General features: G+C 44.7%; 1 protein-coding gene across 4 annotated transcripts; it reads left to right on the top strand.

Moving 5' to 3' along the window:
• Window positions 1-132027: 132027 nt before the first annotated feature.
• On the top strand, window positions 132028-270401 carry SEMA6D (semaphorin 6D). 4 transcript variants are annotated; one of them, XM_069624802.1, is made up of 19 exons: window positions 132028-132336; window positions 236801-236956; window positions 237280-237391; window positions 240240-240300; window positions 240413-240475; window positions 240598-240699; window positions 250524-250614; window positions 253809-253928; window positions 254387-254475; window positions 255281-255498; window positions 255613-255744; window positions 256041-256196; window positions 256283-256456; window positions 258647-258787; window positions 260436-260513; window positions 263409-263467; window positions 263801-263857; window positions 264633-264800; window positions 266678-270401. In XM_069624802.1, the coding sequence occupies exons 2-19, from the start codon at window positions 236836-236838 to the stop codon at window positions 268000-268002; spliced, it is 3267 nt and encodes a 1088-aa protein (XP_069480903.1). In that variant the 5' UTR covers window positions 132028-132336; window positions 236801-236835; the 3' UTR covers window positions 268003-270401. The 4 variants fall into 4 exon arrangements, with proteins under 4 accessions (XP_069480903.1, XP_069480906.1, XP_069480904.1 ...); XM_069624803.1 differs by lacking the exon at window positions 263801-263857 and having other exon boundaries at window positions 132205-132336; window positions 266678-268297; XM_069624804.1 differs by lacking the exon at window positions 264633-264800 and having other exon boundaries at window positions 132205-132336; window positions 266678-268297.
• The last annotated feature ends 17957 nt before the right edge of the window (window positions 270402-288358 follow it).

Genomic DNA, 288358 nt, shown 5'->3' with positions numbered 1-288358 from the left:
TCCTTTAAGTTGGACGCCGGTACATGATTGTCGAGGCACTTCTCCCAGCTTCTTCAATGGGCTTGTGTCGTCCTATAAGGCAGACGGCCCAAAGCTGAGGAGTATGTTGCAGGCAGATGCCTTGTCCTTGGTTGTAGGTTCAGAGACCTTCTGGCACTCGCTATCCAGGAAGCTTGCTGCAGAGCCTAGCAGGGCACGCTGAGTGCTGTCTGGGAACTGGTTCTGGAGCGGCTGGGGGGTCTTCTGAGTTTTGTTTCTCCTTCTGTTTCCTGGGAGGAGTTTAGTGGAGGGATCTTGCTTCCCTCTTTGGATATCCTGGCCTCCCTTTACTGGCAGAAGATGTAAGGCAGACTGTACCTTCAGTCAGGGTCCAAGGTTGAGTTCCTCTTTCTTACTTCAAGAGAAGTCTTCAGATGATCTGCCAAAAGAGGGGCTTGGGCCTCTTTTAAAGCCAAGTGGGCCACAGTGAATGGTGTAGGCTAAGCCTACCTTAATGAACCAGTCCTGGGGTCCCTACCAGCAATCTCCTGTATGCGTGGGTCATAAACAGAGAGCTTCACAACAGGAAAGATAAACAGGTGAAAACAGGAACAAGGGTCGTCCCAGAACCAATATGGTGAAAACCTTCCCTCATCAGAAAGAGCTCTGGCCACAATCACTTGTGATACAAAGTCCCACCCATCTTCCTATCTGTTGTTGATCAAAGAGTCTTTCTGGTTCATGGATCTCCCTGAGGTTCCTGATTAAATTGGCAAGTCTCCCTTGAAGCTGTGGAGACCAGACTCTCTGGCTATAGAAAACCACATTCTCATACCTTATGAATGGGGTCCCTCTAGCGGGGCGGTCTACTATAAACAACAGCTCCAGACATGACACTTTACTGTCATTGATACTGAGGGCAGGGCGCTGGCTTCAGGCTGACACAGTTACATATGAAAGATTGTTGGGTTTCCTGTCTCCTTTGCTAACCTCTGCAGCCAGGCCCCATGTGGGCCTGTTTGTAGTACCCTCTATTGGTATGTTAATCACTGCCACCAGCTGCATGGCCGAACAAAAGAGGAGGGCGGATCCATGGAGCCTTTGTTAGTTAGTAAGGCTGGCCATGGCAGGGGGAAGGTTGGTCCTGCCCCTTCCTGGAGATGGCACTCCTTGGCTGCCACATTACAACTATATATGACAGGGGCGGACAGTGCCTGTAGGCGTTGTCCAGTCCTGAGTGCACAGGTATATGCTTTTATTGTGGTGGGAGCATAAGAAAATGTGTGTGGATTAGCCCCACACATTTTCCTGATGTTGGTGTACCATCATTCATTTAATTAAACATTTCAAAAAGCCCAGGTGATCACACGCTCGCCATGCAGATGGTGGAATTCCACACAAAAACACAATACTTCTATCATCACTCAAATTCTTCACAACTACTCTCTCCATCTTTCTGAATACCACTAACACAATCCCACACAAGCCTCATGCCCTCTTCCCTGAAAGTAACGCAAATCATTTAATTTCTTGAGTAACCTCACCTAGGTGACTTTTCCAAGTAACTCCATATTGATCACCTCCCATTCCTCGACAAGATTCTGGAAAAAGGGGTGTCGAGCCAACTCCAAGGCCACACATCACAACAATGATCAACAGTCCTACCTATCTGCTTTGCACCCCCATGCATTACTGTTACTGCAACAATACATGTTGCCGATGATGCCCAGATGATCACTGATAAGGGCGACCTCTCCATTTTAGCCCCTCTCTTTCCCTCAGCAAATTCATCTACTCACTTGGGCAGCCTGCAAAATCTAATCAGACAGTCAACTTCGTTCCTCTCCCGCACACACACGTATGTCGACATGGACAGATCCAGACCACCATGCCAATCCATTTCCACTGCACAACCACTTTGGGATCCCTTTGGTCTAAGCAGACACACTCTGTCTCAATCTCTCTGCAACGGGCCTTACCTCTGGAGAGGCAGGTCTTTTCTCAGAGAAGAGGAGGTGTTGATCCACTGAACAGCCACCTCGCCCTCTGAATGGGGACAGAGGAGGAAGTGCTGCCTGAAAAGTCACGACCAGGAGGAGGAAAACAGTTCCTAAGAAGGGAAAAAGCCTTGTTGACACCATAGAATCTACGGCCAGTCCGTAGGCAATGTAAGGGTCTTAGATTTAGCTTTCTGGCTGTACACACATATCCAAGCATTTCCAGTAACAAGCACATAAAAAAATCATAGCTGACTGGTTACCCAAAATGTCCCCCACCCAACATATGCACAGTACAAGAACTCTTCTATTTGCATACTGACTGTGCCACATCTCTGCTCGCTCACCTCCTGACTTCACCTTCACTCTCCCTGAAGGCCAAACTACATGCAGCATCATGCCTGATCATGCCATGACTCAGTGTGCAATTGCCCACAATTTAGAACTACAAGGCTATCTGTGAAGGCATCATGAAGCAAGACACAGACGACAGACTTAAAGTGCAAACAAAAGATATTTATTCACTTAAATGTCAGGATGGTTGAAGGCCTAACTTGCCCTATGCTAAGGTGGGATTTCCCTACCGGAACAAAACTAAGGAAAGTCGGAGTCAAAGAGATCAACTTAAAAGTCTGTCTCTGTTCAAAACCTATCCTTGCCCTCACAACTACCATGCACTAATGTGTAGGAATGTCAGTCAAAAGAAACAGTGTTCAGCTCAAAGCTCTGAGCTGCTTTCTGGCTTCATCTCGGTCACCTCGTGGCTCTACCACCATGTCTCACCCCTTTTCAACCTGTAGCCTCACCACACTGCATTCATTCTTTAAAGTTTATTGTTTGGCTTTCTTAAGCCTTCACTGTTTTATTTAAAGTCCACTTTTAACTCAGAGTTCAATGCTCTTGTATGTGGATTAATGAAGTTCTGTATTCAATGTATGCCTTTTCGCTTTAATGCTAAATGGCACTTCAATTCGATCTTCAACGTGCGCTGGTTTTATCTCAATGTAAAGTGTGCTTTTCAGTTCAGCGTTTAAAAGGCAATGGATTTTAAGTGTTAACTTTGCCTTTAGTTCGATGTTCAAAATATATTGAAATTCCCAAAGTTAACTTTTCATTTAGTTCGGTATTCAATATGCGCTTTTTCATTCTTCGCATGGACCGTCACTCACTTGTGGTCCTTTTCGGAGCTCTCCGGTGTGGACATGCCTCTCCGACACTTGCATGCTTTCTAGGCTTTCATCCGGTGGCTCCCGCTACTTCCTTTCACGTCCTAAGGTCGGGACGAATCACCATAGCAAGCTCCGTTCGCTCGCTGTGTGCTCCCTGCTTCAAACTGGTACTCGTGCTGTTGCATTTCAGGCACAGACAATGTCCTCTGCATTCCGGGCTCCATGGGAGCTCCTGCTGCGCACGTTAATGTTTGGAGGCACCCAGGCTTGTGGGGAGTACGAGGTCCATCTACATCGAGTCCCAAAAGTCCTCTGGAACTTCTGCCGGTTTCCTGGTCCCTTCTCCTGGAATCCCACGGCTGCCTCCTATCACAGGTCTCCTGCTGGTCCACCAGTTGCTGCACCAGTCGCTCCACCCGTCGTGTTCTCCCCTGCTGGGTCGGTCTCCCTTAATACACCTGCAGCCGCTTAACAGGCTGCAGGTGTGGAACACCGATTAGTTCTGCCTGACCACAATTACAAGGACATGCCTGACCCTCACAGTTATTTGCAGGCATTTTCTTCATCCCAGTTCCAAAGTGGTATAAAGGGGGTAATCTTAATTCCTCTTACTTGCATCTTCTTCTTCTCAGTAATGTCAAATGTTATCTGGGTAGGATTTGAGGGAAACTGGCTTACAATAGCCTATAAAGTTTGGGGACGGATTAGGGTGGTTGTCAGTAGGGAACTGGGGATTCCATGTCTCACCCAAGGACACCCCACTCTAAGTCCCCAACGACCATCCACCCAGGTGATCCGACCTCGCTTGTCCACCCCAGGGTCAGGATCCAAAAGCAATGACCTTTCCCTGGCCTCCTGGGGAATAGGAGTGAGAATATTATGTGTGGTCTCACATATAGACCCCAGGGATACTTTGTTCATGTGGACAGGGTGTGGCCATTGCCTTTGGAACCAGACCCTGAGTTGGAATTGAAATAATATTATGCCTCCTGTCGCAGTAATTGAATGTGTATTGGCCTACGCCAAGTTGTCTAAAATATCATGTGAATAGACTCTGCGGCAAGGTCTTGACCTTAACGAAAAGTAATGTAAGTCACCATCTTGGATTTAGCCGCCATTTTAGGTTCTCTTGTAATGTGGAAGTCACCCTGAACATCAAAATGGAGGCTGAATGACATTCTGAGTGAGATTCTGGTCGTTGTGACCTCCGCACACACGAATAATTAATATGCCTGCAGGCCACTTGTCGGGGTCGCGAACTGAGACCTTGTCCTATTGCTGACCTATGTGTAAATGAACAACTATATCAGCGAAACTGATCAAAATGCTTAAAATTATAGGATTGACCTGGCAAGGAACCCTAGGCCTGATCCCAAGAATGGTTAACCCGCGAGAGGGTTGGCCAAGGGCTGGACAAACCATATAAAAGACTCAAGTATTTCAATGTACGCTCTCTCTACTAATGCATCAAACCCTCGTTGAAGTTCGTTACGTTACTCTGAGAGCCGAATAGCTATCCGTTTGTCAATTGACTTTGGTAACTGTTGTAGCTTTTAAATAAAGCACTTGTATGTCCTTTGTAACCTGTGTTGGTGTGTTTCTTTTGGGCTTCCCAGACTCATATCAATTTCTATGTTTTCACAGTTGGCGCCCGAATAGGGACCCTCAAGATTGATGCCGGATCATTGAAGGTTGACGCAGACTATCGAACCGGGATCGGACAATTTGATACTGCGGGCCCGACCAAACGAGACGCAATACCTCAGCAGCGCTGCACGATCCAATCCTTGGACGATAGTCGTGTGGTCTGACACGGCATCTTGACGAGGGTCCACTTTTTGAGGCGGGCAGATTTGTCGAAACCACCAAACACAAGGTAAAATTTGTTAGGTAAGTTCTTTGGTAAACCGTACGGTCCTCCTTAGGTTTGGTCAGGTGCAGTCGTGACCCGGCTCTTAATTTAACCCTGACAATTTGAATTTGGCGTATTGTATCTGCAGACACAATTATTGACCAGGTAACACCAATTTTTTGGGAAATGCCTGGGAAATTGTCTAGCTGCTTTAGGGCTCTGTTCCGCAGCGATCGACAATCTTTGGAATTTAGCCGTCCGGCACCACAGGAGGGGTCGCCGGCATGTACTATGTACTGTAAGTATGGCATTGGTAGTATAGTATTTAATGATATTTGGCACAGACAGACCAGACATGCCTCCGAATTTCAGTGGCCAATCAATGGCAGTTTTGAGATCCCCGTATTGAATACCTAGAATCGGTCTTGCTAAAAAAGAAGGCTAGACCTGCAGCCTTTGATGTTTTACAGAATTGGAAAAAAGAAGCATTGCAGCAGCTTAAAAGTAGGGATAAATATGCACGCCGTCATAAAACAAATGCCGAAAAAGCGTTGTTATATGATAAGGAAAAACATTCAGAGTCAGTTAAAAATATGGATAGGGCTTTTTCACTCAGAATACAGAAAATGTACCCCTCTAAAGATTTCCATGTTTCTGAAGAATTTATTGAAAAATTGTTAAACGAACGCAGGCCTGGTGCCTCTGCGCCACCTCCGTATGATCCTCTCTTGGGTGCTTTGCCCATTCCTGCTGTTGTCCCTGCTGTTAATCCTGTCCCCCCTGCACAACCTATTGTTTCTGTTCCTCTAGTTGTTGTTCCTCCACCTATCGCACCGCCCCTTCCTCCTGCGCCGATAGTTGCACCCTTATCAAATTTACCTGCACCTCCGCTCCCGAGTGGTCCCGTATTGACTGAAATTGATCAAGGTGCAGGGTCAAAGATTGTCACTCGTAATACTGTTTCTGCAGATAAGAAACAGGAATTGTTTGCATGGGCTAAGCACTGTATGGAGAAAGGTGATCAAGTTAATGTTTTTTCCACATTATCTAATTTGAACAGTTTTCCCGAGAAAAATGTTTTTATAGAAGGTTTGGGGACTCATTTATGTGTGAAGTGGGGTAGATTACAAAATTCGGATCTTCCGCAAGGGGTAAGAGATCTAAATGCTTTGGCACTTTCGAGGGACACAGAGCAGAAAGTACATGGTCATGTTGAAAGATTGTTTGAGTATAGGAAGGACTTTGAAAAGTCACAAGATGAGGATGATGAAGACGATAGTATGTATGTACAGAAACGGTTCCTTCCGTGTCGTAGATCGGCACCTGAGGAAGTACGAATTTGTACCAAAGATGCGATTCGATGGATCTCGGATTCATCATTTCCGCCAGATGAAGTATATGACACGTATAGTCAGTATACAGTAGAAATGCAAAGAAAGGTAATTCAGGTAATGGTACAGTACCTGCAAGAAGAATGTGTAAGAAAGAAGGTTAGTTGCCCCATAGAGTTGTTGGGAATTTGTAAAAGGGCTTTTTCGCCCGACACTTCTTCGGCTGCCTTAGCGCTCGACCTGGCTCTGTTGCTTAGTAAGCGGCCGGAGGTACCTATATCTCAGTTGCCTATGAGAGAGGTTCCTCCGACCTTCGTCCCAAAGGTTGAGATTCCCGCTAACGCTGGGACTGGTGCACCAGCTGTGGATATCACTGCACATTATGTATCACAATTTGTTCACGTCCCGTTCTCACGACAGGAAGTGAACACTATTAGACAATCAGTTCCCGATATCAGGAAAAACCCAACAGGGTTTTACAAAGAGATAGAGTCCGTCTTGCAGTCCTCTGTGTTCACCTTAAGTGATATCGACTTGCTATTTCCTGTACTCCTACCCGTGGATGTATGGAAGCAGGTTCGGACAATAGACGATGTGCCAGGGTTGGGAGATACGTGGGCTAATATGATTAGGGTTGATGGGGAAAGACCAGCAGGTGAGAAACCACCTCAGGTAATACTTACTTTGCCTGATAGGATTGTCGCAAAATTAAAAACTATAATTCCAGAGAAAATAATTATTTGGGACAAGCTTACGGCCTGTGTTCAAGGGAAAACTGAAGGCGCCACCGAATTCTTTAACAGATTCGAGCAGGTATTTTCTGACTTCAGTGGGCAGGACTTGGGTACAGAGTCTGGGAAAAGGTTGTTTGTGGACAAATTTGTACGCGGATTGTTGCCCGACATCCAGTCACAGATTATGTCCTCTGAGAGCGCTTGGCAGGCAAAATCTCAATCTGAAGTTTTGCAAATGGCTCAGTATTATGAGAACCGTGTTAATAATGAGAAGGAGAAAATAGAAAAGAGGAAAGGAGGTTTGAAAACCAAAGTATTATTACAACAAATTGTTAGAAACCCCAGAGGAGGCACGACACAGACCAGAGGTCAGTATGTCCCAAAAGGAAATGCTCCTTTGGGTTCTGTGAATATTAATCAATGTGCTTATTGCCGCCAGGAAGGTCATTGGCGAGCACAGTGCCCCGTCCTTCGACAAAGGTCAAATAGTGCGTTTGGGAGTATGGGTAGATGACCTAAGGGCCGCCCTGGAGCAGGGGGCCCTGATAGAGGTCAGTTTTTGCAAGATCCTCAGCAACCTTTTTCACAAGAAAATCAGACCTTGAGTGTGGACTCGAGGAACATATTTGATCACCCTTCTGCTGCCTACCTTTCTGAAGAGCTTCCCTCCGACGATACTCTATTTCATTAGGACTGCCCGAAGCAGGGTTTGGAACCTTCACCTATTCCCATTAATCAGAAAGGCCCCTACGTTGAATTATTAGTAGGGAATAGGAAACACCAGTTTTTGATAGACACTGGAGCACAGAAGTGCTCCATTGATCATTCTCGGGTTCCAAACATTCCACTGTCAGGGCAAACAAATGTTTCCATAGGGTTTTCTGGTATACCAATTGTCTGTCCGGTTTCTTCACCGGTGTCTGTTTCTTTGGGTCCCTTTACGGACCATTGCCCTTTTCTTCTGACTTCAAACTGTAGAGAAAATTTGCTGGGGTTACATTTGTTAAAGAAATTGAATGCAGTAATTCATTGTTCCTCTGATGGAGTACGGCTGATGGTTTCACCACAGCAACTTCCTAATTGTCAGTTTCTGATTCGACCTTTGCCTCCTGAGTTTAGCATTGTCCCGGAATGTTTATGGGCGGTTGACTACAATGATGTCGGGGTACTACAGATTGAGCCCGTTAAAATAGTTTTGAAACATGGAGTTAAACTACCACGCATTCCGCAGTATAAAATATCAGTTGAGGGCGAGCGTGCTTTGAAATGCATTGTCTCCGATTTTGTGCATTGTGGGGTGATCGAGGAGATTGCGGGTAGTTTATGTAACAGTCCGATTTTGCCTGTATATAAGAAAGGCGACAATGCAATCCCATACCGGTTCATAATTGATCTTCGTGCTATTAACAGAGTTGTCGCCCCACAATTTCCAATCGTGCCTGATGTAACGACGATATTGACAATGATCCCTGCTACGGCTACGCACTTCACCGTTGTGGATTTAAAAAATGCTTTATTTAGCATTCCTATACATAAGGAAAGTAGATATTTGTTTGCGTTCACCTTGGGGGGACGTTCATTTACATTCACTAGGGCACCTCAAGGGTATACTGAAAGTCCAAGCATTTATAGTAGAGCTTTGAAAGAGCAGCTTGACACCCTTGAATTGCCACCTACTTGTACACTGCTTCAATATGTCGATGATTTTCTTTTGGCTGCAGACTCTGAAAATGCTTGTAAAGAAGGCACTGTACTGTTGCTTGTTCATCTAGCTAAAAATGGTCATAAAGCTTCGCTCAAAAAATTTCAATATTGTTGTCAGGAGGTCGCCTATTTAGGCTACCTCCTGTCAAAGGAGGGGAGAAGATTGACACCTGAAAGAATAAAACACATTTCTGGCATGTCTGTTCCAAATACACAGAAGGAAGTCAGAGCCTTAATAGGTATGGCTTCCTACTGTAGGTTGTGGATCCCGAACTTTTCACTAGTGATAAAACCGATGTTGGCTTTGACGAAGAAGGGCATTTCTTTGCCACTGCCATGGAAATCGGAACATCAACGATCATTTGAGCTTCTCAAAACTGCGTTATGCTCTGCACCGGTTCTGGGTACTCCAAATTATGACAAGGCCTTTGTGTTGTTTGTGCATGAATGTGATGGATGTGCTTTGGCTGTGTTAACACAGGAACACGGAGGGAAGAATAGGCTGTGCGGCTACTACTCCTCCGCCCTTGATCCTGTCACATGCACTTTGCCAAGATGTTTGCGAGCTGTCGCTGCTGCTGCCGCGTCTGTAAAACAGAGTGAGGGAATGGTCATAGGCCATGATTTGATTTTGATGGTACCTCACTCTGTAGATATCCTATTGAACAAAACCCAAACGCAACACCTCACCTCTGCACGGCTAACAAGGTATGAATTAATTCTGTTTGCTACTCACATTCAAATTAAGAGGTGTTGTGTTCTTAATCCGGCTGAACTCTTACCTTTCCCGAAAAACACTGTTTGCGGTGACGAAGAATTACATGACTGCCTGTATACCACTGAACAAGAAATGAAGGGCAGGATAGATCTTATAGATACTTCTTTGGACAATGCGGAAGGGGAGCTGTTTTGTGATGGCTCCTGCTTTAAACTTTCAGATGGTACATCTACAGCTGCTTACGCAGTTACTACGTTGAGTAAAGTTGTTGAAACGAAGAGAATTTCGTATAACTCCGCGCAGGCCGCAGAGATTATAGCATTGACCCGAGTTTGTGAACTCTCCGAAGGGCGTATACTAAATATATATACTGATAGCCAGTACGCCTTTGGGGTGGCTCACAACTTTGGGAGGCTCTGGTCGGAATGAGGGTTCTTGACCTCACATGGGACCAAGATTCAGCATGGCCCCTTGATAGTGCAATTGCTCTCGGCACTCTCGCTCCCTAGGCAGTTAGCGATCATGAAATGTGCAGCACATCGTAAGGTCATAGATGATGTGGGAAAAGGGAACGCTTTTGCGGACCTGATAGCCAGGCAAATGGCCACAGACCTTAGCACGGACATGTATGCTCTAAGGGAAACAAAAGATGCCTAAGTAATGGATGAAGGTATTGGGTCTGTGCGAGATATTCAAACTGATGCCACAGTAGAAGAATCTAAAAGGTGGGCCGAAGGAATGGGGAAACTAGATGATGATGGGTGTTGGGTGGATACATCTGAAGGAAAATGGTTGCTCCCTGATTCATATGTACTGGCAATGGTTACGATGGCACACGGTCCTACACATGTGTGTGCTCAGCAGATCACGAAAATGTTAGAACAAGTTTGGGTGAATAACAAGATTCTGGAGACTGCACGACGTCTCATCCGGAACTGTATGATCTGCTTACAGCACAATGTGGGCAAAGGGACAGTAACTCCAAGGGGAAGCTTTGGGCCCCCTTCTGTTCCCTTTGAGGTCATTAACTTTGATTTTATTGAGATGGAACTGTGTAACAATCTAAAATATGTTCTTGTAATAAGTTGTGCTTTTAGTAAATGGGTCGAGGCTTTCCCCGTTAAAGATGCTACTGCCATGACCACTGCAAAGACTATGGTAAAAGAATTCTTTCCTCGATTTGGGCTCCCAAGGGTAATTTGGTCGGACAATGGTCCTCATTTTGTTGCAGCAGTAATTTTGCAGATATGCACAGCGTTACATATTGAGAAACGATTTCACTCAGCCAGACATCCTCAAAGTGCTGGGTTGGTGGAAAGACATAATGGTATCTTAAAGAATAAGCTTGCAAAAACATGTGCCGATACCAAACTGAAATGGCCAGATGCCTTACCTATTGTACTATTAGCTATGCGTACCACACCTCAAACTAAGACTGGGCTTTCTCCATTTGAGGTAGTGATGGGGAGACCTGCTAACATTTGGGGTCTCCCAAAGCCTAAAGCCCTGAGAGAGGTGTAAAATGTATTGCTTGTAGACTACTGTAACCAGTTAACTAAAAACCTGTATTTCATTTATCACCAGGTTTATTCAGCTTTACCTGTACGGTTCACGGCCCAGGACACGATATTCAGCCTGGAAGTTGGGTCCTAGTGAAGGCCTACGAAAGGTCTTCCTGTCTCGCTCCTCGTTGGAAGGGACCCTACCAGGTGCTGTTGGTCACCCGGACAGCAGTGCGGGTGGCTGGGAAGAAACACTGGATCCACGCGACGCATGTCAAGAAACGTCCTCACCCGACGCCACACGTTACAGAAGAAGCAGAACCCCTCGCTGATGCTACAGTCTCTGATCTTGGAGTAGCAAACAGCGATGTGAGTGCGTCGGAGAATTTCTCTGAGCCCGTGGAGCTTGGGGAACAGTCCATTTCGTCTCCGCACTCTTTTGAAAAATCACTTCCGGAAAACACTGTTTCAAGTTCTGCGACTTCCGTCGCCTCCGATACGTCGCTTCCCTCAGGAAGTGACAACACTTTATTTTCGGATCAAACAGTCTTGGGTACCACCAGGTACAACCCTCGACGAAGAAAATAGAACTACGGCACAGGTCTTTCCGTGCATTTGGAAAAGAGAAGTGGTTGAAAGTTTTTCTTGTGTATAAGAAAGTTTCTGTTGAACAAGAGGGATTCTGCTGGCTAGGGTTGGGAAGAACTAAGAAGTCGCGCGACCGTAGTGTCGCCAGCAACGAACATTGGGTTCGTCGATTGAGGAACTGCAATGCCTGCCACCTCCGCTGCTGCTCCCCGCACTGGACTTGTGAATAGGGGGGTGACCAACTTGGACAAAGAACAATGTGCCTGGGCCCCGAAAACGTATTGCTGCGTTTTGTTAATGATAATTGGTATTTGTGCAATTACTGCTGTAGGACTTTGGTACTTTGAAGAAATGTACCCTCTAAAACCTCTACTGCCAATCGAGATTGTACCTACTGCTTTGACTCCCTCTGTACACCTTCACACTCTGTCCCCTAGAGACTCCCAATATAGACGAAAGTATCATAATAACACTTTAATGATAGTAATGAATGCAACGCATGCCATTTTTAATAAGAGTAATTGTTGGATTTGCACTCATTTACCGCAATATGGGAACAAGGGGCTAGGATGGTATATTCACCCTTTACCTTTAACGACTGCTTGCTATGCCTCTCTTAGAGCACTATTCTTTGGCCGTTGGAATGATAGCATCTCAGGGAACTTTGATGGAACTAATTTGAATGATTTTGAGAAACGTGAATTAACTCCCCTGGGATGCTCGCTATTTGCAAATAGAAGTAAACCTAATGTCGCTTCTATTAGGCCGTCTGATAAACTATCTCTTCCCTTTCAGACTCTAATTTCCTTTAAAATGGCTCCGATAGGCAATAAGGATGCCGTGCCTCCTTCCTACTCTATAAATCATAGCTCTGATTCAGTCCCCTTTTGTGTACAAAGAAATGGCACTCGGCCAATGGGAGATTTTGAAGGTTGTGCGAACATTGTAAATGTGACTGGAGAAAACAGGCCTCTGTATGTAGTGGGGCCTGTTTATTTTGTTTGTGGTAGTTTAGCATTTCCCTGGTTGCCCAAGGATTGGCAGGGAACCTGTTATTTAGGAATCCTGTTACCTGGGGTATTTGTAGCTACTACATTGGAGGTTTCTAAGGCTCGCCCACGGCGGGACGAGATACCCTTGGGCAAGTATTGAGACATATAGAAAAATCAGTTGTGCCCTTTTGGGGACAGATAACAAACTCTGAGAACATTAGGGGATTAGCAAGGGTATTGGAGAGAACGATCAACCGGACCACGGACATACTCTACAATATGACACTACAACAAAAAGCAATAAGATTGGTAGCACTCCAAAATCGGATGGCATTAGATGTCATTCTGGCAGAACGAGGTGGAGTATGCAAATTGGTGGGGTCCGCTTGATGTGTTTTTGTACCAGATTCCTCGCCGACAATTTTTAAAGCAATACAGAACTTGCATATCCTTAGTTCTGAAGTGCATATCCCTGTAGGAGATTGGAATCTTAGCACCTGGTTTTGGGATTCTTTACGATCTTGGGGCTGGAAGGTGCTTTCTGTCATTCTGGTTATTTTGGGGATCCTGCTATTCCTTTGTTGCTGTTTTCAATGTCTTCCGAGTATATGTGGAATGATAGGGGGATGTTGTGCTCAAGCAGTGAGCGCAGTAGGGCACAGAATATATGCCCCAGATACAGCATCTAAAGAGTTCGTGTTACAAGAGGTTCTGATGAACGACCTAATGGCTATAGACATTACAGACAATGATTCGGGATGTATGGATGACAATGCATGGAGTTATTTGAAAAAGTATTAGAAATGATATTAGCACTTGGCATAGGCCAAAAGGAGGGTCTGTTGGAATTGAAATAATATTATGCCTCCTGTCGCAGTAATTGAATGTGCATTGGCCTACGCCAAGTTGTCTAAAATATCATGTGAATAGACTCTGCAGCAAGGTCTTGACCTTAACGAAAAGTAATGTAAGTCGGCATCTTGGATTTAGCCGCCATTTTAGGTTCTCTTGTAATGTGGAAGTCACCCTGAACATCAAAATGGAGGCTGAATGACATTCTGAGTGAGATTCTGGCCGTTGTGACCTCCGCACACACAAATAATTAATATGCCTGCAGGCCACTTGTCGGGGTCGCGAACTGAAACCTTGTCCTATTGCTGACCTATGTGTAAATGAACAACTATATCAGCGAAACTGATCAAAATGCATAAAATTATAGGATTGACCTGGCAAGGAACCCTAGGCCTGATCCCAAGAATGGTTAACCCGCGAGAGGGTTGGCCAAGGGCTGGACAAACCATATAAAAGACTCAAGTATTTCAATGTACGCTCTCTCTACTAATGCATCGAACCCTCGTTGAAGTTCGTTACGTTACTCTGAGAGCCGAATAGCTATCCGTTTGTCAATTGACTTTGGTAACTGTTGTAGCTTTTAAATAAAGCACTTCATGTCCTTTGTAACCTGTGTTGGTGTGTTTCTTTTGGGCTTCGAAGCCTCATATCAATTTCTATGTTTTCACACCTGGGGGTGGTCATGTGCAGGAGGATCACCTGGACAGGGGGTCCTTGGGGACTGTTGGAGGATTGCCCTCAGATGAGATGCAATATTCTCCCCTTTTGTCCGACACGCTGCTACCTGATATCCCCTCTGTCTTTGGAGGATATTGTCAGCAGAATCCTATTGCACCACAACTCTTTAACTTAGAAAAGGGAAAGAGAAGACACCATGGGAGATCAAACCATCTTTTGACCCTTAAAAGTAACCTAGTCTCCCCTATCCTAAACCCAGAGGACATTTAATACATCCCTCCTTTTCTGACGTGTCTGTACACAAGCTATCTACTGTCACAAGACGAAACTACAATTCCCATAATTCCCTTACCCCACTTAGTTACCCATGTACTATAACTAGAAAGAATACCTCTAGTAATATTCAGTGGCCCTGCCCCACTGAGACCAAGCAGGGTCAAGCACTCAATCATAATCACAACCATTCTGCCTTTAAAGGACACATTTTCCATCACAACTCCCCCTCCCCAATTTTTAAAATCACTAAGAGGAAGAGGAGGTGACTAAGAAGAATAAAGATTACTCAAAACCACACTGAGAGACAAAAGACAGACTGCACCAGGTTGATACTGGACTGTCCCACTAATAGAGTCAGGCAAGGACAGGCAGACCCAGCCCAGAACTCACACCTGCAGTCTGTTAAAGAAATCCACGTGTATAAAGTTGAATTCCTGGCAGAACATAGAGCAGCAGTTGGAAGAACTGAATTGAGGCTGCTTTGCTGAGTCCAGCAGGGGATCCCTTCTCAATCCCAGGTCTACTTGGGCCAAGGAAAAGCAAGACGCCGGAACGCTGACCCAGTGTGGCTGGAGTCCTGCTTGCATATTGGAGAGAGAGAGAGCCAAAAACTAAGGAGAGCTGCTTACAGCAGGCCAGTGCTGCTTTCCCTGGGTGTATGTTGTTCCCCAGGGAGACAGAGTGGCAGGTGGTGAGACCGTGACCTCAGATCTGAGAGCTGCAAGACTTTTCCCGACAGCATCGTATGGCGGGTGAGTTTCTGAGTGAGGGGAAACCCGGCACGCGTGTGAGGCTAAAGCAGGAACTTGTCAGAAATATATGAACTTTTCTTGTGAGCACTATTTAACCATAATGAAAGGTGCATCATGGACATTTTGTGGAAATACAACCTCGAAGACATCTGCAACATCTCTATAACGTGTGAACTGTGGACAGATGCTACAGAGTAACAGAGTGGTCCGGCATAGTGAAAGGGCCCAATCGAAAATCTCTGTTTAGATCTAAATCTAAAACCATGAATTGAAGGGATTGGAAGTTTATGCGAAGGAAACCCTACCAGTGTTCTGATTGTAAGGTCAGAGCCCCAATGAGGGAGACCTACGTGAAATCAAGTGCTTCTTTTTGAAAAAGGTCTGAGCCCGACTGAGGGTGACCTACAGGAACTTTTAAATCCCCTGTGAAAGGTCTGAGCCCAACTGAGGAAGAGTAAGCGAACATTGCGGGTCATTACAAATGAGGCGGTAAGGGGTTAACGGCACCAGTAAAAGTGCCGTCAACCCCTTACCGCCTCATTACGAGTCTGCTCGCGGGACCCGCTAAGGACTCCTGGTTTTACCAGGCGCCCTTAGCGGTTCTGCGAGCAGACCAGGGTGCTAACAACGGGCCCGTTATTAAAGGGCCAGTTATTAACGTGCCCGTTGTTAGCACCCACCCCATTCCCACTGAGCCCTATGGGGGCTCGAATGGGACTGGGGAAGGGTTCTTCGAATGAGGAATTACCGTTCCCTCCAAGGTCGGAATGGCCCAGTAATTCCTCATTCGAGGAACCCACACCCGGTACTCGGTAAGGGGGTAGCCATGCCCCTATTAGCGGCTACCTCCTAACTTGTAATGACCCCCATTGTGTTTAAAAGGATCTGAGCCCGACGAAGAGAGACCTATTGAGACTTTGTGTATAAAAGGGGTCCGAGTCCAACCGACGAAGACCCAGTATGAACTGTGAACCTGAGCCTTGGGAACTTTGAGATCCTAAAGAGAAGCAACTATGTGCCCATCATTGTGAGAATGAGAGACTCTGTTTTGGAAATAGACTTTGTTGCGGATGGCCCTGGCTTATGTTCCGAACTGCCTCCTTGAGCCGAAAAAGCCAGAGAGTGTTCCAAAGCCAGAGTGTGCCGCCTTGTCCCGTGCGGAAAACATGGAGAAGGCAACCCCACTCTTCAGTCACCCTGATATACACTTTCTTGAAAACTGTTTTCTTTTGCGTACCACTTTTTCCCGCACACATTTGCTATAGTGTAATGATTGGCAATAGTTAGCTTTTTTAGTATAGGCCATTTTGATTTGGCAACACACACCTAGGACTGCGTTATTTATTATTTGATGGTCAAGCTCTCTCCCATCCTTAGATATAGGGCTAGATAGGATTTTTTTCCAACCCATTTTTGCTAAATAAACACCCTTAAACTGTGCCTCATTTGTGTCTGTCTTTATTCATGATACCATGCTTTCTTTACAATACCCTCAGATTTCTCAAATATCATTAATGTTTGTGTGGTATGTAAGAGATGTGGGCCCTTCCATATTGTTATTGTTGAAGACACTCTATCCTGATCTGCTCAAAAGGAAGGATTTAAAGGAAATTTAAAATGAGTCCATCTCCTCCATAACCCTCATCTTAAAGTTAGAAGATTAGCAACTCTGCTACAAATACATTAGAAAGGCACATAGTTCTTCATACGGTCTGCTAGGGAGAACACCAACAAAACGGACCAACTATACCCCATCAAGATAAGAATCTGAGATGTTTCTCCAGCAGCCCTCTGCCACTCCTCCTTAATGACCAAAAAAACGAAAGCCTTAATCCCTTCTTCTGATGATCAGATGCTTGCATTAATGGTGAAATTGTTTCCAACAGCGTAAAAGGCTTATGGGTAAAACCACCATTTGAAACAGAGCTTCCAGGCTAAATCGTTGGCCAACTTCAGACAGACCTAAATATTATGGTGAAGGAATTCCCAGCAAAAGACCTCTATTTGCATCCTCGACTCAAAATTGATGCAAGCCAAATAATATTTTTTGGGTCATATCAAATGAATTTCGGACCAGTGCCTTTTCCCCCTCAGGGCCTTTATCTGCAAAGTAATGGAAAGTATAGTTACAAAACAAATTCCAAAATGTTCAGCAAGTACAGCAACACTAGATGATCCACATAACTAGGTCCATATTAAAGGGCATACCTTAATAGACAGTATAGTCACAGAACCTAAAATGGCGCTAACAGCTCACTCGAACCCCAGACTCCACTCCTAAACTCATTGATACAATCCCATTAAATACATAAAAAACTCAGTAAAGAAAGACATTTTGTAAAAATTCTGCATCACATTAACACATTAACAGACTCTCAAATTACCAATGGGGGGAAATAATCAATTTCCAGTTCAGAAACAATACTGTTCATGGAGGCATTCAATGATTGGAAAACTTGTTCACCGTGCGCAGCCGCAGCACACCACCACTTCCTAATCATACTGGGGCAAACATAGCATCACAATGAACATACAAAGATGGATCAACTAAAAGGATGACTATATTTTTGGTAAGCTGAGGATCAAAAGGTAGCACAGGACAGTCTCTGGCACTCGGATACTCTCCTCACAACCTCACAGCACCCATCCACAAGCCAGATCATCATGGTTCACCAGCAGGGTCTTGGCCACCCCTACCTACCTTCGTATTTGCTAGATGCACACATACATTCCAAACACCTCTGTTGAACCGCCTATACCACAGACTTTGGTCCCCATATTACAGTACATTACATTGAGCAGGAGGAACGTTAAACAGGTGTTTCTCTTGTTGAATGGCATTGGACGAATGCTCCAAGTTTAAGCTACAGAGGAGAGGAGATGGAATCAAAGCAGCAGAGAAGCAGGGAGAATTGGCAACAGGGAGGATGAGAGTGTGGCAGTCTCTCTCTCTCTAAGTGACTGCTGTTTTATAGAGACAGCACAGACTTTAAACATAGAGGCACTGTTGCTCTGCACACATAACTCAAGATTAACAATGATTACAAATGTTTTAATTTGCATGAGCCCTGGTGAGTATTGGTGGCACAAAACATGTCCCAGCTCACGATTCTATTAAGAACTTAATTCCAAGCATTTGCAAACAATATAAACGTATGTATATTCTTTTCTCTAAGTTTACACATCTGCCACGCAGCGTGTCCATACTCAGGTGTGCTCGATTCCTGGCTTTGATCACAGCCAAGACAAAAGCCGCCACATTTTGTTTCTGTACCAAAACTGTAAGAAAGGATTTTATTTCGATTTGCATCTAATTCTAACTTCTAAAAAGTGAATGCTCTCAATATGGAGGCATTGAATTTTCGTATCTTGTCCCTTGTGACTGTCCGCAATAAAAAATACCTGCACTACTGGATACATACAGCAAGTAGATCCTGAAATTGATGTCCTTTCGTCCTCGATAAAGTACTGTTTGGCCCTAAGCAAAGGACAACTGCTAAGTACAGAATTAAATCCCCAAACTTATGTGAATTAGACTCAAGCTTGTGCTAACTGCCAAACTGCAGTATATTGCACACAAAAAACAAGCAGGCAGTTATCATAATCCTCATTACGACTTAGTTATCAGGAGCGAAGTGAAAAGTGCAAGCCACGAGGCAAGTTATGCATTCTGCATTGAATCCCCGGCAGCAACAAGGGAGAATCAAAAATGAAAAAGAAAACTTCCACATATAACAAAACCCAATTTATAGGAAAGTCGAAGCAATTGGTTAGACGCCTTTGCTTTCGCTTCCTTGAATAAGAACTTTGGTCCCTCCAATCACACTACCTCAGATTTTTCAAAAATAATTTGCTGTCCATGTCTGGGAGGAGTGCTGATTGAGGGCTCATCATTAAAAACGCCTAGTGCCTAGAAGACTCATGCTGTTGGGTATGATTACAGGTTCAAATTCGAGATGCCTGGTGGCGAGGTGAAACATACTAAAAGACATCGGCAACATTTTTTTCTCAGCTTTGTTATGCCGTAACCAACACTATTTTATGTTTCACTGTGAGCGCTGACTGTCCGTGCGCAATTAATTAATTAATGCTTCCAAGGCAAACATGTTGCCCCTAAGATATCCTCCCAGTCCTCCCGTCAATGGAACATGATGCAGGGATATGAGTAGAGATATGAAGGGGTAGAACTGCACATGAACATAATTGGTTGACAAGCATTGGGAAGCCCATAGGGCCGTGCGGCTTTGACATTAGTCTCTGCTTTGGGGCCCAGGTATGCTCAGTCATGAGTGATACGTCATATATGAGGGCGAGGTATTTTTGCCCGAGAACCAGAATGGGGTTCACATGGGTCCTGGTCACCAGACATCGGCCAGTTACATTTGCTGGAGAGATCTCCAGCAGGCAGACATGTTGTCACGTGGTATGCCCCTCAAAGTCAGAGGATGTTCTGTTACGAAGTCCGTTATAAATGTAACCTGCAAAATGTATCTTGTCAATATTCTGGGTGAACCTCATTTCTTAAAACCCTATAAAAACGCCGAGAAATCTGTGCTTGGGGCCTCTTTCAGGTTCGGGGATACTCTGCGGTTTCTCCATTTCTCCATCATAGCTGTATGGAAATAAACCTGAGTCTGTAGCCGCTGCCTAGTTTCCCTCATTGTTTTTTTTTTGGTGGGTTTCTGCAGGTGGTGCCGTCATGCCTCTGATTTCTCATGGCCAGGTAAGATGATAACGGGAGTAGCAGACCACTCCCTTGCAAACTCATTTGGATGCAAAAAGGAGAGCTGAGAGGCCTAATTGAAACCTCTAAGGTGTTTTCATCTCATGGTGGAATGCCCAGAAGGAGAGGTTGGTGTCTCTCCGTAGGCTGTGAAAAAACCTTTTTATTCAGCCAATATAGCAGTGGGGAAGCGTCAGTGGGCGAGATTGGGGAAATTGATTGGGAAGAGGGTGAAATTACACAAAACAATAGTAAAACAAAAGGGGATGAGGGTTCATATTAGGGAAGAGAAGAGCTACACCGGAACTGAGGGCAGATCCAGAAGTAGGAAGAAGGCAGAGGGAGGAGGCTAAAAGGGAAACACGTAAGAATCAGAATATGTAACTGAAAAGAAATGAAAAATGTGAAAGTGTTTGCCCATCCTCCCTACCTGACCCCACCACTGCCTACAGTCATGCTTAACATTGCACGTTTTGTATATATAATTAGTACTCCTCTTTAGTTTGAAGCACTTGGACACTTAAGGGTAATGCTAAATTTTTAAGTCACCTGTTTTCTTATATACCTTTTATTTCTGTTTGTTTTTGTCCCTGGTATACGTCCTAATTTTCTACACCCTCAAAAACAGGCTGACTAATTGTTCTTATCTTTATGCCATTGTACAGGCACCCTTCATGGGAATGCTTTCGTTATCCACAAGTGTGTCATTGTAAGTCATTTCTGATCGAAATTGACAACGCTTTTCTTCCAATAAATACAAAATACAATTATTAGTCATATGTTTTTCAACTGTTTAAGTGGACAATCAGGGAGGCTACTCTTTAAAATGCCCACTTTGAACTTTTCAAAAAAATGAGGAACAAAAATGTGAAAAAAATAATCAAAAGAATGTGGTGTTCCAGAAAATGGGAATGTGGGCGCAATATATGTAGACCTACTTCGAGTCAAGTGCATATCAATTTCTTGAAAAATCGAGCTCACTAACACACAGGCATACGCCTAAGCAATTCCCTGTGGAAGATACCTTTATTTGGCTAACCTTCTAAATTTGCAAAGAGGGCTCAAACAAAAAAAGAAGCTAATGGCTCCTAAGCAATGGGAAATATTCTTAGATTGGTGAAGAAAGGCTGCTAAATGGGTTGCAGATTTGAGAATGAGGGGATTTAGAGATAGGAGTGATAGGTTGAGCGACGAGTTGCTGAAAAAGACAACTAAATAGGAAAAGTCAATGGGTTAGTCTATTTCGTGAATATTAATGAGGGGTAACCTGAAAATCTGACATGGATCCGGCCCTCGAGACCTGGAGTTGGACAACCCTGGGTTAGAATAAAGGAAAGGAGCAGTATTACTTGACTCTACCCTCAGCGAACAGCAGCCAAGCAACAAACACAATTTCATGACCCAACAGCACCGGATGCATAGCCTGATCACAATCCCAAGAAGGGCGTTCCATATCTAGACACGCGAGCAGCACTTCCACATCTACTATAAGCTCCTTGTATACTCCCGCAGATACAGTGTGACAGTAACACAATTGCAGGATGCGCTGTGCCAAATACCACGGGGTTGGAGCCGATGTTGGTAACTTGTTAATGACACATTCTCTCTGGCTTCCTGGGGATTTGAGAAAGTGTCTAAAGACTTTCCAAATAACAGTGACATGTATTACTGAGCTTAAACCTTCATGCAGTGTTATAAGCCCTCCTTGGCTGATATCAATCAGACAAGGAGGGGACTAATACCTACTGTCAAAGATGGCCTTAGGAATCCCCAGACATCAAAGGAAGATTCAAGGGTTTTTATTTTCAGAATAGTAAAAATCTAGTTTTTTATTCTGGTAAGAGCATGGGTCAGGGCATAGGCACGGATCACTAATGGGCTTCACTCTCTCATCTCAAGTGGTCTCCCTCCACCCTAATCCAGGTGTCCATGTACCCAAGGTTTTTTAACTAGAGATCGGTAACACCTACTATCCAATGATGGCTAGCGCTGCAGGCCTAAAAGCAAAAGGCCTCCTCTCTCTAGCTTCCTCTGGGGGTTTCTTAAGGGTGCCATGCCAAACACTTCTTCAGGTGTCGTAAAAGGAACTGATGGTTTTGGGTGTGCCAATGTCAGACACTATGGTCCTGTCTCTTTCTCAGTCGCACCATTTTTCTTCTCTCCCTGATGTTACTACTCCACTATTCTACACCCTCTCCCGTCCTATCTCACTCACCACAAATGTCTTCCCACCCTACTCGCTCTGATGTTCACTCACTGTCTTCTTCTCTACTCTTCTCCTCTCTCCTCACTTTTCTCCTTAAGCCTCTTCTTATTTATCATCACCCTCCCCTCACCTCTCTTGTACCCCTCTCCTCTTCACTCTTCACACCCCTCTCCTACACATGATCTTCTGTCTACACCTCTAGGACATAGTCTTACCACAATCTACTCACACTACACTACACACAAGTGGTATCATTCCCTCTCTCAATCAATACCTCAGCTTACTTTGCATCAACCAACTTTTGAGCACCGCGCTCCACTGTCCATCCTCTGCCCGATTTCTTGGTCCACCTCCACACCCAGCTCCTGACTTCACCCCTGCAATCCACACTCAGCCACTCACTCAATCCCTTTTTATACTGTGTGTTTCCTGATTCTATCCCATCATTGCATTGACTCCGGCGCACACCTGACTCTAAGGACCAATCCTGGCCTGTCTTTTCCTGAAAGGCTGAGCTACACAGATGAATTGAATGCAAGAAATTCCCCTAACCCTATTTTCCCAAATGTGAACGCATAAACACTCCCATCCCCAAAAAAAGCAAGAAGGTTAGATACATTGATACCCGTAGACCTAGAAGGCTTTTTTGTTGCATGTAAAATTGAAGAGAAAAGTACTCAATAGACACTTGAGCATATCACTTAGCAATTAGACGCACAGATTTCCAAAATGTGCCACTTGCCTCTGCTACTGTGAAAGCTGTTGGCATTTCTAATAACCTTGTAATTCATGCCGTTACTGTCCCCTTGTCAGTGACTTTGGGCCCCATTTAAGACAAGCATGCAATACTCCTAATTTCCCCAGTAAATCTGGGATGGGACATATTGTGTAAACTGAGATGCACCATTTAATGCACCCACAGGAAGTGTTTCTAAGCATTACAAGTGGAAATGAAAATAAAGTTATAGCTATATTATAAATAGAATTGAAGCCAGTGAAGCTAATGAAAAGATGAATTCAGATTTGGATATCAAGTGTGACAAATCGAGATAATTCGCCCCTTCTCCCCAAAGTGGAGCCCCCCCTGTGAGGCTAGGGGGGTGAGCTCGCTGTGCAATATCCTCCCTATAGGTAGAGGCAAGTGGGATGTCACCGGAAGAAACTCCCCCTCATGGGACAAAGACTCTGGTTCCTTTGAGTAACTCCCTAAAGCTGTGCACACCATGGCCTACATGACTTTTAACCATCAAGACAAAGAAACACTTAATAGATGTTATCACCTGGAAAAAGACCATGTCTTTTAAATCGAGATATCCAATCCACTGGGACGGGTATATTAAATAACATGTACTCCACAAGTAATAAAGAGAGAGAAATGCCTACACAGGCATAGGTAGGCCCCGAACTGCATAACGCCTAAAGAGAAAGAAGGAGGAGTAAGCAGACCCAAGGAAGCCCGCAAGTTTGGAACTCGCACAAAAGTGAAGGACGGGACACCACAGCCACAGTGAATTCCTAGACCAAGAAGCCGACAGGGCAGGGGCCCAGAGGAAGGTGGTGGTGAGACCACCAGAGATCTGTGGTAGACAGCCAATCCACAAACCATCGCCAACACCACAGACAGCCTAACCCAGCAGTGTATATGGTCAGGAATCGAGAGACTGAGACACTGCAAGGAGGAAGAAACAGCAAATGAAGAGAAACCAATGGCAGTGTGGGACAAGAAAGAAGATCCCAGAGGAACATGGCTCCCAAAGAGGTTCGCCTTTACAGTTGAAGGTAACAGGGAGAACGGGAATAAGGGGAGGCCCAGAGGGAATAATTATAATGCACCTACAACTTACTTGAGTAGAAGTCAGGAGGCAAAGTTAAACCTGAAGTTAATACACTTAAACCATTGTCACCCATGAGCCAGAATTGCTAAAAATCCAAATATTGAGATAAAAGAACAGTGGATAACAATACCATGGGAACAGGGGAAAGAAACTCAATATCCTGTGCAAGAAGAACAGTATATAAAAGAGTAAATATTATGAGCCACGGTTCAGAGGAACTATTTAATTGAACTATGTACAAAGCCAAGTAGAACAGAACAAGCTGGACTATAATTGCCCAAGAGGGAAAGCCTATCAGGGATATAATTGTTTCCAAGGACACTTTGAAACCAGCAACTAAGAATATAGATTTTACAAAAGATTGCCAAAACGGATTCCCAATGAGGAAAGGGAAATCAATAGTCCCTTTCAAGAGTTACAGAGACTGATTCAAGAAATTACGAGAGACTATTTGAAGATCAGATATTAAGGAAGAATCCTTTAGACTGGTACCAGATGTACCATCAGGAGAAGAGAGTCCTTCTCCTGACCCAAGTTAGTTTTCATAGGGGTAGGGTCAGTAGTTTTGAACAGCAGACTTTTTTCTTTGGACATTAACGTCTGACTGATGAACACCTTAGTTCGTAACATAGTGATAGGGAAGGTTAGGCCTTATAGTTTTACTTTCATAGAATATTGTGAAAAATGTCCTCAGAGTGTCTGTATCCTTCTTCTGACTCATCAGACTAGGTACTTCTTAAATAGTGATCACAACATGTGAAAAGAGCAGATTTGATCCAAAATGATAAACCAATATGAATTCCAGTTAACCCAATCAAGCCCTTAACATGGAACCCCAATATTTCTTTAAACCAGAGGCGGAAAAGGGCATCTCCCTTGTCACAGCAGGGAATTATTGTTCCAGCAACTAGCACATGTAAAACCCCAATCATTTTACCTACTTTCCTCATTGATGATTCAAACTCTAGTGGCTATACCTACTTGTATTCCTCCAAGAGCTATGCATTTTTCTGTTATTGATTTGTGATCACACTACCAGCTGCACCTCCTCAGAGGTATCCTTCCTTTCCTCTCCTTCCCCCAGAAGCTCACTGTCTCCAGAGCCCTGGTTCTCTCGAAGCTGGACTACTGTAACAGCCTCTATCTAAATCTTCCTGCCTCTACTCTCCGCCCTCTGCAACTCATCCAGAACAGGACTGCGAGACTTGTCCTTGGCCTCAAGCCCACGGACCGTATCGCTCCAGGACTGAAATCGCTACACTGGCTCCATTTGGCTGCGAGGATTAAGTTCAAAACCCTCTGCATTGTCCACAAGGCCTTCTGGGGCCTGGGGCCAAAATACCTTCAACTCTTCCTTCCTAAATATCTTCCTTCTCGAGCACTTCGCTCATCCGCCTCCAACTCCCTCAGGGTCAGCCGCTTCTCCAAGCAACGCGTTGGGGGGAGATCTCTCTCCGCAGCAGGGGCCTCCCTCTGGAACAGCCTTCCTGCCTCCCTGAAACTTGAGGAGAACCATCTCCGGTTCCGGAAGCACCTCAAAACCTTCCTCTTTGCTTCTGCTTTCTCTCCCCCTCTCCCCTGCTAAATCACTGAAACTGTACTGAATCAGCAACTGGGCCACTCACCATTCTCGGTCCTTGGCCCAGCCACTCTCCCCTGCACTGCCTTCCTGGCAACCCCTGCACTGCGGGACTGTCTCTGTATCCCTACAGCCCCCCTTCCCAGCACTTGTCTGCACTTATCTTGCACTTGCCACCAGCTGGCCCTTATTATTTATCTTGTTCGTTACTAACCCTGTACTGCACTTTCCCCTCTCCCTTTCCCCCTCGCACTTTTCCCGTCCCCCCTACCCATGCACTTGCGGGATCTGAATGACACCTGGCCTAGTAGGATCGTTGTCTGTCTCCCCTTCTTCCCCACTCCCTGCCTCGTCGCGCCTTGAAACACTTGTGTATAGGCGCGTTACAAATGCCATATCATATCATATCATATCTGATGTCTTCTCTGTCCTAATACAACCTGACAGTTAATAGTTATAACATTTCCCAGGACCGAGGTCAGTGATGGTCCATTATGTAGATGGGCTACTGGTTGCATCGCCTTCATATGAGACATGTAAGAAAGACACAGTGGTACCTTTTACAGCACTGCCAAGAAAAGGGGAAGGATCATGTCTGAAAAATGAAAAAGGGGAATTAAAGTCAGGATATGCAGTTTGAATTGCACATGAGAAAATAGTATGTGTACCACTCCCTGATGTATTTTCTGAGCAGGTTGCTGAACTAAGCACATTAACACAGCCACGTGTCTTAGCTGAAGGGATAGGAGTTATGGTATTTGCTGATTTGTGGTATGCGTTTGGTATCATGCATGATTTTGAAATCTTTTTAAAGAAAGTGGCTTATTGACCTTAACAGGTGCACCAATCCAGAATGCCTCATATGTAGACCCTATTTTACCTTCATTAATGTATTTTCCAGGTTTCTTTTCGCAACTAGCAGAACACTGTGTAAGCAATGTATAGTGTGCCAGCGGCAAAACATTGAAAAAAGCGCAAGTGTTAAACCGGGGTTGCCCTTTCGCCAAGATACAGTGGGATTTTATTCAATTGTCGAAGACAGCGGGATGGCAATATGAGACATACAGGTGGTAGTGAAGGCCCACATAAGGGATGTAATCCTGTGTTTCATTGTGCCAGTGACTATAGTGACGACAGGATACCCTTAATGGCGAATGAAATTCAGGATCTCTGCACTGTGCTCAGTATTCAGTAAAAGTGGCATTGACTCTATCACCCCAATCAGCTCTGGTGGAAGAAATATAAAACGGGATCCTGAAAAATAAAAACTCAAAAATCTGCTCTGAAAATGTTTTGAAGTGGCCTTGCGAATTGTTGCTTGCTTTAATAAGTATGTGAAGCGCTGTAAAAACTAAGACAGGCTTGAACTCATGTGAGATAATCATGGCTCTTAGCAGAATCACTTCCACTGCCACTGAGACTCAGAAATGTGAATGTAATGGATGATGACACATTGCAATACAGTCAGAGGTTCAACAAGCATTGCCAACGGAACCTGAGACTCGTTGCCATCCTTTCAAGCCTGGAAGCTGTGCTTTTCTGAAGCCAGCATCCCAAGGACTGCCTGGTAGCTAGATGCTGGAGGCCCTATGAGGAGCATTTGGTGACGAACAATGCTGTGCCCTGCATAAAGGCCCCGCCTTGATGCACGTCAGCTACTGTCGGCACAAAACATGGCTGCTGGCTGGGGCGATGTCTACAGATTCTGGTCCTGCCTAGCAGGACAGTGCTGTTGGTGTCCGATTCCAGACAAGGTGCATTTTGACAAAAAAACTCCAGTAATGCGCAATGGGGCCAGTTCAAAGAAATGCTTGAGGGATTTATCCAGTAACTGCAGAACAAGTAACAAACTGGCCCTCGTGGAAAATGTGAACTATAGTTGTGTGGGAGGGGAGTACCTGCAGTACTACACCATGGGAGTGCACCATTGCCTATTATTTGGGCATTCATCTTGGGTGTCGAACGCAGGTTTGACCAAGTGCCTTCAGCCTACAAGACTCCACCAAATTGAGCTACGAATGAATGGCAGAGAGAGAGGCATTGCCAAATATTGCACCAAACACAGAAGGGGCAAGAAAAAGGGGGAAGCAAACATTGGTTTGGTTTCGTGAGAAATTAGCAAACTAACTGAACTGTCAAACAAACTGGGTGGCTTAGACCCGTTCCATGTGTTAATTCCGCCGTGAAAATATCACGATGCAAAAATATCGCCATATTTTTGCAGCAAAATTCACACATGGACCCTGCGGGGGACACCCCCGTAACACGGCCTAATTTTTTAATGTGTGGGGGACACCCTTCAACCCCCGCTCCCACATGATATCCCCAACAAAAATATCACCTACAGCGAACCAAACGGCCATATCTACGGCGATATTTTTGTAGGGGATATTATGCAGTGATACCCTTAGACCGATGCAGAAAACACATGTTACTTAATTTTGTTCAACTAACCCGTATGTTCAGGAGCAAGAAAATTCCACAGAAGAGCGATTAAATGGATGACTAATGGAACCATGGAAGTTGTGAATAAAAGAACTGATGGGGATACATCAGGGACGTCATTTCACCAAAATGCCAGGGTTAGTGGAAGTGACATCACACGACCCTTGACCTCTGATAACATCACAGGAAGTGATATCATCTGACCCCACCCATGAGTGTCATCACGGGAGGTGATGGAACATGACCTTTCACCCTTTGACAAAACAGGAAGTAGCATCACATAGCATTGTCTCAAAATACACTATGAAAAAAGTATGGTTGTGTATCACTGTAAAGTGATGTACATTGCATACAAGAATGGATAACCATATGGATCGTTAATATCAGTACGTACAGGCCCATATTACCAAATTACTATGAATGCAAGCAGACGTCCAAGGCCAAACGATAATGATGTGTTATTATATAACACTTACGCTTAAGCGTTTCATATAGAACAAATATACATACAATATCACCCAACCTGTGTTGCTACTCATTTATCAACCTCAGCAGGAGGAAAGGCTGAGTTGACCTTGCCGGGAGTCGAACCTGCACCTGCAGATCACACACACATTGCAGCAGCGATCACTCTACCCACTGAGCTATGTTACCAGCTATAGCTACCAGAAAACCAGCCACTCCAGAAACAAAGAGCCACATGCTGCTCCAGGAGCCTGCATAAAAAAAAATATTTTTTTCTTTTTTTAGGGGGTAGCAAGGGTGACCACAGTGGTAGCAAAGGAGACTACAGGGGTCGAAGTTGCGACCCCTGGAGACCACTAAACGATGTCCCTGGGATACATTCTTCATGGTGAGTTGTTTTATTATATGCAATTGTGAAAGGTTACTGCATGTCAGACAAAGACCAACATGAACCAAGGAAAAGTGTTATATGTTCACACATGAAGTGCATAGCGAACTTTCAGTGGAATGGCATTGCCTCACAGATCTGGCATTCTACTGCCTAGATAACCTACATGTATCACAAGCTGCTTAAAGCCTTACTCATCCCCATGAATTAACTTTTGAAAGACTATTGTGATAAAAGCACAGAAGCTTTGGGTTAAAGCACTGAGTAATGGAACCCTCCCAGAATGATGAACAATAGTGAACACCACATTAGGGTCAATGCAATTCGTTTCACCACTATTGAACTTACAAGTTACATTACCTATCATGAATTGCTCTGCAGGAGCAGCAGGATGACTGGGACAACAGAAGGATATGCTCATGATCAAAAGCAGGAGGCAGAGCAACCTGTCAGTTAGTATATGGGATGGGGTTAATTCAGTAGGTTCAGCTCTGAACATGTATCATGGACAGATACACAAAGAAAGGTTGGGTCATTTGGAGAAAGCTGCAGGACTGATAACTGGTGCACTTCTGCCAATCATTGATGCAAGCTTTGGAGAATGCTGTGATAGGGAATTTACGCAGCATCACACAGAACGTGTTAACAAGTCTCATATTTAAGATCAAGGGCCTCATTACGAGTTTGGCGGTAACCCTTAAATGCGGCGGTAACGCTATTAGCGCTGAATTTAAGGGTTCGCTGGATCACGAGTGCAAATACCGCAAATACATTATAGCCGGCGCAAGTACTGCCGGCTGTAATAGCGCCAGCAGTAAAAGCACCAGAACCCAATTGCGCAATCAAAAAGCTATCACGAGTCCAGCGTAAGCACTATTAGCGCCAGAAAACCGGCAGATAATCTGCCAAAAATATCTACAGCCAAATGCTGGAGGTAAAAGACCACTGGAGACAGCAAAAACTTCCCAGGTGAAACCAATGCCAATCAGAGGCCTACAAAAGACCCACCCATGCACGACACACACATCCAAACACCATGCTGCCATTTGGAGCCGGGAGCCCTGACGCGGTCAACTACCTGCTGTGCACGGAGCCACATAGGCCAGACAACCAGTCCAGGGCACTCGGAGCACAGGGGGTGGTGGGGATGAGGAGAAGGAGGAGGAGGAGAGCAACACCAGCAAGTCTGACAGCCATCCCCAGGGTCAGGCCAATGCCCTGGGCCCTTACTGATGGGCAGTCGTTGACCGAGTATAGTCTGGACATGGCAACCATCACACAGTTGCCGGACACAATCCAGGCAGACATAGGCAGCCGTACAACTATCAGCACTGCAGTGCCCCCGCTCGTGTAGCTTGAGTCCGTGCCACAACACCTTGGGACTGGAAGCTACCAACTCACCGGTGCCATGATGCATGCCATGGCCCAGTCCACCCTCAGTGCCGTGGTGGGACAGGTGCTGGATGCACTGTTGCTCCCCACCCTGTCACACCTTAGTCATTCCACCCTGGCCACCTGACAGTCATTGCAATGGTGCACAAAAGTAGCCACATCAACAACACAACAAACAAGTTGCTTGATCCACGACAATGTACATCCCTGAAACAATGAATCCTGAATGGCCAATCACATGCCAGGATTAGTGGACATAACAATAACAAATGGCAAACGCAACACCACTGAAAGGGAATGCCAATGACACATGGCCTGACAAAAAGTTGCATGCACACGCAGATGCAAGTGTCCCCCCATCCAGCGACAGGGGATGGACCTGATACAACTAGACACGGGTGTGGTGCTTTCAGTAAGTAGTCCATCGATCATCCAATGCTGCCCCTAGCACACCACAATGGAATTGACCAAATGACAAGTAGTGCACATGTACCACATGAGTGCAATACACATGAAGACTCACACATACATCGTAACACAGCTGCATGTCGACCTCAGATGATGCATGTCCTGTAAGACGCAGTGTGCATGGCAACAAAGCAATGTGATAGTAGGACCTTATCAACGCAAACGTGATCCTGCTTCTGACGTCACTTATCAGTGAGCCCTGTGCACCCACTGAACCAAGCTTGTCCTCTTACCTGGATTCCCACATCTGCAGGTGAATCATGAGGTCCCCAGCACACATGGATCATGACCCCTGTGCATCATCCATACACTCCAGCTGAGCGTGCATACAACATTCCATAGGGACATACACATATATGCGTTGAGAGGGCATTTGGCTGGTTGATGGCACGCTATTGGTGCCTATACTGTACGAGAGGGGGATTGACATATGCACCTTGAAACACCTGCAAACAAGTTCTAACATGTGCCATGCTGCACAACAGCTGCTGTTGCAGGAATGTGTCACTGCCCCACGATGCCAATGTGCAGCCATCAGGGGATGGAAGAGAGGATGATTATGTGCCCGAAGCTGGTGCATGTGTACACCTGGATGGGGTAGGGGAGGGGAGGTTGGCTATACAGGGCTTGAATGACAATTGACTCAGAAAGGGTGATGGTACATGTAACACATATCACATGAACATTGAAGAGCCCATGTTCGCAATCATGAATGTCCATGCTTCGTATGATTTTCAAACATGATTTATTAACTGTTAGACAACCCCCCCTGTGAACACCCAGCACATAATCCCCCCTCTCTTCAGTGAACACCCAGCACACAATCCCCCCTCCCCCAGTGAACACCCAGCACACAATCCCCCTCCTCCAGTGTACACCCAGCACACAATCCCCCCTCCCTTCAGTGAACACCCAGAACACAATCCCCCCTCCCCCAGTGCACTCCTCAAAACAGTGCAAGTAGATGCATGTTCTCAGGGCACCCAAAAACAGTGCCATGTACATCTATGATGTTTGCGGGTGCTTTCAAGTCCTAGCCCCTCTGGTGAGCGGGATCTCAGGTGGCGTAATGAATGGCGCCTAGGTGAAGGCTCCAGGGATCCCTCCGTGGGTGTGGTAGAGCTTGATGGGATTGCCCCGGTGACCTGCAGCTGGTGGCAGAGAAGGTTGTTGGATTCTCTTGTCTGCTCTGCATGTGCAGATATTCCGTCGCACAACTCCCGTACCCTTTGCCCGAAACCTGTCAGGGCTGCGGTGCATCCCTCCACCACTTTCCGGGTCCACGCGTTGTCTCGGGCCAAGTACTTGGTGGTATGGCTCCGCTGATGGCCTTGATGTGCCGGCTGTGCACTCTGGCCATGGACTCTATTTTTGCCTGTTTGGCCTCAATTACGTCCAGGCGTGCCATCATGGCAGCTCCCGTGATCAAAGATACCCCGGGTGCGACGGGGACTGGGCTGACAGCTATGCGCTGCCTGGGAGGGGGGCTGCATGGGACATGTTGGCAGCTTGGATGGGGCTGGTGCGGTCTGAGTGCCTATCCTCTGGGGTGCAATATGATGGTGTGTCAACGTCAGGCTCTGGTGTGTGGACACAGCGCACATGCACATGTGGGGTGTGTGCTACCTGTGCTACTGGCACTGGGCTCCCCTGAGGTGTGGCCATTCCTTCTGTGTCACTGCATCTGGGTGAGCGCAACAGTCCTCGCTGAGGTGCAGCTGCAGCTGTCTGTCCCTCATTTGGCTCTGACCCACAGGTGGCTCCCTAGGTACACATGGTGTGGAATGAGGTCAGGGCGGCCTAGATAGGTATCATGCATATCATACCTTCAAGTGGGATTGTAGACAGTAGCAATCAAGCATTGCACTTGCATTATGTTCACTCCCCATGTTGTGATTGGTGGAATGTGTCACTGTGGAGGAACACTGCACAGACATGTTCGTGTGTCATCATCAAATGCGTGCTGGGGATGCACTGTGCACATGGTGCTGTTTTTTTTTTCATGCACACTCGCACATCACGTAGCTGTGCCATGGCCATGGATGTCTGTCCCCTGGCCCTTGTATTGATGCAGTGCACGTACTGGGGAGTCTAGGGAGCGCTACGGTACGGTGGTACAAGGGGTCAGTTATGGGTGTCTACAGTGCCTCACACACATTGCATGCACATTCATTCACTCAGGGTCTGCATGTGTGGTACTTACAGGTATGTGCATTTGGGGGTGGGACTCACCTGCAGCCTGTTGGATACCGCTGCCAGCCTCCACTCCTCCGAATCCCTCTATGGAGCCCATGTCGATGAGTGCTGTCATCTTCTCCTCTCAGGGCTTGAGTTCGGGTGGTGGTGGCCCTCCTCCTGTGCCCATGCTTGCACTCTTGTGCTGGGATAGTATGCCACGTACTCTGACACGCAAGTTATTTAGGCGCTTGTGACAGTCCTCCCAATCCCGGGGCACGCGGCCCACTGCAGACACCCTCTGGCTGATTTCCCGCCAGATCTGCGCCCGACGCTGCCCGCTTGTCTAGCGCTGCTGTGCACCATGTAATTCTTCATGGTGGGTCACTGCCTCCTCCACAAGTACGGCCACCTCCTGGTCACTAAATATGGGTTTCCTGACCCTGTCCAGGGCTGACTTGCCCCTAGTGCGCTCCTGTGACATGTTTCACTCTTCACAGGGGTGGATGGCTTGAAGGGGCTGTGATATTCGACAGATTCTGATTTCCAAAATGGCCACCGCTTTATTTCCCGTTCCCACGGTGACACGTTTCCCGTGTGCTATTGGCACGGTGGTAGTGCGCAGTGTGCTAGATTTACGGGTTCTTGGCCTATTTCTACGTCGAGCGCTATTTGCGCTAACGCCATGTCCCTGTGTGCATGCTCGCGTACTCGTGATCTGGTGGCCTTTCAGCCAGGGGGCTTGGCGTTAGCGCTAATACCGCTCAACGGGAAATCCGCCAGATTTCCACCCAACTTGTGATGAGGCCCTTCTGCAGGTCAAAGAATCGAGTGGGATGTTGCATGCAGAAAAGCTCATGATTGCCGTAATTGCAAGCTTAGGGCATAATGCACCAGTCCTGGCTGGAAGCATTGGGGGACATTTATGGAATGCCACAGGGTTTCTTCAACACCTTTGGGGCTCTCAAAGGACTAAGGGCTCTAGCGTATTGGATAATGCGTGGCTTTTGGGCAATTTGAAGATGGGACTGGGTGGTCCATTGAGATGTTTGGGAGATCCAAGTTAATAAAGAACCTAGTCGCTGCGTCTTAGGTATTCCTGGAGTGAAGTGTGATATGTAAATTGCTATCGGAAGTGACTGGACCTTCTAGCCAAAGAAACTGCCACAACTCTAGTGTCTGGACAAAGTGAGCTCTGGCCAATGTCATGAACCAGAAGAACGAGTCAGACTAATATGTGACATGTACAAGGATGTTTATTTAAATATGAAAAATGCCTATTTAGCCCTACCACTATGATGGAACCTCCATACCTAACAAACTCATCAAACGTCCAAAAGAAATGGTCCTTAGTCCAAACCCTACTTACTATCTGGCCCTACCACTTAGAAAAACAGAAGAAAACATGGACTGGAAAAAATAACCTCTATCCTTGGCTTTTGCTCAGCTCTGCGACTGGGATCTTTTTCCAAGAGATAGTTTAAAAAGTTCTTCAATTTCTCACAATGCGGTCTTCCAGCCTCCATGCAGGCTTTAAGCGGCCAGTCTTAAATCTTTATACAGTTCTGCCACATTTCCTTCTTTGCCTGGAAAAAAAGGGTCTTTTTAATGCAATGCCACCATTTCGGACCTGGCGTTGGAAAATGTTTCTTTCTTTGATTTGGGCATGTGAACCCTCCTGGTCTTCTCTGTTCCCAGTCTTGCTTGGTATGCTTTATCATTCCAGGGCTCCCCAAAGCCCTTTGGTTCTCAATTAGGTGTGCTAAAGGGCCTCAGTTGGGTATTTGCCAGTTTGGGATTTCCTGGCCCCTTAACCTTTTAGGCTTTCCTTGCCACTGATACAGCTGTTCGGCCCTCTCAGCAGCATTGCTTCTTGGTCTCTTCACCATCTCCATCTCTCTCTCTCCACTTCGGCTTCATTAGCGTCGCCGACAACAGCCTTCCGGTGTCTTGCTAGCGATCAGCTCGCTCCTCAAGATACTGCCGACTCCCCCGTCTAGCTTGGATCCGCCCTGCAAGACATTCTCCCATCAGAGGCTTGCCGCTGCATAAGATTCTCTCTCCCCATTCCAAGTTCAGCGTTGTTTTATGTACGGCATCACAAACAAAAGGAGTGTGCCGCTGTTCTTTGACTGTGGAGTTCAGGCGAGATCCAGAATTACCTGAAGCTAAAGAGATTGAAGAAATGTCATTATTTGGAGAGTACAAAACAGAAGTAACACCATTCTTTCCAATTTCCATGTAGGCAGACAATGCACTCTGTAAAGGGATTTCCTTACAGGAATGGGAGTTCCCAAGAGGAGAGTCACTCCCAGTGAGGTCCCACTTTCCTAGACCCATAGGGAGGGTCTTGCTTAGCGGGCTCACCTATCTAGCCTCAAAGGGGGTAGCTCCCCTCTAGAGAGAAGGGATGAATATATCGAAGGATGAATATATTGGGACTGTTCATGGCTAACAACTTCATTTACCCGTTTCCAGAAGTACAAAATTATGCAAAATTTGTGTTAGTCATGGAAACTGAGACCGACAGTCTTTATTGACCGATTGAAATGAAGTGAGTGTATTTAAAATGTAAAGTTAGTTTTAAATGGTCAGTCACTTATAGTACCTTATCGTTTAACGATTTATTAGAACTGTTACCACAGATAAGGTCGAATATATAAAAAGTCAACGTTATGTGTTGCAGATAAAGTATGAGAGTGAAAAGAATACATCGGCATGAATGATTCTTAGCACATCAATGGAAACTATGTCATGCCACCCAGATGTTCAAATGAGCAGATTCTCATATGAGGTGCTTATTGCCATAATTATTTCAAGGCTGCCTCTCCCTTCCACGCAGAGGTAGTGCTAACAACCTACAGAGGGCCATGTTGTATTTCTCTCAGCATTGAAGGGAGGGGTAGCCTTGACTCTACATTACACTACCCTCAAGAGTCAGGCCCCCCGCAAACAAAAAAGCATGTACCCACCCAATTTTCTTGATACATAATTATTACATCCATGGCTGCTTTCTTCTTATGTTGGTACTGTTGTCAGAAAGCCTTAATAACACCCTTCATGTGCACACAGAGTGAATGAGACCTTTAATTAGGAGTAGCATCGGGATCAAAGTTTTCACAGAAGTTGAACGGGATGAAAATGCAAAAGATGATATACAAAAGACAATATTAATACATACACAACAAGCAAACAATGCATATTAATGAGACATGAGAAAATGGTACTGAAAGACAGCGAGATGATGACTAACACAGCAACTGACCAAAATTGGTTTGCCTAGCCTGGCAGGGATAAAGAATAAAGCGCCAAATGAGAACCGAACCCCTGAGGGAAGGGAACGTTTTGACTTTAATGGAATGATATTTTAAAGAGAAAAATACAATATTCTTGAGGTTGTTCTGGAAAAAATAAAAGTGGGTGGGTCTTTCAAAAACAACCGTATTGCATGTTTTCCTTAAGCACTGACTATGCATTTGCTGTGTGCATTGTGACACTACAGCCATGATTACAAATATGACGCATGGCATGGCATGTCATATATGAGGGCCAGGTATTTTTGCCTGAGAACCAGCATGGGGGTCATGTGGGTGCTAGTCACTACACCGGGCCCCATGCCATATGATGGAGTGATCCGCTTCAGGTAGAAATTGTGTCATGCGGGTAGGCCGAGCAGAATTGCACATGTACTTACTTTTAAGCTATGCCCTTCAGGGTAGGAGGATGCTCCATTAGGCGGCCTATTGTAACCATTTTAATCTACCATGTCAATATTCTGTATGAACTTCACTGTGAAACAAACCCTATAAAAATCCCAGGGAAAACTGTGCTTGGGTGTCTCTTTTTGGGAGGGGGCACTCTGCCGTTCTCTTTGTCAATTTCTGCACAGCTACATGGAAACAATCCTGACTCTGTTGTTGCTGCCTGTTTCTTTTGTTGAATTTATTGGCCGGTTTCTATAGTTCTCATCACCAAATAAAGTCATGAATACACAGACGTCATGTAGGGCTTCCAAAACAGCTTTCAGTTGAGTCACCTAAAGTCATCTATGCATTGGCATAATGAGAACCTCAGAAACAGCTTTCAGTTGAGTCACCTAAAGTCATCCATGCATGGACATGACAACCTCAGAAACAGCATTCAGGTAAGTCACCTAATGTCATGCATACACAGATCATGTAGGTCTTCTGGAACAGATTGTAGGTGAGTTATCGAGTCATGTATGCCAGGACATCATGAAGGGTTTACGGAAAGTGGTTTCATGAGTCATACTAAATTCATGTATGCTGAACGTCAGTTAGGGTTTCAGAAACAGCCTTGAGGTGAATCATCATGAATCATACATGCATGCCCATCACAAGGTACTTCTGAAACAGCTTTAAGTTTAGTCATTTAAAGTCATGTATGCATGGACATAGCGTAGGGCTTCCGAAACAGCTTTCAGGTGAGTCATCTAATTTCATGTATGCATGGACATAGTGTAGGGCTTCCGAAACAGCTTTCAGGTGAGTCGTGTCATTTCTTGTATGCACGGACATAGTGTAGGGTTCCAAAACAACTTTCAGGTGAGTCATCTAATTTCATGTATGCATGGACATCATGTAGGGCTTCGGGAGCAGCCTTTAGGTGATTCATCTAAAGTCATGTATGCATGGACATCATGTAGGGTTTCTGAAACAGCTTTCAGGTGAGTCATCTAATTTCATGTATGCACGGACATCATGTAGGGTTTCTGAAACAGCTTTCTGGTGAGTCATCTAATTTCATGTATGCATGGACATCACTTAGGGCTTCGGGAGCAGCCTTTAGGTGAGTGAAATTCCTGCATTCAGATAATAAAAAGAAGCCTACATTTCCAAGTGCATGCCGCCCCTTTCCTGTCTTTCGTACCTCACTCTCTCAAATGTGGATAATAGCGGAGACCTACACTCCAGTCCTTAATGTGTGGCTTTTACCTGCTCTTCCAAACTCTTAATATGTATTTCTTAACCACAGCCAGTGCCTTACTGCTCCCACCATACTGTGCCATTGCAGATATGTGATCATCACCTTAGAAATCAAAGAGAACCAAAGTTGGGCGTCTGTCCACTTGGTCCCCCAACACAATGTCTACCCTGTCCAAGACATCAGCACAAAGCCCCTTAACCCTGTCACATTCCCAAAGCATGTGTCACAGGTCCACGCTCTGGTTTCCACACCACCAACAAAGGTCATCTTGTGAAATATTTGCAGTCAAATGTCAAGTAATGTGACTTCCTTTGATGTCAACACGAGGTGCAACTAGTGTCTTATGTCGTGTGTTTATTCCACTGAGAGTTTGGTGAAATGACACATGCAACTACTCTCTTGAATAAATGCTAGGTCTCCCCTTAATCCCGAAATTAGAGAGTTCGTTTTTCTTTTCATCAGAAATTGATAATGGCAGGTTTTACCTCAAGTATCTTGGTCTTGGTTCTGCTGAATAAAGGTTGTCCATCTGAAGAAGCCACCTTGATCGTATAAGAGATTACCACAAGGTAATCCCCAAATATGGAAACCAACTGGGAAAAAAACCTGAAGGGGAACAACCCTCCGCTTCTAGTGACAAGGTCAAAGTACTTAGAACAAATCTTGATGGAAGAAGACTGGAAGCGGGGAAGCTGGTCCAATGCAACGGCAAATCCGTGGAGGCGAAGGCAATAGAAGGAGGACCAACCAGTGGAAGAAAAGTGCCAGGCAAAGAAGAGAAACAAGTAGGGGTGGCAGGCAGGGATCAAGAAGGCAGGAAAACCCACCCAAAACAAAGAAGATAACAGGGCATAACAACATATCCAAGTGTGTCTTTTTATAGTGCAGCCGTCACTTCTCTGCTGAGCACGACCCAGAGGAAAACACCTCTGCCAAGGTGTGAATCGCAGAAACGCAACACAGCCAGCAGCGCCATCTTGGGATTTGCCGTGGTGCTGCGCAACTCCAATGTTGCAGCTAAGATGCCCGGGGAGCACAAAGAGACTCCTTTATCACCAGAATAACAAGGACGGCATATCAGAAATAGGGAGTTTATATCTAAGAACAGCCCTGCATCCTCAATCAAAAGATTATTTTGACACACTTGGGATAATAAACTACAAACAGAATGTGCACACCCTAATAGTTAAAATATGTATTTATTGCTTGAAATTGACCTCTATGAAAAATCGATGTGGCACCTGCAATAACAGCTTTTGTGGATGTGGCCATCCACGTCCAGTGCAATAAATAGGGCCGGTGTTAGAGATAATTCTCCTTCTAGGGCTAATTTCCATCACCTAGTGAGTCCCCCAGCAGCTTTGCTGGATTTCTGGAGTTTATTTTTTCCACCTGGTAAGAGTGTACATCTTTTTCCACTCTTACATGTGTTTTGGCCTATGTGTTTTTACTCATTGTGTGATCTTGGGCACTGGAGCACACCACTCCAGGTGCCCCTGTTCTTGTATGGGTTACACTGCACCCTCAGTGTAGTAACCCAGGGTTGTCTTTAAGACTTCCCCCTGACTCCATTTCACTGGGGCTGACTTCTGTCCCCCAGAGAAATGTAAAGTTGCCATTTACTTTACATAGTCATTTTTACCACAAACCCAGTACACCCCATCTTACATGGAGTACTGGAAAGGGCTAATCTGTACCCCTTTTCTGTCTGCACCTCCTTGAGCATTGTATTGCTCTTTTAACATTTAGACTTGGCTGGTGGCAGTGGTATCTACCCTAACTTTTCTACTGCGATTATATTAGATAAACGTGGTACTGTTCTTAGCTATTATATTAGCCTCGAACATAAACCTGCTTGACCAAATCGTCTTTCTTTTGGCTTCGGTTGGGTTTATTCACCATTTCTTTTTGTTAAAGTCCTTCTTGTGTTTTACTTTGCGCGGCAAACTAGGTTTGCCTTCTTTGTTCACCATCTTTTTGGTGGGCTTCTGCAGAGAAGCCCTCCTCAAGGCGCCTGCGAGTGTGTGTGAGGGAGGGGTGTAGTCACCCCCTGCACAGGGTATCCTAGGAAACCCAAGTCGCACTTTGCCATGATTGGCTGAGGTGGTTGTCCCGGCTGGACAACCCCCCTGCTGCGTGATTGACAGCCAGGCTGTGTGAATGGGGGTTTTGCGCATAAAAGGCAGGTCTCGTGGGCTAGAAGTCAGAGTCGCCGCTGGAACTACAAGGAACCGAAGAGAAGCGGAGAGAACGACGGCTCCTGCAACTACCCCGTCCCGGTGAAGCCCTGCTGCAGTCCTGAGCTATCTACCCTTCAACGACTAAGAGGAGATCCAGTCCGGAGTCTTCTTCCCTTGAGCCTGGTGGGGATAACCAGCTCATCTTCTTCAGCCAGAGATCTCCACCATGGTTGAAATCGCTGCACACTGCTGTAGTGGTCCGGATAGACACCTGCTGAGCCTCTCCTGTTTTTAAGGAGTGCATCTTTTATTTGTTTTCGCTGCTGCCGGTTTCATCCCTGTGTGGTGCAGACCCCCTTCAGACGTCCTCCTTCACAACGAAGCTCCAGGAATCGTGGGTCTGTGGGAAACCAACAGGAACAACTGCCAGGGCTCCAGCTGCATTGTGAGAATAAGGTACTGTGTTCTACTCGAGGAAACTGGGTGAATCCCTTTTCTTCATCTCCAAGGCTTGTCCTTGTCTTCCCTCCTTCTTATAACTTTTGCTTCCGGACATTGACAATATTCAAGTACTTTTGGGCTACGCTGAATCGTGAACTGTCTAACGGTGTGATCTTCGGCAACAGGTCTCCGGTGTCACTTAAACCTGGCTCCGACCCTTTGACTTTTGAATTCCTGTTTCTGAGTGTTTCTCAATACTGTCTGCCTAACCTAAATATTGCCTGTGATTTTTGCCTCCAACTCCCTCTGGGTATCTCAGGTGCTAAGTGTGTTTTTGCACCGGTAGCATTTCATGTCACGGATACGCGTTTATTGAGTAGACCGAACTGTCAAAAAGTGATTGTAACTGTATCCACGGTAGCGTGTTTTGTTCATAACACCGGTTCATTTAAACACAGGGTACTTACCTTGAGACATACTGTACAAAGTGAATTGTTTAGTTGTAGTATATTTAACGTATGGTTTTGTTTAAAGTTTCATAGAAGTGTTGTGTTTATAACTGATGGTTTAAAAATAAATGTACTTATATTTTTTACCTGAAACCTTGAGTCAGTGTTTGCTTGAGCCACAGTAGTTGTGGTCCCTTTGTGTAATCTCTGCTACTGCTCATATACTCTTGAGATAAGCCTGGCTGCTCTGCTACTGCTACCCCTATAACTTAGTAGTACGGGCTTGTACCAAAGGTAAAACTTGTATTGCCACCTGTAGTCTTAATTGTGTGTAGTGGTCCCTAAGGGCACTGTGCAGGATTCTGCCTAACAGCCGGCACAGCAGAAGGATAAAATGTGAATTGAGGACTGATATTTAGTAATGAGTAGTTTATAGTCCAATTTCAAACCTCAAGTGTGAACTGTGTTAACTCAGAGTTGTCCCTCTCCAGGCCTCGAGTGCCGGATCCATGTTGGGCTTTCAGTATAGCCCTCATTAATATTCATGAGATACATTTGCATACAAAGATTCTAAAAGTACGCAACTCTTTCCTCATAAATATTAATGAGGGATATCCTGAAAACCCATCAGGATCCCAGCACTCAAGGCCTGGATTTGGACACCTGTATACCTTTGATAGTACCAGCCACTGCTCCCTCACCTCACATATAACAAGTCCTATGAACATTTGTGAAGCAATTTGTTTCAATGTGTTTGATACTTAACAATCCAAACCAATGTGCTCTCAGTTGTGCTCAACTATTCAAATTCCATCTTTGCATTTGGAAGGTCCTTCCCGCAAAGAGGTTCCACATGCTGCCCATTTCAAAATGGCAAAGGTGCTGCTCATTCAGGTAATATGACCGGATTCCTTCCCTAATAGGTCGACATGCCAAAGCCACAGTCCCCTTAGTTACGCAATGAATTATGTTAATCTGTAATCTAACTGCTGACGTCATCAATGATGTCATACATGGTGTCAGGAGGCAGCTGCAGTTCTGTAGTAGCCTTAACTGTTGCAGTTTTTGACTTCAAATATTTGGTAGAATACACTCTACGCCACTATCTGTTTCTATGCATAAATGTGTCGATCACTGCAGTGAAAATGTGAAGATCAGATTGACTCAAAAATATAACTTATTGTACAATAATATCACTTTGAGCAAAATAAATGTGCGTATGTGTTGAACATAGCGAGTGCAGGCATCAGAGCCAGAATTGTTTAATGACTTGGTAGTGCATGTTTCAATTGGACAGGTTTCAGAATGACTGCAGCAGATGGAAGAGTGTTATCGTTTCCCATCGTCTCTCTCTCTTTCGTTCTCTCCTCTTTCCAGGAGACATATCTCATAATATAACTGGCAGTGTCTATCCTTGTGGACCCACCTACCTAACATTCACTCAGCATGTTAGCATTTCATAGTTTGAACAGCTCACACACATGAAGTGTGTGCTAAGAAAGAGCAGCAATTTAAACTGATATGCTAGCCAGTTGAAATTCGTGCCTGTTGAAAGTAGAAATCACCAGCCATTTTTGACAGAATCAATGGACAAATCATCATTATCAAATAACGTTATTCGTCCATGAAGCCATCCAAGTACACCCTAATAGGAAACATTTACATCATGTTGATAATACATCCTATCAAAAGGATTTCCATTAGTTAATCAGAACCCAATTCAGCACAGTTTGGGAGACCACAAACTCCATAGACCCAATCAGCTTTGGTTCCTAGTTGCCCTTATCCCCAAGGAGGTGAGATTCGCTCCAGATAGATGATCATTATTTGAAATGATTCCCAAATGGCCGACAGGTCTTGAGTAGGGGTGCAGACTATCTGAAATCCCAGATTTAGGCATCCGCCCATCACACCCAGAACCACCCAAGACACGGCTGGCCACTCGTTGATCCCTGAATTTCAGTTTTACAGAATCATAGGGGTATCGCCCTCATTAGACATTCTATTGCAGCCCACTGTGGTTTCCCTAGACACAAAGGCACGTCACTAACAGTACAGAGCCAATTAAAGGCATTTGTTTAAGAGGGCATCCCTTGGTTCACGCTTGTTGACTGGCAGTTTTGGTACCCCAAGGAGTAAAATGGTGGCATTATTTGACCCCCTTTGGTCGTAGTTTTTGGTCGTGCTCCCTCTGAAATGGGGTCTACATGCTCCAGTTTCCTTTGCCTTGGAGCGTTGGGTTCCCAATGGGCTCGAGCCTTGGTCTTCCAATATGGAAGTCTGTGCATGAAGTTATGGATCTTACTGGATCCCAAGTCATTTTATGCTGCAATGACTGCTTGTCCTGAGGTTCCATATACCATTGAGGTCACATGGGGCAAAAACCAAGGGAGGTTTTGGCAAGCAGTATTCTGATCCAGAAACACTGGTATGGGTATATCGGCTGAGGGGGTGGGGGGCTATGGGGGCATTCCAGAAATGGATTGAAGGGCTTTGTAGCAGCAGATGGAACAATGGGGAGCACCTCCTGAAGACCCCCTCCTCCCCTCCCCTGTGTCTCTATCAGGATTAATGGCAGTTGCTTAATAGCTGTCAGCAGCAACCACTTGGTTGTAGTGGCACCCCAAACTGAGTTTGAAAGTAGTTCAGAGGTGTGTTGAGTGCCTTGGTTGCTTGGTTGATTTGAAGGTTTAGCGGCTCTTAATGGGGTTAAATGAAGGAAGGAGCTAGTCCCTGAAAACATGGCCAACAGGGTCTTGCTCCAAGCACTGCAGGTGGAACTGTGAGAAGGCTCATCCTCAGAAGGTTCTTGTCCATAAGGTCCTTTGGGGGCATAGGGCAAGGTCTACGTGGTAATACGTGGTGTATGGTCAGTAGTGGGACCAGGAGCTAGCATCAGGACAGAGGCCAGATACATGTTCACAAGAAGGGGCTTGGCTGTCTTTCCCTCCTCCCAGATACTATGGGGAGAGCCACCAACAAGGAAGGCAAGGTGGACTGGGGTAGCAGTGTCCTCCACCAGGGTTAGAAGACCCTCCGTCACAGGAATTGATGAATCAGGTAACGGGTGTTCAGTGGGCACAATTGGGGGCAAAGATGTATCACAGGGATCAGAGTGCTGGAAAATTTCTATTGCAATTGAAGGCAAAATTGGGATCAGATGGTCATTCCCACTGGCCAGGATTTTAATTTTAAGAGTGTCAGTGGTCATGCATAAACGCTTTCCCCTGGACGCTATCGTTACAGGCAAGGTCTTTTTGTGTGTTAGCTGTAAGGACTGTTTTTGGGGGCTCAGCGGGCGCCCCCCCCCCAGTTGCTGAATTCCTCTTCCCCATGGTGACGATTATAGCCCCGCCTAGGGACTCTTGGGCATACCCCAAAACTTGATGGGTCTCTTGGATCAATGAGGTGGCCTCTCCCATAGAATTGTTAGAGATGTTTGGTTTATTAATTTCCCCCCCCCATTTTTCCCCCTGGAGCAGAGTCAATACCAATGTTGCAATTCCTACCCTGACTCGTTGGACGAGCCCCCTGTCTTCTCCGGACTGCTAGTATCTTGGGCTGAGACTTGGATTCTGGGAGAGTTTGGTTGGGGGAATGACCCAATCCCAATCCCGTACCTAGCATGCTCTTACCTCGCTTTTCGCTTGGACCTAGACCTGGGCGCAGCTTTTTAGCTGCGCTCCTTGCCACCCGTCACCAGCACAGTTCACTGTCTCCACCACAGTCCTGGGACCCAAAGCCGGATCAACTCTGGGGCTTCTATGCGTGGTCCTCTGGTCGTCTGGGGGTCAACTCAGCTGCGCCGTACTTCCGCGGTGCCGAACATCAGGCAGCGCCAAACACCACGCCCTTGCCCCGCCTTGGGCTTGACCGCTGTGGAGTTAGTCCCGCCATGAAATGCCCGGGGCACGTGGCCAAGTTGCAGAGCAGGAAGCAGGGAATGCAACGGGTCCCAGGCGGCGCCAAACACTGAGCCCTTGCCCCACTGCAGGACAAATAGTTAGGATGGCTAGCTCACAAATTACGCAATGGCCTCAGACACAGGGCCAGTCTGCACATCACGAGGTCGAATACCGACTCAGCCTTTCATTTTACCGAGGTCAATAAACTGAGTACCATTAAAATGGGTAAAAACAACACCTTTTATTACAATGCTTAAAGTAGGACAAAATCAGGCATTAAGTGCTGCATAAAAAAGTAATATTGATAGATTCAAAATATTGCTTGTGTGTGTGGGTGTGTGTGTGCGTGCGTGCGTGCGTGTGTGTGTGTTTTTGGGGGGGTGCAGTGGGAATTCTACAGAAACAACTACATAAGTCGATTTGTTTCCAATGCGTTTTTCTGAAACAGCGCCATGCTTATGGAGAGCAAACAGCATGTTCCAATGAATGATTCAGAAGGAAATAACAGTTCTTTTAATGGACCCCTTACTTCTATCGGAGCCTTCTCCTTCTGCCGAGTAATTATAAATTCAAACAACAACATAATTAACAATCACATTCTGACAAAGTGCGTACAGTACGAAGAGGGCCGTAAATCCCGGTTTGCAGAATACACCGCACGTTCGCTACGAGGGTCCAGATGCTCCTTAAACCAATCCGATAAGCAGAACGTGTGTTAGCTTTGGCCCTTCCACCCACGGGTTTGAGCTCTGACAACTCCTCGAGCCATTGTATTTTAAAACAGTTTGTAGTTCAGTGACATGCCTCTGCAGTCGTCCTGCCTCAAAACAAGGGGTTTGTTTGGGAGATTTCCCGTTGGTCTATTGTAAATATGAAACAAATGGACTATTTTGTTTGACCCTGTTCTTGTTATGAGGTTTTGCAAATCTGGGCAGCCATTAGAATTGTCTACTATCGGCCAGTCAGTGTCGGAGGCCCTGGGCCATATTAAGCATTTTTGGGGCCCCGGGCATGGCAATATTTGGGGTCCCCTCCACCAAACCAAAGGAATTAAGTAATCAAAATATCTGGTGGCACCCTCCCCCCTCCCATCGTGATCATAAACTATAGGTTCATATACTGCCTCGCAGCATTCAAAATAAGCATGTTTACTCCCTTTAAGTCCCCTTACCCTCTTCATTCTTGCTCTAATCAGAATGATAAACAAGTAGCATTTGAAGGCCAACATTAGCAATCTACGAAGAGGTTACTTCTCTTCTAGTATAGAAACAGGATACTTTTTGTCAATAGCATCCGGGAAGGTATGCAGCCTATAGCTTTAATGCAGGACTGTATGTAAAAGGTACATGTAACCCAGAATAGGCAGAGAACTCACACTAGCTGCCTCAGAGAATGCAAAAGTGCTCAAGCATGAATAGAGGAGATCAATTGCAAAGAAGGAGAAAGCTACACACACCATAGCATGGGTAGTGGATGCAGATTAGAAGCTGCCAGAAAGGTGTCTCTATCCAGGCAGGCTGAGATTAGAAGTGGGACATGGTTTTCAAATAGTGTTGCCATTTGAGATCAAGGGAACAAGTGCCTGAGGTGTGCAGTAGATCAATGCTCACTATTATAGTGGAAGCAACCCTATAGCCAGTGAAACCATGAGTGAGGCTTTTATGAAGATCATACCCTGAGAAGGAAATCACTCTGAAGGGCAGACAATTATAAAAAAAAGGTTTAAGGAATGGCAATTCTGAGAGGTTAGGCAATACAAGATTAAATGAGATGCCCAGGATCACACATTGCTTAAGGGGTGAAGCTGGGATTTGTGCCAACTCTGCAATTTCTGCCTATGAACACTTTCTTTTCCAGCTCTTACCATGTACTAAAACAATCTCATTTTATAAATCTGACTTGCAAGGTACACATCATATTTCCAAACCTGACCATTTTTAAAACCAAAATATTATAGAAGGGTGTTACGCAAAATGGGAATGATTGTAGCTTCATTCTCTCCATCATCAATGGAAGTATATAAGTACCAGCAGACCAATTGATGTGATTTAACAGATTTAATCTTGGTATGTCTTTTGAACTTTTAAGTTTTAAATACTTCCAAAACAATGGGTTGTGAAATTGACATTCAGAAACGTGCAGAAAAACCTTTAACTTTTATACAAAAAGCAAACCGTTTTTTGTGTCAAACGAGCAGACCTTAAAATATGCTTGCTCAAGGCCTACAACATCTGGTTCGCTCTCTCCTGTCTACCACCCCTTCCACTCAAATGGCCTACATAAGAGGAAAGATCAAGTAATGAACTAAATGATGCCACCAGCACGCAAGAAGGCAAACCTCACAGAAGAGAGCACGGTAATGCAAGAGATATTAGATGATTTGACCAGGATCACTGTATCGTCTGCTGGCAAAGCTAGGATACAAGCATGAACACTTTGGCTCCACAGTCTTGAATTTGGAAACTTATTCACCTCTTGGACTAATAGTGTATGCTCATCTTTGGAGGGGAATGCCTAGGTTTTAGAATGCCTCATCTGAACAACCCAATTTCTAGACCTTCACCACACGAATGACATGTTAGTTTTTATAGCAACCTTTATCTGGTGCAGGTACATTGCTGATAATAGCACGTGTTGTGCTGCAAAACCAAGTACATATTCAGGTGCGTTTATAAACTTCAGACATAGGAAAGGTTGAGCCAGCCTTGCTGGAATGTGCTCTTCTAATCTTTCATATGAACACATATCTCTGCAATGAGTGCTTACCACACTGAGCTAACTTCTGAACCATTGTGGCACTCAATGAATCAGTATGCATTTCAGTTTCTGGCTATTGCACATGATCAACATAATTCCCACAGGAAGGAAAGATTGCGACAGGAGTTGTACCATACAGAACACACAACTATGAATTCCACAGTGAACACAGACAGCGTTACATGATTAATTGATCAAAGCAGAATGTACTTGTCAAAACAGATGGGCAATGGGTTTAGAGCCTCAGCAGCATCCCATAAAATCTCCTGGCGTGTGCTATTTAAGTCTGGCGAACAATGGAATCTTACTTCTGTAGATCAGGCAGCCTTGTGGGGGCCCCCATCCAAGGTGGGGGCCCTGGGCAAGTGCCCCTTTTGCCCTCCCATAAAAACCTCTCTGCGGAGGCCACCCATATTACTAAACCACCCCAAGGCCTTCCTCTATTGTCTTTAACAGCAGGAATTGAGTAAGCGCTGTATCCCTGGATGGCAATTTCCTCCCTAGCCCATGTCTCCTGGAAACAAACAATGTCATGGCCATGGATGAACGCTAACTAACCTGGGACGTCTAAGTGCTTTCTCAGACCCGCTATATTCCTTGACAAAATCCTACCAATCAGAGGCCTGTCAGTGGTAATGATGGCGGGGAGGGCCAGGTCCTCGGATTTAAGATGTTATAGGAGGTCAATCCACACTTTCCAAGCCACTTTCTCTCATTGGCCCTCTCCACTACTCTTCTAGCTCTTTGGGAACATTGGGCCATTTGGTAATTGGGGCAAGTGACTCTCATAATGATTCTAGAACAAGTCTGGGTATAACAACGAATTTCAATATAGATCAGGCTGTCCACCAGAAGACCACTAGCCAATACTACCTGAATGCAATCATAGTCAACCTGCAGCATAGGTGTCAGGGCTAAAGCCAACACTGGACCAAGACAAGGGGCACAGAGGGGTGTAGTGGGGATTGTGATGCTTAGACAGGGTGTAAGGGAAGTGCCTAGGAAGTTGCATCCATATAAAAGGCTGCTTTGCCCCTTTTGTAGAAAAGCAGCCCTAAAAAAACTACACTTCCCAGCAGAAGCTGTCTTCTAACTACAATTCCCAGCATGCCCTGGGTTGCTATGGACCAATCAGAAGCCTAGACGGGTGTGGCTCATCTACGTGGATGCGCAAGCCCCGAGGCACGGGACTTGCGCTTGAGACTTCAGGGAGAGAGGACGTGCAGACCGCAGCTCCGGCTAAATCACTCGCGAGGGACCCAGCCCCACCGGAGAAGCAGCTCGGCCCTCACTCAAACAAGATAAGTTCATTTTACCTCCTTGGGAATCAGAGGGATCGGGGAACAAGCACAGGGGGCCATCGCTCGCCCATTCCAAGCCCCTGCTCCTTCCAAAGAGATAAGTGGGTGTGGTTTCGCGCACCGCTATATCGCGCCTGTATTGTTGTGGGGAAGCTAAAGTGTTCGGAAATACCCACACCAAGCTGATGTGTGTTCCCATCTCTTGGGACCTGAAAATACGAGGCGCACATGAGGCGAAAACACACGTGACAATTGCCCGCGGCAGCCTGAAGAAAGGCTACTGTGGGAGACTAGCGCTGGCAGTTACATTATCAGGAACCAGTGAAAACGCCCCGAAAAGAGTGGCGCAACCTTGGCATAACCATCCACGCATGATTCAGGGAATGGATGGGTGCAAATGAACGTTGAATAGTTAGAATGTGTATGAGGAATGAGTGTGAATGTTTCCAGAACTCAGAGGACAAAACGTTAAAATGTGTTATTTCTTTTAGCTTGGAACAGCTGTGAAACACCACGAACCTGCCATAGGACTTGACGGCTCAACTACGGACTGGACACTGAAAGCCAAAGCTAAGTTTGCATGCTGGGAAATAATGCTGTTTAGTTGTGGACTTATCTAAGTGCATGGGTTAGACTTGTAAAATTGACCAGTGAGGGGGCCTAACTCCTAACAATGTGGTATTGATGTGCGAACAGCTACTTGGTACCAAGTACACCAAAAGTGTGCAATAGTCATCCCTTTCCCTAAATCCCCCTTCCTACCCACAACCTCTACCCAACCCTCAATCCGGTTTCCCTAAACTCCCCCCAACCTATCCAACCATTGAGACCCTAACCCTCCTTCCCTGCTCTGGTACAGGTCGCCTGTGTAAGCTTTGACTTGCAGGCTCCACGACCATAGCGGGGGTGGTTGGTATTGCGTCGCTCCTGTGCCTTGGACCAGAGTGCCTTGACAGAAGTGCAAGCCCAAAGTATTTTCTAGGCGCCTGAACAGAGCAACCAACCCCCGTTGCAGTCATGGAAGAAATTGCTAAGGTCTTGCAGGATTTACAAGGGGAGTTGGCTGCATCCAGGCAGGATTACGCTACCTTGTCCGTGCAAGTGCGGAGTCTAGCTGCCCAAACATCACCACTACCCGGTCAACCATCTACCCCGGTACAGGTACATGTAAACCCGGAAGCCATTGTTCCCCTCGCACCGCCCGAACGATATGCAGGGGACCCGCAAAAATTCTCCACATTCTTAACACAATGTCGTCTCCATTTCCTCACGAAGGCGCCTGCCTTTCAGTCTGCTCAAGCACGTACTGCCTTCGTGATATCATGCTTAACTGGGGACGCTACTGCTTGGGCGAACCCTTTGGTTCAAAAGGACAATGCCGTCCTATATAACTGGGATGAGTTCCTAGGGGAATTTGAAAAAATCTTTAATCGGGAAGCAGCCACCCTTTGTAAAGATCGGGAGTTGTTGAGTTTAAAACAAGGCAACAGGGAGCTGGTTACTTATGTCACGCAGTTCAATCGGCTGGTGGCAGAAGCCGAATGGCCTAGGGAGAAAAGGATGTCCCTATTTTATCAGGGATTGAAAGATGAGATAAAAGATCTTATAGCCCAGATCGATCCGCAACCAAGATAGTGCTCGGATATGATTAACCTGGCCTTGCGTCTTGACCACCGCATGGCGGAAAGGCGGGCGATAAGAGAAGAGGAGAATCACGTCCTGTACCACGGTTAGATCATTTTAAGGGATCTCGAGGGACGGTGGACAAATCTGAGGGGGACGAACCGATGCAAATCGGTTCAATACGGGGCCCCCTAACAAAAGAAGAAAAAGAGCAGAGAAGAAAGGACGGGGTCTGTATGTATTGTGGTAAGGCTGGGCATTTCGTTCGCGAATGTCCCACCAAACCAAAAACCCAGGGAAACGCCTCGACTCGTCGGTATTGGGGGTCACCCGGTCGAGCCTAGCAGATAGCAGGGCCCCAAGTGCAGGCTATTCAAACTATGCTGCACACGTTACTCTGAGAGGTTGCTTATAGTTCTGTAAAAAAAGGAGACAGGTTACCTTGTTAGTGGACTCGGGTGCAACCGGGAATTTCATCGATGCTCAGTTCGTGGGTACATTAGGAATTCCGGTGCAGTGTAAACCTAAGTCAGAACCAGTGCACGCAGTGGACAGCACCCCCCTTTGTTCGGGTCCCATCACTCATAGTACCTGTGTTATGACCCTTCAGTGTGGAGATGGGCATAAAGAGAAGATTGCCTTTGACATTATTGCCGCCCCGCAATTTGGGCTTATCCTGGGATTGCCATGGGTAAAAAAGCATGATCCCTACATTCAATGGACCACAGGGTCGATTAATCTGAATTCCCCGTATTGCAAGGAACACTGTTTAGAAAAGGTTGCATCTGACATACGCTCTATCAGCATTGTTAACAGTCAACCCGAAGTATGTCCCGAAGATCTGCCCCAAGAGTACGCCGACCTTGTAGACGTCTTTAACAAGCAGGCTGTTGAGTCCTTACCCCCACACCAGCCCTTTGATTGCCGGATAGACCTGGAGCCAGGAGCGGTACTGCCATGCAGTCGCATTTACGCTTTAACCAAGGCTGAAAATGACCACCTCCGGGAGTATATTGCATCCAATCTCAAGAGTGGCTTTATCCGGCACTCCAATTCTCCAGTTTCGTCGCCTCTGTTCTTCATACCGAAGAAGTCTGGGGAGCTCCAGACTTGCATAGATTACCGCGGAGTGAAGAGGATAACCATTAAAAATCGTTATCCTCTCCCCTTAATCCCAGTACTTCTCGACCAGGTTAGGGATGCGGTCATTTATACCAAGTTGGACCTTCGAGGCGCGTACCACCTAGTACGGGTGCGTGAAGGAGACGAGTGGAAGACCGCCTTCCGAACCTAGCTCGGATTGTATGAATATCAGGTGATGCCATTCGGTCTTTGTAACGCCCCCGCAGCCTTCCAACATTTCCTGGACGAGGTACTTAGAGAGTATCTGGACGTATGTGCCATTGTGTACATCGACGATATCCTCATTTATTCCAGCAGTCTCCAGGAACACGTCCAACATGTACGTGCGGTTTTGCTGAAGTTGCGAGAACATCATCTTTACGCAAAACTGAAAAAGTGTGAATTCCATCATACCACCGTGGAGTTCTTAGGCTATTTTCTAACTCCAACCGGCGTACAAATGGACCGTGAAAAGGTGCAGGCGATTTTAGATTGGGCACCCCGGGCTAATGTAAAAGAAATACAATGCTTTTTAGGATTTGCAGACTTTTATAGACGCTTCGTTAAGAATTTCTCGGCATTGGTTACTCCAATCACAAAGCTTCTCTGTAAAGGTTGCCCATTTGTTTGGGATGCCCCAGCCGAGCAGGGATTTCAACAGCTCAAAAAAGCCTTCACTGATGCTCCGGTACTGAAACATCCAGATTTGTCCAGTCTGTTTGTGGTTGAAACGGATGCCTCCAGTTATGCTTTGGGGGCCATCCTGTCCCAAAGAGATCCCACAACGGGTCTGTTACATCCGGTGGCCTATTACTCGAGGAAATTGCTGCCAGCTGAGATTAATGATATCATCGCAGATCGAGAACTGTTAGCAATAAAAGCATCATTTAGGGAATGGCGGCATTACTTGATGGGGGCACGCCATACCATAACAGTGATCACAGACCACCGTAACCTGCAGTTTATTAAGACCGGCAAGACCCTGAGCCCACGTCAGTTACGTTGGGCCTTGTATTTCGCGGAATTTGACTTTATTATCACGTACAGGCCCGGAGCCAGCAACCAAAAGGCTGACATTTTATCACGCTACCCTGAGTCAGCAATTCGAGAGGCGAACCCTACGCCCCAGTCAATAATACCTTCCACTCGCATAATTGGTGCGACCTCTGACTTCTTCAAAGCTATCCAGAAGGGAATTTCAATGCCGGAAATGCACCACTGGTGCGAACAAGACCCTCAGAACGTAATTATTGCAGGATTTCCTTACCATGCTCACGCTCTGTATTTGCCTACCACGGCACTTTGAGAAAAGGCCATGTCATGGTGTCATGACTCGTCCCTTGTGGGTCATCCGGGGAGATCAAAAACACAAGAATTGATGGCTAGATATTTTTGGTGGCCAAGGTGGCGACAAGATGTCCAACAATATGTCTTGAGATGCGAGGTCTGTGCCCGTAATAAGGCCAGTCATCAAAAACCTGCAGGCCTACTTCGTCCCTTACCAACTCCAGATGTGCCATAGCATACTATAACCATGGATCTCATTGTGGATCTCCCATCAATACAAGGCCACACTTCCATACTGGTGATTGTAGACACATTTTCAAAGATGGCCCATTTTATTCCTTGAAAGAGAGTCCCAACCGCCAGTGCAATTGCGGAATTATTCTTACAGAATGTCATTCGCCTTCATGGGCTTCCACATCATGTTATCACCGACAGAGGCCCACAATTCACCTCGCGGTGTTGGCACGAATTTTGTAGGATTATAGGGATGGAAGTCCATTTTTCATCTGGGTACCATCCCGAGACTGACGGCCAAACTGAGCGTGTGAATCAGGGGCTCGAACAATATCTGAGTTGCTTTGCTGCAAGCAGAGAGACAACTTGGGTCCAGCATGCTTGGTTAGCTGAACTAGCCTACAATAATGTCATACACGCATCCACCAAAAAGTCTCCCTTTTATTGTCTTTACGGGCGACATCCACGTATTCTTCCCGTGGCTATCCCATCCTTAGACGTGGAGCTGCCCACGCTAGCGGGACAACGAGTTGAAATTGAGCAGGTATGGAAGGAGGCACAAGGCAATCTCGTTAGAGCAAAAAATTCCTATAAGCACTATGCAGACAAGCATCGCCGTGCAGCCCCCTCTACTGTGTAGGTGACAAAGTTTGGCTATCCACCCGCAATATTCGGTTAGTTGGGCCCAGAAAGCTGCAGCCCTGTTATTTAGGCCCATTCCCTATAGTAAAGATTATAAATCCTGTTGCAGTCCGATTGGATTTACCATCCCAAATGAAAATTCACCCCACGTTCCACATGTCCCTGCTAAAATCTGCCCCGTATGGTACTCCTGGCAAAAAAACACCCCAGTAATTGTTCATGGAGAGACTGAATATGAAGTACGTGCAATCTTAAACTCTAAAAAAGGCTCTGATGACCAAGTGTACTATTTGGTGTACTGGGTGGGGTCTGGACCTGAAGAGCGCTCATGGGAGCCCTCACATCACGTTCATGCTCCAAGGTTATTGCGCACTTTCCATGAGATTTATCCTGATAAACCCAGAGGACCTGCCTTCTGTGGGAGGGGGAATGCTGTCAGGTCTAAAGCCAAAACTGGACCAAGACAAGGGGCACAGAGGGGTGTAGTGGGGATTGTGATGCTTAGACAGGGTGTAAGGGAAGTGCCTAGGAAGTTTCATCCATATAAAAGACTGCTTTGCCCCTTTTGTAGAAAAGCAGCCCTAAAAAACTACACTTCACAGAAGAAGCTGTCTTCTAACTGCAATTCCCAGCATGCCCGGGGTCGCTATGGACCAATCAGAAGCCCAGCCAGGTGTGGCTCGTCTATGCGCATGCGCAAACCCCAAGGCATGGGGCTTCCGCTTGAGACTTCAGGGAGAGAGGACGTGCAGATCGCAGCTCCGGCTAAATCACTCGCGAGGGGCCCAGCCCCACCGGAGAAGCAGCCCGGCCCCTCGCTCCCACAAGATAAGTTCATTTTACCTCCTTGGGAATCAGAGGGATCGGGGAACAAGCGCAGGGGCCATCGGTCGCCCATTCCAAGCCCCTGCGCCTTCCAAAGAGATAAGTGAGCGTGTTTTTCACGCGCCGCCATATCGCACCTGTATTGTTGTGGGGAAGCGAAAGTGTTCGGAAATACCTGCACCAAGTTTATGTGTATTCCTGCCTCCTGGGACCTGAAAAAACGAGCCGCACATGAGGCGAAAACACACGTGACAATTGCCCGCGGCAGCCGGAAGAAAGGTTACTGTGGGAGACTAGCGCTGGCAGTTACATTATCAGAAACCAGTGAAAACACCCCGAAAAGAGTGGCGCAACCTTGGCATAACCATCCACGCATGATTCAGGGAATGGATGGGTGCAAATGAACGTTGAATAGTTAGAATGTGTATGAGGAATGAGTGTGAATGTTACCAGAACTCAGAGGACAAAACGTTAACATGTGTTATTTCTTTTAGCTTGGACCAGCTGTGAAACACCACAAACCTGCCACAGGACTTGACGGCTCAACTACGGACTGGACACTGAAAACCAGAGCTAAGTTTGCATGCTGGGAAATAATGCTGTTTAGTTGTGGACTTATCTAAGTGCATGGGTTAGACCTGTAAAATTGACCAGTGAGAGGGCCTAACTCCTAACAATGTGGTATTGATGTGCGAACAGCTACTTGGTACCAAGTACATCAATAGTCAGCCCTTTCCCTAAATCCCCCTTCCTACCCTCAACCTCTAGCCAACCCTCAATCCGGTTTCCCTAAACTCCCCCCAACCTATCCAAACATCGAGACCCTAACCCTCCTTCCCTGCTCTGGTCCAGGTCGCCTGTGTAAGCTTTGACTTGCAGGCTCCACGACCATAGCGGGGGTGGTTGGTATTGCGTCACTCCTGTGCCTTGGACCAGAGTGCCTTGACAATAGCCCTGCGGAAGCACCAGATAATATCATCTTGGATGATTGATTTACACTCCCTAACTGGATGCAGCTAACGTGTAACCTTGTTGACTAGAGACTCTCGGTTCTCAGGGCTTTTCCCTCGACAGCCGTGGTACAGTGTGCATATAAACCCTACAACCCTCTTTGTGGTGCAACCTTGGTGCTTTATATGTGGCCTCAAAATAATTGTTTGGATCCCTTCCCCGAGATCCTGTGGGGAATGGGGCTCGATTGATCCCCTTGCTGCAAATGGTGGTAATGTGTTCTTTATAAGCATGGTTCCCAAGTTTGCCATGTGACCCAGTGCCGCACCGATCAGCCTGCCATGTTGTGTTATTCAGCATTTGTATAGTGCCTTTTACCATTGGCATGAATCCAATGCGCTGTGGGTTGAACGCCCTCAGGACCGCAGTCCAGGTCAATAGAGAGAGTAATGTAGTTAAACTTGCTTGGGTGCACTCAGTATGTGTGCAGCCAGTGTGCAATAGGTGGTGTGTAGCTGCATACTAGTGCAAATTGTGATGCTGTGGTTGTGTAAGTTCAGCGGAATGTGTTCAGCAAGACCAAAGGACGTAGGTATCTGCATACTGGCAGCACCAGTGTTTGAGAATTACATTCTGTGTGCAGCTAGGCCGATTTCGAGGGGTACAGCTGCGCCCTAAAGACTGTTGAGGTGAACGTGGAGGTCTGTGAGTATTAGTGCAGCTAGCCCGATTTAATCGAGTGCTGTGGCTGAATTCTATTGTTTGTTGGTGCAGAGGCAAGAGTTAGTGTAGTGGTGTGTTTCAGTGTCTGTGTATTTTCCAGGGAAACATTGTTACTGTTGAGCTTCCAGTGCCTGTCAAAGGGGTGAAATCTCCCTGTTCCATGATGGGTCAGATTGTGTTGGCGAAGACTGACGGGTGGTGACAGGCAGATGTGTCCAAAGCTCATGTTGCGGTACTAGTGATGTCCTCGGTCAGCAGTTATGTAAAATGGAATCCCTGATAGATAGTTCTACTAGGACATTCCCAGATAGTTGGGATTAGCAAAGAATAAGTGTTAGAACGTTCCTTGCTATATAATTTTCCAAATGTGTAGGATGAGCCAGCAAGGGCATTTCCTGGACTGATAGCGTAGTGCATAATTGCAGGGCAATGATCAAGTTCATAAGTGCTATTACTGTAGAGGAGCAGACGAGTACATCACTGATAGACACCACTCTCTCACCTCCGTCATATTGGAACAAAAGCAGAAGAGCCCTATGTGTGCCACCAGGTATTGTCCCCATACCGCATCGAGTGTATGAGACACGTTATACAATCAAACAACCGCATCGAATGTACCCACAAACTGAAAGAGTAATGGGTGATTTGCAAGAACCACTAAGCTGCATAGTGACGTCTTGAAGGAAAGACACGAGGACACACAAACGATATGCAAATACTTAAAGAATAAAGATGTGACTGAAGTAACAAGAGAAACATGTCATCGAATATGAAGAAATCATGAGCATCAAAGAAATAATTGAGAAGAGACGAAGTAAATGTACATACTCATAAACGCAAGGTAAATGAGGCATATAGAAGCTTGCTGTAGAAGAAAACATAACGTGACTGAAACGGCCATGAGAAAAAGATGGACGCCGGGCTTGTATTGAAACCAATCAAGCAACTTCAGACAGACCAGGGCTGCAGAGTCAAGAGATGCTGGAAAACAGTTTTGTGTGAGGAAGAAATAGAAGTCCATTGGCCTAGGATCAAGCATGCCACATCAAGAAATAATTTCAAGGCACAAAAGGAGTCAAGAGGATAAGCCATGTACGTGCAACATATTTCTCTTAGATTAAGCAAAGAAGAAAACATCTTCAAGTGCCACGTATTAAACAATCAAGTATGCAAAAAGCATATGTGAGATGGAGTGATCAAGTCTCCAGAGGCGAAGAGGAGTAATAGCACCAAGCACAATTAAATCAAATAGCAGTAGATACAAGGACGTAATGGACAAAATCGTGGTCAACTCACATGTGACTCAGAGGGCGAAAAAGGGGCTATTCATTAAGCTCTGGATGAAGACAATAGTGTACCTACACTGCCTTAAAAGTCCCAGAGCCGAGAACAGGCTGCAAGATCAACTATAAAGAAGAAGCCTTGGCTTAGGGTCTGACTAATGGACTAATTAGGCTAACGTGTTGTAGACATTCTCCACACCTGGGTTTTGTTTTGCTTACGTGCTGCTAAATGAGCTGAAAGTCCAAGGTTGGGATAGAATACCAACCAATCATAGAGGTCTAAATAGCAACCTACTATACAATGTTGCACGGGCTAATCCGCTTCTGTTATTATACTATAATCTGTATTATACATATATTAGAGGTAGTTCGAGGCGTGCCTACCAGATAAGGGCCATCCAGCAATGTTACTAATACTTATTATATATAGGTACATATGCTCCCTTAAGCAATCCCTCTCATCAATAGGTTTTATTATTTGCCACGTAGGATGACGTCATAGATGACACACCTTGAGGTATTAAACCTTTGTGTAATCAAAGCTTAAGTACGAGTGTGTGGACTACAATTCGTTGCTCGGCAGATTGCCCTACTTTATTTGAGCTGACAATAAAGTAGTACTTTGCCATATTCTTTGAGTCTGTTCGGTTATTTAGGTCTGAGATCATTTTATTGGTAATTTCATTTTGCACATGATAAACGCTTCAAGGTGCTACTGCACATTAGGGCTTGGGTTGCTAGTTCTGCTAGATAGATTACCGGTAGGTGGTTCTTCTATATACATTCACTGGTAGGTGTGATTAGCAGCATAACTGTTAGAGGACACCCAGTATCTAGTTCCGCTCTTGGATTTCCAGGTGCGTAGGATTAGCAGCTATGTGCCTTCTCTGACTGATTGTGTAGTGCATAATTGCATAGCCTTGATGAAGCTCATGAGCGTTATTGGTGCTTGGGTTATGACTCTAGCACGGTAAACCCTGATAATCGATAGATAACTCTAGGCCTCAGAGCATACAGAATTCTTGCTTATGTGGTGATGAAGATATTCTGTCAAGTACATGCGTGCTGCTACAATTTGGGTTTCAAGTCAGGGAAAATGCTCCATGATTCCCTTTTAGCCCTCTTTTCCTGTGTTTTTTAATCTGCTTTTTTACTTTTTCAGCGCCTCCTTGCACTCTCTCGCCCATGCTCAGCCCTCTCTCCTCCTGGTCCTTCTCCGCTCCCCATAGCCCTCCACCTTACCCTATTGATCACCGACCTTGCCACTGCAAGCAACATCACTGTGCTGGCCTCACCTGTGCTCCATTTTGCAGCCAGAGTAAAAGTGAGCTTTGACCTCCTCCTTCTCCTGAATCCATGTGTTAATATCCTTGCAAAAATATCGCCATATAAGAATGGTGCCGTTTTTCTGCAGCGATATTAACTTATGGAACCTGCGGGGTACACCCCTGCAACCTCCCTATTTTTTTAAACAGAGCGGGGTACACCCCTGCAACCTCCGCTCCCATTTACCCCATAAATTATCCCCACACATAATATTGCCTATGGTCTTTCACGGCGACCATATATATGACAACATTATTTGGGATATAATATTACCTGATACCCTTCTCCTTATCCCCCGAGCCTCTTTCAGCCCTCTTTTTTTCTTTTTCTGGCACTATCTTGGAACAAAGAAGAGAAGGCTGTACCTGTGTTGAGGGCTGGGAGCCCTCCCCTCTTGCCACCCTCTGCCTCTGATTGGCCGAGAGGCCCCCATAATACAGCCACTCAGGGCAGCCCCTGCCCGGCCAGTACCTTCATCGAAGGACCTCAACGCAAAGGAGCGCACCGGAATAAGCAGCAGCTCGAGATCGTGTTGGGTCGTGTTAGCCTTTGGGGCCTGCAGCCTGTCACCCAGCAGCCACTGACTGAGTAAGTGCTATTACAGGCAGGGGGTGCCGCCATTACCGCCCCCCACAAAACTGACCTACCCCATCCCACCATATTAATTCTCTAATAGTATTGGGTCCAATGTACACATCCAAGAGTTTTTAAAGGTGAAATTAACCTAATCTATTGTGCCAGATAGCCTGATTGTGCCAGATAGCCATATTGCCTGTGTTTTCTCTGAGGTAAACTGCTGCCCGCTAAGGGACTAAGAATAATTTGCCAGGTTTGTTGGGTTAATTTTTGTGCAGCACTCCATGTGCGTTGGAATGACCTTACCTCTCCTGCTTCCTGACCCGGCCCGGTCCCTCCTGCACGGCCGCAAACCTGGCTTTCTGCTGGTGTATGTGTGAGGTAAGCCAGGGCCTGTTAAGGCACTGAAATAATTTTGCCAGTTTTGTTGGACTAATTTTACACCAGCGCTCTGTGTGCAGTGAAATCTCCTTCCCTCTGCCGATTCCAGACACGGCCCTGTTCCCTCCTCCCTCCCGACCCCCTCTCGTGATTGGCTAACCAGCAAGCTGTGTGTGCGAGGCTCTAGGCCCTGCACGTCCGCAGACCCAGCTTTCTGCAGGTGCATCTGCAAGGTAAACCAGTGCCTGTTAAGGCACTGAAATCATTTTGCCAGGTTTGTTGGGCTAATTTTACACCAGTGCTCTCTGCATAGTGAAATCTCCTTCCCTCTGCCGCTTCCAGACCCGGCCATGTTTCCTCCTCCCTCCCGAACCCCTCTTGTGATTGGAGAACCAGTGAGCCGTGTGTGCGAGGCTCTAGGCCCTGTACGGCTGCAGACCTGGCTTTCTGCTGGTGTATCGGTGAGGTAAGCCAGTACCTGTTAAGGCACTGAAATTATTTTGCCAGGTTTGCTGGGCTAATGTTACACCAGCGCTCTGTGCGCTGTGAAACCTCCTTCCCTCTCCCGCTTCTGGACCCACCCTGTTCCCTCCTCCCTCCAGCCCCCTCTCGTGTTTGGGTAACCAGCAAGCCATGTGTGCGAGCCTAGGAACTGCACGGCCGCAGACCTGCCTTTCTGCTGGTATATCTGTGAGGTAAGCCTGTGCCAGTTGAGGCACTGAAATCATTTTGCCAGATTTGTTGGGCTAATTTTACACCAGCGCTCTGTGCGCGGTGAAATCTTCTTCCCTCTGTCGCTTCCGCACCTGGCCCTGTTCCTTCCTCCCTCCCGCCCCCTCTCCTTATTTGGTAATCAGTCGCCATGTGTGCAAGGCTGTAGGCCCTGCACGCCGCAGTTCTGCCACTCTGCTGGCATTTTCTGCGATGTAAGGCATGCCTACGAAGGCACAGAAATCATTTTGCCCATATTCTCAGCTTAATTTAAAAAGGAGCAATCTGTGTGCAGTGAAACCCCCTCAGTCTCTCGCTTCTGCACCATGCCCTGTTCCCTCCTCCCTCCCGCACCCCTCTCCTGATTGGCTAACCAGTAGCCATGTGGGCGAGGCTGTAGGCCCTGCACGCCGCAGATCCCCCAATCTGCTGGTGTTTTCTGAAAGGTAAGCCGTGCCTGCTAAAGTATAGAAATCATTGTGCCTGTATTGTCAGCTTAATTTAAAAAGGAGCAATCTGTGCGCATTGAAACCCCCTCCCTCTTTCACTTGTGCACCCGACCCTGTTCCCTCCTCCATCCAGCCCCGCTCTCCTGATTGGCTAATCTCTGCTCTTAACACAGCCTCACAAGGCCTCCCTGTGCCGTGCAGCCCCAGCAGCTAAGGGACCCAAGGCAAAGGGCGGCTCCTACAGCAGCAGCCCCAGACAGTGTCTGCAGGTGTCAGCAAGAGAACAGGGAACCCACAGTCCACTATCCACAACCCACATTCTCTAGTAAAACCCTAAGCAGACAACTCTACCCCACCCAACATTTGGCTCAAAGAAACCTGTGACTGGCACCCAGTACCCTAGTTAGCAATTAAGTCCTCTAAACCACCTGGAAACTCACATCCCTCTTCTCAATCCCATTCCCAACTCACCTAAGGGACCTTCCCTCCTCCTCCCGCTAATACTTACCTGCGACCACGACGAGCAGCCTGACAGTATACACAACAGCTGGACGAGGACCACGCTACCATCAAGCAGCATCAACGGACAAGGTAGGCACCATTTCAGTTACAAATAGCCCCGCTACTACAGAGAAAACATACATTTAGGAATATCTATATCAACCACTTGTGAAACATAGGCCTCTCACCCACCACCAGGAGTCTCAAATGCGAATGTGTTTAGATCTGCCATTTTGTGAAACATAAGCCTCTCTCACACTAGCTAGGAGCCTCAACTCTAGGTGTTTTGAATCTGCCATTCGGTTGAAACATAGGCCGCTCTCGCACTATCCAGGAGTCTCAAATGCGAATGTGTTTAGATCTGCCATTTGTGAAACATAGGCCTCTCACCCACTGTTTAGGAGTTCCGAATCTAGGTGTTTTGAATTTCCCATTTGTGAAACATAGGCCTCTCTCCCACTATCCAGGAGTCTCAAATGCAAATGTGCCTATAACTACCATCCCTTGAAACATAGGAATCTCTAGTTTAATTGTGTTATTCTCATGTTGATCACACATCTATTTGCTCCATTTACTGTGGCGCACCACAATAAACCTCACTGCTACACCAAGGAAGCCAGCAGCCTTCGCTGTGGCATAACGCAATAAACTCACTCAACCGCGCCACTCAAGACTCTTGCACCAGAGAGACCACGAATAATGAGACTATGTCGTCCACACCGGACAAAGTTCGATGCAGCCGAACAACATCGAAGCCTACGGTACGTATACCTTACAATACGTCTGTGGACACAGGCCGCAGGCACGGCCAAACATCCATGCACTGTAGAATGCAGCTATGGCTATGCTCATCTGGTCTAGCAGCGCACATAGCCGTCCACACTGAAACACCTGACGTACCTCAACACCTCTGCCACTAGCACACAGCGACTACCAACGAAAATACATTTGGTATAGCTGACCACACATTGACTCTCCCAACAATAGCATTCTATCACAAACCACCAACAGCGCCCACCCATGTGCCTGACATTTCTGGGCTGCTTAATCCTAGACCGGTGAAAATGCACACATGCATCTCTAAATTTAAAACTCTTAGAACCTCCAGCACATTGACTACTGTCACTGAGGGTGTTCCAACCGCAAAGCGCATTGAGGCCATAGAAATGGGGAAAGAGCACTATTTAAATAACCAAGTACAAGACAATACAATATCCATATCCTACAAGGGTTGGCATGTCTGCAGGCACTGATGTCTACAGTGAACACCCAACCAAGGCAGTGTTGATGTACTGGTCACATTTGCAACCCATGGGTAATGACCAATAGTGTATGCTATTGAGGTGTGGGGGATTGTATAAAGAGAATGTTGAATGTTGAACCATTCACGCCACTCAACGTCATCATCAACACATCCCTCACGAAAGGCACCGAGGTGTACCAAAAAGGGGCCAGATCCTTCCCTTTAAGAAGAAACCATAAAGATCCCTGACAAGCTGGCCAAATATCACCCCATCGTACAACTTCCCTTCCTCAGCAGTGACCAAGACCATTGCCATGCAGTAGCACAAATGGATCACTCGGCACAGGAATGAAAAGCCAGATTTCAGCAATGATGCAGCAGAGAGACCACAACCATCAAAGTAATTCATGATGTTCTCCATATCTTGGACAAAGTTGATCCTTGTTTACTCATGCGACTCAATCTCTCTCTCTGCTGCCCTTGACCATAAAGACCTCCGCAGCACCCCAAACACACTCACCATACACCTGGGCGTTGACAGAACAGTCCTGCAGTGGTTCTCCTCTTACTTCTTCAACAGAGACCAACTTGCCTAGATTGGCCCAACGGATCCCAGCACCACCGAGTAACCTCTGGAGTTCCACAAGACTCTTGTCCCCTGTCATGATCAACCACTACATGAAAACCATGGGGGAAGGCGTTGCCACCGCTGGTGCCAAAATACACCAATACGCAGATGACATATAGCTTTAGTTAAAGATCAATTGCATCAACTGCATCCATCATCTCAACCACCATCTGTCCCTCGTCCAAGCATGGATGTCAAGTGCCTACCAGGAGCTCAAGAAGCCAAAGACCAAAGTCATTCTGCTGGAAAATCCCACCAAGCATGCCCAAGTCAGAAGTGGTTATCGTATATGGAGCACAAAAGAAATATGCCTCACCTCCAGTGCAGTGGACATTTTCTTGGCTTTAGCAGTGACTGTGACCTCTCATTTTTATTTTTTATTTTTTTTATTTTACATTTGTATAGCGCGCAGGCAGCCCAACGGCATTGTGGCGCTGTTACTTGCAGAAAAACTTAGTTACATTATGCATATGTTACAGCATTGGGCACATAGGTGTAACACAAATTATGCATGGAGGCGTACACAGGTCAGATATACATATGGCGGGTGTACATGAGAAACGGTAGAGAATCAAGCAAACAGGGTGGTTTTCAAGGTTTTGCGGAAGGTGGTCAGAGAAGTTTCAGCTCGCAGGGCAGTGGGGAGGGCATTCCAGTGTAGAGCCGCAAGGTAGGGGAAGCTGGTACCCCCTGCTCTTACTTTTTTCACCATGGGTACAGTGAGTAGGTTGGTATAGGGGGTCCTGGTTGGTCTTGAGGACATGGCCGGGTGGATCCTTTGTGGCAGGTAGGCTGGTGCTGCAGAGTGGATGCATTTGTGGGTGAGGGTCAAGGTTTTGAAGATGATTGATCCTCTCTTTTATAGGTAGCCAGTGGGAGGCTCTTCTCGCAGTAGATATATGCTCTCTTTTGAAGATGCCTTGTGCTGCGCGTAAGGCGTAGTTTTGAGTGACTTGCAGTTTCTCAAGGTTTTTTGTGGAGGTCCCTAGGAAGAGAACATTGCAGTAGTCCAGCCGTGATCCAGTGATAGCCCTAGCTATGTTTGTGCAGGTGTCGCTGGAGAGGTAGGGTCCAACTGCATTGAGGAGTTTGGCCTGGTAGGCAGCTGAGGAGGCAATGGCGTTCACCTGTCTGGTCATGGACAAACTGGAGTCCAGGTAGACGCCTAGGGTTTTCACTGACTCAGATACTGGAATTGTGATAGAGTCAATGGTGAAGTGGGAGAACTGGGTGTCAAGTTTTTTTAGAGTGTCGGGGGAGCCTACAAGTAGGAGTTCAGTTTTGTCAGAGTTGAGACAGAGGCTGTTGGCAGCCATCCAGGTTTGGATTGCGTTATAGATGGTGTTTAGGGTCTTGGAGTCAGTCTCATAGTCGCCTGTCAGGGTCACGAACAATTGCGTGTTGTCCGCGTAATTAGTGTATGGGATCCCCATGGCATCAAGGATGAGGAAGAGGGGGCGAGTGAATATATTGTAGAGGGTGGGAGAGAGAGGCAGGAGCCTTGTGGGACCCCACACAGCATAATGGTTGGGGATGCCGTAGCTAGATCAGAGAAGACCTGCATGGTCCTTCCCTGTAGGAAAGAAGTGATCCAGGCACTAGCATGGGCTGAAAAATTTGGCAGTAGAGGTTAGGTGGTGGCATAAGACGTCGTGATCCACGAGGTCAAACGCAGCAGAGAGATCGAGGAGGAGGAGCAGGACAGGTTTGCCCAGGTCTCTGGCATCATCCATCTGGTTTTTAAATCCAATAAGGGGGTCTCGGTTCCGTGTTTTGGGCGGAACCCAGATTGTCTCAGGCCTAGGAGTTGGTTCTCTTCGATGAAGTGTTGGACTTGCAGGTAGGCTGCTTTGTCCAGAATTTTAAGAAGGAAGGGGACGGTGGTGATGGGTCTGTAGTTATTGGGTGAGGTGGGGTCAAGTGTGGGTTTCTTTATGAGAGGCCTGACCCATGCTTCCTTGAGGGAGGAGGGTACTATGCCTGTAGTGAAGGATGTGCTTACAAAGGCTGTGAGAAATGGGGCGAGGGACTCAGCACAGTCCTTGATAATGGTGGCGGGGCAGGGGTCTCCTTTGCAGTTGGAGGGTTTGATGCCTTTCATTAGGGTAATGATGTCTTTCTCCTGGATGGTTTTGAAGGAGAAGGTGGGGGAGGCCTCTAGAGAGAGGGGGGGCGGGAGTGGGGGGTGGGAGAGAGAGTCTGGAGTTCAAGATTTTGACTTGAAGGAGGTCTAGTTTGTTGCGCATGGCAGTTTGGATGCCTTCGCATTCAAAATGCCCATCGCCAAGAAGACCCAAATAGCATGGTACCAGATTGCACTCCTCCACAAATTCAAGCCTTTCATCCCAGCCCCAAGTTTCAGAAGAGTTGTCTAAGCCTTGGCCATCTGCCACCTGGACAGTCCAAATGACCTATTCATAGGGGTCACAGGTGACACCATGGCCCCATCCGATGCCCATCCCGCATATTGAAATAGGTCTCACAGGAGCAAGACAATTTGACAATATCAGTCAAAAATACAAAGAACAATACTGGCAACCCCTTTAATCAGATATCATGTATAAGACAGCCTGCATCACCTACTTAACAATCAAACCAAAAACCCCACTCTCCCTGACATCTCCACAGTCCAACACACCACCAGAAGCCATGATATCAGAAGACTGTCATCAAAGAACTGGAAGAGAGTTAAAAAAAACAAAATAGGAAAAAGGCCTTTTCCTCCTAATCTCTAGAACAAGTTACCAATGCAGAAATGATTTTCCCCATCCACCCTACACTTCAGGAAGCACCTGAAGACCCTACCATTCAGAGAGCAGCTAGCCAATCACTGAGTGGTCCACTGATCCCCCAATGTTTACCATGGACAACCCCCACTGACCTGCTCCTCATGCCCATTCCAGATACCTATTTTACACCAACACTCTATGGGTACCCACCCGTGTGTGTGTCCCAGGCATGAAAATCCAACATGCCAAAACAGACTTCTCTAGTCAGGGAGACGTTTAAACCTCACTTCATTGAAGCTGCATTTCAGGAGACATGGACAAAATGTATCAACATATATGTCTGATAAGATCTGAAATGGATGACATCCTCCTCTAAAGTGGCCATCCGAATATGGATGTACCAGGCCTCCCCCTCCAGCCTACTCCCGCCACCCCCTCCAACCTACTTATGTAGGAGTCTGAGACATTTTGGTTTCACCATCACTGTCTTGTGGCCAATGCTGGATTTGACTTTTATGGACTTCATTGATTCACGGTGCGTCACCCTTTCTCAACTCTCATGCTGAACTTCCATTGATCTTGTACTCATGGCGGCCCTGAATCATGCTGCTCCCATCTTCATTTTTGTATCCTGGCTTGCAACATTATGTGTTACTACTGACTTCTGCAATTGTACTTGCTTTTACCTCTTGCTTCTCCACTCTTTTTGACTGCTTACTCTCTGTTCTCTCCTCCTCTCCCTTTCTCCCTTTTCCTATCTCCTCGCCTTACTTTCTTCTATACACTTACTCTATCAGAATTGTCCCTGGACTTAGTATGATAGCAACCTCATCTGTTGTCTCCTCCCCCATCCCCTTACTTGTTCCCTGCCCCCCCTCCCCTCCAGAACTATCTGAAATGCCCTCAGGCCAAGTACGATAGTCGCTTGTTTTCTTCCTTCCCTCCCTTCTGCACCCCTCTCCCTCACCTTTTGTTTTTCTCTGGCTCTACAGAAATGTCATCAGGCCTAGTACGGTAGTCGCCTGCCTGTCTCGATTTCCTTCCCACTCTCCCCCTCCCTTCCTTATCTATAGCTTAGCTCTTGCACTATCTGAAATGTCGTCAGGCCAGTACGATAGTTAATTTCACATCCTTACTGTTCATGGCCTGTAAGAATGTCATTGTATTTTCCATTTGTCCCTCCCTTGCCTTGAAGCGCTTTGAAACACATTGTGTATAGGCGCTAATAAATAAACTATCATATCATATCCTTGTGATGGCTGGATCTCAGAAGCAGTTAATGATGGCGTTTTTTAAAGCTAGGTTTAAGCTCAATAGCCAGTTGATAAATGTTACTTTTTCTTCCTCTCCCTGTCTACTCACGCACTTCCTCCCACAGTGTCAAGGCGAGTCCCGTTCCACGCAGAAGCAGCACGAACTCCTACCTCCCCTTGGCGGTCTTGGTGCCTGGATTAGGCAAACGCAGGTCACCGCGACCCACACGGGGAAAGAGGGTTGGGGTCCTTGGATTGGATGGGTAGAGGGTTATTAGGTACACCGGGTTGAGGTTTAGGGAGCGGTTATGGATAGGCAGGGGATTTCTAGAAAAGGCATGCTCCTTTGCTCTGTCCTCGGCTAGCTGTTGCATAGACAGAGGTATTGCAGCCGTCACGGCTTTTCCCACATCACATGCATTCACTCTTACATGCGTTACCCTTTCTGAGATCAAGACATGCATTCAACATTCATGCATGCGTTACCCACTTGGTGTTGCAGCCCCACACTCTGTTATAATCAGCACAGAGGTGGAATTTTGAGTCGCAGAAACAATTTCGTAACATATACTGTTCAGTGTCTCCAGTTGTTCATGGAAATAAAACTAAATACTGGATTGAGCACTCCTGCGCGTGCACAACAAGACAGACTGTTTCATGCATAGGCAAAATAACTTATTGGCACTTAGCTCTGGCTTCGCCAAGCGTCCTGCTCCGTTGCGGTTTGGACAGATTCTGTAGGCTGCTAGGGCTGAGGCGTAGGCTGCTAGGGCTGAGGCGTTTTCGTTCCTGACACACACACAAAAAGAAAACTGTTAGCGCGTGCCCCCCAGAAGTGTGTAGATCCTGCCCAATCAGCCCAAACAATGCCCGCAACTGGCGAGCATAACGTTGCATGCAGTTAGGAGTTAGTATGGTGAAGCGTTCCGCTATTCACTCGTGGTCGCTTCCCAGAAGTTAGTATTCAAAACTGGTCAGAAACCCGCTCCGGAAAACTTCCGTAGCAGTGACACTAGAGCGGCACTTATCTCATGAGGCGCGGGGCCAAGGATGGTGTTTTCCGGCGAGGACGGGCCCCGCGAGGGAGGTTTTGCCGGAGCTCCGCTGAATGCGTCCTGTCCGATGCAATCTCAAGCGCGAACAAGCGTTCGCGGGTTGCGCATGCGCGGTAGCTCGCTAGCGCATGCGCGATGCCTTAGGCGTGGGCTTGGGCGTTGCCTGGGCCTTTTGCAGGTCCCGTGTGCCTGGCTTGTTCCTCCAGAGAGTCGGCTGGGCAGCTGGGGCTGTGGTCTTATGCCCGGAGGCTGCTGGGATTTGAAGTCCTGCTACGAGCCTCTTCCTGCTTCTAATTGTCCTGCTTCCACACAAAGCACATCTGCAACCTGGACACAAATGACATCTACTTAATGTTTTACCCATACCTGTTCCAGCAGCAACTGTATGCTTTCCTTTATTAGTGTTTGCCTTTACGACACACAGGAAATATCACTACACTTTTCACTTTTTATCTTCTCTTCTATTTATTTATGGCACTAACCTTTCATCTTCAAAAAGAGATTGACAAAGTATTGTTGGAATTTTTGGCTCTTTGAATAAAAATATAGCTTTTAAAAAAACAACATTATACAGAACAATCCACAAGCAAAATTGCCTCTAGATCTTCAATACTGTTTTATTATTACGCATCTCAGTGATATTAATATTACCGACCTTCAAAGGATAACCGTATGAGTCAGACCTGGACAACAAGGATACTATTACCTGCAGGTCAAAACAGAGTCCTGCAGCAGACACAATGGCACACTCAGATAATTTACCATGCAACAATGCACACATCCTTCTCTGCAGCGGGTGCTCAACACAGTGGTTTCTTAAACTAAACCACAAAGTTCCCTGGTTCAAAAAGAGCTAGTGTATAGCCTTGACTTGGCAAGATGTTTCCCCCAGCAGCACACATAGCATTCACAAGGTCAGCGCACAACTGGAGACAGACAAGCAACACAGACACTGCAGATGTGTGTCCTATTTTAAACTAGGCGTGTTTTCAGGAGGGTTTAGGAGCCATTACGAGGCACTGGGGCCTACAGCACAAGTAATGGCCTTGTGTTCTAGAGACAGCCCTCCACAGGGCAGGCTTCTTTCAACGGTGATGGGGGAGAGGGGGCAGTGGGGAGAGTCTGAAGTGAAAAAATGCACCATACGTGCCCAGTGCTCTACCCCTCCTGAGTGAGAGGCAGGTCTGTCCTGCATTAGAACCATTTGCAGTCAACTCTTGAAGGTCCCTTTGGATTTGCTGGGTTGGTGTCCCAGAAGCACCTGGCCACTTAAAGCCTTGCGCAGGGTATATCCGTTAAGGACTCCAGTGAGAATGTTGTGGACATGATTTAATTGATGAGTTGATTTGTTGTCCAGTTCAACCTTTACGCGATTGTTAATGGTATATTCCAGTCATCACCCTATGCTAAAGCTTAATGTGTACAGCCAATTATACCAGGTCCATCCCTGCAGGGAGGTACCATTCCCCAAATGTGCCTTTCATAAACTGTGCTTGCAATATATAGTGCTCCCCCTCCCCCGTCCCTCCCGGCCGCCTCCCCTCCCCAGGCACTTGTCTGTGTATTACGTTTAAGAATATCAGCCCCCGGTACAAAATAAGGATGAGCATGTGATGTTTCTATGTATAATAATACATTGCTTTCATCTTCCTTTTAGAAACACTAACCTGGGTAAATCTATGGGATACTTGTGCATTCCAAGCATAAGTCCATGTTATCCACTCTAAGGAAACGTCACCTTCTTTCCTCTCTTAAAAATGCATTTTATGCTTATTCAATAGAGGAAATAAACTGAAAATGTGGACATGAAAACACTTGAATTTTCTGCAGGGAATGGAACTTCTTGCAAGAATCCTTATATATCTCGAGCAGGTGTGCACACCCCCTTCAAAAGAAATGTAGTGCCGGGGATATTTTAATTTTGTACCAGGTTAAAATAAATTGGAGTTTGTGAACTGTATATTATTCACACACAGAGTAATGTTTTCTGATCATGTGTTCACCTGAGGTAGGGGCTCTTTTAAACGTTGAAGTCATGCAATGGGAGAAGAGTGTGAACTGCCTTCCAACATTTTAGTCTGAACAAAATCAGGTTTAAGTCTGTGGCACGCCTAGAAATCATCGGTAAACAAGCACTGCCAAAGCCAACAATTGTGTTTTTTTAATGTAGGAATAGGATAGCCATTGGCCAGGCATTTCCATAAAGGCACTGCCTTGGCCATAAGATGTCAACAGCTGGAAAACGCTGTGAGGGCAAATGCTAATGATTGCCGTCCAGGGCTTTAAGTGGGCCGGGGCCTGCCGGGGCTGGGCCCCGGCAGGCTCCGAAATTTCGTTTTGAGGCGGGGCCCTGCCGGGGCCCACTAATCTCCCCTTGCAGCCCCAGCCACTACACGAAAAGGCTTTTTTCTACAGCCTGAAGCTCTCGCTCGTGTGCGAGAGTTTCAGGCTTCAGAAAAAAATGCCTTTCAGCCATAATGGTGGCGCCGCACCTGCGAGGCATCCCTTTAATCAAGGGATGCCTGTGGGCCGGCGCCACCATTATAGAGAAAACGTGAGGCCGCTGGAAGCAGAGGCCTTGCTTTCTAAATACTGAAGCTACCGCGGATTCGCGGGAGTTTCAGTATTTAGGAAAAAGGCCTCTGCTTCCAGCGGCCTCACCCTTTCAACCTTAATGGTGACGCTGCCCCCCCCAGCTGGCGAAGGGCTGCGCCACCATTAAGGCTGAATAGACGAGGCGCTGTCCCCTGCCAGGCAAGCCTATAGAAAACAAATGCAGACATCAGCACCCTCTCCCCCATGGGGAGAGGGTGCTGATCTCTACAAAAGGCTGCCTGGCAGGGGTGCTAGTAGCCCATTGAGCCAAGGCTTGTCAAGGGGGCGTGGCCTCACGGGCCAGCAGGACCCCCGCTGTTAGGCCACGCCCCCTCGATGAGCCCCGGCTCGATTTGTAGTGCCACTTAAGGCACTGTTGCCGTCCCTGGCAAATGTATATCTAATACCAATATACAATCCAAAACTGTTGGCCCAAACTTGTTTTTAAGAGGGCTTCAGTGCAAGTACAGATGAGAGGACACACATACTGCTTGTAGCTCAAGGCATGCTTGGTGAAGACATGTTTATTACACCTGTAGTACATTTACATCTGCAAGTAATCCATTAACTCCAGAAAGGCTGCTTAGAAATGATACTGGCATACACTATAGAGCACAAGGTTTGATGTGTGTGCATGATAAACATGCTCAAAGAGATCCTGGATGATATGTTTTGGGCGAGAGCAGGCAAGTAGTGGGTAGGACAGGCTATATGGAATAGAATGGCTGTGGGCAGTCATTGGGGCTGGGGTGGTAAATAACGAATTAACATCCACAATCTGGGTGTCCCTCCTCACATCCATCTTGCTCCTATCTGCAATTCAATGCAATAATGTTGTTTTACAGATGGTGCATATGTGCCATCTATTAGCCAAAACTTGTTTAGTTGTTTCACAACCTCCGTTCTGTTATCCAAAAGCAGGACAGGTCAGGCCCCATTGAGAGGAAATGCCTCTGCCTCCACTCTAGCACTTCACCCATCATGGTCACATCCCACATACAGCTGGCCATACCGCCTACCTGCACTTAAAAATGTCCAATGTTGGTTGTCCTTAATCTATGTATGTCCACTTATGCATTGTCCCCGGTGACTGTTCCATTTATTCCCCTCCAAAACCTGATGGGAATGTCCCTCAAACTCACTGGTTCCCGTCAAATCTGATTTCTTATCTAGTGTACGTCCTTTTGTGATCAAAAGAGCATTGTTCCTCCTGTATAAAAACAAATGCATAAAATAGGTCTTACTTGTCAAAAGAAATGGGGAAATCTGGGTGTAAGGGATCACAGACTCAAGGGGAGGGAATATATATATATATATATGACACTTTTTGGGCGGCTTATAACTTCGCTCTCCCTGGACGGATCCTCACCAAACTTTGCAAAAAAAATATTTGGGTCACTCTGAATGTTTTTCCAAAGTTTGGTGAGGATTCGTCCAGGGGGGGGGCAAAGTTATAGGGGGGTCCCAAAACTTTTTTTTTTCCCATAGACTGAATGGGAAAAAATGTTTGCTTGCGTCTACAGCCCAAACCGCTGGACGGATTTTCACCAAATTTGGACCAGGAGCAGCGGCTTGGTCCCGAAAGCGTGCTTTTGCAAATTTGGTTAAAATGACCAAAAAGTAGGTAAAAAAAAATTAGTGATATCTGTGTTCGGACCGCGGACACACTTCCCTGTTCGCTCCGCGGACAGTGTCCTGATTGGCCAATTGGCTTGCGTGATGTTCGCGGACATGCAACGTGTTCGCTGATTGGACGGCGTGGAGCGTGAAGCGCGTCAGATTTTCGGTAGCTCCCGCCATCTTGGATTCGCGGTCGTCCGCGGACAGCGCGGTGAAACTTTGTTCAAAATTTGCATTTAGTAGAGTGTGTTGGTGTGTAGGAGTGTTTGGGGAGGGTGGGAGTGTATGAGATAGGATGAAAGTTGTGTTTTTTATGTGTTAGACGTTCTTTTTGTGTTCGATTTGTCTGCGGATATCACAGGTGTTCTGAAATGTTTTAAATAAACTGAATGGGGGGTGTTCTGAGGACTCAATATGTGTCCGTTTTGTTCGCAAGCACACTGAAACTGTTCTAAGAACACTCGCAGTGTCCTGAAATGTTCGCAAATAAACAAAATGGGGGTGTCCTGAGGACGCTGTCCGTATTGTTCGTTCTCAAGTTGACTATGTTCTAAGAACACTCGCGGTGTCCTGAATTGTTCACAAATACACAAAATGGGGGTGTTCTGAAGACCTTGTCGAACACTTGCTGTGTCCTGAAATGTTCGCAAATATGAATGGGGGTTGTGGCTGACAAGTTGAATGTGTTCTACGAACACTCGCGGTGTCCTGAAATGTTCGCAAATAAACAAAATGGGGGTGTCCTGAGGACGCTGTCCGTATTGTTCTCTGTCAAGTTGAATGTGTTCTAAGAACACTCGCGGTGTCCTGAAATGTTCGCAAATAAACAAAAATGGGGTGTTCTGAAGACGTTTCTAAGAACACTCCCGGTGTCCTGGAATGTTCGTAGGGGGTGTCCTGAAGGCGTAGTCCGTATTGTTCGCTGGCAAGTTGAATGTGTTCTAAGAACACTCGCAGTGTCCTGAAATGTTCGCAAATAAACAAAATGGGGGTGTCCTGAGGACGCTGTCCGTATTGTTCTCTGTCAAGTTGAATGTGTTCTTAGAACACTCATGGTGTCCTGAAATGTTCACAAATAAACGAAATGGGGATGTTCTGAGGACACTGTCCATATTGTTCGTTGTCAAGTTGAATGTGTTCTTAGAACACTCATGGTGTCCTGAAATGTTCACAAATAAACGAAATGGGGATGTTCTGAGGACACTGTCCGTATTGTTCTCTGTCAAGTTGAATGTGTTCTAAGAACACTCGCGGTGTCCTGAAATGTTTGCAAATAAACAAAATGGGGGTGTTCTGAAGACGTTTCTAAGAACACTCCCGGTGTCCTGGAATGTTCGTAGGGGGTGTCCTGAAGGCGTAGTCCGTATTGTTCGCTGGCAAGTTGAATGTGTTCTAAGAACACTTGCAGTGTCCTGAAATGTTCACAAATAAACAAAATGGGGGTGTCCTGAGGACGCTGTCCGTATTGTTCTCTGTCAAGTTGAATGTGTTCTTAGAACACTCATGGGGCCTCATTACAACCCAGGCGGTAAGTTTCCTACTTTACCACCATGGTGTAAACTCTGTTTACACCATGGTGGATGGCGGATTTACCGCCCCATTCCAAGGTGAGTGGGGTGGTAAATCCCCATTCCCCATTTACCCTTCCCCATTCCCATTTTTGCCCCATAGGGCATAATGGGAGTGGGGAAGGTGCTAATTACGGCACTGTAAATTACGGTGCCGTAATTAGCACCAAGGCGGGTTAGCGGCTTGCATTTTAACGCCTGCTAAAAGCAGGCGTTAAAATGGTAATCAGGCGTTAAGGGTTAACGGTGCGGACGGCGCCGTTAAACCCTTAACTCCTGGGTTGTAATGAGGCCCATGGTGTCCTGAAATGTTCACAAATAAATGAAATGGGGGCGTTCTGAGGACACTGTCCATATTGTTCGTTGTCAAGTTGAATGTGTTCTAAGAACACTCGCGGTGTCCTGAAATGTTCGCAAATAAACAAAATGGGGGTGTTCTGAAGACGTTTCTAAGAACACTCGCGGTGTCCTGGAATGTTCGTAGGGGTTGTCCTGAAGGCATAGTCCGTATTGTTCGCTGGCAAGTTGAATGTGTTCTAAGAACACTTGCAGTGTCCTGAAATGTTCGCAAATAAACAAAATGGGGGTGTCCTGAGGACACTGTCCGTATTGTTCATTGTCAAGTTGAAAGTATTCTAAGAACTATCGCGTTGTTATGAAATGTTCATAGGGGGTGTCCTGAAAACGCTGTCCGTATTGTTCACTGGCAAGTTGAAAGTGTTCTAAGAACACTCATAATGTCCGCGGACATTAAACGTTTCCATAGACCATAGTTGAAATGTTTGACTCTATGGATGTGATATGCTGCGGTGGTTGTTGCCAGGGCATAGAGTCTTGGGTGCATGGCCATTTGGCCATGCACCCAAGACTGTATGCCCTGGCAACAACCACCGCAGCATATCACATTCATATTTGCTTATAACTTTGGGTGAAAAAAGGTATTAGATACTATGGATGTGATATGCTGCTATGGTTCTCCTTATTATTGTATACTTACTGTTTGGTCTAGTAACGGGAGTCCATGTTTTTCTTGTTAATTTCTGTGATAAAAGAAAATAGCATGTTAGTATTAGTATTTTGTAATGACTTATTACATTGTATAATCAATATACTTTTTTTTTTGGACCCTCATATTTAGTAGATTACAAATCAGAGTACTGTGCAATTTGCTCAGTTTCTGTATTTGTTGCTAAAATCATTGGGTCTGTGGGAGGAAAAAAAAATCCATGTTGGATTAAAAAAAAAACTTTTTCTGTTATGCTACAGTTTATTTGTTTGTTTGTTTTCAGTGTTCACTTGTTGTTTCTGGCTAATGCTTTATACTTTGGCTTGTTGTATTTTTTTGGAGCAGTAACATTATTTATTTGTTTTGCTATTGTAAAATTTTGGAGCAGTTAGATACCAATTGGCGTATTCTAACTGTCTATTTTTCTTTATATATTTTAGTGGTATTGATTTATCTATTTGGATATTGTTACATTTTGGGACAGTTAGATACCAATTGGCGTATTCTAACTGTGTATTTTACGGTCTAATTTAGTGGTATTCATTTATCTGATTAGTTGTTGTAGAATCTTTGAGCAGTTAGTTAGCTAGCTTTTGGAGTATTCTAACAGTTTATATTTTTTTAACACAAGTTTACTTAGGGTTTAAATACAGTTTAGTTATCAAATTTTGGTTTTAAGAACATCAACTAAGCGTTTGTAAGATTTCCTGGTAATCTCTGCTTTAGAGTAATGGTACTATCATTACATTCAAACCATCCACATTTCTTTTTTATATATGCAGTGTAGTGCCCTGAATTGGTTGTGGCTCCTGCGTGGTAGATTATACCTATTGTTGTGAAGGTTTTCTTACCAAGTGATATTTGACCATGTGTGAATCCAGTCAGCTTCCAGTTTTTTTGGTACCATCTGCATTGTAACGTAGAAGCATTAGTATTATGTATTTAATATGTCTTTGTATTACTAACGTGGAGCGATTATCTGAATTGCAGGTAGAGCATAATCTACCATGGTTTGCATTTTGTACAAGTCGCTGAAATGGAATGGATTCACAATTTGATATTGATATATATATGAAGCGTTCATTGGGGATTTCTTCTTGTGTCACATTGTTGCAGAGAGTGCATGTATGTTTCCACATGTATGAAATCTGAAAGATTTCATTTATAGGTATGTTTTTGTTTTCCAGTACTTGTAGTAAGTACATTAGAAATTCTTGTGGATCTTCCTGTGAATTTATAGTGAATTTCACCATTCCAGCACAGTAGTCCAGTTGTTGTCTTATTCCAAAAACACTATACGTGTTGTCGGGATTGTTTGCTGCATTTCTGTGAAGTACTAACATTTGCAAACACAATGGGTCTGTACAGTGTAAGTAAATGTTGTCAACAATTGGTGGTAATTGAAATAGAATATTCATTGCTACATTTGCGTAGCAATTTACACCAACTATATTTGAGAATTTAAATGGTCCAGGTAGTTCTGTATTTAACTGCTTTTTTTGGAGTTTGTCTTCCTTCTTTAAAGAAGTACTTGGTTTACTTTCCCTAATTGATTCTTTTTTGCTTGTGGTACTTGATGAAGTATTAGTTTCTTTTACTCTCTTTGGAGGATTTGCAGTGACATCCTGTTGCATTACTGTTTGATTTATTTTTCTTTTATAACGTTTTACTTTTTGTGGAACAGAATATGTGTTTAGGTGGGGGGTGTATAGTGAGCGAAGTCTATTGAATTCTAAAATGCAAGGAATATCAGCGTTTATTTTACTTGCATCAAAGTTGATTAGAAATAGACCGTCAAGTGTACATAAGCGTGATAGGGCTACATAGCTCATACCTTCTTTAAAGACTGTGTTACCAATATCTATCATTGCTTTGTCTAGGGTAAGACCTTGTGATTTATGAATCGTGACTGCGTATGCAAGAGTTAGAGAAAATTGTTCTCTGCGTACATACATATCTTTGAAGAGAAGGAATCTAGCTGTTGAGCGTCCTATCCTTTTTACTTCTGAAAGTTTGTCAAAGAGTATATTGACAAACTGAATTTTGTTGTCGCGTGGGTATGTTTGAAAGCCAACAACTGTACCCAGTGCTCCATTAACTAGTCCTTGGTCCACGTCAAGGTTACGTTTAAGCATTACTCTGCAATTTAAGGATAATTTTAATATCTTTTCTAAGCCTGCTGTGTTTGAGATTGATTTTTCTAAACTATTTAGTCTTGTTGCGGCTTGGTCACACATGGGTAGTGTCATACCATGTACATCTAGTTTGTCTGTGGCGCTAATTTACATGATTGGTTGCATTTCTTTACTTAGCATGATTTAATTGAATTTGAAACAGCTTGCAAGAGTTGGCATTAAGGCCATACAATTGACATTTTTGTGGGCTAATTGTTCCATAACATCTGTAGCACATGCATTATCGCCATAAAGTGCATTAATGTGCCGGGTTTTCAATATTGTTTCTGCTTCTTTAGAAAGTATACCAACTCTGATACTTTTTAAAATGTTGGCATAAGTGAGATCTGCAGATTGCCGCATGTTTTCTGTTAATTCTCTGTATTGGAAATGTTGCCAAAGGTTGACATTTCCAATGCTGCTAACAGTTTTACGGCAGAGTTTGTGTCCTAATGTTTTAAAAATAGGCTCACCTTTTACTGGTGTTAATTGAAGCAGATCTCCAAAAACAATAATGTGTTTTCCTGCAAAGAGCTCTTCATAGTCTGTTTTGAGTACTTCTTGTAATCTGAGGTGAATCAAAGCTTACATCAGGTTGGAGACCATGCTCACTTCATCTATTAGTAGCATTTTCATTTGTTTCAATACTCTGCGTAATTCCATTGCAGCTTCTGCAGAAAGTTTGTAATAGTCTAATTTGTTCTGGTGTTCTACTGGTAATAGTAGTAATCGGTGTAATGTAACACCACCTATGTTGTAGGCAGCTAAACCTGTGGGGGCAGTGACAACAGCTGACACTTTGTTGTTTGTCAATTGTTGAAGGAACTTACTAATGATTTTGATTAGGAATGTTTTGCCAGAACCAGCTTCACCACTGACGTGCAGTAGTATAGGTTTATAATTATGGCAGGAACATTCTTTATTTTCATGTTTTACACCATGTGCAATTTGTTTTGTTACTTCTTGAAAAATGCTACTTTGCTCATTGTTTAGTTTTGATTGTAGTATAGTTAAGTCTTCCTTATCTTCAAACTGACACATGGTGTTTTCTACTTCTATCATAGCTAATTTTGCCTCATTTATTATTAGTGGTTCTACCAGTGGTTCTTGGCTTCCTGTTACAGAAGGTTGACTACTGTCAGGAGTGTCCTTATCTAGTTGGGCTTGGAGTTCTTCTTCGTGTTGCTGTTCATTGTGCAACATTTTTTTGTACTGTGTAAAGTTTACATCAGTTATAGTGCTTTCATTTGCTTTGAAAGCATCCTCATATGAGTCATAGTTATCTAGTAATTGTTCTTCTTTTCTCCATGGTTTGAAGAGTTGTAGCAGGGACATGTAATATACTTCTTTATGTTGAGGAGTCTTTAATGACAATTTGATATGATTAATTAAATTTGGTTTAGTGAGTTTAACTAAGCTGCCTTCACAGTTTGTCACTCTATATTTACCTTTTTTTTCATCAGGTTTCATATTATTTTTGTATGTGTAGTTTTGGGCTATGTGGTATAGACACATGTTTTCCAAAGTATTACTTCTGTTTGGGTAGTATGTGTCCAATAAATTGTTTTTTAAAATGTCTTGGCTGTTGGGATCATGTTTGGCTATTGTTTCTATATCTTCATATGATTTTAGAACTCTTTTTCTAAATTTAGCTGGACCAAGACTTAGCCTTACTATATTTTCAGATTTACCATACAATGCAGTACCAGTTAAACGATCAGCTGCTTCATATGATCCACATTCTCTATGGGTGAGCATTTTTTTGCCCAAGCTGTATAGTTTCTGAGATACTGTTTTATCTGATGACAGGTCATTCCAGAGGTCTTGGAGCTCTGGCCTTTCTGCTTTAGTTAAGTATGCTGTGACATATCGTGCAACTGCAGTAGAATTGTCTACAATGTACTGCACATCTATGTTTGCATTCCATAAGTGGGCAATGATTGCATTATAATCATTGATATATTTTTCTTCTTCTTTTCATTTTATATAATATATATGTTTAGGTGACTTAACTTTAACACTATGTCTAACTGAAGACATGAGGTTGTTCACTTGACCTGTATTTGTAACTGGTCTAGGGAAACCAAATCAGCATTTGGTGTAGTATTTCCCTTTATTTTTGTATTTGCGACGACAATATTTTCCACATTTGTGTCTTTGAAATTGTAAAATTTGTGCATGAAGATCACTATTTGTGGCTTCTGATGGAATTTCACAAGTGACATATTTTTCAATAAACTGTAAAACAGTGGCATCACTGTCTTGACCAAATTTAGGAGCATCTTTAATCCATAAAAGCATGTGGATATGTGGTGCTCCTCTGGCTTGGTATTCTTTTCTCCAAAAGAAGTGTTGCACTTCCCCAAGGGGAGGAACAGTTTTATTACAAATAAAATGTAGCATAGCAATGAAGCGATGGTGAAAATATTTTGAAACATTAACAGGATCCAAAGAACAAAGTTCTCCAGGTGTTAGTATATCTATGTTCGTTTTGTTTTTATTTGATATGCGTAGGAAATCATGGAAATCTTCCCATGCATATTCTGCACAACTTAATGTAACAAACCAAGTGGGTGGGCCAAGATTTCTGATCATACAACGTACATCTCCATGACGCCAGACCAGTACTCTTTAGTACCACGCATATTTGCTAATAGATTTGTAATATTTGATTGTAAAACCTCATCCTTTTGTTGCACTTTTTCTAATAATTGTGTAGCTGTCATATTTTGAAAGTGTGATCCTGATTTTAATATGTGTGTGACTCTGTAACATAAAGTTGCTAGTTCACTTTCAAAGATGAGGTGGAATATGTATTCCACATTTTGTGTAAATCTGGGATCTTCAGAATACATCCGTAATGAGCGGTATTCTGAAGCTGATATTTGAATAGGTCTATCATCATACCTTCCTCCTTTCCCAGTAGGAAAGAGTAGAGGAAAAGCACATGCTTCTATACTTTTTTCCCATATGCTGATTGGCGATCCTTTTGTTTGACGCATTTGTTAAGTTTCCAGTACATCTTCTACGGTGTCATTACAGTGCAAAGGATGAATTGTATAATGGTCTAAAGTATTTGATATTGTAGCAAGATCCAGTAGCTCAAATTGACCAGCTTCTTGTGTTTCTTGAATTATTTCAGTTGTATCTTTCAAGTTTTCTTCAATATTAATTTCTTTGTAATATTCATTATTCTCTATATTGGAAGGCTTGTCTAACTTTATATAAATCTACCAGCTGTTGCCATATTTTTTGTCTTTTGTAGGTACTCCATTTACTAAGATAATTAAAGATTGCTGCATTGGACGTTGCACTCTTAGAGTATGTACATTTTCTTTTAGATCTAATGGTAAAAAAACTACTTTTCCACGAATGCCTTTTACCAATTCAGAGGGAGGTAATTTTGCTGTTTTTGTTTGAAGGCGTATTATTGCTTGAAATGGGTGTACTGTTTGAATTAAGATTCTCTCATATAAATTAAGTTGTTGTAGGGTATAATTCCAAATTATTCGTGATAGCACGTGAAGGAGTTTGGTTGTTGTCAAGTTTTGTAGTGCTGTAACTGCAAAGTATTAAGGGCTCAGTTATTTTGTATTTGTTTTCTGCTACAAGGTACAGAGCGAATTCAAACCATTTAGAATCTTCATTGTCTTCTATTTTGTATGATAGGTCTACAGTTTTTGTGTTACTTTTATAAAAAGTTCTACGGCAACATACACATACATGGTTTGGTACTTCAGCTGATGTACTTTTACATTTTAGTATTTCTTTTGTTTAGCAAAAGGTTGCCATATGTAGAATTGTTGCTTAATTGGTTTAAAGCTATTTCATTCTGTAAATGGCTTTCACTTCCAAAATATTTTTTCTGGATATAGTCAATTTCTTCAAGTAGGTCTTTTGCTGTACCATGTAGAAGGATTTTATTTAACTTTGCTAGTGCTAAAGCAGGACTTTTAGCATAGTACAGTTTATAGACTAGATTTCTTATAGTTGAATGATGTGTTGATATCCTTTTGATATCATGGAAAGTGGTTTTACAAGTAGGTCCTGTAATGCAGGCCAATAAATGTCCTTGTAGTCCTGTGTACTTGCGCATTGGACAGGTATCCATATTTTGCAGTAATTTAATTTTGATTTTGTCTTCGCTTTTTACATATTTATTGAGGAATTGGCGTAAAGATTTGAAACATTGTTTGGGAATGTTACACATTGACGTGCATGGCCATTTGTACACTAGATGTTCTGATTCAGTTGAATGGAGGGGTAATTCTAAGTTTTCAGGGCATATTTTTGTAAGGAGTACTTCTTGTTCCATTATGGTATTATTCACTTTTTCATAACCTCGACCACTGCTATGTATGGCAATTGTATTTGTTTGCTTTTGTTTGTACGCTTCTTCATTAAAATATGGTTCTGTGCTCGTAGTGTGATTCCATTCACCGCCGCAGATACTTAAGAAGTTCTTTCTGTTGACATTTCGCTTATTGAGAAGTCTTTTTTGTAATTTAGTTATTAGTTTTGTTAGTGGTTTCATTTTGTTTAACAGTAAAATAAATAACTTTCTTTTCAGAAGTATTGCACTGTCCATCAACGCTTCTAAGATTAAATTCGTACGATAGGTTTTAAGCATTGAACCTGATTTCTCTCCTGTTTTTATAAGATTTTGAAGGACTTTGTGACGGTACATTTTGGCTAAAATACTTTTCTTGGTATGCTTACTTTGCACTATATTAAAATTTGAAGAAGTAGTTTTATCTGTAGTGATAGCTGATTTTCTGTTAATTGTTTTTTGGTTTGTTTTACATTTTGATAGAGGAGGCAAAGTTTTTGTACTTGAAACTTCTTGTGTTTCACTAAATGACTGCATTAGCTGTTTTGTTTCAACTTTTTTTACACATTCTGCTAGAGATGGATGCTTATATTGGACACTTTTATTTTCATTTGCTCTACTTTTGCGTTGCTTTCTACGGACTTGACTTTTGGTAGGCATTCTTTAGGGTCTGTTGAAAAAAATAAAGAAGATATGGGTTGGGGTGTTCTGGAATGCATGTGTGCTGTGTGCATGAGTGTTTGAGTAAGATGATAAAGATGTATGTAATGGTGTGTGATTGTGCATTGGGAACTACAACTAGTAGGGATAGGTATTCTTGAATTTATGTGTTACTAAACTGGGGTTCAGATGACAAAAAAAAAGTAAGCTAGTGGTGTGGAAAAGTACAAATAGTAAATCTAATGTATACAATAAAAACAGTTGTTTGTTCTATAATATGAAAATTGTAGCAGTTCAGTTGGGTAATTTGTGTGTCCAAAATAGGAATTTGTGGGCCATTCTGGCTGTAAATCGCTGTTTAAGACATGGAGATTTTTGGACAAAATGGTACACAATCTCTATTTTTAGGCACCAAAATAGCTTGTATTAACGTTATAGTATGTTTGATTAATAATACAAATATTATGGTGATATTCTACTTACTTTTTTTTCTTAAATGAACAGGTAACTTCTTAGTTCTTCTTTGTTCTTCGAATTCGGCTGCTTCTTTTCAGGAGACTGGTCTTCACTGCAATTGTAAAAGCTTCAAATTAGTAACTTTGTTTGTATATAGCGCTGTTTTTAATTTAGATATTGATTTTTTTAATTGAAATCCTCAGTGGCTTCTTTAAAACCATTAAACTAATTTATTTACATAAGATACATTGCATCAGTTCCGTACATATGATATGTTCTTAATGAACAAATTGCATTGAATGACTAACTGTAGCAAAAAAAATATCTTTACTATGTCTTGTGAAATTTATAATATACCAGTGAATACCACTATTTCTGTAAGTAAACTGTTCTAGGTAATAGCGCCTCAATGTCATGTCTAAATTAAAGTAATTAAGTAAATAAATAAAAACAAAAAAATATGAAATTGTATAAGTATTTTTTTGAAGATTTAAACATAGATTGTGCTTGCATGCAATTTTATTTGAATATATGCAGTCTATATATTTCATTTAAAAAATGTTAGTTTAACATGATTTGAGTGTGTGTGTATAAAGAAAGTAAATAGTATAAAGGTTTATAAGTGATAGTTGATTTTAGGAAATTGAAAAAAATACAGTAAATTCATTTTACAGATTACACAAGCTAAAAGTCTGTTTGAAAATGTGTTCATTTACTGTACAGAAAATATGCATACCTGAAGTTTGTGTTCATGCATATGGATATGCATGGAGCAGCAAGTGGAAATCTTGGAGACTTGTACAGTATTTCTGGTAGATGGTGCTTGCCAATGATATGACACTTGTACTCAGAGAGATTCACAGTACATTTGCAGTGCTGATCTATGATGATGCAGTTAGATCTAGAGGTATTGAATGTGATTGGTGCATGGTCATGTGATTTTTTTAGCTACATCCAATGAGGGAATGGCAGAGAGAGTGAAGTGGAAATGGTAGAAGGGCTGTTCATGTTACGATATGTCCGCGGACATGGCGGTAGTTCGCGGACATCAGGAGTTACCTCCGGGGATTTTGGGGTTCAGAAGTCATGCAAATGAGAATAAGCACTGAAAGGGATTGGTCAGGAAAGTTTAGTGGGTGTGTTGTGCCAGGAGAGAGTTTCTCAGATACTCTTTTTGCTGAGAGAACAAAAGATAGCTATTGCTGTGTGTTTCAAAAAACAGATTGTTTGGATTTTGGGAGATTGTGGATACATTGGTTGAAGGTGCATGCAGAAAGCTGTGGAGTAGCTGTAGATCTTGGATTCCCACATGTGGAAGTACACTGGCATGGAGTACGTGGAATGAAGTGGTTGGACTTGCTACCTCTCTGTGCTACTTTGGAGACAGAGCAACATCCAGACATAATTGTAATTCATTGTGGAGGGAACAGTTTAGGACATGTGACTGGAATTTTTTTGCAATTTGCTATGAAAGAAGGACTTGGCAAGGTTATGGACATGTTTCCTGATTCTCAAGTGATATTTTCACAGATTGCGCAGAGACAAATGTGGCTTCGTTCTTCTTCATTTGGTCCACAAATGGAAAAAGCAAGGCGCAATGTTAATAAGGCTGTTTGTGCCTTTCTAAGAGATGTTGGCATGTCCTCTTTTCACAATGAAAATATTATGTTTCGTAGTACATACATTTTTCGCAGAGATGGAGTCCATCTTACTTATGCTGGCAATCAGATTTTTCTGAGAAATGTACAAAATGCATTGCGACCTTTTTTGGAATTACAACAACCATTTTGAAGTAGGTGTTAAGCATTTATAATTTTTGACTTACAAACACCACCCAAAGGCATTGTTCAGAGCCACCACTTCTTCCCAGAGAAAATTGCAATGTTTGTGATGGGGTAGCAACCCAATTTTTTAAATGTTCGCGAACTGTCCGCGGACTTCTAAAAAATACAAAGGGCCCTGCTTCATTTATTTTCACTTCTATTTTTTAACTGTGAAAGGCGACTCTGAAAAGAGCCTTATTTTTTTTTGTTGATATTTTGTATTTTTTTAAGTTTTTTATACACGACACACTAGGAGAGGAGGGGAAAGGAAGGTAAAGGGGGGACACCAACCACAGGGATAAGAAAGGACGAGCTAAGAGTGGAAGATGTAGAGTGGGTTTTATTTGGGTAGTGAGCAGATCTTCTCGTGCTCTGAGACGATAGTCTCAAAAGCACTACGAAGTCGCTCCCCCCTGCAGAGTACTGTGTCACAGTACATACATACAACTGTGACCCTCGAAAGGTAAGGGTCATCAGCATTCTGTATGGCCTGTGAGGCAGCTTGAGGAAGACACTGTCCCACATAGGTGGTCCTTGTGGTGACAGGATCAGAAACAGAGGATGAAGTAGAGGAAACCAACCTGCTACGTTCTTCGCAAGGTACAACCCTGCGAATAGCCCCAGAGTGAAATGACCTCAGGTGTCGCTTCATAGTAGTGGTCCCAAAGCTGTACTTACCGTGCTTCCCGCGACTGAGTATCATTTTGCACTCATTGCAGGTAACACGGTTCGCACGAGCCTTAGGAACATTACCATGAATGGTAAATAACCGCCACACCCAAGACTCACGCCTAGTGCAGGTAGTAGGGTTTTCCTCTACCTCATTCTCATCATCCTCTTCTTCCTCCTCCGCATCCTCACTCCTGTTCCCCTCTTCAGGCCCTTGGGGAGGTGGTGGTGGTGGAGGGGGTAGTGGTGGTGCTGAAGCAGGTGCAGCACCAGGTGGCAGTTCTGCAGCCAGGGATGCCATCTCGATGGTGTAATCAGCAAGTTGCTGGAGAAATAGCTGTGCTCTGAAGAATAGCCAGAAACACAATGAGAATAAGCTCTGGGGCATGGTCTTTTATAGGGGTGCTTGTGCGTGGTTTGCGGACATGCGCGCTGTCCGCGGACAGATCGAACACAAAAAAAAGTTTGAAAAGTTTCAAAAGGTATGTAGAAACTCAGGATTACTATGTGGGACTTGTGCCATGGTGAGATTTTATTGAAAAATATTATGGATTAATTGAAAATGTACTTTTAATTTGTTCGGGGACCCGAACAGTGTCCGCATTCAGAACACGCGATCAGCGTGGGCGCGGTCATATGATCCGTTCGCGAACAAGTCCACGAAGGAAGCGCATGTCCGCAGGACACCAAATGCACGGAGATTGGCTAGCGCATGCGCGTTGATGTTCTACGGACACTGTTCGGGTCCTGAACTAATTAAAATTGCGTCACACGTGAAACGAACATTTCAGGACACTGCGTGTGTTCTTAGAACAGTTTAAATTTTCTAGCGAACAGTAAGGACAGATATAGTGTTCTTCAGGACACGTTCAATTTCGTTTATGTACGAACATTTCAGGACACCAATTGTGTTCTTAGAACATTTTCAACTTGCTAGAGAACAGTACGGACAGGTATAGTGTTCTTTAAGACACCTCCATTTTCGTTTAATTACGAACAATTCAGGACACCGCGTGTGTTCTTAGAATAGTTTCATCTTGCTAGCGAACAGTACGAACAGGTATAGTGTTCTTCAGGACACCTCCATTTTCGTTTATTTACGAACATTTCAGAACACCTGCACTGTCCGCGGACAACTACATTGTTTTTTTTTTTTAAAACCGAAACTATTTACAACACAATATAAAAATTAAACTTTATTTAACATATATTAATAATTTATGACAGAGAAGGTGAGGCAGAAACAGAAACAAAAACAGGAGAATTAGAGGTTTCATCATGATTGTTATTAGGTGAAGAAGGGATGCAAGTCTCATCAAAACGTTTTGGGTTATGGAGAGGGTTTGGGGATAATTGACTGGGATATGGTGAGGAGGGACAAGTACATGTGGGGCAATGGTACGAGGTTTTTGGTTTAAAATGATCTTCCACAAAAGTTTTTAAATTATTAAAATTAGTCAACAATAAATCCATTTCTTCTTCTATACTGTGAAAAGTGTTATCCATAACAGGTTTTTCTGAAGTATTTTCTATTTTGGTATGCTCTGTACAAAAATAAATATATATATATGTTAAATGTATACAAAATAATAATAATTAAATGGTTTATATTATAAAGTGTTTACCATTAGTTTCACTATTGTGTGACATTTCTTCATGTGGGAAATGTTCCTCTGGCCATTCCAGAGTACTAGACATTTCTGTGAGAGAAAAAAAAAATATATATTTTTTTATCTAATACAGAAAGTTTATAAATATATGAATAAAATTAAGTACACTTACTATTTCAGGTAAGATATGTCCTATGTACTCAGTGGGTCTGCTCTTGTTCTCAGTTCTGTTGTGTTTGTGAGGTAATTATGTTGGAAGCCAATTTATTTTTTTGTGGTATATTCCATTTTAGAACATAGTGCATTTAAATGAATTGTTAGTTTGTTGTATATATGGGTTACATTTCTTATGTATTAGTACATATAATGTGTTTGTGTGCTTTTTTTTAAATTTGTTAAATGTTCCTATGTTATGATATAACAATCAAACATATCCACCCAGAGTTTATTAGGTAGTGGTACTGTTCTTCGAACATGTCCGCGAACATTAAATGAGTTTGCGGACATCAAGTACAGTAGAAGAGATTCAGTCAGTTCCATATGATATGTATATAAAGTGAAAGTCATTATTGTTAAGTTGCACTACTAAAAACCTACAAAATTCAATGAAAAAACTTTGTTAAAGGGACGTTATGGTTAAGTTGCGCTACTAAAAACCTATGAAATTCAGTGAAAAAACTTTGTTAAAGGGACGTTATGGTTAAGTTGCGCTACTAAAAACCTATGAAATTCAGTGAAAAAACGTTGTTAAAGGGACGTTATAGTTCCAAGTAAAACCGAAAAACCCTTGAAATTCGACAGTTATGGTAAGCTAAGCAACCATAACTCGCGCCACCACCGTGCACTGCTAAGACTAACACCGAGGACATCAAAGATGACATCACAAATGTCATTGATGACATCACTGATGACATCACATGTGTATGTACTTTTCATGAAATATGTGTACAAGGGATTCTTATTATAATGTTGCGAAAAAAGTGTCAAGGATCATTGCAATAAATATCATACCCTAATTAGTGCATTGAACGATGCATTGATATAAATAGCATTCTATTATAGGGTTCTATCTAGTATACTAAGCTACTCATGCAGAAACATAGCATTGTGTGCAGTGTACAAGATGAAGGTATAATATTCGTAATGTTAATATGTTGAATAATTAAATGATAATTGTTTTCTTAATAGATTTTTGTGTACTGTGAAATATGTAATAAGTAGCTAATAAAACCCATGTATTACATAATTGCTTTACTATAGACAAAACACAAAGAGACAAGAACACATACCAATATGGGTATATACAGGGAAAGTGAAGTTAGCAAAAAAGCACAAGTAGTAGCAGAAACAACTCATAACCTAACTGATTATTTTTATGCAAATAAATGATTGCTGTTTCAAAGCTGCTATTTACCCTATGTATATGTATCACTTGATGTGATTGGACCCTAAGGAAAGTAGTGTGAGTACAATGTAAACAAATATGACCGTATACAGGGAAAGTACAGCCATAAAAAAACAACAGAACTATCAGAAAGTGCTGATAAGTCTATTGATTATCTTTATGCACAAAAAGGATTGCTGTCTTTCAAGTTTGTGTCTTCCCCTATGTATATGTTTCATATGATGCGACTGGACTCTAAGGGAATTACTGTAAGAACCTACTTGAAGGATACGTCTACAAATAAAATAAAATGTTTCGTTTCTGACTGTTACTGAAGAAAACCATGTGGCCTAGATATGTCAGCAAAAGAAAAAAGAGTGAGCCAGACATGTGATGTCATCTTTGATGACCTGGGTGTTAGTCTTAGCAGTGCACGGTGGTGGCGCGAGTTATGGTTGCTTAGCTTACCATAACTGGTGAATTTCAAGGGTTTTTCGGTTTTACTTGGAACCATAACGTCTCTTTAACAAAGTTTTTTCACTGAATATCATAGGTTTTAGTAGAGCAACTTAACCATAACGTCCCTTTAACAATGTTTTTTCACTGAATATATATATATTTGATCGTGTTTTTGTTAATTAAACCTTTTAACACATAAAATACAAGAAAATGCAACATAATTCATATTACATCTTGTATAATTATTATATTATTTACACAATACTTGCATTAACAGCAGCTAACACAATACCTCAAAAATGGATTAAAACTATATTAAAGTAAAAATTATAATCACCTGTTTAATAAATTGAATGATTTATTGCCAAATATAATACATGGTACAATTTAAAACCAAACTATTCCCAGAGTATAAAAGTGTCCACAATTGATCAGTATATAAATTATTAAACTTATATCGAAGGGTAAGATAGCCTCTTCTGTACAATTCCACACATTCGGATCAGCCAGTCAGCATATGTCTACATGTTACTACCTCACCGTTACAAATGTCCCATAGGCGTTTCTGGTACAGTATGTTATTCCAGGTACCCAATCCAGAAAAGGTGGGAAGCAAATCCAACCGTAGTTGCATAGTACATTTTCTCACCTTTCCTTTGCTGATTTTTTCAATGTAATTAAATGGTGCATTCACGTGGAAACCTTGGCGTACATATGTAACATAGTTCACTATCATGGATAATTTAGTCAGATTATTATTACTTTCCCAATTCGCAGCTTTCGTCTTTATTTCCTTACTTGCCAAAGTAATACTTAAATGTAGATCTGACGAATAACCAGTATCATTAAAAAAAAAACACGTTAATCCCCTTTAACCAATGTTATAAAACACTTGATGGATTATTCAATTCCAGCAAATTATTAAAATTGGAATACATTGAAGCTAGGTTATTCTTTTCTTTCAGCATTTTAAATAAAACATGCCACTGGCAATTATTTTTGGGGTACATAAGGAGAGTAAACCCAATTTGCTATTTATAGCTTCAATTGGGGTAGAATTAGGTAAACCTAAGGCCATACGGCATAATTTCCCCTCAAGGAGCGTGCGTGATGACACTTCCTTACTAGTAAAGATCTAAAGTACATGAAGCGCACTAGGCACCATGCAAGCTTTATATATCTTTGGCAAGCCTTCTGCAGAGTAACTTTTTAAGTATTTCCCCTCTCCAGCTTTTTGGGAGAAATTCATAATTTAATGCAGAGATGAATAGTACTGTAATAACATTTTGGAGCATTGGGTGTTGGGTGTCGGGTACTAGGTGATTTGTAATTCCAGTGAGTAAGCGGTTGCTGGCAGAAGGACCAAATTTGGCGTGGCACTCAGCATGTATATATATGTCGGAGATCAACTGATTGAAGTTCAGGGCTTTGCAGTCATTTGCATGTATATAACATGCACTTTGGGAACCATTACATGGCAAACATGTATGCATGCCAGAATGAAGCCTGATCCTACAGTTGATGAAAACCATCTTCATCTTTACGCATGTGGTACCACCTTAACACACTATTACCAGCATATATTTCTTTCTTCCCTTGCTTAGGGTATTAGCTTGGCACATCCCTGCCAGTGAGTATGTGTACGCCATTGCTTAGGATTTTTGTTCAGTCTGACCCAACAGCCCAGGGTGGCCCACCTGGCCCAAGGCTTCCAGCCCTGACAGACTCTTGTTTTTACTTCTTGGTCTCTGGCTCCTTTCGGGGTCCGAGACATTGCCTTTGATAGGCAAAACTCAGGTCTCATCCCTTTTGTTATGGTTTTGGATATAGCCCATATCAGGATTGCAGTTCTCCCTACTCCCTTCAACCTAGTCTCTGCCAAGGTCTGAGAGATAGTTCTCAACAAACTTTCAGATTCTGATCATTAAAAAAAACTAGGTTCCAACTACTCCTCATTCATATTCGATGGCAACATCATAAAAGTAGAATGCGAGGTAAAAACACTCGGCTTTTACCGTGACTCAAACCTTTCATTCTCCAAACAGGTCAATTCCCTAGCATCCTCCACGGCCTACATGTGTTAACTAATACGCACTGGAAAGCCATTCCTCTTTGATAGCAGCTGCATCACTCTGGCTAGAGCCCTTATCCTGTCGCGCCTGGACTACTGCAATGCCCTTTACCTAGGATCGACTAAAGCCACCATCAAAAGAATCCAAACTTTACAAAATAATGCCCTTAGAGCGGCTTTAGGCATCTCCAGAAGAGACCACATTTCAGAGATCTGTCGACAGAACAACTGGCTCCCATCCTACGACAAAGTCAACCTAAAAACTCTGTCGCTTACCCACAAATCTCTCAACAATGCCGAACCTATCTACCTGCCAACAGAGATCGACTCTCCATACCATGCTACAAATGATCCACAATTGGAGGTAACAGCTTCCGGGTGAAAGCAGCCAACATATGGAATTCTCTGCCTCCCAGTTTGAGAACAGACTAGTCCTACCAGTCTTTTGTTTGTACGCTTCTTCATTAAAATATGGTTCTGTGCTCGTAGTGTGATTCCATTCACCTCCACAGATACTTAAGAAGTTCTTTCTGTTGACATTTTGCTTATTGAGAAGTCTTTTTTGTAATTTAGTTATTAGTTTTGTTAGTGGTTTCATTTTGTTTAACAGTAAAATAAATAACTTTCTTTTCAGAAGTATTGCACTGTCCATCAACGCTTCTAAGATTAAATTCGTACGATAGGTTTTAAGCATTGAACCTGATTTCTCTCCTGTTTTTATAAGATTTTGAAGGACTTTGTGACGGTACATTTTGGCTAAAATACTTTTCTTGGTATGCTTACTTTGCACTATATTAAAATTTGAAGAAGTAGTTTTATCTGTAGTGATAGCTGATTTTCTGTTAATTGTTTTTTGGTTTGTTTTACATTTTGATAGAGGAGGCAAAGTTTTTGTACTTGAAACTTCTTGTGTTTCACTAAATGACTGCATTAGCTGTTTTGTTTCAACTTTTTTTACACATTCTGCTAGAGATGGATGCTTATATTGGACACTTTTATTTTCATTTGCTCTACTTTTGCGTTGCTTTCTACGGACTTGACTTTTGGTAGGCATTCTTTAGGGTCTGTTGAAAAAAATAAAGAAGATATGGGTTGGGGTGTTCTGGAATGCATGTGTGCTGTGTGCATGAGTGTTTGAGTAAGATGATAAAGATGTATGTAATGGTGTGTGATTGTGCATTGGGAACTACAACTAGTAGGGATAGGTATTCTTGAATTTATGTGTTACTAAACTGGGGTTCAGATGACAAAAAAAAAGTAAGCTAGTGGTGTGGAAAAGTACAAATAGTAAATCTAATGTATACAATAAAAACAGTTGTTTGTTCTATAATATGAAAATTGTAGCAGTTCAGTTGGGTAATTTGTGTCTCCAAAAATAGGAATTTGTGGGCCATTCTGGCTGTAAATCGCTGTTTAAGACATGGAGATTTTTGGACAAAATGGTACACAATCTCTATTTTTAGGCACCAAAATAGCTTGTATTAACGTTATAGTATGTTTGATTAATAATACAAATATTATGGTGATATTCTACTTACTTTTTTTTCTTAAATTAACAGGTAACTTCTTAGTTCTTCTTTGTTCTTCGAATTCGGCTGCTTCTTTTCAGGAGACTGGTCTTCACTGCAATTGTAAAAGCTTCAAATTAGTAACTTTGTTTGTATATAGCGCTGTTTTTAATTTAGATATTGATTTTTTTAATTGAAATCCTCAGTGGCTTCTTTAAAACCATTAAACTAATTTATTTACATAAGATACATTGCATCAGTTCCGTACATATGATATGTTCTTAATGAACAAATTGCATTGAATGACTAACTGTAGCAAAAAAGAATATCTTTACTATGTCTTGTGACATTTATAATATACCAGTGAATACCACTATTTCTGTAAGTAAACTGTTCTAGGTAATAGCGCCTCAATGTCATGTCTAAATTAAAGTAATTAAGTAAATAAATAAATAAAAACAAAAAAATATGAAATTGTATAAGTATTTTTTTAAAGATTTAAACATAGATTGTGCTTGCATGCAATTTTATTTGAATATATGTAGTCTATATATTTCATTTAAAAAATGTTAGTTTAACATGATTTGAGTGTGTGTGTATAAAGAAAGTAAATAGTATAAAGGTTTATAAGTGATAGTTGATTTTAGGAAATTGAAAAAAATACAGTAAATTCATTTTACAGATTACACAAGCTAAAAGTCTGTTTGAAAATGTGTTCATTTACTGTACAGAAAATATGCATACCTGAAGTTTGTGTTCATGCATATGGATATGCATGGAGCAGCAAGTGGAAATCTTGGAGACTTGTACAGTATTTCTGGTAGATGGTGCTTGCCAATGATATGACACTTGTACTCAGAGAGATTCACAGTACATTTGCAGTGCTGATCTATGATGATGCAGTTAGATCTAGAGGTATTGAATGTGATTGGTGCATGGTCATGTGATTTTTTTAGCTACATCCAATGAGGGAATGGCAGAGAGAGTGAAGTGGAAATGGTAGAAGGGCTGTTCATGTTACGATATGTCCGCGGACATGGCGGTAGTTCGCGGACATCAGGAGTTACATCCGGGGATTTTGGGGTTCAGAAGTCATGCAAATGAGAATAAGCACTGAAAGGGATTGGTCAGGAAAGTTTAGTGGGTGTGTTGTGCCAGGAGAGAGTTTCTCAGATACTCTTTTTGCTGAGAGAACAAAAGATAGCTATTGCTGTGTGTTTCAAAAAACAGATTGTTTGGATTTTGGGAGATTTGTGGATACATTGGTTGAAGGTGCATGCAGAAAGCTGTGGAGTAGCTGTAGATCTTGGATTCCCACATGTGGAAGTACACTGGCATGGAGTACGTGGAATGAAGTGGTTGGACTTGCTACCTCTCTGTGCTACTTTGGAGACAGAGCAACATCCAGACATAATTGTAATTCATTGTGGAGGGAACAGTTTAGGAGATGTGACTGGAATTTTTTTGCAATTTGCTATGAAAGAAGGACTTGGCAAGGTTATGGACATGTTTCCTGATTCTCAAGTGATATTTTCACAGATTGCGCAGAGACAAATGTGGCTTCGTTCTTCTTCATTTGGTCCACAAATGGAAAAAGCAAGGCGCAATGTTAATAAGGCTGTTTGTGCCTTTCTAAGAGATGTTGGCATGTCCTCTTTTCACAATGAAAATATTATGTTTCGTAGTACATACATTTTTCGCAGAGATGGAGTCCATCTTACTTATGCTGGCAATCAGATTTTTCTGAGAAATGTACAAAATGCATTGCGACCTTTTTTGGAATTACAACAACCATTTTGAAGTAGGTGTTAAGCATTTATAATTTTTGACTTACAAACACCACCCAAAGGCATTGTTCAGAGCCACCACTTCTTCCCAGAGAAAATTGCAATGTTTGTGATGGGGTAGCAACCCAATTTTTTAAATGTTCGCGAACTGTCCGCGGACTTCTAAAAAATACAAAGGGCCCTGCTTCATTTATTTTCACTTCTATTTTTTAACTGTGAAAGGCGGCTCTGAAAAGAGCCTTATTTTTTTTTGTTGATATTTTGTATTTTTTTAAGTTTTTTATACACGACACACTAGGAGAGGAGGGGAAAGGAAGGTAAAGGGGGGACACCAACCACAGGGATAAGAAAGGACGAGCTAAGAGTGGAAGATGTAGAGTGGGTTTTATTTGGGTAGTGAGCAGATCTTCTCGTGCTCTGAGACGATAGTCTCAAAAGCACTACGAAGTCGCTCCCCCCTGCAGAGTACTGTGTCACAGTACATACATACAACTGTGACCCTCGAAAGGTAAGGGTCATCAGCATTCTGTATGGCCTGTGAGGCAGCTTGAGAAAGACACTGTCCCACATAGGTGGTCCTTGTGGTGACAGGATCAGAAACAGAGGATGAAGTAGAGGAAACCAACCTGCTACGTTCTTCGCAAGGTACAACCCTGCGAATAGCCCCAGAGTGAAATGACCTCAGGTGTCGCTTCATAGTAGTGGTCCCAAAGCTGTACTTACCGTGCTTCCCGCGACTGAGTATCATTTTGCACTCATTGCAGGTAACACGGTTCGCACGAGCCTTAGGAACATTACCATGAATGGTAAATAACCGCCACACCCAAGACTCACGCCTAGTGCAGGTAGTAGGGTTTTCCTCTACCTCATTCTCATCATCCTCTTCTTCCTCCTCCGCATCCTCACTCCTGTTCCCCTCTTCAGGCCCTTGGGGAGGTGGTGGTGGTGGAGGGGGTAGTGGTGGTGCTGAAGCAGGTGCAGCACCAGGTGGCAGTTCTGCAGCCAGGGATGCCATCTCGATGGTGTAATCAGCAAGTTGCTGGAGAAATAGCTGTGCTCTGAAGAATAGCCAGAAACACAATGAGAATAAGCTCTGGGGCATGGTCTTTTATAGGGGTGCTTGTGCGTGGTTTGCGGACATGCGCGCTGTCCGCGGACAGATCGAACACAAAAAAAAGTTTGAAAAGTTTCAAAAGGTATGTAGAAACTCAGGATTACTATGTGGGACTTGTGCCATGGTGAGATTTTATTGAAAAATATTATGGATTAATTGAAAATGTACTTTTAATTTGTTCGGGGACCCGAACAGTGTCCGCATTCAGAACACGCGATCAGCGTGGGCGCGGTCATATGATCCGTTCGCGAACAAGTCCACGAAGGAAGCGCATGTCCGCAGGACACCAAATGCACGGAGATTGGCTAGCGCATGCGCGTTGATGTTCTACGGACACTGTTCGGGTCCTGAACTAATTAAAATTGCGTCACACGTGAAACGAACATTTCAGGACACTGCGTGTGTTCTTAGAACAGTTTAAATTTTCTAGCGAACAGTAAGGACAGATATAGTGTTCTTCAGGACACGTTCAATTTCGTTTATGTACGAACATTTCAGGACACCAATTGTGTTCTTAGAACATTTTCAACTTGCTAGAGAACAGTACGGACAGGTATAGTGTTCTTTAAGACACCTCCATTTTCGTTTAATTACGAACAATTCAGGACACTGCGTGTGTTCTTAGAACAGTTTGAACTTGCTAGCGAACACTATGGACAGATATAGTGTTCTTTAGGACACTTTAATTTTTTTTTTTTACGAACATTTCAGGACACCGCGTGTGTTCTTAGAATAGTTTCATCTTGCTAGCGAACAGTACGAACAGGTATAGTGTTCTTCAGGACACCTCCATTTTCGTTTATTTACGAACATTTCAGAACACCTGCACTGTCCGCGGACAACTACATTGTTTTTTTTTTTTTAAAACGAAACTATTTACAACACAATATAAAAATTAAACTTTATTTAACATATATTAATAATTTATGACAGAGAAGGTGAGGCAGAAACAGAAACAAAAACAGGAGAATTAGAGGTTTCATCATGATTGTTATTAGGTGAAGAAGGGATGGAAGTCTCATCAAAACGTTTTGGGTTATGGAGAGGGTTTGGGGATAATTGACTGGGATATGGTGAGGAGGGACAAGTACATGTGGGGCAATGGTACGAGGTTTTTGGTTTAAAATGATCTTCCACAAAAGTTTTTAAATTATTAAAATTAGTCAACAATAAATCCATTTCTTCTTCTATACTGTGAAAAGTGTTATCCATAACAGGTTTTTCTGAAGTATTTTCTATTTTGGTATGCTCTGTACAAAAAAAAATATATATATATGTTAAATGTATACAAAATAATAATAATTAAATGGTTTATATTATAAAGTGTTTACCATTAGTTTCACTATTGTGTGACATTTCTTCATGTGGGAAATGTTCCTCTGGCCATTCCAGAGTACTAGACATTTCTGTGAGAGAAAAAAAAATAATATATTTTTTTATCTAATACAGAAAGTTTATAAATATATGAATAAAATTAAGTACACTTACTATTTCAGGTAAGATATGTCCTATGTACTCAGTGGGTCTGCTCTTGTTCTCAGTTCTGTTGTGTTTGTGAGGTAATTATGTTGGAAGCCAATTTATTTTTTTGTGGTATATTCCATTTTAGAACATAGTGCATTTAAATGAATTGTTAGTTTGTTGTATATATGGGTTACATTTCTTATGTATTAGTACATATAATGTGTTTGTGTGTTTTTTTTTTAATTTGTTAAATGTTCCTATATTATGATATAACAATCAAACATATCCCCCCAGAGTTTATTAGGTAGTGGTACTGTTCTTCGAACATGTCCGCGAACATTAAATGAGTTTGCGGACATCAAGTACAGTAGAAGAGATTCAGTCAGTTCCATATGATATGTATATAAAGTGAAAGTCATTATTGTTAAGTTGCACTACTAAAAACCTACAAAATTCAATGAAAAAACTTTGTTAAAGGGACGTTATGGTTAAGTTGCGCTACTAAAAACCTATGAAATTCAGTGAAAAAACTTTGTTAAAGGGACGTTATGGTTAAGTTGCGCTATTAAAAACCTATGAAATTCAGTGAAAAAACGTTGTTAAAGGGACGTTATAGTTCCAAGTAAAACCGAAAAACCCTTGAAATTCGACAGTTATGGTAAGCTAAGCAACCATAACTCGCGCCACCACCGTGCACTGCTAAGACTAACACCGAGGACATCAAAGATGACATCACAAATGTCATTGATGACATCACTGATGACATCACATGTGTATGTACTTTTCATGAAATATGTGTACAAGGGATTCTTATTATAATGTTGCGAAAAAAGTGTCAAGGATCATTGCAATAAATATCATACCCTAATTAGTGCATTGAACGATGCATTGATATAAATAGCATTCTATTATGGGGTTCTATCTAGTATACTAAGCTACTCATGCAGAAACATAGCATTGTGTGCAGTGTACAAGATGAAGGTATAATATTCGTAATGTTAATATGTTGAATAATTAAATGATAATTGTTTTCTTAATAGATTTTTGTGTACTGTGAAATATGTAATAAGTAGCTAATAAAACCCATGTATTACATAATTGCTTTACTATAGACAAAACACAAAGAGACAAGAACACATACCAATATGGGTATATACAGGGAAAGTGAAGTTAGCAAAAAAGCACAAGTAGTAGCAGAAACAACTCATAACCTAACTGATTATTTTTATGCAAATAAATGATTGCTGTTTCAAAGCTGCTATTTACCCTATGTATATGTATCACTTGATGTGATTGGACCCTAAGGAAAGTAGTGTGAGTACAATGTAAACAAATATGACTGTATACAGGGAAAGTACAGCCATAAAAAAACAACAGAACTATCAGAAAGTGTTGATAAGTCTATTGATTATCTTTATGCACAAAAAGGATTGCTGTCTTTCAAGTTTGTGTCTTCCCCTATGTATATGTTTCATATGATGCGACTGGACTCTAAGGGAATTACTGTAAGAACCTACTTGAAGGATACGTCTACAAATAAAATAAAATGTTTAGTTTCTGACTGTTACTGAAGAAAACCATGTGGCCTAGATATGTCAGCAAAAGAAAAAAGAGTGAGCCAGACATGTGATGTCATCTTTGATGTCCTGGGTGTTAGTCTTAGCAGTGCACGGTGGTGGCGCGAGTTATGGTTGCTTAGCTTACCATAACTGGTGAATTTCAAGGGTTTTTCGGTTTTACTTGGAACCATAACGTCTCTTTAACAAAGTTTTTTCACTGAATATCATAGGTTTTAGTAGAGCAACTTAACCATAACGTCCCTTTAACAATGTTTTTTCACTGAATATATATATATTTGATCGTGTTTTTGTTAATTAAACCTTTTAACACATAAAATACAAGAAAATGCAACATAATTCATATTACATCTTGTATAATTATTATATTATTTACACAATACTTGCATTAACAGCAGCTAACACAATACCTCAAAAATGGATTAAAACTATATTAAAGTAAAAATTATAATCACCTGTTTAATAAATTGAATGATTTATTGCCAAATATAATACATGGTACAATTTAAAACCAAACTATTCCCAGAGTATAAAAGTGTCCACAATTGATCAGTATATAAATTATTAAACTTATATCGAAGGGTAAGATAGCCTCTTCTGTACAATTCCACACATTCGGATCAGCCAGTCAGCATATGTCTAGATGTTACTACCTCACCGTTACAAATGTCCCATAGGCGTTTCTGGTACAGTATGTTATTCCAGGCACCCAATCCAGAAAAGGTGGGAAGCAAATCCAACCGTAGTTGCATAATACATTTTCTCACCTTACCTTTGCTGATTTTTTCAATGTAATTAAATGGTGCATTCACGTGGAAACCTTGGCGTACATATGTAACATAGTTCACTATCATGGATAATTTAGTCCGATTATTATTACTTTCCCAATTCGCAGCTTTCGTCTTTATTTCCTTACTTGCCAAAGTAATACTTAAATGTAGATCTGACGAATAACCAGTATCATTAAAAAAAAAACACGTTAATCCCCTTTAACCAATGTTATAAAACACTTGATGGATTATTCAATTCCAGCAAATTATTAAAATTGGAATACATTGAAGCTAGGTTATTCTTTTCTTTCAGCATTTTAAATAAAACATGCCACTGGCAATTATTTTTGGGGTACATAAGGAGAGTAAACCCAATTTGCTATTTATAGCTTCAATTGGGGTAGAATTAGGTAAACCTAAGGCCATACGGCATAATTTCCCCTCAAGGAGCGTGCGTGATGACACTTCCTTACTAGTAAAGATCTAAAGTACATGAAGCGCACTAGGCACCATGCAAGCTTTATATATCTTTGGCAAGCCTTCTGCAGAGTAACTTTTTAAGTATTTCCCCTCTCCAGCTTTTTGGGAGAAATTCATAATTTAATGCAGAGATGAATAGTACTGTAATATAACATTTTGGAGCATTGGTGTTGGGTGTCGGGTACTAGGTGATTTGTAATTCCAGTGAGTAAGCGGTTGCTGGCAGAAGGACCAAATTTGGCGTGGCACTCAGCATGTATATATATGTCGGAGATCAACTGATTGAAGTTCAGGGCTTTGCAGTCATTTGCATGTATATAACATGCACTTTGGGAACCATTACATGGCAAACATGTATGCATGCCAGAATGAAGCCTGATCCTACAGTTGATGAAAACCATCTTCATCTTTACGCATGTGGTACCACCTTAACACACTATTACCAGCATATATTTCTTTCTTCCCTTGCTTAGGGTATTAGCTTGGCACATCCCTGCCAGTGAGTATGTGTACGCCATTGCTTAGGATTTTTGTTCAGTCTGACCCAACAGCCCAGGGTGGCCCACCTGGCCCAAGGCTTCCAGCCCTGACAGACTCTTGTTTTTACTTCTTGGTCTCTGGCTCCTTTCGGGGTCCGAGACATTGCCTTTGATAGGCAAAACTCAGGTCTCATCCCTTTTGTTATGGTTTTGGATATAGCCCATATCAGGATTGCAGTTCTCCCTACTCCCTTCAACCTAGTCTCTGCCAAGGTCTGAGAGATAGTTCTCAACAAACTTTCAGATTCTGATCATTAAAAAAAACTAGGTTCCAACTACTCCTCATTCATATTCGATGGCAACATTATAAAAGTAGAATGCGAGGTAAAAACACTCGGCTTTTACCTTGACTCAAACCTTTCATTCTCCAAACAGGTCAATTCCCTAGCATCCTCCACGGCCTACATGTGTTAACTAATACGCACTGGAAAGCCATTCCTCTTTGATAGCAGCTGCATCACTCTGGCTAGAGCCCTTATCCTGTCGCGCCTGGACTACTGCAATGCCCTTTACCTAGGATCGACTAAAGCCACCATCAAAAGAATCCAAACTTTACAAAATAATGCCATTAGAGCGGCTTTAGGCATCTCCAGAAGAGACCACATTTCAGAGATCTGTCGACAGAACAACTGGCTCCCATCCTACGACAAAGTCATCCTAAAAACTCTGTCGCTTACCCACAAATCTCTCAACAATGCCGAACCTATCTACCTGCCAACAGAGATCGACTCTCCATACCATGCTACAAATGATCCACAATTGGAGGTAACAGCTTCCGGGTGAAAGCAGCCAACATATGGAATTCTCTGCCTCCCAGTTTGAGAACAGACTAGTCCTACCAAAAATGTAGATCCAACACCATCATATGGCTGAAATCTAATAACCAGCATTAATAGCCCCTGATTAGGATACAGTTAGAACTGATCGGCCACCGCCATGGTACCCACCATATGAGACGATATCTTCACTTCTATGCTAGTATCCTTGTAATTATCTACCTTCACCTGTTTTATTCTGTATGTATTGCCCTCTAGAAACTGCCTGTATACTCCTCTGCTGCATATTTTGCATGTAAATAAGCACCCCTGTATATACACCCTTGTAATTATTACCTGTATGTAAACTGTATTCACTTTTGTGTAACTAAGTTTTGCATATACTTGTAACTGCTGCGCCCTGTTACTCTAGGGTATGATGCGCATTATAAATAATAAAACAAACAAACAAACATTCTCTGAGTCTGACCTCTCCTGCTGGCTGCAGCTGACATCCTCAATCTGTGGGTTGGTAAATGGGTCTGAAGCCCAATAACTTGATTGGTTTCATTATGTAATAAAGCTCCTGATTGGCTGCCATGTATCCCATTCTTCCTCCCTCCTTAGGATTGGGTATTCTTTGTTGCCTTATTAACCTCACCAGGTGCTTGAACTTTACGATGTTCATTGTTCTTCCTTACTCGAAAGCGCAAACCACAATCGATAAAATAGATAAGGTATCAGGTGCAAGGCGGGAAAGGCAAGTTTGCGATCATCAATGAATTTATGCATCATCGTTAGACTTGATTCATGAGTTTCATAAAGTACAGTTAACTTCAGAAAATCTGCCTATTGACACAAGTTATGTCTCCGGAGAAACATTATTTGTGCAGCTTACTTAGGGACAACGTTTTGACTTGACAACATTTGCACTGGATTCTGCATGGACGAATAAGTTAAGGGGTATTTAATTTTGATATTTCAAATGTAGAGAAGAGAGTGGAACAGATCTGGAAATCGCTGGCAAATGGTTATTAGAAAGAGATGCTCTCTGTATATATCTGTAAGAAAAGTATTATTTCGCTATATCACTCTCTAAGCTTCTCATGATATTGGCACGACTATGATGCTAGCAGATGCATTCTGGGTTGCAAAGAGACTAATAGTAATTAATTACTCCATACATTGGAGGAGTGTTGAATATTCAGACTTCAGATCCATTGTCTAGGGCATAATTACAGGGTGGATTGGAACTGCATTGCAATGTAAAAATAATCAATAAGATGTGATTTGCCATATGTTTTGGACTACAGCTCCCATGAGCCTTCACTACTGGGTCTTCTGGCCAGGACTGGTGGAATATGTTGTCCATAATATCTGGGAGGCCACATAATGAGTAACCATGCGTGTCCTTTTTCATGATAAGAAAGTTTATTTTACTTCTCACATTGATAATGCTTCCAATAAACAAAGGGAAATATTTGCAATCTGCAATGAATTTACCAGCTCCTCTGTTTCAAACAAAGCTGCTTTCCCCTCTCAATCTCTCTGTTTTCAGCTTTTAAACTTCCTCTTTGATAAGATTCAAAATATTCGGAATACTTTTGTCATCCAGGAGCCTTCAAATTCAGGTATTGATTCCCTTAATGGTACTCCTGGTCTCCACTACTTTTCTTCACCTATACCTTAGTTACTTTCTTTTACATTTACATTTATTTATTTGTATCATGCACAATTGATCAGCACGCATGATGGAGCAAACAGACGGACATTGAAGAATACAACATAAAACATAAAGCATGATATTATACAACCTAAAAAAAAAAAACAGTAAGCCCAATAAACAGTTAATTAACCCATGTTATACTAATTCCACATACTGGTGATACAAATCGGGAAAATAAGTTTCCCAACTAGAGATGCAATTATAGTATTAGTTTACAGTCTGTGACCCCTTTTGGGAAATAGTTACAAATGTCAAGAAAATGTGGTATCGTGCTAAACCCACAACCCACAATGACACAGTCAGTGTTTGGTAAGGAGCACCACTCGCTCAGGTTAAATTGGCGTGTGACTTTCAAATCGGTAGATCTAACAACACCTGGGCCTGTGCGCTGGCGCAACCATGCTAATACTTTATTGCGTAGGGATTTTCTTGTCTCTCTTCCAGCTACTTTACCAATATTAGAAATAACAAAGTTTCGATTGTCCATGATGAGGTTGTGGATGCTGATATCATTAATACTTGGCATTTGAAGTTTTTTTAATCACACATTCCGCATAGATGCCTGCTTAGGAGTGGCCTTGACTACTGTAACTCGTGTTTTAGGCTTGTGGTCATGATTATAAACACGTGCCGGAATTACCGAAGGTATTTCCAAACCGGGACACTCTGTGTTGATGCTGGAACGGTTGGCCTGTTCGTTGGCGGAAAGTAGGGTACTAGAAGGTACCAAAGGAGTGTCACTAATCAGGTTTATTTGGGAGGCTTCATCCAAACTCTCTACTAATAGACTAGCTTGGCAGTCTTGGTCATAACTCTCCACTAATAGATTGGCTTGGCAGCCGTTGTCCATTTTATTCATCTGATTCAATGCTACTGTAGACAAGTGTGCAACAGTCTGTGTTGCTGTGCTTTCTCTGAAAGGAAATCTGGTTGAAACAAACTCATTCAAGGTGACCATGAGTAAGCAGAAGTCCTGGAGGCTGTGACACATATTAAGCTCTTTTGAAATACTCGCTTTGAGGTTCATAAACTGGGCAATATTGTCAGTTTGATTGGTAGATAGCATAGGGCCCTTTGCTGGAGTTAAAACAGGATCCCTCTTAGCGTATTTCTTTATCCCTCCCAATAAAGAGGTTACTACTAGAGAGAAAGCTGATAATTAAGGATCAGTCAAGTCCATTCCCAATGAGCGTTCTGGGGTGACAGTTACTGTAGTATTTGGCCTTGAACACTGACATACCAAATCATTGTTAAGATTCTTACATGTATGATCTTGTGCCTTGGGGTCCTGGACCGTGTTAAAATGACCCCTATACACCCTATATCTTCTGCGAGAGCTTAGGGCAAGGACCTCTGTCATGCGGTCCCTATTGAACAACGGAGAAGCGACTGCCAATCCATGTCCAGACCACGAGAGAGCATCCTTCAGTTTAGTTGTGAAATTATTTGCTGCCTGGCTACCAGGCAATGGGCTTGGATAGCCATGCTTGTTGCAGTCTTCCATAAAGAGGCCCAAGAATTTCTCGGAACAGACCGCAGGATGGGACACGCAGCACGGCTAATACTGTTAGAGGCTGCTCATAAAAAACATATAGCAGGATATTCACGCAAATTTACAAGGCCTGCTCGGGTTTAAGGCTCCTCGGATATGTGAGGGCAAATCATGTATAGATGCAACTTTAGTCAGGTGCTTAACAGCAAGGACATGGAGGAGGTCAAGTGCTTACCAACCATGCCGTTCAGAGCAGAGCGGGAAACACCAGGTGCAAAATCCGGCTCCACACGGCGATTGCTCAGGGGCGTCCAGTGCCGTATAGAAACCACTGCGCCTGGGCACCTGAGGGCAAAGATCATCAGTTAGCCCCCATATGTACCCCAGGATAGGAGGAAGCTTCACTGGAGCGGGTACCAGACTCCAGCAGCCGCCTGCGGTCCTCACAGTCCTTGAATCCTCGCGCCGTCCTGACGGGGAAAGTTAGAGTAAAGGACCCACTAAGGTCCTGGATACGTCCTGGGTACGTCGGGCCATCAAGCTGCACCGCAACATAGTGTTACGGCCACCTCCGACAGCTGATCCTCTGATTGTATCAGGCAGATAGCCTTATTCAAATGACCAAATCTAAATCTCCCTTGGATCTGTTCGCTATCCAACTGTGTGAATAAAATCTGTCAGTCCAGTGCTAGGTCCACTTTCTAGGTCCCTTCCTTCTTTCAAATATGTCATTAATATGCTGATTTGAAATGAATCCTAGTTTAGAACGGATTGTCCCTGCACATTTTTGCCTCATTTCCCTTTTTGTGCTGGGCCCCAACCAAAACGCTGGTGTCCCGTGTCACCAGTCTGCTTTGAAAATGTGTTGAAGACAACGGCCATCTTCTGCCTTTCACATGCTGGTTTCACCTTACCACAGCACTGAGGCTGTGCTGGTGGTGGTGGGAAATGATTTAAGACAACCGATGGATGGCGGCGGTAGCAGAGTTCTCTTTATGTTACACCTCTTCGACGCTTTCAATACTGTTGACATCCTCATTGACTGCCTTCACCTCTATGGGATTAGAGGCAAAACACTGAGCTGGAACTATACTTTTTTGACTAACTGCACTAAAATTGTCTCTCAAACACCATATGTCTCTCAGTTTCACTAATGGTTGGAGAGGGGAAGGGCCATTAGATGGACTCTTACATGTGCATCTCTTGCAGATGAGTATTGGAGATCAGCGGAAAAGCCCATCAGATGTGACTCTTTAATATGCACCTCTTGCAGTGGAGTGGTGGAGATGGGGGGGAAACGCCCATCGGATTTTACTCTTCATTATACATGTCTTGCAGTTGAGTGTGGAAATGAGGCGAAAAGCCATCAGATATGACTCGTCAACATGCACCTCTTGCAGTTGAGTGTTGGGTAGGCTGGGGAAAGCCATCACATTGCACTCATCCATATGCACCTCTTGCAGTTGAGAGGTAGAGAGGAGGGGAAAGGCCATTGAATTTGACTCTTCCATGTGCACCTCTTGCAGTTGAGTGGTGAAGATGAGAGGAAAAGCCCATCTGATTTGGCTCTTCAATATGCTGTAAGTGATTTCAATCCCGCACTCCAACTAATATGAGGATGGGATATGATGGGATATGATATGATATGATATGGCATTTGTAACGCGCCTATACACAAGTGTTTCAAGGCCCAATGGAAACCCTTATTTATATATTTTTATGTCAAAAGTTCTTTTAATTCTGGATGATGTACCCTCATATAACGCCCCTCTCTTTGAATTCCCCCTGGTCTCACTGAACCAAGAAATAGGTTTGTTTTGCAAAATAAAAGATTTATTTGAAGAATTTAACAATATATATATATCACAATTTTATAAATATGGATAATATCTGAATATCATACTTATGAATATGAACAATGATCGGCAATGGGTAATGTGACAAAATATCAACAATCTTTTTAATCAATTAGGAGTAGGAATGGGAAGAATAATGTAGCAGAGAATAACTTTGGGTGGTTCAAGGAAATGCAATGATAGGAAAGAATGCAACACAGAAAGAAACTTGATATGAATTCAACCAAAGACAATGTAATCATTCTTTCCGCCTGTTGTTACTCACTCCCCCAATATGCAATATGAAGAGATGAATGAGGGCACACAGGTATCAGGAATAACAATCAACAACTACAGATTCAATTTCGATTCCCCCCAGCAAGCTTAGAGAGAACAGAAATGCTTTTAAAACATGTCAATTGCTTTTAGATGTGGTTAAATTGAATGGAAAAATGCAAAAAATGATTTTAATTCGCTAAACTGAATTCAGAACTATTGAAAGTGGCTTTGGATTGGTTCAGGTAGACACTAGCAATGATTGTTGAATGGTTAGCGGATGGAAAACGAAATTCAGAAGTTGAAAACAAGAAATAGCTGTTTTTACAGGTGGTGAAATTTAGCCAAATGCAAAATCGCGGCAACTTTTCCGCGTGCGGAAAACGCGATTACGGAAAAACTATACGGAGTTGGAATGTTGTTTTGGATATTAGCTTCAAAATTACATTTAAATTTCATTTCTAGGATGTACGGTTCAAAAGTTACAGAGGGTTTAGTAGAGTTCGATTTTTCTCAAAAGGAGTCAAGATTTCTAATGAAATTGCGCTTTGAATTACAAACAGGTTGGCTTACACTAACAATTATCACAGGATTAGATGGATGAGAAAGGATTCAGAATGGACAAAAGAGATTCTACAATGCAGTCTGGATATGTTGGAATGGGTTGGATGGATTACTTTAAACTAAGAGATGACTATGGACAGTTCTATGCTAAATACTCACAACTCTGGTTTAAAATGGACTGGACCCGTCAAAGATCTGGTCAAGGTTTTGGTCTTCACTTGCCACCGGACAGGATCAGGACACTGGGACTCTGCTCTCAGCAAGGCACTCTGGTCTGCACAGCCTCTTGGACTGGATCTGACAGGTTCTGGGTTACAGCTCTGCTGGACTGGTCTGGATCTTGGGTTCTAGCACGGGTTCTTGGCCAGAAGCAAAAAGCTCAGCCAGGCTGTTGAATGGTTTGGTTAGGCCCCGTGGAAGTTTGGGGTTAGAATCAGGTTGCAAAAGATTCTAAAGGCCTGCTGAAAAGGGTTCAGCTTTTTGGATTACGCCTCTGTGTTACGCTCACCTGGTATCCACAGTGACGCCACCCAGCCGGGTTACTCGCTGGTATGCTTCTCAGCTTTGCCCTGATGTGATCTGCGGGGAAGGTTCTGCCTGAAAATACAGGAGGACTGTGTTCAAGACTGACCGACTGGGGTAAGTATCCTCCCTCCACCCCCGTATGATTTCAGTCTCTCTGGCGCCCTCTCCTCACCTTGTGGTAGAATTAGGCGTGCTCTCCGCCTGCCTTCTTTGCAGGGGCGCGTTGTCTTTCATGGGCGAGTGCGGTCCAGTTACTTCACTGACGCCGGCCCATTTGATATTGTTCAGGTAGGTCTTATTGCTGTTCTTTAGTTTTGTTGCTATCCTGCATGCCTTTCTTTGTTTAAAATGTCTCTTTTTTCTCCCTTAGGTATGCAGAGCTTCAGCGCGGCAAACTGGCTTGGTTGAGCCCCGCTGGTAAATGATGGCGCATTAAGATCACTATGATGCGGTAAGTAAGCGCTATGCGCAGCGCTGCAAAGTCTTGCCTTTGCTAACCTGTGTTTTCCTTCCTTGTATGACACAGTGTTCTTCAGCGAGAGTGGAATGTCAGTGGTGCCAGCCGAGAGGCGACCAGCCAGGTAAGCCTTTTGAGCAGTTCGTAATTTGTAAATGTCTCTACTGCTTTCTTTAATGTTGCCTCTATCTTCCTCTTTCAGGTCGTTCAGTCGGGGAGGCGTACAGATTCGAGGAAGCTGTTCTCAGTAGCTGCAAGTGTTTAAAGATGAAGACTGCAGGTAAGATGCTGCTGCTAATGATGTTCCTTTTATCTCCTTGCAGGTTCTGCTTCTCCGAGGTTCGAGGGAATAGCTGGACACGGTGAGCGTCATATTGCAAGCTGCAAAGTAACGCGAAGCGTGTTGTCTTGCTCGGGTGTGGTTTAAATAGCCCCAACAAAATAGTCAAGGTAAAGTAGTCCCTAGGCTACCACACCCAAAACACTAGACTGCATAGCTTGGTTCTTAGGAACCAAGCTATGTGGATGCCTCCATGTTGGCTGACAATACAATAAAGTAGTTCCTAAGCACATTGCTTTTCAGGGTGTATGAGCCTGGCGCCATAGGTGCCAGGACTGGCCCCATGAGGGCGTTTGAAGAGGATGCCAGGCTCTAGAGTCCCAAGTCCTTACTCCACCTGGCCAATGGGTTGGCCAGAGGGGGTTTTGGGTGAGGGTCGTGACAGCACTCCCCCCTAAGGCCCCTCCCATGGTGTTCCTTCTGTCTGGCCCAGGTTTGGTTGGGAAGTTCCGATGGAATTTCCTGATTAGATGTGGTGTGTGGATATTCTCACTGGGCTCCCAGGGTCTATCTTGTGCTCCAAATCCTTTCCAATCGACGAGATAATATAGCTTGGTCCTAGAGTATTTAGAGTCCAAGATATCTTTGACTTTGAATTCTGGTTCTCCGTCAACAAGTATGGGCTTAGGTAGTGTCCCAATCCGTGTGCCGGGTTGCATTGGTTTCAGGAGGGACACATGGAATACCGAGTGGATGTGTAGATTAGGAGGTAAATCCAGTTTCACGGCTGCTGGGTTGATAATTGTCTTAATAGTATAAGGTCCTAAGAATCTGGGATGAAAGGTCCGGGTTCCCTTGATGGGTACGAATTTAACGGCTAACCAAACTTTGTCTCCTACTTGATAATCAGGGGCCTTTTTCCAGTGTTGGTCGGTAAATCTCTTTTGTTTTTCTTTGGCACGAATAAGGTGTTCCTTTGCCCTTTTGAAAGCCTGAGTAATGGTTGTGTGTAGAGTCTTTACCGCTGGCATTTCCAAGCTGGCTGGAAGGTCGAGTTCAGAGGTATGTGGATGTCTGCCATAAAGGGTATAGAAGGGCGTTTGTCCCGTGCTTGAATGCAAAGAATTGTTATAGGCATATTCGGCTATCCATAGTAGGTCTTTCCAATTCCTTTGTTTGTGGTGCAGCATGCACCGTAAATATTGCTTGAGTGTCTGATTGGTTCTCTCGGTTTGGCCGTCTGTTTGGGGATGGTGACTGGTAGATAGCCAAACGTCAATCTGCGCCATTGCACAACATTTTTTCCAGAAGTTGGAAACAAACTGGCTGCCTCGATCAGAGACCAGAACCGAAGGGAAGCCATGTAGCTTAACCACGCCCTCCAGGAACACTTTTGCTAAAGTGGCTGCATTTGGGAGGCCTTTCAGAGGAATAAAATGGGCCATCTTCGAGAATAAGTCCACAACTACAAGGATGGTGTTGAACCCTTGGCTTGGAGCTAGATCCGTGATGAAGTCAAGGGAAAGAGTGTGCCATGGAACTGGAGGAATGTCCAATGGTTGTAGGAGACCAGATGGTTTTTGTTTCTGTGATTTATTTTGTGCGCAGACACTGCAGGACTGAATATACTGAATGATGTCCTTACGCCAGGTAGGCCACCAAAAGTTCTCTTTCACCTTAACTAGGGTTTTGGCGATCCCAGGATGCCCTTCGATCAGTGAATCATGATAGTTTGAAATAATATGCTGTTGTAATTCCTTCTTGGGTACATATAGGCGATCTCTAAAAAAGGGTAGATGGTCCTTGATGGTATATTGTTCTCCTTGAGTTTGCCATGCGAGGTAGGCATCAGGATTCATTGTCCGTTGGATTTCTTTTCGTAGTTCTGCTTGTGTTAAGGCTGTCATGATACCCAAGAGTTTGTCTTCAGGTATAATAGGTACTGGGTATGGAGTTGTATATACTATTTCATCACCGTAATTGGCGCGAGGACTGGGCCTTGGCTGTTTTGAGATATTGCAGGTTTCGGTGGTCTGTGATGACTGTAATTGTGTGGCTGCCCCCCAGAAGGTAGTGCCTCCAGGCTTTAAAGGTGGATTTGATAGCCAGGAGTTCCTTGTCCGTGATGGCATAATTAATCTCTGGAGGTGAGAACTATTTCGACCAGAAGGCCACAGGATGTAGCTGGACGGTTTCTGGGTCTCTCTGTGAAAGGACAGCCCCCATTGCGAGACTGGACGCACCAGTTTCAACCAAATAAGGGAGGTCTGGACGAGGATGTCGTAGGATTGGAGCAGAGGTAAACCTTTGTTTAAGTTCCGGAAAGGGTTCTTCTGCTTCTTTGGTCCAAGCAAATTTTTATTGTTTTTTCGTAATAGTACTGTGATTGGGTGCACAACCTGAGAGAGGTCTGGTATGAACCGGCGGTAGAAGTTTGCAAAGCCCAGCATGCTTTGTACCCCTTTCAGAGACGTCGGTGAAGGCCATTTCAGAATGGCATCTACCTTGTGCACATCCATTCTGATGCCTCCTGGAGTAAGGATAAAACCAAGAATTTCTACTTCGGTGACGTGAAAAAAGCATTTTTCAAGCTTGGCAAACAAGCGATGTTGACGGAGCTTGGTGAGGACTGAACGAACGTGCCTGACATGATCTTGTTCCGAAGCTGAGTGTACTAAGATGTCGTCTATGTACACTAAGGCGCACACATCAATTAACTCCCGTAAGACGTCATTCATGAAATACTGGAACGCCGCAGGAGCGTTGCAAAACATGAAGGGCATGACTTGATATTCAAACAAGCCGTACTTAGTATGGAAGGCGGTTTTCCATTCATCTCCTTTTCTGACTCAGACCAGATGGTACGCTCCTCGAAGGTCCAATTTGGTATAAATCTGGGCATCTTTAACTTGGTCTAGCATCTCAGGGATAAGTGGCAAGGGGTAGCGGTTCTTCACGGTGATCTGGTTCAATGCGCGGTAGTCAATACAGGTTCTCAAGTCTCCTTCCTTTTTCGGTACGAAGAACAAAGGACTGGCTGCGGGGGACTTCGAAGGACGGATAAATCCATTTGCAAGGTACTGGTCTAAATAGGATTTCAAATTAAGGTTTTCTGGTTCTGTGAGAGCGTTGATCCTGCTGCAAGGGATTTGTGCACCAGGAACAAGGTCGATCTGACAGTCATAGGGCCTGTGCGGCGGCAATGTATTGGCTTGGTCCTTTTGGAAAACATCCTGTAAATCATGGTATTCACTTGGCAAGGTATTAGTTGCTCCCAGGGTTGATACCGTCGCACCGGGAGTCATGGGGATACAGACGGCGGGTTTCTCCTCTTGGTAATAGCAGGCAGGGGAGCAGTCACCGGGGAAGGTTAATTTTCATGCCCGCCAGTCTATCAAAGGGTTGTGAGCAACCAACCATGGCATATCTAGTATTAGCCTGAACTGAGGTGCCTTGATGAGATCGATTGAAATAGACTCCCGATGTCCATCCTGGCACAGCAAGGTTACCCTGGCTGTGCACTGAGTTACTGGTCCGGAAGCTATTCTGTCCAATCCACGGTGGTTACCTTGTCCATAGTTGGCTTAGAACACAAAGGAAGCCCCATCTCTGCTGCCAGTTCTTGATCAATATAATTTCCAACTGCTCTGCTATTGATGTATGCTTCAACGGCATGCATTCTTGACGACTGTTGGTGGTTAATTAAGATCACTGGTATTGCAAAGTGCGAGGTCAGCAACTCTTTCTTCTCACTCGACAAACTGACCTCTACGTTGTTCGAGCTTGGTAGTTTTCCGATTCCTTAGCTTCATCCTTCTCTGTGGCCCCGAATGTTCTTCTTGGGGGTTTTACTGGACAGTCCTTCAGGAAATGTCCTGGTTTCCCACAATACAAACAAAGCTGTTGTTGTCTTCTTTTGTCCTGCTCTTGTTTTGTTAATGGAGGCCGTAGCCCTCCAATCTGGATGGGTTCTACAGCATTTTCAGGTACATGGGGTGTGTTTTCCTTTGGTCGAACATACATGGTCCGAGGGTCGTCTTAGACCAGTCTGCCTTTTGGTCCTGCAACCGGTGGTCTAGCTGCACGATCAGATTTATGAATTCTGCACAGTCTCTGGGTGGATCAACCACCTGGGCTAAGATGTCCTTTAATTCGCCTCACATGCCTCGATGGAATAACATGGTTCTTTTGTTTTCTGGCCACCTAGCTTCGGCAACCAGTCTGTTGAAGGTAGCAATGTACATTAACAAGTCCTGATTCCCCTGTCGGAGGGACAAGAGTTCATTGTCTACTGCTTGTTCCTGGGTAGGCGAGCAAAATGTTTTTCCATTTCTCTCTGGAACCCCCCAAAGTCATGTAATAGAGGATCGTCATGGGTTACCAACGGCACCGACCAATCTGCTGCACTACCACTCAGGTATGATAAGACAAACGCTACCCGAGCTTGGTTGTTTGGAAATGCTCCAGGAATACAAAGAAAATGAAGGCGGCACTGATTGATAAATGCATGACGAATACTTCCGTGGGTCACCTGAGAACCTTTCTGGTGGTGCCAGGGGCACTGTTCCAGGTAACGTGATCTGTACCGCAGTGGGTGGTATGGCAGGGTTTTGCATTGTTGTATTGCTTCCAGGTAGAGGCGTCTGTCCTGCCTGTGATTGCAAGTATTGCCTGCTAATCTCTTCAGTGCATTCTTTGGTCACTATTAGGTCTCTCCGGAGGGCATTAGTCTCTTGTCGGGCAGAATGAACCTCAGCACAAAGCTCTCTTAGTAATTGGGCCAATTGGTCCATTTCTAATGTCTCCATGGCGCCCATGTGGATTTGTTATGGTAGGCTTTGCGTTCTGTTACGCTCACCTGGTATCCACAGGGACGCCACCCAGCCGAGTTACTCGCTGGTATGCTTCTCAGCTTTGCCCTGATGTGGTCTGCGGGGAAGGTTCTGCCTGAAAATACAGGAGGACTGTGTTCAAGACTGACCGACTGGGGTAAGTATCCTCCCTCCACCGCCATATGATTTCAGTCCCTCTGGCGCCCTCTCCTCACCTTGTGGTAGAATTAGGCATGCTCTCCATCCTGCCTTCTTTGCAGAGGCGCGTTGTCTTTCATGGGCGAGTGCGGTCCAGTTACTTCACTGACGCCGGCCCGTTTGATATTGTTCAGGTAGGTCTTATTGCTGTTCTTTAGTTTTGTTGCTATCCTGCATGCCTTTCTTTGTTTAAAATGTCTCTTTTTTCTCCCTTAGGTATAGAGAGCTTCAGCACGGCGAACTGGCTTGGTTGAGCCCCGCTGGTAAATGATAGCGCATTAAGAGCGCTATGATGCGGTAAGTAAGCGCTATGCGCAGCGCTGCAAAGTCTTGCCTTTGCTAACCTGTGTTTTCCTTCCATGCAGGTCCCGGCGTTCTTCAGCGCGAGTGGAATGTCCGGAGTGGTGCCAGCCGAGAGGCCTTTTGAGCAGTTCATAATTTGTAAATGTCTCTACTGCTTTCTTTAATGTTCCCTCTATCTTCCTCTTTCAGGTCGTTCTGTCCGGGAGGCATGCAGATTCGAGGAAGCTGTTCTCACTAGCTGCGAGTGTTTAAAGATGAAGACTGCAGGTAAGATGCTGCTGCTAATGATGTTCCTTTTGTCTCCTTGCAGGTTCTGCTTCTCCGAGGTTCGAGGGAATAGCTGGACACGGTGAGCGTCACGTTGCAAGCTGCAAAGTAACGCGAAGCATGTTGTCTTGCTCGGGTGTGGTTTAAATAGCCCCACCAAAATAGTCCAGGTTAAGTAGTCCCTAGGCTACCACACCCAAAACACTAGACCCCATAGCTTGGTTTTTAGGAACCGAGCTATGTGGATGCCTCCATGTTGGCTGACAATACAATAAAGTAGTTTCCAAGCACATTGTTTTTCATGGTGTATGAGCCTTTTCGCCATAGGTGCCAGGACTGGCCCCATGAGGGTTTTTGAAGGGGATGCCAGGCTCTAGAGGCCCGAGTCCTGACTTCACCTAGCCAATGGGTTGGCCAGAGGGGGTTTTGTGCGAGGGTCGTGACCCTCTGCTTCAGGGTTCTAGAGTCTGGTTCTAGAGTCTGGAGTCTGGTTCTGGAGTCTGGATCTTCCTGCAGGGTGCTTCGCCAGTGGATCAGTTGATGAGTGAAAAAGTGTGTGTCTTGCCTGTCCTCAGCAGTCCCTATTCATCCATTTTCCAAAGTGGGTGGGGGGGCTGATGATCTATGCTCAACCCTCTAAGGATGTGATAGGTCAGAGAATTCCCTGTCCCCTGATTTGAGAAAGGAACAGTGTGTCATGAGGTGTCATCATGTGTCAGAGTGATGCTGCCATTTACAATCTAGGGAAGAACCTCCCCTTTGCGTTTACCCAGAAAATCTATTTTTCGCAAAAAAACACATTTTCAATATGCACAACTTGTTAATAATACATATACACATGATTGCCTAAGGTATGTTTCTGTCAAAATCTTATCTTCCTACGAATTTTGGTTCATAAATGACAATTTTTCGCACTTTTGGTTGGTTACACATTTTCGGATCTGTACAATTTTTTTACATATATGCACATACCCTCTGGGCATATTCCTGTAATTGTTCAGGTTCCTAGCATAATCACAATAGCTACAATATGAACTTTTTCATCGTTCAGTCTCTGAATGTTGCACAGATTCCAGATAAGTTTTAAACTGTGAGTGAATTTTTCATTTTAATAATCTCTAAGTTTCATATTTTTGTCAGTTCGGTACCATATTTTATAAGTCTTTTCCTTAAACATATATTTAGTCCAATTTCAAATCCACATTTTCAGTCTGGCCCGCCTCGAAAGCTTGGCTGAGTCAGAGAGTCACATGGCTTGTCTTCCTGCCAGGGCAGTTGATGTCAGTCACACCCGAATTAGCATTTCTATTCAGTTCAAGGACTCCATTGTCTCTTTCCCAGAACAGCAGAGGAGGTCTCCTCCCCTTCTCATTACCATCCCAATGCGATATCCTCTCCTTTTGGTGGGAAGGAACAGGGTGGGGTGTTCTCAGGGGAAGAAAGCCTCTTTGAAGTTTTAGCTGATTCAGGTTATCTTATGGTCAATTGTGACATAGTTCCTTGTGAAAAATTACAGTTACAAATTTAAAATCAGCAAACATATCTTCAATTCCAGTCTTTTTCAACATGAAAAAGATAACATATACTTCTGCTGACATTATATTTATGGGGATTCTTGAAGTAGAATGATGTTCAACACCCAACAGGAGTTTGGATCTTTTGGGGATTTGTGAGCCATGATTTTTGCAAATTTGACAACCAAGAAAAAACAGATTTTCACACAGCTCTGTGTTTCTTTTGCAACCAGCCTTGCTCTGTGGGCAGCCAAGTGATGGTTTTGGCAGTGGTCTCCTGTGTTATCACTGACCTAGGCAAAAGTGGATGGCGGCCTATTTTTCAGATTTTTACTGCACATTTCTGGCTGATTTTTAGCGAGCAAAATGCTCTCCGGCGGCCATTCTGATGTTCCTGATGCAAGCAGCGCACAGGAATGTTGCAGGGCCTGGACTAGTGGGTTGAAACATCCCACAATGCACCTCTTGCAGTTGAGTGGTGGAGAGGAGGGGAATGGCCATCGGATTTGAAACTTCAATATGCACATCACGCAGTTGAGTATTTATTTTATTTTTATTTTATTGAACATTTGTAAGGCGCCTATACACAAGTGTTTCCAGGTGCCACAAGGCAAAAGGAGGGGTGGGCATTGGAGAAAAACAGCAGTAAACGGTCGTACTAGGCCTTGTTGCATTCTTGCCGTGCAAGTACAAGACAAAGAAGTGCAGGTGGAGGGTAGAAGTATGGAGAAGAGCTGGGAAGTGGGAGGTTGGGACGGATTATGGAAGTGAGTGGCAGGCCAAAATGGGGGAGGCTGTGTGGGAGACACACAGCCACAGTTTTGGACCAGGGAGTCAACAGACCCAGTGGGGTTGTGTTGTGTATGCAGACGGACTGGGTGCCCTCTCTGGTAATAAAAGGCAGGTTACATGGAAAAGTGGGCACACAATGAAGGCATCAAAAGTCTTTGTATTACAGGAAGAGGAGTAAACGCATTGCCAGCAGGATAAATTAGACACACTGGACTAGCTAGGCACACCCACTGACATGAAACCCGGGGCCTGGGGAGTACCCTTCGATGAAAGGGGGCTGAGGGGGAGAAATGGAAGGGTTGGAGAAGGGGACCAGTAAAGATGCTGAGGGGGAAAAGAGAGGGATGCAGGGATACAGACACCGAGACACAAGGGAGTCAGAGAAGCAGAGAGGGACAGGGAGGCACAGAGAAGCAGGCGGGGGGCCAGAGGCTGAGAGGCCAGGAGTGAGAAGCATTGGAAGAAGAGACAGAGCGGCCAGGAGACCCACTGTTGGAAAAATAGAGCATGGTTGGAGAGGAAGGGAACCAGGGGAGATACCTGACACTGGGTGTTGGGGTCAGCAGCTGCCCCTGCAGCTTCATGATGCTGGGTGGTGGTGAGAGCAGATGACCCTGCATATCCCTGACCCAGGGAGCTGGTGCCAGATGTTTGGCATGGACGTCCCTTCACCTTGGACGCATGTCCATCAGCTGCCCCTGCGCCTCTGTGTACGTGGGCGGTGACCACTACAGATGTCGCTGCAGATACCTGGCCAGGGAGCTGGTGCAGGTGTTTAGCATGGACATCCCTTCACCTTGGATGCATGTCCATCAGTTGCCCCAGCGCCTCTGTGTACCTGGGCAGTGACCACTACAGACGGCGCTGCAGATCCCTGACCCAGGGAGCTGGTGCCAGGTGTTTGGCATGGACATCCCTTCACCTTGGACGCACGTCCTTCAGCTGCCCCTGCGCCTCTGTGGAGCTGGGCGGTGACCACTACAGACAGCACTGCAGATACCTGACACTGGGTGTTGGGGTCAGCAGCTGCCCCTACAGCTTCATGACCCTGGGTGGTGGTGAGAGTAGATGGCCCTGCATCTCCCAGACCCTGTTGCTGGTGGGGCACAGCTCCCTCTGCATGTCCCCGACCCCGGCCACCTCTGCCACCTCTGCCACCTGTGTCACTTCTGCCACCTTTCCCACTTGTGCCCTTCCCACTCATGATACAGATAGATTTGTACAATGGGAGTCACACCAAGCAATTGTCCTGGGCAACTTCAGTGAGGGGGCAGGGTACGTGATGTAAAATGTACTAGTATGGTCCAGCAAGGCTCAATATTACCCCTGGTGATAAAACGAACGGGACGTGCAACGCACAGGCACTGCAAATATCAAAAAAGCATGTACACAACCCCTCGGTAGCTCACGTGAAAAGAAAAAGCGTTACACGGTACACTGTGGCATCCAGCAACACAAAAAATGCATAAGCGAAGCACACAAAAGCCACTGTGATGTTAACAATGGGGTAAGCGATACACAGGGGCACCCAGAGTATGAATAATGCATACGTAACTCACCATTAGCATCAAAAAAAGAAAAAAACATGCATGTGTGCGCAGAGGCAAATCCCCCACCAAAATAAGAGGTTCGCACTGTCACAGTAGTGAACAAAATGCGTGGCACCCCAAAAATCTCCGAAATCCACACGTCTGTTCACTGCAACTCGCACAAGCGGTATGATGTTCTCCTACGCACTCCTTTTTCCCGAATCTGAACGCCAATGCCCAACGGCCAGCGCGTGTCAGGTAACTTACGCGATTAGGCCCTTTCCTCTGATTTCACGTGTATGCGCACATTTTGCATGCGCCAAGTAATCGTCACTCTGTTTCCGGCTGCCCACACGAGTGACACTGAAGACCCATGCGCTCGTGCCTACGAGCCATTTTACCTGCCTCCTACTGCTCTGAGTCGCCTCTTACAAGTCATCTGCTGCTGCCTGCCCACTGTGTGTGCCTGATGCCCACCTGCCCTGCAATTTGAGTGCCTGCTGTCAAGACATTGCCTATGCTCCTGTCCTCGGCCCTGTGACCACCTCAGCTGATTCAGAAGACTCCCAACATGCCAAACCATCACCACCGCTCCACAGCCCAGCCCCAGGACCACCTTGCCCACCCACACTTGCCTTGGGGGTTGCCAGGTCTCAACCAACATCTTCAGAGGTCAGTGGCAACCCCGTGGCAGTGACACAGAGGGCTGTCAACTTCACTGCCAAAGAAGTTGACATCCTGGTGGAGCATGACCTGGGGCATTATGATGCCCTCTTCCACGGACCAACGTGAGTCAGCAAGGAAGGATGGAAGCAGATCTGGGACCAGATCGTGTGTGCCATCAACGGGGAGGGGGTGGCACCCCGTGACTACCACCATGTGCACATGCGCTGGGGGGACCTCAAATCCAGGACCCACAGCAAGGTGCTGCGCTTCCTCCAGGCTGGTGGCAAACACGGGGGGCGCAGATGCCAGGTCAACTCCACCGACATGTGGGTCCTGGAGAAATTCTTGCAGGCACTGCTTACTCAGATCTGCGATTTGAGGGCCCGTCTGGAGCCGTCAGGTGAGTGTCCATGTGTTGCTGGCCTCCATGGTGCATGTGCATGTTGATGTATGGTGGGAGTGTGCACCTTGGCCTTACAGCAAGTATGCCTCTTGTACAGATGTCTGTATGCATGTCCCAGCCAGCGCTCTACATGTGTTCAATGAACCATGTGCACTTTCAATGCTCTTACTTTTGCATTGTGTGTTGTACTGCAGTATTTCCCAACGTGCACGTGGTTTCTTACATGTGTCTGAGACGTGCCCGGGAGAGAGGTGTGACAGATGGGTGGTGTTGTCAACCTCATGTTCATGCACGGTGTACATGTGTATGTGTCTAGGATGTGACTGTGTGACTGGCCATCACTCCTGGATGGATGTAACAGGTGCATTGCAATGTGTGACATAGTCTTGTTGGGTGATTGATGTTGTGAAGACTCTGATGTGATAGCTCAGTGCACTGCTTGACGACTGTCAGGTGATGTATGTGCATCAGATGTGTATGGCCCATGACACCTGTGTGTGTAGCATGGGCTATTGAGAGGTTGTGACAGTGCCATGTCCACGGATGTGATTGTCTGTGGTGAAGGGCGGACATGTATGTGTACCTATGTACATTGCATGTAACTGTGTGTCGTGGACGATGATGATGGGTGTACTCTTTAGCGGTGTAATTCATGTGCATATTTGTGTTGCCAAACACACATTGGTGCAGTACCCTGATGTTTGTGTTCTATGTCTCCTTATCCACAGTTGCGTTGGAAGAACAAATTGAGCAGCGGCTGAAATTGAAAGGGCTAGTAATAGTCTTTAAATGTCTTTCAGGTAATGCCCCAGAATATTTGAAATCTAGTCTACAAATGGCCACACCAAAGCGCGCATTGCGTTCTAACAGCCTGGTGTTACTGGCCCAACCATGCACCTTTTTGAGGAAACTAGGCGGAGCAAGTTTCGCTGCCTGGGCTCCGAAAAGTTGGAACATGATTCCACTCTACCTTAAATAATGTGCAACACTGCAACAGTTTAGAAAATGTCTTAAGACGTTTCTCTTTGATGCTTAAAGTCATTCATAATATACCAAAACCCGGCCACTCTAAAGGACTCTGTCAGTCGCCATTCCGAGTGACGCTTCTCCCCTACCCTGAGCTGATTTGTTCTTTGTTTGTCTGTCCTTGTGAGCGCCCTGAGACCTTTTGGGTGAGTGTTGCGCTATATAAAAATGTATTTAGTTAGTTAGTTAGTTAGTTAGTAGGAAGAGAGCGGAGAAAGTGCTGTGGAGCAAGGCAGCAGGGATGCCTCCACCAGGCAGAGACGCAAGGCCCAGTCACACCACCTGGATATTTCATCATCGGGAAGCGAGGAGACTGGTGCCGTGTCTGTGACATCGGCCACAGCTGCTGAGGGGTGGTCCAAGAGGGCGAAGGTGGATGTGGACTCCTCAGCAGCAGGGAGGGGACAGGTGAGCAGGCACGGGGGACATCCACTACGGAAGACGCTCGGGAGTCATTCAGGTTGACGGAGGAGGAGGAGGGGGCCATAGTAACCCAGGCCATGGGGCCCAGCGGGGGTGGTGAGGTGGGTGTGACTGGAGCAGTTCTGACTTAGGGGCATGAGGCAGTGCAGGTCACCATGGAGGTGCCTGTGCCAAATCCTGTCCCTGGGCCACGGCCTGCACCAGTATGCACCTGCCAGCATGCCTCAGGCCGGACCCCGCCACAGGTGTCGGATGGTTCCACCCAGACCGACACCCCAATACCTGCGGCTGTTGCCATTCGACACAGAGTGGAACCCGTGCTGGCTGGTGGTGCGATGCGTACCACTCGCGTGCTTGCACATCATCTGGCTGACGTCTCCTCAACTTGCTGGCCGGAGTAGTTGTCTCGTTTGTGCTGTGTGGGCTGGACCCTAATGCAACCTCCTCCTCGTCTTCCCCCTCTGTGCGCCAGTCGTCCTCCGGGGTGCCTTCCAGCCCATTTACCACCAGGGCCCACTGTGCAACTGTCCCACCCATGGCAGCCCTTCTGGTGGAGCTAACATTCCTGCCTGACTTGGGAGTCAACAGTGGAACAGCTGAGGTGGTCACCATGCCGATCCAGGCTATGTCAGGAGCTGTAGCAATGGAGGGAGAGCAGGTGCCCAGCAGCAGGGCACGGGCCAAAAACACCCCCGGGTGATGTCATCAGCCCGGAGGGTGTCCTTACGAAGCAGGCACCGGGCAATTTGGCAGCAGCAGGATCAAAGTAGGAGGCTACTATACTCAGGGCATTCCATCTCAGGGAGGCAGATATCCGGCGTCAGGCAGGACGCAAATGTGGACCTTCGCACACGGATGTCTTCCGTGTTCGTGCGGTACCGGCAGCGAATAGGGGCATAGAGGCAGCGGACTCAGGAGGCAAGACTCACGATAGCCAGGGCGGAGATTGCACTGCATCGGGCAGATAGGCGGGCTGAGGTTCTCGAGGATACTTGCAGGGAGTGGGAGGGGATGGAGAGGACCATGCTGGAGTCCCTGCAAGCCCTCGAGGAGAGAGCAGAGGCCCGCCTAGGGGAATTGGACGCAGTGTTTGATGATGCCCTGGCCGAGACAGTGAGGGAGATTGGTGAGAAGGACTAGCCCGCTGACTTTGTAAATAGTTTTTTAGATTTAAGTTTCCATTGATTTTTATGATCATTTGGAGGTTGGATTTTGGACTTAACTCCATTTTTTTGTATATAGTTATTTATGTGTATGTTTACTTTTATTTATTATTTAATTTGGAGTGGACTCAGGACAATCCTCCATGTTTTCTTGTGAATAGTTTTTTGGTGTGTTTCAGGCTTACAGATGGACATGTATTTTTTTAGTGTATGTTTTTGAATACACATGGACATTTTTAATTTTTTATTGTACCTGGACTAATTTTCTGATTATTTTGACAGTATGTATGGCGATAATACAACTGTTTAATATATCTTTTTTTTATTGCCACAGTCAGTGTCTGTCAGTTATTTTTGCAGTGTGCATGTTTGGTGGTCCATTTAGTAGCACTGATCCTACCCATTGCTAGCCGTGTGGGGTTGCTTACTTGCATGTGTTATGTTCAGAGTTTATTCGCGGGGCGAACCAGTGGTAGTGTGTGAAGTGGGATTTTATGTGTGCACAGGCAAATGGCATTTCTTTTCACATGTGCAGCATCACTGTGTATTTGGCCACACTGTGTTTGTGAGTGAGGTGGGTGGGGTGACTGTGGGAGTGTTACATGTTCTGGACATTTGCACATGATGTGCTTGATGCTCTGTAACACACAGGTGGTGCTTTTCCAATTTACCAACATGTGTTTTACAGTTATCTTCATGTATGGTGTTGGTCAACCTCTCACACTGGGATACACTATTGCCATTTCATGGTATTTACACATTGGCTGCCCATTGTAGCTGACTTGGTGCTTGCTGCGCTGTCTGATTGCCAAGCACATGGCCATACCAGTGAAGTGTTTATCAGGGATTCTCTTCTAGGAATGGTAGCTCAATGAGGCTCAGGCTGTGGGGAACACTGCCAGTGTTTGTTCATGTGGCACACTTTGAAGGCATTAGGGATTCTGTCATTGGTGAACAATTTGTCCCTGGGTATTGATGCCATCACATTGTCAAATGTCCAGCAGGCACTCACTTTTACGTTCACTTGTTTCATGTGTATGTTGGGAGATGGTTGCGGACAGCTAAGCTGTTTGCCCAGCTGAGACACTCATGGATGTGAGCCAGATGAATGCATTGATTTTCGCTTTCAGGATATATGTTCCAGTGGATATTCTGGCTGGTGTCCCAACATGGCAGTCAAGGTGCACGACACACATTCGATGGCGTCCTGATGTGTCACTATGTCTGGCTTCATCATGCAGGTGATGTCCCATATGAAGGGGGCTTCCTGCAGGGTGGGGTCCCGGGTGATGGTGACTGGGTTGTTCCATGTGGAGGGGGTTGCCTGCAGGGTGGGGTCACGGGTGATGGGGCTTAGGGTGTACCATGTGGAGGGGGCTGCGTGCAGGGTGGGGTCACGGTAGCTGGGGGTGTCCCATGTGGAGGTGGCTGCCTGTAGAGTGGGGTCACGGGTGATGGGGGCTGGGTTCTGCCATGGTGAGGGGGCTGCCTGCAGGGTGGTGCCATTGGTGATGGGGGTTGGGGGTGTCTCATGTGGAGGAGGCTGTCTGCAGGGTGGGGTCACGGGTGATGGGGGCTGGGTTGTCCGATATGGAGGGAGCTGCCTGCAGGGTGGGGTCACGGGTGATGGAGCCTGGGGGTGTTCCATGCGGTGGGGGCTGCCTGCAGGGTGGGGTCACAGGGCTCACTTCATTTAAAAAACCCAGGACATCCTGTCCTCCCTCTGCACCCTCACCACTCCTCTCCCCTCTCCATCTGTGCTTCCTGACCCTCCTTTAGCCACCCCCCACCGCCCTTCTCGTCCTTTCCTCTTTTCTCCCCTGACGAGGTCGCTAGACAAGTCCGATCTATGAAAGCCTCATCAAAACAGGTTCATCCCTGTTCCTCTAAAAACATCAAGGACCACATTGACACTCTCGCTCCGGCCCTTGCTGATTTTTGCAACCACTCCTTTGCCTTAGGATCCTTGCCCTCCCCTCTGAAGCACTCCCTTGTGCATCATCTTCTCAAGAAACCCCCACAGCTGATCCTTCTTGTCCAGCTAACTATCGCCCAATTTCCATTACTCCCTTTCTGGGCAAACTCCTGGAAAAGTTGGCCATCCCTCAGCTTAACCTTCATTTCAATTCTGTTGGCTGTCTCCATGACCACCAGTCTGGCTTCGGAGCTGCCAGAAGCATGGAAACTGCTCTCCTGAACATCTGTGAAGATCTGCTCTCCAACCTTGACTCTAACATTCCCTCTGTCCTCATCCTCCTTGATCTCTCTTCTGCCTTCGACATGGTCAACCATACCATCCTGCTCAACCGTCTCCGTGAAAACCTGGGTATCATTGATCAGGCTGTGGCCTGGCTGACCTCTTTCATCTCAGATCGACCCTCCCACATCCAACTTGGGTCCTTCCTATCATTTATCTTCCTCTACCTGTGGTGTTCCCCAGGGGTCTAACCTCTCGCCCTGGCTTTTCAACCAATACCTGGCAACTCTCGCCCACTGCATTGCCATTTTATGCTCAAATTTCCAGTGCTACGCTGATGACACTCAACTCATTTTCAGGCTGCCCTCTGCCACCTCCTCTCCCTCTCTCAACTCTGATTGCCTAACTGCCATTCAAGATTGCTGTGCTGCCAATGATCTTTGTCTGCATGCCAGCAAGACGGAGCTCCTCCTCATCGGCACACCTTCACCATCCTTTCCCCTCACTCTCTGGCCGGCTTCTCTTGGTCCTCCTCCTATCCCCACCTGCGAGGCTAAGAACCTCAGGGTCATCTTTGACTCCACCCTTTCCTTCTCCGCCCACATCTCTGAGGTCTCTAAAAAGTCAAATTTCCTACTGCACCTCCTCAGAGGTACTCTGCCTTTCCTCTCCTTCCCCCAGAAGCTCATGGTATGCCAATCTCTGGTTCTCTCTAGGTTGGACTATTGTAACAGCCTCTTTCTAAATCTACCTGCCTCTACTCTCCGCCCTCTGCAACTAATCCAGAACAGGACTGCGAGACTTGTCCTTGGCCTCAAGCCCTAGGATCATATTTCTCCAGCTCTGAAATCTCTCCATTGGCTCCCAGTGGATGCAAGGATTAAATTCAAAACCCTCTACATTGTCCACAAGGCTTTCTGGGGCCTGGGTACAAAATACCTTCAGCTATCCCTCCGCAAATATCTCCCCTCTCGAGCTCTTCGCTCCTCTACCTCTAACTCCCTCAAGGTCAGTCATTTTTCAAAGAAACGAGCTGGGGTAGATCTCTGTCTTCGGCTGGGGACTCCCTCTGGAACAGCCTCCCTGCCACTCTAAAACTTGAGGAGAACCATCTCCAGTTCCGGAAGCACCTCAAGACCTTCCTCTTTTCTTCTGCCTTTACTCCCCCTCTCCCCTGCTGATCTGTTCTCTCTTGACACCGTGCACCTGGGCACCCTCTGTCCTCCAGGCCCAGGTACCTGCTCATCCTGCCACTCCCCCCCCGCACTGCCTCCTGCCTTTATTATTTATTTATTGTTATTTATCTGTTTCTCCTCTACTTCGCACTTTCCACTTCTCCCCCTTCGATGCACTTTTCCCCTCCCCCTCTCCCATGCACTTGCGCGTTCTCAATGTCACTGGGCCTAGTAAGATCGCTGTTTTGTTCTCCCCTTTTCCCCTCCCTTGCCTTGTCGCGCTCTGAAACACTTGTGTACGAGCGCGATAGAAATAAAATATCAATATCAATAACAGGTGATGGGGGCTGGGTTCTGCCATGGTGAGGGGGCTGCCTGCAGGGAGGTGTCACGGTTGATGGGGGTGTCCCATGTGGAGGGGGCTGCCTGCAGGGTGGGGTCATGGGTGATGGGGGCTGGTTTGTCCCATGTGGAGGGGGCTGCCTGCAGGGTAGGGTTACGGGTGATGGCGGCTGAGCTGTCTCATGCGGAGGGGGCTGCCTGCAGGGTGGGGTCAAGGGTGATGGGGGCTGGGTTGTCCCATGGTGAGGGGGCTTCCTGCAGGGTGGGGTCACGGGTGATGGGGGTGTCCCATGTGGAGGGGGCTGCCTGCAGGGTGAGGTCACAGGTAATGGGGGCTGGTTTGTCCCATGTGGAGGAGGCTGCCTGCAGGGTGGGGTCGTGGGTGATGGTGGCTGGGTTGTCCAACGTGGCGGGGGCTGCCTGCAGGTTGGGTCTGTTGGGTGTCCTGACCCATGTTTGAACTATTATGCTGCAACATTTGGTGCTGTGGGTTTAGGAAATCCAAGATGGCGGAAAAGCCCACATTTGTGCCAGGATCTAGGAAAATCGCGCAGTTTTTGCGCACACCAAAATGGTCGCCTGACCTACCACCCACCAGTGCGAGCGTGATGGGCCAGGAGTGCCATGAGTGGAATGCGTGCCAAAGGAAAAACAGCAGTGCCTGTTAGCTCAAAAAGCGCTTTGAAATCACCTTTGTTTCTCTGAAATGCAAGCTAAAAATGCCTATTTTAAACATTGCGAGATATTCAAATATCTCACTGAACACCAGCAGACATTTGGCAGAATGAAGTCTTGTGTGCATACAAAATCTGGGAAAAGAAAAAGCCTAAAATAATGTTCATAATGAAACTAGCTGAGCTGTGGATGTCAGCACCTTAAGTTAAATTGGACTGAAAGCCACTAAAATATAAATGTTTAAAATAAATGAGTAACCTACTGTTGAGTGTCACATAGTTTGCAACTGTTAAATGTCATAGTTTTGAACTTAGAATCAGCATTCTAGCTGCATGTGTAAAAATTGTAAGTTTGATTTAAATGAAGAAAAACTGGGAACAAAAGTGACATTTAGCTGGAGCCTGGCTTAAAGAGATTGAATTCTGCCCGGCAACTACCCCCGACAGGAGTGGAAACTTGCTCAGCCACTGCATTCCCAGGCCTGGCTGCCTTCTGCTGTTCCCACCAAAAGGAGATGACACATCCCTGATTGAATCAGGGGAGGAGCACCTGGGAGCAGGGAAATAGAACAATGAGCCTTCATTGGCTCAGGCAAATGTTAAATTAGGGGGGGTCGTAAATGGCTTCCTCTTGAGAGAAACTGGGAGGGGCAGTGCCTCTGTGAGCAACTTGAGTTGGAGGAAGTGGATAAACCAGAAATTCCACCATGTGCTTTGGGAAACCACACCCCTCTGGGCCAGAGCATAATTTTAAAAAGATGGATAATGCATAGTACGGACTTGTCAAAATTATATAATCAATATCATTATTCTGGTAATTTTTCTGTGCACATTTTAAGAGGTATTAGAACTCTGTGGTATGTTCTGGAGGATAGTAGCGGAAAATAGGTTGTTACTCCAAATGTATGTATGTTAAAAATCTGACACTTTATCATCTGATGCCCATATTCCTTGTGCATGTTTGTGTACATTCTGGAAAAGTTTAGAGGTTGTGTTCTTGATGAAAAGGGCAGAATTCTGTCATAAGTGGACACGACATCTTACAAAGACAGGGATCGGATGGTTTGGTGCTACAGAAAATATGTTAACTGGACATATAATATTAGAAAAATTGTACGTAGATAAATATGTATTTGGATCAAGAATAGATTTGTGTGCAAATTGACCAGGGGTGGATCCTCTGACCCATAAACTACCTCATCACGATGACACTCCATTTCCTTCCTTCAATCAAGGGAGAGAGGAGAGCTTGGCCAATGATAAGTTGTGAGGGGCAGGCTTAGTTATGCCACGCACACACCCATTTTCTAAAGACATAAAAGGAACACCAAAACCCAGGTAGAGACATTCACTTTCCACTTTCTTGCGACGCATTTTGCCGGACCAGACAATATCCAGAAGGACCATCTCCAGAATCAGAGACCAGACCACTCTGCAGTGCCAAGAACTTTTGCCAGAACCAGAGACCAGACCGCTGTGAAGTGCAGAGCAGAGCTGACCCAGAGAGCTGTGACTTCAGAACCACCCGCCAGGAGTCCAGTCCAAACCTGATCAGACCTTGACGGCGTATTTCAAATTTATAGTGTGAGTACTCAGCTAGAACTGTGCCAGAACTAATCTCTTAGTTTAAAATAATCTGATTCAAAACATTTGAACCTGTCCAGAACTGCATCCAAGGAATCGTGTGTTCATTCTGTCATTTCAAAGCTGTAAAAGTGTCATTTTGTCATTCTGAAGTTTACTTTAATTTCGAAAAACTACCTTTACAAATTCGTCTGTATCTTTTGAATCGGTGCTAGGAACGAGATTTAACTTTCATTTGAAAGCCAAGATTCTAATCTTTCCAATAAGCCTAAAACCGACTTTCTATTCCTTATAGTTATTCCGTAATCGCGCTCGACGCATTCGGAAAAATTGCCGCGAATTTGCGATTTGGCTCAAAGTTCTTCACCTGTCAAAATAGCCGCTTTCGCTTGAACTGCTAAAATTCATTTTCAACCTGCTAATCCCTCATTGAGCATTGCAAGTGTGACTTGAACTAATCTTAAATAGCTATCACCTACCCTGAACCTCCTATAGGGAATTAAAAGCATTAAAAGCATTTTTAGCATATTTTACTTCATTGCCACCACATTTAAAAGGATTTGCCTGCTTTAAAATCATACCAGTTTTCCTCTAAGCTCGCTGGGGGGAACTGGAACTTTGTATTGCATTTGGTTTGTATTCCTGAAATTGTGTGCTCTCCTTCCATCTCCTTATATTGCATTGGGGGGGAGTGAATTGCCACCAGGGGAAAAGTGAACATATTATCTCTTGTGAAACCCTATCAGTTATTTCTGTACTGCATTCTTTCCATCCTTGTTTTTCCTTGAAACCATAAAAGCATTCTCAATTACCTTTTCCTTCCTATATCAACTCCTAAGTCATTAAAAAAGCATACAATTGTCATATTATCCATTGTTGATCACCGTCATATTCTTAAGTGTGATATCAAATATTAATTTATTATAAAAGTGGGATATATATATATATATATATATATATATATATATATATATTGTTTAATTTTTCCAATAAATCTTTTAAATTGCAAAACAAACCTACTTCTTGGCTCAGTGAGGTCAGGGGGATTCAAAGAGAGGGGTGTTATATAAGGGTTTATCATCCAGAGTATAACTTGTCATAAAAATATATAAATAAGGGCTTCCCTTGGGCGTCCCAGACGAGGCACTGACTTAGTGGGATTGCTGAATAGAAGTCACTTAACAGGTCATGGGTGATGGGGGCTGGGTTGTCCCAGGGTGGGGTCATTGGTGATGGGAGCTGGGGTGGGGGAGTCCTGTCTGGAGGACCATTTGGCTGGGGGTGGTTGAGGCCCTGCATGGGAGGGCACGCGTTTTCTATGGGGTGCGCCCGGGGATCGCGGGGTGTTTCCTTGTGATCACGCTGTGTTGCGACCGGGGATCGCAGGGTGTTTTCACGTGATTACACTGGGGTGCGGATGGGGATCGTGGGGTGTTTTCACGCGATTACGCTGGGGTGCTCGCAGGGATTGCAAACTGTTTTCGTGCATTTATGCTGGGGTGCGGCCGGGGATGGCGGGGTGTTTTCGTGCAATTTCGCTGGGGTACGGGCGGGGATTGCGAGGTGTTTTCACGCCTTTACGCTGGGGAGCAGGCGGGGAACGCTGGGTGTTTTCGCGTGGTTACGTTGGGATTCGGCCAGGGATTGCAAGGTGTTTTCGCGCATTTACGCTGGGGTGTGGCTCGGGATCACAGGGTGTTTTCACACGATTACGCTGGGGTGCGGCCGGGGATCGCGGGATGTTTTCATGTGAATTTGCTAGGGGGGGCTGTATGCTGGCCCAGGCATGGCGCTGTGGCTTGCGTCTTGTTAGGCATTTCACTTGCTTTTTCCTGTGCGTGAGGGCATGTTGGGGGCGTTACTGGCGCAGCTTGCTGTTCCTTGCGCCACGGCTACTGATGCCTCAGGAAATCCATGAATACGTGTGCCGTGCAATCATTTCTCTGCGCCACAGCTGGTGCATGCTCCTTCTCGGTGCGCAGCGCTTGCGTCTTTTCTATGCCAGATTCTATGATTCGGGTCCAGTGGCTCTTCAAATGTCATTGGAGTTTTGTAGGTGAAACATGATATACATTGTTTTTGGTCAACCTGCACATCATGTTTGGTTTTCCTGACATTTTTCTGTGAGCAGTGATATATTTGTTTTTACTTTTTCTTTTTAAACCCGTTTTTATTTGCACACACCTGTGCATGTCGTTTTTGTTTTTCAATGTGTAAAATCATGTTTTCCATGTGACAGGGATCTCTGATTCCTCATTCTTTGGTAAATTAAAATGCTGCTTATTCATTGGTAATGACATGGGCCTTTCCACATCGCTCTTTAATTGTACTTGAAAAACAAAAACAAAGGCCAGGCCGTTTTTGTTTCAGTGTTTAAAAGCCTGCCATTCATGTGAAAGGGACTACTGTTTAGGGCCTTTAAATGCACCCACAAGGTGGAGGGGAGTGGATGACAGTGAGGACAGGCTGTCTTGAGTTTTGGTGGAGAAGGGGGGGCAGTGCAGAGGGCATGGCGGGGCAGCAGAGAGGAGGAGACTGCAGTAGGATTGGCAAGTTCTTTGTAGTTTTCATTCGTGTTATTTGTTGCCTCAGAGATGCAGGCTTGGACATGAGCCCTGAAGGGGATGAGGGGAAAGGCCATCGGATTTGACACTTCAATATGCACCTCTTGCAGTTGAGTGTTGGAGATGAAAGGGAAGGCCATCTGATTTGGCTCTTCAATGTCCACCTCATGCAGTTGAGTGGTGGAGATGAGGGAGAAAGCAATCACATTTGATTCATCCATATGCCCCTCTTGCGATTGAGACTTTGAGATGGCGGGGAAAGGCTGTTGAATTTGACTCTTCCATATGCACTTCTTACAGTTGAGTGGCAAAGAAGAGGCGGAAAGGCTATCAGATTTGTCTCTTCAATATGCACCCCTTGCAGTTAAGTGGTGAAGATGAGGGTATTGCACTCTGCCCCATGAACTACTTGCAGTTGAGTGTTGGAGATGGGGGAGCAAGCAATCACATTTGATTCATCCATATGCCCCTCTTGCGAATCGCTTGAGTGTTTGAGATGACACGGAAAGGCCATCAAATTTGAGTCCTCCATATGCACCTCTTACAGTTGAGTGGCGAAGAAGAGGAGGAAAGGCTATCAGATTGGTCTGTTCAATATGCACCTCTTGCAGTTGAGTGTTGGAGATGAGGGAGCAAACAATCACCTTTGATTCATCCATATGCCCCTCTTTTGTGATTGAGTGTTTCAGATGACAGGGAAAGGCCATCGCATTTGACTCCTCGATGTGGACCTCTTACAGTTGAGTGGCGTAGAAGAGGGGGAAAGGCTATCAGATTTGGCTGTTCAATATACACCTCTTGCAGTTGAGTGGTGGAGATAAGGGGATTTGACTCAGCCACATGCACCTCTTGCAGTTGAGCGTTGGAGATGAGGGGAAATGCTGTTGATTTGACTCCTCCTTATGCACCACTTGCAGTTGAGTGGTGAAGATGAGGGATCAAGCAATCACCTTTGATTCATCCATATGCCCCTCTTTTGCGATTGAGTGTTAGAGATGACAGGGAAAGGCCATCGAATTTGACTCCTCCATGTGCACCTCTTACAGTTGAGTGGCGAAGAAGAGGGGGAAAGGCTATCAGATTTGGCTCTTCCATATGCAGCTCTTCCAGTTGAGTTAGGAAGATACAATATATGCACATTTTGGCAGTCCTACATGTTCATGCCTTTAAAACCCTTTAAGTGGTAGGGTATTATGCAAGTTTATGCAAAAAGGACGAGCATACTCGTCCTTGGCACTTAATTAAGTCACGTCCCAGTAATGGCTCCACTTCGAAGATGCCTTAAGAAATCAGTAAATGAAAATCGTATACGTCATTAGCGATTTCATCAATCACTATGGTAGATGTAATAAAAAACGGGCAAAGACTAGCCTACAGGGAAATCAATGACATGTATGCGGTGCAGAGATCTCTGAAAACATTGGACAAGGCTGGGGCAGAGTCGGTCACCAACGGGTAAAGAGAGGCGTGTTCTGGGGGGGGGGGAGACTGCGGGGTGGATAAAGGGTGTGTGCTTTATTTATAGCCGCCTTCCTTGACGTTCCTGAATGTAGGGTCAACTCGTGGCGCCTGTCAGATCAAGTTTTTCCCAGCATTGAAAAGCATTTGTACACAACGTTTTTGTTACGATCAACACAGAACATAGAACACTGTGAAATGCTGAAACGTGCAAAAGGTTCATTCGTAACGCACGAATTGGCTGAATTCGCCAAGCCTCGCGTTTTGGACTTTAGTGCGTGCTATTGTTGCTATACTCCGTTTATTATAACAGCAAAATACTAATTATGTATGCATAACGATTCGCCTGCATGTAAATTAAAAGTTTAGAATCACACGCGCCAGCTGACCACGTTACAGTTAAAATACACATAACTCCATCACGGTTTAATCTTTGCCCGCGCTCTGGTCAAAACCAGAGAGCAGTCGTGTCGCTCCCATTTTCTGTCACAGAATCTCCTTTTTGTGTCGTCCTTAGCATGTTCTCCCTGAGGGTATTTATTTTGAAAGAAAAGGCAGCACGCACCTCCTTGTGGCCCCTGCTGCGGTGTCGTTTTACTAAATAAACGAAAATGGAGACACACCCTCTAAAAATCCAGGAAGGTCTTAAAAATCAGAGCCCGGGGCTGGAAATTCTAATACAGGCAACTTTCACTGGCGGAGGAGAGGGGGAGGGAGGGGTGGAGGGGAGCAAAAAGATACTATTTTTGCGGGCCCTGCCCCTGCGTGGGCATGTGAAGGAGCAGTGATTTGAGGGAGGGGGTGGGGGGTGGGGGGCGGCAGCTTCTTTTTCTTCTTCGGCGCCCGCAGACACTGGCAGCAAATGTGGCAAAGGCTGGTTTGAGAGAGAGGCGCCTTGGAGGAGGAGGAGGGGGATGGGGATGGGAGTGGGGAGGGAGGCCACGGAGGGGTCAATGTGAGAGGAGGGCCTCGCGCAGCGGGAGGAGAGCTGCGCTGCGCAGCCCAGGCTCGTGCCGCTCAGAGCGCGCAGCAGCGGACGGGGCTGCAGCAGCTGTAGCAGCAGCAGCAGCAGGCTTGGGCAGGCCGGGGGTGGGACCCAACCTGCGCCCGAGCTGGCCTCCTTGCTAAGCAGCCTCCCCCTTCTGCCAGCGCCGCCGCCTTGATGGATTGACTGGAGATGGATCGGATTACAGCCTGTGCCCAGCTCCGGCTTGTTTTCCTCCTGTTCTTGGAACGGTCTGGACGAGTTTGGGGATTGTTTTGGTGGGAGCCTCGGCGGCCACGGAGGGAGCACGGGGGAGATTGCTGAGGGGCGCCCGTTCCTTATGAGGTAAGAGGGTCGGGAGGGGGAGCCAGGGCTGCCTGGCATCCGCGGTGCGGCGGGATAACTTGTGCCGGACGGACCGTGCCTGGGGGGGTCGGTGGGGGTGTTAGGGGGTCGGAGCACCCTGGACTTCATGCACGGGGCTCCGATCCCCGTGCACTGGCCGGCTGCGCGCCCGCGCAACGGAGCGCCGAGGATGCAAGTTGCAGTGAGTTTTGGCAGCGCTCCTGCAAGCCCGGGTGTTTGCAGAGGTGTGCTTGGGGGGGGGGGGGGGGCGTGAATTTGGTGCTGGCGGCGGGTGGGTAAGGAGAAGCTGTTGCATGGCAGGGAATTGGGCTCTGGGTGATGAGGGAGAGCGGGGGATCGGGCGATAGAGGTTAGATGGTCGCAAGGTGGGGCATGCGTATTTTTTTAGGGGGACATAATAATTGGGGGGCCGGCCCCGTAAACAATGATCGGGTCAGGCCCCATTGATTTGTAGGTGGTAGGTGAAGGAGGCTCGCTGTTTATGGGTATGACACGTGGTATATGCTTGAGGCGATTAGAAGGGGGTGGGTTAGTGAAGGTTTGGGGGAGGATTGTGCACATTGGGTATTTTATGTGAAGCCCGCGTAGGTCGTGAGGCTGGGGGGGGAGATCTGGGGATTGCATTATATTCTAAGACTCCGGGAGAGGGGAAGAAGAACGAGGGGTCGCAGCAGATGCGGTAGGTGAAGTGGGGGTAGCGGCGCTATTTACTTGTGGTAGACACCGGGCGGGGCTGATCCATACGGGGCACCTAATCACTTATTGAAGATTTTCAGGCTGTGGGGGTCGACTATAAAGCCGAGGAGGGCCGTGTGAGGGTAAACAAACGAGTTGGGATTAGGGAGGGTATTTAATTGCAGGGGGAGGGGACTGGTGTCTGAGGGCTGGGTGGGGGAGGGGTGTTGTGACGCCGCCCGTGCCATTTGATCGCGCCCCAGGCTTTGAAGAGCAGAGCACTGATTGCAGCTGGGCCCCTCAGGACAGAGCCGGTGTCTGTGCTCGGGGAAGGATTGACCCCCCCCCCTCCCCTCCCCACCCACCGTGGGCTGCTGTTCTGATCAGACTGGCAGAACCCAGCCTGCGCGAATGCCCAGCTGTCTCTGGGCTGGCCGTGCCGGGGAAATGGGAGACTTTAAACTTAACAAAGGCTTATCAGAGGGGCTGGCGCCAGGGCCCTAGGGTGGGCCTCTGCTGCACCCACCCCCTGGCACAGAAGGGCAGATCTCCCGCGCACAGTCCATGCTTCAGACCCCTCCCTTTTCTCATGTACCCCAAGGGCTGTGTTGCTGATGCCTCGCCCTTCTGGCTGATCCGAAATCCACACTATTTATGTGTTAAATGAATCCCTGCGCACTGGAGCTTATTATGATTAATTTTGTGAGAAATCGAGCATGCGCGCGCACCAATATTCGGTTTTAAATCTGTCTTCTTGCGTGGCTCCTTTTTTATTGGATTAGACAGTCTGGCACCAAGGGCATATTGCCCCCCCCCGAATGCTACGTGTTAGAATAGAACTTTAAAGCTGTGCTTTCATATTCTATGCCATACTCTCCTGTCCATATATATGGTCGGTGCTATAAGATCAATAAGCGAAAACGGCATTTGGGTTGCGTCTATACCCCGGGCTTGCCCCGTGCCCCTTCTGCATGCTAGTTCATGGCTGGCATATAGCTATGCATGTTAGAAGCTCAGCTGGCACCATTTCCATACTGCGCGTTAATTGGTAGACGCAGTCTGGGGTGGCATGGTTTCTGTACATGCTAGATACATAACCAAGAACATAAATTCCCTCCTCTTCTGTCACATATTGCACCCGCCAACCGCCTTTAAGTCTATGATGGAATCATAGCTTTGGACTGGCATCCCTCTAGAAACCTGTTTAGCATGGCAGATCCGTAGCCTTGGACTGGCATCCCTCTAGCAACCTGTTTAGCATGGCAGATCCATAGTTTGGACTGGCATCCCTCTAGCAACCTGTTTAGCATGGCAGATCCATAGCCTGTACTGGCATCCCTCTAGCAACCTGTTTATCATGGCAGATCCATAGCCTTGGACTGGCATCCCTCTAGCAACCTGTTTAGCATGGCAGATCCATAACTTGTACTGGGTTCCCTCTAGCAACCTGTTTAGCATGGCAGATAGATCCATAGCCTTGGACTGGCATCCCTCTAGCAACCTGTTTAGCATGGCAGATCCATAGCTTGGACTGGCATCCCTCTAGCAACCTGTTTATCATGGCAGATCCATAGCCTTGGACTAGCATTCCTCTAGCAACCTGTTTAGCATGGCAGATCCATAGCCCTGGACTGGCATCCCTCTAGCAACCTGTTTAGCATGGCAGATCCATAGCTTGGGATGGCATCCCTTCAGCAACCTGTATTGCATGGCAGGTCTATAGCTGGGGCTGCCATTCCTCCAGCAATCTGTATTGCATGACATGTCTATAGCATGGACTGGCAGCCCTGCAGCAACCTGTATTGCATGACAGGTCTATTGCTCGGACTGGCATCCCATCAACAACCTGTATTGCATTGACAGGTCTATAGCTTGGACTGGCAATCCACCAACAACCTGTATTGCATGACAGGTCTATAGCTTGGACTGGCAATCCACCAGCAGCCTGTATTGCATGACTGGTCGATAGCGTGTGTGCTGGCCTCCCTCCAGGAGTCCTGCCTTAAATGCAATGTCTGTTGTCATCGAGTGCCTCAGATTCACAGCTTGGATTGGCATCGCTCAAGCAGCCTGTAGTGCATGACATATCCATTGCTTATGCTGGGATGTCTCCTCCAGCAGTCTGTATGGCATGGTAGACCCGCAGCTTATGTTGGCATCCCCCCAGTAGTCTGTATTGCATGGTAGACCCGCAGCTTATGTTGGCATCCCCCCAGTAGTCTGTATTGCATGGTAGACCCGCAGCTTCTGTTGGCTTCTCCAGCAGTCTGTATTGCGTGGTAGACCCGCAGTTTATGCTGGCATCTCCCCCAGCAGTCTGTATGGTGTGGTAGACCCGCAGTTTATGCTTGCATCCCTCCCCCCCAGCAGTCTGTATTGCACGGTAGACCCGCAGCTTTTTCTGGCATCTCCTCCAGTAGTCTGTATTGCATTGCAGACCCGCAGTTTATGCTGGCATCTCCCCCAGCAGTCTGTATTACATGGTAGACCCGCAGGTTATGCTGGCACCTCCCATCTCCCCCAGCAGTCTCTATTGCATGGTAGACCCGCAGCTTATTCTGGTATCTCCTCCAGCAGTCTGTATGGCATGGTAGACCCACAGCTTATGCTGGCATCCCCCCCAACAGTCTCTATTGCATGGTAGACCCGCAGTTTATGCTGGCATCACCCCCAGCATTCTGTATTGTGTGGTAGACCCGCAGTTTATGCTGGCATCTCCCCCAGCAGTCTGTATGGTGTGGTAGACCCGCAGCTTATGCTGGCATCTCCCCCGGCAGTCTGTATTGCACGGTAGACCCGCAGCTTATGCTGGTATCTCCCCCAGCAGTCTGTATTGCATGGTAGCCTGGCAGCTTATGCTGGCATCCCCCCCAGCACTCTGTACTGCACGGTAGACCCGCAGCTTTTTCTGGCATCTCCTCCAGCAGTCTATATTGCATGGTAGACCCGCAGTTTATGCTGGCATCTCCCCCAGCAGTTTGTATTACATGGTAGACCCGCAGGTTATGCTGGCATCTCCCATCTCCCCCAGCAGTCTCTATTTCATGGTAGACCCGCAGCTTATTCTGGCATCTCCTCCAGCAGTCTGTATGGCATGGTAGACCCGCAGCTTTTTCTGGCATCTCCCCCAGCAGTCTGTATTGCATGGTAGACCCGCAGTTTATGCTGGCATCTCCCCCAGCAGTCTTTATTGTGTGGTAAACCCTCATCTTATGCTGGCATCCCCCCCAGCAGTCTGTATTGCACGGTAGACCCGTACCTTATTCTGGCATCTTCTCCAGCAGTTTGTATTGCATGGTAGACCCGCATCTTATGCTGGCATCTCCCATCTCCTCCAGCGGTCTCTATTGCATGGTAGACCAGCAGCTTATTCTGGCATCTCCTCCAGCAGTCTGTATTGTATGGTAGACCCGCATTTTATGCTGGCATCTCCTCCTGTATTGCATGGTAGATCTATAGCATGGATTGCATCCATCCAGCAGTCTGTACCATGTGTTTGATCCATAGCTTGTGCTGGGTCTGTCTTAAATACAAGGTCTATTGAGTTCCTCAGATTCACATCTTATAATGGCATCCCCTTGGCAGTCTATATTTATTCATTTATTTACTGTGCATTTGTTAAGCGCTTATACAACAAGTAAAATTGTGTTTCAAAGCGCCCACACGGCAACAGGGAGGGAACATGGGATTGAAAAACAATATACACGCTGGAAGATAAAGACGAACCTTCTACTGTGTTTCACGCTGGCACTCGTCCAGCAGTCCATATTATGCTGTAGATGCATAGGCTGTGACGACCTCCAGCAGTCTTTCATGCAAGATCCATTGCCTGTTATTGAGTGCCTCAGAGTCACAGCTTGGACTGGCCTCCCTCCGGCAGTCCATATTGTATGATGACCGCGTGGCTTGTACTGGTATTCATCCAACAGTCTGCATGAAATGCCTGATCCATAACTGGTGCAGGTACCCCTCCATTAGTCTCTATTACATCCTAAATCAGTACCCTTTAATGTCATCCACTTCACATTCAGTATCATATGCCCGGTGCTTATGCTATGCTGGCACTCCTGCATCAGTCTGTATTATGGGTTAGTTGGCGATCATTTTCTGTCATCTCCCCGCAGTAGTCTGCATTACATGTGAATTCCATAGGCCGTGTTGGCTTTCCCCCCAGCAGTCTGTACTGTGCGCTAGATCCATGGCCTGTCTGGCACTGTTGCAGAAGTCAGTTTTATGTGCCACATCCATGGGGTGTGAAGTAGGTGCAAAGAAATATTTATTTCAAAACCCTTCTGTTTTACAGTTAAACATATGTTTACCTTCCTTTTTAAATTCTCATTTTGGAAATGGGACTTGGTATTTTACTCCTTAAAAATCATTTTACCTTCAAAAAATAGAGAGTAAAATACTCCCACTTTAAAAACCTTATCTGGAACAAGGCCCGCTTGTCGGTTTCGTTCCCACCCTCTGTGCTCCATGTTAGATCAATGTCAATTGGCTAGTTTGTAAGGCACTAGATTAACAAGCAAAACAGTGATCCTTCTCAGCCTGTGTCACCTGTAAGGTGGATGGACTGCGATCTGTTGCCTCCTCGTGCCGCCTGATGGCTACACAGAATGGGCTGTGATCTTTTCCATCCTGTGTCGAATGTTAGGTCTGTGAGATGGACTGGGAATGGGGGTCGTTCCTAGCATGTCTGACATGTTAGGTCCATAGTGTGACTAGGATGACTAGGTTGTTCCTTTCCCCAACACTGCTACGCCTCATGTAACCAGGAGCAATGTCGGTACCTGTAACATGTAACATCGCCTCGATTACCTTGGGCTGCCAGTGTGCTTTATACATTCAAATAAATAAAAAATAAAATAGGATAAGTTTCATAGGATGCAATGGGATTTTTCCCATCCTGTTACACTTGTAAGGTGATCCTTAGTATGGAATGAGATCTTTGTCACCTCGGATCACCTGTTAGGTCTAGATGATGGACTGGATTCTTGACCCCTTGATGGGTCTTTAGAGTGGACTGGGATTGTGGTCTTGTGTGAACTATGTGACATGTTAGGGCCACAGGATGGACTGCAATATTTCCCATCCTTCGTCGCACTTAAGGTCCATTGGATTGGCTGGGCTCTTTCCCAGCCTGTGCCACCTTTAAGTTCCTGTGTGCCATGTTGGGCCCATGGGATGCTCTGCATCAATCGTGAGATCCAGGTTGCATGCGAGATCTCTGCAGGGGCTCCCACGGCCTGTGTTTATTGGCAATGAAACTTGCTTCATGAGAACTACTGCACAAGGAAATATGGAGCTGGGGCATTCCCGCGGGTGGGGGCTATCCAAAGTCCTGGATCATTGGATCGTTTAGTGCAGCAAATGCTGGTGAGGAAGCAGCTGCAAACAGTAAATGGGGACCACACAAAATAGACAATTAAATGTTGGACTGAAAGGTTGACCTGCAATCCATACCCACGTTTAGTGTAATGTGTTTGACCACCCCTCCCCATCAGGATGATTTTTTTTCTGCACATGTGTTACATGCACGGCCATAGGTTTGGATGTTCATGTTTCCCACTGGCAACTCAGACTCATAATGTATGTTAGATGCGGGGCGTGCCCCTTCCCTTGCCCGCGCTTTGTGTCAGATGCCAGGCTGGAGTTGTCAGTTGTGTTGACATTGTCCATTTTGGGCAGCTGGCCTGCTACCATCTGTCCCTGTTGTCCTTGGTACAGGGGCAGGGCTGGAACTGCAGGCTGAGCTGGCCGGAGTCCCCTTGTCGCGTTAATAGTCGCAGGTGCGGAAGTCCTCAAATCTCCTTATATTGTGTGTGCTCGCGATCAGGTGGGCATTACCCCCCCCTCCCCCCCACCCCTCCGCAGTGCTGCTTGCCACTGACGGTGCTGCGCGTCGTATACCTACCATGTATGCTAAGTGTTGATTCAAAGACTCTGTAGTGTTTGAAACACTAGCATCTTGCCAAGTGTACCTCACTGCCATTACTTTTCCACGCCCGCTGTGAGTGCCTCATTGTGCACGGCACTGTCCACATTTTTGTTGTTGCTTCTCAGATTCCTGACCCCCTCCACCCCTCCAACCCGCTATCCGTTGGTCTCCTATTCTGTTCGCTAAAATCAGTGTTGTTAAATATCAGTTCCATATAGCGCACGATCGCCGATTCCTCCCGCCTCTAAGCACTGTTATCTGTGGTGTTAATGTCGCCCAATGGAATTGTGCAGAACGAGGATCAGCTACGTCCCCCTCCAGGACTTGAACCTGTGACTTCTGGTTGCACACAGATAGCTCTGGATGCATGCACTTTACTTGCTGAGTGAAGATTCCCTGTACTCTCCTAGAGAGATATCTCTGTTTCCACGTGTCTGTCTGTGTTTGACAGAATCCATTTGCTGTCTCGGTTGCTATCACCGTGCTTTCTACATCGGTATTTCTCGGAATCATTCTGTATGGCACCCAGTGCAATGGGGGACTACCCCGCGCAATATGAAGAAATGTTGTGCACACCCCCCTGATGCGTCCACGCCTACACGCTGCTTTGGGTTAGTTAGTGCCTGCAGCCTGCTGCCACAGAAGCTCCAGGCTGCTGTGGCTTCAAGCGTTGTGTGCCTGCGAGGAGTGATTTAGCAGAGAAGCATGCCTCGCCCCTCCCCCTCCTCTCATCCCTGGTAATGGCTGCGGCTCTGGGGCATGTAGGCAGGCTATATTTCAAGCTGTCCATCAATTATGCATGGCAACAAATAAGAGGCGATTCTGGTTGCAGCCATGGCCTGGCCCGCGCGCCCTGTGTCGGGCGAGGAAAGTCCTGCTTTGTGTGCGTGTAAAGTGGATCAACTTTTTTTTTTGTTTTTGTGTCGTGAATGGGGAAACTGATATGGGGGGCATTGGCGCACTGATTGGGAAGGACGCGGAGCCGCTTTATTATTTATGCGCTCTGAATGGAGCCTAAAGGTCACACAGATATAAAAGTCGTGGCTTGTTGCTGTCTGAAAGAGCCCCCGCTTGGGACTCCATTCATTAGCATTGTGCTTGTCTGGCTAGCAAGTCGCCAAAAAGGCCTCTTTAAATCAGAAATATTGTAAAATTCTTTTGTCAACAGTGCACCATCTTTCATTTACCCGCCAAAAACTAAAATATGTTTGTGTATTTTTTTTTAAATTTCAAATACTACCTACGTCGGCCCTTGATCCACAGTGAGCATGCACTACTTGAAATACGAACAACTGTTCATTATTATAGCTCTTAGAAGCAGGCGGATTCCGACAGGAAGCACTTCATAACTTACACTGTGTTAAGTATGACTTGTGCGTTCATATAGTCCTGCTAGATCAGTAGCAACAGTTGGCGCAGCACCGATATTCTTTTTTGTGTGATAAGTAGTGCGAGAGTGAAAAACAAGGCGTTCTTTCTAGGGCACTGCCAGCACTGTGGCGTCTTTCAGTGCTGCTTAGGCCTGCTTTGGCCCTTTGTCCCTGAATGAATGGAACTTCCGTGTAGTGCAGCGCTGTCTTCAGGCTTAGAGGCGCATCTGGGGGCGGCGTGTGTGCAGCCCGCTCAGGCTAGCGGTGCTAGGCCGCGCCGTCCCCTTTTGTGTTCGGGGGAGAACAGGCTGCCCCCTTATTCTCGCTCTAGTCCGCCTTTCACGGTGCGATGCATTTCATGCCGTACATGGGCCTCCCTGTCAGCTGGGCATTAGACGACCACGAGAGGGGAGGGGCGCGGTGGGTGTCTCTGAGTTGTAGACATTAATTCCATAAACATTTTCTCTCGCTTCGCTGAACGCATACCATAACACTGGCTCGACTGTTCAACTCTGGTGCTCTGCATTTCATAACCGGTACTAGCACGGTAGACACCGGGACCTGGCACTGCAAACTACATAGCCCCAGCCTTCACGGCGTCTTGTGTGACAGGATGTGCACCTTTTGTGTCTGTTCAGTTTTTGGCAGGGCTGAGTGAACCTTCCCCCCAGCTGCCTTGCCAACAAAGATATTTCCACACGCGAGGCCTGCAACGAAGTGTGCACGCCAGCAACGCAGCCCCTTTCCCAACCCCCTGAGCTTGCTGCGCGACTCCAGCTGCCTGCATCTGCGCTCCCGCCTGTCTTCTGATTCGTGTGGACGCACCCCTCCCCCGTTGTGCTGGTGTGGGGTGGCTTCAAGAAGACATCCCAGCTTTGAGATGGTGCGGCCACTTTGATGCACTGGCTTGAAGTTACCTCTAATAGAATTGCAGAGTAGTACCACGTTGGTTCTTTTGTTTGTGACTGTTGTCATGGAGACTTTTTATGCGTGAGATATTGCTGGTTGTTTGGCATTTTCGTTTGACTTTACAACTGTTGCAGACAAATCTCGCCATTCTTTTAAGATCTGTTGAACTGGCTTATCATTTGGATGACTTTGGGAGAATTAATGTAATCGTTTTTTGAATGATTTCTTTTGATTTTTTTTTTGGTTGGGCTTTAAATTGTTTTCTTTAAACTTTTTTCATTCTGACTCGTCCATTTGGGAACATATTTATTGGGCAAAATAACTTGATTTTTGAGTAATTCATGAATTCAAAAACGATTGCGTTATTTTATGTGCCTTTTTTTATGTGCCTTTTTCAATTCGTGTAATCACGTGGAAAAATGTACCAAGACTCACTTGAGGAAGAGTTGTGGGCTTCAAAATGGAGAAATGTACAAAAATAAACATTCTGTTTAATGATTATTCTCAATAAAAGGACATTTGTCATTAATCCGTGCATCAGAACATGAATAAATATGCACTATTATATAACAAAATTAGTGTGAAATCAAATTTCGGATTCACTGAACTGGAACACTGGTACTTTGAATCACCAGTTGCACGAGAAACGTGTATACCTTGGGCCGGGAAAGATGGGTGAATGAATAAAACAAGATCAAATATAAGATGTTTTTACACTCTAAGGGCCTGATTCATGGAAAAGTGCAAATTTCTTCCGCAATTGCTGCACAACGCGAACGACACTGAGCGAGCCTGCGCGCAGAATAAAAAATGCGCTTCCCACATATTCATAGAATCTACTGTACGAAGTGACTGTATTCGCAAGTCACGCCGGGAACGCCCCCGCGCAAAGCACAAACAACCAGTACAGCTTCGAACAGTGTGTGGGGTCTCCCGCGAGCAAGCTTGCATCTCGGGGACCCTGCGCAAGGTCCCCCATAACTGTTGCCGGCACCCCGCCAATATGCTCATGATACTATGGAACTCGGGTTAAACTTGGGAAATCTGCGTGCAAACCCTGTAAACCTTTCCCGTATACTGCATACGTGCAAGTTGGATCAGAACCCTGGTTGCCTACACACGTACCCCTAAATCCGTCATGCGTACCCACCTCCGTGCTACAACTCCTATGCGCAAGTATCCTTACGCCTGATTTCGGGTGCTGTAGTGATCAAGGGATTTGCGTAGCCATTCCTATGCCGAGAAGGCTGCGTAGGTGGTCCCATGAATACATGTCGTTTGGCGTAAATGTGGGCGTGCGAGGGTTGTAACGCCCGCTTTTTCGCATGTTGTTCCCCATTTTCTGTGTTCCTTCCCAGCCCTCTGTGCAAGCCACGCCCTCACTCTGCATGGTGTCTCGTGCAAGGTGCTCAACGGCAAGTCCTGCGCATTCGATTCCATGAATCGACGAACAGAGATTTGCACGCAGTTTGGTGCGTAAATTCCCTATTTCCCATGCAAATAAATCCATGAATCGGCCCCTTAAAGTTTAATAGTAGAACAGGAAGATAAAATAACACTTCTCTCCCCCATCATTTTGGGACAAATCTCATCCCAAGTGATTATGTCATTCTAAACTCTTCTGGTCTTTCCACTCTTTTTATTTATGAGGCATCATAGACGGGAGGGAGGAGGGCTTTAGTGACTGGATCCCCCATCAATAGTTTAAGAAGAAAAGGCGAGCAGTCAGGTCTACGCTTGCAGAGCACACCTTTCACCCATTGCTGTTAGCAGGGCAAACATACGCCCTCCACCTCGGAGAGAGATTAATATTGTGCTCCCAGAGAGTTTGACAATAGCTAAGAGAGTGCAATATTTACCCAGGGTTGACTATGTATATATTTAGTACAGCGCGTGCAATTAACTTCTGGAAAGTAGGCTTTTATGAAACCTGCAGCTGGAAGGGATGAGCTGTCTTTAATGCCCCGGATAAGCCGGCGCAGTTATGCCCAAAACCCGCCTAAACCACTTTGTTGCGTCCCTACTCGCCCCGTGAATAGCTGCCAGTCCAAAGTTCAGGAAAGTTTCCTGTGTTCTGATTGGCCCCCGAGTCGCGCTCGCGCAACCAGTGCTGAGTGGAAATCACGCTGGCACTGCATCCTCTTCTTGCCACAGTTCGGGCCTTATGCCCACCCATATCACGCACTGAAAGAAATCACTTCACATTTAACGCTAACGCAGAACATTGCTTTCTTTTCTCCACTTACTAAGTTTCCTCGCTGCAAAAAAGTAACCAGAGGGAGCAACCAAAGGGCTACTACATATGCAAGGCGAGTTGTTTCATTGAACTCGTTTTTTTTATTTTTTGTTCTGTCAGTCTTTTGCTAACCAACCCAGATTACCATTTTAACAACCCTGAAGTGAACTCCTGCCTTTCACTGGACCATGGACTGTGTGTGTGTAGGCCATCCATCATTCTGTCCCGGACGACAACAGGCTGACTCGCTCCCCGGGTCCTCGCAGCCACGCAGAGATCAAGTGACTGTGAACGGCACAGTTGGCCGCCGCCATTTTGTCCCTTCCACGCCACTGGCGCCATTGTCTGGCCCTGGTAACCAAAGCTAACAGCCAGAACGAACGGGGAGCTTCTTTTGTTTGCCAGGTTCAGTCTTGCCCTGCTCCAACTCACTGGGCACACCTGCAGAAGCAGATCTGGCTACAAAATGGCAGCGCATCGGCCAAGGATTTAACCCCTTCAGTGCTGGCCTAGAACTCCCATTCAGTGCCTCTTATGGCGATCATTTGATTGTAACTGCGTTGAAACGTCTCCGGCAGATCTGTTTTAGGGTGCCCTTTGAGTTCTGCACATAGAACATTTTTACTGGCGTCGCTTCTAAAGCAGTAGGAACATAAAGTGGTGTCAACTTGAACTGGGGTTGTTGTTTGCACCGCTTGTGTTGTGGTCCTGGGGAGCCAGGGAATTCATGTATAGGGCCGATCCTGGGGTTCATGCCTGGCTCTAGTAGCCCACACGGCCCGAGCTAGGAGCGCGGCAACGGGGCAAAATCGAAATAAACGCACAAAAAGGAAAGAAAATAAATGTCGGCTTGGTTGCCGGAGTGCATCCGGGCAGCATTAATTTTCTTTACTTTATATGCATTTATTTCCATTTTGCACAAGCTGCTGCTTCCCCTCTTCCCGGACTGCAGTGGCGCTGGCCAAAACCGAAATAAACGTAGAAGAAAAAAATGGCGGCCAGTGTGCTGGTGACTCCCTGTCAATCCTGTTGTGTTGGGACTGGGAGAGGAAGTCCGTGGGTCAACTGGTGTGTGGGTGGGTCCGCCACGCAGAACAAGCAGCATTTTTTTGTTCTTTATAGGTGGGCAGCCATGGTGATGTCCATGGCGTCTGGGGTACGGCCCTAAAAGAGGGTGGGGCTGGAGCTCCATGTTCAAACGTGTTGTTTGTATCACATTTTGAAATAGCTGTTGACAAAGCCATTTGTTCTGCTTATTCGTTGAACTCTCCATCGTTTTCCATTGAGTAGTGGTGAAAATGTCAAATGCGTATAATTGTCTTGCCTGTATTCCAAGGGTGAACATGGGTTCAAAGAGTGAGCTACTGGCTTAAATGCAGCAGAGGCGAGTGGTATCAGCCTCACCAAGTATGTATCATTTCTGTGAACTCGTATAAAAAAGCAAGAAACTTTAATGCTTTGGTGCGCTTGCCCAGAGCCGTCTCGACGAAGTTCTCCCCATACGCATGGATTCGTTCATAAAAGGTACAAATCTAGGGATTCACATAAAGATTTGGTAAACAGGAGCTAACTATAGGAGTCTCGGGCATTAGCCAGTGATCCGGAGACAACACCACTGGAGAGAACAAACGGCCAATGCCTAGTCTGCTAAAAATCTCACTTTACAAGCTGTACATTTTAGTCCACGAAACATGGTCCTTTATGCTTTAAATGTCTTCTAGAAGTCACAATGCCATTGGTGGAGCGGAGGGGCATGAACAGATTGTTCGGGCAGCTGTTGGAGTCAATCTTACCAGGCTCTACAAGCAGGAGCTAAGTAGCTCCCAGCTGTTTTCGACCCCCAAACTACTTGGCTTTTGTTTTGTATTTATTATTGAACACATGCAGAACGTGGTGTATGTCCACGTTTTTGAAATGTGTGCAACATGGATGTCTCAGTGTTTGAAGCAAGGCACGGTTGACTCCACATTTTATCCATTCAAAGCTGGTTGCATAAACCCTAACCGGATGGGTTGAGTACCTGCAGTTATTACTGCCTGAGGGGGCAGAAGAGTGGCAGTGTGCAGGCAGCAAAAATTCAAGTAGCAAGCAACTACCTAGTCATAAATAGGCCACTCGCCACCTTAATTCTATACGTACACACAGCACACCATTTTGTACTCGACAAAAGTCAAATATCTCTAGCTAAGGACGAGGTCACATTTTGCACCCCGAGTATTGTACCAAACCAAGTTATTATTGGGGGTGTCGCTGCACACCGGAAAAGGCGCTGACAGCCTCATTTGCATTAAGTTTTTTTTCCAATTCCTTGTCGAAACAATGGAACAACGACCATGCCTAAAGAGCGCCTTCCTACGGATGGATATATTTTAAATGTCTTGGGCTCAGACCAATACGAGCGAACGCTGCCTTTTCTGTGCCCATTGACGTAAAAGGGCACACGCCTACTCCCGGGCAGTGCGGCATTCATGGCACGCTGCAGCGGCATCCAGCCAGCAAGAAGGCGATCTGCACACTAACAGTCTGTGTTACTATTTTTCTTGGTTTATGCAGAGAATGCCATGCGTGGCCTGTACATAAGACATCAACTTCTATCTAGGAATGCAAACACGGTGATTAGTCCCAAAGATTGGCTGACTGCCTCCACCCCACACTGACACTTGTGGTAGCAGAATAGACTGCCTGTCACAGACAGAGTGCTTGCTATAACCCCGGACAGCTGGGGGTGGCTTAGCATAGCAGGCTTTTGTCTTGGTGCCAGTTATTTCCATGCCTGCAAAGAAAAGCACGATAATATTTTGTAACTGCAGCATCAATTCAAATGAACTTTGTATCCGTCTTGTCTGTGCAAGGACAAATGACTTGACCCTAAGGTTTGTTTGGAAGGTGCATATATAAGTTATTATAATTATATAATGTATACAGCACGTACCACAAACCAGACTGTATCTCAGAGCTTGATAATGTGTTACTTCCTCACAACTCAATGGTGCTTCAAAAGGATGAAAGGACGAGTCAGTCCGACTGGGCTTCAAACCTGTCTAGTTTCGCACATATGTCTGAGGCGAGCACTCGGCTCACTTTGCTAGGGTACCCACTAGCCATATAGACCTTGTTTCACAGGTTATTGTTGTAAACTGGTGCATCTAATGGAAGATGACACTGGTTAATGTGTATGCTTTTATTTTTTATTTTGTGAGCGTGATTATTAGTTGAAGATGCTCCAAATGTCATGTCACAGAAGACTGGCAAATGAAACCAGTCGATTTCAGGATGATCTTGTCAAGGTCCTCTTGGTAATTTTGAAAACCTTTGCTGAAGAGTTGTGTAGCACGTAAATCATAAAAGCCACCCCCAACTACTATTATAAACTGGCCCCCGCTATAGTCCAGAAACCCCTTTTAAAGACAGTTCTGGCTAGGGGTGCACTGATCTCTCCCAAGGGAGCCCTTTCTGTAACGCGTTTCTGCAGTAGGGGCGGAGTCCATCGCTCCCTAGATGTCAGCACAGAGGTGGCGGTGGACAGTACCTATTGGTTGACAAAATAAGCGACTCACTATTTACATGGCAATGAATCTTGGGGCAGTCTACACCCAAGCCCAAAAATGTCACACTGTGATTATCATTTGTCAAAGTTGAAGGCATTGTAATGATGGTGCCTCATGCCACTTTCATCTCTCGGTTATAGTGCAAACTGAATCTTGCTTGGACTGAACCACCCTTTTCCGGTGCAGTCAGGGCCAATCTGTTCCCTAATAATCGCCACTCTCGGTATGTTGGGTTTTTTGATGTAATCAAATTGGGGTGAACATTTCAGGTTGTGAGTTGGTAGCCAAACATAAATAGCGGCTTGCCACCTCGGTTTTCCGTATGCTCCCAGCACACCATTTCTTACTCGTCAAGCGTCAATTACTCCTAGGCAATGGCTAGTGGTGAGTGCGGATTAAATGAACCTGACACTTTAATATCTCAGTTCACCTAGACGCTCCAGCCTTTACCTTCCAACCTTTGCACTTCAGAGATGGTTGCTGCAGTTAAACCACACTGTAAAGATCAAGACCGCGAGGTGGTTTCTGGGACACCGCTAGCGATCTACTCCTTACTGCCCGAGTGTGGAAAATTGCCCCAGCTTAATTCTACTGAATGCCCACTTAGGCCACAAAGTCTGACACAAAAGGTACTTCTGAAAGCTGTGAAGCCGGCCTGTAACAATACAGAATACAATTGTACATTGCTGACTTCTTACGCTGTGGCCCTTTCGATAAATTTCCCTAACACAGCCCCAGATAAAAGTATTCTAGAACTTTCTCCTAGTTACCAGCCCACGTTTGGTGAAGTAGGAACTTTACTGAAGGGGTAGTTCCGCAGTGAAGTGTTGTAAAACCTCAGATGTCACATAGCGCTGTCATGGGCAAGTTTAAACGCCAATTTTAGCCCCAAGGCCCCGGTGCCACTGCCAAAGACGAATGCTGCTATTCTGTCCATTTGTGTAGCGGTTTTACCAACCACCGGAGGGAAGAGCGAGCGACAAAGCGGGGCCGAAGCCCAGAGTGGTAAAAGTAGCGGTTGCTTTCCCACAAGCCCCTCTTTCAGATCTGTGATGACATTGTTCCTTTTTGTGCTTCCGTAACCCCTTTGTGTACCCATTGGGCAACCGATTTCCTATTGGGAATGTGTGTCTGAAAGAGCATTATTCCAAATAGCTGGTTTCTATATGCCAAAATGCACAGCTTTTTCCCGAAGTTAGGGTTCAAAGAATATACGAAATAGAACTTTTAATAGAACTGGCCACGTGCGGTTAGTGGGATGTCACAGCTTTCCCCTCTGCCTCCACATTGTCCGAGCACAGAACATCATTGATTGGTTTAAAAACGTAACTATATTTGGCTCGAATGAAAACAGAAAGCCCCTCCCATCCAGTCGTACGTTTGACTGGACTTTAGCTTCCTTTCCATACATCAAACGTTCTAATGATCTGCTTGAAAGACCAAGCAGTACTCCCCTTCACTTAGTGGTGGCTGGGAAACCCACAGCGCTCAGTGAGATGGGATGGACAGGAAGCGCTCTATAAATATGTAATGAGGGGTTATGCGTGCTATAGATACCCGTGCCATCTGAGCAAAATGGGTTCCGCTGATGGGAGGCACTTTTGGTGGAGTGGTATGGCAGCACGTTTGGGCGGTCCAATATTACGAGTGTTGCGATCGCTTTGGAAGTGCAAGAAAATGTGGCTTCCAATTTGTCATGAACAGAGGGGAGGGGAGGCATTTGATCCCTAGACTTGCTGGCAGTCGGGGATCACATTGAGCTGTGATTTGAAATCACTGTGACAAAATAAACCAGTGCTGAACATTACCCCTTGGCTCGCCAGTTGTTTTGAACTACAATTCCCATCAGCCCTATCCACCAGAGTCAATGGTGAGGTATTTTAGAAGCAGTAGTCCAAAAGATCTGGACAATCGCTGCTTACAGACCCCTATGCAATAGACATATAAGCTATTGGGGCAAGGCTGATCAGAACCTCTGTGTTCGATTTGTGAACGGATCTAGGAATGACATAAAGACTGGTGCGCTTTTTACAAAGGGTACTGAAGCTGGGTGGAGAATGGATGGAATTTGTTCCTTCGCTTCTAATGGCGGGAGTGGCCACATCCTTGGTACATTCATTTGTGAATGTGTTCAGTGCTGCAAAGTGGTTGAAGGGCTGACCAGGAGCACCAATTTGCAACTAGCAGCATGACTATTTCAGACTACCTTTAGGGTGTGCTCCCCGAGGAGCTAGAAACATGACCCACTCTATACAGGCCCCTTTCAGTGGGAAGAGTGCAGTTAACATTTGACACCCCTTACATAGCGACGTTTTCAAACTATTAATATTAGCAGTCAGCACGCTTATGGCGGGAGGATAGCTCGGGGGCAACGTGCTCGCCTTGGAAGCAAGACGACACGGAGCAACACAGGTTCGATCCCTGTGTCCGCACTTAGAAACTTCTGGGTATTAAGCGCGTTATAAATAACCTATCATATTATATCACACATCTTAGATTTCAAAGAGCTTAGTTCTGAAAGATATGGAGGCAAGGTTTGAAAGATGCAGTATGATATCAAGAAGACTCCGTTAAGTGTAGAGCGACTCAATGGTGCAAATGAATCATTTGCAACGTCATGGAAGACTTTTTAAGGTGTCTGGATGAAAGGTAAATATATCGATGGGTGGAAGCAAAATCTTTCTGCATGATGGAGGGTGTTAAAATAGCACATGGTGGAGCTATAGCAGTGTGGCGTTTTTGCTGTGAGATTAAACACAGTCTGCCCGCTTTAGAGTAAATTATAGGTCACTGATTAAGAGAACGGCGGGCTAACTATTTATTGAAATCTATTAATAAAGTATACATTCTAGGAAAGCAACTATGGAGGTGGAGGTTGATTTTCAGACCCCAAAATTAACAGATTCTGCTTTTGCAACAAGGTTCAGGGATGCCTTAGGCAAAGTACATACCGGTCTCCTCTCAATCGGCTGGATACTGATATTAAATGATGCGAGGGCCTTGTGATGCCGGATCACGTCAATATGTTTGCATGTAACTGGGATTTATATAATGCAATTGGCCATTTGCATGCTCACCTAGCACTCTGGCGGATCTGTAAGAGTGGGGCTGGTGGGCTAGGTTAGTGCGGAAAGTGGGAAAATGCAAGCTAGGTTTGCTGCCGTGTTGATACGTGCAGTTTGGAAGAACCTAGGTGCTGAGTGTGGGCTGGTTTCTAAGTGTTCTGTGTCGAGAACACAGAGCAGCAGTGGGCAAGCTGCAGATTCATAGATGCCCCAGTACTGTGTTGTAGCCATTAGGGAAACCCCTGCACCACTGCAACCACCAAATATCGTATTGTGCAAACGAAGACCGGCAAACAAGCCTACACCTAATATGGGAATGGCCCCAGAGCAGGGGGCAAGAGTACAAGTTGCAAGCCAACCATAAAAATGTTACTCGCCACCTCAATTCTAAACATTCACAAAGAACTCCATTTCTTACTCACTAAGAGTCAATATCACTAGCCAATGGCTACGGGTGAGTGTAAATTTTGCCTCTTGCCCTAGAATATAGGTGATCTTGGGTTACCAAGATACGGAATTCTCCCCAGGGGTTGTAAACGGAGGGTTGAGTTTGATATTGTGGATTGGTGAAACGGGTTAAGCTGCAAGCTACTGGCCAGGCATAAAAGTCACTCGCCCTTGCCAGAGTCTCACTGGGTACCTGGCTCCTCTTGACGGGTCTCCCCCTCACTGCCTCCGAACCTGTCGTGCACTAGGGGCTGCTAGTGTAACTTCTACAGTCCCCCGCCTCCTTGCACTTACCCAGTGCCCCGCTCTCCTGGCTGCACTTCCCCCCATCCCCTTCACTTTGCGTTACCATACTTGCACGATCTGAATGACACAAGGCCTAGTAAGATAGTTTGTCTTGTCCTCCCTGTACCCTCACTTGTGGCGCCTAGAAACACGTGTACAGGCGTGTTATAAATTGATATTGATATTTTATTTCTATTGCGCTCGTACACAAGTGCGTCAGAGTGCGGCAAGGGAGGGGAACAGGGGAGAACAAAACAACAATCTTACTAGGCCCAGAGACATAGAGAACGCGCAAGTGCATGGGAAAGGGGAGGGGAAAAGTGCATGCAAGGGGGGAGAAGTGGAAAGTGTGGAGCAAAGGAGAAACAAATAAATAAGTACATAATAAAGGCAAGAAACAGTGGTAGTGCAGCCAGCAAGTGGCAAGTGCTGGGTTTAAGGCAGCAGACAGGGTAAGTCTGATAAGAGCAGGAAGAAAAAGGGGGGGACTGAATGGGTACAGATCCAGACCCCGGTGCAAGGGGTGGCCCCGAGGCAGTGCAGGAGGATGGCATGGTGAGCAGGTAACTGGGTCCGGAGGACACAGGGTGGCCAGGTGCACGGTGCCAAGAGAGAACAGAGATCAGCAGGGGATAGGGGGAGCAAAGGCAGAAGCAAAGAGGAAGGTCTTGAGGTGATTCCGGAACCGGAGATGGCTCTTCTCCAGTTTTAGGGTGGCAGGGAGGCTGTTCCAGAGGGAGGTCCCAGCCGAAGACCGAGATCTAGCCCAAGCTTCTTTCAGTGAAAAACGACTGACCCTGAGGGAGTTGGAGGTAGAGGAGCGAAGAGCTTAAGAAGGGAGGTATTTGCGCAGGTCCCAGGACCCAGAAAGCCTTTTGGATAATGCAGGGGTTTTGACTTTAATCCTTGCATCAACTGGGAGCCAATGGAGAAATTCCAGAGCTGGAGAGATACGATCTCAGGGCTTGAGGCCAAGGACAAGTCTCGCAGTCCTGCTCTGGATTAGTTGCAGAGGGCGGAGAGTAGAGGCCGGTAGATTTAGAAAGAGGCTGTTAGAGTAGTCCAACCTAGAGAGAACCAGAGCTTGGGAGACAGTGAGCTTCTGGGGGAAGGAGACGAAAGGCAGAGTACCTCTGAGGAGGTGCAGTAGGAAGTTTGACTTTTTAGAGAAAGCAGAGATGTGGGGGCAGAGAAGGGAAGTGTGGAGTCAAAGATGAACCCAAGGTTCTTAGCCTCGCAGGTGGCGGTAGAGGGAGGGCCAAGGGAGGCCGGCCAGAGAGTGAGGGGAAAGGATGGTGAAGGTGTGCCAATGAGGAGGATCTCCGTCTTGCTGGCATTCAGACAAAGATCATTGGCGGCACATCAATCTTGATTGGCAGTTAGGCAATCGGAGATGGGGGAGGAGGTGGCCAAGGGCAGCCTGAAAATGAGTTGTGTCGTCAACATAGCATTGAGCAGAAAATGGCAATGCAGTGGGCAAGAGTTGCCAGGTATTGGGTCAAAAGCCAGGGTGAGAGGTTAGCGATGTTAGACCACTGGGGAGCACCACAGGTAGAGAAAAAGATAGATGATAGGAAGGACCAAAGTTGGATCTGGGAGGGTCGATCTGAGAGGAAAGAGGTCAGCCAGAGCCTGATCAGCGATAACCAGGTTATCACGGAGACGGTTTAGCAGGATGGTATGGTTGATTGTGTCGAAGGCAAAAGAGAGATCGAGTAGGAGGAGGACTGAGGGAATGTTCGTCAAGTTTGGAGAGCAGATAAATGACTTATCATATCATACCAGTTCTCGTACAGAAAAGATACCATTTTGTACTCAGCAAGTGCTAACAACCACTTGCCAATGGCTAGTGCAAACTTTGTGTCTTTCTTTGCAAAGGAACAGTTGTACAGGCTTCACAAGTTTATGGTAGGCATGGAAAGAAAAACAACAATAATTAAATAACCTGTACAGCACTAAACCGGAGGCAGTAATGGTTATAGCCAGCAATGAGGAGCCAGTGGACTGAGAAATACATCTGGAAAAGCAGGGAACAGATGAAAGTAAAAATGAAGGCCATCTTTGAAACAACACAATTTCTTTAGGTGTATCAGTGAATGGGGGGCATGCAGCAAGAGGCGCATTGTCAAGGATCTGTAAACCGCATAGAAAAAGCCAGATTTCTCTCCAGACCGCTTTTGTTAAATATTTACGATAAATGTATGAGTGCCAGCACCGCTTGGTGAAGAGTTGGCCCCTGGCTCCTTTGCAAAGGAAAGAGTCCTCCCAGAGATTGGCAGATCTAAGTTGGATGGCAGAAGCAATGGGTGTGCCAGGATATTGAAGGAGCCCAGAGGCCACACACAGCACTGTGGCCAGGATTGGTTGTGGAGTTCTAAGGAAAGGTTGAGTGTGAGCCATTCTGCCAACAATGGCATTTAGATGACACTGGTGAATGGCAGCAGTGGAGAAATTCACGAAATAGCCCATGAAGTAAAGGATACGGAAATACATTAAAATATGTGAGATGTATGACGGGAATCCACCTTGCTGGGAGCCATTTGGCTCCTGTTTGTTACCGGGAAGAACCTGGTTGGCTGGACACCAACAGCTACCAAAGCAAGTTGTGACATATGTGGGCCTTGTGCTTGCTGGGCCTAGAGACCCAATCTACTCCTCGCTGATGGGGCCCAACAAGGCCGAAACATGTTTAGGGATGCTTGTGGTCCTGTGCAGAAGGGATATGACCAAGCTGTTCGGGCTGGACTGCCCCTTTTGGGGTGGGACCAAGCCTGATTTCCATATGGTCTTCGCCCTTTCTATAGTGGCTTGGCAGGGGAAGAACGATGGCCTGGAGGATTGCCCACAGCAATGCCAGAGGTTAGCATTCATTCCAAACCTTCCAGCCATCACCTCCTTTGTTTTGGGTACTGCATTCATATTTCCATTTAAGAGCTTTCCAAGAGCCATTTCGGGGGCACGCGAGCAGCCTTCTGTTGTGGGTTAAAGTGGCAGTAACACCTGGGTCGCCTATATTAAGTCGTTTTGATACGAACCGCAAGATATCCACAGGAGAATGAAGCGAGTAAATCAGGGCATCTGGTGCAGCAAAATGCTTTCGCTTATTAATATTGAAATCCCAATTTCCGCCTACTATTGACGCTGCACTAGAGAATTAATGAAAATTTGCATTTGCGGAACCAATTATGTTTAGATGAAAAGGCAAACAAGACGGCTTTCGAAGAAATATGCGGGAGTGTCACCGACTTGGACGAATGAAGGCTTGGATGCCTGCTCATGTTGATGAGCGTGGCCAGTCAGCTGGTTACAGCAAACGTTGTCGGGCCTCCGTGAATGTGAGGACCGCAGGTTCGAATCCTGACGAGTCTTGGTTGTCATTTCATTCTTCTGTGATTCTTCAATGGCTGCCACATTTGACAGTTCTCTGAAAAACGAAGGAAAATTGAGACTGACTTCTGCATCCGTCTTCCTCAAGGGAGTTCATTGTTAGTTGTAGCCTCTGACTATATGGTCACTGTGACCTCTAGATAGGCCCAGAGGCTAACATGTACCTGAAAACTATAGTTGGCATTTAATTCACGAAACCACTTTAGTTATGTAATTATGAAAAAGACACATATACATTTAAGCAGCTCACAGCGTTAAATGTTAGCTAGGTAGTGATGCAGAGATTTCTTTTCCCTAGAAACTGGGACATAGCAAGTACAACAGGATACCGTTTTTTTGCCTTGTCAAGCAGCATGTGACCATGAATGGACCAATCATAGAGCGAGATAAATTCTGGCTGTTGCCACACACACTCATTGGGGAACCAGCGTATTTTCTGTCAATATATTGTTAGATGCTAGTTTTATATGTTGGTCAGTTCAGACAGCCGTTTTAGTTTCTTCGTGTATTCACTTGGTTTGTGCGCTCCTATTCCTATGTAGTGTCTGATGGGAAAGTATCAAACATACAGAATTTGCTATATTGGGAACTGATTATTAGCCTGACAAAAATATGCAATGCATTTGCAAGTTGAGGTTCAAAATGTACTTTACTAGAAATTCACAATTGGCAATGAAAGCTATACCTCTAATTGTGAACCGTGTGATAATAAAACATATTTGTAGGTTTTTCTATAGCAAATTAGCCTCATTCCACCTGCTTCCAATCATCCTCTTAATAGTTGTTGTTATTACTAAATTCACCCATGCTGCCATTTTCACCCTCCTAACAATGAAGTGTGGAGCTGGGATTCGAACTCGTGCTGGTTGGCCCTATGCGAGTGATGCTAGCTTACCTCCCAAGACCTAATATCTGTCACGGTGCAGGCTTGGATTGACAAACACTGCAGTGGCCTCATTTGGTAGATCGAAGCCATGGCCCACCTGAACAGAGAATTCTTTAAAAACGTGAGAGCATCTGTTTCACTGAGATTTGCCTATCACTGCCATTTCCATCTCTTCTTTGCACTTGTATTTTGTACTGTGAATAAACAGGGAGCGTGTGAACTGTCCCACTTCGTGCGTGTAAGCGTTCGCATATATGCAGGTAGTGAGCCATTAGACGCATCGGCAGGCGTGTCACTGGGGCAGAGATTAGGACCGTAGTAAGATAAGCAAAGAACTCTAAGATCAATGGAGCATACATGTCATTTTAACAATGATAATATTATTTAAAGTCTTCTTAATAAGTGCATGGCTAAAGTAGTCTCTGAAACGCTGGGTCGGTTCATCTGACTATATTGTGATAAAATTGCATGCATTGTTTCGCTCTGGCTACGTACAGAAAGGGGGCAAAAGAGTTAGCTGTCCGCTGCTCCCTACCCTTGTCATGTACGCTTCAATTACTAGAAGAGCAAACATGTTGGTTCCTCTTACCAACCTCAGAGTCCCTCTCCGCTCCTCACGATTCCTTCTCTTGATGTTCAGTACCACCTGCTCTTCTGTCCTGTTCTCCCGCCTCTCCCACGCCCGCTTGGGGTACTTGGAGCACCGAAGCCCAGGTGGTAAGTTCCTTTTAGCCAAGGAAGGCCTCTCGTGTCATATCTGGGTGATCCGGAAACACACTGCCATTTTTGTGTAGGACAGTCCCCCACTATGCATTCAGGCTCTGCTCTGTGTTTTTTTTTGTTTTGTTGTACAGGTTTGCTTTTGCCGCAAATATATGCGGGGAGACCCCCCAGAAGTCCTCCATAACATCCCAGCATTCATTATTAGCTTAAAGGGATGGCCTAGTAAAAATTTGTATTTAAAAAATAGATAGGCCACATAAAAAAAAATATACTAGCATCCTCCGTTTTAAAACTTCCTATGTAAAATTTTGAGCTATTCAATCTATTCATCTCGGTAAGTGCTTTTTATTTTTTTTACAAAAAATAAGCACTAGCTGCGTTTTTTTTTTCTAAGTTTTCCGGGCTGGAGGAGCCCGTAAAACTTAGAAATAAAACCGCAGCTTTAAAAATGTTGTATTTATGTTTGCGGTCGCTTTTGAAGTGACCACAAACATAAATACAACGTTATTGTGTTGGAAAACGCTGCGGTTTTAAAACGTTTTACAACGTTTTTAAAGCTGCGGTTTTATTTCTAAGTTTTCCGGGCTTCTCCAGCCCGGAAAACTTAGAAAAAAAACCGCAGCTAGTGCTTATTTTTTTAAAAAAAAATAAATAGCACTTACTGAGATTCAGCTGCAGCTTTCCTGCTCTGGTCTCCGGTCCGCGTCCTCCGAGTCCCGGCACTAATGAAGGGAAAGCCACCCAGCGGTAGACTTTGTTTACTACAGCTGGCTGGCTTTTCCTTCATTAGTGCTGCAAAAGCAAAAGCCAGCACAGGAGGGCCTCCATTTCACAAAATGGCTGCGCCCCTGTGCTTGCTTTTTCGAATTTTGAGCTTGAATAGCTCAAAATTTTACATAGGAAGTTTTAAAACGGAGGATGCTAGTATATTTTGTTTTATGTGGCCTATCTATTTTTTAAATAACATTTTTTACTAGACCATCCCTTTAAACCACCCCTCACATATATTTGAGGCGAAATCCGATGAAAACAAAATGGACACATTCTACTTCGATGCAGTCTGCTGCTGCCAAAACAGCTTTAGTTGACACCTGAGCCATGCAGCAAATGCACACTTGGGCAAGGATAGAGAGCTTCAAAAGCGTACACCTGGCAGCTGAGTGCTAAGCAGAGCACCATCGAACGCCTGCCACCCTCCCACCATGGCCCTAGCCCTAAACATTCACTAAAACACACTATGCAAAACAACCTGTACGGCAATCGTTAAGTGTGCCACATGTATCCATGAATCTGAGTAAGTCACTGAACACCGTCCCACTCGATATTGGACATACTCGCCTAAGGATCGAAATTAAGAGTGGATGAGCAGGAGCTAAAATCAGCTCCTCAGTATCCAGCATTAATCAGTGACGAGGAGCAACCATGCTGGGACAAGGAGCTAGTACACAGTGTTCCACAAATTTAACTTCCGCATAAGATGCAAAAATATAATTTTGTCCATTATTTATGACCCCTTATGCTTTACATGTTGTAGATGTGTTCTAATGTTTATTTAAAGATGTTCCCAAATGCACAGAGTTGATACACTTCGGTATGTTTGTTCGGCATCAGTTGGCATGGGGAGCCAAAGGTAGCTTCTGGTAATTGTTAGTGTAAAGCTAACCCGGCTCTTTTAGGCTACAAGCAGGAGCTAAATAGCTTCCTGCTCCCCTCAGTTTCGACCCTGCCACCACAGTGTCTAGACCAGGTCTCGCACCTTCATGCTTACCAGCACCCAGGTATTTCCTATCTGCAGAGTACGGCAGAGAATGCTACATTGCTCTCCCGCTCCTTAGTTTAAAAACCAAATCAATCTATGCAGATCGCTACGTACGAAGAGGCCATGGACATTGCAAAGCACCTCGTTTTAGATACCTCATCCATAGACCTACACAATAGCAAAACAGCCTCTCGTGCTACAAAATTAATGTATTTTGAAGTCGATCACCTTCAAATGAGAGCGAGCCTAGAATAAATACTTCTTGGTTGGTAAGGGCCACATATATCTTGAAAGGCTCTCCACAAAAACCTCCCTTTCATTAAAGAAAAAATTGGGACTAACAAGGCAATCACCTAAAACACCAGACTTTTATAACTCCTTAGGGAGAAGTGAACTCGCAGGAATTTCAAACCAAGAGGGGTCCAACAACTCTTCGGAGTGGATTAAAGGTATGTGAACAGAAATATTTATGAAGTTTTCCTTAGACAATCAAGTTTCAGGAGGCAAACCAAAGTTTGGCCCAGCCTCAAGCAGATATAAATGTGCCTGGATGATCAAATGTAAGCTTGGTAATGGTGGACATAAAGGAATAACTACACTATTATATTTAAAAAAAAGAAAAAACCAAGTCCTGATCCTGAAACAATTTGCTCAACTTTTTTTAGTATTTTATTGTGTGTAATGTACAGAGCGCTTTCGACAAAGCGTTTGCGCAACTTCAATCCTAAAACGGCACATAAACATGCAAATGAAATTGAAAACAAGCCATATAGTTTATCCAGAAGAGGCAGGTGGAGAGTGAAAATTATCTTTAAGGAACGGACGATAAAGAGAAGAAGCAGAATGAATATGTAGAGGTAGAGCATTCCAATGTTTGGGGCGAGCAAGGTCAAAGCCTGAAAGCAAGATTGAGGACAGGGTGGACGAAGCACCGATAAAAATAATGGAGGCTGAGCTAGGAGAGAATGAGTGATAGTGCACAGGGAAACGATAGAGGAGCTTGATCATGTAAACATTTATAGGCTATGTATACGTGAGAGAGTATACGATAGTGGAAAGTGATATAATGAAGAGCAACGGTGGTTGATATAGAGGATTAAGGAGAGAAGGTGGATAGGAGCATTTCAAATAGATTGAAGTGGGACTAATGCATAGGCACGAAGATGGACTAGAAGCGCTGAGCAATAGTCGAGACAGGAAAAGACAATGGAAGTGATGAGTATTTTAGTTGTATGACATGTTAAAAAAATTGGCACATTTTGGTGATGTTCTAGCCAAGTTTTCAATATGGTTCGAAAAAGAAGAGTCAGAGATGTCCGTAACATTTTGTGCGGTTGATGTGAATGGAAGATGAGAAGGAGGAATAATATCGGAGCTGGAGGAGCGCTGATGAAGAACCTCCATTTTTGCGGGATTAAGGTGAAGTGAATGGAACAACATCCAAGTTTGAAGAGTTCGTAGACAGGCAGAAGGAGTGGAAAGATGAGTCTGAAAATGAAGAGAAAGGAAAAAAAGAGCTGTGTGTCATCTGTATCAAAGTGACAAGATAGACAAGAGATGATATTGGCGAGAGGTTCAGGTATTAAGGGGAAAAGTAAAAGTCCTAATACTGACACGTGGGAAAATTTGTAGCGCAAGGGAAGAGACGCGGAGGATTGTCCCTTCAAAGATACTGAGTACATTTGATCTGAATGGTAAGAAGAAAGCCAGTGAAGAACAGATCTGAGAACCCCAAAGTAGAAAGAGTAGATTAGAGGACAGAATGATCCACAGTATCAAATTCAGCAGAGCGGTCTAATAAACCCACAACAGATGAAAGTTTACAATGACGGGCGGGGGAAATGAAGTAGTGCACATGCTGTTTCGGTAGCATGAAGACGGCGAAAACTTGATTGGTGTGCTGGGAGAAGGCCATGTAAATTAGTAAAGGTAGATCATTGCCAATGGACTACTCTTTCTAGAATTTTCAAAAGGAATGGCAGAAGGGAAACCGGACGAAATTTGGAAGGTATGGCGGAGTTGAGGATTTTGAACTTGGGGGTGGGGGTGTACAAGAAGAAAAGGAAGGTTACGAAGAACAGTAATGTATGGAATCATCATAGACTGTGGGGAAAATGGTGGATGGAAGAGGATCCGACGGAGCAAGAAAGAGTGTAGGAAACGGGATGGGAAGTGCTATGTTTTTTCAGCGCAGATTTCGAGGGACATGTTTGCCATCAACCTTTCTGAGTCTTTCCAGGGATACCTCTGTTACCAGCATGGTAAAGAAAGAATTACTATTTGTTTTTACATATCTGACACATTTGTTCACAAATCGTAATATATGCAAATACTAAAAACAAGCAAGTTCACAATGTAAGGTGCAGCACAGCTTGAATATAGCACCCTAAATGCCCCCTCCCTCTTTCCAATTTGGTGCTACGAAGCACCCTCTTTCCAGTTTGGTGATACGATGCGACTACGCTTGAATATAGCAGCCTAAATGTCCCCTCCTTCTTTCCAATTTGGTGCTACGAAGCACCCTCTTTCCAGTTTGGTGCCACGAAGCGACTGTGATTGAATATAGCAGCCTAAATGTCCCCATCCTTCTTTTCAATTTGGTGCTGCGAAGCACCCTCTTTCCAGTTTGGTGATACGATGCGACTACGCTTGAATATAGCACCCTAAATGCCCCCTCCCTCTTTCCAATTTGGTGCTACGAAGCACCCTCTTTCCAGTTTGGTGATACGATGCGACTACGCTTGAATATAGCAGCCTAAATGTCCCCTCCTTCTTTCCAATTTGGTGCTACGAAGCACCCTCTTTCCAGTTTGGTGCTACGAAGCGACTGCGATTGAATATAGCAGCCTTAATGTTCCCTCCATCTTTCCAATTTGGTGCTACGAAGCACCCTCTTTCCAGTTTGGTGCTACGAAGCGACTGCGATTGAATATAGCAGCCTTAATGTTCCCTCCATCTTTCCAATTTGGTGCTACGAAGCACCCTCTTTCCAGTTTGGTGCTACGAAGCGACTGCGATTGAATATAGCAGCCTAAATGTTCCCTCCATCTTTCCAATTTCGTGCGTACGCTTTACAGAGCAACAATACTTACATGGAATATGTAGAAATCCTGGGACAGCAGCATTGGGGTATGGATCACGCTTCCAACCGGCTATTTATATGTCAGGTGCACTTTTTATTGTGCAGCTTGTGTGCACGCTGCCTGTGTATGCTGTTGCAGAGTTACCTGAGACAGCATCCCTGTATGCACGTAATATATTAAAAGTGTGCTTCGTTGATGCTCTCCTTTCTTCATGTGCTGTCATGCACAGTACAGGTTTAGAATGAAAAATGTGACAAAATGTTTTAATTTCAAAACGCTTTTTTACGTTCTGGTGATATATTTTTTAAAGCATGAGGCATTTTTTTTAAAAAAAGTCAAATTAAAATGTAAATATAATGATCCTGCAAAAACCAGGGAGCAAAAAGACAGATCGTTTTCGCTGGCATCTAAGCGAGACAAAAATCGAAGTGGTTGACTCATTTAAATATCTAGGAGTCCAACTCGATACTACAAAGAAGGCCCTGAATATGCAAGCAACCCTTTGGGCTAAGGCAAAGAACCTAGCCGCCCAACTAAAAGCAGTCGATCGAAAATATGGCAAATTCTCACTTCAGCCAGCAATCAATTTTTACAAAGCAAAAATTATCCCTTCTCTAACGTACGGCATGGACGCCACACCAGCAATTCCTTCTCATCTTTGGCTTAGACTCGAAGGTCTAATTTGGAGAGCAGTCCTAGGACTTCCCAATTCGACACCAGTAGCGACGATAAGACGAGAACTTGGCCTTATATCCCTCAAAGCAATGGTAGATCACAGTACTTTACAGCTCTACAGGAAAGTCATCCACCCAGACAGCCTGGAAATCTACCACATGATAGCCGAAGAAATTGAAATAGGCAAAAACCACTTCATGAACAAGTGGGCTATGGAACAAAAACAAAAACTCCACTTAATTGCTTGTACGGAAGAGGATCTGAAGAACAACCCTACCAGGGTCAAAACCAAACTAGACTGTTGGGACTGGATCTCTACCATCGACAAAGCGACTTCATATAAACTTCTAGCCAACCTGCCAGCGAATACAAACAAGCTGAAAGAGCCAATGGCTTACTGCAAAAGATATCCCAGCAAATCACTCATGAGAATCTTTTTGAAAGCTTGTTTGAACGTGTTACCGACACAAGAAATTCTAGCCATTAGATCGAGATCTAAAGAAAAATTTTGCAGACTCTGCCAAAACTCTGAAGAGACTGAATCAATAAAGCATCTAGTAATGTGCTGCCCCGCCTTGCACCAACCCAGAATCGCCTACTTTAGCTCTCTGACAGCCACCTCTTTCGCAGGAAACGAAGATATTTGGTGGAATCGAATCATCAATGGCGAAAAGACCCGATGGCACACGGCAGCCGCCAAACTTCTAAAACTTGCAATCGAAAAGACAAGAATCATCACTGTCACTGTCGCTGATCCACCAACGAGAGAAACTTGAATCCGTGGCTTATACTGCTGACAAACCTCTTCAAACTGCAAACGAGATTTGCTTCACCTGAAATCAGTCCTTGTAAAAATCTGTTTCTTGATTATATACAAGTAAATAAATAAATAATAAAAATGTAAATTGATATGTAGTCCAACCCATTTGCTGACTGCGCAGTGTGACAATGTCGCAAGGCGACGACACAGTGCTTGGCAGAATAATCCCATAGACACTATTTCTGCAAAGCATCCTTTGCACGGAAGGTGCTGCGCAAAATACCGTGTCTGAAGTGGTATGAAGCATCAATCCTGGTAATGAAATACTAGCTACTGGGTCCAAGTCATCCATGGGGCCACTCCATTTTGTTTTGTGGGGAGGGATCCTACCGTGAAGAGCATAGATTTGCAGAGGATTTTTAAACTGACCCCTCGTTTTTGCACCCGAAAATACAGTGCCCTAGGGGGCACAGAAGCTGTGCCCATTCTGTGCTGGAGCCTTGTTGTATGCACTGCAACAAAGAGCCAATAGGAAAACGCAGATGTTCGGGGTGAACTACACAGCTGACTTCCCCTTCAACACGGAAGGGCCCAGTGCTCCGAAACCCGTGTGCATTAGCTGTTGCTGACTCCTTTTATTGAATAACCCGGAAGCGGATTCCTTTTGACTTCAGACTATTGCCTCGTCGTCTTTGGAACATTTGCACTTTTCGTGGTGTGCCACAAAATTCCATTTGCAGTTGGTTGATCAAAAGCACATCTTGTCCCCAAGTATGGTCTTTACAAAGAGTGGGAGAGGGTCTGCAGGGGTTTGAGTAGAAGAGGGTCGGTCCCAAGAGGTAATTAAAAGGACCATTTTAATTGTTTGACAACAACATTAATGTTATATTATGTTCCACCAACTTTGTTAGTCACGCTTTGCTGGTTAACATCTCTCTGTACACTCAGTAGGGCTCTTTCCTCGCTGACAAATCAAGCATAGATATTATCAATACATAAGAAAATGTAAGTTGCATTCTAGGATGAGCAGAGCATGGATTCACAGGGGAAAATGTATATATGCCCCCTTAAAGTATTAATGAGTATGCTTACTCACATTGTCTTGGGAGGATACCTCGAGGGCAACGTGCTCGCCTTGGAAGCAAGACTAGCGACACATGTCCAATCCCCGGATCCACGCATAGAAACCTCTGGGTATTAAGCGTGTTATAAGTAACATATATCATTCTCAACTAGTTAATCTATGCAGGATGAAAGAAGAGTTCACCTATGAACAGGCACTCTGGCACTCTAGGTATATACACATTTTTGTAACCTGCCCATTAACCTCTTGAATTTCCTTTACTGGTTTGCGAAATATATACAGCAATTTGGGTTGTTGCCACAAGCCATCACTACCTATTTGGCCTGCTGCTGTTTCATCTTGAGCTGTCCTTCCATCAGTCCAGTTTAATACAGATCATTATTTTGTGATATAAAGTCTAGCACTTTTAAAGTTAATTGAAATCCTTTCCATTCAATGTGCAAAGGTGACTTCACTTAAACTTTCAATGGGATCTCTCAAGCTGATTTTTAGGACTTGCCCATATAGAAACCTAACCCCACCAACGTCAGGGGGACCTTCCTAAATAACCTCCAGTATTGATGGATAGTTGTCCTCGATATGCGTGTTATTTTCGTCGGTATAATTATATTATCATAATAATACCTGGGGTAAAGTTGCAAGCTATTAGCAAGATATAAAAAGTGACTTGCACCCCCCTCCTAACATCTGCCACAAACACAGCAGACCACTTCTTACTTCCCAAGAGTCCATTATAACTAGCCAGTGACCAGTGACATGTGAACAGATACCCTGTGTTCACATATGGGGCTTCATGTCAGATTCCTGGAGCTCGCTGCAATATAAGGTGTTATTATGGCCCCATCTGCAAGGTACTCAGTGTATCGTCCTTTGAAGGATTCATGGCTAAATTGGCCCAGCAACAGGATCTGATCTTGGAAAGTACAGGCTGCCCACATGTCCGAGACCAACACTTTATTCTTGCTCTGCCCTCCCAGTGGATCATTTGGTGCTGTCATCAAAATCTATATTTTAAAGGAATTGGTAAGGGGACACTTGCGTCAAGGAATGACTTTGTATGATGCAAAACGCATATAGGCAATCTGCAGTATTATTCTACTTTAAAGGTAATCATCCAGATCTCGAAGTACTCATTCAGCAAAAGGTCAGTGCCCAAATAACATGTTTTGTAGTATACTTTCTTGTTCAAGGCTTCCTTGTTGATATTGTCAGATTTTCGTGCTCAATCCCAGGCCTACAGCATGCCTTTACTTATCCCAGAGTACCACTCTAAAAAGATTTTCTGTAATCGCATCAAGGCGCCATACCATGCCTACGTGGTGTCACTTTGCCGAAATGTGTTTCGGTGAACTCGGGTGGCGTCAGAGCTCTCAGTGTACTTAGACAAATAACGTTGGATGTGCAGGATATATTGGGGTTCTAATAAACATGAATGATCAGTCGTTTTTATTCTATGTGAGATCCCTTGCTTCTAACCATGGCAACTGAACACAGTTCCCAACAGAAATTGTACATCGGAACACTACATCTCTACAGACAACTTCTATACCACACGCACGGTTCATGGATCCTAGCACCAGGGGCACACATGTCTTCTTTGGACATACATGCCCTCATACTCTCGGCACAGGGAACCTAGAAACTGACCTGCACGCTGAGCTTTCAGTAGTCCTGATCTGCATGCAGCAATGCAAGCGCAAAGCTATCTTGCATTTTTACCTCCCCCCTCTAACCCCAATCACCCACAGCACTCTCTGTCAGATCTGCCAGAACGCCTAGAGACAATGCAAATGGCAGCGGAGCATAGTGCGTATCCCAGCAGTATGTAACACTTTCCTTGCTACTTCTCACATTTTCATTTTTGTTTTTGTTGAATATGGCGTCATAGAGCGAAACATTCAGCTCAGGACATCAACAGCAAAAAAGGGACGGATAAGAGGGTTGAGGGAAATTGAAGGCCACAATCGCAGCGGGACAACACTCACTGTCTTGTAGCATGTAACGTTCTGAGTAATGTGGAGGGCCAGCCCAGTAACTTTGAATGTTTCAATGGGTGATCAGATTGCCCTTTTTGTGTCAATTCCCTCAATGTTTTTTCGAACTTTACCCACACCAAACAGAAAGTAACTGAAATAATGTTCAGCACTGTTGTAATTATCTCATGCATGTCCATTGTTTCATGCATGCCATACCCTGTCCATTCCCCTCCCCTCTCTCTCTCTCTGGGCCACTCTGTGTCTCCTCTCACCTCCTCCCCTTCCCCAGTCCAGAAATAACTCCTAGGGCAAGTTACTTAATTGACCTGAATCCAATTATCTGATACCTCAAACATCCTTACATAAAATTACATAATGACCGAATATTGGAAATTGTCCTCCACTTTAACCCTGTTTGAATTGCCTGGACATTCAAGGTGACGCTGCTAAGGTCCATTTTCTAATTCTGCGAGAAAACACATTGGACCAGGTTTTAAGCCCTAGTTAAGTCAAAGCACATGTGTTGCAATAAATGCAATTTTGTGCTCCAATATATATATAGAGATATATTTCATGCCACAATATCCTGGAATTTTGCAGTACAACTCGAGCCTGTAACCTTGGATATACCATCCATATGCTTTAACTGGTAGTGCCACTAAGAACTATTTAAATAAGCACATGGAAAGGCCTCTAATATCAATGGGAGCAAAGGCTGCTTTAGAATTAAGACATTATATTTGCTGGGCTATAGTTAAAGTAAAAATCTCACCATTTTTTTAAATCCACGAGAAGTGCTAGATCACGATTGATTGGGGGAGTGAGGTTATTGGTGGGTGTTGTTTCTAGTCCTACCTCTATGTCTGTGGACGTTCTTGGTTTTTTATTTTGAAAATATGGTCACCCTAACACTAGGGAACCATTTGACCCACCCTCCCTGGCATCTTTTAAAACCAGTTAATTTTATTACAGGTAGATTTATGTTTTATTTAGGGAATAATATGGGACCTCTATCCAATCACAAAGCTCCTCGGAGTGATGAGCGAGTCACACCAGAAACGTTACCCGAAGCAAGTGATGTCTGCGTCAACAGCGACATTTTAAGCAAAGGTTTCTGGTCCACCAAAGAGCTTGACAACGGAGGTTTCCATCGCCATGCTTTCCTAAATGCCAAGAGATGGATGTGTGGCCGTGGTACCAAGGTTCAGCAATCATCATGCGCAAGCAGAAAGCTGCACCGTGACACACATCTCCACTAACTTGTCGCCCTGGAGTGTTGCAGAAATACGCTACGTGGTACCCGTGCCTACTCATAGAATCCTATCCGAGGAGTGGCAGTATAAAATATTAAACTTTGCAAATGTTTTTAATCAAATAACCAAGAACACCCTTTTCAGAAAGCAGGAATGGCTAGTTACAACAAGAATACATTTGGGATGGTCCATGTTGCACTTTCCACAGTATGCAGCGTGAGAACATGTATGCATTTGCTATGTTTGGTTAGATGGGAGAGGAATACAAAGGCTTATAGGGAATAAAGTGACCTACTTACTGTGATGTATCCAGCTAACCGAGATCTTGATAAGGTTTTGAAGTAGTCTTTTTTTAGGTGAGTAAAATATATTTCAACTCCCACTCTATTTGTAATCCATAATTCTTTGCACCTAGGCATTCTTTCAAATTAATGTATTTATTTTTAGTTGTGGTTATTAGATGGCGCTTGCGCCACCTGCAAGTAGCCAAAAACGATTCCGTGATGGCATATGAGGAGGGAAACAAAGTTGTAGGTGTTTAATTATTTACCCACCCATTGACCTCCCATGATCATGCTAATCCCTATGGACATTCCATGAAATTCCTGTCCCTCCACACCGAGTAGACATTCCTCCTGGGATCTCATGAGCTACCTTTTATCAAGCCTTACCATCAACCTTTGTTTTCAAAGTGCCTTCCAGTGTTTCTTCAGAGCAGTCTTCTGGGAGTTAATAGAGCTGCAAATGCATTGTTGTGTAATAAAATGTCTTAGCCAGGCCTGCCTTCAGCCACTCAATTTCTGTGAGTACTATGCGTTTCCTTCCCCAAAGTGATGTTAAAAACAAGCATTGCCAAATGCCAAAAGTTTTGGCTTGTGTGTAGGTATTAGGCATTTGACAGTCACTGCTATTAGATGTCCAGGTACGTGCACCATTTTGCAGCTGCTACCATTGATGGCCAGTTAATACCACTATGGCAGTGCCTGGCACATGCCTTTCTTATGCCTACACAAAAGCCAAAACTGTTGGCATTGCCAATGCGTGTTGCTTTCATGTTTCTCTTCAGACCGCATCAACAGTAGCAGAGCACCTTGTGACCCTGATCTCCTGGTGCTGCTGATTGCAACACATCTGTTCAGCAGTTTGGATCCAGACACGGGCCAGGATCTTGTGCATTTTTTGTTTCCTATTTGCTGTTTTTAGAGAGCACAAATAAAGTTTACGCCGCTTATCTGTAGGGCTGGGCAAAACCGGTGGAGAGGGACAACTACATACATACTTAAGTCACTTTGAGAGATGGAATTATTTCTAGCCCCAATAGATGACTGCAGTGTTATTCGAACAAATCTAGACAAGTCCTCATACCAGGGAACAACATTTTACACAGTACACCATTTCTTACTCGCCAAGATTCAAATAACACTAGCAACCCTATATATAAAGGGTGTATTGGCCACTTTTGACTCTTTAAAAAATAGGCAACAACTCCCAAAAATGTGTGTATGAATACTTCCAACAAAAAATAGGAAACAGACACGTAGAACCATGTGCCTCTGCTTTCACCCACACAGCTCCATGAATAGGTTTGGGCCAGTAGAGCACAAAACTATTATTATAGCTGCCTGATCGGAAGAAGTAAACATGTATCTTTTAATGTTGATGAAAAACTAGGCGCAAAGAAATAATTATAACCAATAAGTTCTGTTTTCCAGTTGAAACATATTTATACTCACTTATAAAATACTCTCATTTGGGAAATGGACTTATATGTTTACTCTCTAAAAATCCATTTTACTGCCAACTTTAAAAAATAGGGCGTAAAATACTCCCACTTCCAAATCTTATCTGGGGCACTGATCACTAGCCAATGGCTGGTGGCGAGTGCACATTTTACACCCTGCTCTTATTTTAGTGCTTGTAGTCTCCCACCTCAGTGAATCTCTATACATTTTTGGTATTGGAGGGGGTAACCCAAAGACGGGATTGTCAGCCAAAATGGTCACGTGAAATGGTAGTATACTGTTTTGATAAATTCTGTGGTAAAAATCACATCCCCCATTATCATTGAGCGACCTAACAGTTTGGGGTCAGTAAGATTGTCACTCATCCATACAATCCTCACAATGTGCAGAAACGAACATTGTGTGCTCTCTGGTGAACCCTTCGCTAGTTGCTATTCGCATGTGAAGGGTACATTATGCAGTTCTGCTGCCCAAGTGATTTGTAAGGTTGCTGGAATCGCCTTTTCCTTGGTGCACCCGCTGGCCAATATTTCCCTCGCCGTGCCATCAGGACACGGAATTGATAGATATGTGAGTTTGTTAGCCTGGTTCATATGATACTTGTGTATGGTGGACCTAATTTGAAATGTGAACGTTAGGAAAACATGTAGTTTCATGATTTATTTGTGACATCATCAATAAAGCAAACGGAGAATAAAAAAAAAAGCCGTCCCGTTACCATACCGCTTCTCCCAAGTTTGTGGAGAACTGTGCGATATACGTCCTGCTGGAGTTAATTCAAGGGTTCTTTTGAATGTAATGTCCTAGTACCTTGGAAGCAGTGCCTTATTCTTGAAAGTCTGATAGCTGAAAGTGGTGCTCTGGATATGATTTTGAAGTGGGAGTATTTTACTCCCTATTTTCTAAAGTTGGGAGTAAAAAGAGTTTTTAGGGAGTTAAAAAAAAGATCGATTCCCAGTGTGAGTAAAAAAAACGTTTCAACTGTAAAACAGAAATATTTTTGTAATCATTATTCCTTTGCACCTATTCATGCACATTAAAAGATACATTTGTGCCTCTTTGGATCAGGGAGTAATCATAGTAGTTTGTACCTGTGGTACTATGTGTACTACTAGTCCAGACATATCCACGGAGCTGTGTGGGTGAAAGCAGGAGGATAGGCTCCTTTGTGTCTGTTTTCTATTTTTACTCCCAATTATTCATTTTTGGGAAAATGTTTTTTTTATTTGGTACACTCCTTGTCTCTAGGGCTCGCTGAAAGTGCTTGGTAACAGTTCTTTTTTAGTGCAGGTGGAGACGCCAAAGCCCCTGTGAACCCAGCCGTGCCGTTTAGCTTCCCGTTTGGGCGACCAAAGAGTGCATTTGCCCATCTTTCTGCCTTATTCACATGTTCCTGCAGGAGAAAGGCTGGAAACCGTGTAGGGGGCTCCCATTCAAGGAGCCCTACGAGTCCACCGATAATATCACGTTTAGTAATAATATAGGGTGTCTATATAGTGTTTTGGGCTAGATTCGTGGCACTTCCAAGCACTGCAGTATTAGCTTTTGGTACCCAGTTTAATGGTACTCGGATTTATTGATCTCAACAGGCTCTCTGCTAACCTGTTCGTGTTTGTCTTTTCGTCACCAGCCGCGGGTGGAAGGCCTGTACTGGCAAAGTGGCAGCTATACTACCTACATAAACCTACTCTTTTGGTCCCTACACTCTCCTCTTTGTGTCCACCTGAACACTGACATTAGCCTCTGGACATTGTTATTCGGAGCGTGAATAATGTGCTATTTTCATGCTCCCATGAAGGAGGGTGCCTCATGCTAGTTAGTGAGCATGCATTTTCTACACTGCTACCATATGGAATGGGCAGACTTGGGAGCTCACAGCAGTATGCCAAAGGACTGCGGCCTATGGTTTCTGTGGCCCATTCTGAGAAACACCAACTGCGGTGCAACTTTGTGGCAAATTCCTGAAAATATGTACTGCTCCCCGACACATCTGCACGCAGAAATTTGTGGGTGGGCAAAAAATAACAATCACATTGACCTTGTGTACATATACATTACAAACCAGAAGAGACCTGCTTGAAAAAATGCCTCTGAGAGCAGATCTCTGGCCCCCGATTCATAAACACCTTCACAGAACCAAAGTCCTATTACCTTCTGTCTGGATAGGTTCCGTGCACACAGTGCGCTCCCATTGCTTAACTATTGACACAACATGTCATTTGTGCTCTAAATTTCAATGCCAGGGCGCAACATTGGCAGTAGCCAGTGATAATTGACTCTTGAAATGGTGTTCTTTTGAGTATGTGGAGAATTCAGGTGATGAGTGACTTTGTATGCCTGGCCAGTAACTTGTACCTTGTCATATTTACCCATGCATTAGTCTGTTGTGTGTACACAAATAATCACGTTACTCCTAGGCACAGTCCAATGATTTATAACATTCCAAGCCAATTGATCCTCTGTTGCCCCCTTTCCTTTGTCAGATCTAAGTTTTTATGGCCAAAATGGCGCCCCCTAGTGGTGGCGCACTGGGTAGCCGGGTGTAATTGCTTAATTGAAGCTTGGGCCCTAATTACCTGTATGTGCACCGTTTTTGCTCTTCAGAAGGATAATACTCACCCCTGTAACTATTCCTTTTTGATGTTGTCTGTAAAATTGAAGGTTGAAATAGTTACTATCAAATTTGGATTCCAGCACGCGGTGCTTTAAATAGTTTTCTAATGAATCCTATCTTAGCAATCGTTACTCTGCCTACCATTCATTGATCATGATATATGACCCTACATTTCCTTAACACTTACCTACTTTTAATTTGCAAGCCTTTTCAGGAAAGGATTCGTGCCCAGGTGTTGGGTCTCCAAGCCCCTGACCTTATACGTTAACCACCTTCCTTCCCTGCTCATCAGTTGGTATTGCAAGTTGCAACACATGAATGTTTATTTTGCATTTGTATGGAAAGCAAATAAGGGACCGTTTACGTGAGTACCCGCGGGCGACCCGACAATCCCATTTCTCCAGCATGGGGTCTGGCATGGATTCACATGCTCATGAATATTCCCCGTCGTCAGGCTGGGAATCCTCGGTAAAGAAAAAACCAGTATCAGTTTCGTTTCTGATCTGTCTTTCGTAGTAATAACCAATCACTGGTCTCTGCGTCATACTGACCACAGCCAATGACTGCCCTCTACCTAAGCACCGCCTCTGGCAGCCATCTTCAGATTTTTACCTCACGTTCATGTGTTGGGATCCTCGTGCTATTGCTCTCGAGCGTTAGTGCTATTTTTTCGCGCTTTTTCACAAAAACTTCGATTCTTTCGGTCAAAAGAGCCTCAAGCTCCACCGATCCTACATCCGATCAACGGGGACCCGTGTCGGATTCATCTGTGCCCCTCAAGGGTGAAGATTTCGTCGAGCTACACTTCGGAGGACTCCAGAAGCTTCTCAGGCCCGGTCTCGGAGATGGCCCAGGAGAAGGGAAGCTCGACGCCCGGAAAGCTGTTCAGGGCCTGCCCTGGATGCCAGCTGCAGAACGTCTTCAAGGAGGACGAACACTCTTTCTGCCTTTACTGCCTTCATGGGGACAAGACGCACGTGGAGAAGGACTGTGCGTTTTGCGGCAACATGTCGGAACGGACCATGAAGGACCGCCATCAACGTCTCGCCAGCTGGCTGGAGGGTAAGAGCCCGTCTGGCGAGAAGAAGAAGAAATCTGAGCGGTCTTCTAAGACCTTTGAGGGCGCCCCGGCGACGGGGGCCCAACATAAGGCCAAGCACCGCGAGTCCGCTGGCACCGGGAGCGCCGAACGGTCGGGCTCTACGGGCGCCAGGCAGGGCGCACCCTCCCCGGCACCATCAACCACGAGCCAACGCTCTGGGTCGGGTAAGAGGAAGGCCGAGCACCCGGCGAAGCTCCTGGAGAGACCCCGGTCGAGCTCTAAGGCAGAGGAGGAGCGTGGCAGTGCCCCCTCCCTCAAGGATAAGGCGGTGAGCGCACCTAAGGTGGTGAAGGCCTTGATCCATTCGACCAAGCCCTCTATCGAAACGGTCGCGGCGGCCCTGGCCCAGCCTGTGGAGGCTGCACCAGTGGTGGCGGCCTCGGGGCCCAGAATCTCCCTGCCTCCTCGGAGGGAGTCTTCTTTCGTGCCCATCGATAGGACCCCCGTGAAACCCTCCGTGGGGAAGAAGGGGGGGCAGGGCGTCGTCGGAGATTCGGCCTCAACCTCAGAAGAGGAACTGATCGAGGTCTTAAGCCACGGCCTAGGCGTGGAACAAGACCAGCCCGTCGGAATGGGCCCCGACGCAGGTGACGACGACGACATCGTCGAGGATACCGACGGGGCCCCTGCTCGCCCGTCGGATTCCCCTCTGCCAGTGCCGCAGGACAACTCAGCGGCCATTTTGTTGGCTATACAGTCCTTATGCTCCGAGATAAGGACGAGACTACCGTTACCGACGGAGGAACCTCTCCCGTCGGGGGATCCAGAACCGGGACCTTCTGGTGTTCCCCCTACCAAGAAAAGAAGGATCCATCCACCGCCTCCTTTTCAACCATCGCGCCCCATCCAGCCCTCCTCCCCGTCCACCCGAGGGGATGATACGGGGACTGACACGGCAGCGACGGGTACGGACGACGAGGCATACGACGAGGATTTTCCGTCGTCGCCTCCCCCCAGGGCTTCTCCGCCCGACGAGATTGGATCGTTCCACTCAATGATCGCCAGGGCATCCGAGCTTTTCCAACTCTGCCCTGAGGAGAAGAAAAAGGAAGGCTTCCTTTACCAACGGCGCGAGACCAAGAGGAAGACGGTCCTCGCAGTGCCTCTGTTGGACGACATTTGGGATGAGGGCCTTTCCCTCCTCAAGAACCCTTCCACGACGCCAGCGAAAAGAGACCGGTACGAGAAAAAGTACCGGGTCCCGGACTCGGCCCCCCTATGCCTCCGGGCGCAGCCTACCCCGGACTCCGTCGTCTCCGCGGCAGCCAGGAAGAAAGCGGGGGGGGGTGCGGCCTCCACGTCGACTTCCCCGCCGGACGGCGAGGGAAAGAAATTGGATGCCATGGGACGCAGAGTCATCTCGTCGGCGGCGACGACGATTAAAGCGGCCAACGCCTTGGCTATCGTGGCCCGCTACGACAGGGAACTCTGGTACAAGATAGCTCCCCTGCTGGATTTTCTGCCGGACGACAAGAGGGCGGAGGCCCTTGAGATCCTGCAGGAAGGTGAGGTGGCCTCGGACCACGCCATCACCGTGGCGACGGACATCGCCGACACTGGGTTCCGCCAGATGGGCAACGGCGTTTGCCTTCGACGGCGCGGATGGCTCAAGGCTACGGACTTTCGGCAGGACGTCCAGAACAGGGTCCTGGACATGCCCTTCGACGGGAACAACCTGTTTGGGAAGACAGTGGACGATTCCCTTCAGGCCATCAAGGCGGATACGGAGACGGCCCGGGCCCTTGGAGTGCTGCAGCAACGGCGGACGCCCTTTCGGAGCGGCGGAGGCAAGGGCGCCTCCAAAGGTTCCGGCGGCGGTTTCGCTTCCTACCGTCAAGCGGCCCGCTCGTCGTCGCAAGAGGCCTACAGAGGACGAGGCAAGTCTGGCGGCCCCCGCCGTCGTCGCCAAGGGGGCCAAGGCGGCAAGGCCGCGTCCAAGCAGGATTGAACCGGCCGTGGGGTCGGGCCCCCACCGAAGCACCCCGGTGGGAGGCCGGCTGGCGGGCTTCGTCAGCGTGTGGGAGTCCATCTCCACCGACCGTTGGGTGCTGGACGCCCTGGCCCGGGGCCACGCGCTCGAGTTTCAAAGAAGGTGCCCGCGCGTCCCCCCCGTGGCCAGGAAAGAACTTCACGTCCCTCAACTTCTCCTGGAGGTGAAGGCGATGCTCAGGAAGGGCGCCATCGAACTCGTCCCAAAGAGGCTTCGGGGCTCCGGAGTCTACTCGCGTTACTTCCTCGTGAAGAAGAAGACGGGAGGATGGCGCCCCATCCTGGACCTGCGACGCCTGAACAAGTTCATCAAGGCGCAGAAGTTCCGGATGGTCACCCTCCAGCACGTCCTGGGTCAGCTGGAGGAAGGAGACTTCCTATCGTCGTTGGATTTGGAGGATGCCTACTTCCACATTCCCATCCTAAAGGGGCACCGAAAATTCCTCAGATTCGTGGTCCAAGGGCGTCATTACCAGTTCAAAGCCCTTCCCTTCGGACTGCGGTCGGCACCCAGGGTTTTCACCAAGTGCCTCGCACCGGTGGCGGCGCAGCTGCGCCGCGAGGGGATTCACGTCTACCCCTACCTGGACGACTGGCTCATCCGCGCCAAGACGAGGGAGCTCGCCGTGGTCCACACGGCAAGGACCGTCCAACTCCTCACGGACCTGGGATTCTCCGTGAACTACGCCAAATCCCACCTGGTGCCCGCGCAAGTCGCACTGTTTCTGGGAGCGAGGCTCGACACAGTGTCCCTTCTGGCCTCCCCGTCGGAGGAGAGGACCAGGACCATCTTGGGCAAGGTGCAACGGATGTTGGTGGCCGACGCGGCCAAGGTGAGGTCCATCAAGTCCCTCCTCGGGATGATGTCTTCCTGCATCTACCTCATTCCCATGTGCAGGCTCCGGATGCGCCCGTTGCAAGAGTTCCTGGATGCGCGCTGGATCCAGACGACGGGCAGCTTCGAGGAAAGGATCAAGCTCGACGAGAGTTTCCGACGAGCGATACGGTGGTGGGGCACCCGCGCGCATCTGACGGCGGGCATGGACTTCCAGACCCCAGCCCACCAGGTGACTGTGACCACGGATGCCTCCCTAGAAGGGTGGGGAGCGCACACCGAAAACCTGCATATCAACGTCCTGGAGCTCCGTGCAGTGTTTTGGGCCCTCAGGTCCTTCCTTCCGTCCCTCAAGGGCAAGGTGGTGAGGATCTTCACCGACAACACCACCACCATGTTTTACATCAGGAAACAGGGCGGAACCAGGTCCCCAGCGCTGTCCAAGGAGGCGCAGGACCTGTGGCATTGGGCCGTCGCCCAAGGGATTCTTCTGGTGCCGTTTCATCTGGCAGGGATAAAAAACACCATCGCCGACTCACTCAGCAGGGAGCTGCGCTCGTGCCACGAGTGGGAACTACGGCAGGATCTGGTGGATCGCCTCTTCCGACGGTGGGGCACACCCCAGATCGACCTGTTCGCGACGGCGACGAACACCAAGTGCCGGAGGTTCGCCAGCAGGTTTCCCCAGACGAGGAGCATGGGCGATGCTTTCTCGTTCCCCTGGGAGGGCCTGTTCCTCTACGCGTTCCCTCCCTTGCCTCTGCTAATCCGGCTCGTCAACCAGCTCAAGAGGTCACGGTGCAGGATGATCCTCGTCGCACCTGCGTGGCCGAGGCAGATATGGTTCCCGGACCTTCTGGACTTGTCGGCGTCCCCGCCAATCAAGCTGCCGGCGGACGCGGATCTACTCTCCAGGGAAGGAGGCGCCATCCTCCACCACGACCCGAAGTCGCTGAACTTGCAGGCCTGGCTCCTGCAGCGCTAGAGTTTGGAGGATACGACATACCGGCCGACTGCAGAGAGGTTCTTGCAAAGGCCAGGGCGTCCTCGACTCTTAAATGCTACGGACACAAATGGAAGAGGTTCTCTGTCTGGTGCCACGCACAGAAGATTAACCCTCTACGGATTACGGCTCCCCAAGTGCTGCCGTACCTGCTGACGCTGGCCAAAGCTGGTCTGGCACACGCGTCCATCAAGATTCATCTTGCTGCGATCTCCCGATACACCAGAACCACGGGCAGGACGTCCTTGTGGTCTCATCGTCTGGTGAAAGAGTTCATGAAGGGACTGTTCAGATCGTTCCCGCCGGTGAAGGCTCCGGCCCCGGCGTGGGAGCTCAACGTGGTACTGACCAAACTCATGGGACCTCCGTTCGAGCCTCTGCACTCGGCCCCGTTGAAGTTTCTATCGTGGAAAACGGCTTTTCTCGTGGCCATCACCTCCGCACGACGAGTGGGAGAGATCCAGGCCCTTTCCTGCAAGGCACCGTACTTGACTTTCCACGACACGAGGGTAGTGCTCAGGACGCACCCCTCCTTCATGCCCAAGGTACCGTCGGACTTTCATCTCAACGAACCCTTGGTGTTACCTGTGTTCTTCCCGTCGCCTTCGTCGCCGGCTGAGAGGACTTTGCACTCGCTGGATGTAGCTAGAGCGCTGAAGTTCTACGTGGACCGCACGAAAGGTTTTCGGAAGACGTCACAACTCTTTGTGAACTTTGGACCTGTCAATCAGGGGAAGGCTCTCTCGAAGGCTTCCATCTCCAGATGGCTCTCCGGCTGTATCATGTACTGTCACCGGTTGGCAAACCGACCGCTGCCTGGCCGTCCGAGAGCCCATTCCACCAGAGCGATCGCAGCTACCACGGCGTTCCTATCTGGTGTGCCCCTGCTGGACATATGCAGGGCTGCTACGTGGAGGTCGACGCACACCTTCACGAAATTCTACTGCGTCGACCGGGATTCCAGGGAGGAGTCCAGGGTCGGCCAAGCAGTGCTGCGCAACCTGTTCGCCTGAGGTGAGCCTGGTGAGGAGGTAAGATGCTTAATGTTGAGTTGATGTGATGCTTAATGTTGAGCCTTTGCCACCTCCCGTGGTTGTGCATGTGTGTACTGCTATGTATTCTTTATTCATGAGCATGTGAATCCATGCCAGACCCCATGCTGGAGAAGGAACAAGTTACTTACCAGTAACTGTTGTTCTCCAGCATGGGTCTGGCATGGATTCACATGCGAACCCTCCCGCCTACCCCTCTGCGGCTCTTCACTTGGTCATACTGCCACTTCACGTGCTTCCAAATCTGAAGATGGCTGCCAGAGGCGGTGCTTAGGTAGAGGGCAGTCATTGGCTGTGGTCAGTATGACGCAGAGACCAGTGATTGGTTATTACTACGAAAGACAGATCAGAAACGAAACTGATACTGGTTTTTTCTTTACCGAGGATTCCCAGCCTGACGACGGGGAATATTCATGAGCATGTGAATCCATGCCAGACCCATGCTGGAGAACAACAGTTACAGGTAAGTAACTTGTTCCAACTGGTTGTCTACAAATGTAGTACAAAAGCAGTATTTGGTAGGAGGCAATGGGACTGAGAGAGGAGTTGTCAGTCACATGGGAAGACAAGGTAGAGGATTTTCTTTCACATTTTATACTTCTTTATAGGATTTACAGAGGATGGAGGCCGGGCACATGCTCCTTCAATTGAGATCTTTTAAAGCCCGGCACAGTGCATGAGGTGTACCTCATATTGGCAGAAGGGCAGCAAAGAAAAGTCTTGTGGTAAGGGGGGGGCAGCGTGAAGTCGAGGATGAGGGATTACAGATCGAGGAGGTGTTTTGTAGTTGGATATAGGATAGTATCTCTTTCAAGGCGTACTCTGCTTTTATGCCTCTAAATGATGTAGCCATCCAAAATATATACTGTTAGGAAAATAAAAGCTTATGCACAATTTTCCACTATTCTTTATTTAATTGATTGCAGAAACTACCCATTAATGTTCACTTTACTTCATAACAGGTGACTTCTGACAATCTAATCTTTTGTGGACGATTCCCGATCGATTAAGACTACTCCGTTAATCCCCTCCACTGGTTCCTTCCTCTTCGCTTCTTGAGTCCAATTACCAAAGTGTCTCAGAAGACCCATTACCTCATTGATCTGGACATCCTCCCGCCCCCACCCAAGCTAATTACCTCCTTTCCAAAATTATCCCTAAGATCAATTGACCCTTTTTGACATGACCCCTACGCTGAGTTAAAGTGTCACAGAGCATCTGAATCTTTGGAATCTTTGCTGATTTAAGGTAAATTTAATTTCCCGACACTGCCAAAGACACATGGTCAATCTTGAGTGAAAACTAATTTGAGGGGCTTTCCCCAAGTAATTCGGTCAAAGCCCACACGTGTCATTGGAAGGTATAGAAACGAGCTGTGCAATTCCCACTGTAAAAGCTGTCTCTGTGAGTAAGATGTTCTCTCTTCTGAAATGAATGGCATTCGGGCTACTTGGAGTAATCTTATTGCATTCATTGTTTTGTAAGGCGCCAGCTCTGAACAGAGTCATTTTGTAGCACCTAAATCGGAGCTTTGGACCAAAGCTTCACTTCTTACAAACCAAACACTTTACTTTATATCTCCATTCCAATTACTATGGTAAATGGATGCACTCTTTTCATGCCATTGAGCTAAAACATTTTTGTGCACGATAGGATTTTAATTGCCTCTGATATTTTTTGTTAAGTTACGCAACCATTTTCATCCTACTTTTGGCCTTGCTAGCAAGCCATTCTATTCAATCAGAACGGGGATATAAAATACATTTTCACACACCAAATAATGTAAGATAGTGGTAACGTTAATAAGCAAAGCCGATTTAATGTAGAATTTTCGCCTCTAGCTGGGGCTAGAATGGACAATTCGAATAAAGAATGGGTTGTAAAAGCATGTTAAATGTTTGAGCTAGACCTTGCATAAAGTTGATACTGTTTAAACTATATGGCTATAATATATGTAACTGTCTGTAGCTCCTCCGCCATTGCCTAAACTGGTCACTATACTATATGTTTATTGATGGTCGTGAGCGCTACCGCAGTGTAGAACATATTTGACATTTTATATGGTTTATAGTTTTGGTTTTAGGAACACGAAGTTCTATACTCTTAAAATGTGACCTCTGATGTATGATATGTAATGTGTTTAGTTGTTTAAACTAATAACCTTGTGTGTGTCAAAGGTGATCCTTCAGTTTAAAATGTGTGAACGTTTTTCAACCATTAATAATTCCTTATGTACATTCGTCACCAATAAATACTCTGAGTATACAATTGGTACATCTTAATTGGAATGGTCGATGCACCCTGATATGAATGGTCGATTTAGTGGAATATATAAACCCTGTTTCCTTTGCAAAACAGCATTGAGTTGGCCATAGTCCATCCCAGGAGGGTTCCTATCTGGAAGCTTAGTGTGTTGAGGTACTCCACAGCCCTGCCTCTTTCACTGTGCACTCCCTATTCATAACATCCTAACATCTGCCTTTTAAAGTTCCCTCTTCTTTGCCACACAAAACACTAAACTCCCAGTGACTACTGTTTTCTGACCACCAACAAATCGCCACCGATTCTTGCTGAAATGTTGTGGCCGCCTGCTTTCAGAGTTCCAAAAAAGCTGAACCCACAAGTTGAAGCCCCGATTAATAGCCACACCTGGAAACCCCTTAAAAGGTAGTGGTGGTCTGGCATGCTCATTCCCAAAATCTGTTGATGGGCATTCTCGGTCAGAGACTAGCAAGAATACCCTCTTAAAATGTCTGTTGTAATCACCTAACCCTTCAGAATCAGTTTTGTTCCAAGGTTAACAAGGCTGGTGTTGTATCTGAACAAGGATTCATTTAACACTTGCCGTAATTCTCGAAGGCTGACATTTCGTTTTTAGACTTAATTGAAGCATGAGGCTAGAAAGCAGAAGTATCGCTGTGGATTGCATTAAACTCGCCGGTCCACCTAGGCAGTCTGTGCCTGTATTAGAAGCTGGGAAGCAAGTCCCATCACAAAGCAAATGGATCTTTTTTCTAAATAATTTCTAGCCGATGGCTATTTTTCAACCCATGTTCAGTGCTCAGAAAAGGTCCCTGAGAAATAGGCCTCACATGTACTAGGATAAGTGTGTAAAATTGAAAGACCATTTCCTTTTTATAAGAAATAAAAACAAGAGGGCAACAACATCTGGGTGGTTTTGAGTGGTGCTTCTTCCCTCCCCTAGACCCACTCAGGGGAGGTCCTAGCTAAACTGCTTTCTGAGGAAGTGTAATGCATCCCTCAAAACCAGATGCCAATTAAGACAAAAACGGAGCGATCCGGTAATAAGGCCACTTGCTTTTAATATTCTGCAGCATTTTCTTCCTTTGACACAGATCAAGAGGTGTTAACGCATATCTTTCCCATTAGGCCAAGCAGTGCTTTGAAGTGACAAAACTGTTATTTGTTCTTTCACAATCCATTAGTGTCATGTCCCTACCTCCTGTGCAGGCAGAGGGAAAAATAGCTCAGTGGCTGCGATACCACGTTTGTGTGTGTGTGTGTTAATAAACTATCTGAGCGAATGCCTAGAGGGGTGCAAATAAAAATGGACTGGCCTTTCCATTTGCATCAACAAAAGCAGAGGTGATGTCCTAATGAACAAGGACGATCAAGATGAGGAATTGATGAGCAGGGCCTAAAAGCCACCCTTGGTTGTCCGCACCTCCAGGGAGCCAGTTTTGATTGTGTTGTGCCTGTGTCCCAGTGTTCCAATAAACACGGAGTTAAAGTCACATAGTATGTGTGTATGGTACCAGATGACCCAGGAGTCCAAAGGAGCTCCTGATAGCTGTTTGTGTCGAGCCACCCAGGCCCCCCTAGGCTATAACCAGGAGCTAAATATATTCCAGCAATTTCGAAAACGCCATTATTAAGCAGTCAAGTGGGGTGCAGCAGATGCAAATTTGGGGCTTGAGGTAAAAACCACCTACAGAGGGTTATCTACTCTTATTGTTACCTGCTTTTACTCTTCCTTACTTCCCCATTACAATAAAGGGCAGAATGAAGGATTGCTTGCCCCCAATAAGACTGGTAAGCTAGATATATGATATTTTATTTATAGTGCGCCTATACCCAAGTGTTTCAAGGCGCGACAAGGCAAAGGAGGAGAGCAAGTGAGGACAAGACAACCATCTTACTAGGCCTAGTGACATTGAGATCACGCAAGTGCAGGGGAGCGGGAAGGGGAAAAAGCACCAGGGGAAGGGGAGCAGGAGAAGTGTGAGACGTAGGATCAGCGACTTCATTCACCCACTGCAGAGTTCTGTGTGTAAAGTTGAGGCCATCCTTTCACCGATCTAAGGTGGATAAAAGAGTCATGCTTTTAGTTTGTGCTATTGGGTATAAGCCAAAACTATTGCATTAGAGTAAAAAGAGGGAGGGACACACAGCTTGTAGGTGCTGTTTGGCTATTTGCCCACTCACTGACTGCCCGTGACCATGCTGATCCCGATGGCCATTGCCACCCTGTTCTGCCCAAAAACCTCCTGCTGGGAACTCTTTCAGCTTGCTGTAATAAAGCCTTACCATCAAACTTTGCAGTCGAAGTGCCTGCCAGTTGTTTCTCTAAACAGTCTTCTGAGAGTTAATGACTTAATTGGAGCTGTGATCTTGCTCTGGTGTAAGTAAAAAAAAAAAAGAGAGAAATTCTTAACCAGGGCTGCTTCCAGCCACTCGAATTATAAGCACTGTGTGTGTGTGTCCTTCACTGAAGTCCTGTTAAAAGTAAGCATTGACAAAGTCAACAGTTTTGGCTTGTGCATAAGTATTGGGCATTTCACTGCTATTAAATTCCCAAGTACCCACACCTGCTACCATCGATGGCCAGTTAATACCACTACGGCAGTACTTGGCAAGTGCCTTTTTCATGTCTATACAAAAGCCCAAACTGTTGGCGTTGCTAATGCATGTTTTGCTTGCCTTCTGGGGCTTGCAGTGTGGTCTTTCTATTGTACATAAACCACTACCATTGCCGATAACCTAGATAAAAACATTACTCTGTGGGATACCTCTTCCATTGGCGTAGTTAAACGCTTTTGTGTGGACCTACAAATATTCAGCTTTCCAGTTGAGCATCACTGGTTTGTGCTGTTCTGCAACTCAGCAATTTTTTTAGGTTGTGGCTGGGCGCCTTTGCGTAAATGAAATTCTAACTTGTTGCTTGGCACATCGCATGTCCGTTCTTTTAAAAGAATGTTCACACTTTGGTTAACATGCATGTACTTTGGTTTTCTGTAGTTTTCGCAGAACAATCTTATGCCGGGCTAAGGCCGAATGCGAAAAAGAAATGATCGTTAGTTATTGCCCTTTTACACCTTGCAAAGGAAGAAGAAAAATAGGTTTGCTACTCCCACCCCTCTTTTAAAACCACTGATGAGTGATGAAGGAAGAGCTTTGAATTAATCATTACCACTGGCAATTGCTTTGGGCCGACTCTCAAACCATCCGTTTTCCCTCTGCTGTACCAATACAGCAGGCAAAGAAATCTTTGCAAATCAGACTCGGTCTTGCCGCAGAGGGACAGTCCAGCCCAAACTGCTTCATCACACCCCTTGTGCACGAACTCGGCTGGGTTTCGGCCTCATTGGCTGTCATCAGTGTGGTGTAGTTCAGCATGAATGCCAAAGCAAGCTGAGACACTCATCTGGGCGTCCCCTTGCCCCCTTGCAACTGTGAAGGAGGATGGAAACGCTTTGGATTAATCATAACTATTGGCAATCGCTCTGTACAGCCTTCTCATCCACTTATACAAAGCTTGCGCCATTCCACCCCAAAAGAGGTAGGCTAGGTGAAATGGCTAGATTACACAGGCAACCCCAGACCAGTTTCTACCTCATTGCACCTAATCAGGAAGTTGTAGCTTTAATCTCCAGGCACAGTAAGCTCTTGCAGGACACAAAGATCAGAAGAATTAAACAATATAGTTTTGGTGATTTTTACTTAGCTCTTCTGTGACTGGAACTTCCACTGACCTACCGATCCAGCTCCCTTTCTGCTTTTTAAATCGGACCAATTGAATATGGGTAGAGCGAGACATCAACAGATTTCTCTACTATAGGTTACTGGTTCAATGTTTGTGAGTTGTTTTATCTCCGAAAAGAGCGGCAGTGAGTAGAGGATTATTGTAGGCAAGTCTCTTGTATTAAGACACAGGAGGTAAAACGGCTGCTTTGGAAAAAACGCATGGCCTTTATTCCTCCTCGACTAATCAAGTATTTCTTGATTTAAAAAGACAAACATGCATATGTCTTACTGCCAAAGGTTGGTGACATTTCTTTGCTCGTGTGAGCATCTATATAGGTTGCAATTGCAGCTTCTTTACCTACCCAGGTACATATGACCATTGCTGGGTGCAAAGTGTCTTCAAATGAGAGATTGCTGCCTTGATACCCGAGTAGGCGGTCCATGTGGGGCTTGCATGTCTTATCATATGGCTTCTGAAGTTATCGTTCAATTCCACGCCTCCAAATAGGACTTTGAGATGGGATTGGCTTACTGTCTCCAAATAGATGTTGGGAGTAAAAGGATTTTTCTGGATCAGATTTATAAAAGTAGTTCTCATTGTTGACTGGAACACTGCAACATCACAACACTGGAAAATACTACGCGTCAGAAAGAGGATACCAGGAAACAGGCCTTCTCTTGTGGTCCAACATCGCACTGTACACCCATACAACTCCAAAATTATTAACATGCACGAAAGAACTGAAGACCCTACGGTTTGTTTTGTTGATTTATACCGCGCACCGCTGCCATTTGCATGGTCTTCAGGCACTCGCGTGGCTCTGTCAGAAAGTGGGTGGGGTAGGTTGATGAGGGACGATAGATAGGCTCGAGGTTGTGCTCTTCTGTTGATGCGTGCAGAACCAGGGAATACTGGCGTATGTGTGTGTCTGCTTTCTGAGTGTGCTTTGTTATGTGCACTGGGCTTGTTGTGTCCGGAGGGGTAATGTCCAGTGCCTGGGTCGTTGTTTGTTTGCGGCTGTTTGTTCTTGCAGCGGGTGTGTGGCTTGTGTGAAACACTTGTGTACAGACGCGTTATAAATGACATATCATATCATAGTATGGCTGGTCCTTTTGGGTGTGTAGTTCGTCGGGGTATGCAGGACAGAAGAAAGAAGCAGCGGGGGAGGTTAATAGGTTTTGGTCAGGGTGTGTGGTTGTTTTATTGTCGGTTCCACGATTCTTACTGTCCTTGGGTCCGTGGTATGATTTGTAGGGGTGCCCATATTTATGCTTGTCTCAGTGAATTAAATAGCCAGGTTTTCAGTCATTTTCTATAGATTAGGAGATCTTCAGTCATTCTTATTTCCTTCTTCGTTACCGAGTTCTATAGTTAGGCTACCAAGTGGGAGAATGCGGTTCCTCCAAATTCTTTTTTTGCGTAGTGTTTTGTTTTGATTTGGACGTCGTTGCTCGATCTTAGATTTCTTCCTGGTTGGTAGCGGTTGATTTTGGCTTGGAGTTTTGCTCAGTGACTGGGGCCATAAAGGGCCTTAACCTGCACAGCTCTCCCTCTCATCCTAGGAGACTGCCACAACGAGTCGTCACTATTGCAAGCCTCATCTTTACATCTGCACAGCGCTTTGCTTTTCGATCTCTATGTTCCTGCTCTGTAAGTAACAGTCATCTATACGTAAGAACCCCTTTAGCCTTTTACGCTAAGCGGTCATGCATGCAAATGGAAACCATGTCAGGGAGCGCTAGGAAGGCACTAAGCTGTTTTAAGATACAAAAAATGCTAGCCCTTTGCTTCTGAGTCAGCGGGTGAACGATACCCCCAAAATCATGTTTGTGTCAATGCAGCGACAAAAACGGTTCTAAAATAGCCCGTCTCGTGCTATTGCTTCTAAGATGGCAGCTTAAGAGCCTGCTCCATTTTTGCAGGCAGTCTGTACTGTGTGTTGAACTATGCTGAAAATCGATTGACAATATCTGCACCCTGGGGTATTTTTAACCTTCTAATGTGTGAACCCATACTAACAGGAGCCCGGCAGCGGCTGCAGAAACACGGAGGGCATATTGCCACAGAAAAAAAAAAGTTACAAAAAGAGCTGGGCGATGTCCCTCCCACGTTAAAGCCAACAATATATATCCCCTTCAACTGAGCCCTGCAAAAAATTAAGCATTGGTTCAAAAGATGACACTTCAAGGAATTATGGACAATTTCCTTAGTTCCCCTTGCATGTAGCAGAGCACGGAAAGCATCCGTGCTATCCCGGACATGTTTCAGCTGCGGGCATACTTTTGTTGATAATGACAACATTTTATGGGATAAATTACTACTGCCTTAACTTTAATCAGTGTTTATGTTTCAGTCCGTTTCCCCTACAAATTTTGAATTGTATTACATAATTGCAGCTGAAGAGTCTAAAGTGACACTTTGGCGTACAGAGTGTTTTGACAATTGTACGCCGAGCGGAAATGCTAAACCTGCTGGCTCTTGGGAAGGGCATTAATGTCACATCTAGAAGGTGTGCAGTGTACATTCACTGCCAGTCTACTGTCCAGGCACATTGGTACATTTCACTTGCTAATGTTATGTTTGGAGCTTTGCCTTAAAAGGCTGTATAACTTGCTTATAATAAAATTGGGGATGCCGCTCTTAGCCAGGTCTCCAATTTGGGATCCCTGGTTTTCTAGGTAAAATGGCTGCTTGGGTAAGACTAGGCAGGAGAGGTATTGATAAGTGTGTTTTATTGCTTCCACAAGGCATTTCTGCCAGGCTATGTGCATCCTCTCACTTCTGCTCTTTCTCTCTTCTTGCTCCGTTTGCAAAGAAATTCTCTTCCCCCGGACATCCGATGCACAGTCCACATGTATTTTGTTCAAAACCAAACTAAAAGCCTGCCTCCGAGTTCTCCGAAGTACCCTCTTAATCTGCTTCTCATATGCCTTCTAGCTGACATGTTTCCCTTGCCTCTAACCTGCCTCTTTCCCTCACTTTCTCTGCCCCCCACTCTAGCACTTGGCCCATCATGCTCATGTCACTAACAGAGCTGGTTGTACCACGTACCTGCACTTGAAAATGCCTAATCCCTGTATCTCCACCCATGTATTTTTCCTGGTGACTGTTACATTTACTCCCGTCCACTACCTGATCAGAATGTCACCTGAACTCGCCCCATTGTAAGAAGCTTACTGCTTCCCATCAAATCTGATTTCTGTTATATGTTATTTTGTGGTCAAAAGAAAATGTGTCCTCCCTGTAAACATAAATAAATAAGTAAATGCATGGGTGCAGCCTGCCAACACACCGTGGCAATGTGAAGCTGACATCGCCAAGATAGATCACTAGACTTACTATTGTTGTGTACCTATTTAAAATCAAGGAGTCATTTTAGACAGAAAATGACAGTGTGCAGAAAGCAGAGACAGTCCTAGGGCAAGGCACCTTTACTTAAGAGCATTGTTTGATGGATTGGCATGACCTGGGTGGACAGTGGGTGAGAGTGGGGACATATACAAGGCACAGGGATTGGAGGACAACAGTATTTTTACCAGTTCCAGTCTAAGGCCGTCTTTCACACATTTACAAATTACGCATTGTCCCTGATGACAGAATGCAGGAGAGGTGTGTCGGGCAATTAGTTTGGATATTAAGGGGGAAGGGTTTGGAGGCTCCTTCCATCGCTAGCAGGTGATGTTTGAACCACGTTTTGAAGATTTCCACTGTAGAGAGGGCTATGTTGACTGAGGTAAGAGCATTCCAGTGCAGTGGGGCAAGTAGGGAAAAGGAGTGCAAGCGGGAGGATGACCAGGAGGTGCGGGAGATTTATAGGTTGTGAAGAGATGAGGAGCAGAGAGTTCGAGAGGAAGACTAAAGTGAGATGAAGTCGGCAATATAGACAGGGTTTGTAAAGAACATGGATGGATTTAAAGACGAGCAGCAGAAATGCACAAAGAGAAATCCAGTCTGATGATGGTATGTCCAGGTGGTTCAGATTCTGGGTAGGTTGAAAGGGGTACATGTTGCAAAGTCAAGGAATTAGTTGCCGGGATCAAAAGAGAAGAGGAGGGGTAGACTTAAGGAGTGGGCTCATTCAATACGCCAGTTTGCAGAGCACCAGACTATTGATAAGCATTTTAGTTCAGTGGTGCATCCGGCGTGGGTGGATTTTTCAGATGTTTCTCCGGTTGAGTCTGGCTGTGGTGGCAGTGGCCATGAGGAACTGGAAGAGCTTTCACTCGATGTGAAAGAGAACTACCTATATAGTTGCAAGCCACTGCAGAGGATGAGCTTGAGGCAGCATTGAGCCATTCAGTGGCGGATGGTGGTTAGGCGGTTGGTCATGTGGTCAGAGATTGCAGAGGATGAGTGCAGTCTCAGTGGAGTGTTTAAACCGAAATCCAGGTTTGAAGTCGTGAGTGAGTGTACCTTGAAATTGTTAACCTTGTTGTTGAAGTCCATCTTCTCTGGGATTTTAAAGTGGTAAGTAAGGAAACTTCTGAACTGGTAAGATGAATGGTATTTTCATCTTACCAGTTTGTATCATAGTTCAGCTTACACGACAAGGCCCAGGTTCTGCAGTTTGATTTCTTGCAAACTATGGAACGCCATTTCCTGTGTCTTTTGCATCGCTGGTCTGAGTAGCAGGGGGTATTCCTGTGGAGTGAGAAAACAGACTGAATGCCCACACTGAGGAAATGGTGGGGCAGACACCCTTCTTTAAGAGCCTGTGATGATGCTCCAACTCCCAGCGCACTCCTTTGTCTTCTGTTTGTCGGCAGGTGGCTGAGGGCAGTGTGTGCTGCGGCACCTAATTCTTTGGTTTGAGCAAGGGCAGGTGGCAGTGTAATGGTTTGCGAATGTTCTCTGCTGGTCAAGGCTGCAGTGGGTTCCTGGTGGCTATGTTGTCCCAAAAGTGCAGCAGGAAGTGCTATATAAAATGTGACACTGTCATCATCATTAGGTTCTGGTAGTTCTGGTGTGGGCTGTTGGTTGGTCCTTGTGTTGCTCAAGAAAGGTTTTGTCTTGATGGACGTTTGGGTGACGTTTACCTCTACCCAGATGACTAGCGGGTCCAGCAGTAGAGCTGCAGTGGGTACCTTCTGGATTGGCAGAGTTTCCTTTTTGAAGGAAATGAACCTAAAGGGACATAATGGATTATGCAGTTCGGTCATTTTTGCTTGTAAGGAGAGTCTCCCATTGAATTATGCTACTTAAATGCGGTTCTTAGCTCGATCCATGATATGACGTTTGGCCAATAAGGTTTCTTATAACTAGGGTTGAGTGGCTCACCTTTGGGATTTCCTTTCCTGCTCAAGTTGCTGTATGACCTTTTGTGGCCAGTCATTAGTTTCTGGTCAATGGCTAAATTATAGTATGCTGCTCTAAAGACGCGTGCGCTGCCTTTCAACTTTTCCCCTTTATCTCTCGGTCCAGATCTGACCTTTCCACTTCAGGGCTCATATTCGGTGTTCATGACAATGATTTTCTTCTTCATGTATTAACTCACTGACATGAAGCGCATATTTTTTTTCCTTTTTTAATTCAAAGCGCACAGTATGATGGTCCGAGGTTCCCATTTTTAGTCTACTTTTCTCTTGTGTAATGTGAACACATGTCCTGCTTAACCGGCTACTTCAATGACATTTCTTATAAGGGAAAGAGTTACATCTCTCTGTATGCTGTGAATGAATACAGGCAACCTGCTGCCCTATGTCTCTGCTCGAGTGCCAGGTAGGCTTGGTCAGGATCAGTGAATTGTAACCCTCAATGAGTTTGGTCAGTCTTAGGGAGCTATAATACTTGATGGGCTTGAGCAGACTCTGCTTGATTAGGAGATGGGTTTAGTCTGGCTTTGTAAGCTAGAACATACCAGCTAAGTTAGGTCAGGCACTGTGAACTTCAAAGCGAGCTGAGCTTGCCCAGGCTCCGTGGGCTAGAGTACTGGATACGTTTGGCCAGGCTCTGTGAGCTTCAAAGCGAGCCGAGTTTGCCCAGGCTCCGTTTGCTAGAGTACTGGTTCCATTTGGCCAGGCTCTGTGAGCTTCAAAGCGAGCTAAGTTTGCCCAGGCTTTGTGGGCTAGAGTACTGGATACGTTTGGCCAGGCTCTGTGAGCTTCAGTGCTAGCTGAGTTTGGTGAAGCTCTTCGAGCTAGAATACTAAATGCGTTTGATCAAGTTCTAGATGCTAGAGAATTGGATGAGTTGGGTAAGGCTCTGTGAGCTTGAGCTCTGTACCGTCAAGACTGTGTGTTCTTATGAAGTTGCATCTTCCCAGTACATCCATTGAGGACACGTTCTAGAATGTCCATTACCTCAATGGCTTAGCCAAGTTTGATTCAACTATCTTTTCACATTTTCCAGAAAGTTTCATTACTTCCCCATTTGTGTTTAACCTCGTTTTAGATACAATTTTTGGACGTTTTCAAGAAAAGTAATTGTGGAAGTGGTCTAAATAAGTGTAAGCATTCCTTAAATATGGGCACCTCGCTTCTTCCTCCTGTCCAAAGAGGAATGGATGCGTATTGCTCTTATTTTGAGAGCAGAAACAAGGGTAGGTATGAAAGAAAAGTACCAGCTTGCACATTGCCCCTTCTGGGGTAGCCTGCTTCTACAGTTTCACTGACCTTGGCAGAGGGGTTATCTTGAACTAGAGCAGTAACTAGCACCTCTACTCAAACTCTCTGCATTTGTGTTCATCGAGCACCACAGTATGCTCACTCTTCTTACGAACCTCCCTCTATTACAACTACACACACTCCTCTATCACCCGCATTTACTACCACATCAGAAAACTCGCCAGCCAACTCCCACGCATTACTTAAACATCTCGTCCTAGTCTAGATGGCTCTCCCCACTGACCTCCCAAAAAAAGCTTGGGTGGCACAGCCAAACATTTCACTCCTTATCAACATGGCTTTCCTTCTAAATCTTGATTTGGTTGTGATAGATGTCAGCCATGGAAGCATCAGAACTTTCACCTGGGCATGAATAAGGATGTTAATTCATACCGACCACATGGGCTTCCATACTTCAGGGAATGCTTGAGCATACCTCAAGCCCATCACCTAACCACACACCCATTGTAAGTACTAGCTAAGTACCAAGGACTGGCACAAAACCAGCTCTCTCTGCGCTTGAAGTGCCTCATCGTCTCCTTACACTTTCCACACTACTTCCTGCTCGTGCTCATTCCTTTTCGACACCTCACGCACTCGAGCACAAACATGCATAGCTCTGTTTATTGTTCTTCCTTTTCATGGGAACTTCTATCCCTCTTCACCCCGTCCCTTTGCTTTCTACCGCAGACCCAGGTTTGGGCAGCCCAGCCGTGGTCGTGGTATACTTTACTTGCGTTACAGAAGACCACTACGGTGCTATCTAGGGCAGTATAAATGACAATGTACACTACATATTCTTTATTCATTTTAATAAGAGATCATGGGCCTCATTACAAGTCGCCAGACTCATGTCATTATATCGGCACTTAGCTTGCTGGTGCCACCGGGACATTACAAGTCCCGTCGGACCTGCAAGCTAGGTGCCGGTAATGGTTGTTCCCAATTCCCGTGGAGTCCCAAAGGACTCCACTGGAATGGGTTCACGAAAGCGCTGGAACTGTTGCTAACTGTGCCGGCGCTTCCGCAAAGAGTCTGCCTACTGTGGTTGCTGCGCCCGGCAGCGTGAAACCTGTCGAGTGAAACGGCCCCAGCAGGCAAACTTGTATTTTGCCGGTCCGGAAACATGGGTGGCGGTGAGTTTACCGACACCCTTGTTTCCAGACCGGCAAAGTCGTAATGACACCCCATATGTATTTTGCTTGAATTGGTGATGTTACTATTTTCAGCTCAATTGTACTCATGTTGAACTGAAGAAGGCTGAAAGGATCGGAGGGACCTGCTGGTATTGGAACCTGAGACCTGCAGAAGAGAGACGCAGGTTCTGAAAGTTCTGGGGGCAATTTCAAATGTGCCAAGCCACTGTAGACTTTCCCCAATGCAGCCCTCTGCGGCTTCTGCCTCTTCACGGAATAGACTACTAGGTTAGCGGTGGTGGTGGGGGTGTTCGTGGCAACTACTAAACATGTTATGCATTGAAATCTGTTACTCATTCATGACACTGTGTTCTTGGGTTTTGGAATGTAGCCTGCCTGCTCTCCACTTTACCCACCTTTTATTTGACCTAATGTAATTCCCCTGTCCTTCCCTCTCCACACTCCTTTGCTTTCATGATCCCCCCCTCCACACTTTTTCATAGTTCGCATTCTCGGGTCACTTTATATGCAAGCAGCGTGTCGGGGAACCCCTAGTATGTATATTTTAGCAAAATGACATTATCTGCAGAGTGCTGATGCCTCACTCTGCCCTCCGCTTTGGAGGCCTTTTCCCGATGCATAAAACCCAGCTCTGATCCCGCCCTGCCTGCCTTACCATACACCTTCCATGGCGTTCCCCTGAATCCGGTTATGTGGACCCGTTCTCTCCTCACCTGGCCTTGGAACATCGCCAGAGTGGGGTCACTACCAAATTTTGGAAAAAGATAACCTGGTCTCACTCTGATGGAGCGCGTCTCATTGCGACGCGCACGGCATGGCGGTCCTTCGAACACCTCCCAGTCTGGCCCCGCTCAGACACATCCCGGTGGCTCTGAGTAGTCGGCTCATTGTTGTGCCGCGTCTGCTCCCGGAATTGAAACATCACTTACACAGAAGCCTCCCAGTGCTGCTGACTCACTCTCCCACGTTACCCCGTGTACCCGGTGGTGGAAGAATGAAGCCGCTTCTTGGCAGTAGAATGCAAGAAAGAACTCCTAATTTATTTGTCCAGTCTTTTCTACCATTAGAGAAATGGAAGACTACCATTGCCAAAAATGTTCTATTGTTCGCCCGAACAATAAAGTACACAGTTAGCATTCCCATTTAAACATGCTTTTATCGATTAAAAAAAGTATGTCTGGTCCTAGCAAACTAATACATTGATGTGCTATTTTAATTGTCCAATGCATGTTAATAGGGAGCCTGGAGCTGGGCCTGATTTTTAAGTGTTTTTCAGTTTGGAGTTTGGGCCTAGGATTTCAATTGAGAGTCTGGACCAGGTCCCTGTCTATCCAAGCACTTCAATAAGGCGTTTGAAGTAGCCCTTTGTGCTCGCTCCTTCAAGGGAGGAGGTTAAGAGCTGGCGCTTGTCTACCAAAGCATTTCATTGGGACGTTTCAAACCATTGCAGTGTTATGGCACGGAAAGGAGCCGGTGAGAATGCCCTCATCCGTGTCGGTACATTGGGGGCACGTTCTTCAGGATAATTTGAACAATGCATGCACAGTTCCCAGTCAAGTGCGGGTGTCTGCCCCAGAATTAACTCTTCGCTGCCCAGACGTCAATGCTTTGCTATGGAAATGCCGACATATCTATCTTTTCAATGTGTTGGTTCTGTATGTCCAGTATGCTATTCCTACTTTTCCCCACCCCCACTTGACTTCGTGTCTGGTTACCACGGGCGATGGCACAATATGAGAGTACATTGGACACGATGCTGGTGCAGTAAGTGCGATTGGCACGGAATAAAAGCGTTTTAACATAACATCAATGTTCAAAGGCCAATCAAATGGTTGAATTGCAAACAGGAGATGTGCCGGCGACGTTTACAGGGGAAGGACATGCTTTCAGTTGCTTGTGTATTGTTGAATTGTAAGCCAGTGCCACTTCAAACCTAACCTTTTCAGCTTAAATACCTAAGTGCTGGGGTGGCCGATCCCTAGCATGGTTACTTATGGGAATTCAGGACGAATATAGACGCCCTTAGCACTTAATTAAAAGACATTCTGCAAAAGGTGTTCGGCAATCATGGACGTGCTTCCGCCTATTCGTGACTCAGTGGTGAGGCATAGTGGACGCTCCTATTTAAACAATGTCACTTTTAAAGCATTTCAAGTGCATCACAATTTTGTCCAAGAGACTGCTCACTTAATTTAAAAACTGGGGCGTTATTTGGTAATTATTTGCTACATGCTAATTTACCTGGGGTGATAACTACTCAGCAATGGAGAGTTGGGAAGAGGTCTTTTTAAATTAAATCTATCATTATGTGTGTATGGTGCCGACCCTGAAGTGCAGGACACAGCTGCAGCAAATGTGATTTTTAATTTGTACAACTGGCTTCATACCAACATAACAGGTGTATTTGTGGAGCGCACGTTCACCCCCAGAGGGGCATCTTGGCGCTATTGACAGCTAACAGCTGTTTATTGATACCCAACGTAATGGTACTCCTTTTATCGACCTCGGAAGGATGAAGGGCTGAGTGGAACTGTCGGCATTCAAAACTGGCGATGAGGTCAAACACAGGCCTCTGTAGTGGATGCATTAGTCCACGGAGCCACCAAGACACGGCATATAAGACCCAATGCGTACCTCCCTTCATTCCAAACTCTATTTATGTATTGTTTTACTAACAATCTTTCAGCAAGAGTGTCTCTGTAAAAGTAAGTTATTTAACATTGTGACAAGGGAGCAAACATTAAAGCTGCAAGCTACTAGCCAGCCATAAAAAAGTCCCTCACCAACTTAACTCTATGCATACACGCATCAGACCATTTCTTAATCGCCAAGAGTCAAATATCACTCGCCAATGGCTAGTGTACACTTTGCGCCCTGATTGTGACAATCGTCTCGCCTGGCAGGAGAAAAAGTAGGTGCATTGCTGCGTCTGCTCGCAGCCCATTGTCTGCTTCTTGTTAAGCGCTGGTGTGCTGCCCGGCTGTGTACCCTGGAGCAGTGGTGCACGAGAGAATTCCAGAAATGGAGGCGGCGCATGTATTGCTCCGACCCAGCAGGGAAGACGAGAGTGTATTATTGCAATGATGCGCATTGTGGAAACTATCAAACGTATGAACTTTCCTCCTAGTCAAAGACACCTGTGGTTATGGCCTAGCAGTATGCTACCAGCAGGCTATAAGTACATTTCCCCTTGGGCTGCAGAGGGCACCATTTACCACTGTGCTGGCTCTCCATTGGGAGGGGCGGAGCGTTCCTCAAACAAATGTGTTCTCAAAAGTCGGGGAGGGGGGATTGGCAGTAACCAGTACAGCATTAAAACAGGCCTATGGTTAGTCTTAAGCAGGTTTGTGGTGGCAATGGGCTATGGAGTTGTCGGAGAAATCTATGCTCCCCTGATTCGGGGACGTCTCCATGAAGTGATTGGAGGGCCCTGTACTGGCCCTATCCACAGAGCTGGGGGTAAAGGCATCTTCGGAGTGACCAGTTTTGACGCTCACCTGGGCAGCAGCGATTTCTTTTATGCAATCCCTTTGCACTGACGTTTTCGACTCCAAAGGAGCGAGGCACTGCTGACCGTAGTTAGCGGTATTTCATCTGTGATGTGAACAAGTATGTTTAAAAAATAAATGATGGATTCTAATATTTTGTTGCAGATGGTTTGTCGTTACGCTAAACGCAAGGTTATGATGGAAGATATTGCAACTCCCCTTTCTTGTGTATACTTATAGCGGCTGATATTTCTGAATGCTTGCCTTTAGGGTCAGTCCATTCATATTTAGACAGTATGAATACGTATACTCAAGTACAGATTGTAAATGTCATTTTCGTGAATTCCTTTTTTTTTCTTTTAACACAGACCATTTAAGTTTGTGCTTAAATATCTCTAAAGTCATGACCTCTGAACCTAATATTCACCTTGGTATGGTCCCCAATCGTTTGTGTGTACCTTTTTTGTGTAAGGAAGAGGGAACCCAAGGGCTAATTCTTCTATTAATAAAGTCCCGTTTCCTGTAAACTCGATGGAACATTTTCTTGGTTTTGGAATTTGGCTGACATGGCCCTTCCTGGGACCCTTTGTAGCGTACGACTCCTACGAGGGCTTGGGTCACAGCATCGACACGTGTTCTGGCACCAGAAAGAAAAATGACTTGAAGGTTTTATTAATCTCTCATTTAGGCAAGGCTAAAAAAAAGCCCTCTGAACGACCAGTGAAGCATTTTCTATGGCTTCTGTATATTACCTCTTTCCCGACTCGGATACGTGCGTTTTTGCGTGCCTTTACGCAGGAATCATTTCCTTGCTTGTTGGCCAGGCTCTGTGGCACAATGACCATCTAGTAAGTGCTGTGGGGGGAAATGGTGAGCTCTCTGCTTCCTCATTTTTACGCATTCGACTTCTTGTGATTTTATCAAGTCATGTGATGTCACTTCCTGTCATGTCAGGAGGGGTCTGAAAGGGCTCGTCATTTATTTTGGTGAACTGATGCCATGTGGGGTTAGGAATTTGTTTATTTTTTATATAAAGTTGGCGCATGTGGCCCTATTGAAACCGCTCCGCTGGCATCCCTGAAATCACTGCATCATGTTGAGGCTTGAATGCCCCTGAAGAAGGCTCATTAGAGCCGCCTGCTCTCTTTTCGAGAGTCAGCATGTTTCTCAGGGGATATGGGAACTATGAAGGGGCTGAAGCGGGTTTCCTTTGGAGGGCGCTGCTGAGTGCCAGAAGGCATTCACTTGAAAATAGCCCTTTCCTCTCTCTCACTGAGATTTGGGAAGTATCTGCCACCCAACTCTGGAAATCCTTTTGGGACAGGGTGGTTTAATTCCAGTACATCTCAAACCTTCCACAAAGGTGAAGGGGCAGGATTTCAGGGGCTATAATGTTCTTGTATGAAACTGTTCTCCCTTTTTGAAGGATTTTATGTTTTTTTTTTAAAGATGTATGTTGTTTCTTAATGTTGCACTGCATCTATGGACTCCTGCAGTGTGTACGATGCTCTGCTAGACGCTATTTCGTTTGCGCATTGGAAGAAAGCTGTGAATTAGTGAATTGGAAATAATAAAACATAAAATCAAGGGTTCCTTTTCATTATTGGTTTATGAAAATGTTTAACAAATCATCAGACCATATCAGGGATCTTTGGGGAGGGTCGTTTTGCATAATTCATATTAATTTGCTGCATCAGGTGCTTTGTTTGGGAGACAATGTAGGCCTGCCATCATATCCTACATTATACATAATTGTCTTAGGAGATCTGTGCGTTACAAACTGAGCATGTGCGCAGCCATGCTTACAATGAGACCCATCTAAAATTCTGATGGGTCCGTAATGGAGTGACTGACTTTTCTGCCATTTTAGCCCCGCCTCCAAATCCTGAGGTGCCCAAATCAGTACAATTTGCTTCAATGTTACAAATATTGAAATGTTAGGGTGCATGATGTGAAAAATGAAATGATCACCGAGCCCAGTTTGCGTTACGTACTTTTTAAAAAAAAATTTTGTTATTCTTTATGTAGGTTATTCAAAAATAAGTACAATCCAGAACAGACAATCAAAAATGGAACAAATAGAGCATAACAAAATATCAAATATGATAACTAAATCAAGGAAAATACAGTGAGGGGGGAAAAAAAACTCTACAAACCTTAATGGCCAATTCACCACTAACCATGTATCCTAAACAGCACTTTTACACTTAACTAACAAAAATACATCAAACACACCACAAACATCAACCCTCCCCTCCCCCCACCCACTGACCCAAAAAAAAACACATTCTGATAGAGCATCAGTCATAAAACGCATTGAATTTACTCCATTGTTCATTGTAAATTTCCTCTTTGTGTAATCTACTCAATTTCAATTTCTTGAAATGAGAAAGAATTTGCAATTGAACTAACCAATCATCTACACATGGCTTTTTCCTAGTCTTCCAGACTCGTAATATTAGTCTGACAGCAACTAGAAAGACTTTATTAATCCAACACAACATCCGGTATTCAAGATGTCTCACACAACTCCAAGATTTCAATATCACCGCTAATGGGTTTCTAGGAAAAGCAATCTCACACACCAAATCAACCCTATCCAAAACTTCTTTCCAAAACCCCACTACCTTTTCACAATCCCATAACATGTGTAACATAGTACCCTTCTCTCTCAAGCAACCCCAGCACCTATCAGTATCACTAAGTCCCAATTTAAACATCCTATCAGGAGTCCAAAAAAGACACCCTAAAGTCCCCTGGTGAATAAAGTGCAAATTCAAACCAACCTTCGCCTTAATGGGAACGATTTTCAGTACTTTGTGATTGAATCATACAACCTTTTTGTCACAGACATTATTTGTCAAATATAAAAAGATCTGAGGTCCTTCTTTGGTTCCCAAAATTCTCTATTAATGCAAAGCAGGATGGAACCCTCATTTGAGCTATTTGTCCCCTTCCTCTTTCTCATATGGTTATTTTTTAACAGTACAATACCAGATGTTGCTTCTGTGAATGATAGCCGGGTTGTGTATCTCAGAAGCATGAATTGCCCATATTGGTGACTCTGAAAAACTGACACACCACAGTGTTCAACATGGTTTTTCGTAATGTGGGTTGCCCCCAACCATGTCCTCCTTTTCCCCATCCCTTTGTTAACACCTTTTCTCCCCCACACCCACTTTTCCCACTTTTATTTACTTTTCCATACCAACTATATACACGTATGGTCGGTATGGAAAGTAATTATATTGGGGTTGGGAAACTTGGATTTACTGACTGCGAGCCTTATAACCAATCGGAAAATAATTGATATGCTTATGCATTTGATAACGTGCTTTGCTCAGAAAGATGAGCGTAACGTTCTTATTAAGATTACAACATTTAATGGAAGTGATCATTGGAAATAAAGTCAGCAATGGGTGGGGTGACTAGCAAACCCATACATGACTCTGCAACACTCCTCCACATAGTGGCCGAGACCTAGAGTGAGAAGGGCAGAAGAGCCAGCTGGCTCGCCGAAGGATACTCCGCGTACAGCTATAACTTAATAACTCACTCTGCCGATCTAGAAATCTGGTGTGGAACAGACACCTGATTGTCTCGGCTCTCAAGTTATTACTTTGTGTGTGTGGTGCGTTCCAGAAGGTTTGTAATGCCATGGGAACTGCTGATAAATTATAGTCTGAAAACGCAGCACTGATCCAGGAAACCAAGAGACGTTGCCAACTGATCTTAGTTTTTATTGTCTTTGGCACTCCTGCCCAATTTACAAGTGGTTGTTTACGTAACAGAGCAATGTGGTTGAACGAGCGTATTGCTGTATTCCTTCAAAACTGGCAGACGATGATTGCTTGCTGTTACAGTGAAAGCTAGCCTACACCCAGGTGTAATTGATACCACAGAGCCCAACCGCACAGGTCAAATGTTTAGCTAACCAAATCCAAATGCTGCCGCAGCACTATCATTGCGACAATTCCTCTCCATGCTTGGTGGAACGTTCCGCTTTAGAGGTAAAAAGGATAATTGCTATTGGCACATGGATTTCATTATGGACCTCATCTCAGCCAATGAGAATGCAGTACAATGCAGCAGCGTATAAGCGTGGGATAGGCCTCATTCTAAACATGGTGATTTGAGCACCAGCCTGGCACAAAGCACAGAAGCAATTTTTAGCTTATATACAGTTCAGTTTCCCAAATTAACAGGTTGGACATACACAATTTGTATAGAATGTTAACTCCGAATTTGCCAAATGTTCTTTTCATAGTTGTTAAATGGTCCCAAACCGAACCCATGCAACCTGTTTTATAAAGCCAATGCAACAGATTAATGGTATTGTTACTAGTTCCATGTGCTCCAGGTTCAAATTACAAGTTACTTTGTGTGTGCTCACTTTGCTCCATAAAACCACTTTTTTAAAAATGCATTTTTATTTGTAGCGAACATAAGACGTAGGTATCTAGGCGCTAGTTTCATTGAATTGTGGAAGTCAAGGTTATTTATAATGTGCTTGTTTTTTTTTTCAAGCGCGGATCCGGGATTTGAACTTTTGTTTGCTCAGCGTGGTCTTGCTTCCAAGACCCGCGCGTTGCCACAGAGCTATCCTCTCGTCTCCTTTTTAGTTGCACTGCACCATGTGCTCATGGCTTTATAACCCTAGACAGGATCACTATCGCTTGGGATAATGACCCTTTACCAACTTACAGCCCTTGGCTTTGCCTTGGGCAAATAACTTTGGGCGGATCATTATCCCATGATATGTCCCATCCATCACTTTATAAGACTTAATTAAATGTGATGCTTTGATGTTAATTGTAGTCTGAACTCTTTGGATGATCTTTGCATTTCAAACTTTGACTTGCCGGATGCTTTGGAATAGTGCTGCCATCTGCTCTTGCCAGCATAGTGAATGGTGAGGTATCATGAAATTCTTAGTACCGGGGTCTGCAAACTTCAGCTATACCCCTTACTAAGGCCATTGTTGTCTCTTGGGGAGCACTACAAGTGTCTCCATGCGTTCTGGGGCAGGGCTGAGGGATCAGGTCTGGGTCTTTAGTTGTACTCTGATGATACCAAGTTTCTCATCAACCTCGACCCAGGGCATCTGGTTAGGATGGGCTTTTGTTTGGTTCAGCTCCTGGCCTAGAAGGCAGCCAACTGGCTGTGTCTAAAAGGCGGAAAGATAGCGGTCTAACACACAGGTTCATTGGCCATGGTTTCAATTCTGTGCTTACACTGGCCCAGCAAACCTGGCCATGTCCCGGTTGAGCGAATTTGCAACTTGTGTCTAATTTGGCTATGCTCTCCCATTCAAGGTACTGGTCAAGGTTGCTACGAGGAGTGCACATTTTCAACCAAGCCTTATTGCCACGTTTTACCCCCTGATCCTCGTCCAACACTTGTCCTGGTTCTGGCTCTTTCACAGCTCTCCTAGTGTAGTGTGGATACATGGATGACCAAACAGCTTTTGGATAAAAGATGTATCACACTGATGCCATTACAATTATATGAGGCCTTTGAAGTTGTGATTTTGTGTCATCTTGGAGAGCTAAACTTGGCTGGTTAACCATCGGTCAATAGGTCAAACTCATGACAATGCTGTCATTCTATTATGGAGGCGCTTCAGCTTCCATGGCCTAGCCATCTGGTTAGCCCTGACAGTACTTTATTGTCCTTCCTGCAAGGAATCCACCAGAAAGTTGGTGCCACTGCTTTTCAAGAGGAAAACATTTTGGGGAAAATGCTTCAAGTCTGGGGAGTGACTGCATGGCATTCTTTGCCAATATCAATGCTTCTCGTATCCACTCAGTCACAGGGCGTTCATTAAGTGATCATCTCTAAAAGCATTTCTTTTGCATCCACTTTTCACTCGGCTCTCTGAACATTTCATGTATTGTGTTATTCATGCTTTTGATTATTGTCTGTTGTATGCAATGCCCTTTAAAACTGCATGTTGCTTTATGTGGGCCGGATCATTTTGAAGACCATTGCATTAACCCACCAGTCCTCAGTGGGTTAAAATAAAAAAAAAACAGGGTTTCACAGTTCTCCCGCTAGATATACGAAATCCACCGATGATTTGATTTGTTGTCTGGCATTAGTTAGCAGTTTTTAAAATACATTTTAGTCAAACTGCTTTTATTTTTTTATTTGTCCAATGCAACACCTTGGACGGGTTGCTTGATCGGTCAGCTGTGAATGACACACTACCCATCCTTTATGCATAAGTGTCCTACCCTAGTTTTGTCTCCACCCCACTACCCGAATCAAGGTGTGCTTAAACAGAGAGACTTGGAAATACAAAGTGTTGAAGCGCTGGAGCTTAAAGCCTCTCCTGGAGATAGGTCATCACCCAACGACCAGCTTTAATGTAGGGAGAACCAGGGGCCAGCGCAATACTTGGCATGCAGCAAACCTAGCTTCCACATGAGATTCAAGCAATGCCGCTTTTCCCATGAAGTACAAGAGCAGTGCTGTTGCCACATTGTTTTCGTGAAGATTCTAGAAGACCCCAAATATAGTAATGTAAACATTTAATGAAAATATTTCCAATCCAAGTTCTAAAATCAGAGTAAATGAATGAAATATGCTCAGTTGTATGCATGGGAGTCATAAAGCGCAAACCTAACTTGGAAGCAACAACGGGTTCCACGAAGGGGCTACAAGTATGGTACATGTGCAGCAGAGTTGCTGGTATGGCTAGGGAAAGCAGAAGTGGGGGGGGGGGTTCTCCAGAGATGAAGAGAAGGTTGAGTGGAGTGATCAGCGTTTGGCGATATGTTATTTGAAGTGTACAGTTTTCAGGTCCTTCCTGAAATGTAGGATGGAGGGGGAAGAGAGGGGGGGCTTATGGCCATGATCAACACCGGACTTTGAGGTTGTGTTGTGCATTCTAAAAGAACACCAGGCGCCCTGTTAAACAGACTGCACACCTTTCCTGTTAAACATGTGGTTTCGCTGTATGTCAATAGGAATTCCATATGGCCAAGACAGGTGTAAAGTCACCAATTGTTCTGAAGTTGAACGCATCTCCAGTTAGTAGTCATTGCTAAGCTTGCCAGACAATTCCAAGTCAAGTCGGATAGCTTCACTTCATTTACTTCAAGCCCTTTCCCTAGATAATTGTGTAGAAATATTAGGTCTTAGCAATTGAATATGTGCGCTATAGGAATAATCATAAAACTAGCCTAGTTGTTTCGAATGAAACACCTCTTTCCTCTGCTCTCTCTAGCTGCATATCCTGTAGAAAGAGAGTTCCCTCTAATCAATCTTGAGTAAACATGTTAGCTATCGGGCCCATATTTAGCACAGTGCCCTGTGTGCGTAGGAAAGGATCGATCCAGGATATTATTTGCTGACGCAAAATCCTGCTTCTCAGGCAGCAGGGGTCAAACTGTTCTCCGTGTTCTGCCTTTCGAAGAATCGAATTGTTAAACCACAAAGGACACCCCGTCATCCTTCATTGTTATATGTTTAATCTCCTCGGGCAGGCTCTCCATCACCGCTGAGGGTGCCAGGATTTAGCTGGGCTGACATATGGTCTGATGAAAATGCAACCAATCAAATTTCTTGAAAGAAAGGTGCTTGCACAAAAAAAATGTTTCTTAAAAGGATAAAACGAATGGATACTAGGTGCCCTTTTTCCTACTCCAGACTATGGTCTGGTTACCCAGGGCAGGGGCACAATACACCAATTTTTTGCACAAGTACTGGTGCCATAAGACCACTATGGTGAGAATTTGAGAATTGGTACAATAGAAAAGGTGTGTAACGTAGCATAGTGTAAACAGAAAGAACTAATCAAACAACTTACACTATGGATATCTTTTATTGGTTTGCATATTTTATTGGGATGCATATTCCAATCCAGAGTGTATACTGAAACAAGCACCTACCTAGTATCAAACTACAGTTTATGTTCAAATTATGTTTAATACATTTGAAAGGACACTTAAATGCTGGTATAGACATCACTCCTTTAAGAAACAACCGAATCATCTCAACAAACCTTCAAGAAAAAGAGCAACCAAAGCTGCTGAAAAACGTACAAAGGCATGCCATGCTGTGTACTCTTGGTTCCCGTAAATATAATTGACTAATGCTATTCTACAGTATGAAAACTGCAAACCAAATGTCATTGAAAATGCTCTTCCAAGTTTGTCTGCTAGAGAACAGAGCAAACATGTATTTGCAATGGGAAAATGGCTGTGCTGGAAATAACATTAGTAAAAATAGGCTGGTAGCAGGTAAGAGCCAATCAAAGTTCTCAATCTGCGGACCAATCCCCGAGGTGTGGGTAAGGTCAGCTGTTAACAGCAATACTGAACACGGTAGATGTCTACAGCCAGCAATCAAGTGGTAATCAAAATCTTCAGAGAGGGGTGGCAGCCATCGATTGACGCTTGAGGAAAAATCTGACGACGCCTGAACACACTGAACCCAACCCGTTCAACATGTATTGCCAGTGGATTTATATATTAACATTGGTTGTTGCAAATTTCTTTTTTTAAATAATGTTATTGTGAGCTCATCCTTAAATAAACCCTGAAGCAGGCTCCTTGTTATTGGGAAATGTAAACTGGAGATTGCCTTGACTCTTCATTGTCTTCTCCCAGTGAATAGTATACATACTTGCAACTCCCGACGAGCAGCCCAATGACCTATTCTAGCATAGATCTTACAATGCCATCAGGGCTTTCAGATTCTGCTACCCTGCTCACATTGTGAAGGAGATTGTATGACTGGTCAGTACCATTTCCGTGGTACTGGACCTTGCAAGCAGTAATTACTGCATGGTACTTTACCACGCAAAATCTACTTTGAATTTTATCATCACATTTTTATTTCATTGTCCCCTCTTCCCCCTCGTTACTTTCCCTACCTCAAACCCCTCCGCGCACCCTTTTGTACCCCTTAACCCACAATTCCTTAAAACATTTGATGAAAATTCCAAGTAATTACTTTGTGGTAAAGTACCACTAAGTAATTACTGTCGGCAAAAGGATGCGATGCCCATAGGACACATCACACTTTAAACGTGTTTTAATGCTGTTTTATGCACATTCTCAAACCCACACAGTTGAAGTTACAAAGGTATATTGCTTGGCACCAGTTGACCTGGGGAGTGAATACTTGTTCTTGGTAGCTGTAGGTATCGCGTGATCTGGCTCTGCTAGGGCACAAGCTACAAGTTACTGCACACTTATTTGCTTCTAATTTCTATTTGCTGTAATGCTTTTATTTTAATACAACTTAAGACTGATAGCATTTTTCGTTTTGTTTGCTATAGTTCTATAACAGATGTTAATATTTAATGTGTTTAACAATTTACATCTTTTTTTGGCGGAACTGCCGTCCAGACTTAAGCATTCTTGCTGTATGTATTTTTTTTCAATTATTGTGACCCAAGGCACAGGACTTACCATTGTTTTTAAAATACATATTGAATCCCTTGCACATGCCCTGGCTTATAGTAATTCGGGTCTTGGTAACATGTATTTGCTTGTAGCAGTGCTTAGAGCATATTCCATTCTGTGTTGGATGCACATTTTATAACCAACCACAAACTTAACTTTCTTTATCAGGTGCAGGCAACCTGTGGCTCACCAGATATTTTGGGCTGGAAATTACCTGATCCCTCATCATTGACTATACTGGCTAAGGCTGATCGTAATTGTAGGTCAAAACATTCTTTAATGACATCTAGGTATGAAAGATATTTCTTTCACAAAAAATGACACTCATTTAATACTCCCCGAGCCCCTAATGCAACAATCCCACACCACAGTCTGTGACAAGAAACCGCAGTTTTTCAATGCTGGGGATGTCATCCACAATATATCAAATATGTCTCAGTAATGTTTTCATTTAAATTCATACAAACATTCATACATAGAAAAATATATCAGAATGACTATTCTTGACACTAAGATTACTCTGTAGTGTAGACACACACATTTACATTGATTGCTTGATTCAAAAAGGTACACATTTTTAAATAAAGTTTGAAACAAAACAATTCACTGAAAACATTGACCAGTATTGGCATCAGAGAAAAATATTTGCTATAACATATCTTTTTTGATTCTTGGCCTATATGAAATGTAAAATGGTGGACGCTATCTGTGAGAAACTATTGGTTCCTAGCTTGGTACAATTTGATATCTTCTTTGTGGTGTTGAATTGGTTGTAATTCGTTTAAAGGCCTAGGTTCAGGAATTGTGTTTCTTTTTAGAAGTTGTGGCAGCAGTGCGTCTCTCTCTCTCTCTCTCTGTCTCTCTTTCTCTCTCTCTCTCTCTCTCTCTCTCTGTCACTCTCTCTCTCACTCACTCACTAGTCTCACGGAATTAGGTTTCCCCTTACAACACCCCAAGTCCACATGCTCATTCAGCAATAGATTTCAATTACATTATTAACTATGTCAGACACCTGTGACAAGTGCTTCTACATCCATTTAGGGTGTAGAAGGCCTCCACAGATCCCATATTGCTGCAGAACAACTTATGGTGAAGCTACCTTTTAATTTCAATTATTAACCACAAAGCGCAAACATCTTGTGGTATAGGCCACTTGTCAGTGAGATAGCTTGTAAGTAGTGTATTAAAATAATTTTAATTGCTAGCTGAGATTTAATCAATTCTTGAGCCATTTCTCTAAATACTATAGGATCATTGTACTCCGTTTTGGTTTGTTGTTCAAAGGCAGAGGACAAGTAGGGGACATCAACTGGCTTCATACAGTACTGCCAGATATTTTCTTCCTTTCTCTTTGTCCACCTGTTCCCAAATTTCCTCTCAGGTTATCTCACTCTGCCTCGGGAATGGACGCTGCATTCAGTCTCATCTGGAAAAGGCCATAAGCTACTTCAGGTTGGAATCCCAATCAGCTTTTCTACTATCAGGCGGCTGGCTACGTTGCATATCCTGCTTTCCCAGAAATCACCTTTCTTTGTTTGTCTTTTAGTTTTACTACCCAGCACGCACCACCCATGCAACATCATTTGGGACAGAAATGTTAGACTTGACAGGGACTGTATGTCCCCTTCACTTAATCACACCCCCTATCCCCCAGGACAATCCCCCTTGCTTTTGTTGACCCATTACATTATTTGTGTCATAACAGAATGTGTTAGCAATGAGGTAGCCCTCCCCTCAGAAATGCGGTATCAAATTGGACTGGAATATTTTACTTATTTCTCTGTATGGACCTGTGAGATATAAGAATTATATATTCAGATTTGTAAGAGTATTCTGAATCTAGAGACACAAAGTGTGGTTTTGTCATAGCATGCATAACAGAGTTATTGTAGTATGAGCATGTATGCATAATTCACTAATTTTAATGTATCCCTTTTGTATGTGTGTGATTTTTCTTCGGAATTCATTCCTACTTTTGTTTTTTCAAATCGGACAAATGGAAGTCATAACTAGAATGCTTTCCCCACTTGTCTGCTGTGAATGCACATTTTTTAAATGCGCTTTTGTTATACATAGTAACTAACATGCATTTCAATAGTGTGTGGCCTGTCCCCATCAACCTAGACCATCTGACAATTAGTTTCTGGAACAAAGGGCTAATTTTAGTAGGCTCTTTTAATGGAACAGATACATTGTTTATGATGCCTTATGCTCTCCTGAGGTCGGAGGTTAGGATCTGTGTCCAGAATGTGTTTCTTTTGAAGTTCTGTTGAATTGCCGACTAGACACATCAATCTATTGCCAGGGCGGCCTTCTAAACTAGCTTAAAAATAAAATTCTTTGAAAACTCTGATCCTGGAATTCATTTTGACTTGTTTTTAATATTCTGAAAACAGGCCTATTGTGTCAAGTAAACATGGCTGTACCCATTAACCCATCTACGCACTTAACAAAGTGAATGAATAATGGGGTCTGGACGTTTATGTTTTCAAGAAAGCTGACACTTGGACAAACATACAGTTTTTAGGGTGAACCTAAGTTCACAGCTTAGGCTCACAGAATGTCAAAGCTACATGAGGTTCATTCTGTGTCCCATGTACCAGAATAATGTGTAATATTTAACTAGCATTAAATACTATGTTGTTCTATTAACAGATATTATATTGATGTATGTGTATATGAATGCTGCGCTCTATAATAATAATCTAAGTTGGTGCTTAACGTTTGCATTCTCATTTTCTTTATAGGTCACAGAAATTAAAGTTCTATAACTCACAATTTTCCCCATGCTACACGGCAGCAAACATGCAGAAGCACATTTTATAATACATGATATTTTGGTAATTAAAACCTAAAACACAGGATATTTTTCCTATAATTTTGTGTTACCTGTGTAATATTATTACATGATATTTCAGTGTAACGCCATTCCGAGTTTCCAATATTTGATGAGAGAGCATTACATTCAATTAGATAATATTTTACAATCTAATGCGGCACAGGTTGCTATCCAAACCTTATAGTTTATTGGTAAGAGCCATGTTTATGATCCTTAGGATTAAAGAAACTGAGTAAGAAAGCGATTGTATGGCACAGCATAGGTTGAAGTGCAGTCCCTCCCACATCAATCAGATTGTTGGCCACATCTCAGGGTCGGGCGGTATGCCAGCAAGAAATCTGCTGGGATACCTCCCAATGCACATTACCACAACTCGATCCAGAGTTATGAGCGCCGGAACCTGAGTTGCTGCAATGCTGTCACTCGCCATTTTTTTAAGCGGCCTTAGGACACTGTGAGGCAGTGTTGACGAAATTACGCAGCGTAAATTACTCTGCGTCAGTTGCGCCGTAAATGGTCAGAAAGTGGCCAGATTTACCTCTTGTTCAAAGAGCGAGGTACATCTCAAACTTTCTGCCCAAACTCGGGACTGGGTGGAGCAGTAATGTGGCAGTAATAGCATTACTGCTGCATTTTTTACTGCTCTGCCCAACCCCTGATGAGCCCATGTGTACTTTAAAATTCAAGCGAGGCAGCACTAAAACTAATCTGGAAGTGGTTAGAAAATGAATATGCTTCTGGCAAGCATTGCAAAGCTATGTTGACCTACTTAGCCACAGTGCATCGGATTTGTTCACAAATATTAAAGATATGGGATTGTTGAAATGTTTTTGAAAAAGATGCCCATGTGCAGTGACCCGCTGTCTTATTTAGTCTCCAGAGTTGTAATGATTTTGAGTCATATTCCAATGATATGATTGGCAGATGGATTGTTCAGCTGTGCCATTTGAAAAAATAGAACGGTGTCCATCCTCCTCATTGCTGCATGAGGGGTGACACCACGCGCAGTGAGCAGTATTAGCAATCCTGTGACTTGGTCATAATGCTGTGAAGACCAACATACCCCGGGCTCGCAGAATCTACCAACCCACTAGCATTGACAAATCATTTTTATGCAGGGCGAGTACCATTTACATGGTACTCATCCGTGCTGGCTAGTATGGGGATGTTATAGACGTATTTTTCACTTACTGCAACCGCAAATGTAGGGTTTCACTGTGCATGCTTGACAGTGTTGCAGCAAATATGAAGTCTGTTTATGGCGACATGCACCATTTTACAAAAAGTACTGGTCAATATTTTGTCACCAGTCACCTTGGGGCAAGTGCATTTTTCTTAGGGCGAGCATGTAAAATGAGGAACTCGCCCTGTAGGTCTACTGGCATTTTTAAGACTTTGCAAGGCCTGATGCCCGCCTATCAAAAACCTGGCAAGTGGGTGGTGGAGAGCCCCTGAATAATGTCCTACTTATTGTTTGATGGGGAGAGAAACATATTGGGCTGACTTTCTATGTACCCAAATTGGGCCATTGTAGATTTGGTCTTTTGTCCAATTGTGAGTGAGTATAAATGGGTAATGTGTGTATTTTTATTTATTTTTTGTGGGTTTTATACATTTTATACATTGTGTGTAACATTTCATATCAAAAATATTGGAATAAAGTCAAATGTTCATTTTATGAGTATGCTATTATATCAATTTTTTCAGGATTTAGCATTTTGGAAGATTTGGTCACCAGTACTTTTGTTGAATGTTTCCTGTCTCTTCTTCACACATCTGTACATTGTCATTTCCCAGACGGTAGACAAGGGAAAGACTGGGGTTATTTACCTGAATTATAATATTGCACCCTCATATCCCATCTCTCTCCTATCTGTACTTGTGTTTCAACTTATGCCACCTAATAGCTAAAACTAATACCTTCATGTGCTTTTTTTGCAGGCAGTTTCGTGCTCAAGCAAAACATGACCTGTGGGGGCCTGGGCCGGGAGAGTGGCGCTTGTGTGCTCCTTCTGTGGCTCTTTCCTTTCCACCTCACCTTTCGCGGGCACAGTCAGGAAATAGCATCGTACAGACGGGGATGATTTCAGACCCCTCTGCTTTTCTATGCCCAGAATAGACAGCAGCATTTATAAATATATTTATTTTTGTTTACTTTCCATCCCTGCACAAGATAGTTATGAAGCATGGGCATGTTAAAGATGAGTCGTCAATTTGAAGCACCTTTTTAAAATGTTCATTTTTAATAGCGGTCGGAGATCTGCCTTAGATTTAAGGAGAGCAAGGCTTTTCTAGGTTTCCTAAGTTTCATTGCCTTTTTATCTCCACCTTGCGCGCGTTAGTCAATCAGGTGTCCACGTTACACAAAATGTGCATCAGTGCAAGCGCAGCACTAGTCGTGGTGCAAAGTGTGTTCTACCAATGCATTTTGGACCAGGTATGTGGCTTTGCCCTAGTCGCTGCAATAGTATGGAATTTGCTCTGGACCAACAATGCATTGAAATTATATGTTTTGCACTAGGGCAATGTGCCCCTTGGTGCTAATTGCAAACTAATTCCGAAGGAGGCATAGTTTTTTTAAAGGCAAGTTTGGCTCCTTGAACTTCAAGCAACTCTAGGGTTTTCGTGGTGAGCCTATTGTTTTTCATGTCTGTATAAATACATTTTGGGCACATCCGATCAGTCATCGCAGGGAGGGGCAGATCTGCCAATAGCTCTCGGAATAACTTCCTTAAAACAGCTATTTTGACACAGAAGTCCTTGGCTTGACCTCTAAGGAGGCAGGCGGAGCGCGCTTTCGGGAAGTAATGTAACTACATTAAAGGAGGGAGAAGGTTAATATAAGAAGCATGAGGAGACTGAGCGTAGGCCTCGGGCAGGCAGCAGGCTAGGGAACGCGGGGTTTGCATTGCCTAGGGCATCAGTACTCTTCCAGGTTAAGGATCGGGCTATGCCCTCGAGTGCCGATTTTATATAATCAAAAGAATGCAATATCCATTTGTCAGGTTTGGACATAGGCACAGTTATCCCGCCTGCCTAAAACAATGTGCAACAATTTGTTTGGTGCAATTTACTATCCATACCCTGATGTACATAGGGTGGGGTGTGGGGGGTTAGCACCGGGGTTTGCAACCTTTGGGTCTCTAGATGCTTTGAACTACAACTCTCATCATCCCTAACCAGCTCAGTCTATGGCCAGATATAATGGGAATTGTAGTCTGAAACATCTGGCGAGCAAAAGGTTTCAGACCCCTGGTTTAGAGGTAACCATTAATTCCCTCCTCACCACACACCACACACACACACCTTTATTTGAAGGAATTGGTTTAATTGTTGTTAAAGGTTTAGCGAGTGCATGTCTTAGCAGTAGGGGCATTAATTGGACCCAACTTATTGACCTCAGAAGTACTTGCATGGCCCTGGCAGCATTTAAACCTGCCATCTGCAGTTTGAACACAGATGTCCGAGTTGAAAGCTTAGCTTGCATAGTGTTTTTGTTGTTGCGGTATTTACATTTTGCAATGCACCCATTGTCCTGTTAAACAGCTGGAAACCCAGCTCACTACATCAAGGCCCATCCACTGTACTACGTTTCTTGTATCCAGACGTTCCCACTGCATCACTCCCACTATTACCCCTGAGCTGTTCTAGGCTGTTCTTTTGTTTTCTTTGTAAGGAGTCTTATACAGCAGCATATGGCCATAGAGAGCGACCCTTTTTCATCTCGTACGCGATAACGTTTTTTGTTTCAAAATGTATCCGACCACTGTATTCTCGATTATGCTTCTCTCATTCTCCAATGTCCCCTTCTCCCCTATATGCTGTTGGTACTTAACTTTCCAACAGACCATTTTCACATCAGTGGTGTTGGAGCTCAACCCAACCTGCAAGCCACCGCTCTCCAAAGGGAACTTGCGCCCGCTCACTCTGTGCCCGGTTTTGCAAATGGCTATGAATTCTCAAGGATCGAAATTAAGTTCGGCTAATCAGGGGCTAAAAACAGCCTCTGGGTATCCAGTGACCAGGAACTACCACTGAAGAACGTGGAGCTAATGCCACATGAGATGCAAACATATAATTGTGTCCATCATCTATGGCCCCTTAGAAGTGTCCTACTGTTTATGTGTAGATTGTCCCAAATGCATAGAGTTAAATTCACATAGATGTGTTTGCAATGGACCAATTTGTCTGGGGAGCCAAAAGTAGCTCCTGGCAGATGCTGGTTTCAAGCTAACCAGGCTCTTCTAGGTTACAAGTGGGAGCCAAATAGCTCCCGGCTCCCCTAAATTTCGAACCCTGGTTAGATTTTTTTCATCACTCTACCTCAAAGGCATCTATAGTGGGTCTACTGTATTAAAAGCCTGATCAGTTCTTTCATGTATTGTCCAAGGCATCCTTGCGGCCAGGCCCTCCTAGCCTCATACCACACCTTTAGGAATATTTCACAGTTATTAATGCATCATTTCTCCACCAAAGACAACCGCATTTCTGTAGCTGTATTGCATAATTTCATTCTGAATATTTCAAGAAATTAAATGAAATGTTATTTTATTTATATCGCGCTCGTACACAAGTGTTTCAGAGCGCGAAATATTGTCCACATGCTCTGTGGCCAACTTGTATCACATTGGACAGCCCTACAATTTGTATTTTCACTCCCCGGCTAGGTATGTGTCTTTTTTCCCCCTAGAATGCTCACCCTACTTAAATGTTACTAATGTAAAATGGTGAATAACCAAAATGCCATGTTGCAAGACGAATAACCAAAGCGTCATGTTCCAACACGGGCCCACGGCTCTATGTTGGGAGACGTGGAGGAGGGAAGGTGTCTTTTGGGATTTGAACCTTTAGAGCAAAGGCTTTGAGGTTGGGGGATGGGGTACAAGGGCTCATGCACTGGGACTCGTATTAGTTGTCCTCTATTAGCAGCTGTACTGTAGCATCAAAACAATAGTACAACAGAATAGGCTGAGGCAGGGATTTAAAAATTAGTGTGCATGAATAATGGGGTACAGTTATAAGGCTAGAGGCTAAACTGATTTACAGAAGTGGTGTAATTTAACATTCTTTTTGGGGCTTCTTATGACAGCAGTCGGAATACAAAATATTTTTGGAAAGGTGAGTATATGTTTGGAAAGGGGAGACTAAGTGTCAGTATTTGAGGTGCTTTCATAAACAGGAAGGAAGATGACTCACTCTATACTGGAGAACCAAGAAGAATACTGTTGGGACAAACACCCAGGTATGCCAGAGGGCTCCATGTCATTTCATCGGGGGATGTTTTTCCGTTGGGTTTTTTTACTGCACATTTTTTATCCAAAAACCCATCAAATTCTTTTTATTATTTTTGGGGGTTCCCCCCACAACTCCCTTCAGTTTTTGTATTGTTTTCTTCGATAAAAAATTTGCTGTAAAAACCCAGCTAAAACGTCCCACGATGAAAGGACGTTGTACCTGCCAGAGAGCCACTAGGAGTTCCCAAACTCTCGGAAGGCCCAATACCTTCCGCAGGATAAACGGAGGACTCAGTCAATGGCATGTTCAATCTGCGTTTTATTACAGTTCAGCACAGGAACAGGGAAAATCCATGCACTTCTCAACTTCTCCTGGCTTGGAAGCCAGTTTTGATGCAAAATTACATCACTACTCTGTCATTACTTGGGCCTTTCTCCAAAAACCTGGATACTGAGCCACTTACAACCTATAGTGGATACTATACATGTTATTCTACTGGCCCTCGCATGTCAGGTGGCTGGCCTGGTCCATCCCCATGTCACTATAGCAATGTTGCAAGTGCTTTCATCAAGATCTGTTGAGGCTGGAGAGGCTGTCGTGGACTCTGGACTTCGTTGGACCTTGTTTAAACTACAAACTTACTGTGGTGCACTTTTACACCCCAAACTACTTGCACGCCGAACAGAGCTGACCCCCGCCCACCTTTTTTTTTTTTACCCAGCTGCCCGTGCATTCACAAAAGTGCTTTCATCCAGTGCTGGAGAGGCTGTCTTGGACTCTGGACTTTATTGGACCTTGTTTGAAAATCAATGTTGTAGTGTGGTGGGCTTATCAATGGTTCTGGCCCATTGCTACCTACCACTAGGATACTGAACTGTGGTTGTCTAGAGTTGACGTCCCCAGACCCCAAGGTTCACAGCTCTCGGTGTACCTTTTCAAGGTAATAAAAATGACTAAGTGCCTGCATTGTAACTTGTGTGTACCAGCTTAGTCTATGAGAGTGCTCTTTTGCTCAGTGCAACACTTGCCTCACATTATAGCATATTTGTTGCAGTCCTCGGTCTGGTAGCCTGAGATTGGCTCCCATTCCCAGCGCTGGTCGTTGCCCATTGTCTGCTTTGGCCGGCTCACATGTTCAGAGACCATTATTTTGTGCTGTGCAGCTCTGAATTATGAGGAATTATTCGTATTTACTGCAGCTGGTGCCTTTGTCGTCCAGGGAACGGAATGTTATCCGTATCTTGTAGCCTTGGCAGTGGGTCCTGTCTCAAACGTTTGCTTTGTCCATCCTGAATTCAGCTCAGCTCGGCTCTTGCTAAGAGGCCTGTGGCCTGCTGTAATTTTTCCTTAACCATTATAATGCTGTTTCTACAAGGTTTGTGCTATACAATATTCTCCATAGGTTAGTCACACTTGGTTCTGTTAGGTCCCAATGGTGTTGCTGTAGTTCAGTTCCATATGGTTTTCCCATGTAAGCATCTGCAATCTTTGCTCAGGATGTTTTGCTTCTTGTGGTTTCTGCTTTGCTGCATTTAGCTAATGGCCAAAATAGTAAAGCAATGGCACTATGTATATGTGTCTGTCCTCTAACTTTAGAACTGTATGCTTGTGTTCTTCATGTATTCGAGTGTGTTTATGTCTCGCAGTGCGTATGGCACCTGTGCTTCATGTCTAAAGCTGCTAAGTCGTGATGTCTCTAACGACATCAGCAATCATGGATTCTTGGCGCTTTAATCGAGACTGTCAATTGAGGTGTCTTTGGTTATAGCCTGGGGCTCCTCGTCCACTCTGGGGTAAATTTGTACCGCACCTGGTCTGTAGGGCTGGTGTGGGCGCATAGCTGGCTGAGGGGGTTTCTCTTGACATTCTTGTCAAACATTTGTCTGTTGGGAATTCGTCCGAAGTAGAATGGGCGATTGCTGTATTTCCTGGCCTTTTTTCGTGTCATGAATTTCATAGGAGGGGGAGGAGAGCATAGGCTTCCCGATCCCTCTTCAATACTCAGGGACAGCTTCCTGAAATCAACACTATAACATAACCTGACTGTTTATGAATGCAGACCAATTGCCTGTAGTCGGGGGAAAAATTCAAGTTGCAAGCTACTAGCCAGCCGTAAGAAAGTCACTCAGCACCTGAATTCTATACATACACACACAGCACAACATTTCTTGCTCGCCAAGAGTCAGATATTACTAGCCAACGGCAAGTGAAGAGTGCAAATATTGCATGCTGCTTCAGTTATTTGTAACGTTTCACCAGAGTCAGTGAAACCAACTCCATAAAAGTGGTAAACTGTAGAATAGTTACAGTTGCCTCAACCATCAGAGCATGGATTGCTGGCATATTTCTAGGCAGCCTTTCAATACACCCTTTGTGTCCCCCAAAGGGTTTTATGTGCATAGGGAATCCCTGTTGGACCCCCTTCAGTTTGGTTTCAGACCAGGTTTCGGAACCGAGACTGCACTGATGGCAGTGTGGGACGACCTCAGTTATCCCTACTGATCATGCTGGAACTCCCTGCGGTGTTCGATGCGGTGGATCACTGTATCTTGCTTGGACGCCTCGGGAGAGATTGGAAACATTTCTGACCAGGCACTGAGTTGGTTCCAGTCCTTTTTGTCAGACAGGGAACAATGGTTCAGACTGGATGAATTTCTTTAAACTCCCTCCCACAGAATTCTGGTGCCCTGCAGGGATCCTCACTTTTCCCCCGTCTTTTTAATTTATATCTTAGACCATTGATGGGCATATTGAGGAAGCACAAAGTGAAATTTAATTTGTATGCAGATGATACCCCAAGTGTTCATCTAAATGGGGAAGGTGGAGGAGACTTTTCAGACGGTCTAACGATGCCTGGAAGAAGTCAAAGGGTGGATGTCCTCCAACTGGCTCCTCCTGAATGCTGGAAAAGCAGAGGTAGCATTGGCGGCCCAAAACACCTTGTGGAGGGTAATGGGCGTCCAGGGTCGCCTTGCTCTCTGGGCGCACACCTAGCTTTTGCCCCAAAAAATAAAACATCTGGGTTGTATTTGGCAGGAGGATCTGGGGAGTAAAGCTCAGGTAGGTGCTAAGGTGCAGTCAGTTTTTAGCACCCTGCGCCTCCCGAGACACTCTTCCCCCGTTTATCCCGGCAAAGGACCATGCAGTGGTGAACCCTGGTGAACTCACACTTGGATTATTGTAATGGGCTGTTGGTAGGCATCACAGCTACACAAATCCAGAGATTACAAAAACCCAAAACGTGACTGTTAGACTGATCTTTAAAGTAATGAAATCCTCGCCAATTTCAAGCTTGCGCTGATCCTTGCACTGGCTTATAGTGAAGGATCGTATTGATTTTAAGGTTCTCTGTCTGGTGTTTAAATGTGTGACTATGTTGGCCCCCAGCTATCTTTCAGAAAAAATCTCTGTGCTAACCAACTCGACAGTTGCGGTCCTGCGATAATCTGTTGATGCAAATTCCCCCCTCAAATTGTGTGTTTAGAGGCGATGATAGGTTTGCAATATATGACCCACAGTTATAGAACAAGCTTGCATTTAAAATTCGGACCATAAACACCCTCAATTCTTTTCGCAAAGTTTTAAAGGCCCATCTGTTTAACTGCGGGAGGATAGTGCCAATGTAGGAGTTTCCTCAGTACCAGGGTCAGGAATCCGGTGAAAATGTTGTATTTATCTCATTGTTTGCTTTAGATTCAATCTGCGCCCAGATACGATTTGGTTTGTCAGGTGTGCTATATCAATGACTTAAAATGAAGAGTCCAGCTCTCCTATATCCTCGCTCAGTCATGACAATATTGGCTAATTTTCCTCCTCAATAAAAATTACATTGAATAAGGACGTGAACCCCCTCCTGTAATCATTACATCACAGATCTAAACATTTGCCGTGGTTGTTCTTAGAGTATTGTTGTTGAATTTATTAGGTTGTCAGTCCCCAAAAGTTAGACGCAACGATGAGGTCGTGATTACACAAATGGGGGCATTGTTGCTTTGACAGCTCTCCTTAGGGCAAAATCACATTTGACAGCAGTTAGTTCACGACGCTGCGTTTCCTCCCTGGGCCCACAAAGGGCAACCATATGTGTGTTTTTACCACATTCATTCATATAATTAGGTTTATTTGTGTGAAACGTGAAGCAGGTACATGGTTCCCCAGTGCAGTAAGATTGTGCCAAGTAAAAAGGCTGCAGTTTTCAATTTTGAGCCCCGCTACAGACTGTACTTATTTTTTTATTTAAGAGGCTTTAACACCTTTATAGGCCCCGACGCTGCCATTGGAACAAAGTCTAGAACATGACTGACGGGTGTAAACCATTTCATAGTCAAAGTACAAAATTAAGATTCAATTGCTTCTTGGAAGAAAAGCAGAGGCTGATTTGATGTTGTCATCTGTGCTTGAAGACCATTCCGCAAGTGTTGTACTAGACCAAGTTGGTTTTTCCGGACGCTGGCAGCTGGTAGAAGAGAGGTAGTTTTGCTCCATTATGGTGAATATGACTGTTGGGCTTGCATGTGCTCCACGCATTTTTTGAATGAGGCAGAGATCATCCAAAGTTCATTCGGATTTCATTGGTGTAATGCAGAGCTTCCGAATGGAAGTTGCGATGCTTTAACGTTGTGTAGCTCCCAGGATCATGCTCTCTGCTCAGTGTTACGTTAATTGAGTTCAGAGACGGTCTAGCGCCTTTGTATTTTATATGGTGATGGACACCCCCCTTCATTGACAAGCACGACTTCTAAATAGAAATAGTTTGTGCGACAAAAATTGAAGGAGAATACAAAAATGCTGTTTGTCAACACGAACCTTTTGTACCTTAATGTTAGCATTTGCAATTCCGGTAGAGATAAGAAACTTGGGTTGGAGTGTGCCATTCAATGGCCATGAATGTGGCGTTCAGTGAGCGTGAATGTGCCATTCAATGGGCATGAATGTGGCGTTCGGAGGGCGTGAATGTGGCTTTCAATATGCGTAAATGTGGCGTTCAGTAGACGTGAATGTGGCGTTCAATGGGAGTTCATGTGGTGTTAAACGGGAATGAATGTGGCGTTCAGAAGACGTGAATGTACCATTCGTTGGGCGTGAATGTGGCGTTCAATAGGAGTCAATGTTCCGTTTAGAGGGCATGGATGTGGCGTTCAGTGGGCTGCACCATGCCTTTCAGAAGTGCTGGCAAGTACAAGCGCGGCCACTGGTGGATTTGGAGGAATCTTGGTGTGCATTCTGTGTTGGTGTGTTGCTGGAGATGATGCTGATTCGGCTGTGACGAACTGTGCAGCGTAAAGGGCTAGTCACCTCTATTTTGATTTGCACGTGGCAAAATCAGCTGAAACTGATACAAATGAGTGGGTGCAATAGCAAGCAGTAAATCTGATGAGTACAAATAAACTATTCCCTGATTGCATGCACCCCTTGTTTCCATCCTTACTTCCTGAATATTCTCTCACATAGGTGTATAGATATCCTACCTCTCAATGTCTAGTCCTAAAAGGACATCTTCTTTTCCCATTGACGAAGCCTGAGAACAGAATGAGCGATTGTTTTTATGGCCGAGCCGCTGGAAAAACCTATACTATAGGATGTTCCCTACTTTTTGAAGAAAAACTTTATTGACCCGTTTTTTATAACTACAGCACTCCCACGAGCCTGTCCACACTGTCTGCCCTCCAGCAACTCTTGCCCCTTTCTTGCTCCCAGGGCACATCTGGTTATTTGTCAGTTGAGGCGGTACATAAACCCGGGGCTTCTTTCTGCATAACACATACATAATGCCCTCACGACAAACCACCCAGAAATGTACCGGTACACAAAAGCATGTTCTTCCGTTCAGGACTCCTCCACGCTTCTGTTTTCGCATCTTGTTTGTCCCTCTTTCCCCAATAACTTCCTCAACCTCCCTTTCCAAAGACCTCGCACCAAGAAGCCACAAAAGCTGTGCTATACAAGATCACTTTCCATTACTATGCACATATCCAAACTTTTATTTGAATATACAAATGTTCATGTGCACGTCTTGCAAAGAATAACTTTTTTTGCGGAAATGGTGGGACGGTAGATGCTGGTGGCTTTAAAAGAGATTAAGATTTCATGAGCAGGAGCTAATGGTGGTTCCTGAGTGTCTGCATCGCCCAGTAAGCATAACGCTTTTTCAGTGCACCGAAGAGCTAGAACACAGCGGGCCAAAAATGTAACTTCCACCTGAGAGGCAAACTATAACCGTTTGCACATTTTATATAAGACCCACAAATCACCTATATGTGTTTCAGTGGTACGGGTTTACCCCAAAACCTTGAGGAAAAAAAAGGTTGAATGCACGTTTACTGTGTATTTGACCTGGTATAAAAGATCAAAGCCCATAATACAACAAGGGGAGCAAGGGTTGTGGGGATGTCCCCCGCTCCCTAGTTCGTATTATGTGCGGGGGTGTCCCCCGCATACTTTACATGGCAAATGGGGACAAAATCCCCAAAACTCGGAATTACAAAATGTGAACAAGTGGGCTTCGTAATTTTGTAATTCATGTTTTTGGGATTAGGTTTTATAACGTAGAATCCCCCCCCCCCTTTATACACCTTTCCAGACAAATATATCTGATGTCACCGGTTGGCCTGAGGAGTCAAAAGTAGCATCAAGTATAGCAAATGGACGGATGAAAGGACCACTGCTGAAAGGTGAGTTAATGTCTAAGAAGTATAGTCACAACCTAACCTTAATCTCTACTATAATTGCACCCCAATAAGAATAGAAAAGCGCACACGTAAATACCAAAGGAATCCTATAATCAGCTCACTCCGCAAGGGACCTGCAACCCTTCTGTAAATAAGGCTCAATGAGTCCGATTTTTCTTCCGGAAGCTCTTCTGGGTACACAACACGTTCAGAACCCTTGTGCACGTAGCATGAATGGTATTGTTGTATGTCTGCGGTGCAATTTATGCACACAAGACTGTTCCATTCATCAAAGATGGAACCGGAAATCAGTACAAGGATGGTGACTGCTTCCACTTTTCGAAGACTCGAAGCTACTCCAGAACAAAGTGGGCCTATTGCTTCAGTCTTTGCAAAAGTGTTGGTACCAACCTAGGGACTTCCCACCTAAGCACTGGAACTTGGAACATTATACTTCATAGTTGATCACAATAATGCAGTTTTAAGCGAATGCTCCTTTCTTCATCTCTATTTTTGTCTTAAGTACAGGATTCACAATTAAAGATGACATCTAGAGAACAATACCATCAATTAAGCGAGAACTCAAGTGATTTTCTTTTTATTCTAAATGCATCTCTATAATTATACTATTATTATGTGTAATTGTGCATGTGCATACGATAATTATCAAATTGCCCCCAATAACTGCTAGTTCATTTCATATATTACTATTAAAAATAGATGTACTTTTTTCCAAAGAAGCTGTCAGTCAGATCTTCTCTGTGACCATTTGTACACGAAAAAGAGTGGAGTAGAACATTTGTCAAAGACAATTTTGATTAGAAAATGTGCTGGCCTGCTAAAAGGTTGCTATGGGAAGAATGAGACAATTACCATAGCTAAATGCTACAATTTGCGCTGTAAATAGGTTGTATTCTTGTTGCTTTATCTCTCTTTTTAAATAACAAACTAATGTATGTGGAAAAAGGAAAATAAACTTTACCAGAGGGAGCTGTGAGCTATTGTTTTGTCCGTAGATCCAGAACTCAAACTAAAACCGATAGAGCCCATGACGTTTCAAATGATTATCCTGCCAAGCTTTTGGAATGCGTCACAACTGTCCAGTTGATGTGCCGTGGCTAGATTTGACCTAGGGACAGACCATCTATACTGGTTGCTCAGGATCAGATCACTACAAGGGAGGGACAGTGGCCTGGTCCCGTGGGACCAAACAGCAGCATTTTAGGCTAATGCCCATCTGGCCTAGCTTGAATGCCCAGGCAAGATCTCTGCCTGTGCAATGGAGGTACTGAGGATCTAGTGCACGTTATCTTTTTTGGTCCTATTATACATGCAAAACGTAAGAAAAGAACTATCATTTCACGTTTGCAAAACCTGAATTTCACGCAGTGCAGAGCAGCGCTATTTTCATTTCATTCTGCCATTTGTATAGCACCTTTCACCATGGGTATCGTCCCAACATGCTGCAGGTTCAAAACCCTGGGAGGGGCTGAAGTATGGGAATGTTAGGAGGTGCTATTATGTGTGTGCGCATAATGGCCATTTAAGGTGATGAGGGCTTGGCCAGTCCCTGCTAGCCACCCATATCTAACTGGCCTATTTATAGGTGGAGAGATGTACAAAGCGTGAGGAGGTGTCTAAGAGGATAGTCATTTATGTGTGTAGCTGCAGTTTGAACTTTTGTCGTGAAAGGTAGCTACGTTATTATGGCAGAAGTGTAGTGCATAGTGTCATTCGAGTTGTATGCGAAAGCAGAGGAGTGTGGCCGTGCCTTTGGCTAATTCCAAAAGCATGGAGTGCGAGAGGCTGTTACATTTTTAAAACATATTTATTTAAAAACTGCTATCAGAATCAGAAGCAGTAGGTTGTAGGCTCTCTGACATTGTTTTTCTATGGTCATTTTATTACTTGGTTTCATACACCGTTATGGGTATACAGATGAGAAACAGCCCTGGATTTTTAACCTGTCGTCACTAATCAATGCTGACTTCAGATCAAAGAAACGAAAGGCCTTATTATAAGTTGGGCGGGGCAGTAAAAATGCGGCAGTAGTACTTCTACCGCCGCATTACCACACTGCCCAACTAAGAGTTTGGGGGTACGATGGAGGAAAAACCTCCAGGAAGAAGCTGCAGGTAATTCTGTCACATTTCCACCCAAAAATCCGGCATTACCACCGGCTGAATTGCAGCGCCGGCCGTAAAATAAAGCCGAAATGCCCCATGGAGTCCTATGGACTCCAGGAACTAACACCACCTACCACCACTTGTAATCGGATGGTAATACCGCCGGACCAAGTGGTGGTAACAGTAATACAGTTTGGTGGTATCTCGGCTGATTTACCACAGAGATACCACCAAACTTATAATGACGCCCATTGTATGGTTTTAATAATTGACATTTACCCCCGTCTTCGTAATCCAAAACTTAGAATCCAAGAAGAATTAAATAGCTAGTGTTGTAACAAAAGGAAATGTAGACAAACATATGTCCAATATACATTATGCTTGATTTTATGTCAACACTCAAAGCAGCATGTCTTAATGCCTTCCACATGCTTCACATATTGGAAGGGACCATGGAAGGATGCATGGAACCTTTCTTTTGTGATTACAAAGCCAATGGTTTTCCATTGTATTTCACAGGTCATGGGATTTTGTTCCACAAAACATGTGTTTTCTCTGTCGGTGGGGTAGCAATCTCCTTATCTGGCAAGAAAAGAATGCAAGATTTTTGCATTTGTTCTACACATGTTGCTCCTACTCTCTAAATGTAGCTCTAGATTTGGCAAAAGACCTCCCCTATCAAAAGCCGGAAAAATGCTTCCCTCTTTGATACCTCCCATTATTGTGTCAATTCCTTATTGATGCTACAATGCCATTACTTGCTTCCCAATTAGAGTTGGAGGGAGAGGGCTACACAGATGTCCAAATTGGACCTATGCTATCCATGGGCCAAAAATCGTTACGCTACCAGTAGCTCACACATTACGAACTATTCCAAAGTCAGGGTTCGAAATTGAGTGGAGCTGGGGCCTATTTAGCTCTGGTTTCTAGTCTAGAAGGGATCTATGTGATTACTGCATGGCTTAAAACTTTGCAAACGGAAATTCGCAATGCGAAAATGCAGGCGTGCAGTGAGCACATAGATTGCACATCTGTTTTCCTGCCACAAACTCTGACTTGCATCTGCGGAGGGCACCCACGCTCTCCTTGTACTGACTGTATAATGGGTTTTCGTCATTTTCGTTTGCTGCCATTTAAGCAGTAAACGTACGTTTGTTTTCTTTGGGGCGGTGGGGGGTTCCTCAAAATGTTGGTGAAATACCACCGAGAAGAGCCTGGTTAGCTTGACAGTAGCAGATACCAGGAGCTGCTTTTGGTTCTCGGGCCACAGATGCAGAACAAACACACCTATGTGAATATAACTTTGTGCATTTGGGACTATCTAAAAATAAACATTAGGACACATCTATACACTATTTTAAAGCATATGGGTTCAGAAATAATGGACACGATTGTATGTTTACATCTTATGTGGATAGCTCCGGCCACTGGTTAATGCTGGACACCCAGGAGCTGCTTTTAGGTCTTTCTCATCCAATATTAATTTCGAGACCTGAAAGTAGGTGTAATTATTTCATAACCCTGCTCGCTTTGATGGACGCCTTGACATGAAGTGTTAATTGTATACAATAAATTAATGATTGCTTACATATTACAGTGATTTCATTTCATGTGTGTATCACCTTTATTGGTGCTTACTGAAACTCTGGGGTGGAGTCTAGCATTCTCATGATTTTCACTATCGCAACGAACAAACAGGAAAATCTGAAACCAATGTTCAAAAGTTGCTTGCTGCTCTGGAACGTGAAATCGCCTCCAATGCAGTAGAGAACAGGTTACGAAGCAAGAGCGACAGTTTCAGGCATACTGTACTGGTACGGAGAAACGAGAAGCATGCACCTGACATTCTGCACAGGAACCAATGCACTTTGAGAATTTTAATCCAGAGCAGGCCATTCAACAATAGCATAGCAGAAACAATCTACAGTCCTGTCTCAACCCAGAACAAATCAATACTCTCGGGTACAGAACATGTTGATGTTGGCTCCTGATAGCCGATATCCATAATGACTAGCTACTTACTAACCTCCACTAACATTGTGTTTCAAATTGCGACATGGAGCTTCTTTCATAGCATATGCAGAGGGCAAAAATTCAATTAGCAAGTTACTAGCCAGCTCAATTTTATACGTACACACATTACACTATTTCTTATTTGCCAAGAGTCAAATATCACTAGCCAGTGACTAGTAGCGAGTGCAAATGTTGCACCCTGCTTATGTATTGTTCTTATAAACTTACTTCCCAAGTAGGTTTAAAGCATTGTGCGCTTCCTCTGATCATTTAGGGCGCGTTATGAGCCTAGCCTGTCTTAGTACATCCGAAAAAAGTTTTCACTAATGTGGATTGGTCCTACCTTTCCAGAGCCTTTGAGGTCATTTCGGTTTCAAGGAGAATGTTTTGAAGCTGGCCATTTACCAAATGAAATGTCTATCTTTTTTATTTCTATGAGCCTGGGCTCCTCAAAAAAATAAAATTATATAGGGGGAATTACTCCCATCCTCAATGTTTTGCAATTGTATTGGGACCCTTGGCTTGTATCAGTAGAGATGTTATTTTATTTGCCTTTATACAGCGAATATGAGAAAGATTTGATGGGTCTCCCATTTAGTGCCCAGGTTCGCAGAATGCTTCTTTATCCAGACTTTTTTGCTTCCTTTTAATAATCTCACCAATCACCAATCTAGCCGCATCTCATAATACCGTACTTCTGCCATGCACACCCTGTGCACTGCCAAGAAGTGGCACTTATTGATCTTGATCGCATTTCTCATTCTCTTGCCACTTGGCTTTCAATGTATATGGTAGATGTTGCCTTAGAGTAGGTTAGGAGCCATTTGTGTGCAGAGAATTTGCTATTTGCGTGTCCTTTTGACCTCCAATTCTTGATTCACGCACACGGCTCATTACTGCTCACGGATCTTAGCAATGGAGGTGTCAGACAAGATGGGGGGGGGTGGATGGGGTCTTCTAGCACTGACGTGCTACTTGTTAGCAGAGGAAAAATCGACTATACAAAGCAGATCATTGTGTACAGATTGAAAACAGTATCTAGAATGTACGATATATTTGTGCCTAGCCTTTTCTTTTTTTTAAATAACACGTTTGTGGTTAAATAACCCATAAGACATACCATGTTAAGAGGAGGAAGGCACGCAGACTGTCTAAATAATATTGCTGACAAAATGTTTTCTAGCATTATGCGAAAGTAAACATTTAAATAAGAGTAACAGTTCCCCACATGTCCTATATTGTTCTGTGAATTACGATTAATCAAATATCGCAATTCTTTTACACTGATCTGTTATAATTTCCCTAATCACTCATCTTTGCCATTGGTCCCTTTCTTCTTTCTTTTTACTATATAGCGGATTGCTGAAAGCTATATTTTGTAAATTGACTGAGGCTATTGTGCAACCCAAATCCTAGTGTATTCCATTTCCATTTTAATGCAAGATATTGCACATTTTCTTCCGTGCAAGCTCCCTGCGTTTCAGCATGCAGTCCAGGATATCATTGCTTTTTTTTAGGAGCATCTGCATAGTCTTCAATTGCCAGGTCGGCCATGTGATAAATGGCATGGAACTTCAGCATCCAATCTGCTTTACGTGGAAACAAAACAGAAAATCCATTGCAAATCCGCTCAACACAAACTTGGAAGATGCATGTAAAGCCACTAGGCTATGAAACCTGTCATTCGATTGTCTGTTGTCAAAGCCCTGATCAAGAGCTTGCCAGCACAATACATATGTTGGCTATATTGCAAATCTGGTTATCCCTGTGCCTGCTGACCCGAGCGAATTCAGGTGAAAAGCCTCCCTGTGCTGGCCTATCTGACCATGAAGGTTTTATTTTACTGCAAGATGTGTCTCGGGAATAGGAATGCCACCCTATACCTTATGACATGCCCTATTCTCCTGAGAAACAGTGGTCTTTCTGAAGGGTGAGTACCGTTAGCTTGGTACTCGACCATACTGGCGACCATGCAGATATTTGAAACATATTTTACATTTACTGTAAACAAACTTTGCAGAAAATGGCAAACAAGTTTTACTATACCTGCCTGGCAGCATTGCAGCAAATATGAAGTGTGCTCATTGGACATGCAGCATTTTACAGAAAGCACTGGTAAATATTTTGTCGCCTGTCACCATGGGGCAAATGTATTTCTCTTTGATCGAGTATGTAAACCATGAACTCCTTGAAGGTCTAGTTAATAATGTGTGAAGGCTGCATGCAATATATGTCAGTCTGTCTGACCACCAGCAAATGCCTGCACATGTTTCAGGCACTTGCATTGAAATAACACCTTCTTTTATTTTTGCATTTATTATATAGAGGCAAAAACAATAAAAAATGTTATTGGCATCCAGCGTGGTTGCCAAATTAGAGTGTTTTATGTACAGTGTACAGCGATAAAAACACATTGCTTAATATATTGTAGCCTTATTAAAATGCGTTTCTTAGTAATTGGGCCAGAGTTGATGTGTTTTCTTAGATTATTTCTATTTAATGCCATACGGAACTATATGTTAGTCAATAAACAGAAAACTGCATTGGAGTATTACTCCCTTTCAACCAGCAGCGTCTCAACTGACATTGCTGTTGCATGCAACCCATTCTAAGAGATACCCTCCTTTTTTTCCTTTACCACCAGTGTGCGGAATTGCTAGTAACAGGGAGCTATTTAGCTCCAATCTCTAGCCTATCAGTGCCTGGTTACCTTGACACAAAATGGTGCCGGGAGCTACTTTTAGTGGGCATACATAAAGTGGTGGGCATACATAAAGTCATTGTCACGTAGGTGTGTTAGTGTTGGGGAATGTTTATAATTTAGGGCACCTCTAACACATTTCAAGCATTTTTGATCATACATAATGGACAAAAGGTTGACATTTGTCTCGTGTGAAAGTGACATTTGCGTGCGCTACGTACTAGTTCCTGGCGCAACAGCTCCTGTCTACCGGCTGTTACGCGATACCCAGGAGCTGATTTGTAGCTCCTGCTAATCAAATCTCAATTTCGAACCCTGGCCGCTCTATTTTGTCAGCATTTGACCCCTAGACTATTAGGGATTACTTGCAACATCACCCCTTTTACCATTAAACATTGCACCACAATAACCAGGGCAGGTTCTAGAACTACGGCGAGGCGCTGCCCAGTAGTCCCGAGAACTTCAAGGCACCGGGTGAGGGACACGTAGGAGTCAGTGCTTTTAGGTTTAGTTCATTCTGGGTTCTGGGGATTGACAGGGGCGTTTGGCAAGTGGGTGTCTTTCATCCCTGGAGCCCAGACTGGCTCTTACTTTGCTAGGCAAGCAGATATGTCACCCCATTGGCATCGCTGCGATTTACCACCTGGGCTAACTCTCTCACTCCCACTCCCAAAATGCATTCTTACATCAGATGTTTAAACAAGGTTTCTTTTTTTTCTTTCTTTCATTTGCAAGACATAATTAAGGCAAGCGTGAAGCTTGGTCAGACGGTGCATTCATCGTGCATTAGGGAAAGGCTGCAACACTTAATCTTGATGTCAGAATGCATTACTTTCATTAGTTTGAATTCCGCTCCAGACGGGTCACATTTGCACACGTTATTATTGAAAACGGGAAATCTCATTACTGCTTCTACTCACCTTTTTGGAAAACCGTTTTCAGGAAATGGAATAGCGGAGAGACATCCTGTAAAAATGCCGTTGCAGCAGCAAAGTCTTTCTACCATTTATCAGTTATTTCATTTTTCATCTGGGGTCACTACCAGGGTGTGTTCTATGGCTTTTACCTTGGCCCATAATTGATTAATCGGTTTAATACTGTTGGAATGATCTTATTTTTTGTCTGGCCTTTGTTTTATTCTTTACACTGATTTTGGTGGTTGCCATTTTTGGTGAATAGTTTGAGTTGTTTTAGGAAGTCGAATAGGAGGCAGCTTTTGGTGCAGCGGGAGGGTACATAATAGGGTGACAGCGGGAGGCTGGTTGACGAACTGGGCGTGTCACCAGGGGTGGTGGGGCCTGGCACACCTGCCCAAACCCCAGCTCCGCCACTGCTGTGGCAAGGAGGTGCAGCAAACTTTGGACTCTCATTGCTGCCTTTTCGGGCTGGGGCATGGGCTTAATGCTCCTGTCAACGAGTATAAACCCGCGGGGACAGTTACAGGAACTTAAAAGGACAGCCATAGCATTAGCGTGAGAGGTTAAGGAGAAAAGGGAGGGGGGCATAGATGCTGCAAGGCATGGAATTATTGTAGCAAAAGGACAAATGTGAATCGGGACAGCAATAGTATACAACGTTTGACAGTGGCTCCTAGCGAAGGGTGGAATTGCACACCCCCGTCAATGAGAAACATTTATGGTTTTTACCAGCCAGACATGACATGGAGGTACATTCATGAATGATGGTCAGGATAAGTTTGGGGTTATCTGTGGCCAAAAGCTGGAGTAATGATCCAGGAATTAGGTTTTCTGTAGATCACGGGTCTGCAACCTTCAACTCTCCAGTTGTTTTGCACTACGACTTCCATGATCTCTTCCCTATACTGGCTAAGTCTGATGGGAGTTCTAGTCTAGGCCCCTACTGTAAATTCTCTAGAGAGAAAATGTTATGCAGTGGGAGTTTTTCCAGAGTTTGGATTCAAACGCCTCCCGTGCCCAGAGCTGTATTAAGTACTGTAAGTACCAAACCACCATCCAAAGCTAGGGGTCCCAGAGCTGCCTATTTAAAGCACTCCTAAGACAAAATGAAAACTCGTTGTGTTGGGACCGGAAGTGAACACCATCGGAAATCTGCTCCTGTGGCTCCTTCAATATGCCTTTTATACGGTAGACGGCTCCAAATCGATCCGTCAGAAATGCAAACACGAGAGAAACTTTGGTCTATTGAGTGATGGATTCTGAGTACAAGGTTATTTGTTCACCCTGATCTTAATTCAAGGTGTACTGCTCAGTTGCTTCATGCACTAGAGGCGTATATGATCTCATTGCATGATTTTATACTCTGAATATTTTCTTCAGTGCTTTTTCTTTAACACTTTTTTGGAACTCCCATTCTTTATCAACTGTATACTTTTTCACCTGTCCTTATCAGCAGGGCGTGTTGCTTTTTACATTTGTTAGAATTTTGTTTGCCTTCTTTTTTTTTAGTAATTGCCATTCTGTTTCCCACCAAACTCAGAAGTACATTTTCGTATATAACTAAATGAATTCATAATTATCTGTTCACATTTTCAACTTTTTAAATGTTGATGAAGGAGTGCATTACAGAGTCAATCATGGTCTGCAAGGATGGTTAGGTGGGGTGAACATGCTGCTGCCCTAAAACTCTCGTCCCCATTTTTCCACCTAAAGACACTGCCAATTGGATTTAAAACAGTGAGCCTCATTCCAAGTCCAGCGGTTACCGAGCATGAAACACCGGCAGATTGCCGCCGGACTTGGAATTAATTACCGGCTCTGGAATTCCCGGAATTACCAGGGCATTACATCCCCGGTGGTCCGGTAATTCCGGAGCCGGCATTCAGTTACTCCCCATTCTCGTGGAGTCGCATAGGACTCCATGGGAATGAGGGCTGTGGAAACACCAGCACCATGTGGTAATGGTGCTGGTGTTTACACGTCCATCTGCGGCCGGTGGCGTTACGCCCGTCAGGTCAGACCTGGCAGGTGTAACACCACCGGCCGCAGAACTCGTAGTTAGCCGGTCCAGAAAGGGTGCCGGTACGGTTTTACCGGTACCATTAAATCCAGACCGGCTAACTTGTAATAATTGTGTCTCTGGCATGTACATGATTTCTTTCCATTGTAGGGGTGTAGCCGTCGGGCAACCATTGATTCACAGTGCTTTAAATAGTGTGTGATCCATCAAATATAAACTATTTTTAATCTAGTGAAAATAGCTGATGACTAGAAAAAAATGTTGCCTAAAGAATTCCAGCCTTGAAGTGCTTGCTGCCGGTTGTCTTTACCAATAATGTCTTTCTGGATACTTAACTGGTATCGCAAAAAACACAAATGCCTTCGCAGCCCATTTGGCATCATATGATCAACATTTTTAGGTCACCCGTAGGATGGTTTCTTTCCTGTGATTTCTATAGCCCGATAGATTACATGGTTCTGAAATCTTTGGCTGTCCAATGTTTTGGACTATAATTTCTATGATACCTTGCCTGCAGAGTCAATGGAGAAGGATCATTTGAGTTGTAGTCCAAAAGATCTGGAGAGCTACAAGTTGTAGACCTCTGCTACAGCATGCCACTTAAGTAGCTACTCAGGCAATTATCCTTGGCATCTGAGGAAGTTAATATTGTTAATTTGCCAGGGACTGCCATGTCCCCTAAACAAATACATTTAATTAATCAAATCCTTAATGACATAAGTAGGCGTCTATGTCCCTCACCCCAGACTGGACTCAACATTCAGAGGAGTAATTGAAGGATTTGTGTAAATCACAGCAATTTTTCCAATAGTTCTAGTATAATGTATCAGAACAGGAATTTGATTTAAGCTAGACATGTAGATCTGAGAGGGTGACTTGTAATGGATTAGCCTAAAATGTAATAAATTGCTGAATTAATACAACAAATCTGCATTTAGGTTTACTGTCCACACATAGAACGTAGGTGCCCTTTGACCGATTGTAGGATATAGGAAGAGAAGGTGCTAGTCTTGTACACACACTCGAAAAAGGATTTCATTCTATATTTTATAGGCTGAAATTTTAATGATCTCTGTAACGTACATTTTTGTATAACAGGGTAGGTTGTGTTTGAATGATTATCAAAGTACAATTATGAAACCTATTTCTCTATTAACTTACTATTGATTTGAATGCATATACCATACTGATGACTCGGGGGCAAGGCGTTTGTTTTGCTTCTGGAAGCAAGACAACGCAGAGCAACACAGGTTCGAATACCGGTTCCGTGCTTAGAGACTGGTCTCCGGTATTAAACATGTTGTAAAATATAAATTAACACACATTTCTTTTTTGAATTTAAAAAAAATTGAAAATGCAATTTGATCTGAGCGCAGGAGGAAGACATTATTGGCATTCAGATTTTATTTGAAAACTCCTAAATTTGGAGGGGGTGCATGTGCTGTCTTTGTGTACGTCGTCTTTGTCCTGCTTTGTGTATTACGTCCAATGTTCCCGGCTACTGGAGTATTGCTATATATATATATATATATATTTTCAATGACAAAACATCAGTTGGTGTGCCGTGAAGGTTATAGGTTTCATACAAAAAAACCCGAGCAATGTACCAGCCAAGCACACCACCTCAACACTGTGTCCCCAGTAAAGCTTCTCTTGACCTCACCTAATAATATACATTGTGCAGACATAGCAAGTTGATTGCAATATATTGCTACAAGGGTTTTCTTTGTCTAACGTAGAGTTGTTGTTACTGGCAATTACAGACGGGAAGGCCTCAGCGATATAAATGTATAAATTACAGATGTCATGTCGAAGCGCGTCTGTCACGAGTTAAGTTATGATTATTGTAGCAATCGAAATTAAGATTGGATAAGCAGCAGCTGAAAGTCGCTCCTGGGTATCCAGCATTAACCAGTGACCAGGTCGGGGAACGAGGAGCTAGTACATAGCGTTCCGTAAAAGGTGCAAACATATCATTTTTTCAATTATTATAGATGTTTTCTTATTTTATTTATAGATTGCCCCCAAACAAAGAGAGTTAAAACCGTGCAGATGTGTTTCTTTGGCATCAATTGACTTGGGGGCAAAATGTAGCTCCTGCTAACTGTTGCTGTTAAGCTAACTAGGCTTTTATAGGGTATAACCAGGAGCTAAATCTGTAAATTTCAAACCCAGGTATTGCCCGTGATAATCTCTTTAGTGGGATCTTGATGTCATTAATGTTGTCATTTGTAACGCTGCACGTAACAAAAATAACTTTTTCAGCCTAGCAGAGGTCCTGGAGTTAACTTGTGCAGCCAGTGCTCCAAATAAGATTTTCCGGTTCGAGTATTTTACGCCTTCTATTTTGAAGTTGGGAGTACAATTATTTTTAGGGAGCAAAAATGTAAGTCCAATTGCCAATGGGAGTATTGTATAAATGGGTAAAAATATGTTTTATCTGGAAAATGGAAATGCTTTTGTAGTAATTATTTATTTGCGCCTAGTTAATCATGCACATTAAAAGATACATGTTTACTTCTTCTGATTGGGCACTAATAATAGCTTCTTCCTGTGGCACCTCGTGAACTGCTGGTCCCAACATATTCATCAAGCTGTGTGGTTGAAAGCAGTGGAGAAAGTTCTACGTGTCTTGTTTGCTATTTTTTTGTTGGGAGTATTGTTACTCCCTAGTTTTTTGGGGGGGGGCATTTGTCTATTTTTAGGGACTAAACATGCTCGATATACTCCTTACATGTACGGCTGTGTGAAGCTGTCCTTACTTAATTGATTTTTGTTTCTGGTGTTCTGTAATGCTATACATTTTGATCACTTCTGAAAGGTGGCAACTGTCCATGCAATCCCTTCATCTCTCCCGCCCTCAATTGGCCACTGGGCAATACACGGGCCAGAATGTAGCCATCTAATTCACCCATTTAAATAATACTTCTAGGATGCAGCCATCCAAACTGTACATCTCTCTTTTAAGTTAAAGACTCACTCATTGTGTTTTCTAATGAAGAACTGAACATTTGAAGCTGTATCCAGAACAAGGTCTCCTTCTGGATCAAGAAGAGACCCAGTTTTTCCTTAGTCTAGAGTGAAAGACACGGAAATAGGTTTGGACACAGGACAGTAGACATTTTACTTTATTGGCTATCCTGACAGAGTACTTAGTATTTTTGTTGAGGTAGGGCAATCCCTTGTAGAAAAAGGGCAAGATAGGTTTTTCCTTTTCTTTTACTTTTATATAAATAAGTCTTTGGCAACAAACATGCCACCACTGTGTCAGGCACGTACTTTTGCACTCTTAAAGTCCATATTAAACACAATAATAGCCCACCACTTTAGCTAACTCGCTGTTCCTTGTGCTCGCCTTTAGGGAAGGAGAATGGCTTATAACTCCCCCTATCGCCCAATTATGCACTTTCTCATGCTGCATAACAGATTTTATTTCAATACATATCTCTTTTTTTTGGATTGCACTTTTTTTCTGTTCAATGCATCCTAAGCTGACTAAGGTGTTGCTGTCTTTGGACAGGACTCAATGCATCCTAAACCGACTAAGGTGTTGCTGTCCCTGGGCGGGACTCATTGCACCTTCATTCAGGCGTTTATGCACTTGAGACTACTACAGTTGTGAGCTGGCGCAATATAAAAACATAATAATACTAATGGGATGGTACCATATACCAATCTGCATATTCGTTATACTAATTCTAATAAAGCATTATAGCCGGTGCGAGGTATAATCTTCACCGGATAATCTACCCTCAAAGTATTGCTGTAAATTGGGTAAAGAAACCTTATCACAAGTGATCATGGCCCCGCCCTCTGTTAATTAAGCTGTTGAGCATGCTTGATGATTTTCAGCCAGAAAACCTATTTAACTCTTAACAAAATACCACACTAGAGGCAGGGCTATACGCGATTCTTGGCAATTAAGAAACTGTGAGCTGTGTGCAGTAGCACCTTTTAGGTGTTCTTATGAGCAGAATGGGATTACCATAATAAATTATCTTGGACCCAAATAACCAGATGGACTCAAAGAATATTATCAGCTCACTAAAGAAGGGAAACCTGTTGAACAACAAATCATAGCCCACACACTCTCAATTAAATTTTGATTACACAAAGGATTTATACCTCGATGTGCGTCAGCTATGACGTCATCCTACGTGGCAAATATTAAAGCCTATTGGACCGTGGGATTGGTTAGGGGAACATATCTACTTGTAGTTTCTATAAGTGTTGGTAACATGATTGACTGCCCCTCATCTGGCAGTCATGCCTTGAACTTCCCTTTAACTACATATAATACAGAGTATAGCAGAATAACGGCAGCAGATTAGCCCCTGCAACAATGTATGTTCACCATTGCATAGGCCTAATGATTGGTTGGCATTCTCTCACAACCTTAGACATTCGGCTTGTTAGCAGCACATAAGCAAAATGTAACCCAGGTGCAGAGAACAACGTGGGACAAATGCCCACTTGCCCAATTAGTTTACCATCTCTCATCAGCCAAGGGTTCTTCTTTGTACTTGACCTTGCTGGATGTTCTCCTCTCTGGAACTTGAAGGGGAGTTAAGGTACATTGTTATGTTCGTCTGGAGCTTATGAATTGGCCTTGTTTTCTGGTCTTGCACCACGTGTGAAGAGATCATGATTTTGTCCATATTGTCTTTCATTTTAGTGCTATTTAATTCAATTATCCTGGGAGTCATGACTCTCTTCGGCCTCTGGAGACTTGGTTGCTCCGACTTGTATATGCTTTCTGCATCTTTATTTGTTCAATACTTGACATTCACAAATGTTTGCTCATTTACTTAATCTAAGAGAAATATGTCCTGCGTATATTGCTTATCCTCGTTGACTCCGTTTGTACTCTGCAATTGCTTATTCCTGTGGCACCCTTGATCTTTGGTCAGCAGCTATTCTTCGTTCATGCACAAATTTGTATTTCCATCTTTCCAACATAGACACTTTACCCATGTTATATCTTCTACTACAGCAAGCTTCTATGTGACTCATGTACCTTGCGTTTCTGCGTATATACATTTACTACATATCTGGTTACGTATCTTCTGTGTATATATGATTTCTTCTCACTCGTATATATGCTTACTTTTGTTTCTTCAGTTACATCTTCATTCTTTAAGTATTCTCATATTGTTTCAGTGCGTTATCTTGTCTTCTCCTTATGACATCAGTTTGCACCTGTCACATTTTCTTTACAGCCCTTCGATATTCAGTGGTGTCTGCAAATTTTCTGCTACCACTTCAGTTTGAGGGTATATTTGGTCTGGTTGTCTGAGTGCATAACGTCTATCATACACTCGATGCAGTATTGGAATGATACCTTCTTGCTCTTCATCCAGTATGTTGGAGATGAGGGGTGGGTTCTATCAATGACGTACACGTCTGCTCCTCTACAACTGAGAGTATGCATAAAATTGAGGTGGTGTTTGACTTTTTACAGCTTGGTAGTAGCTTACAACTTAGATTCTTCACCGAGAAATCTAGTGTCAGTGGCTTCTCTTTGTTCTGTAAGGTTTTACTAGTCCTAATTATCCAGAAACATTAATGTTATCCTTAATGTTTACATCTGAAAACTTTCCAAACAACAATGGGAATTGATAGCGACCGGTGCAAATGTTACCTTCCTAGTCATGGTGAAGGCAGCTTCAAATGTTTGGGGAGACGTGTCATGCTAGTAAGATCCAAACTGTGAGGTATCCATATAACATTTAAGTAGATAAGCCATTTCAGTTATAGCAGACTACACATGCCTCAGCACCACTTAATAGCCACCACTGGAAGTTCACCTCCAGATCAAAGCAGTGCATTATGGGTATGCAAACGAACCGACAAGCTTGCAATTCAGCTCCATTTGAGATAACTGTCAGCATATCATACACTTGTCACAATATCACTATAATATTGATGGTGTCATGTACATTTTGTATACCAAATGCCAGAAGCTTTTTGTTCGCAATGGCAGGCACATGAAGAAATCAGCAACACTATTTTCCTCAAAGCCGGATACCCTGTACCACAAGGCTTGCAATATCACAATAATATAGAAGCACAATTGTAATGTAGAAATGTTTCACTTCCCTAATATTTATCTGTTTGTCAGGTTTTATCTTCTCCGTCAGCATCCAGTAAAGCAGTACCCCGCATGTTCTTTTATGTGGCTTGAATGAGCAGTGGGGAAATTAGCGGGACATTCGTTATTTGCTTTTGTTTAACCACAATCCATGGATAAATAGAACCTCTCTGGATTTGCTGATGAGAGACCTCAGGGAGTAAGGTGCTTGCTGTTGAGATCAGTCTTCAACCAGCATGACATAGGACCTGAAGCCTGGTTGTCCTGACTTTGCCTATTATCCGATAGAGGTAATGATCTTGGGTAGTAGCAACAACTTTTCTTATATTGTGCTCAAAATTGTTCAGTTTACCCAGTTTTGAAGTAAAGACCTCAGGAAATTCCTTTGACCACTTGTCTTCAACTTCTGCAATTGTCACCGGTTCTGCTGCACTGGCCTGAATGCGGACACCCAATTCTCTTTGTTCGTCCCATCCCAAGAGTGACGCTCCTTTTTCTGCGACTAATATTTTTGCAGACCATTCTCTCCCTTTTTATGACACTCTTCCACAGAATTCACCAATTAAGATAATGGCGGCTTCTCCATAGCCACACAGCTGAACTCCTGCAGGGACCAGGATATTGAGATCTTTGCCAAGAACGTTTCTGAATGTGTCCTCAGAGATTATGGTCCAAGGCGAGGCGAAGTCCACTTTCATCTTGAGGTGGCAACCATCGATCCAGAAATGATCAATTGGCCCCTTGAAGTCACCGGATACAGCAAAAATGTGAAATATGTGTCTTGTGTTCTTTTCTTGAACTGGTGGTCCTTCTGAAATCCTGCTCGAAAGCTGGCTGCCAGCTTGGTTTTCAGGGTCCCTTTGCTCTACAGCATTGATGGAGGATTCTCTGCACATGTTTGCAAAGTGACCTTTTCGCTTACATCTGTAGAAGTCCGCAAGTTATTCGGGGCACGAGGGAAAATTCGCTGAGTGTTTGGGATTGCCGCACCTGGAACACTTCTGATTCCGCCACTCCCTTCTTGTGGCCATTCTCCTTTTGGGCATAACCGCACACACCCTTTGTGCACTGCTTTGTGTGGACTGTTTGTCTATCTTCATGACCCTCATATATTGGGTGGTCTGTTCAACACTGCGTGTCAATTCCACGCCTTGTTCCAAGGAGACATCTCTGGCAAGCAGTTTTTCCTGTACTCTAAGACTGTTCGTGCATTTTACCGGTTGATCCCTAATGAGAGAGTCAGTGAGATTGCCGAAATCACACGTGTGACTCAATGTCCTCAACAATGCCACAGTGATGATCACAGGTCCCCTGAAGGAATTCACATTTTGACTGCACAGGAGGCTGGAATTGGGACGGGGGTGGAAGGGCACTTTAGGGTGGTAGGAAGCAGTGCGGGCGTGTCATTGCTAATTCCAGAAGAAATCCCAGCTATTCTGAGAGCCTGGCGGACAGTTGCTGCCATTCCTAGTTTGACACATAAGGATGGAAGCGCTAGAAATAAAGTATAGTCTCATCAGATTAGGCATTTACATATATTTACAAGAAAATCAATTTTCTGTAACTTTAACTTTCAACTAAGATTGCTAATGAATAACAAGTTGCATTGTGAAGGGTCTCCATTTCGACTTGTTGTGTATCCTATGAACTGTTTGTGCATTTTGTTACTCCCATTCGTGTGAAAGACCACGTTTAACACATTACCTTTGATCACATAGTGTGCTTCACGTTACATGCAGTCATGAAGCACACACTGTATCTTTTTTGTTGCATGCTTCATGATTGCACTTGCCTTTGTTTTTTGCTTGCGATGCCATGCAAATCTCTTGTCTTTTTCTATTCGTAAATTTGCAAGAGAATCAGTGCCTTGATGGCCGTATCCACCTATCATATGGCCGACACATGTTTCGCGTTTTAAAAGCCAATATCCAAGAAATACTGATTGTCTCTGTCCTAGGTCCACTGAGCCCCACCCACCTCATCCTATGCCTCTCTGGGCTGTATCCAATCCCTGCTGCTGCCATTGCTTGATCCGCACATGGATAACAATATTTATGTTCCCTAAAATGTAAATGCCATGCTTGAAAACATTCCCCAAATGCTGAGGAAATGAAACCTACTAGGTTATGACAAATCTGCTCCTGTGACAAATGTTCTTTCTGAGATTTTTCACATGAGCACCCCAACAGCGTGCAGCAATGTTCGCGATCCACCATTGATTTTCTTTGCTGCACGCCCTGATGGTCCCACGCAAGGCATATTTTGACAAGGACTAAATCTGCCTCTTGTTTTCAGCAAAATGTGCAGTTCTGCAAGACTGAGTCATGCATGCCTTTCCAGAAATGTAAAGTCCCTTTATCTGCCCTTCTTCCTCCATGAATATTGGATGATGTCTGCGTCTCTCCACTCATAGTGGCTCTTAAAAGTCCCTCGTGGGCTCTCAGACGTGGCGTTGTGGAATAGCGATGCTCCGACTCGGTCTGCTGGGGTCAACGAGTCCCCTGCTGGTGAAAAATTTGAATCTGACACATGACATGTGCATTAAGGGGGGAGCAGTCAAATCCTGGGTAGTGCGTGTCCCGGGAAAGTGCCTTCCTTGCTGCTTTTACATGTGCCAGATGCTATAATTAGAAGTCGTCGATAGAGTCCATGATGGGTTGTCACTTGGCAGTTAAGATATAATATAGCGATGCCACTATAATGGAAACTAGCCTCTGTAAACGAGAAAACATTGGAAAACCCCATTGGTCTTGTATTGAAATTCTGTCAAATCATTTCTCCTTTCCAGGTAGATTCAGTGTTTCCGCGGAGGAAGCGTTAACTATGCCGCCAGCCATGCGACTCCCGCTGCACTGTGCCTGTATGATGCTATTAACCGTATCCCAGAGCTTGGCGGTCAGCTTTCCGGAGGATGACGAGCCCATTAATATTGTTGACTACCACTGTAAGTAATCTACACAGGGGCGAGGGGGTATAAAGGGGATATGGCATTATATCAAATGAGGGAGGTTACGTATCTGGTGATGTTTGCGCCGATCCATTAGCAATGCACATCTGCGGCTCTTAAACTGTCATATCATTTCAAGCACAGTAGAGGGAGCGTGTTTGCTGAAGATGTCCATCTTTAAAGGCATTTATATTCAAGGCATTGCCAAAGGAGTTTAGTCTAAACCCTTCTACAGCTGGTAGATACAGCTAATCAATGCTGTACATCGATTCTGCAGCTCCGTAATCCTGAGTGATGGTGTGTCCTGATTTTACTTGCAGATTCGAAGCAATATCCAGTGTTTAGAGGACGCCCTTCAGGCAACGATTCGCAGCACAGCCTGGACTTTCAGCTGATGTTGAAAATTCGAGACACACTTTATATTGCTGGCAGGTAATTCTCCTTTAATCTGTACATTAGATTGAAGTTGTTTTCGCTTAGGTTTGGTGCCCATACAGGCAGTTCATTTGCAGCTGTCCACGCGAAGTATGATAAGAAAAGTATACTGCAATCCCTTCTGCATAGCAATCAGCACAGCTCTTCCGCGGAATAGTTCTGCGGTTTTGCGCGCAGCATTAGTCTCTTGACCGCTGACACTGCATCTAACAGGGCATAGAAAGTGTGACCCGATTAAAGTTTTGCCCCTATCTGGAGCTGCAAAACAGCCAACATAGCTCCAGGAACCAACAACCACCCGCACTCCACAATGCAGCTCCGCATTCTTCACATTTCGTAGGGATCAAAATTAGGACTGGATAAGCAGGAGCTAAAAGCAGTTCCTGGGTATCCAGCATTAACCAGGGGACCAGGAGCTACCACTGGTTGACAAGGAATTGGCACGTAACGGTACGCAAATCTAACTTCCACATAAGATGCAAACATAATTGTGTGCATTATTTATGAACCCATATGCTTTAAATGTCATATAGATGATACAATGTTGTTACATCCCCAAAGATTTTCGGCTGAAAAAAATCATCGAAAAATATGTGGGTGGGGGTTGGGTAAGGGGATATAATGGGTGGGCGGTGGGGAATACGGAGCAGGAAATAGCAAAGTGGGGGTTTAGAAAAAAAATGTTTTTTCAGCCTAAAGAGTTTAGCAAAAAACTCTGCGAGAAAAAAAAAATACCTGGCGATCTAAGAACATAGAACCGTATAGATGTGTCGTAAAGTATATTTATAGATTGGCCCAAACGCATACAGGTCAGTTGTCCTGGTGAGCCAGAAGTTGCTCCCGATAGCTGTTGGTATCAAGCTAACCAGGCTCTTCTAGGCTGCAAGCAGGTGCTAAATATTCTCCCATCTCCCCTACATTTTGAACCCTGCTTCGGATCCTACAACATCAATTCACTAGTCATCTCTGCTAATTTTTTAACAGTTACCTTAATTACAATTTACTATTTGCATGCAATGCTCTTTTGCGCATGCCTACTCAGACTACTGCCTGCCAAAGGGCCATTCAACCTACAGCTCAAAGCCATAACAAATTGGGACAGGTGCTATACACATATCAAGTGACATCCCCTGAAATAAGAAGCCATTGGAAATTGAAAAAGTATACATTCTTCAGACAAGTTGGAATTGAAAAAATCATTTCCAAAGCATTTATTTTTGACTTTTGCATGGGCACTGTGGAGGCAATTATCTGGCATTCGTAATTTCTAGTTGCCATCAAATGCCCAGGTACTATCATCATTTGCTATGGTTTGCACACCATAGGATTCTCATGTCATCTTGATAACGTTTTCAGCTGCCCTATCAATCACCAGGGATTTCCTTCAAAAGCCAAGGTACCCACTCCATTACTGGGTATGGTCATCAAATGCCACAGTACTCGTATTATGGGTCAGGGATTGTGATGCCTGTGAGGGAAGTGAGCAGCACGCAGCCTACCTTTCAACCCAAACCTTTCAATGCAAACCCTTCCCTCCCCGTACATTGGGCAGCATGCCTTCCACAGTATTCCATTCTGTGTCTGTCCTTTTGCAATGCACAACCTTGCATGCAGGAGATAGATGCACCGCAAACTGGTGAGCATGCAGCAATTAGTAAATATCCTCAATCCAGCTACCCCATACATGAAATGAGTTGGAAATCTGAAACAAAAAAAGATATTTTAAGCTCGAGTCTTGACCCACTTTTGAACAGTACCCCCACATCCCATCCTTTGCTGCACAAAGGGTGCAGGCATTGTTATATGACTTATTATTCATGGTGTTTCATTAAGAATACATACTGCTAAGCCTCCTACAGAATTAGTTTTTTGTGTATTTTTAAGTATTTTCTACTGCTCACTTTAACTTAGTGTGTGAGTGATGTGCAGCACGTTACAAAACATGGTTTCTGCATGGTACTCAACCTTGCTGGCAAGTACGGAGAAGTATGAAACTTTGCTTTGGCATTTACTGCAAACAAGCTTTGCTTGCAGTTAATAGCAAATAAAAGTTTCATTGTGCATGACTTGCATTTGGGTGGCAGCATTGCAGCAAATATGATATGAGTCATTTATAACATGTCTGTACACACGTGTTTCTAGGCGTGACAAGACAAGGGAGGGAAGACAGAGGGAGGACGAAAATAAACTTACTAGGCCTTGTGCCATTCAGATCGTGCAAGTGCGAGATGCAAAGTGCAGGGGGGAGCGAGAAGGGAAGTGCCAGGGGGAGGGAAGGGAGAAGTGCACTGAGGGCAGCAATGCTCTGAGTAACAGCAGCCAGGGGGCCAAATATGAAGTGTGCTTATGAGGACCTGCACCATTTTACAGAAGGCACTGGTAAATATTTTGTCACCCGTCATTCACCATGGGAGGAGTGCATTTTTCTTAGGTCGAGTATATAAACTAAGGAACTTGCCCTGCAGGTCTAGGAGGGGGTTAGTACAATTTGCAAGGCCTGGGTAAGAGGGAAGAACAGATGAGCAAGCTTGCAAAGAGAAGCATTCCTTTGGCCTTATTGTTTGATTCCTTTGGGTGTCCTGGGGAGATATTCAATATGTGCTTAGTTCTGTATAGGGGCTGGGTTGCCACCCTTCAGGTGCTTGAAATCACCTAAACAGTAAATGCAGTATATGAAAGAAATGCCCATAAAAGCTACATTGCACCCAGTGGGCTGACCTTGTTTTGACTCTACTAAATCAACCCATCAGCCCTATGAAGGTACCTTCTGACAGTGTGTGTGTAACATGCATAAGGCTTGCATTGTCCACTGTTCCCTAACGCTGCATTGCATTGTTCCCAATAGAGATCAAGTTTATACCGTCAACTTAAATGAAGTCCCAAAGGCCGAAATGACACCGAGCAAGGTACAAAACTTACAGCATGTGTGTTGCCTTCAAATACATTTTTTCAGTCTTAAAAAAAAAACACTTGTATTAAAGATGATAAATGCAAGTTATGTTCCTTTTCTTTGAGCAGAAGCTGACGTGGAGGTCGGGACAGATGGACAGAAGGAACTGCGGCATGAAAGGCAAACACAAAGTGAGCCCACAAAGAGTCTATGCTTTATCACTGTCGAAATCCTTAGTGAAATGTAGTCGGTCTACCCCATGCGCATAGTCTGTTCTTAATAGTATGTTGTTTAACATTTTATTTTTATTAAGGATGAATGCCACAACTACATCAAAGTCTTCGTTCCAAGAAACGACGAGATGGTATTTGTTTGCGGCACAAATGCCTTTAATCCTGTCTGCCGTTTCTATAAAGTAAGTGTAATCTATACCATTGATCAGGCTGTAACAGTAGATTTCTGCAAACGATGAAAGTTATGGGCTGATAGTACTATTTTTGGAGAATGGTTAGGATGTGATAAGTACTACGTATGTAACGATCTAGTGATGTCAAAATATGTATTGTATTGCATTATCTGTGAATTGTATATGTGAAAAACTGGCAAAAAACGACATAGGAAAAATCCCTGAAAACCGAACATGCATTTTTGGTTGAAAACGCTGCTCGTCCAGCTAGCAAATCGGTGTCTATGCACTAATGCTTTGTGAAAGTATGCACAAAACTCCATGTTGACGATTTACATATATCCGCTGTTGGTACATTAGCGAAGAAAGCAGCAGTAGCTCAAGTTGAATGAGAGCTAGGTTTGTGCAGTAGGTTCTTGCCTGCCAAGTTGTAGCATTCTTGGATGCACTGTACCGCCATCTGGATATTCCTGGCTTAATGATGGGATCTCCCTTATGTGCTAAGCTGAAGGCCACAAACAATTGTTTTGTGTTTTTCGAATGTCTTGTATCCTGTTAATATAGTACATTAATGCGCTGCGAGCATCAAGTGTATCCAGACTTGCTTTTGTGTCTCATTTAGGATGTAGGGGTAAAAAAGCTGGCAGTCCAATTGTTTGATTAGCGTGAAACTCGTAGTACTTTTTTTATATAAAGACTGTAGATGTGTTCTGAAGACCATCTTATCATTCAGAATGCTAAGGCAGGGTTCTTCTGCTACTGCAATCTGTAATTTTGCTCATGTTGAGAATTTAAGTGGTAGCCACTAAAAAACGATCTTTGAGGTTAAACGTTTTAAGGAACATTTGTGCATAGGTTGAAAAGTAGGCATGATTCTATATAGTACACTGTTCATAACCCAACTTGGTGCTATTTTAGGCACTGTTACCCCCTCCATAAACTCCTTCACTACTGCTACGTGAGTTTGTGCTGCAAAGTTATGTGGGCTGCTAATGAGACAAATTAACGCCGAGTGAGTTATTCGATAGTCCTTGATCTGGAAAATGCATCAAGTAACCATACCCAGTTCTGAGCAATTCAAGGGATACTTATTGAATGGGTTGCACCATTTGTCATAGTAACAGAACTCTGGGGTAGTTGTCCTGGCTCCTTCGTGATCTTTGCAAACATTTCTGGGGCTTTTAAATGTCCATATTCTATGACCTGAGGGGCAAATATGTTAAGTACCTTATGTCTGCATTGGGGTGTGGGATCTTCCAGTGTCTTTGAGTGAGAAGCATGTGTTTGTACCCTATCTTATTGTGGGATGATACTGAAATTCACATTTTATGCAGTCAGCATACTTGTCTTGCCCACGTCGGTCTAACAAGCAGAACTGTCAATAATGTTTTTTGAATTTTGCTTAAACCCTCTGAATCATTGGTGTTGGGGGAGGAGAAGAATGAGTGCAAAGATCCCTATACAATTGTTCCATGATTGCATTGCCCCGTGGCCCCGTCATAGATGCCTCAAGATAACATGTAGGCATCTTTAGTTGCAAACAGATCTATGTCTGGACTTCCCCATAGTTGGAACTTGATTATGGTGTTTGGATCTATCTCCCAGTCTTGTGTATGGTGTATGTGACAACTTAATAGAACCCATATTTGAATCCTTGCACATTCCCTGCTACTAGTGTGATTCTGTTGAGACACAAGTGGCATGCATAGAGTCGCGCCTCCCTGTTTATTGACATTGTCAATTGATGTTATGCTGTCTATGTTTATGAAGGCCTGGTTGCCCATTGTTTGAGTGGATCACTATAGTTGTTGCTGTAATCTCCATCATGTTAATGTGTAGCGATGGCTGTTGTGTTCAAACCAATTGCACTTTGTGCATCCTCCATGAGGGGCGATTCACTACTCTAAAAGTGGTCATTATTACTATGGTCACCCAAGGAGATGGAAGTAAAAAAAGGTCATGCCCTTTGTAGGTTTTGTGCCTTCCACTTTTTTGAGGGACCGAACAACCTCTATTATGATACTTGAAATGTTCATGCTGCTCCACCATTGGACAATCCCCAGGTGATGCAATGCGGTATAGCCCGGATTTTCTTATATGGCCCATAGTTTTTCCCCGCGTCACTCACCTCCAAATGATGAATTCAGTCCGGCCACCAGTTAGCCCACTGGGACTCTCTGCCGGGTCGTCTATTCTCTCCTCTTCCCTGGTCACCCGGGGAAGGCTCCTCCGTGCCTCCACAATCGCAGGAAGCCACTTTACGTATTTGCCCTGCTCCTCTTCGTCACAGACATCTTTTCAGCAGAGCTGCAGCCACTTTCCTGTGACTCCCATATGTTAATTCCTTTATTTCAAACTTCTTGCTTCTTTATTTATAGTATGGGATTTAATTATGTGCCCCTTCGCACCCTCCTTGATGTTTTTGGATTTCATCATTGAATTTTCTGGCTAGGGATCATGGAAGTTAAAAACCTCTGGACGGCCACTTAATGAATAATCATGCTATATAATATCAGGAGCCATGCAGGCTTAATGGATGTAATCTTTCTTTATAGATTCTGCACTCAGGCTATACCAGGTGTTATGGGCCTGTATACCTCATTAAATGCCCTCTCTGAACTCCGCGTTTAGCTCTGTGTTCAGGACCCTGGTACGGCCGTGATTGAGGTCTATAAAGATAAATTACATCCATAAGATCCCCCATTCCCTCTAGGTATGGATACACATCTCACAGTGCTACACCACCGATCACACCTTTATGAACAGGTTTGGTGATATTATCCCAAATGGGAGGTCTTTGAACTAATAATGAAAGGAAACCACATGAAACCCTTTATTTTCTGTGTGGTGGCTGCATTGATTTATGAAAATGAGTATCCTTGATCAATTGTTGTCACATGGTCGCCCTACTGTGGCAGAGGTATTACTCTTTGAAGTGTTGCCCACAAAAACGTCTGCGTTTTTCTAAATTGTTTTGTGGACTTGGGTCCGGGATTGTTTGAAGACTTCCATTTTTCTTGGGAATGAGGGCACATGGTAAAAATAACTTTCTCTTTGGCTCCATTTTGTTAAAGGCCCTTCACCTTCTGTTCAACGGGACGTAGTCGTTATATATTGATGCGTCATCGCCTTGGTGGAATAGAGAAAGGCTTTTTGTCGTTCTAGGTAGTTGTTGCTGTCCAGAAAACTAAACTATTCTAGACTACGAACAAGAGCTAAATAGCTCCGAACATTTTTGATCCATATAATATAAGCATATATTTTACCCATACATCCTCCATAGATACCATAAATCCTAACATTTTGTTTTGCATGTATTCATCTCACTTCAATAAGTGCCGAGCAATCATTCCTTAAGACTTTATCAGTGCCACTAACCCCATATTCACTTGCTTCAAATCATCCGTTAATTCTCTTTTTTTTTTTTTTTGGTTCTTGCTTCCCTGAGAAGCATACTGCAGTTGGATATCAAAAGAAACCACATAGGCACGTCTGCACTATACTCGCTGATTGCATTTTATATCTGAATCATCTGATTGCAGACAGATTTGCGTATATCCTGAGGGATGAGTGTCAGTGGAAATCTGGTGGGTCCCTTTTGACAAAAGGAAGCCACAACTAAGATTTAATGCCCTGACTTCTTTGAGTGTAATGTAAATAGACGCAAGTCTTCATTTTCTGCCCTTAGCCGCGGCCAATATCTAATACCTCAAGTTAATACATTTGTGTAGGGTGGGGATCAACCTATTTCTGAAATCTGCTAAGTAGCTTTAAAGAATGTATTTTAAGTAAGATAGCATTCAACTAGGGGTAGCTTGAAAACTGTGATGGCAATACGCATCCTGTATAACGATTTCTTGATCCATTATTTCATTCTCCTTATTTCCAAAGGGAGGCATTTGAACAGAGAAATATTCAAGGAGAGTACATTTAAACAAATATGCCGCTTACTGTGTTTTCATTGCTGCCACCTTACACTTTGGAATTTTAACTGTGTAGTTTAAAAAAATATATATATATATTATATTGTGTGTTTGGGGTAGAGGTTTAGGGGTGACAGGTTGAGGTGGAGAGGACGGGAGAATGCACCCATTTAAAAAAAAACGAGTCCAAATATACAAAGACAACAAACTCTACTAAAAAGCATATATAAAAGTGGGACAGATTAGAGACCACCAGTGGGCACTGACGGAATGGATAGTTGACATTCTGTCTCCCTTGCGCCGCAGCGAACAATGAAAAATTAAAAGCCATGAACCTGAACATTATGTGTTCCAAGTAATCGCAGAAGTGGGAAGTAGCCCAGATGCCCTACACCAAAATCTGACACTCGCAGCTAACGAAACACAGAGATATCAGTGTTTGGAAGACAGCAGCCTGGATTATGACAGACCGGCCCTGAGCATCACGTACAATGGGGAGTGCATGCCACGAGAACTGACTCCCTCCTCTGCGCGGGTGCAGAGACGCAGCCGGGTATAACAATGTAGGTTTTCTACTGTGGTGAAGATAGCAGCCGGCGCGGCACGGAGAGACCGATGGCACATGCAGATAGCAGCGCACCTCTGTGGTTGCCCAGCTCCGGTGCTTGAGCTTCGAGCGGTCCCGTCAGCAGAGCAGATCGAGATCACCAGGCCACGCCACACCAAGAAAAGAGTCTTTATTCAAGCCTGCATCTCTGCGGCATCAAACAACACGGCCAAAGTTCTGTAAGGAACTGGCCAATCCTGTAGCAGCCTTCTCTTCTGTCATAGACATCTAGGACCTTTGCTAGGGCCTGGCTGCACACTTTATTGTAAAAACCCAAGATATCCTTTCCCCTCTCTCCTCAACACCACCCCATTCACCAACACCTCTGGAGCCTCCCTTGGCCTCTGCACTGCTTCTGCTCTCTTCTCTCACTCCCTTCACACCTGATGAGGTCACCAGGCAAGTCCGGTCTATGAAGGCTTCATCTAAACAGGTGCACCCATGCCCCTCCAAAACCATGAAGGACAACATTGACTCTCTAGCTCCAGTCTTGGCTGATCTCTGCAATCTCTCTTTTGCCACTGGAGTTTTCTCAACTTCTCTAAAGCACTCCCTTGTGCACCCTCTACTTAAGAAACCTTCTGCCGACCCCTCCATTCCTGCAAACTACCGCCCTATCTATATCACCCCTTTCCTGGGCAAACTCCTGGAGAAGCTGGCTATCTCTCAGCTAACCTTCCACACTGAAACTGCTGGTTGCTTCCACAACCATCAGTCTGGCTTTAGAGCATCCAGAGGCACGGAAACTGCTCTTCTGAACACCTGTGAAGACCTGCTCTCAAATCTCGACCCTAACATTCCCTCTGTCCTCATTCTTCTTGACCTCTCCTCTGCCATTGACACGGTAAAACACAACATCCTGATTGCACGTCTGCATGACACCCTGGGAATCACAGGTCATGCTCTGGCATGGTTAACCTCCTTCCTTTCCGACCGCCCATCGCAGGTGGAACTTGGGTCCTTTCTCTCTACTATCACTCTTTCAACCTATGACATTCTCCAGGGTTCTAACCTATCCCCCTGGTCCTTCAATGTCTACATGGCTGCCCTTGCATGTGTGATTGCCATTGTTGTCTCTAACTTCCAGTGTTATGCGGATGACGCGCAACTCTTCTTCAGGCTACCCTCAGCCACCTCCTCTACCTCACTCATATATGACTGTCTGCAATTCAGTCATGGGGTGCTGCAATCAACCTCTGCCTCAACGCCAGTAAGATTCAGATCGTTCACATTGGGACTCCTGCTACCGCTTTCCCACTCTGGCCGGCCTCCCTTGGCCCTGCGCCTGCACCCACCTGCGAGGCACAAAACCTTGGGGTCATCTTCGACTCCACTCTCTCCTTCTCCACTCACATTTCAGACATCTCCACTCACATTTCAGACATCTCTAAAAACTCCAACTACCAGCTACACCTCCTCAGATGTACTCTCCCTTTGTTCACCTTCCCCCCCAGCGGCTCACTGTCTCCAGAGCCCTGGTTCTGTCAAGGCTGGACTACTGCAACAACCTCTTTGTCAATTTCCCTGCTACTGCTCTACGCCCTCTGCAACTCATCTAGAACAGAACCGTGAGACTTATCCTTGGCCTCAAGCCCAAGGACCGCATGTCTCCGTTGCTGAAATCCCTCCACTTGCTTCCCGTGACTGCAAGGATCAAGTTCAAGACCCTCTGCATTGTCCACAAGGCTTTCTGGGGCCTGGGACCTACCTGTCCGCAACGTTGCCTACCTAAATACTGTCCTTCACGAGCCCTCCGCTCATCTTACCGCCAACCTTCTGCGAGTGAGCAGGTTCTCCAAGCAGAGATTTGGAGAGAGATCTTTATCCTCTGCAGGGGCCTTCCTCTGGAATAGCCTCCCTGCCGCACTCTGTCTTCAGCCTGATCTCCTTAAGTTCCTGGAAACTCCTTAAGACATTCTTCTTCACCTCTTCCTTCTCTCTCCCTCTACCCTGCTAACCTTTTGCTCCGCTCTATCCCTCTGTCCCTCCTTTTCTGCGCAGCCTGCTGACTGGCTGCCTGGTGTACCTCAGAGTCTCATAGGTCTCTCAGAACAGGGCGTAATCTGATGCAATTCAAAGCACCTAGGTTTCGTTTCACGTATGTGCTGCTAAAGAGCCGAAGGTCGGGATATTATGCCAACCAATCAGTGGGTCTTAGGGGCAACCTAACATACAATGTTGCATAGAACAATTTGCTGCTATTTTTTCTGCTATAATCAGTAGTATACATATTTGGAGGTTGTTCAGGGCGTGCCCACCAGATAAGGGGCATCCGGTAATATTGTTTGTACTTACATAGTATATAAGTAGATATGTTCCCCTAACCAATCCCTCCCTTCAATAGGTTTTATGATTTGCCACGTAGGATGTCATCATAGATGACGCATATTGGGGTATAAGACCTCTGTGTAATCAATGTTATGGGTGAGTGTGCATGCATTAGTCTGATGCCTGTCAGTTCTCCCTGCTTTATCAATTGAGAATAAATTAATAATTTGTCATATTCCCCGAGTCTTTCCGGTTATTTGGTCTGAGATCTTTATTCGTAATTCCATCTAGCACAAGAGACGCTTCAATGTGCTAGAGAACAATACAGACCCATTTATTTGCTGAACGCAGATGCCAAAATATATGCGAGCATTCTGGCGGAACGGCTGAACGCAGTCTTGCCAAGACTTGTAGATAATGACCAGGTTGGCTACATCAGAGTCAGGCAAGGAGTAGACACATCCGTAAGACCTTCAATCTCCTCACAGGAATTGAAGAGCGGGGAAGAAGGGACTCTCTGTTCATCAGTAGACATAGAAAAAGCCTTCAACAGAGTCGAGTGACAATTCATGGAAGTGACACTGAGGCAGTTTGGAATGGGCCCCAGAGCGCTTGCAGGTGTCCTGGCACTTTACCAAAACACAAGAGCGAGGGTTCTAGTTAATGGCGTGGCATCACCTGATTTCCAATTGAACCGAAGGACCTGTCAGGGCTGTCCATTCTCTCAGTTGATTTTCGCCCTCACATTGGAACCGTTGGCTATCCCCTCTGCACCCAAATACATGGACTAAAAAGGAGAGAAAGGGAGTACAAATTAGCACTATACGCAGATGACATTCTGGCTGATATAACGCATCCTGACGGGTCACTTCCGGCATTCCTTACGACTATTGCAGAATATGACCGGTTAGCAGGATTCAATATTAATCTAACCAAAACTGAGGCATTGCTGCTGACGGTCTGCTCTCCCGCCTGTGCCTGGTATACAAATTCAAGCAGACAACATAAAATATTTTGGGATATACATTACAGTGCAACTGGAAATATATTGGGTAAACTACCCGTCCAATAGGGAACAAAATAAAAAAAGAACAAAGAACTTTTGGACCGCGTCTAAAATAATGCTTCAAGCCCTCTCCGTAGTGTTCCCTATCACATTCCACTCTGAAATAAGAAAAAAACCCTCTCTCCTTTCTTTAGGCTGGGAAGAAACCACGAATAGCATATAGGACCCTGACTTTGCCTAAAGATAATGGGGGATGGGGAGTTGGGCGGATTCCGAGGTTTTTACAATTGGAGCTGCCCAACTCTGGGGGTTGGTTGATAATCTACAGGAATACAAGGTTAAACAATGGATTGCATTAGAGAACCTTCTTTATGCCACCCAGTCACCCAGGGAGACTGAATTTGGGTCCCTTATAGACGCATGCTGCATAGAAGAACGCATCCAGTGCTTTCGGTATTATGGCATCTTTGGAGATGGTCGAGAGAAACGGAGGGAGTAACATCATGGCCATTGCCACTTAGTTGTATTTGGACCCCCATCTCTAAGAGACAAAATATTGGATCCCATATGGTTTCAGCCTTATTATGAGGCGGGCCTAACGAGAGCAGGCCAGACATGGAAGGAAGGATGCTTCTGCACAAAACTGAGTTAGAACCCAACCTTGGTGTAACTAACCCACCGTTGATGTATCTTCAACTAAAGGTGGTCCTAATGACCCCGGCTGGGTGAATGAGCTTCAGCGCCCCCTGTCACAATCTGAGCAGATTCTCGACACTGATTCAGGTGGAAAAGGCCTAATTTCCACCCTATATACAGCATACTGTTGAGTGGTCATAAAGGTGTGCCTACCACTCAAAAACAGTGGACCGACAACCACCTGCTTAGTGAAGACAGAGATAAGGGGAACGATTTATAAGGCGGTCTGTTCCTCTACCATAGCGGTCCAATATAAGATGCACAATTGCAGATTGTTATTTAGATGGCACTTAACCCCATACAGACTTATCAAAATGTATCCTAATGTCAGCAGTCTCTATTGGAGAAACTGTGGTACAATATACACATACTGGCACATTTGGTGGGAATCCCCTTTAGTACACGCACTTCCTGCAGGTTAGGCATCTTTACCTTCAGGCAGCCTGCTATTTTCATTTGCCTGACCAGCGTTAGAAGAAAACTGCACCAGTAAACTACCGGATTTGTCTACTGTTCTCTGACAAGTTCCAGCTAGTAATCTATTTATGATCCATTTGTGTTCATTGACGCAGCTTTTGAGTTCACTTCATGAGGACTTGGTGTGCTCTCAGACAATGGCATGGCCAGAGGAGGGCTGCGCCCCTAGTACATTTAGCATGATAATAAATTAACATAGGTTAAGTTAATGCATCCTTAGGTTGTGCTTTCATGACCAGACACCGGAGCTCACACGGACAGCAGTGTATTTTGCGTGCACGTTTTGTGTGCACTGTGTGGACTATGCCAGCTTTTCTATGGCTGACTGTTGGAGGGAATAGGGCTACAGCAGAACAAACCTTTTTCTCCACCTCACCGAGCCACCCATGCGACCTATAAATGTCACTCTTGACTTTAGACTGAACTGGTCCATAAATGATATATATTCCCAAAGTTCAGTTGCTTGGGCAGGGCACTATTGGACCATGCTTGGCCAAGTGTAGGCATGCAGAACATCAATATTGCTTTTTTACATTTTGGCAGAAGTATTTTTAAGTTTGGAGTGTAGGAGAATGAAGATTCTGGAGCCACCAAGAGTACTTGTAGTGCAGGGCTCCACTAGGCCTCAAAACCTGCACTTTCCATTGGCTATTGGCTCGCGACTGACTCTTTCCAAGTAATATAGGGTCTGCTCGCTGAATAGGAGAACTGAGAGGCCGAGTGAATCTGTGTGCCTGACGAATGGCTTGCAACTTGAAATGGTTTCCCACCGCAGATGTAGCTTACTTATATGCAGACCAAGCAAGATGTCTTGAGTGCAAACGTTAACCCCGACAGTGTGTTTATCTCTCTGCAGTTGAATAGCTTGGAGTATGATGGGGAAGAAATCAGTGGCTTGGCGCGGTGCCCGTTTGATGCTCGGCAAACCAACGTGGCGCTATTTGCTGGTAAGAACTTGCTGAGTCATACAATGCTGTGACTCAACTTAAAAAGGGGATCCGAGGCATTTCAGTGAAAGCACAACACGGAATGGGGGTGTACGTGTTTTGAAATGTACGTTATGTACATTGGTGTGTTCAAGTGTGGGGGAGGGGTGTGCGTGTTATTTTTACATATTGCCTCGCATGCTTTTCTCCATTCTTGGACAGCCACTCCCACGTGATTAGATGTGCAACTGAAAAAGAAGGCCGTGAGGCCTATAATTACAGCTGGCTTTGACATAAGTGTGAGCATGTGGTTCATGGCTTATTTCCAAAGGTGTCATGTTAGGGTCAGGCAAACTTCAGCGTTCTTAATGTTCCATCACCTGCCCTTGGACATTTATTAACCCGTTGGTTTCTGCATGGCTCAGCGGGGACTGGACTGGCGTGTGCACGGGGCTTGGGGTGTATAAGACGTGCGGGGAGTAATCTAGCCTCTTGCACTCTGAGAACGATCTGATGTGGATGATACGTCGTCGTTTCTGTAAAGCATTCATATTTCTGCGCCTGCGTGAGGGAATCATTATAATCTCCCTCCACTTCCATGGCTCTATTCCTAAAATCTGCCCGCATTGTCAGACAGCACGTGACACAGAGGTCCCTCTGTTGTGGCAAATAAACCAATCCACCATGATGTATGGCTTCCATGCTGGCCTTTTTTCTGTCTTATGCAAGGACAGCAGGGGCCTGATTTGGAGGCAAGTCTTTTTGTCATGCCGTCAAGGAGGTAAAATCCACATGACCCCCACCTGCCCCTCCCTCCTGAAAATCATGATAGGACTGTGGCCCTCCAGATGTTTTGGACTACAATTCCCATGATCGCTCTCCATTGACTATGCTGGCTACAGGTGATGGGAGATGTAGTCCAAAACATCTGGAGAGCCAAAGGTTGCAGACCCCTACCCCAAATACATCAGGGAGGGCTAGGCCAACTGCGCTTGCCTGAGACTCATGACAGCAATGTCAGTGTGACCAGTAGCATCAATGCTGCCATTGCTGAAGTAGTGCTACCAACCCCAGTAACAACTAAGTTTGTCAGACTGTACGAGGGTCAACATAAGGAGATTTTATATATATTCTCAATTAGTACCCTGGACAGTGTGTAATGGGGCCTCACAGCCAATCAGGAAGCTGGTAGACGGGTTATACCTCTAGGTATCCCAAACTTCCTCAGTAGCATAAGCCAGCCCGAGGGCTGGTATGCCCTCTTTGGCTTTTGCCCCCTATTCCCCCACCCGCTCACCATTTCAACCTCCCCACCTACTGCCCTCCATAACCCACTTACTTGCAACCACCTCAACCTTCAACAACAAGAACACTTGCTGTTCTGACCCTTCCCCTCTGCGGTAACGGCCGCTATGGATATTTTTTAAGTTGAGAAACTTAAACCTTGCAGTTTCTCCACTTACAAAAAAGCTACTAGCACCCCGGAAAGCACGCAGGGTCCTAGTAGCAATAACCCCTCCATGAGCATACATTATATTTCTATTCCTGCATTTCAGTGTGGCGGAAGCCTATACCCAAACTCTAATCCTCTGCATGGCTATTATACCAGTCTGGGATGACGTGGTTGCCTAATACTGCTGTACACAGGGTCTTTTGAACATGGAGAGCGTTTCCCTAAAGGTCACTTAAATTAAAATTGCATGAATCATATTTATGTTTTAAATGCGACTAATGCTTTTTTTTATATTTGCACATGGAAACGTCTGTAGAAAATAGAGGTCTTTAATATATAAATAGTTAGTGTGGTGTAAGCGTGGGGAGCAGGCCAGGTGGACCTTTAACTGACACAGCCTAATATTAGGTCCAACTTCATGCAGTGTGCACTGCAGTCAGTAACCACACGTGCATGCTGCTTGAGTGGGTGTTTGCCCTCCAGGGTTCCTTGTGAACTCGGGGGAACTTCCGAGTGACAGTGATGCACCTCTGTCTATATGTGTTCCTGAAGCCTGCTGATTTTTGAGAGGGTGAGACAGTGACTTCACCCACTCTCATAGGTGCTCTGAAGGCTCCCTCTAAATGGCTGGGGGTGTTGTTCACCAGGGACAGTAAATTAGCATAGTATACACCTCATGCATGTAATTTGAAACCCATTTCAAACAATTCGCAACTGATTGCAAGACCGTCTCAAAAAATATGCACTTATTGGATGCAATGTAAAAGTCGACTACATTTGCAAAAAGAAAATGTAGCATTTTAAATTGTTTTTACCAAATGTCAATATTTAAACACTAAGGGTGTATAGAACCAAAAAAGGGGGGAACTGAGATGAAGAAAAAAAGGATAACGAAAGTAAAGAAAAGGGGAGGATAACGTGGGTTTCCCTCATTGTGCAATAAATAAGTTAGGAAAATAACTTTGAAGAAAAAAGAAAAACAAAATGACATGAGATGGTTTGAGGTGGAATAGGAAAGCCATTTAGATGAGTTGGCTTGCAGTGAGATGGCTGCAATGACTGTCCAAGTGCTGGAGCCCCTTGGCTTTCTTTGGGAGTGGGTCACCCAAGTCAAAGTGCTGCAGTCGCATTACACCCTTTCACAGCTGGTGGACCATGCAAGGGGTGGAGCAGATAGACAACCAGCTCTGTGATCTAGCCTGTTCCCACCAAAATGGAGCATTTTCTGGCTATATGTTGTGTAATGAGACATGGGTTTGGGCAGAGGCGAGCGCAGTTTCCCTCGTTGCCATAGCGGTCCCATTCAGTGAATAATCATGACCAGGGTCTCTGGTGGCATACCCACTCATTTAATACCTTGAAGTGTGCATGACCCACACAAAGCTGTGCACAGTGAGTTCTGCTGCCTCACTTTATATATGAATGGCCCTCAATGTCCAGTTAGTCACACACCATAGTGCTATGGCTTATGCACTTGAAAACAGACTCCTAAAGGGGGACACTGCGCGCATTCTGTTGCATTCGGGTGCAACCTTATTTGCACGTCCTTCCGGGTAGGCTTTCCAGAATCTCATGGGACACAGATCCACGTTAGGCCTTTGCATGCACGCGGAACAGTTTATTTCCCAAAACCTATCAGTGCAGCACCAATATTGAGAAATTGAAGCTTGCAGTTTGGGCTGCGGTTGATGCGCGGCCAGTAAAAATAGAAATTAAAATATTGTCAATTTAGAGCATGCTTTTTTTTATTTTGTGTGTGTAGATGGGAAGCTGTATTCGGCAACCATGGCTGATTTCCAGGCCAGTGACGCTGTCATATATCGAAGCATGGGAGATGGATTTGCTCTAAGAACGATCAAGTACGATTCCAAGTGGCTGAAAGGTAATTCTGAGAGTACCTCTTGGTGTTTTTATGGGAGTTCATTTCCAAGTGAATTGGCAAAATATATGCTACAATAAGCTGATAAAGCTAGTTAAGGAAGAGAAGCCCTGGTGTAGCACATTGTAGTATTCGAAGGATAATTTCCTCGGCTCACAGCTGATAAATTAAGGCCTTCATATGAGTCGCAATTCCCTATTACATGGGTTAATAATAGAATCTGCGGAAACAAGACAGCAGTAATACAAATCCTCTGGGGCCTTTTACAGTCCATTACCCGGCATTAAAGACTGCAGGTTGCTTTACGCTTGAATGCCCGCGCATTTGGACTTCTCAAAGTCTCCTGAATATTACAGTTCACTTTGTCTTGCATGTAACCGAGGAAGCCTGCAAGTCCAGCGGAGCGCGGTTTTGCCTTCAGCTCTCTGGGTGATATGCTATCTCTTTCTTTCTCCCACCAGAGCCGCACTTTCTTCATGCCATTGAATACGGAAACTATGTTTATTTTTTCTTTCGAGAAATCGCCGTCGAACACAATAACCTGGGCAAGGTGCGTACCAAGGATATGAGCCTGTATGGTCAAGCACATTAGGACATGTTTCATATGCATTTCTGTGGTTCTGTTTCCACGAATGCAGTGGTTCTGTTTCCACAAATGCCACCGTTCTGTTGCCATTGAATCTGAGGTTCCGTTTCCATGAAAGGCGCTGTTGGACTGTCTGGTTCGAAAGGTGTATGGTGTGGTATACATTCATACATCTAATTAGAGCAAAAATGAACCGTGTGCTATGTGTTAACTTGTTTCAGAAGCCTGCAGGCATTTTTCTTTGTTTGTCTCTGCCTTGCTGTGAACAGATCCTTTTCTTCAGGTATCTCTTAGCTTTGTGGTTTGCTTAAATCTTCAGAGAATTGCAGATGTTCTATTTTTGCCTGCTGTCAAAAAGACAACGCTACCAAGGTTCCCTAGTGCCTCCGGTTAATGAATATTTTAGTCGACTAATGTAGTTTGTTATACGTGTGCTACACCGCAGATATTCCACAGTAAAATATTAAACCAGTCTACGCTTGGTTAATTAAAGACTTGAACTCCCCTTGATTTGATTTTGTAAAGTAAGGGGGGCCCGTGGTGGGTAAAGGATGCGAGTTTGCTCAGTGATGCATCGACCGTGAACAAGCAACGTAGCCCGCATTGGTGTTTGCTTTCTGTGCAGGCATAGATAGAGAGGCAGATTAACGTGTAGCGGCTATCTTAGAAAAGGAGTCCCTGATCTTTTGTGAACGGTTTGTAAGCAATCTGTGTTCCTCCCTGGAGTTTTACTGTGATTCACCCTTTTGACTTGGCCCTCGGTTTCTAGGCTGTGCACTCTCGTGTGGCACGCATCTGTAAGAACGACATGGGTGGATCGCAGCGAGTCCTTGAAAAGCACTGGACGTCCTTTGTGAAGGCGCGGCTCAACTGCTCCGTTCCGGGGGACTCCTTCTTCTACTTTGACGTGCTGCAGTCCATCACCGACATAATAGAAATCAACGGGATCGCCACTGTGGTGGGCGTGTTCACCACACAGCTTAACAGGTGAGGGAAGAGCGGCCACGCTTCAAAGAAGGCCTCTTGACTGTCTTGTTGTTTCTAGAAGGCGGCGCCATTTTAGGTTGGGCTTTCACAACGTAATTTTGCTTTTCTCTGCAGCATCCCTGGCTCGGCCGTCTGTGCTTTTAGCATGGAGGACATTGAAAAAGTATTCAAAGGCAGATTTAAGGAACAAAAGACTCCAGACTCTGTTTGGACAGCTGTACCTGAAGACAAAGTCCCCAAACCAAGGTAGAAACGGGGATCAAAAGAGTGATGACAACAATGTCTTTATAGGACAAGTTAATGTAATGACATCGCATATTTCCACGTTCCTCTGTGTCTGCCATTGTTGCTGGTGTTTTGATCACACCCATGTTCCTGGTTTGGTTCTGCATTGACTTGTTTGGAATTTTATAAAAACAAAAAAAAGGAGATTTAAGGTCCCCATCATTAGATGTGCACCCAAGGGTTCCATGCACATGGTTCAATATGTGTATTTTGTAAATTCGACTGTCTAATCAAAATGTATGCTGCTTTTCTTTCAGGCCAGGTTGCTGCGCAAGGCACGGTCTAGCAGAGGCCTATAAAACGTCCACCGATTTCCCTGATGAAACTTTGTCCTTCATTAAATCCCATCCTCTGATGGATTCGGCTATCCCATCTGTCACCGAGGAGCCGTGGTTCACGAAGACGCGGGTCAGGTAGGCGGCCTCACAGAAGAACAGCGCAACATTCTCCTTGCGCGATATTACAGTGGATCTAAACAGAACTTTCTTCATCATGGCAGGTACAGGCTGACTGCGATTGCCATCGACCACTCTGCTGGGCCTTACCTCAACTACACAGTCCTCTACGTTGGCTCAGAAGCCGGAGTGGTGCTTAAAATCTTGGCAAAGACCAGCCCCTTTTCCCTGAATGGCAGTGTGTTATTGGAGGAGATTGAGGCGTACAATCATGCCAAGTAGGTATTCCGCTTAACCAAAAGACATGCAAGATGGGTAATGTGTACTATGGCTCGCTGCTGTTTTCTCAAGAAGTATTAAGAGGTTTGCGCATATATGCCCCTGGTTGATCTTTGTGTTTCTCCAGGTGGTTCCTGATCAGCACTCAGGTTTGTTGTACCATGACTGTATAGACATGCAAACGATCACAAACTCCAACCTTAATCCATAGTTCTCTTTCCTACCGACACAAATCTTTCCCGTACATTTAACTCTCCTCTTAACCTTTCTCTCTTCTCCAGTGGAATTTCCTGTTCGCTGGCAGACCACAAATCATTACTCTGGCCAAGTCTCTGCCCTTTTTAACCTCCAGGGTGGTGACTGGCACAGTGTAAAAAACTCTGAACATATCTGAAGCAGGTTTGGAGGGCGTCTGTACATTTAAAGGGCTGCCGCCATGTTGAGCAAGCTCAGATTGAAGTGTAATTAAAGGTTTATTTTAGCTTTTGACGTATTATGTTGTTTGGAAGCCCTATAACAACACACAGGCACTGCTTGCCTGCCTCCAAACATAGCACACAACATAACAACCTGCTAGGATCACTCACAGTGGCCACCAGTTTCTTACAAAGTCTCCCAATTTAAAGCAAACAATTTCATTTTGCAGAGCCCCCTCTCTGGTATGGTGAAATGTCTTACTGTAAGCACAGCGCCAGATACAGGGTCTGTTCAATAGGTTCTGGGGCCGGCAGAAGAAAATCAAAGATGACCGAGAGACTGTTGAGAATGCCAATGCCAATCGCACCCATGCGCTTAACTTTTAATGGGATACACGTGAAATATATACATTAAGTTAATGAGTGAATGTATGCAGTAAAGAGAGTACAACCCAAAGCCCATATTGCACACATGGAGGGGGAGAGGAGGTGAGCAAAGGATAAGCTTTCAAAACTGAATCTTAATATTGGTGTAATGAACACCGTGCCGCCAGCTGTCCCAACACGTTCACTACGTCTGCTCCTATTTGCTTCGCCCTGTCTGCCAAATTCAGGCTAGTCCCAGCCTGATATTTTAAAGGTTCTTACAGTTCAACTGCAGGTGACGTCTAGGGGCATGCTTTTTCCCGCAGAGCTCGGTCTGCCGCTGCTGCACCCGGTGTCAAGCAGCATATTTACTTGGTAATCTAGAAATGTTTTTTAAAATACTTTTTGGGAACCCAGTAATTGATAAAGGAATGGGACCATAAGATGTGCATGTTTAGTTATTGCAGTGAGTGTACTGTGCACCGGTTCTAGGTCAAAGTTTCGAATGCAAAGGATCGAATGACCAAAGGGTCGAATCAAAAGGACCGAAAACCAAAGGGTTGAATTTTTTTTTTTTAAATTTTTTTTTTTGTTTGGGGGGGGGGGGGGGGTGGCAAACCCCCTTTTTTGTGGTAAAACCACTTTTTTTTCCAAAATGGAAACCCAAAAAAAACAAATTAAAAAAACAAAAGAATTCAACCCTTTTGTTTTAGGTCAAATTGACTCTCACCTTTGGCATTCAATCCTTTTGAATTTGGTACTTTAACTGGACACCGTATCGCCCTCCACCCCTCTATCCGTCAGTGTCCCCCTGGCAACCGAGTTGCGTGTCAACGCCTTGCCCCAAGTGTATCCCCGGGAAGTGTTAACAAACAGTAAATTGAGAAGAGGCTATCATTCACCTGGCATCCATTACAGGGAAGGAAGCGCTACTCTGCCAAGGGGCGGGGCCAGCGCCACTGCCAAACAACCGCTATGCATACATTACCGGAAAAGGTGCATGATGTTCGCTGGCTATGAGGCGCCCACAACAGGGAGGGAGGGAAGTTTTAAAATGTATTTGAAAACAAATCGAGGTTGATTGATGATGCACTCAGCCATGTACTGATTTAAATGTCTCTCTCTGGAATGGAGCATTAGAATTATTGTAATCAGGCACTCCTGGGATTGTTATTCTGCACAGCATCCTGAAATGTATTAGACGGAAATCGTGCACATTTTCATGCCAGTTGTGTTCCTACTGATTGCCAAGAAGGGTAGGGCTCCTTCAGTACCCGCTGCGGAGACCGATAATTTATGAGCAAATCAAACATGTTTACCTTGTTGAATGTTCCGGCCTTTGTCAGGAGGCCTGTTTTCCTCAAAACATGCAATTTCAAGTATCTTTTTTCTCTCTCTCTTAAACAGGTGTACTGCAGACAGTGAAGAAGACAAAAGGGTCCTTTCCCTTCAGCTGGACAGGGAGCACCATGCGATATTTGTGGCCTTCTCCAGTTGCGTTATTAGAATTCCACTTAGCCGCTGCGACCGATACGGATCCTGCAAGAAGTGCGTATGATTTTGAATTCGTATTGCCTCTTGGTCTTGACCATGTTCCTCAGCCGGTCTGAGCAAGGTGTCACATGCGCTACTTGCCACCCCCGCCCTCCCCCCTTTTCCGCTTGCTGCTCTAGGAGACCTCTACCACAATCTTTGTAAGGTCCCTGAAACTCTGTCAGTGTCATTACCTTCCTACTTCCTTCATTTCACCTCCACTTAAACAAACCCAGTCTTAAAGGTATCATTACGTGTTTCATTAGTATTTATTTCTGGATATCCGTGAACATTTTGAAAAAAAAAAACGAATGGAGAAATTACCAAATTTTCGGACCGACAAATGAAAAATACTTTTTTTTAACTTGTTTTTTTAATAATGTGGGGGAGTCCCCCGCACCCCTCCCTCTGAACCCCCTACCTTAACTTAAACCCTTACCCCACCCCCCACCTATTATTTACTATAAATATACTAAAATGCCTACCATTTTCGGTCAAAAAAATGTGGTCATTTCTCCTTCGTTTTTTTTGTATTATGTTATTTCTACGGATACATTTATTTCTTTGTCTGCCTTGAGGATCCCTTTTACAATTCTCTTTTGTGATAGAAAGATTCTCTACAGTAGCCCCCGGCTCCCGGGAAACTATGATAAGCATGGCACTAATGTAGCGGTGATGTGGCACAGGCTTTGCAGATTTACCTGGGGCAGGGGCCTCCAACCTGCAGCTCTCCAAATGATTTGTGCTACGACTTCCTTGATCCCTCAACATCGGTCGTGCTCTTTGGGACTGATGGAAGTTGTAGTCAGAGTATCTGGAGAGCCACAAGTTGCGGAATCCGAACCAAGGTGGAGGACACCTATTCAGCATTGCTAGGCAGCTTCAGCGTATGTCCCGGGAGGATGGCTCAGGCACAGCGCGTTTGCCTTGGAAGCAAGACGATGCAAAGCAATGCAGGTTTGAATACCGGTCCCGCGCTTAGTGACTGGTCTCTGGTATTAAGCGTGTTATAAAAGATTCGTTAATTAATTATGGTGCCATGCTACTCCTACAAAATGTATTCTGCAACTCACTTACTATAGGCCCATTACAGACGAAATGCAACTGGCAGTATATGAATACAAAATCTCGTCAGTTTGCAATCGCGCTTTACTGCCTGAGTTACTGCGTTACAGTGCGTTGTAGATACAAGTAGTGGCCGTTGATTTTCAGTCTTCACCCCTTTTTGAATCAGCGGTGAAATTATATTATTTCCACTGGCAACTACCACTGTACATATGTGATTTTTTTCAATTAGTCTTAACCTGGGGTTTTCTTGTGGTCTCAGGCAGAAGCAATGTGAGCGCGCAGTGTGGGTTTGTCTGCCCATTTCTGGGGAGGAACCAGGCCGGTTTTGCATATGGTCTTTCACCTTTCTGTAGTAGCATGGCAAGCTGAGAAATGATGGTCTGCAGGGTTATCCTGGGCAATATTAGAGGGTATGATTAGTTGAAAACCTTCCAGCCATCTTCTTTTTATTTGTATTGTCCTCGTGACAAGACACAGTACAACATTTATCGCAATAAGTACTTAAAAGTAATTGAAGCCATAGAAAAGTTAAGAAAACGGAACACTGAGGGATTTTGAACTTTTTTTGAATAATTAATTCATGTTCTCTTTACAGGTCTTGTATTGCTTCTCGGGACCCCTACTGCGGCTGGATAAACCACAGCTCGTGTGGCAAAGTGAAGCTGGGCATGTTGTAAGTATGATTGGCAGGTTCATTTGTGTGGGGAGGATGACACTGGTTCTTTTATCTGGGACACACTCTATTGACGACCATTCAAAGGAAACCCACTGGTGCCCATTCCAGACTCCCTGAACATCTCACTTCCTGCCTCTGTTCCCGTTCAGAAACATGCAGTGCACGTGTGTCCCCGTCAGACATTTGCAGGCTAGGGTTGTACTGTAAATTACAGCACTCCCGAGAAAGACATTTTCGGGTGTCTGCACACTTACCTTTAATGATGGGGAGGCATGTAATGCTGGCTTTATACAGAGCCAGTGTGTCCCCACACCGCTGTACTACACAAATATGCATCAGTGCAGCATTGACAAAAAATATGAACTTTCCCCAGGAATCAAGCTAGAGGTTTTCGCTTTTCTTTACAAACGTTTTAGAGGCAAAATGGAGGAAAAGTGAACGCAATAAATTATCGTTGTTTGATCAGCATCACTTTAGCTTCGTTTAGGGCAAAATGCCCTCTGCCCGCATCAGATGCATGCACTCACACATGCCTCTACTGTGCCGCTTGATATCAAGAGCATTAAAATGCACGTTCAGAGTAGTTGCCAGGAACGGCGTGATTGCAAGAATGGTAGGTATGCATCGTGTAGCAACAGACTCACTCGGAGATGCATTTTCAGGGGGAATGGGCAGGGGCCCAAATTAAGATTGAATAACCACGATCTAATAGCAGCTCCTGGGGTTCTAGCATTAACTAGGGACCAGGAGCTACCACTGGAGGATGAGGCCCTAGTAGACCGTGTTCCGCAAATCTAATTTCCACATAAGTTACAAACCATATCATTTTGTGCGTTACTTATGACCCCTTAGGCTTTAAATGTCATGTAGATGTGTCCTAATGTTTGTTTATAAATGTCCTCAACTGTACAGAGTTAAATTCACTTGGGTGCGTTTGATCAGCATCAGTTGGTCTGTGGAGCCAAAAGTAGCTCCTGCAATCTCTTGATGTCAAGCTAACCAAGCTCTCCCAGGCTACAAGCAGTAACTAAATGACTCCCAGCTCTCCTTAATTTATAACCCTGCATAGGACACATGCCACACCTTGATGTGCTACATTGAAAGTAGCCTGGTCTAAATGTTAATATTGAAGTTTCAGGACGTGATTGTTCGTGGGGAACAATGCAAATACATGTGGCACACTTTTTTGTGTAAGACAAGCCCACATTTCTGATAATCTCACTAGATTCGGAAGTTGTGTAAGCATTTATGTATTGGCAACTACATACTACTGAACGCAAGACGTAAGTCAGTTGCGATGATTCAGTACAGTTTTTTTTCCAACGTGCCTTGGCTACGTCAATCTATTTTTCAGACTCTTAACCTCAAAGCCATCGCACAGGCATAGTGTACATTATGTATTGACCTATTTATTCCGCTATACCATAGAGTGCCTATGGTTCAATATCGCAATGAATTCACGGTTGATGAAAGTACTGTTGACAAAGCTATAAGTGTGTCAAGCAGCCCCTCATCACATGTGTGTGGTCCCTAATGGGGTACTGCTTTGTAACCTGGTGCATGCAGTAATGGTAAACAGTCATTTTACCGAAAACAATACAAAGTGGTAAATTTCACTGAGGTACATAACGCTGAAAAACACCGAAAATATTAATTAAATATATTATATATGGGGTAGTGGTGTAAGGGGTTAAAATGAGTCGGGATGGGGTTGGGGTGTTGTTATAAGGGTGGAAAAACGGAGGGCAAATTGAAAAAAAAGAAAAGTGTTTTTCAGTATTACAGTCACAATGGTACCACTCTGAAATTTTGGTCGGTAAAATCACAAATAATCGTAGTAATATATGGTTCTCTGTAATTTACTCGACGACAGAATTCCACCAGTAAACAAACGAGTCAGTGGCTTTCCTTTTTAGTTTGGGCTATTCAGTGGCAGAGACGCTTGCAAGCCAAAACTATTGCATTAAAGTACAGATAGGGATATACGGCATATGAGAAGGGACACAAAGCTTGTAGGTGCTGTTTGGTTATTTACCCACCCATTGACTGTCCATGCCATGGTACTTCCTATGGCCATTCCCAACCAGTTCCTGCCCCTCACCGCCCAAAACACCTCCTCATGCGAACTCTTTAAGCTTGCTTTAATCAAGCCTTGCCATCAAACTTTGCACTCGGGAGTGCCTGCCAGTGTTTTTTCAAAACAGCCTTCTGAGAGTAAATGACTTAATTGGAACTGTAAACCCGCTACTGGTGTAATGAAAATGTCTAAACCAGGTCTGACTTTTGCCACCTAATTTATAAGCACTATTCGTATCCTTCACTGAAGTCCTATTATAAACAAACTTTGACAAAGCCAACAATTTTGGCGTTTGCATAAGTATTAGACATTTGCCAGTCACTGCTATTAGATGCCTGGTTACCCGGACCTGCTGCCATCAATGGCCGGTTAATACCACTACGGCAGTGCCTGGCAAGTGCCTTTGCCGTGCCTACACAAAAGCCCAAACTGTTGCTATTGCCAGTGCTTGTTTTAATAGAGGCAATCAAGCTCCCCCCCCACTATGACTGTCCTACACTTCTTTATTCCCATCAATGTACCCACCTCCTTAAAAAGCGAAAAAGAGATGGCAATGTCTCCAGCTGCGTGGTGCCATAGGCACTATATTGGTGGCAATATCACCTAATGCTGTGATGCATGCATGGCTTATGCCTAATTTACTAAACTTAGTCCACTTAGCTAAATTCATTGCACCAGTTTGTTTGAAGGACATAATATACTGTAAAATATTTTGCTTTGGGGGACCTCTTCTGATTGGCTCGCAGTGCTGAGTTGTTTTTTGAGCTTTGCCCGCTGAACGAACCCCTATAAATGTTACATCTTTGCCGTTACAGCACCGCCTACGAGCAAGATGTGGAATACGGAAACACTGCGCATCTTGGAGAATGCCACGGTAAGAATGAGTCACGTTCATGTTGAAAATCCTCTCCAATAACATCCCAGCAGTGGAAGCCCTCAATGTTAATTGTTAACAAGGCTTCCTAGTGCGCTCTTATAGTGAGCACGCGCCATCTAATTTCGATGCGTATTGCACTGCAACATACGAAGCTCCTGTAGCTTTTCTACGCCTTTTAGTTTCTAGGGGCCGCCAATTGAAGTAATCTGAACAAACTTCTTTTTTGTGATCTACAATATTTTATTTTCCATTTCTACTATTTTGGAGTTTGACCTTTTTTGCTTTCGTTTGGTTACTTTCACTGATTACCTGTTCCTTTAATTCCTTTAGACCTTTTGCCTACTACAACTACACCAGATTACAAAATATTTGGCGATCCAACATCTGGTTAGTTTTTTTATGAATTAATTACTTTTCCTTTTCTTCAGTTAAGCATTTTCAGCTTTTTTTCCCGCCCCCTCCTTTTCGCAGTCGGCAGTTCCTCATTTTTGTGCTTCTATTCATATACTCCGCCGATCGTAGCGATAGCCGGATTTCTCTTGCTCAGCGCTTCACCTCTGTGTAACCGCATGTTACGAGTTCATCATTTACTGAGACTGATCTTTTATTGAATGAGCTTAATTAACATCTGCGGCATCTTCACAGCACGAAAGCTCACACAGCTTTACACTCTCCCCGCCATGCATTGTTGCCGCCATTTTGTGTCATCTTCTGCAGAAGGGGGACAGAGCCCGCTCCAGGTTGTCCTCATTTTAGAAGATGAGTACACATTCCAAAAATGTGTACCATTAAAGTTTGGGAGCGATTTTATTTATTCCACTGGAAATGTTCCGTAGTCTTTGTATGATATAACTTTTAACCCTTTCACGGCCCAGCGGATGTATAAATCGTTATTTCTGTACACACGCGTTAAGGTCGTGGCTGTGAAAGAGTTAACTGACATCTTCATTGGGATTTGATGTTGTATTTTTGAAGTGTGTGGATGAGACAAAGTATGCTTCTGAGTGCCAAATGCTTACTTATTTATCCTGAAAGCGATTAATGTCATAGTTAATTATGCATCATTCATGATGTGTTGGAATTTTTGGTGGGAAAGAACCACAATTGGGATGAGGTACTCAGTATAAAGTAAGAAATAATAAAAATGTATTTGCCACCACAGACCAAGAATTGCCATCATCTTCTGTAACCGCTGTGACAAGTGCCCCAGTTCTCACACCCAGAGTGATTGGTTCCTGGAAACCAAGAGCGACTGGCTCTCGAAAATATGTAGTGCAAGATGACCCAGACACTTCTGATTATATTGATCCAATATCAGGTGTCCCGAAGGGTAAGGCCTTACAAGGGAACCACCGATAGCTGAAAGGAAATCTGATGGGCAATATGATTTATCGTTTTGATGTTGTGCACACTAGATGCGTGTTACAAACCTAGAGGTTGTAGTATTTCATAATAGTATTTTGCAAGTACACACATCGGAACACGTTTTGGCCCTTTGGTGCTTTAAAAAATGCACTGTAAATTTGTACAAATAAATAACCTTAATGTTATCAATATATGCATGATGACAGAAACACATGTAACTTTTTCCAAATCCCTACAGTTTAAAACATTTTTATACCCATAAATTAAATCAAATTGAAATAGCTGATGTGATATCAGGTTTCCTTTCAGCCATTATGGCAGTGCATTTTTAGTTTCGCTACTTCATTTTGTTTTTTATTTAAATGTTTTCCTGATACATGGATTTTGTTTTTTTCACAATTTTATATTTTCTTCATTTTTTGTTCTTATTTGTCTCTTTTGCCTTTTTTCTGTTATAATTGATTTCATTGGTCTCTTTATTTAAGCAGCCTCTCTTTTGCTATCTTCAGTCCATCTTTCCCTTGCTATTCTTTTATGCACAATGCCATTTAAACTTGTAACCCCGAACATTGCAAAATGTTCAAAGGCCTTGCCTCTAACAAAAACATCTGCTTTCAGGCTCTCTGCTCCCCCGTTTAGCCTTTGCCTGGACCATTGCATGCCCCTTTATAAGTAGACAAAAAACATGTAATGAACTAACACCTCAGTGGAATTGCCTGTGGCTAGCTAACAACTAAAGACTCTGCAGTGATAATAACTATCATAGACACTAATCCAGTATGTGTTCAACTTGGGTTTTGTTTTAAATGTGTTTTTTTTATGTACTGTGTAAAATGGTCTCATTCTAAAAATTTGTTTCAAAGCAGTAATTTCAACTGAAACACAGTTATCTGCTTGTAAAAACGATATTCAATTGGGCGACTGCTAGTGAGTTAGTGAAAAAATTGTAAGAGCTGCAAAATACATGCCAGAAATAAAATGTAAGCCTGTGGGATAAAAATATCTTAACTCTACTGCTGAGATAAAAGAGTGTACAAGCTCATAATTATTCCACAGTATTAACAACGCTGCACACTGCCATATGTACGATGTACAGCTTTACACGACATTTGCATAATCCTGTTTTTCTTTTCATACTGATTTATGAGTTAGAAAGGAAATTGAGAAACAAATCCTTCCATGAATTATTAATTGGCAGTCCTAAAGTACTGGCACCTTCTCACCTCAATTTCCTTGCGGAAATCATTGATGATAGTCGCAAAGGGCTATTTCAGCTTCGGGCGGCATTGGTAGAAGGGGAAACCAGATTGATAGAGCCATCAGCACAGTTCATGTACACAGGCAGAGACCAGAGCTATTCATTTCATTTGTGCAAACGTCAAGCGTTCTTGATAAGAGAACAAGCATTATATCCGCTAGCTTTACTATGTGTTTGCATAAGAGGTATTTTGCTAATACAATAAATATGTACCAACAAGAGTGACACTGTCCTATTAAGATCAGTGTTCATCTAACTTGTAGACCTATATAAGTTGCACTGCTGGTGGAACAGGAGTGATACGAACACTCCTAGGTGTTCTCATGCAATGATTATGGCTCACTCCATGTTCACTGCATTCCATTTTCCAAAATCCATGTCCTTGTTCACTCAATTGATGTATTTTGCAACTGGTACGGAAGAAAGGACTACCGTTCAAAAGCTGATTTAAAAAAAAGTCAGCATATTAATTGGCATCCTTTGCAAGTTGTACTATTCTAGAGGTTTGGCTTTAATTAGACAACTGCTGCACTTGTTGTGATATATAAATGATGTGAATGATAATCACTATATGTTTGTTACAGGTGTACGGTGGGAAGTACAGTCTGGAGACTCCAACCATATGGTTCACATGAACGTCTTGATCACCTGTGTACTGGCAGCCTTTGTTCTCGGATCCTTTATCGCAGGTGTCGCAGTCTACTGCTACAGAGGAATCTTCATCCGGAAACCCAGAAAAATGCATAAAGACGCAGAATCTGCCCAGTCTTGCACAGACTCGAGCGGAAGTTTTGCAAAGTTAAATGGCTTGTTCGACAGTCCCGTGAAGGAATATCAACACAACATCGATTCACCCAAGCTCTATACCAACCTATTAGCAGGTAGAAAGGACCTGCCACCAAGTGGAGACACCAAGTCCATGCTCATGGAAACCCAAGCCCAGCCCCCCGAACTTGCGGCACTCCCCACTCCGGAGTCCACACCTGTGCTGCAGCAGAAAAGCCTGCAACCAATTAAAAACCAATGGGAAAAGGCCCAAAACAACATTAACGCTTCACGGAAAGAACCACCTCTGAAAAGTCCTCAATTTTTCCCTTCCAGCCCTCCGCCGCATTCACCTCCAAGTCACGGATACATTCCCAGTGCTGTTGTCCTTCCAAATGCAACACATGACTACAATACTTCATTCTCAAATTCCAATGCTCATAAAACTGACAAAAAGATTCAAAACGTCGATCAACAACTGACAAAACCATCCAGTAAAAGGGACCACAGGCGATCAGTTGATTCCAGAAATACCCTGAATGACTTCCTGAAACATTTAAATGAAACAGCCAATAATCCGAAAGCTGTACTGGGAGATATTCAGGTTACTCATCAAGGCAGTCATCAACCACCGCACCCAACCCTAATGCTCGATACTATGGGAAACATGTCAGAAATTCCACCCAAGGTACCTAACAGGGAAGCATCACTCTATTCCCCTACTTCTCTTCCAAGAAACAGTCCAACAAAAAGAGTGGATGTTCCGACAACTCCAACCGGACCAATGGCATCATTAGAGCGACAAAGGGGCCATCATAAAATGTCTTCCCAAAGGCATTCAATATCAGCGCTTCCGAAAAACATGAACTCGCCTAATGGTGTTTTGTTGTCGAGACAACCTAGTGTTAGCCGAGGGAGTTACATGCCTCCTTCTCCAGGTACGAGGATGGACTACCTGCAGGGAACCTCAGTGATGGTCCATGCACAGCCATCTTTGTCCAGACAGAGCAGTTATACGAGCCACGGAACTCTTCCTCGTACAGGACTTAAGAGGACACCCTCCATAAAGCCTGATGTTCCACCGAAGCCCTCGTTTGGGCCTCAACCAACATCAGTCAGACAAATGAACAAATACAGCTACTAAAACCTGTGTAATCAATAACAAACATATATGGTATTAATCTGTACCCTTTAACAGTGTGTTGTTGGAGTATTCTGAAGACAGAGACCTGCTTGTCTAAGGAGGGGAAGAAATGGCCAAAGAAACTGTCTTTACTTCAGCAACATGCGTGTCTTGCCACACAATGTTGGGGGAGAGAATCGCCGTACATGCGAGGAAAACAAAGGAAAGTGCTGGTCATTACATTTCTTTTGTTCGGAGCCACAGAGACGTGTAGCGCAGTGGGGAGACTTTACCATAATGAAAAACTGATGCAGTTCTCTGATTCTAAGCAAATACTTGAAAAATGGGTTTCATTTTCGGCCATTTGAGTGGCCTTCCCATTAAATGTGAACATTTTAATATGTATGCATTCACCTTGCCTCTTGCACAAATGTCAGAATATGGAAATGTTTCAGAGAATTTCTGTGGTAAGAAGCAATTTGCAGAAGTTCAGTTTGGCCCAGCTGTAGCATTTTTCATGTGTGCCATTTGGTTCACCCTGCAGGTAAATCATGTGTAGACGTGCGTGTGGGTACTTTGCACACAATGATGCACTTGGAGATTGTCACTGTCTCTTTTATGCTGGGGAATAATTTACACTGGGTTGGTGAGAAGAAACAAAACAACTCGTGTCAGCTGTCCACTGGGTTCAGAGTTATGCCCAATATAGAGAGCTTTGTCTTTTCAGCCCCTCCGCTGAGCTGTATAAGCTACCCAGTGTGCAATGGTAAGACTTTTTTTTGTTATGCTGCTATAGATCGATAATGTCTACCTTCCTGTTGTAAAGCATTTTGAAGAGCGCACGGTCCTACCACAGGCCATTGTTGGTAATCGTGACTGCCCCGTCCACTGTGAACTTGATACACACACTTTGTCATTGACGGCAGCTAATAGTTAAGAAGGCTTTTGTATCGAAAGGGTGTTTTTAGCTATGTTCACTATCACCTACCGTGAAGGTAAAAACCAATTTTAGGAAAAAAAAGAGAAAAAAGACTGAATACTCTGGCAAAAATGGTATGTGGAAATTCAGCAGTAGTGCAATCACGTTATGTCGTGTGATGTAAGTATGTATTTGCAAGTCATGCGGGCAATGACGACGTTCTGTAAATATCGCTGTATGTATATGTTTATCTGAATCTGTGCATTTTGTGCCTTATTCAAGAGAAAGACAAAAAAGTACTATAATCTGTCAAGTGTCCTCGGTATAGCACATCACATTTTCTGAGTGCCAGATGCATTAGTATTTGTGAACACTCCCAAATAGTAAAAGCAAGGGCAGTTTGTTGGACAAGGCAGCCCTGGGTTGAAAGACGGCGGCAACAATGCACCTTCTTTTAGATGCATTCCATCCAGTTTCAAGAACCATCACTCACTCGCAATGTAAAACCAACGATTGCTCACGGGTAACGACACGCCTCCTTAACTGGCGCAAATCGCATCTGATGTTATGCAGTCTTGGCTTGAAAACCGCGCCTGGCCATATCCTCACTGAAACATAGCTGTGAGCACAGCAAAGGCGTAGAAAAGTACAAGATTTACGAAGGCAAGCCGAATGATAGTCTGTTTAATACAGATGTATATTTCGATGATCCCAAAATTCTTTGAAGTCTAAATTACATACTTACGCAAGGTTAACTCTTAGCATATTATCATCCAAGAATACTGTTGGTTGCATAGATTCTGTGTGTGCGTGTGTTGCATCTCCACACCATGAACTAAGAGCAGACCTAATTCCAAGACTAACAAAACAATAAAGCGATTGTAAATCCCTCACTTAAAAACATACATATTAGACTTAACTGGTACTAATAACAAATTCAAACCATGTCCAATACGCAGCGATGTGAACAAAACAGTACAACGAAATATACCCTGGTTACACTTTGTAATATTTCGCAACTTTGTCAATTGTAACATGCATTTTATCAATGTTATTGTTGAGATTTCGCTTAACTCTTTTCTCAACTCAGAAACGGCTTAGATAGAATTCATGTTACAAATATTAAACTGTTCTTCATTTCACATTAAACTGCACAAACATCCTTATTGTGTAAGCCCTACTAACGTTCTGTAGCATTGTGCTGCCTTGTAGATTGTAAGTGTAAGTTCTATCAGTATTTCCGTTCGGATTTCCAACTAAATCTTCTCATCAGATGATCTGCTTATCCATTTGTGCAAAGGTAAACATGGACTATACCTTTTTATATGGGGAGGCATCAAAGTGACCCAGAAATAAAGTAGCTCTATTCTGTTCTGTAGAGTACTTTAACTTGTGTAGATATCTTGTAAACTTGTATTGTGGATGTGTAAATAATTACGTTCTTTTTGGTTTTTAACACCGCATGTAAAGTCAGAATAAAATATTCAAGTCATTTGTTTCATTTCTGATTAAATGCATCAATCATTTATTTTTAATTGTTTGTCCCAGGAAGCCACCAGAGGGCCTTACTAGATGTGTAGTAGTTGAAGTGAACACTTGTCCAATCGAACTAAGTAATTGAAGCCATTTTAATGTAAGAAAATTCTTTAATTAGCAGGGTCATATACATAAACTCAAGCATACAGAAATTTTAAGACTCCCCATTCTATGCCTATGTCACCCAAACCAGATTTTCTTCTTTGTACACCACACTTGCATACTCCTACTTCCCCTTTCCTCCATACTGTATGGGCGTCCCTCGCTTGGGATGGGAACTGAATCTTTTTCAACACAAAAAAAGTCTTTCCCCTTTTAAATTTAGTTACACACAGGGGTGCTACCCCGGGAGCATGTGCTCCGTTGACTACGGCCACCGGTGCCACACCGTAGCCCTCTTTTCCGCGACGACAGGAGCAGACCTACCTCGCCCAACGCAGTTGTTGAGGCCTTTATGTGGCTTGTAATTCCAGGCGTGTCAAGTCTTCCCAATGGACATGTGTCCCTAGATTATATTTCTATTTCACTTTTTAGATTGTGTTGTACACCGTCCTCCGGTGCCTACCCCCCTCCCTGGTGTATGTCTGCCGCAACGGGTTTAAGCAGGTGCCCGGTCTGTGATAATTCTTTCCCTCCGTCAGACATGCACGCGCTCCCTCCGTTGTCAAGGCAAGGACCACGAGCGGGAATATTATACGGCTTGCACCGCTCTTACGGCCGGTCTCTCAAGAACCAGCTGGCTAGGTGTAGAGAGCTCTTTGACGGATTTCCTCAGGACCACATAAGAGTACGTAAGGAGAAAGACTAAGAAGGTAAGTATAATGTTCTCAAAAGCACCCCGCAAGGGCGACTCCTTCCCAGGGAAGTGATCTAGCTTGTAGTAGGTTCTGTTACCGGCAACGGTACCGAGGATCAGATAGCTACTGGTATTGCAGCCGAGGGGTCCATAGACTCTCCCGGTCCCATAGCTGAGGGGCCACACGGCTCTAATACCGGGCTGGATCCCGAGGGGCTTTCCTCTGATACCAGGCTTGGGCATGAGGGGGCGCCTGAAAGCACTGATAAAAGAACCACCGGTACCATGTCCAAGGGCGAACAACCTACCAGGTCTACACCTGAGGTGCAAGGCAGACCCGAGCCTGCACAGTGAGGCAAAAAAGCAGAGGCCAAAGCCAGTTCACCCACAGATCTGCCAGCTGCACGTGAGGTGGTACACGACAATATGGCCGCACACAGTCAATCAAAATGGCAGCACGATCAGAAGCGCACCTTTCTAGTGAACACCAAAGGCCAGAATTTGCACGCCCAAGGTGGAGTGGTCACCCATGTCCACACAGCAGGTCACGTGTACTTCCTATCCATCCTCATTGGAGCAATTGCGCTACACGGAAGTGGGCTACTCCCATACCAGACACAGCACAGGGAGAAATCATCCGTACACATCCAGACGGCCATGCCGGTACAGGAGCATGCCTCACCAGTGTGTGAAGAACGCTTTTCTGAAAAATTCCACATGCTCATGAAATCTCCAGAAATGGGGAATATTCCCAATGGAATCGTTTAGGATATGATCCCGACTATGCTCCCTCAGCAGCCAGTTCCAGCTCCACCAATACAACCACTGGCTCCAGTACTGTCACCAGCAATGAGTACAGTGGTAGCATTGGCTCAACCCAAGGAGGCCCTGGCGCAGCCTACCGGCACGGGCCAACCCCTGCCTCCAGCGGCCCCCTCAGATACACGGTCAGCAGACTCTGGGGACCCGCAAGATATAGCGGACGGCATGGATGATGAGGAGGAATAAGACACCTCTTCTAAGGGCTTTCAATGACAGGTTAGCAAGAGTGGCGGAGTACCTGGGAATTCCTCAACCACAAAAGGAACAGCCAGAGGCGGGGGTCCTAGCGAAGGTGCTGACTATCCGCTCATCCACCAGGTCAGTATACTGCTACAAAAGGATGTGGAGGCCCTGGCGAAGAAGGGCTGGACAAAACCCCATTCTACGCAGCCATCCAACAAGCGTCTCGGTGTAAAATACAGGCAGGCAGAAGGCAACTCGCTCCTCCTGTCGGGGCACCCACAGCCACACTTATCAGTCATTGGGCCAGCGTTAATGTACGCCAAGCCTCAGACTTCCACTACGGCCATTTTAGACGAGACGGAGAAGGTTCTAGAGGCCTATGGGATAAAGGTGTATTCCAAGGACACTCTCCACGCTAGCAGCTGTAAATCAGAAACTATGGAGGGAGATGGTTGAATTCCTCCCGGACCTTCAGGTTCACAGACATGCTTGTTTCAGGGCTGGGCTCTCAAAGGCAAAATAGAGGCAAAAGACATAATGGAGTCACCCGTGGCTCATATTGATACAGCAGTCAGGGCCATCTGCGTGACTACTGACATGAGGCGGACTACGTCACTCAGGGCCACTAGGCTTAATCCGGGCATGCAGGACCGTATTCTCGATCTCCCATTTGAAGGAGGGGACCTTTCCCACTCTTCCACTGATGAAGAGTTGGACAAGAAAAAGAACAGCTCTCAAACAGCCAAATCACTGTCTATACTGGCAAAACCAGCTCCTAAAAGCTTTACACCGGGCCAGGTGCGGTCTGATAGAAGTCATACTTTTGGCAGTTTCAGGGGCTTCCGGGACCAGGCACACTAGACAGCCCGACAGGCCCCTCAGCCAACATCGGCACAAACAGCAGAAAACATCTAGGCAGGGCTTCTTCCAGTCCCCCTCCCAGGCACCAGCCTCTGAGGGAAAGAAGCAGTGACAGTGTCATAAAGATCCACAGCTCTCCGGTGGGGGGCAGGCTTGCCCTTCACTTTCAGTCCTGGCGGACATGGTTTGTGGACCCGTGGACACTCTCAGTAGCATCCCAGGGCCCTCGCCTTCCTATACCACTAACCCCCCTCCCACATATTGGGACGCCATCTCTCCTTGCAGAGATCCGCTCTCTGGTAGCGAGCGAGGCCGTAGAGGAAGTCTCCCCCCGCACCCTCTCACAGAGGGGCTTGGGCTTTTACTCTCATATCGTTGCAGTACAGAAGAAGAACCAAGCAGGCCTGCAAGTTGTCCTCGATCTGTCCATCTTAAACCTTTACCTACCCCTTCAAATGTTCAAGATGGTTACGCCAGCAATGATAGCGGAGTCCCTGTGTCGGGGAGACTGGACATGCTCCCTGTATTTGAAGGATGCATACCTACATGTCCCGATTTGATAGCCCCATCGGTCCTTCCTACGGTTTCGGGTCATGGGTTTGCATTTCTGACGCTGAGTCCTCCTGTTTGGCCTTAACCCAGCCCTGTGGGTGTTTACAAGACTCATGAATGTGGTGGCGGCACTACTCGTCTCAGAGGGCTATCATGTGTATTCATACCTCGACATCAGGCTGGTTTGGGCAGAATCGTCAGCGGAAGCAGAGACTACAACAGCCAGACTAATGCATGCACTCTACGAACTGGGGTTCTAAATCAGCCTCAAGAAGTCACAGCTCCAACCTAAACAGTCCTTGACTTTCTTGGGCCTTATCTGGGATACGAAAGCAGAGATGATATTCCCAGCTGCAGGCAAGGTTGCAGCAATCAAAGCAGCTACGGGGCATTTACTCAGCAGAGCGCTGCCTTTGGCATGGTGGTACCAGCACTTGCATTAGGACAGCTTTCCTCCTGGCAGTGCCTCATACCAGGCTCAAAATGAGGAGGCTGCAGCTTCATTTTTTAGCCTCATTAAGCCAGGAAACCGGGTCCCAAGCAGTGCTAATATTAGCATACCAACACATTTTCACCAGGACCTACTATGGTGGAGAATGGACACCAATCTCATGGCGGGCAGGCTGTTCAGATGGCCTTGGCAGGCATACACCATTATGACGTACTCCTCTCTTGAGGGATGCGGGTGGGGGCACTCTGAGCAACCACAGTGTGCATGGCATATGGTCCAGAGAAGACCAAGACAAACACATCAATTGGCTCGAAATGGTGGTGATATGGGTAACTCTGAAAGCTTTTCTGTAGCATTTATTTCCCACTTTCATATCCAGGTACGTATCCTGACCTTGCTCATTTTCTTCCCTCTAGCAGACACCGTTCGGGAGGTGAGGACATAACATACCACGCCATGGACAAGCCAAGGCACTCTGAAACTACTGCATGGTGATTTCGCACAGCCTATTAGGATAACCTGTAGTTTTGCTTTTCCTGTTTTAAATTCAGTACTACAAGTCCCAGAATCGAAAGATAACAGCAGGGCTGGTTAGCCTACACACACATGGAATTTTGTATGTCAGGGTGTGGAACGAGGAGACGGGCACACTGGAGTCATGTTTCTGGATTTAGACCTTTATTGGTAGTAAAATAAGAGTTAAAACCCTGTCTGACCCTAGTTCCTAGAGGGGTTTCCCTGCCTCAAATAATAGTAAGGCATGTGTCAGGATGTCAGTCTAAAGCAAAGAGTCTGCCGTCCTATGTCCAAAAACTCTTTACGACCCTTGCACTATATACACAACTAAAGAAAAGGGTAGGACTTCTCTTCAGGATTGGTAAGGATTTCAATCGGGCAACACACACCTTGGTCTCAGCCTCGTATGTAGTGCACAACTGAGGTGCCTTTTTCTTTATTCTATGCAAATTCCATTTGAGATGGTACACAACTCATATCACACCCCTTTTTTCAAATACCTTGGATCACAATGGACCATGAACCAGGCCGGCAATATTTATCTATTTTTAAATTCAATTGAAATCATACAATTTTTAATACGGGCAGAAATGAACCAATTAGGTGATCATTACAAGGGAAATAGAAGCAATGCACTTAATTAACCTTTGTACAAAGCACAAGTGAATAGGAACACTTTTAGAAGTAGGAGAGAGCACCAAAGGTAAGGTTTCCTCCTGCAATGTTGCCTCAAACCACAATTAATCAAATTCTGAGTAGATAGAAAGAAGCAGCAGGTAGTCAGGAATAAGGGGGAGAAAACCGAATCAAAACCCTTTGCCAGAGCATGAAATGACACTTGGAACTGGCACATAAATAATTAATATGCGGTTACAACATTGAAGTAAATATGATTTCTCACTAAGGCAACAATGCACAAACACTAGCAATCACAGGGCAATGGATCAACAAGAAGCATACAATTTGAAAATGAGTGGAAGTTAAAAGATGCTGCAGACAAATGACACGTTGGAAACTTTGCAATTTACCCAATTCCCGTTTTAAATTACCCATACGTTTTTTAAAAATAAAAAAAATGGGTGAAATACTCTGATTTGGAGTGTGGTTTGTGGGCTAGGGGATAGATGTATATCACAGGGATATTACTGAAGTAAAAGGGTGGTAGTAGCTTAAGACTTGGATGAGATTTCCGGGGTGGAATGGGGTTCAGTTTTAGGGAAATAGAGCAGTTAAAATGAAAACTTCGGTTTTAAAAGAAAGGCAAAGGTTATCTAAAACGAAATTATCTAGACTATATTGTTAGCGAGGAACACAGTAAACTTCAAGGTTGATTCGCGAGGTCAACCTTGTCCCCCCAGTGCTCAACCCCAACAATAAAATATATGGAAATTAGTTTGGTTACTCCAGATATTACTAAGGGCTTATAATGTACACCAGACAAAATGGAAAAGAGATAGCGGTAGCACTTAAACATTAAGGACAGGATACAAGGATAATTCTAACAGTTTCAACAAGTTACCAGGGTATACATATGACTACTTAGAGAGTGGAAAAAGGACAAAGGCAAGACAATTTAGGCTATGTGTTTCTATGGAGGGGGGATTATTCTCACAGTCCACTTTTTAGTTCTGGGATTTTTGGACAGTCAACAGGGTCTGGCCACCACATGGTGGTGCGCCTGGCAAAAGTCAGCTGGGCAAGGTCTGGTCACCGGTGTAAGTGACTTCAATGCAGCACTCCAACTAAGTCAATGCCTGGTCTGGGATGCCCAATGGAAACCCTTATTTATATATTTTTAATAAAAAAGTTATTTAAATCTGGATGATGAACCCTTATATAACGCCCCTCTCTTGGAATCCCCCTGACCTCACTGAGCCAAGAAGTAGGTTTGTTTTGCAAATGAAAAGGTTTATTTGAAGAATTAAACAATATATATATCACACTTTTATGAATAAAATAATATCTGAATAGCACACTTATGAATATGGACGATAATCAACAATGGGTAATATTACAAAATTAACAATCTCTTTAATCACTTAGGAGTAGGAATAGAAAGGATACGGTAGCAGATAATACTTTTATGCTCCAAGGAAATGCCATAATGGGAAAGAATGCAACACAGAAATAGACTGGATATGATTTCAATCAAAAGATAATATGGTGACTTTTTCCCCTGGGCCTACTCAATATGAAGAGATGGAAATGAGGGCACACAGCTTTCAGGAATACAATCAAGAACGCAGTTCAATTCCAGTTCCCACAGCAAGCTTAGAGAAACAGGTATGATTTTAAAACGGGCAAAAATACTTTTGAATGTGATCGCAGTGAAAGTCAAAATATGCTAAATTGATTTTAATTAACTAAAGGATAATCAGAATAAGTGATAGTTACTTTGGATTGGTTCAGGTCAACACTAGCAATGATTCATGAATGATTATCAGATTGAAAACGAAATTCAGCTGTGGAAAGCAAGCAACAGCTATTTTGACAGAAAATGAAATTCAACCAATTTGCAATTCGCTGCAATTTTTCCGCGTGCGTAAATCGCGATTAAGGAAAAACTATAAGGAATTGTTGGAAAGCTTAGGATATTAGCTTTAAAATGACAGTTACATTTCGCTTCTAGGACGTGCGGTTCAAAAGATACGGATGTTTCTGTGAAGGTAGATTTTGCAGAAAGAAAGTCAAGATTTCAATTGACAGATCGCGGTTTACAGATTTGAAATCAACAGGACGGACACAAGATTCTATAATGCAGTTGTAAACAGTTTAAAATGGTTGGAACAGGATTACTTTAAACTAAGAGATTGGTTATGGACAGTTCTAGTCTAGATACTCACTCCTAGGCTTTGAATGGTATGGGCCTCGTCACAGATCTGGTCAAAGGTTTGGACTTCACTCACCACCGGACGGTCTCAGGCACTGGTTCTGCTTACAGCACAGCCTCTGGTCTGGGTCTGATGGGTTCTGGATACAGCTCTGCTTTCTGGGTCTGGACCTTGGTTCTAGCACAGGGTTCTTGGCTAGAATGTAACCGCTCAGCCCGGCTGTTGAATGTGAGAATCAGGTTTCAAGATTCTACAGGCCTGCTGAGAAGAGTTCAGCTTTTGGGATTGGGCCTTTCTGCTTCAAGGTTCTAGAGTTTGGGTTCTATAGTTTTGTCTCTGGATCTATCTGGATTCTGGAGTCTTCCAGCATGGTGCTGTGCAATAAATCGGTTGAAGAGTGGAAAGAGTCTGTCCTCATCTGTCCTAAACAGTCTATTTATGTGGTTTCAAAGTGGGTGGGAAGGCTGATTGTACATGCCCAACCCTCTAAGGTTTTGATAGGTCAGAGAATTTCCTGTCCCCTGAATGGAGAAAGGATCAGCGTGTCATGAGGGGTCATCATGATGCTGTGTTTATGGCTTAGCTGACATCCCTCCCCTCTGCTTTTACATAGAAAATACATTTTTCCCAAAAAACATATTTCCCAGATACACAAGTTGTTCATAATACATATACACATCACAGATTGCTTAAGGTACATTCTTGTCCAACTCTGATCTTCCTAAGAGCTTGGGTTCAGAAATGACCACTTATTTGCGCTTTTGGTGGGATTTCCAATATTGTTTCTGCACCAAATTTGATACATGCATGCAGATCCTCTCTGAGCATATTACTGTAAATGTTTATGTTCATAGCAACAACACTGCAGCTACAATATTAGTACATTCCGGAGTTTGGTCTCAGAACATCACACAGCGTCCAGCTTAGTCTTAAATTGTGAGTGAATTTTTCATTCTAAGAATCCCAAAGTTTCATATTTTTGTCAGCTTGGTACACTTTGTTATGCACAATTTTGCTGGGCTACCTGAATCCACAATGGTTTGTCTCCGCCCCCAGAGCTGGCTGACTCAGAGGGTCACATGTCTAGTTTCTCCCAGAGCAGTTGTTGACCAGTCACACCCAAATCAGCATATTCCTATTCATCCCAAAGAATCCATTGTCTTGACTAAGAACAACATGAAAGGGCGCCTTGGCTAGTTCCTGTTCACACCAGTCTGTCAATCCCTTGGCCAAGGACATAAGGAGGCTTCTTTTGTCCAGGGAAAAGGTGTGGAATCTGTTTGGGAAACTTTTTAATTCTGCAACCAATGTCTACAAATTGTCTCTTCTTACAAAATAACACACATCTTTAATACATACATGAAACAATTGCTTCCTTCAAGTCATTTCAGAATATAGTTTTACATTGTCTCCACCCCTCAGCAAGTCTTTCTTTGGCATAGTTTGGGGTTCCCTGTTCAACTTTTACAAAGAAATGGTTTAAAACGCCGGCTTCTGGTATTGGTGAGTACCGGTATTGCACCCATTTTGACAGTTTTCTTCCAGCAAGCAATCTTCAAAAGTATACTTTATCCAGATATAGATATACTTCTGTGGACCTTAAATGTATGTAGATTCTTGCGGGAGAATGATGTTGACCACCCAACAAGGAGATTGGATCTTTGTAGGTGGTTTGTGAGCCATGATTTTTGCAAATTTGACACCAAATAAAACAGATTTTTTTAAACTAGCTCTGTTTCTTTTACAATCAGCATTGCTATTTCCAAGTGGTTTCAGGCTACTTTGTGGGTAGCCCAATGGTGGTTTTAGGCAGTGATCTCCTGTGCTCACTAAGATAGGCAAAAGTGGATGGTGGCCTGTTTTTCAGGTTTTCACTGCACATTTTCTGGTGATTTCTGGCGAGCAGCATGCTTTCCAGTGGCCATTCTGATGTTTCTGCTGCCAGCAATGCCCAGTGATGTTGCAGGGCTTGGATGAGTGGGTTGATGCATCCCACACCGGGTAGCGAACAGCTGGGTAATTCGGGTCACTGGATGGCACAGGTACCGCTGGATGCAGTCAGCCGGCCACAAGCCGGTCTGATTTCAGGATGCAAAAGGTACCACAGCTTTCCCCTTTTTGTTAATGGGATATTAGTAGTGTTTTTTTCTGGATCAATGGACTTGCTGGAGTAGGAATCAGCTTTGCTTGGGTTCTGCAGTGGCCCCTGGAGTAGGGTCAGCAATGCTTTGGCCTTGTAGTTGGAATCGGCAAGATGAATGGAGCAGATCAGGAACGCAGTGCAGGAACTTCAGGAAGAGTGTGTGTTTAGAGTCAAGTCATGGAATTTTATTTATAATGCATAGTGACATCATAGAAGTATATGGCTGGGCAGGCTTAGCTAGACGCACCTCTAACCCACTGGATTGGTCAGGGGTGCTAGTCCCCACCTTGCTCTCAGCTGGTAGGATCTAAAGGGCAGGATGGCAGATTTATGATGTGAGTTTTACAGTGTTCAAAAACCTCCCACAGTTACTTTAGCTCAAATCCGATTTTGCCACAAATGGTGCATTCATACAGTTGAAGTCTCTTAGCAAATTACATCAACAGGTTACATATTTTATGCAGACCATTGCAGTCCAACTCTGCAATCTTTGAGACATTGTTTTGTATGTTTAATAATCTTTGGTCATTTTCAGTGTGAAATGTTCGACGTAACATTCTGTAACCTTACAATGCGTACATACCATCATAGGGCCTATTTCTGTAATTTGTTTTACGTTCTATCATATGTCCTTTCCCCATGATTCACATTCTTCTGGCGTTTGTATCCCATACATGCTATTGACAGCCAGACCTCTTATTTGAAAGCCACAAAAATCACATTTAAACCGCTAAATTTTCATATTTTTGCAAAGTCCTGCTGCAGAGATAAAAGTATTCAAAGTTTATTTATAAAATAGTCCCTGGAACCAGATGGGCATCCTTTGACCTGCACTGGATCATTTCTTTCCTCTTCAGCTACCACCAACTGTCATTTCCTCCAGAGTAAGGTGGGGGTTTCCCAGCTTGATTGAAGCTTTATTGCCCCTTCTTCACTTCACACTTCTGTGTCCTGGAAATTCCATTGTAGAGGGCTCAGCCCAGACCAGATTCTGTCTAACCCAGTAATTATCACAGGGGTGTTAGTGTATACAGAGAGGGCCTTTTGTTTCTGTCATCCTCAATGCAGAAACCTGTTTTTGGCTGACACCCCCCCCCCCTGCAGCCACTGAAGTTTGATTTAATTGTATTTATTTTTTTTCTTCTGAATTGGAGGAAAAGCTGCTGAATAGAACCATTCCATACATTGTATTTTCACAGTACAATCCCCTTTCACATTGCTAGGCAAGAAGAAGTTTTTGTTCAACATAGTACTCTCAAACAAGCATTTTTCTTCTTTAGTTTGCAAAGCCCATTTTTAAACATGTGGTGCAAGCTGCTGGCACTTTGCTTTCAAAATCTTTTTTGACTTTCCATCTGGATTCCCAGACTGTTTTGCAGCCATAGTTATTTTCTTGTAGGCCGTAGTTTATTTGAACCACCTATGCACTGAAATTGACATAGCCCAGAGCTGGAGTTTCTTTGAATTACTGATTATTGACACTTTGTAATGTAAAAAGTGAAGCGTTTCCCGTGCAGCGGAAAATGAAGTTTCTTTGTTGATTTTTCTCAGATTTGGTTTGACAGAGCCTGTCATTCAGGTGTCATACTTGGTTTTGCTGAAGCACAATGGGGATATGAATGGCCATGGCAGGGCCTTATTAATAACAGTAGTTCGAGGAAGAACAGATAAAAATAGCGTCAGAGCAGCATCATATTAAGGTAAAATACTGCCTTTTCATTGGGGACTTTGGGGCTGGCAGCAAAGCAGCACTACTTTTTCACCCTATTTCTTTTGTATATGTAAGAACGCCCTGGCAAACTCCATCAGTGTGCCCCCTTGTTCCATCCTGCCCAATAGGTTATTGGCAAGGTGGGGCAGCCATCTTTTTGTCGCTGCAAAACGCAGTTTTGAGGCCATGGCGCTCACAGGAGCCAGCGCAGCCATTTTGCTGGTGACTGCGGATGCGCAGCTTGGTGATGTGGGGAAGTACTGCTGAGTTGGTAAATATATCCCACAAATTCCCCCCCAAACTCTTCTGAGACTCTGAGTCTAGGGAGAGTTGGGCAACGTGGGATCCATCAGGCGGGCACAACAGGGTTTATCAGGTGTGAGTCCTTCTCCCATCAGAGAGCGGTGCACCACGATATTCTCCCTGTCTCTCGTTGGAACGACACCCACAGCTTTCTCTTGGTTCTTCCTTTATGGTGTTGAGCGACACCCCAGATTTCCTTTGATTTCTCCTTTCCAGGTACCCGGGCAGGTCCTCCTTGGTAGTGAAGGCGCAACCAGTACCAATCTATGATGTAAACACAACCGGTTACTACAATTTCCGACTAACTGCCCTCCAATAGGGTTGACAGCAGTGGGACACGCATGCATTCAATAATGACAATTGATAATGAAGAAAAATACTCCCTGTTACATAATTATACCTATAAATCCATCGTTCCCTTCTGATGCTTCTTTTTCTTATTCTCATGCTTCAGATGTCTCCTATTTGACTCCCTCTTGGCTCCTCAATTTTCTGCAAAGTGTGCCTAGGGTTACAACTCTTTAGCTGACTAATATGGGCCCATTTCTCTTCTGTCAGTTCGCCTTTGGGGATGCAGATTCTGTAGGCGACAGGTGACATTTTATCTACGATTTCAAAAGGACCTTGCCAGCTTGGCAAAAATGTATGCTCTTTGATCTGGTTCCTTCGGAAATTGTACAAATAGACCCGGTCTCCTACTTGGTATTCCTTTTTGGTTGTTTTTAAATCATATATAGTCTTCATACCCTCTGCAGATCTTTCCAGATTCCACTGAGCGTATGCAAAAGCATGTTGAAGGTGTTTTCTTAGAGTCTCAACATACTCATGAAATGTGAAGGCGTTTATCAGTGTCTGCTCTTGTGTTCTATAGAGCAGATGCTGAGGTAGCAACATCCTTCGTCCAGTCATCAGCGCAAATGGAGACATCTTGGTTGCAGAAGAAGGTGTAGACCTGATGGCCATCAGGACAAGCGGTTGGAGTCTGCCACCAACTTTTTTAGAATGCTCACAATGGTTTTATTGTACCTCTCAACTCCACCACTAGAGGACTGCGGTATGCAATGTGAAGTTTCCTTTTTACCCCAAGTATCTCCCACATCTTGGTCATCACTTCGCTGGTGAAGTGACTACCCTGGTCTGACTCAATCCTTTGGGGTAGGCAAAAACTCGAGAAGCTGGGGGTGGTCCTCAGGCGAGCTGCTGTTTCATCCTTGCAATTTGGGGCCGGGAGACATTCCACCCATTTGGTAAATAAGCATGTTATGGTTAACATGTACTTGTTCCCCCTAGAGGAGCGAATCACGGGCCCAATGAAATCTACTTGTAAATCTGACCAAGGCAGTGTCATACCCCTCTTCTGGAGGGGAGCTCGGTGTGTGAGTGATGTTGGCTGAAATTGTACACACACAAGACACCCCCTTCAACTATTGGTTGAGGTCCTGCCCCATATGTGGCCAGTATGCAACCTCTCGTAAGATTTCTAAAGTAGTGTGAAACCCCCGATGATCGCCTGTGGCTGCGTAATGGGCATGACTTAGCATCAGGCTTCGGAATGAGTTAGGGAGCACCCACTGGTCACAGCCAGATATGGATCTCCTTACCCACAAACCGTCTTGGATTCAGAACATTTTGGGATATTTCATCAACACCCTGAGGTCCTCTTCCCCAATGTAATTGAAATCCGTCAGGGGAAAGTTCTCAGGGTCCTCAATGTGTTGATAAAATTTACCAATAATTGGATCCCCTTTTTGTACCTTGATTAAATCAGCATCTGGCGTCTCCTTACTCCACTGGGCAGTTGAGAGTTCATTGTGAGCATTTATCTGGGACCTAGTGATAGCAGTGACCTGGATTGCCCCCAACAGGGATTCGATCTCAAGGAGATCCCCCCTGGATGGCTCCGGTTTTGGCCAGCTGATCAGCTGGGTCGTTCCCAGTTTTGTCTGGCCCCTCTATTCTAGAATGACCCTTAATCTTTTTCCAATATATGATCATCCCACTAGAGGTGACCAGATCATCAATATTTTAGATTAGCTTGCCATTTTTAAGCGGTTTGTTGTTAGCACATAGCATGCCTCTGGCTTTCCAATTAACCAGGTGCTCCACGAACCCGTTCCGGACATAATCTGAATCAGTGATTTTCACCAGTTTGTGAAGTTGGTGTTGGACGGCAATGAGGATGGCCTAGTGAACTGCCATCAACTGTGCCACCTGACTACTACGGGGACCGATTTTGTACCCAGCGGAGGTTTGCAGGGCATCATTCACCCAGGCATGGTAGGAGCACCCGTCCACATAAACTGTGGGCATTCCCTCGCACTTGTCCTCTTGATAGACTTTGTGCGGGGAATTCTGGAGCGCCTCCATGTTGTCCTGGGTTTTAAAACTTTCGTCCTCGAGACAGTTTTCTTTGACACAATCATGCAAATCAGCCAGACCTTGCGCAAGGGGACTCTTCTTGTTTTGGCCATATCTGGCCTCCACAGGAAAGCCCGGCACTGACAGAATCCAGGAAGTAATTCTGGAATTACTCACATTTCCGACCCGGATTCTGTCCCTTTGGAGGTGTTGCAAAGGCTGGTGTAGAGTCTCCACTATGATGTGTTCACCCTGGATGAACGCGCGGTAATTTCTCAATGCCCACACCGTTGCCAGGAGTGCCTTCTCACAATCGTTGAATTTTTCCACCACAGAGGATAAAGTCTTGCTTGCATAGGAGATGCCTTTATTGACCTTGTCATGCTTTTGATATAATACTGCAGTCAAGCATATATTTGAAAACCCTGTCTCCAAGAAGAACTCCTTGTTTTTGACAGGGTAAGCTAGACAAGGCGCTTGCAAAAGGCTTCTTTTGAGTTGTTTTACTGCCTCGGCTTGTTCTGGACCCCATTCCCACTTGACCCCCCCCCCCCCACTTCAACAGATGGATCAGGGGTCTTGTGATCTCTGCGTAATCCTCAATGAACTTCCTACTATAATTAGTCAGTCCAAGAAAGCTTCTTAGCTCCCGCATAGTTGTGGGGTCTTTAAGTTTTAGGAGTGCTTCCACTTTCTTCTCCTGGGGACAGAGAGCCTCAGGAGTTATTTAATGTCCCAAGAAGTTGACACGGGTGCTGCACCACTGCGCCTTTTGGATGGATAGATTTGCTCTGGCAACCCTCAACTGTGTCAGAACACAATGGATTTCAGCAATATGTTCCTCCACAGTTGAGCTTTTTATCAGGACATCATCCACATAGGCTAGGTTACCCCTTTTACCCAAGTCAGGCATGGTGCGAGGCCGGGTCCAGGTGTACTGCTGCCCCACGGAGGTAAAGGCCAGCTTGTATTGGTCCTCCCTACTTACAGGCACGGTCCAGTACCCATTGGTCAGGTCAATGGCAGTGTATACTTTTGACCCCTGGATCTGGGACAGCCCTTGGTCAATGTAGGGGAGAGGCTATCAGGACATGTGGACCTGTTTATTCAGCTCCCTCAGGTCAGCACAGAGTCTCCACTGGCTTTTCGGTTTTAAAATCCCCAGCACTGGATTATTAAAGGTGCTGTGGACTGGACAAATTATCCCACGGGACTCAAGTTTTTTGGTGATTTCCGTCAGGGACTCAATAGATGTGAGAGGCAATCGGTATTGCTTCACAAACACAGGAGTCATTCCAGGGTCCGTGGGAATTGTTATGATATGGCATTTGTAACGCGCCTATACACAAGTGTGTGGCTTTCGGTGCGACCACAGTCATACGAGTCCACCGCAAAGAGATCTTGAAAATCTAACAACCTGCCTGAAGCCTGGAAAGACTATTATTCCAAATCCGCTCTCCCCTCGACAGGAATTTCATTCCCGTCAAAGTTTTGGAGTTGTCCAGGAAGAGGGGTGAGAGGGATCTGGTATCTCTCCCCCCTTCCTGAATGGAGCTGATCAAAGGCCCTTTTTAACAGAAGAGTGGCTTGGGATCCTGTGTCCACAAGTGCTGAAAATGTACATTGCGCCTGCACTTGGACCGGGGCATAAAATCTACCGTTTCTCCTCCAATGGGCAAAGGTAATGGAAATTCCGGGCAAGCTGGGTGGTCAATTTCTTTATTTTAGACTCTGACACAGGGGTAGTTTGGACATAATTCTGTGTTGGAGTTTGGGAATCTGAAAGCAAAATTTAGCATTCTGATATTTGGGGAGTTTCGGGCTCCTTTTATTCTGATTCTGGGCTGCCCACCCCCCCCCCTTTTTGGAGGCAGTCACCAGAATTGATTTGGGAAGTTTGGGAATCCTCTTTCAATACTTGATTCTCTGGATGCTCATTCTAGGGTTCATTAGGGCGATTCTGAATCAGTCCCCACATCCAACCAGTCTTCAATTAGATCTCTTGGGACCCATTTTTCTCTGGGAGGTGTTCCCCCGTTGCTGAAGGAGAAGATTTTTTCACCAGAATTCTCCAAGGATTTTTTCCCCTTCAAACTGGAGGTCATTAACTTCCTCGCCAAAATGGGCCTTTTTGTCTGTCTTTATTTCTCCTACCCACCCTCTGTTCCCTCGGTTGCTGATTTTCGGGGCAAGAGATTTTTGTTCCGGTTTCTGGGTGTCCAGGGGCTTTTCACAAGTAAGGAAGGAAGCTTCCCCTAGGGCTTAACACCCCTTTCCCCCTGTGCCTCCTCCTCTGAAACTGGTGAGTTGTCAGGGGTCTCTCCCTGTCATTGTTCTGGGGTGCCAGACCCTTGGTTTGTGGGGTTCTGAGCCGCCATGTTCATCTGAGGGTTCTGTTGGGCCTTCAACATGCGACCCAGATCCTGGGTAAGGTTTTGAACCTGACGCTCCAATTGGGAAACTTGATCCGGCTGGTACGGGGGTCTCTGTTCAAATCTAGGTGGATCACGGGAAGGGTAACTATCCCTTCTCCCGTAGGACCCTGGATATTGTGAATTTTGGTAACCCTCCACCCTGGGCCTCCCCTCTCTCAGATTGGGTTGTCTGGTTTCCTGAAAGCGGGGAAAGAAAGGAGGGTTGTCCTGCAGGTTGGGGTTTTGTGGGTACTGGGGAAAGAAACTTAACCCAGCATTTGGGGGATTACTGCCCTCCTGAGGGAAGTTAGGAGGGAAGTTTCCCGGGGCGGTACTTAACTGATTGTATCCCCCCACTTGGGCTGGGGGAGGCCATACATACCCCAAGATTGGTCAGTTGCTCTTGTATCTGGGACTTATATAATCAGGGGAGTTAGGGGACCCATTGGTGGGATTACCTCCCTGACCGCCACCTGGTTGTGATTGGCCTGAAGGCCTTCTGGGTCTCTGATTTTGCTGATTTTGTGTAGTTACATTTTTAGGCTCCCCCCATCTCTAGGTCTAAAATGGGGGCCACCTTCACCTCCGCTACCTTAGCAGCAGCAGGGATGTTGGCTGTCTTGGGGTTTTTGGTCTGATTCTTGTTTTCTGCAGGTTTTTGGACTTCATAAATGTGGGTTGCCTGCTCTATGACCCAGTTCGCCAGCTGGGTCATAATATACTTTGGGAGCGCATGAAAGAAGGTAGTTATAAACTCCCTGCTATCCGTGCACACCCTCTTAGTGGTTTGTGCAAAGGCTCGTTTTAGCTCCTGCACAAATTCTCGTGGGATCTGATCTTCCCCACACTGCAAATTGTAGGCCACTTTGCAAGCCTCTTGGGGGTTTCTTTGGGCGGAAAAGTGTTTCAAGATGGCCGCCCTGTAGGTGGACCGTCTTGAATGGTTCTGGTCCTCCAGTCCAGCAAAGAAGCTGGAGTATTCTGGAAAGAATGTCCATTTGACATACTCTATGCAGTTCTGGTTGTCTTTAAGGTGGAAAGTGTCCATCATCTGCTCATAGAGTTCCAGGTGTTCCCAGACAGAATATTTTGCGTTTTTGTGGTATGGGGTTATGACAGTCCTAATGGCCTTAATCTGGCCTTAATCTGCCTAATGGGGTCTTTTGTCATAACTCTCTTGAGTTTATTTGTCTTCTTTGGCTTAGTCACCCGAGTCCACTCGCCCTCAGAGGCGCTGCTACTTGAGGTCCCCTCATGACCATCTAGGTGCTCCCTGATTTCTTGATCTTGGGAGAGGCTTGCAGAATGGTGGGGCCTAGTTTCTACTCCCCTGTGGCGCACAGGAGAGTAGTCTTCTGACACCTCCCTGATTCTAGGGTTGGCGGAGGATCCCCCCACTGCCCTGATTGGGTGGAGGTCTTCAGGATGCTCTTATGGGGCCTCTTTTCCTATTGTTCCTGAGCAAATTGAACCAACGGGTCCTGTTGGAGGTAGTGATCCTGCAGGTCTGATTCCCTGACTATCTCCTCATAGGAGGTTTCCTGGTCAGAGACATCAGCCTTTATATTTTTGGGACGCCCTTCTATCAATTTCTGGGGAGGCGCTGACCTGTCAGCTCCATTATGCTTGGCCTATTAAATTCTGACGGCCTCATGGCTTCTAGCTCATATGAACCGGTAGCCATGAAGTCAGCAGTGCGAACGGATTAAATGGGTGCGAGTCCCTTAGTATAGAGGTCATCATACTATCATACTATGATCAGGGGTTGCCCTGTCCCTCTCTACCTGTTCTGAGTCCATCCAGTTTGTATTAGATCTAGGATACTCCTTCTCCAACCTCGCTAGTTTTTCTTTCTCAGCCCCAATCTCTTGATAATAGGCAAAGATCTGAGTCTTTTGTTTGGCTATCAGGGTGTTACTAGCCTCTTTGACCCGCTCTTGCGCTGCCACTTGTTTGTGGAGCCCATCATTCTCTTCACAGA

The sequence above is a fragment of the Ambystoma mexicanum genome, chromosome 11, assembly GCF_040938575.1.
Source record: "Ambystoma mexicanum isolate Mex_15411 chromosome 11, UKY_AmexF1_1, whole genome shotgun sequence".
NCBI lineage: Eukaryota > Metazoa > Chordata > Amphibia > Caudata > Ambystomatidae > Ambystoma > Ambystoma mexicanum.
Note: the sequence above shows the minus strand (reverse complement) of the source record. Positions and strands in the feature narration are given on the sequence as shown.

Excerpts from the sequence above, each read along its gene's own strand:
- SEMA6D (XM_069624802.1), top strand. The coding sequence starts at position 236,836 with ATGCCGCCAGCCATGCGACTCCCGCTGCACTGTGCCTGTATGATGCTA. Across the intron at positions 237,392-240,239 it reads ACACTTTATATTGCTGGCAG|AGATCAAGTTTATACCGTCA; the intron begins GTAATTCTCCTT and ends TGTTCCCAATAG. Across the intron at positions 263,468-263,800 it reads GCATCTTGGAGAATGCCACG|ACCTTTTGCCTACTACAACT; the intron begins GTAAGAATGAGT and ends TAATTCCTTTAG.